The sequence below is a fragment of the Danaus plexippus genome, chromosome 17 (genome assembly GCF_018135715.1).
Source record: "Danaus plexippus chromosome 17, MEX_DaPlex, whole genome shotgun sequence".
Classification (NCBI taxonomy): domain Eukaryota; kingdom Metazoa; phylum Arthropoda; class Insecta; order Lepidoptera; family Nymphalidae; genus Danaus; species Danaus plexippus.
This window is the reverse complement of record NC_083548.1, coordinates 9,240,904-9,529,261: the sequence shown is the minus strand read 5'-3', so window position 1 is coordinate 9,529,261 and position 288,358 is coordinate 9,240,904. Positions and strand designations below refer to the sequence as shown.

General features: G+C 34.6%; 5 protein-coding genes and 1 long non-coding RNA gene across 10 annotated transcripts; 2 read left to right on the top strand and 4 right to left on the bottom strand.

Annotated features, from left to right (window-relative positions):
- The first annotated feature begins 104,479 nt into the window (after window positions 1–104,479).
- LOC133319345 (uncharacterized) lies at window positions 104,480–106,345 on the top strand. Its single transcript, XR_009752989.1, has 2 exons — window positions 104,480–106,057; window positions 106,198–106,345. It is a non-coding gene; the product is annotated as an uncharacterized LOC133319345 (long non-coding RNA).
- Window positions 106,346–184,181: 77,836 nt separating this feature from the next.
- LOC116771268 (Ig-like and fibronectin type-III domain-containing protein 2) lies at window positions 184,182–266,226 on the top strand. Of its 5 annotated transcripts, none has more exons than XM_061523111.1 (28): window positions 184,182–184,337; window positions 230,069–230,131; window positions 239,139–239,205; window positions 250,223–250,465; window positions 250,863–251,009; window positions 251,276–251,501; window positions 251,860–252,032; window positions 252,102–252,432; window positions 252,551–252,704; window positions 253,173–253,333; window positions 257,902–258,115; window positions 258,261–258,386; window positions 258,546–258,726; window positions 258,930–259,067; window positions 259,232–259,410; window positions 259,496–259,631; window positions 259,711–259,846; window positions 259,971–260,166; window positions 260,414–260,519; window positions 260,794–260,934; window positions 261,021–261,199; window positions 262,307–262,474; window positions 263,139–263,262; window positions 263,417–263,618; window positions 264,028–264,200; window positions 264,436–264,608; window positions 264,693–264,776; window positions 264,869–266,226. In XM_061523111.1, the coding sequence occupies exons 3-28, from the start codon at window positions 239,139–239,141 to the stop codon at window positions 265,055–265,057; spliced, it is 4,347 nt and encodes a 1,448-aa protein (XP_061379095.1). In that variant the 5' UTR covers window positions 184,182–184,337; window positions 230,069–230,131; the 3' UTR covers window positions 265,058–266,226. The 5 variants fall into 5 exon arrangements, with proteins under 5 accessions (XP_061379095.1, XP_061379094.1, XP_061379093.1 ...); XM_061523110.1 differs by having other exon boundaries at window positions 259,496–259,634; XM_061523109.1 differs by having other exon boundaries at window positions 253,167–253,333.
- A 721-nt stretch (window positions 266,227–266,947) lies between these two features.
- LOC133319321 (uncharacterized) lies at window positions 266,948–268,899 on the bottom strand. The gene is made up of 4 exons (XM_061523283.1): window positions 268,536–268,899; window positions 268,252–268,447; window positions 267,966–268,183; window positions 266,948–267,570 (listed from the first exon to the last, which is right to left on the bottom strand). The coding sequence occupies exons 1-4, from the start codon at window positions 268,651–268,653 to the stop codon at window positions 266,948–266,950; spliced, it is 1,155 nt and encodes a 384-aa protein (XP_061379267.1). The 5' UTR covers window positions 268,654–268,899.
- A 265-nt stretch (window positions 268,900–269,164) lies between these two features.
- LOC116771535 (uncharacterized) lies at window positions 269,165–277,512 on the bottom strand. Its single transcript, XM_032663411.2, has 4 exons — window positions 277,337–277,512; window positions 270,961–271,156; window positions 270,608–270,825; window positions 269,165–270,316 (listed from the first exon to the last, which is right to left on the bottom strand). The coding sequence occupies exons 1-4, from the start codon at window positions 277,452–277,454 to the stop codon at window positions 269,625–269,627; spliced, it is 1,224 nt and encodes a 407-aa protein (XP_032519302.2). The 5' UTR covers window positions 277,455–277,512; the 3' UTR covers window positions 269,165–269,624.
- Window positions 277,513–279,333: 1,821 nt separating this feature from the next.
- Window positions 279,334–282,559, bottom strand: LOC116771478 (uncharacterized). Its single transcript, XM_032663321.2, has 4 exons — window positions 282,164–282,559; window positions 281,407–281,602; window positions 281,101–281,318; window positions 279,334–280,152 (listed from the first exon to the last, which is right to left on the bottom strand). Exons 1-4 carry the CDS (start codon window positions 282,276–282,278, stop codon window positions 279,479–279,481), a joined length of 1,203 nt encoding a protein of 400 aa, XP_032519212.2. The 5' UTR covers window positions 282,279–282,559; the 3' UTR covers window positions 279,334–279,478.
- A 328-nt stretch (window positions 282,560–282,887) lies between these two features.
- LOC116771537 (uncharacterized) lies at window positions 282,888–288,130 on the bottom strand. Its single transcript, XM_032663413.2, has 4 exons — window positions 288,060–288,130; window positions 284,152–284,347; window positions 283,850–284,067; window positions 282,888–283,321 (listed from the first exon to the last, which is right to left on the bottom strand). Exons 2-4 carry the CDS (start codon window positions 284,220–284,222, stop codon window positions 283,080–283,082), a joined length of 531 nt encoding a protein of 176 aa, XP_032519304.2. The 5' UTR covers window positions 284,223–284,347; window positions 288,060–288,130; the 3' UTR covers window positions 282,888–283,079.
- Between the last annotated feature and the right edge of the window lie 228 nt (window positions 288,131–288,358).

The window sequence follows — 288,358 nt, the reverse complement described above, 5'->3', positions numbered from 1 at the left end:
TTAATGTATCTTAATTATTTTTTTTATTTACCGATGTAATAAAATAAAGTATTTATTTTATCAATGGTTGTAATTATAATTTGTGTACACTGATACAAATAATTGATAAGATCTTATCTTAAAGGGATTCTATAGTTAAGTAATCCTTAAAATTTAGGGAGAAACATTAGAATAGTATTTTTAATGGTTCTTTCGTGCTTATGCAAAACATTGCAAATATCATTAGTTAGCAATGTTACTAAACAATTAAACCCAAGAATCAAATAAATACCTGTCATTAAAAAAAGTTACTTAAATAAGTTTGTTAACAAGGTCAAGTAACAAGCAATAATATTAGGGAACTTGTAGTAAAACCAATTTTTGATTGAACTATTAAGGAAATGAAAATAAAGACATTCAAGCTTAGTTGCTAGGTTTTGATTTGACGACGTCTGCTGCCTTTTTCGGCATTAAGTCATCGTATATTTTTGTTCCAAATAGGCTAAATGTATGTTCCATTCTACTGAAGTCTGGTAGTTTCAGTGAGAAGACTAAGAGGTCCTCTTTATTCTGAGCCAACTATTGCGCTACGTCTTCTGGTTCGAATTTGACATTTTAGGTGATCGTGTCGCTAAACAAGTGTGTAATAGAGGATGCTACAGCTGTATCAGGAACAATATTTTGCAATATATAATCAAGCAACGATACATTATTAAGTAGGCTACGTGCTTAGTAAGTTCTCAATCTAGTTTGCGAAGGTTTCTTCTTATTATGTATTCTCTTACTGCGCTGTCTGATATGTCTTCGCAGATTGCCTTATCAATATTCTGTCTAATCAAACACACTTCTTTTTTTTCATGTTCTTGGTTCATTTTCATGAGTTCTGATCACTAGTAATAGCTGCACAACGCGATTTTTAAAAGTACGATACGATTTTTAATACTAGAATTAATAACTGAATGCAAATGAAATGTGAATGAATCATTTCATTGTCACTTTTTAAATATGCGGTACTTTATTTCCATAGCAAATCGTATAATCTAAACAAGCAACAAAAACTAAACTGTATTCTTAAACTTAAGCTGTTGGAAAAGAAACTGCGGCGAGCCGCTGTCTTATTATTTGTGTCCATCGTTCCGTAAAGTGTTTGCAGAGTATTCGTTAATACAAAACAGTTTAGACTAAAGAATGTGAAATAATAACATTACTTAGGTAAAAACGAATCTTGAAGTTCCATACAAGTCCTAAAATGAATTATAAATTGATCTGAATTAAAATAATTTTAATATATTCGTTTGTTTTGTAAAAATAAAAGTTGAATTATGTGTGTGAAAATCTTATAAAGTAAATTCATTAATTTACTTTGTAAGATTTTCACACATAGACAATGACAGATTTTTGAACGTGAACTGTATTTAACCTCCCCTTTGTATTCTATCTTCTGGAATAGTCATTTATAAATTCTTATATTATCATCTTATTCTAAACAACATTCTGTCGTGTCCCGTCGTAGTAAAAGTGGTTCATTATTTTCAACCCACCTTTAGGACGCCTGAGCAAATTCGACTTCATTAAACGCTTTCATGCTGTTGAGATATTTAAGACTAGTCAGGGTATTCTCACCTTATTACTTTTTTTATTTTGTACCTGGCAATAGTTCTATTTTAGGTCCTTTTAATTTAGAGGAACAGAACAGAATGTAAGCACGAAACTCGAATAAAATTTGATTCTATCAATGTCTAAAATAATGGCAAATTGTTATATCAATTGTATTTTATCAAGTCAAAAAATGAAATTAGTAAAAATCTTCTTTAAATCGCTGCAGACCAATTAGACCAAAACAAAGTAACTCTCTTGCAATTTGAAGCTGCGTTTGACGAGCAAAGTGAGGCACATGTAAAGGAATGTGTGAGAAAAGTTTTAACTTTAGAAAAGGAAATGTAAACAGTTTTACGTCACTTTGAACGAAGTCGTTTTGTGTGACATACCGCATACAAAAAACTGTCTATTCAAATTTATTGATTAAGAATTTTTTTGAAAATATTGTAAAAGAGGTAATAACAAATTAAATTGAACTTGTAATGCCGGATGGATAGAAAATATTTATTAATTATAATTTTAACAAAGTATATTTGAACTGTATTAATTTATGTATTTAAATATCTTATCAATGATTTCGATTATTATATCATCACAGACACGAGAATAGTTGTTACTTATTGAAAAGCAATCGTAAATTTGGAAAAAAACGTAAAATGATGAAATAGCAAAATAAATCCAAAAATCTATGAGGCTATGGTTCTGTATGGACAAGTGTTACAATAAATCCACGTTATTTGAGACATTTTGCTCCCTAAGTTATAATTTTTTTAATTTTGTTCTATTTACAATAATTGTTTCTATCATGTATATCGCAGCGAATACCTTTGTTTACTTAATTAATAATTATGGATGGATAAAATTATCAGGCGTCGCGCGCATAACCGTCTCCGTATCCACCTGTGCTAGTGCAGTCACAACAATTAATGGCGGTGGGTATAAATATAGGCGTGGGTACAGACTAATAACATTCTCGCTCGAGCCGTCGCAGGTGTTGGACCTCTTCGAGGTAAAGGTTTCGTCAAAGTTATTACTTCAATTAAATTTCTAGTTATATTAATGTACTATACTACATACATGTTTCAATATTGTAGTGCAATCATATTTAATTAATAACAATAAACAACATAACATAATTATTTATTAACGCGTATTTATTATATTTTTTACTTATCAGTTATTTTGATTGATTTCAAATTGTCGAAATAAAAAAAACTCTTGGAATGTAAAGAAATAAGTCAGCTGTTTTTGTATTTAAATATGAAGTCTTAAACCGATTTAAATTTTAAATTCTTAAATATCGTCTTTTTTACTTGTCCATAGTTTATTATTGGTGATACATGTTAAATCTCACTGTAATTGTTTGAGAAGCAGATATTTTGACGATTGCTTGGAAGTTTATTGCTCTTAAATTAATTAAAATCTTCAGTGTTTGTTCCAACTTAATTTAAATAAACTATGACACTAATTATTTTCATTTATGAACTAAGTGTATTTGTACTTTGAGTTTATTTTTTGAATAAATATTTCGAATACTTTGAATTTCGGACTGTTTACTTTCGTAGACAAAGAAGCTAATAAGCAAGTTACTAGAAGTTATGAGTAAGTCATAAGGAGTCCTGACATTGCGAAACCGGTTTTAAATGCGGTACATCGTCATGACCAATAGCAGTCCTAAGCCACGATCTGTGTTACCAATATCGATTGGCCTCTTATTGTTATTATATTAATGTAAGAATTATAATCAAATTTTTATTTTTTCTCGTCTATTTCTTTGAATAAGTTAAAATGAAAAATGAAGCTGAATCTATGCAAAACGAGAGTAAATAGTAATTTCTCAAGTCAAGTGATAAAAACTTTAAATGTAAAGCCTTCTTGGAACGGCATGATAAAATGTCGCCGTGAGATTCCGCAATTCTGATCGTCTTCTCGCGTTTTCTAAAAATTTTTTTTAATTTAGAGGGTAGATGTCATTGACATGAACAAAGATGGCGTAAGTAATTTTTTTAACAAAATTATTTGTTCTATTAACCGTCTTGTTATTTTTATTAGGTAACAGTAAGTGTTAATTAATATTCAGAAACGTTGTTCAAGACAGAGTAGTGTGAGAGCTATCCAGGAGGAAGCTTATCAAGTAACAAGTGTTAGTTATAGTTGGAAATAAAGTGGTGCAAGTATTAAGAGTGCTTTATTTGTGAAAGTGGATAATCCGACTGCTGAAAATAGTGTTGGTGACGGCAGCATAGCTGACATATATATGAGCGCAGTGCCTAAATTATAAGCGTTTGGAACTGATAATTTTTCTATAAAGTAGAGGGAGAACTAATAAAGTAAATGATTGTAATTTCAATCAATCAAATATGTAAACAAGGGGTTGATTTAAGGTAGCCCTATTCCTAAAGAAGCCACTATCATGTCGCGTGTTCACGTGTGAGTTGGCCTCCCTTTCGGGTCCTACGAGCTTGATCTGTCACATATGATAAAAAATGTCGTATAAAGAAATTTTATTAAAATATCCGCCAACAATTTTTATACGTACAGTTCTTATTTATTTATAAATTTATTTTTAATTGAATAAAGAAAGAATGATTTTAAAATAAATTTATTAATATAATAAAATATTTAACTACCCTCAATGACAACTTTATAAAAATATTTAATATATTTACAGCTCACCCACTAAATGTTGGAAACGAAGTACCGGGTAAAAGTGAGTATTTCTATAATTTTATATAACATGTTATTTAATTGCATTTACATTGAGCGACCGGATTTTCTTAAGGTCAGGAAGAGTATTGAGATCCTTGGGATTGAAATAAGTTATAAAGTTAAATGCCATAGTAATATGTTAATAAGAACTACATAATTGGCAAAGTCGTCCACAGAAATTTAAAATACGGTTTGCAGAGTATACCATCGCGTTTATTTAATTTAAACGCATATCAAAGAGGTCCTACTAATAATTTGCTACAAATCGTTAATAATATCCCTATAAATATACTACTATAAAAAAATAAAATTGTTAAACGGTCCAAATAAATAGCCGCTTTATAATCTACGCGAACGATAGGGTATTGACGACATAAAAGAATTATGTTATGAGAAACAGTGATTCGTTAGAGTCGCTTTTATTAATTTTACCAAATCTTCCATGAATAAAATGCACTTAATACAAATCTCTGTGAGCACCCGCATTGAATATTGTTTGATTGAATATATCATAGTAAAAATGTAACAAGTTGAGCTTTGCTATTCCATCGGTGGGTTATGGAGTGTTTATTTGCAAATATGGTTCGTACACAACTGCCAAGATGACTCTCAACTCGTTTCACTCCTACAGAAAAAAAAAATTGTAATAAAATGCAAGAAACATTTGCTCTCGTTATATTTTTCTTTAATTTCTGAGCTTGATCCCTTTTGTTCGTTGTTTCATTTGTAGCATTATTATTTGCTTCATAGAGAAACAACGTTCCCTTTATTAAATAGAGCATTGCAATAAGGACGGTTGGATACCAACAGCGCGGTCGTCATTCCTTTGTTAATTAAGATGGATCTCGTAAATTCCACCAAATCCTGCATTGTTGACGCCGAATGTGCTTCCAAATAATAATATTAGATAAACATGTCTTATTTAGTTCAAGAACTATTTATTGTTTTAAATTAAGGTTACATGTTGAAAAAACAACTACAAATTATTTAATTTCGTCTGTGTATTGCCTAACTAAATACATTTATCAAGTATTATAAATAAATATAAATTATAAAAGAAAATATATCAAAATAGTTTTAAGTTTAAGTGTTTTAGTAATCCGTTTTCTTTAGACACTTTAGAAACGCCTTTAAAAACGTTGTTTTAGCGTTACTCCTTGTAATTATTTTTTGTTTATTGTTACAACTATATTTTTATTTCATTTTGTTCCTGTGACTTTCATTATAATTAATGTATGAAAATAACTTAAGTAGTACGTGACGGAAATTTTGTAATCAATATGAAACCATATGAAGTGGTACGTCGTAAACTATTTAGGGTTCATGAGTTTAACTTAAAGTCGCGGTTAAATAACTGTATTGTGGTCTCCGGAAAACGAATTATATGTGAGACGTTATTTCTCAGCATCCCATGGATTCAGCGCGCTGGTGTCGAATCCATCGCGTTGCAGGGAGAGGAGCTTCAACAGTGCCTTGGACTTGCGACCGAGATTTAGGTTTAAACGGCCGCTATTTGACGCGCGTTTAATCGCCATCTCCACCGTCCAAGCCCCTCTCTCTCTCTCTCAAATTTGAAATGAACCTACTACACTAGGTTTGCCTTTGAAGTACGTTCTAAGAATGAAATGATGTGAGATCTGAACCAGTCCAAGTTTTTATTAGGTTGTAGAGAAATTTTGCTGTTATACCTCTTGCTCTCACTTCACCACGTATTTATTTGTAGTGAGTTCCTTAGTAAGCTCGTAATACTTATCGACCTTGATGGCATAGTCTTTGGGGATGTTGGTTTCTCACAATTTCCACAGTAAGCTCTATTAACACAGCGTGCTTTTAAATTCGCGAAAACAGAACTATGTGTGATCTGGACGCCAACGCACCAATATACAACTTTACAAAATAAATTATTGATAGCATAGGTAGTCTTAACAGATATCTCAAGTTTATACTATCACCTTATAAACCAACTATTTTACTTTCATGTGCGAAGATTTTTTAAATTTTATTTATTATTTTAAATATATAGCATTTTAAACCTTACATGGTATTTAGTACAATAACCTAAATCTAATGCCAACCAAGTTTCCACCACTGAGTAATCAGAAAGTCAAAGGATACAAAAAATTAAATAAATAGTATATGAACGAAAAACTGAAAACGCTACGTATGTAGTGTCAAGGTATAACCTTATGGTAAGCATACTTTTGATCTCACAGTCTAATTTTACTTAATGGCTATGTGGTGTGAATGAATGGCTATATTTCTAAATTAACAGTAAGATTTTTTGGTCGTGGTGGCCTGGAGGTTAAAGGCACGTCTCTCATGCGTGAGAGTGCGGGTTCGAAACCTGGCAAGTACCAATGTGATCTTTTCCGAGTCATATGTACTTTCTAAAGTATTTAGACAACACTGAAAGACGTTGAAGAACAACAACGTGAGGAAACCTGGTCTTATAATTTCAAATAAAAAAATTGAAATCGCCAACCCGTCTTGAGCAAGCGTGGTGATTAATGCTCTAATCTTCTCCATGTGAGAAGAGGCCTTTGCTCAGCAGTGGGCTCCAATAGGCTGATTTTTAGAACCGACATACATAAATTTAAGCCAATGAATATAGGATCGAATTCTATGACATTACTATCTAGTTCTGACTTATGAACTATTATTTTGATTACGATTTGTTTTATGTCCTGCGTGAACACATTCATGTTAATGTATTAGAAGTGTTTTTTTAATTCTTCATCCTGATTCTTTATAATACGTCTAATACACAGCTAACTATGGGTTATTAATTGTCCGTGACAAATTATATCGCAAAAATATCAAACTTGAAGTTCTTAATTATATTATTACTTGTACAATTTACCAAAAAAATAATAATATCCGTTATAAATGTGAGTTTGAGAGGATGTGTGGACCTTGTTACCATTTCAACCAAAAACTGCTGCAAAAATTTTGATGGAGCTTTAGAATAATATAGTTTAAGTATCAGAATAAGAACAACGTAGGTTGCTATTTAAGCCGGAAGTCCGTGTCGTGCTCGCGGGTTCACTGTAAAACAGTTGTATTTTGTACAAAGTAAACAGTCCACAAATGTTCCTCACCTATGCTAATGTCATAATATCTATTGTTTTGATATATTTTGTACATTATTATTTGATTCCAAAAAATCTAAATTCCGCTATCCATCCACACATAATAACTTGCTGGCGCCAAATAATTTTCTCTGAACATACGATAAACAGAGTGTTGTGAATCATGGTTTGTGTATGAATATTTTAACATCTCCTAAATTTGCTCGAGTCTTGTTTACATGCTGTACATATTTAACTATCAAGCTGTTAAATGGAATAAAGGTAAACCACATATTACGGCGGATGCAGCTTGGAATACTGCTCTCTTCGATGATAATGATGTTGATGATGGAGATGGTTATGTTTTTTTTACATATTTTCTATTTGAATTTCAATTGTAATTTAAGAAAATTATATAGAAATATTGTTTATTTATTATTACTATTAATGATTGTTTATTTTTGAGATTCCAAACACAAAAAGGTAAAAGCGAATATAGTTATGGGTAACAAGAACTTTGTCTAGTTTCTCAATGTAATGTCGCATATCTGCGACGCTGGTATGCCCCGAGTTCCGCCTTTACCATCCAGGCGTCAAGTGTACTGGTGGTCGCAGTCGATTGCACAGTTGCGCATCGCTTGTACGCAGGTAAGACTTCGGTACGCGAGGTTCCGAAGAAGAAGACGCCGTGGTCCCTTTACAGCGACGGCAGAACAGGAAGAGGCGGAACTATACAACCGCTACAGAGAGGCGAAGAAAGCCCTCCAGCTAGCCATTGTCCAGGCAAAGACCCAGGCCAACAAAGTGCTGTTGGAGACTCTGAATCGAGAGCCGTGGGGACGCCCCTACCTCATGGTACGGGGCAAGTTGCGTCGACAGGCTCCCCCATTGTCCCGAAGTCTCAAACCACAGCTTCTGGAGGAGGTGATTTGTGCGTTGTTTCCGTCGAGACCAGAACACACACCACCGGTTATGGTTTCACCTCACAATCTGACCGACGCGGAAGATGCTACTGAGCATGACGTGCCCGAAGTGACCCGGGTAGAGTTGAGAGTGGCGGTGTCTCGCATCAGGAACACCGCCCCAGGACCCGACGGCATTCCAGGCTGTGCTTGGGTCCTAGTCATGAAGGCTCTCGGGCCCCGTCTAGCGAGGCTCTTAACTGCATGTTTGGAGCGGGGCCAGTTTCCCAGCCGGTGGAAGACAGGCAAGCTGGTCCTACTTGAAAAGGAGGGGCACCCCGCAGACTCACCATCTGCGTATAGGCCAATCGTGTTGCTGGATGAAGTGTCTAAGATCTTTGAGCGAATCATCGCCAGTCGCCTCGTCCAGCACATGACAAGGGTGGGACCGGATTTGGCGGACAACCAATATGGTTTTCGCCAGGGGCGCTTCACAGTGGATGTGATCATGCGCGTGAGGACCCTCACGGAGGAGGCAGTCGCTCGAGGTGAGGTGGTCTTGGCGGTGTCCCTCGACATCGCCAATGCTTTTAACACTTTGCCCTGGAACACCATACGAGAGGCACTGCGGTACCATGCGGTGCCGCGTTACCTACAATGCATTTTCGAGGCATATTTGTCAGAAAGATCTGTGGTGTACCCGGGTCGAGAAGAATAGGGTCGGCGAGAGACGTCGTGCGGCGTTCCGCAGGGTTCGGTGTTGGGGCCGCTACTGTGGAATGCAGGGTACGACTGGGCTCTACGCGGTGCGCTTCTTCACGGTGTCGGCGTCATTTGTTATGCCGAAGATATGCTAGATACAGCGCGTGGAAAGTCGTGCCGTCAAGCGGCCATACGTGCAACAGCTGGTGTCGCGCATGTCGTGGGAAGAATACGGCGGCTGGGCTTAGAGGTGGCATTGTACAAGTCTAAGGTCATCTGTTTCCATGGGCCAAGGATGGAGCCGCCTTCGAGGTCCAGCATCACAGTAGGCGGGGTCTCCATCGCTGTCGAGTCGACAGTGAAGTACCTTGGACTAATCCTCGACAGTCGGTGGAACTTCGGGCCGCACTTTACACGGCTTGCCCCCAGGTTGTTGGTCACCGCTTCTGCACTCTCGCGCTTGCTGCCCAACCTGGGGGGGCCCGAATGCTCATGCCGGAGACTCTACATGGGGTTCTTACGGTCGATGGCTCTATACGCTGCGCCCGTGTGGGCAGAGGCCCTGAGGGCCCGCAACGTCGCTGCGCTGCGAAGGCCGCAGCGCGTGATGGCTATTAGGGTCATAAGAGGGTACCGTACGACCTCCTTTGAGGCAGCGAGCCTCCTTGCCGGATCCCCCCCCTGGGACCTCGAAGCAAAGCTCCTCACGTCGCTCTATTGGTGGCACGTGGAGGCGGTCGAGCGAGGCGAACGCCTGATGCCTAGACAGATTGAAGCACGGAGGGCGGAACTTCGCCAGGTCCTAGTGGCAGAATAGCAGACGCGCTTAGCGCAACCCACGGCCGGGTATGCCGCTGTAGCGGCGGTAAGGCCTGTTCTCGAGGGGTGGCTCAATAGGAGCCACGGCGCCCTCAGCTTCCGGCTGACGCAGGTACTCACAGGACACGGGTGTTTCGGGAAGTACCTTTGTCGCATAGGCCGGGAGCAGACGTCCCAGTGCCACCATTGTGGTGACGGCCGCAATGATACGGCGCTGCATACGTTGGCGGAGTGCCCAGCTTGGGCCGAGCAGCGCCGTGACTTGGTCGCGGCTATAGGTGATGCGGGAAATCTCTCGCTTCCTACTGTAGTGTCTGCTATGGTAGGGAGCGAGTCAGGGTGGTGTGCCGTCGACACCTTTTGCGAGGCTGTGATGCTCGCAAAGGAGGTGGCGGAAAGAGAGAGAGAGAGGCTGCCTTCTCCCTCCCCTCCCGCAGCAGACGCATTGGGCGCCGAAGGGTGGCCGAATTCCAGCCACCGTAGAGCGCGGTCTGTGGACGACAGATTCGGGGCATTGTGTCGTCCGAACAATTGCAGGCTTCGAGGCGACGGCGTGTGTTCCGCGCGCGCCTCATAGTTGAGTCCTGTGGCCGGGTGACGGCCGCAGAGTGGCTGACGGGGCCCACCTGACCATCTGCCGGGTCAATAGTTGTAGGGGGGGTGGCGAAGAATGCTTTGGCGATACCCGCTCCTTTGACGCACGGGTACATGAGGAACACGGGTTGGTTTTTGGTCAGTAAGAGTCTGACAGTCCCCTTCGCCCTTCCCCGAGGGTGGCGGGGCTCCATGAGGATTTTCCAAACCGACACCAAAAAAAAAAAGTTTCTCAATGTAGGCAGTTTGTGTATTTTTCAATATAACTTTTCATTATTTTTGAGATAAGAGAAAATACGATTATAGTCGGCATGGATACGGTTATATGTTTTCAGTATATAAATAAATGGTATTTCAAAAGAACTTTCTGATTTGAAACGATAAAATTATGTTTTTTTTGAAAATGATAGTCAAAGTTTTTGAGACTGTTTATGATGATGCTGATGATTACTCTTTAAAATGTTGAGAACCTTAATTCTACCTTATCCTTATTCCGTTTTTCATTTTATTTTAAAAACATTTCTTAGTTCATAACATAAGTTATACCAGAATATCTTAAGACTTCTCTTATGTTTAGAAAAGATTTCAACAACTATTTGTTTAATATTTGAAAACATTTACATGGTGAGATTGTGCATTTTCTTGAACAACCGACATGACCTTACTTAAGAATATCTCTGAGATCTCCTGGTGGGTAAGTTACTCTCAGAAGAACAGCAGTATTAGCAGAAGTTATTTCACAGCAGTTACCAAGACTAAGAGAATCTTAATTTCTTGTATATAATGCATTAAAATGACGATAATATATTTAACTTGCATTGGAAAAAGGTTTTTCATATCTTACGCTAACAACCTACGCTCGAGAGTAACTGAGCCCCGAAATTTATCTAATTCTTACGCTTATGATAGAAGATAGTCATTTATTGAAGTCATAGTATTTTTCTTGATATATAGATTTTCAAAAAATAATACAACTAAATTAATAATTAATATCAAATGCATTGTTTTGACTTAAACCGTAAAACTCAAAATAGAGTCGAAAATAATACAATACATCATACAATAAAGATTTCATGTTTGAAAGTTAATAAAAAAATAATTCTTATAAAAGTCTAGTATTGTGATAGTATAAAGAAAAAAATCACAACTCGACCAATAAGGACTCGTCTGTAAAACATTTAACGTTAAAATACTTAGTGGAATTACGTTGGAACCATAAAACGGTCAATTCATCGTCGTCGAGCTAATGGTGCTTTTAAATTACCAAAATTATATTTAATGATGTCGGTAACGATGACTAATAGGGGATTATGATAGAATTACTTACCATTTATATAAACAACAAATACTTAATAGCGGTTAGAGATACGCAGGTTTCAAGAATTGTGGAAATTGACATTTGTTTTTATACCTATATATATATACCGATACCGATACCGATATACAGCCAAAGGTTTATCACAAACTTTTGCAGAGTCTGAATTATGACCGATGCTCTATACTCGGTTGGTGCAAGGTTATCACCGTAATCCTATTTCCTTTAACACTATTACATATTGAAATTTGATAATTAACACAAAAAAATATTTAAAAAAATCTTAAAGTTTTTAAAAAAGGCACGTGTTCCAAATTTAAAATAATTATTAATTAATTCAAGTTGAAAAATGAAGAGTATGTATGTAATAGTATTTATAACCAGACTAGTGATATTTTTGCAAATTGTTATAATTGATTTGTAAGGTCTGCGCTAGTTAACTAGATATGAATGAATTAATAAATAAATTCATTTATTTTCTCAGACAACTATCGCATGTCGCATTACAGTCAAACGAAGAGTAGAACTATTGAGGCCGGTACTGGTCTGATGTAATAAATAATTTGGAGATATCAATAAAGATAATTAATTGGATGCCGTTTGTAATATATATTAACGACTATCATGAGCAACATACAAGTATTAAATAAAGATCAAAAACGTGATCGTTCTTTCCAATGTATTATATATTCACGAGAAAACTTTCAATCACTTGCTTACGATCCAAACAAAAAGTTTCACTTACATTGGCAGAGCCAGAACAGGTTTCAGACTTTGCCGATTAAAATAGGTTAAAATAGTTCCTAATACGTTTGTGATTTTTATGAATTTCATTACTTCTATGAAACATCTAACAATTTGGCTAGTTATTATGTTTTAAAAATGCGTTTAAAAAATATGCAACTATAACATATCTAAATTAGAATGGCTTAGATTTTTACAATTTATAGGAGCGAATTTACCAATGTTTAGGCTGTTTTGCGGACATGTTAATACGATTTCAATGGAAGAAAATGTCCTCTTAATAAGAAATTCATGTTTAAAAATATTGCTTTTAATTTCTTTACAACACAATGACTCCCTGTTAAAGAATTCAACACTTTTTTTATAAGTAATAGTTGATTAAAAGAAAAATTAATTTACACATAAAAGTAAATACGTAGTTTCATTTAAATGAAGCTAATATATTTTCGGATATACTACGCAGATTTTATTATTTTAAAACTACATAATTCCCGACGTTTCGGTTACTTTTTAGCAACCGTGATCACGGGCAGACGAGAGACGAGACATCTCGAGAAAATATATTAGTTGCATTTAAATGAACAAAATTCGCGATAGTCTTAGATCTTATTACGTAGTTTCATGTTTGTAATAACCACTTACTGTAAGTTTTTCAAATAGCGACCAAGTTCAATTTAATATAGATCATTATTTATTATTTCTATTCATTACTTTAAAACAATGAAAACCTGAAAGGAAATTTATTATACGACATGTAAAGCTTATGGCAGGCTGTCATTCTAGAATCTACTACTTAGTAATTTTATAAATAACTAGCTACGCCTCGCGGAAATCGTGATATTTAAAGATAAAAATCTATCTCAAATTACACATATATTTCCAAACGATATATTAGTACCTACCTTCGGTTATAGTACATTAACGTACTTATTTATTGGCTAATAGAATAGTAATGTAATCATACATATTGGTTTCTAAAAAATATTATAAAAATCATGAAAAACATAGATAAAATGATAAATTCGTCACACATCACCTTAAAGCTTCACTACATACTACGTTAGCAGTGCAATTAGTTTGTGGCAGTAATATGGGGTTTTCCAATAGGGACGCTTGAACTTTGACAGCTGATTGCGGCCATGTTGTTTGAGTGACAGCTGTCAAATGCAGTGTGTTATATTCATTCCGTCCTCCCAAACCACCATGGCAGGTTACAGTGTCGAGCAGCACGTGCAAATCATAAAATTGTTTTATGAAAATGGGTCTTCAGTTCGAGCAACGTTCCGCGCACTTCGCCCGTTTTACGGTCGCGATGATCGTCCTGCCGAGTCGACTATCCGTCGATTGGTGGACAAATTCGAGTCAACCGGGTCAGTTAACAATCAGCCGGTTCCCGTGCGTCAACGTAACGCGAGATCTGCCGAGAATATCGCCGCTGTGCGCGACAGTGTCCTCGAATACCCGCGGCAGTGAATTCCGCGTCGCGCACAGGAACTCGGCCTTTCGCAGACGACAACTTGGCGAATTTTGCGTTGTGACTTGAGCCTGCACCCGTACAAGATCCAGCTGACCCAAGAGCTCAAGGTTAATGACCATAGACAGCGCCGTGTGTTCGCTGACTGGGCATTAGAGCAGTTGGAAGTTGACGCCGATTTTGGCAAAAAAATCATCTTCAGCGACGAGGCGCATTTTTGGATGAATGGCTATGTCAACAAGCAAAATTGCCGTATTTGGGACGAGACCAATCCACACGAGGTTCACCAAGTGGCAATGCACCCGCAGAAAGTGACTGTTTGGTGCGGATTTTGGGCCGGAGGCGTGATTGGTCCGTATTTTTTCGAAAACGATAATGGTGTGGCCGTCACCGTCAATGGTGAGCGATACCGGTCGATGATAACCAACTTCTTTTGGCCTGAAATCGAGAATATGGATCTGGACAACATGTGGTTTCAACAGGACGGCGCTACGTGCCACACAGCACACGCTACGATGGAAGTTCTGCACGAGCAATTTCTGGACATGGTCATCTCGCGCGGAGGCGACGTGAACTGGCCACCGAGATCGTGCCATTTGACCCCGCTGGACTTTTTCTTGTGGGGTTTTCTTAAGTCGCAGGTCTATGCCAACAAGCCGCAAACCACCGATGCCCTCAAAGTCAACATTCGCCACGCCATCGACCAAATACAGCCCGATTTGTGCGCCAGAGTCATCGAAAATTGGACCTTTCGCGTGCGCGCCACCAACCGAAGCCGTGGCGGTCATTTGAATGATGTCATATTCCATACATAATGGGGTCGATAGACCTTCCAAATAAAAAAAAAATTTCGCAAATATCTTTCTTACATGTATTTTTTTTTGCATTTCAAAGATCAAGCGCCCTTAATGGAAAACCCTATATGTACTGGTTTTCGGGAGATCTTACTCGAGAAAGGCCTACGTACAACTGGCCATGAGAAAAACAATATTTTCGTAAGTCGATGCCTACTGTCGAAAACGTCTGCCCCTGTGACTTATTTATGGTAAGGGCGAATGATATTTTCACAGGGAACTGCAGCCTTTTAAAAGATATTGGTAAATCTGTTGGTATCATAGGTATTCGCGGTGTGTGAGCAATTTGTCCGGATGCAGGGCCAGTGATGATTGGGTAGGCTTTGATCAAGTATGGCGTTCTTAGTGTTTTCGTTGGCGTTTGTTATTGTTTGGAGTTGTCTGTGAGTGTATTTGAGTGTGTAGAGATGGATGATAGAGAGGATGATGGAAGGGGGGAAAAACGGGCAATGGTTTTGGAGCCGACGACTCAATGTCGTCGCGCCCAGAGTCGGTGTTAGAAGCCAAGCGCCTCTTTTCGGAGGTGTCGGGCTCCGACACCGAGACTGGGGGCGGGGTTTTACGGGGAAAGGATCCGGTGGGAAGGCGAGGCCGCGGACGTAAGTTGGCCAAGGCGAGGAAATTCCTACGGGAGCGTGAGGAGGAGGACTCGGAGGCCGCCTTCGAGTCCTGTCTTGAAAGGAGCTTCGGGAAGGGGAAGAGTGGGGCGAAAACTAAGAAGAAGGAGCTCCCACTGGAGCTGGAGAGTATGGGAGCGGAAAAGATAATGGTCGAGGCTGAGAAAAGCCTCGACATTATCAAAAAATAGGTTGGGAAGAGTACCAACCTGAAAGGGGGATACTCTTCCAAGATAATGAAGGCCTCTGCTTTCCTTCGAGAAGCGCTGGACGTGCTGGTGACACGTACAGAGGCAGAGGAGACCCACCGTCTCAGAGCCGCCCAATGTCGGCTCCAGAGAGAAAATACGGGTCTCAAGGAGGAGGTACGTGCTCACCGGCACCAGTATGAAGAGATGCGGAGGGAGAAGGCAGCGGCGGCCAGGGTGGCTTCGGATGGCCCAACGAGCCGGGACCAGCTCGAAGTTTTGGAGGCCAACATTGCGCGAATGGTTGGCAATATGGTGGATGGGCGGTTGGGCGCACTAGAGTCCCGGCTCAAACAGGAAGTAGTCGCCCGACCTCCCCTGGCGGGTGACAACTCGGCCGTCGCCATGAAGGCCAGAAAGGCGATCCGTCAGGCGGCCCTGCAAAGGGGGGCCAAGGTGTGGGCCCCTTCACAGGCGGCATCAGCGCCGGCGATATCCTCCGACGAGGAGTTCCCTTCCCTCCCTGCGCCTTCCAAGGGGAAAGGCTAAAGTCTAAGGGGGGGAAGGAGGTGGTTTAGACTGCATTCGGTCCATCCACGTCTGCTGGAGGGGCCATCGTCCCCGGTTTGCGTTTCATTGATGAATCTCCGTGGATATTTTTTGGAGCAAATGCCGTTTTTCATACACCGTGACGTTACGTTTACTTCCCCGCATGGCCCATGTATCATATTTTTTGTTACTATTTCGAACAGCGCTGGATCATGCTCTTTATTGGGTAGTTCGGCAACTTTCACGTCATCGAATGTATCGGGTTGTATTTTTCGTTGTAACCAAAACAACATGTTGCAGTGTGGCAACCCTCGTTTCTGCCACTCTACACTTAGCATGTGAGATATTACTTTGCCAAAAACCTCGTCTTTCTCTCGTCTCCTCCTCGTCTAAATGTGCAGACAATTAATGGTTATTCGTTGACGAATCTTTAATTGATTGTGGAGGCTCTTGAATATTGGGCAAAATAACTTTCCCAGAAGCACAACATATACCGTTCGGTTCATCACTTCACTTTTTGGAAAAACAATGAGAGCAGGTTTTACCCATTGCTCCTATTTGAATAGTTGTTTGATGAGCACAATTAATCTGTGGATTGTCATTGAAAGCCGATCTACTACTGATAGCTAAATTTTGATTACGCACCCTAGTCGTTGATACTTGCTGTCTCTCTCTCTGTGATATTAGTCTTTGTAAACGTTGAGTTTCAGTTTGGGAAGCGTATAACTGCAAGGTGCATTTTGTTCGGTAAGTCGTAGTGACCGTTCAACGTTAGATTTTCTCGCGCGGCCATGGGAGGTTCTAGCATTTTGATCGTCAAGGCGCTGGGAGCGCTCAGTACTCGATTCTCTAGCACGTGATTGCGAAGCATACTCCCTTTGACTTGCAAGGCGATTTACATTTTCTATCGAAGACTCTCTAAAACGACTTATTTTGGCTGTCCTCGCCTGAGACGCATGTTTCGAAAGTTGTGATCTTCCTCTTTTAGGCATACTTACAGAATAAATGATATAAGTTGTTGTAATATAAAGTTATGAAATCAATGCAAACGTAGTTCAGAGATATCTAAACTGTTCAGAGAAACCTAAATTCAATGAGTTCAATGAGGATAAATTCAATTTTAAAAAATATAGGTAAGTGTACTGTGAAAATAGGATATAGCATTAAATATCTTAAGATGTTGTGTAATGTGAGAAAACAACAGGCTATTACGGTGAAAATAAATTTATGATTAAACCGAAGCACATGAAGTTCTGAAAAGAACTGTTGTAGGTAGGTACAATTAGAATCGACAAGACCGAAGCCCTCCTCTTCCGCGGGACTGGGCGGAAAGGACCCCCGCCGGGTGCCACCCTCCTCATAGGAGGAGGGAGGGTCAGGGTGAGCCCTACCATGAAATATCTGGGGCTCACCCTTGACGGAGGGTGGACCTTCGTGCCCCATTTCAGAGAGTTGGGGCCGAAGGTCATGAGGACGCAGGTGCGCTGGGGAAATTCCTCCCGAACCTCGGAGGTCCCAGCGCAGCTTGCAGGCGGCTATACTCTGGGGTCTGTCGGAGTATAGCCACGTACGGTGCTCCCGTTTGGGCTGATCGCCCGATGAGCCGCGGGGTCAAGGCCCTTCTGCGCTCGGCGCAAAGGGCGCACGCGGTGAGGGTGTTTACGGGGTACCGTACGGTCTCCTGTTCTGCAGCGACGGCTCTTGCCGGCGATCCGCCTTGGGATCTTGTGGCGTCGGTTCTCGCCGAGCTGTTCTCTTACGTCTCGGGTAGGAGGGCTCTCGGAGAGAACCCTTCGACAGAGGAGATCCGGGCGGTTCGTTGGCAGGGGTAGTCGCGCCTTATGCGGGAGTGGGGGGAGGACCTGGCGGGCCAGCCGTACGGTAAACGTACAAAGGCTGCGCTCCGTCCGGTCCTAGAGCGTTGGATGAGGCGGAAACCCAAGCCCCTCACTTTCCGTCTGACGCAGGTTTTCACCGGGCACGGCTGCTTAGGTGACTACTTGTGTCGGGTGGCCAGGAGGGAGCCGGAAGGAGGCTGCCATGAGTGCGGCGCTGCGCCAAGACCTTGTGGCGGCACTCGGCGGAGTGGGCTTGTCGCTTTAGAGTGTCGCGGAGAAGATGCTCGAGAGTGACAGGTCCTGGATGGCGGTGACCTCCTTCTGTGAGACGGTCATGTCCACGAAGGAGGCATCTGCGCGGGAACGGGAAGATGCAGCTGATGCACCCTCCCTCCGCAGACGACGGCGGGGGGCGCCGGAGGCGATATTCGCAACGCCTCCAATAGCGCCCCTCCACTACGGGCTGGGGTCGGGCTGGTAACCCGGCTCCTGTGAAAGCCCGGCGTCGTCGGGGCGATCCTAATTGCCGGGATCGCCCCCTTTATCCGAGGGAGTAAGTCCGGCCTTTGCCAGGACCGGCCAGTCGCTGGTGTGCCCTATCGCTGACAGATCCGGGGTGCATCAACATAGCGGCCGATGGCTTTCGCAGTGGTTTTAGTGAGTAGGGACCTGCCCAGGTCGAGTCTCACACATCTTCTCCGGCCCCACCAAGGCCAGTGAGACGGCTCGTAAAAAGAGTTTTCCTGCGTCATCAAAAAAAAAAAGGTAGGTACGAATAAATTGGATGAATTTCACAAAATAAAATTATCAATGAAGTGTAGTTCTAAAAAGAACTGTTCTAATTAGGTATAGTCCTCAAAAGAACTTTTTGAGAAATCTTAACAAATATTATGCTAAAATTCCAATGCAATATTGCACACGTCTGCTATGTATGGAGCCGGCAGCGAGACTGGGCTGCGCGGCTACCTTTCTCATAGACATTACACGCACGTGCCCACTTCAGCCACGCTCAATCAACATCGCGACGCGATGCGGCGAAGCGCTTAGTTATTTTTAAGTTACCCAATTTTTTAAACTCGCTATATCTTTTGAATGAAGTGTCCGATTAAAATAATTTAAACAGCAATGTAAAGGTAATGAACTACTGATAAATAAAAAGTAAGTTATTTAGATAACTATAACTACCATGGTATGAATATCGACATCTTAGTTTCGTTGCCGATTTAAAGAGTTTTGTTAAACTATAAAAGTTTTTATATTAGCGCAACTACAATACTTAGATATACCCTACCGCGGACTTTACTGTAGATAATAATGTGGTCTACAAAATCGTAGTACATTATTTTGCTCCATCATTGAAAGTTATTGCAGCGCACGCGATTTAAGGTATTTCAATAGTGATTTTTATCGACGGTGGTTTATATTATGGAAGTTTTCGGAAGGATCCCTTATTTTTTTTTAAATAAAATATAGCCTATATTACTTTGGAAAGATGTACATTCATAACGGTGAAGGAATTTTTAAAATCGGTCCAGTAGTTATTGAGCCTATTCATTACAAACAAACAAAAAAATATTACCTCTTTATAATATTAGTTTAGATTGAAGTAACGCTCGTTTATATAACGGATTATCACGTTTTGACTACAGTACAGTTGAAGGGAAACGTCTTTCTTAGCCATTATTAAACATTAAGAGATAGATTTAATTGACAGTTAGTATAAATTACTAAAAAAAAAAAAACAGAAGAAATATCCCATATCCATTATCAATCTCTTGGTTTCTCAAAACTCTTTGAGATTTTTTTTGTTGAATCTATAGTGTTTTTGGAGATTCAAAATATATATGTGTTTTTAGTGTTTCACGTTTCAGGTTTTTAAGTAATAACATAAAAACCCATTGTTATGAGTATTGACATATAAAAAAGTCTGTGTCTCTAAAACTGTATACATGGATATAAGACAGTATTAATTAGTAAATACGTTGATCAGGTTACCGTCGGCTAAATTTAATAATGACTGTGTCCGCAACAAAAACCGCACTCAGCCGTTTAGTTGTGAAGAAAAACAGACGCTGTTGGAATAGAAAAAGTGAACATAACATTCTCTCTGCAGCAAATATATATATATATATATAGGACCTATTATATTTCATCCCAGTTTAAGGATTATTTATTTATGAAAATATAATTTTACGTGTCTTCTTTTTCTTCTTTGTCGTCTTCTGCATTACTGAAGGTCGTGTCTCTGAAAGGTTCTCGAGGCGTTATTTACTATATCTTTCCACTTCCTTCGGTTAATTGCTTCGCTTAGCGCCACTGTTTTGGAGGGACCCGTTAGAGCCGTGATTTGGGCATACAACTGGCTTGGTGTTCTGCCACGTGGTTGTTTCCCCTTCAACTTTGCTTTCGACAATCAACTTGTCTAGATTATCTGTTATATTTTACGTATTTGTTCATAAATTAGCGAAACGAGTTAAGAAGCTAGACAAGTAGAAGTATGTATTTTATTATTTTTAAAAAACAACATACCCCCGACGTTTGGATTACTTTGCAGCAACCATGATCACAGGCTGAAAGGCAGAGCTATCTGTAAACTATTTTTAAAACTTAACAGCTCCCGTTTTAATATTAAAAAAAAATATTTAATATTAATTGAATTAGAATCACGTAATCACCTGACAGTGTTGAAAAAAAAACAGAAATATTAAAAGTACATATATTAATTACAACAATGGAAATTTAAAAAATGAATTTTACTTCCTAATTTACGAAATATACGAAATAAATTATTTTACTTTATTATAACGCAATTTTTCAACCCTATTGTGTTTGCTTACTCCAATAATTTTTTTTATTTACAAGTTAAAGCAATTTCGAATGGAAGGCTATTTTACTTGAGATCTCCTAACCACATTGATTTGATTTCTCAATAGGCTGTTTCAAGAAACACTCATACTCAGACTAAAACACAAATTCAGTCGGAGCTTGTTTATTTCGAAGTTCTTAAAGTTCTCAGAAACAAGAGGAACAAAACTTTCCACATAAAATATCTCGGTTTCCCTCATCAAATATTGTTTTAGTCGTTTTATTTAAAACTTAACATAGTCATTATGACTATCATTATAACACATCATTAATCATTATGACACTATAATGTGTGCGTCCTTTGAAACGTATGTAAACGTTTTATGTAAAAAAATATCAAAGTAAATTTTCTTGATTCATTCATATGGTATATCAATTAATAAAATTTAGTTATTGTGTTCCTGATTTCCCTTCAACACCGAATCTGTTAATAAATTTTGGAGCTACAAAGTAGATAATTAATATACTGAATAATTAATAGTATTACAATAACAGGCCCTTCTCAAACTTCATTCAACACTATGAAGCAATCTACAGTGAAATTTGTATTTATATTAATCTATAACAACACCGAGATATCTCAAGTATTATAACTTTATACGAAGTTTGTTAGTTTAAGAGTTCAGTCTTTCAATAACACGTTTGTTTATTCAACAGAAGAATACGAGTTAAAAATAGATCTTAGTATCTTGTTAAATAATATCTACTACCGAGAATAATCATTGAACTTTTTCTTGAATATAAATATCGGTTAGAAAAAATGGAAGTAAATGGTGTTACAATTTAACAGATTTTCATAATTGACATTACTTTAATTACTGACATTATCATTTTTTATTCAAAGTTTATAGTTTGTATTCAATAGGACAGGGTAGAAGACTAAAAATAATAAAGAGTGGAAAAATTATTAGGATAAAACCCATTAGAATAAAAGGAGAATTATAAAAATAAAAGGAAAAATATTTTATAGGCGGGCTAAGGTTGGGAAACGGAAGGCGGTGATTTTTTAAGGTTACAAATGGTTCATCTCGATAGCAGAGCTAAGCCTATGGAAAAAGTCACTTCTTTATATAAAACCTGTTTGATGGGCAAAGTTTTTATCAGGTCATTCAGGTTTATAAGTTATCCTTAAGAGGTAACTACATTTTTTTTAGTTTATCAATGTCACATGTGATATTAGGTTTTTTAGAAGTTAACTTGTAAATTTGAATTAATAGCTCGTAATGGTATAAATAACAAAGTGATCCCGAGTTTATTACATATTTTGCCTATCTTGAATTTTTTTAATACCTCTATAGATCTATAGGTCTAATATTTTTTTTCACCATCAGATGGTACACATTTTAAGAGACAACATTGTAATCGTGTCACCAAACCGTTCATTACTGTTTCGGACACTTCACAGTATATATATATTTTATTACATGTAAACATTTATCGCAGATTTCTTTTGAATATTCTACAGATCATTAAAATTTCACAATGCTTCATCGCAAAGACATTAAAAGTTTTTATTGTCATAAAGGTCCATTTGTAAACGAAATAAATAAGTAAGTTTATAGGGTACTAGTGTTTCTCCGAGGGAGTAAGTCCGGTCTTTGCCAGGACCGGCCAGTCGCTGGTGTGCCCTGTCGCTGACAGATTCGGGGTGCACCAACATAGCGGCCGATGGCTTTCGCAGTGGTTTTAGTGAGTAGGGACCTGCCCAGGTCGAGTCTCACACATCCTCTCCGGCCCCACCAAGGCCGGTGAGACGGCTCGTAAAAAGAGTTTCCCTGCGTCATCAAAAAAAAAAAAAAAGGGTACTAGTGTTTGCCTGCGCTTACGACGGCAACGACTTCGAAATTCAGCTTAGAGAGAAATATATAATGAAATGTAATAAAACAATAGATAGGTAAGCAACTGGCAATGGTATTTATAGTCTGTGTCACGTGACTTCTTACAAAATATAATTGCTATGCTTCAATTCCGAGGTAACCTCGCGGATATCGGGAATTAATTATAACCTATAACTTTCTCTGATGTGCCACATCACTATAAAACTTAATCAAAACCCTTTTAGTAGTTTTTTCGTGGAAGACCAATAAACATTCATACGTTTAAAACTTACTTATTTTAAGAATTAACGTGATAAAGTGATTGATTTAAATAACTTCTTCAACATAATAAAGTAATGTACACACTGCTTACCCGTCATGTATATTTTAAGTTTTAATATATAGGGCTCTAAGCGTTTTCATACATACGAGGATATCATCCTGTTTGTTACCATTTTGTAGCAAATATTACTAGATTAACAATGTACCCTAACAACAGTTGGAAACATAAATAGTAGTGTGTTGACCGAGTTGATGAATAGTTTCAGATTGCTTTGAATATTTAGATAACTAATTGAAGATGAGGTTATAGTGATAATGCTGGATACACACGATATCTGAACCGAATGTTTTAATACATTTGAAACATGCATTTTAAATACATATAACTATAAATTCACACAATCGCTCTCAACAATTTTCTATTTATTTTTTCATATATTAAAAAGGGGGGGGGGGTACGCCATTTTGGAGCGGTTAGTCGTTTTTGGTTTGATACAAAACATAAAAGATCCCCTGATTGACAACCATCACGGTGAATCAATTAACTAAAGAACGTATATATACCCTTTTCGCAAATTCCATGGAGTGATAAAGAGTGCAATAGATCGTAATTCATGGCGGAAAAGCACTCCTACTCAAAAGACGGGCGTCTTTCCAATTGCTATTAACAGTTCTGATAAGTATGACCAAAATGGTCTAATAACGAATACTTACTATTATTATATAACTATTACAGTTTAAGTTAAAAAAATAATAATATAAAATAAAAGAATCGTCACCACAAATAGGACTCTACAATCTCTGTAACATCACGATCCAGTTGCCGTACCAAGTAAATTATCGTGCCCTGACATTACTCGGTGAATTAAGCATTCTATATATTTAAATAATAGTTTAAAAAAAACACGCTTTTATAAAAAATCCAACTAAAAAACAGAAAATAAAATTTAATAAATTTAGATTAAGAATAGTGTAAATAAAAAATAAATTTACATTATTGTAAAAAAGCGTGGGGTGTATTTTGTGTCAATAATTTTATCGATTTTAAAATTTTTTGGGAAAATAATATATTAAAACCACATTTTATAAATGGATCACTACATCAGTATCTGTACATTGTTTTTAAATTATTTAAATCAAGCGTATCATTTGAAAGTTATCATAATATGAGTTTAATAATTCTCAAAATTAAATAGGCTATTTTATATTTTTTTATAAACAGCCCGAGCAAAGTCGAGGCTGGTACCTCATCATCATCATCATCAGCCTAACGGAGCCCACTGCTAAGCAAAGGCCTCTTCTCACGTGGAGAAGGTCACCACGCTTGCTCAAGACGAGTTGGCGATGTCAATCTTATAATTTGAAATTACAAGACCAGGTTTGCTTCACCGTCCGTCAGTGTTGTCTAAATACTCTTAGAAAGTACATGTGACTCGGAAAAGATCACATTGGTACTTGCCAGGTTTCGAACCCGCGCCCTCACGTATGAAAGGCGAGCCTTTAACCTCCAGGTCACCACGATTTATATGTATATATATCTTGTTCCTTTTTTTGCTTAATGAGATCTAAGATTTTCGCGAGTATTCATTGAAATGAAACTAGTGTTATTCGGATTTACTACGCGGATTTTATTATGTAGTTTTTAAATAATAAAATCCGCGTAGTAAATCCGAATAATACTAGTTTCCTTTTTTTGCTGTTATTGAATTAAACTAATTTATTTTAACGTACAAATTTCTATGTTATACTTGAACAAAATGAGGCATAAATTAGGACAATTCAAATGCAACTTTACAATGCTATAAAATTAAAACCATTAAGTTATTTGCTGGCCAGTCATAGCAGTTGTTATTATGGGTTACTTAGATTAAAATTTATAAACATTAATAGATGAATTCATATAAAAATTATATAGATTTTAAAGGAGACGATTCCTATGGAAATACAATTATCAAATGGTCTACATTCTCGTAGGTCTGAGTTACGAAACCCAGGATAAGTGACTTGACAAAGTCTATGGTTCCTAAGTTTCGAGATTGGAAAACATTGCTAAAGATTTCACAGGGAACGTTTTATTCATTAAATATAAAAAAAACTTTTTTTATTTAAATTAATTAATGTTAAATTAATAAAAAAGTATTTGAATTGTCTGGAATATTTTTGAGTAAATATAAATTTCGACATATGACTAGTATAACTATAATTATCCGTATTAACAAAAACATACAAACGATTGGAAATAAATGTACATATTTCTGTATACGATAATTTGTTTCATTACAAATATGGTATAATCTAACGTTATTGTCTTTATTGCACAATCAATGCTGTGTATCATTCCACTTAGCAATTTGAATTGACGAGGTTAAATTAGGTCACCCGAATAGTTCAACTAAATGTTTGTAATGGCCTCTGTCATATGTTAATTAATTGAAATGTTATTTTATTTCAGAAGGCATTTCAATTCATTCGCGTAGGACAAAATGTTGACCACATTTTAAATGAAAATAAAATTCTATTTTGCAAGAAACGAAGTAGTTTGAACGACAAAAACTTTAAATAGAATTAAAATGTTTTTCAATGCAGTCAGAGTACAAAGGAGATTTTTTCCATTTATCAAGAACAGTCCAATGAAAATCGTTGGATGAATCATGGAAAATATTCATATATTTTACGTTAAAATACATTTTAAATTGTAACTCATTCTAGATGTCCGAAGTACTTCTCACGTTGTTGTGAAACTTGCAAAAAGTTAATTGGATTTCATGATAGTGTAAAGTTACCGTTTCTAAAGTAATAATGTAATTTTTAACTTATAATTTTGCAATTTAATTAATGATAGTAAAGACGAGTCAAACTGTGATATATATATATATATATATATAGAAAAGTTTTAAACACATATATATATATATATATATATATATATGTGTTTAAAACTTTTATAATTAGTTTTAATTATTTTGTATTTAGGTTAGGTATGAACGGATGAATGGCAGGCGGTCCCCGTTACACTAGCTTACGCACTGCGCCGAGAACGTCGAGGTGGTTTTAGTGGGTAAAAATCCCACATGCCCCGACCGGGTTCCCCCTGGGTCGGAAGTCTTTTAGAAGATTTTCCCTCGTTAAAAAAAAAAAGGTTTCCGTTGACAGAAGCAATGTGAATTTAACGAGAATGTTAAATAGCTACTTATGAATTGAATAAATTCAGTATACTACTAATTCAGTTTACTAACGTTTGTGTTATAGAGGCTTACATAGAGAAGGTGGTAAATTTGATTAAACTGTTTGATATATTTTTAAATATAGTATTTTTTTGTTTTTCTTGTTTGATAATTCTTCTATATACACTTTGATGTATGAGCCATGAAAATTTACCGAATATCACCCAGCCCAGCTGTATATCTCTTATTATCCTCGTAGAAGTTGTGTGTAGCTAGTTAATCTAGGTAAACTTATTAGGAGACTAGCTGTTGCCCGCAGCTTCGCCCGCGTTCTGGTCGCTTTTCGCATAACCATAAACAAATGATAGACAACCACAACCAACTACAAGCAATGAACTGTCGAACCACATGGTAGTGATTAAACGACGGAGAATCTTAACATCGCGATCTAGGTTAATGGCGTATTTTACCAACGCCATCTATCGAGCACAGTGTTCAACACTTCAACCGCGCCCGCGCGCACTGCGTTATTTGTTATTTTTGTTACCTCTCATAAGTTTTAATATTAAGATTAACATATATAAGGACATTTTAGTAACTAATATAACGAATTGACTATTAACTTATATATGATATATAACTAATCACTATTAAGTTGTAGTGTTTAAAAATTTTGAAGCAGTGCTTGAAGTAAATTTTCAATTGACCATAACTTCTTTTTCCCTTAACCGATTTTGATGAAACAAAGTTTTGACCATGGTCCTAATTATATGAAATCTAACTGTGAAAACTGCGTTCAAACCATTGAGTAGTTTTGAAGTTATAACCTACCAGACAGACGGACAGACAATAATTGTTTTTTGGTTTCTATGACTCTTAATGAGGTCTAAGACTTTCGCGAGTTTTATTCATTTAAATGAAAGTAATATATTTGTGAAAAGTAATCGGGATTATGTAGTTTTAAAATCATAAAATCCGCGTAGTATATCCGAAAATATATATGTTTCATTTATATTTCTATGACTCTTCTTTAATGGCCCGCTATCAGTTTTTAGAAAAATATTTAATGGACAAACATTCGATTTTTACTGTCTTATTATAAGACAAAACTCATAGTGACAACAAACAATACATAAGAATTTTCGTATTTATAATAATAGTAGTATAAGGATATTACACTCAGTTCCATAGTGTTTTATGTTTTGTTATTTAGTACATGTCCGTGTTGCACTTACTTTATGTCTAGGTGTTAATCTGGAGCTAGGTTATGTGAAAATGAAATAGAAATTTAAGAGTTTCGATTTGAAAAACATTTTCATAGAGGTGTGTAACTGTAAAGAGCTTTTCTATTAACTCGCACAGCACTCGTTCTATTTATGTTTAAATTAATTGTTCTCATAAAAAATGTGTGTCTTTTAACAATTGTTTGAATTACTTTTTTTTATTGAAATTTATTCAACCCTTTTTTAACTTATTTTTAAATACACATAATTCATAATAATTTTGCTCGTCAATTGCTGCTCTGCTATGACTGATTTAAATTCTCTACTTATATAAAAGGAAGTTGAACTAGTTGAACTTAACGGTCTAAATAATTATGTTAGTGCACCTCATATGTTCATACGATATCAGCAGCAAATTCTTAGTTGGATCACCAATGGTTTCTTGCAACGTTGCAGGCTTAATTTTCAATATATTCGTGAGAAATTAAATTGTTATAACATTATAAATCATAAAAGTTATTCATAATGTTTTATGAACATGACAATTTAGGTAGCAGTTTATGAAAAAAAAACCTATCAGTTACATTTAGAAGCATAATATTTAATTACGAAATTGTAATATCTGAAATTTGTATTAATTTGATGTCGTATCTTAACTTAATATCATTATTCAGTTTCAAGAGCCGTTCGCTGCCATAAGAATGTGTAGCTAGTGAGTTATTTGCGTTGGAGAGGAACAAGGCATGCTGGTAGTCTTAATGTTTATAAGGTCGTAGACGGATTGCTTAACAATGAATAGTACCATATTATATATGCACGAGGGTTTAAAATTGTTCACTAAATTAATTAATATGTTATGAGGGTAGATTAATAAAATGGACAATGTTTAGTTACTAACAAAAAAATAAATTATAACTACTGCAATGGCAGCAGTAATAAGATACGCTCTAAAATGCTACAATTATATTTTTAACATTAAGACCCAGTTTCACCAAGCTTTGTTTGTTAAATCAAAACCAGGCATTTGGTAACGAACCTTAAAAATATAATTGTCTGTCATAATATTTACGTCCGACGATGAAAAATTAACACGGCATTATTAAATGACACGTTAAATGACCGGCTACCAAATTGTTCGTTCTTGTTATAAGACGACCGAATTAAAGTTACAGCGTTTAATGCGACATGTTTGCTACGTGTTTGTCGACGACGTCACACTCTACCTTCTTCCTCATTAGACAGCCAAGAATTGGATCAGTTTGCCCTCTCCTGGGTTTCCTTCCAATTCTAATTTAGGTGTCTCTAAGTCTAGAGTCAATAGGCTGTTACAAAAATAGTGCGTTAACCACTTAAGGTACTATTTCCACCTCAAGTAGGTGGTATGAAAGTCAAGCACTATTGTCGAAATAGAAACAATGACATTAAAATTTGTATAACCGATAGAAAATACAAGTAGTCCAGTCTATTTATATATTCAAAGTTACCCTAATTCCCACCAAGCTGAAAATCATTAAGATTGTTTAAAATATCATTAAAAACAACATTTGGAAGTTCCTCATCTTTCCCCTGTAAGGAAAAAAAAAATATTCAAGGTCAAAGGTAAAAAATATGACCTTTTCGCGATTTTCAGCAAAACGCTAAGTTTTACTTGGTTATTTTTTTACTTGGTTTCCCCAATGGGCCTATTCCACGGGTCTGTTTTGATCCTGTTTAATTTGAAACTGTTGAAAAATAATGGATATTAGGAGAGATTGATAAGATAAAAGCAATTTAAGTTAAAAAAAAGTAGGGAAATTTAATCGTCCGAGTCGTAACTTTCAAATTCTTCTTCTTGATCTTCTTGTTCTTCTACGTAATTCTAAGAAAATGTAATCTTTATAACCAAGTTCAGATCTTCTCCAGTGTAAGATATCTATTCCAAAACGTTAACTTTATTATTCAGTTTTGCTGAGTTTGTAATATCTTAAAGTTTATTCCGAGCATAAATTTAATCAAATCGAATTTATTTATACTGAAATAAAACTTAAATTAAAAAATGATGTCAACGATGGAACTTTCGAAATGTAATAAAAAAAATAGTAATTACGGGAGAAATCTCAACAATATAGTGTCAAGACCAACATGGAGAATTTTATTATAAAACTTGCATCAACTTGAGGTTTTAATCAAAACGATTGTTTCTTCTCTTTTTGATACTTACGTTTCTATTATTTTTTGTCGGTTTTATTTTCTTCTGTTTATTTTACTGTATTGTGTAAGCAATCGTAATAAAGAAATATAATGCTGATGAATTTGTTATTCGAAGTGTTTGAAATTTTTAACGGAATTATAAAAATAATGTTACGACAAAACACGGAAAAATAAATATTGTGAGATTTTGAAATATATAAAAATGGATACAAAACTAAATATTACAACACAACACCTATTTTGTGTCAAACATAAAAAAAATATTCAAATCGTTCTAAATTTGAAATTGCAATGCTAAATGAAAATAATGTTTTACATTAAGCTCATGTCAGAGACGTCTTACAAGTTGTTACTTAATGTAACCTCGTTTGTGACAACTATCGTCGTCACTATCACTCTCAATAAAGATATAGGTAAGAATTACATATATTCCTAGGAGGATATTAGTATTAATAAGTTTGTATATATGTATGATAAACAATTTAAAATTCATAATAATAATCGTTTTTGGATGTTAAGTTCCCTTTTTATTGCTAGTCCTTTAGGTATTCAGATCACTGTATAGATGGAATATACATTTTGTACAATAGAGTCACGTAAGTAGTATTAGTATATGTTATAAAGGGAAGGAGGGACAGGTCAGTGAAGACGTCACTACGGTCATCAGTTCGCACTGAAGGCTGGTACTCTTTTTAATCTTGCGCGAAGAATCCACTTCAAGACTGACATTTCAGAGCAAACAAATTTATGAATAGCCTCTGATTGCCTTCTATTTCATGATGTAAGACCAGAAGATGGCCAAATTTATATACATATGTACGTATACATTTAATATTTCAAAGTGGTTTCAACTATTGTGACAGTGCATTGCTTTGTTTAATGTATTTTCCCTTTGATTTCGGGTTCAAAGCTGAAACCAAACATTTAACTTGAGTGACCTAATTTCCGAAGGTTGACCAGTGACCGATAATCGGGAAACCTTTGAAGTTTCACTGACATAAACCATTTTCAATTTGATGTCTGGACCTTATACATAACTATAGTGATTTTGACGGAAAATAATAAGAATTTTATTAATTAATTACAAAAAACGAAAATACGTCACTAGTCATAAGATTCAATTGTTGTATGTTATTTAAAAAGTGAGGCTATGAATGTAAACGAAACTATGTCGAGTATATTAACTAAATATTTATTGTATAAAATTCGCATTGAATTACCCTCGCTAAAACTCATCAAATTTGATGTCACTGAGAATATAATTTTAAAGAGGTCCATTATAAATTGAAGGGATATCAAATTACTAAATTTTATTTACTACGAGAGTACATTTGTACTCTCTACTTACGAGCTTTTGATTGAAATAATCTTCGACTACATAAACATGCATGTATATGTATGTATATATATATATATATATATAATACAAGTTTTCACTTCAAAAATAACTCGCAAATTAATTGTGTGGAATGTCTTTTTTATTTTTTAATCACTTCTTTGTTTGTAATATTAAATGTTTTATAAACATTTGAAGATGAAAATGTTCTAAACTAGGTGACATTTTACACTATTTTGAGAAGTGAATTAAATTATTAAAACAGATATTTTTGAATTCATTTAATTTTTTTTTTTTTTATAAATTAAAAGTGTATTTATAACATATTCTGCTAAAAAGTACGAATACTATGAGTAAACTCATGAAAAATAAGAATAAGCGTAAAGAATGTCACAAGTTTATCCACGATGGGAATCTATTCATTAGTTCCAACTCCCTTTTATCGTGTTTCATTGAAATGAGGAACGTTCTACAGGTCTGATTATACAACATACAGGTAATCCAATCACTGTCACTACTTATTGACTTTCCTAATATAAAAGTCCCAAATAAGGCGTTTCGGTTTCTTAAACGAAGTCCTACAAATTTTGTGATAATAACAAGTAAAAAACTATATGTACTCTACTTTTTATTTGCATGTAATTGTTTCAATGTTATTGACATGTCAGAAACATGTGTCTTTATGTTATGTTATGTATATATTTTATATAAAATATATTTTTCAATATTAATGTTTTAGGAAAATGTCATTAATTTTAAAGTAAAGTAAAGTTCTGTCCTCTGTACAAAATAATAAAACAATCCTTGTCAGTGATGAAATATATCCGTAATTAATTTCAAAGTGTAACATCGAAACAATTAACTATAATTAAAAGTTTTCCGAAAGTTTATTATAATTTTTAAAACAGCTACATCGTTCCTATAACAATATGGCCGAGTTCGATGTTCTGGCAGACCTTCGTTGTACACGCGAATGCAGTTTGAATCGATTAAAATATGAATAGTCCGTTAGTTCTTTTGACGACGAATTCCAATTTTAAAAATGTGTGAATAATTATCGTTGTGTAATAAAATCGAAGACATAATGGAATAAATAATTCTAGTGGGTAATTAATAGTTTTACTTGTAATCAATATTTAATATGATGCTCATTGTTTTCGGTACTCTGACATCAACTGAACATCCCTAAAAATAGTTCATCTGTGCCTGGATCACGCTTGTAAAAAAATATTTGAATTTAGAATTTTGACTTCTAAGACCGGCAATATAAAATGATATAAGATTCAAAAGATTTAACTTATATAAAAATATAAATAAAAAAATAAATGAATGGACAATTGAAAGAAATAAAGTGATTAGATTCAGATACTTCTGTCAATATGTATATATTGGCGCTGTCAGCAGTAATGACGGATGCAACATGAAAATAACTTGAGGCTGTCATCGGTTATTATAAAAACTTATTGGTATTCATAATTGTTATTAAAATTAAAACGAAAACAAAGACTGTTTAAAAGGAGAATAGAACTATGTTTGAATTCTGGTATAAATATGACGTCTGGACGCAAGACAGCGGATTGCAGAGTTCAGCGAGTGCGGACTAATGAAGAATCTTCGAGAAATACAAGAACGTTTAGAAGAATTGAAGTTTCATTTTAAAATATCATGGAACGTTCATGACATAAGTGACGTCAGCGAGGCTGGCGTCTCTCTCTCTCTCTTTAAACAACGAATTTGTATTAGATCCGATATATATATGATGATGATGTGTCCACTATTAAACAAATAAAAATCGTATTAAACACCTATTCAACAAATAAAAACCTAAATATACAAGTAATTATTATTAAATTTAAGTATTTTATTGAAAACCACGCTCTTTAATAAAATACCATTTCTAATAAGAGAATCCAATGAACTAGAACATCAGGTCGGAATAGGTCATTTCTCAGAATTAATTAAGCCACATTGTTAAAATGACTTAAAGCGTGTTCACCGCTTCTATTAACAAAGTTATTGATGGCCTATTACACAATATTCATGTTTTCAAAATGTCAAGGAAATCCTTTGAGAATTTCGTTATGGTATCAAGTCATTAATCTACTTATAAAACCTTTTTATAGTGGCTACTGAAAAGAAGATGTAATTTAAAATATGGAAAAGTTAGAAGAATAGAAGAAATACTAGAAATTATGAAAATAAATGTCGTGGTGGTCAGGAGGTTGAACGCCCGCCTCTCATACGTGAGGGCGCAGGTTCGAAACCTGGAAAGTACCAATGTGATCCGCCGTATAAGTAGCAATTCACTTTGAGCATGCGTGGTGGTTAATGCTCTAACCTCCTCCATGTGAGACGAGGCCTTTGTTCAGCAGTTGGCACCGATAGGCTGATGATGACGATGATGATGAACTCCTAAACTAGCCTTAAAAAACTTGGATCCAGTTGGTGCTGGTCAAGGATCTTAGAGGGCTGGAAAAAAGTTTGATATAATTTAACAAGGTATATACATTGTGTAATTTTCGATGTACCAGATGATACATCTTCTAATATTTTAAGGTTGTGAAGTGAGAGATTATTTTAATGTGATCGTTTAAAGAAAATAATTTTAATTGGTAATTTGATGATTTAATAAGCAGAACGAAAATAAATGAAACAATGTTTTTTTTTCTTGCCTGTGAACTATAATATTTTTCGATTAAAGGATACGCCAATAATTTTAATTATTTACAATATAAGGTATATAAAAGTTTCTTTTTATAACTTTTATAACTTTAATGACTTTATTGAACCTTTTCAAAATTATCAACTACAGGGGGCACTTAATTCGACACACAATAATTCATTTATTGTAAGCTGTTAATAAAGAATCTATTTAATATTTATTCCAGAACTGTCACGGAATCTTTTCAAAGCTGTGTTTAAGCTTATTTTGTTTTATTACCTTTCAGTAACTCAATCCGTTTTTTTTAATAAGATTTGTATTATAATAGTTTACGATTTTAAAATTTTATTCTATTATTGACATCAATACGAAGGCTTTAGTCTAGGAGACAACAATAACTAGCGAAACTTTAGGTCTTCATATATTTAACTAGTTTCGTAATTTGAATATTTTAATTAACATAATGCTTCGTTATATTATCTTATTGACGTTACGCATTGATAAGTCTTTACAATTTTATTATAATCCCATCAAACCATTCACTGTTATTCTCAAATCAAATTCCAAATTGGTCCAGCTGATCTCTGGACAAGTTACTTTATTACTTTATTTAAAGCATGTGGACACCAGACAGGATATTGAAGGAGTCAATGAGTATTGGAAAAAATATTTCCATAACATTTAATACATAATTCCGAGTGTAAATAATGTTTATATTAAAATTTAATCACTTTTAAAAGATTGTGTATCTAGTTTACTAATTTGAATGTAGATGATAACTCAACGTTATGTTAAAGCCTGATCACGATATAAAAAATATAAATGTTTAGTTAAATTTAACCTTTTTTAGTTTTTGAAGCTTAAATAATATCTTAAGAAACCATTTTATACCCGATATGTAAATTATACGTTGTAACATAAGTTATACTAGTCTTACGTAATGAGATCTAAGACTTTCGCGAGTTTTATTCATTCGAATTTTATTAAATAAAGCACGCGTAGTATATCCGAAAAATATTAGTTTCATTTACATGACTATACTAGTTTTATTTTAATCCAAAATTCGTTCAGTATCTTATTAAGAACCACCTCGTTTTTCTTTTAAGTTGTAAAAAACTATATTTGGTTTGAATTAACTTAATTTAAATCATTATTGTTTATTTTTACATTGCGGTGGGTTTTTGTAAATAAATTTATTTCATCTTTTAAGAAATTAATATCTTAATGGTTCTTTTAAAGCTTCAGTGTGATGAAATATAATTGAATTAAATATTTTGTATGATTTTTATTTACATCCAGTTATAAATATTCGTTTTCTTATTACGTTAACTTAATTTAAAATTATTTTCTGTAAAAGCGAGTACTCAGAAAGGACCGTGTATCAATTATTAAGTAACCACTTTTCACATAATTTTGAATATGGAGCATTAACGGCTATTAAGAGTGGTGAATAAAATATGCAGTTTAATTTTATATATATAAATAATATATTTTTTATAACTTTGCTCATCTTTCACTTTGCCGACAGCCTTTTACTTTATATCCATACGTATATTTCAGAAGGCGCTGTAGATAGCTATTGAGATGAAATATGTTGGCCTAACTCTATCTAATTAATTCAACATGAATTCTAGACTGTCCATTGAAAAGGCTTGTATTACCTTTTGATAACTTTGCACAATGTCGCTGTATCGTCGGCTATCAAACCAAAGAAACATTTTGTGGATGTAACATAAAGTTATGAGACTTGCAAATCGTGAATTCGTTCTGTCAGATGAAGATTTTGATTTATTTTTAAATGTAAACTTCTTTGTTGTAATGTTATGGTTCTTTATCTATTTATCAAATGAATTGTTTTTTTTATTAATATGTATATCTCTTTGTATAGACAATGCAACACAATTATTAGATATGCATTATTATGCATCTTTTTATTCTATTTTAAATGTCGGATTTTGTTTTATAACTTATGCTAAATTAGATATTACGTGCTTTAAAATATCAAATATTACTCTTACAATTTCAATAACCACTTAGAATATCAAATAACTTTATAACAATGGCTAAAATCGAAGTCTAGCTTCGTTTAAAACTGACCTAATATAAGCACTCCCTGATCTATCAGCATTGTTTGTAGTGATAAGTAGCACTTATACCACGATTTATGTAATGTACTTAAATCCTATCTATTATAAAAAAATTTATAATAAAGTCCACGTTATAAAAAACTTGAGATTTATCTTATTAATGATCATTGTTTCGCGAAGTACAACAACAAATGAGACTTGGAACAAGGAAAAGGTTGGTCTTTTTAAAGTTCATTTATAAGGTTGAAGGGTGATGTTTACAATTACCGAAATAACTCTCAAAACATTTTGTTACTTGTCTGTTTTATGAGTATTCACAAATATTTACTTCTTCAAGACACTACATAACATAGAAACGTCAAAATCAAGTGGCCAAGGCATGGCATGTACATATTATATGATTTTCTAATATTTTTTGTGACTGTGTTCTTTAATTATTTAGGGTTATTCTGTATAAAATTGTGTAGTTTGCATAGTATCTAAAAAATACGTAACATTGGTTGTAAAAGAATAACTCCATGGAAATGTTTTGAATTCATTAGCAATTTTTATGTCACAAAACGTTTTGAGATATTAAAATTTGACATGAATATGTCACGTTGGTAGTAGATTCAGTTCTTTGTTAACTATATTACAAAGAATGAAATTCACGGTTGTCATTTTTTCCTGTTCACGTATATATATAGGCCTAAACAAATAAATAAAATTTTCTCGTTGCTGGTAGGTAATGTCACAAGGAGTAATTAAGGCTAAATTTCAAACGGAGCAACTCGAAATGTTAATGATTATCACGTTAGATATTTTTTAATCGAAGGAGAATTGTATAGATATAAAATATAAAGGCTTTTTCGCATCAGGATCTGATGAAGAGATCTTGCGGAGATCCAATGAGTTAAGGGTGGTATCTCCAAGTGGATATAAAATGCGGAGATAAAATTTTATGTCTATTAAAGTACTTATTATAAAATGTCTGTAGTAAAAAACAAAAACAATAACTAGACCTTTCTAGAAGTATCTAAAATTATTTATAGAGTCAAGTAATATTTGTAGGTCTAACATTATCAATTTAATTTTATTTTTAAAATTTATATTGAAGACATACGATTACGTGACGGAAACTGCTCAGTATTAAGTGGATTCACCGTGCGGGTGCAGGGTTCATCGGGTTTCAGGGAGTGCAACAGTACCAGGGAATTACTACCCAGGTGTAGCTACAAGGAGCCCTATCCAACGCGTGTAAAATGTCACCTCCACAGTTCAAGGTCCTCCCTCTACCTAACCAAATTTGAAACGAGCCTACTGGGGCTGCCTTCGAAGTACGTTCTAAGAATGAATTGATGTTAGTTCTGGACAGGCCAAAGTTTGTACATAGGTTGTAGAGAAATTAACGACAAACTTATTATTATTAGCCGTATTTCGTCGAAGGATTAGGTTAAATTCGAAATCTGAACGAAAACTAAAGTGATCATTCCTGATCTATTTATTTCGTGTATTAATATTAAATTTTATAATACACATTTATTTTCCGGAGTCCACAATAAAGTTATTGAACCGCGAGTTTTAGTAAACGTCATCGACCATAAATAGATAGGGAGGTTGTATTACATCGCGCTTGAAATTAATTACACAAGTTCCGCCACTCAGTGCCTCACTATATGAAGCACGATTAATATAATGTGTTTTTTTTTAATGAGAAGAACGTTGAGACTAGTTTCAAATGTCACATTGATTCGAGACTTTTTGTTATGGAACGTAATTTATTCAAAACATAAATTTTCTTTATTCTCGTGTCAATGATTAATTTCAAACATGATATAGAATATCGTGTATATGTAAGGTTATCTGTAAAGTATATATCGGATTTATTACAAATTTATTGTTTTAAAAGACAGGACGCCAGCCTCGCTGACGTCACTAATGTCACTTGTTTCAGTACGTTCCAGATATTTTAAAGTGAAACTTCAATTCTTCTAAATGTTCTTGTATATCTCGAAGGTTCTTTATGATCCGCACTCGCCGAACTCTGCAGTCCGCTGTCGTGCGTCCAGACGTCATATTTATAGCCGAATTTAAACATAGTTCTATTCTCTTTGATTTCGTTTTACTTTTAACAATAGTAACGACGACCAAAAAGTTGTTATAATAATTGATGACAGTTATTTTCATGTTGCATTCGTCATTGAAGCTGCTTGCGCCGATATATATATATTGTAGGAATATGGGAGGGTAGGAGAGAATCAATGTAGGAATATGAGAGGGTAGGACAGACTCAAACGACATATAAGCAGTTGTAAGAGGACATCAGGTCTCTTTTTCATTCGTAACGCGCGTTGGTGTGATAGTTTAGTCGTTAGTAGATTTTAGAAGTGTGTTTAAATCTTTCGATTGTGTTATATTCGGATTTCATGTAACGATTAGTTTAAATCAAGATAGTTGAAAGTTATTCATTTAGAATTGTTTTTTGTTTTGTGTAAATTTAATAAATTTGCAGTGGAATTGTATCGAATGTTATTTTTTAAAAAGACAATTCTTACCTTGTTTCTAAGATCAGAAGTGCGATACGTACCTTGAGAACCCCGTTTGGTAAGGCCTTGTTATTTCAATTTACCCACACATTATTTTTTTTTGTGTTTTATTAAATATTTCTTTATAACTTTTTTTTAGACACTGAGTTATTTTAAATATCGTGTTACGTTATTATCGAGAATATTAATTTGTGTTAATTACTTTGATTAAGCTGTGAGTAAGCTTTTATTGCGTTTGTAATAGGCAGTCATCACGACAGTTGCAGACACCAACGCGCGTCCGCGATATATCTCGCGTTTCCGATCGTCGTGTACCCTATAGAATGCGTGAATTATCGTCGATAGGGCATCTGGTTTCTCCGACGCATGTGACTTGACGTGAAGCTACCATTCAGAATGTTATCATCATCAGGATCCCAGACCTCGCTCGATCACGACAAGTAGGCGACGCGGGTATACCGTTGGAATTAGTACAGGCGAGTGTTACCGATTGCATTGCTAGTGCCATCAGATCAATTAGTACGGCTGAAAAATCTCGGTATTACTATATTTCGAACTTTGACCCAAATCTACACAACTTTGACGATTAGTGCATACAAGTTGATTGCGCGAAAGTTTTAAACAATTGGAATGATTTAGAATGCCTTTCGCGAATAGGAAATTGTTTGTTAGGGGATGCGAAATCTTGGCTCAATGAATGGGTGTCTAGCTACCGTAGTTGGACCAATTCTAAGAAAGAATTCAAACCTTTATGTCCTGAAGTACCAGATTTTGCTAGAATATTGTTTGAAGTTATGTCTAAGAATTCCGATCACTATCCAACGTACGCGTAATATGTACGCCGGTCGATACTTTGCTTACGTATAGTGCAAGGATTCGGTGAGGAGCTTATTTCGGTTATAATTATTCGCAGTGTCACTGATCCAAATATTAGGGCTACGGCAACAAATGCTAAACTATTTCCGAATGATTTAGTCGAATTCTTTTCAATCTATGTTAAACCAAATACAATTAGTATTTCGAGACAACTATACTCGCGTTCGGAATTGTGAAACGTTACGACAGATAGACGATCTCTGGAGTATTCACGTAAACATAATCTGAGTGATATCAGGTGCTTTTTCTGTGGGCAGTTGGGGCAGAAAGAAGCTTTGTGTAGTAAGAGACCAAAAATCGAACGGTTATCAGGGAGTTTATCAAATAGTGAGGGCGTTAAGTTATCTAGGCTCGAACCATGCACATATTTTATGAATGAATGGTGATGATTGTTCAGTCTGATGTTTCGATGACAATTGATACACCTCTGGTAGGTAACTATTTAGAGAGGGTTACTAAGAGGATAATTAATGAATTCTCTCGGTACTTTATTACGGGAACTGCTACATCAACCGTAAACATAGGCAGCATGTTAATTAAACTTAAATCTAGCATTCCTGTATATAATCGGTCATATCAACTCTCACACGCTGAAACGATCCGTGGTCGTGACATAATAACAGATTTGCTTGAAAAGCTAATTTACTTATTATTTATAAAGGAATACTCGTTTTTAGCTACCACTATTGAATACATGGGTCGTACGATTAGTAAAGGTCAGGATAGGCCAAGTCGTCGGTAAGTGCGGGCCTTAATTGATTCAGCCGTACCAAAAAATATTAAGCAAGTAAGGCAATTTCTGGGATTAGCTAGCTATTTTAGGCGGTATATAGCTGGGTTTGCCCAAAGGGTTCCTTGCATAGCGGCACTTATTAAAAAGGGAGTTAATTTTCATTGGGGAGCTGAACAACAAGCCGCTCGTGAGTACATTATAGATTGTCTTACAAGTGAGCCAGTACTCGCCATTTATGATCCTACGCTGTCAATAGAAATACTACACAGATGCGAGCTCGATTGGTTACGGAGTCGTCATGATGAGAGTGCATAAGGGAAATCGTAAACGAGTACTGTCTTATTGTAGTAGACTCACTCAGGGGGCTGAGAGGAAGTAGCACTCGTACGAACTGAAGACGCTGGCAGTGATTAAGGCATTAGAGTATTTCAGGCATTATCTTGTGGTTGCACACTTCATCGTGGTTACTGACTGTAACGCGTTAAAACTTACCCAACGTAAGAAAGACTTGTTGCCAAGGATGGCTCGGTGGTGGGTATACCTCCAAGAATTCGATTCTAACCTGGAATATAGAAAAGGTTGTTTTTTTGTTCCATGCAGATTATCTTAGCCGCAATCCGGTTAACTTATATACCATTAAGAGACCGTTAAATTGGGCGCAAGTTGCTCAGGCTTCTGACGAGAAAACTCACTCTCTAAAACAAAAACTGATAGATGGGCAGTTAAACCCCAGTCGTTATGACATCCTTTAAGTCAAGCTCTCACCTATTGGTGAAAAATCATAATTTTTGTTGTTATATTCCAAAAGGCCATAGACTGTCTTATGTGTATTTTTCACGACGAACATGATCATCAAGGGGTTGATAAAACTGTAGACTTGATAACAAAACACTTTTAGTTCCCAGGGTTGAGAACATTTGCAAAAAAAAAAAAACATTTCCCATTGTTTGGTTTGCCTTTCTCATAAAAAGGTAGCTCGTGCTCTTTCACGGCTCATTCATTCATGGGAGAAAACCAGACGTAGCATTTGAGGCAGTCCATATGGACACCTTGGGCCCCCTACCAGAAACTGACGGTCACCGTCATGTACTTATTATTATAGACGCGTTTTCAAAATATTGTTTATTGTATCCCATGTTCCGACAAGACACTGACGAACCAAAGCAACACTTCACTACCATGGTGTCTCTCTTTGGAACTCCAAAATTAATTGTCACTGATCGGGGACGCATGTTTCAAAGCACTGATTTCCTTAATTGGGTCAAGGACTTGGCCAGCTGTTTTGTTGAGGTTACAGCTGATCCTAAATATAACAAAACGCAAGACAACTCAATATTCTGCCTTAAACCTTATAGGTACTGAAGCTGCCACACCGCTCATACGTAGTTTGATACGAGACGTTACTGTTGAAGGCTCAAGTGGTAATCGAGAACTCCTTCGTGCCAACCAAGCTCGTCAAGATGCCTATGCTAACTAGAGACGTAAACCGGCTCACTCTTTTGAACTACATTCCTTAGTTTTTGTTAGCAAGGTGGCTCAGTCAACAGGGAAGCTGGACTCATGTATGCAGGGACCATACCGGGTTATGAAGACACTATCACACTACCGATATGAGCTGCAGATGTTAGCTGGCTCATACGGCAAATCGACTCGAGCAGCTGCGAAATATATGGTCCCGTGGAAGGGAGAATGGACTCCCGATGTGTGTTCTGCTTTCTTTGATGGTGAGCTATTTGCCTTATTCTGCCAGAAATGTTGACTAAAACTCATTTTGAGATTTTATTGAAACTTAATCCCATTGTGTTTTTTATTTTAATTTTGTTTTGACACAAATCTCTAAATGTATTGGGGTTAAAGCGAGGAGACATGAGTTACTTGTTACGATGTGAGCGTTTGTCTTGGAGTGTATCGGACACGCTGTATTAGAGGTTAGATCTCTGGGTCTGGGATAGCTGTCTTGGAGTGCATCGGACAGGCTATGCCAGAAGTGGCGCTGTGCCTGGGACAACCGTTTGCCTTGGAGTGCATCGGGCCCGGTTGTCCTAGAAGTGGTGTTGTGGCTGGGATAACCGATTGCCTTGGAGTGCATCGGGCCGGTTATCCCGGAGGGGACGCTTAGGTTGGGATAATTGTTTATCTTGGAGTGCATCGGATACGTTATCCCGAGAATCTAGTCTCTTGGCTGGGAATTAATTTAGTATGTTCGGAAGCTTGACTTTGTTAGTGAGTTGTCTATCGAGCTGTGGTTGTAAAAGATCATGAGTTTATTTATGGGATGTTGGTCGGCCAACATTGCCTGTATCAGATGGTATGTTTTGGAAGATGTTTTTATAATAACCTTCACACACACGCCAAGTCATGCCTCAAGCAATTCCTTGTGGGTCTCTGACGAGGTGTGAGGGGGCGATCTTCCGACAAATCCCGCCCCAAGTGGTTGGTTATTGGGATCTTTTACAACCACTTTGTGTGGGCTATGTTTGTTTAGCTCACTTTACATTGACGTTAACCATGATGTTACTGTTGAGTTAAATCAAAAATCGAAAAGATTTCTGCCGTTATATTTCTCAATTTCAGACGTAGACAATGAGGGAGAAGAGTTGTGTCATGACGCCAACTTGCCTCCGGAGGTTGACCTGCCTGTGGAGGGGACTGAGCCGCAACCAAGCCCGTCTGGAATATCAAGACATTCAAAACAGAATACGTCTAGTGCGAATGAAAAGAATTTCCTGCCCTTGGTGCTAATACTACGTTTTGGACGTCAAGAAAATTAAACACAAAGGAGCCCGGGGACGTGCTCATATCAGGAAAGGCCGTGTAGGAATATGGGAGGGTAGGACAGACTCAAACGACATATAAGCAGTTGTAAGAGGACATCAGGTCTCTTTTTCGTTCGTAACGCGCGTTGGTGTGATAGTTTAGTCGTTAGTAGATTTTAGAAGTGTGTTTAAATCTTTCGATTGTGTTATATTCGGATTTCATTTAACGATTAGTTTAAATCAAGATAGTTGAAAGTTATTCATTTAGAATTGTTTTTGTTTTGTGTAAATTTAATAAATTAGCGGTGGAATTGTATCGAATGTTATTTTTTAAAAAGTCAATTCTTACCTTGTTGAATAAAAATTCACAACAAAACAAAGTAACAGTTTTCCTATTTGAAAATCTTACGTTGGAGTTTATCGACTTAACATAGATGAAGTCAGAATTACTACATGTTTGGTAAACTATTACGGCAGCCTTATGTGTATAAATTTAATTGAAACTACGTTTATCGGATGCTAAGGGTAATTTATTTACATTTGGTAGAACATCCTGTAATATACACTTCTTTCGATCACGCTCAGGAGCCGTATTTGGGAGTTTTATTCTAATAACGCTTTTACTAGCACTTGGTAGGCTATAACCTGATGAGTCGATTACAAGAAAACACCTTGATACTGTAAAATGATTTTATACTTTCAAGCACAACCGTCTCGATCGGTATCCAACAGCGAGTGACCGATCGAGTTCCGTTTTAAAAAACATACCATATTAAAAAACATAAATAAAATAATACCCCACGTAAAAAAAACTATCACTTTACAAAAATAAATCGGTAAAACATTTCCTTTAAATCGATATAAGTTAAGTAGTCATAATTTAATGCTATTAGAAGTTATTATAAATATTAACGTCATTTAACAAACAAAATGTGATATTCCATATCAAGGATTAATATGTCGGTAACAACTCGGCCATCCTCCAGTTTACGAGTCCCTCGTAAATTACAGAAGAGAAAGAGATAATATGTATGTATATTTTTAGTTAAATAAATTATGTTACTTTACGATTTATATAAAAATAAACATATTCACATTTAATTTACCATTTATAAACAAAACATTTAATTTACCATTTATAAACGATATTTAGAGAATTGGGAAGACCTAATTGTTATGACAATAAGTTTGATCTGATTAAAATTATCAAAATATACAACAGTTAATTAGTCTAAACAATGATATGATGTGACGTCCATGTAGTATGGCTGATCCATGACTTACATAGGTTACTTGAATTTAAACTGATGCATGACAATGATCAGTAACATAAATCTAAACTGATCCATGTCAATGACCAGTAACTTTAATCTACACCGATCCATGACAATGACCAGTAACTTTAATCTACAGCGATCCATGACAATGATCAGTAACTTTAATCTACAGCGATCCATGTCAATGACCAGTAACTTTAATCTACACCGATCCATGACAATGACCAGTAACTTTAATCTACAGCGATCCATGACAATGACCAGTAACTTTTATCTACACCGATCCATGACAATGACCAGTAACTTTAATCTACAGCGATCCATGATAATGATCAGTTACTCAAATCTAAACTGATCCATGACGATGATCAGTTACTTAAATTTAAAACAATCCATGGCAATGATCAGTTACTTAAATTTAAACTGATCCACGATAATGATCAGTTAGTTAAATCTAAACTGATCCATGACAATGATCAGTTACTTAAATCTAAACTGATACATGACGACGATCAGTTACTTAAATCTAAACTGATCCATGACGACGATCAGTTACTTAAATCTAAACTGATCCATGACGACGATCAGTTACTTAAATCTAAACTGATCCATGACCTTGACCAGTTATTTAATCTAAACTGATCCATGACGACGACCAGTTATCTTATCTAAACTGATCCATGACGTTGACCAGTTATCTGATCTAAACTGATCCATGACCTTGACCAGTTATCTAATCTAAACTGATTCATGACCTTGACCAGTTATCTAATCTAAACTGATCCATGACCTTGACCAGTTATCTTATCTAAACTGATCCATGACCTTGACCAGTTATCTTATCTAAACTGATCCATGACCTTGACCAGTTATATAATCTAAACTGATCCATGACCTTGACCAATTATCTAATCTAAACTGATCCATGACCTTGACCAGTTATCTAATCTAAACTGATCCATGACCTTGACCAGTTATCTAATCTTAACTGATCCATGACGACGACCAGTTATCTTATCTAAACTGATCCATGACGACGACCAGTTATCTAAACTGATCCATGACAAGCTCCCTAATTGCCCTCTACTCATCCCCTGATACACTTGCAGATTCTGCACTAGAAGTCGCTTCGTCCTCTGACATGGGTGGTGCAAACGTAAGCCATGGAAATATCTTGTCTATCGCTACAACAGATTCGTAATGCCTACCTTTTCTAGTAATAGGAGTATCTTCTATTACGAACCTGTCATTGGGAAGCACCTTTTTAATACAGTAGGGACCTTGACATTTTGGCTCAAGCTTTTTACACTGTCCCTCTATTCCCGTTGCCGCTCTTATAACCCTAACCAAGTCTCCTGTCTTGAAAACTACATTAGTTTTCCGATGTTTATCGAAATTTTCTTTGGACTTCCGTTGTTGAACCTGAATGAGCTCGTTAGTGTCTGATCTTAATTTAACTACGTCATCTGTGGTAACCTCTGGCATCGCGTCTGATATAACTTCATTTAATATGCCTTGGGATGGGTTCGTGCAGTTATAACCAAATAGTAATTCAACCGGTGTCTTTTAGTGGTAGCATTGACTGTGGTATTAATACCCAGCTGTATATCCGGTAAATGATCGTCCCAGTTACCGTTTGGTTTGTCATGGTTCATGGCGCCAAGTGCAGCCAAAATTGTACGATTGTACCGCTCTACCTGCCCGTTGGCACGAGGAGTTATATATGTGCTTAATACCAGTAGATTTAATAAAAGTTTTAAACACTTTACTTGTAAAACTAGTACCTTGATCAGTGATAAGGCGCATTGGTGTACCGAAATAGCTGAAATGCTCTTTAAGAATTCTAATACTTGTCGAAAATTTTGTGTTACGTACGGCTGAGAGGTTTATGAATCTCGTAAAACTGTCAATTGTAACAAGAATATATGTGTTACCTCGCTTTGACCGTATGAATGGTCCTAAATGGTCTGCATGCACTGTGTGAAACGGCCTATCGACTTTCGAAATAGGATGCAATTTCTGCTCATCAATCCTTGTTTGTCTACTGTAATAAGCAATTACTTTTAATAAACCAGTATCATCCTTTTGGAAAAGTATTCCCGCTACCCCAATTTTACAGGCATCGGTATGTTATTGAGTTTCAACTTCCGGATTGTAAATAGCTAAAATAGGTCGCTCTGTAAGTCTATTTTTTAAAGAATCAAATGCTTTAATTTCATCATCGCTCCATTTACACGGAGAATCTTTCTTTAGTAAAGCTGCCTAGCCAACAGAGCAAAATCTTTTACAAACCTCCTAAAATAACTCGCCATTCCCAAAAATCTCCTAACCTCGTGGACATTTCGCGGGGCGATAAATTGTGATACAGCTTCTGTCTTGTTCGTACCGGGTCTAATACCTTCGGAACTTACTTCATAACCTAGATAGTCAATCTTGTCATAGAAAAATTTACTATATACATATAAAGAACTACCAGATAACAGATCTAACTGATCTTCTATTCTCGGAAGAGGAAAGTGTTCCCACCTAGTCTTTTTATTTAGAGCCCGATAACCTACGCATAGGCGTTTTTCTCCTGATTTCTTGTTGACTAAGTCAATGGGACTTGTAAATGGAGAGTTAGATTCACGTATTATTCCGCTGTCTAACATTTCTTGTACCATGTCACGTACACACTGTCGTTCAGAAAACGAAAGCCTGTATGGACGATAAACCACCGGCTCCGAATCTTCCAGATGAATCACCATTTCAGTTTCAGTCGTGAAACCAAGATCTTTCAAATTACTTGAAAAACAGTCCTTATAATTCTCTAAGAGAGTTGTGAGTTTATCTTTATCTACGTTACTAATACCATCACCAATATTTAACGTTGATTCATTTGAAAACGATTCAGTTGTTGTTTGCAATTGGTTTACTTGAAGGCATATATCCATCTTAAAGCCGCGAGTGAAAAGCTCCCCTGTTTTAAATATGATGTCGTTTTTACCTATATTTTGTAAAAGAATACTTCCTAAGCCATGTTTTAAGGTATACTCGCCTGGTAATAAATATTGTTCCTTATTTTCACGTCCCCTGACAATTCCGTTAATATAAAATTCACCAGAATAGCGTCCAGCATTAATAATGGGAACCGCCTTTATTTTTCCACTAATAATAGAGACGTCTGTAGCACAGTGCAGCACGCATTTCTCTAAATTATATTGTTTCACTTTTGAAAAATTAACATCAGTGCCCGTTTTAATTATTTTAATATTAGGCCTTTCAGTAAAAGTGTGTCCTAACATAACTGGAGTGCTAATGTGAGCGTCATCAACTACTAATATTTCAATGTTCCTTTCTGTAACTACTTGAATTTCAATATCCGCGATAGTAGAGCCTATAGGTCGAAAGTGTGTGTTGCCAAATCCAGAAAGTATTGGCCCTGCAGTTGGTTTCCATTCGAGTTCTAGACCTTGTGCATCACTCAGACGTATAAGGGTACCTTCACAGACTAGACCGACTAAGCAATGAGGAATTTTGTCATTAATTTTTAATGGCATCCTATACTTCAGGCTAGAATTACACTCATTTTCGATTCGTAATACCTTTTTACTTTCGTTTAAAGTATTTTGTCCCTTTTTGGGACATTCGGTTGCTACATGGCCTTTTAAATTACAGTTAGTACACTGTATTCTCGGTTTTATGCATCGGAAAAATGGATGTCCCGTTTCGTTACAGTTAAAACATACCATCTGACTATAGTTCGTTTTTTTTGTGGTTGGCTACTTTTGTTATTAGTAGATTGAGAATTAAGAACGACTATACGCCTATCTTCAATACTAAAAAATTAGACAATCTACAGCGCGCTTACCTACTATCTCGCAACGGTTTATAAGATTCATTTTATCGTAATAATAGAGCTCAAGTGATTCGTTATATCGCGCCTTCTTCCCTAACATCTCGGTAAGTATTTCCGCATAATTATCTCGAGAGGGAAAAGACTCTTTGAGCTTAAGTTTCCATTGTTTCCACGAGTAAAGTAAAGGTGGCAACCCCTGATACCACGTCTTCGCTACTCCGAAAAGCTTAGGTAAAGCGTAGTGAACAATTTGTTTTTCGTCCCAATTATATTTGTGCACATTCTTCAGTTTTATTCCAAGAATCAATAGTTTGTTCTTTACAGAACGGGTCAAACTCAGGAATAACATTATTGAGAATAGGGAACTTGTCGCGCTCAGTAGTATTCTTATCCTTGATACCCCGCATTACGGTAATAAACTCCACAAAGAACTGTTGTTATACGTCCGCATACCGTGATTCATTGGCACAGTCATTACCAATTCTATCTTCGCTCGTTGGTTGCACTGATGGTCGCTTGGCGTGACAGCACAGCAGTCAGGATCGCAGGCGAAGTGCGCTGCCTCGAAGTTCTGGATCGCCGCGATCTAGTAGACTGCCCGCGGTCGTCGCGCCCACGAGCCACACGCGTCTCGCCTTGCCTTCGGCTGCCACGCGTCTCGCCTTGTCTTCGGCTGCCACGCGTGTCACCTTGCCTTCGGTTGCCACGCGTCTCGCCTTGCCTTCGGCTGCCACGCGTGCTCTGCGAACGCCTCTTGCTACGCGGCGACTGGCGCCCCGTGAAGAATCGCTAGCAGGCGATCCGACCCTTTCCTTTCGTTTGAGCATCGTACTCGAACAGAGTAACGACATTAAGAGGATAAGATTTACATAAAACGTATTAGTTTATAGGTTAAAATATTAACGTAAACGGCACTTAAATCATTTCCTAATGTAATGTTCAGTAGGTAACAATTCCTCACCTTGCAATTGTATACAATATAGGTATATAACCCCAGCACATTTCAAATTCGGTATTACTATATATTTAGCTATTCTTTTCTTTACAGACGCGGCATATTTAGTTTAATATATAACTAATAAAAAAAAATATAAAAACAAAAATACCCTCGTATTTCAAAACTTCATTCCATACCGCAATATTGTTAAGCACAGTATAGTACATTCCAAGTAATTTAATACAGAACATTAAAGAAAAATACTTACGTTTCTCTTGGGCGGGTAGGATCACACCAAGATTTAAAATAAAAACTCGATGCTATCTCACTTCTGAGATGTAATATACACTTCTTTCGATCACGCTCAGGAGCCGTATTTGGGAGTTTTATTCTAATAACGCTTTTACTAGCACTTGGTAGGCTATAACCTGATGAGTCGATTACAAGAAAACACCTTGATACTGTAAAATGATTTTATACTTTCAAGCACAACCGTCTCGATCGGTATCCAACAGCGAGTGACCGATCGAGTTCCGTTTTAAAAAACATACCATATTAAAAAACATAAATAAAATAATACCCCACGTAAAAAAAACTATCACTTTACAAAAATAAATCGGTAAAACATTTCCTTTAAATCGATATAAGTTAAGTAGTCATAATTTAATGCTATTAGAAGTTATTATAAATATTAACGTCATTTAACAAACAAAATGTGATATTCCATATCAAGGATTAATATGTCGGTAACAATCCAATAGATAATCAAGTCTTCTCGCAGGTTTAGCCTGTATATAGACTCTAAGAAGCGGATCGCTGACAAAGTGCAACTCCAGATGTTCTAAATTATACTAATATAGAACAACAAATAACCCCTGGTAAAGTACTGGCACACTTTACTTGGTACCTTCAGACTTTCAAGGCTTATTTACAAATAACTAAAATGAAAAGCTAAAATAACACAAATATTTCAATGAATACTCGTGAGAGTCCAGATCTCATTAAAATGAAAAGTTAGTTGTTCGTCCGAAGATGTTATATTGAAATGCCATGTTGAGTTGTAAATTAACAAATCGCTGAAACGGTTGACTTAAACAAGATCCGATTTTATTAAAATATCTTAATTTACTTTTATTTAATAACTTAATAAAAAAAATTAATCAATAAGGTATAAATGTATGAGATCGACTATAATAATAGTTGAATAAAACTAATACCTTTTCGGATTTACCACGCGAATTTTTATTAACCGCGATCACGGTTAATGTGAGTCTCGTCTGCCCGTGACCACGGTTGCTGAAAAGTAACCGAAACCTCGGGATTATGTAGTTTAAAATAATAAAAATTCTCGTGGTGAATCCGAAAAGGTATTAGTTTTATTTAAATGACTCGCGACAGTCCTAGATTTCACTATAATAGTTGAATGTTTCACAAATTTAAGAAAAGCACAATGTAACTTAATAACTATTATTTTGCTTTTCGTTATATATCTTATAACCCAATTATTTTAAATGTAACTTTTTGTAACTTTTCTATGACTATCTGTAGCAGGTACAGTTTAGGTTAGGTTAGGTTGTTTAAATATGCCCTTCATCCGTGCAAAGACGTGCATAGTATATTCTGCCAATGTCGTGTACAATAGAGGAGACACGATTCGGATAGCGCATACAGGTTGATATGATTTACAATTTTTATTGACGTATTAAATATCAAAACGACTTCGTTACAAATTACTATTTAAGTGGAGCTGTCATTAATGTATTTACACGTTTACTGAGAAAAACCAGAGTAGAATTAAATATGAGATTATAATTTTAAACGATGCTATCTATTGTCACATGATTTAAAACCAAAGTTAATAATTATAATACATATTATATTTATATAAGTATATATGTATTTTCGTGTGAATAAAGTAATGTTCTTTCACCCGCCACCCGATAACTCAACCTACCCTCCAGTGAGTTTGTTGTCAGTTGTGTATTTAAGACGTTAAAAGATCAGTCAGATTTACTTGAATTTCAATAATCTATTCGGTTGATTGTTCTGCAGTAGAGTGTTGTTGTACTGTATTATATTGAGTGAAATAAAGTAAAATGTAATGAAAGTGATTAATAAGAACAAAGTATCTGATCCTACGTGATTATAATGTAAAGTATTAATAATAAATTTATTGTATATTGTTTTACTTTAAAAATGCTATGTTAACAATGTCACTTGCGTTGTCATTCAGTCATTTGTGTCAATTCATAACCACCGAGTTAGTTTACCGACTTGGTTTACAAACAATCATATATGTACATACAATAACAGATAATAAAAGCGATTTTACTTTGTACACGTAATAAAATTACTTAGGTTTAGTACCACTGAAAAACATATTTACAACAAATGATGAATTAAATACTGAGAACTATTTATTGCTTTGAAGAACCAGAAACAAAAAAAAAAAAACAAAATACATTTTTCGTTACTGTAAGTATTTTATTAGTTTTATTTAGTTTTAAATTATTATTTAACTTAAACTAACTAACTTAAAGTAATAGGTAGCAAAATTTACAATGTTTTATACAAAAAAAAGTCTTAAAAGGGTTTTCGTATACAAATGTATAAGTATTAAAAAGTGTTGATGGTTTGGATGTGCGTTTATAGTGAATATGTACGTGCATGGGGAGGCCTCACTACTAGATTCATTCTGAATCTGTAATGTCTTCGTTCAAATCTATCGCAAACAGTTTGTCGACCAACTTTTATTTGTTTTCTTGAATTCTAGTCGGAATCGCAGTTAATCCAGTAATGTTTGGTATAATATTAAAACTTGTTTGGTTTCAAACATTTAGTTTTAATTGTGATAGTGAAGTTTATCAATTCAGTGTTACGGTGTTGATGAGAGTGAGAACAGCTTTTGTTTTTATTAATATAATATTATTATTCTATATACAGCTGGTTCAAGAAGGTTTTGTGACCTAGAATAACAGCCTTTTCTTTACTTTATTTGAGAGTATAACGTTATATATAGCACTACCAACATTACCAACGAAATTATAATATACTTAACTATAACTATTCCAAAAATCCATGTACAAGATTATGCTGTTAGTAGATTTGTTTATGAAAATGGTATGAGTATGTCCCTGAGATGAATTTTATTGAGTATTTTTTAAACGCAATTTCTATTATATTTGTTTTAAAATCTTTGTTGTTGTTCTCGCTATAGGGAAGGATTTCATCCACATCACCTAGATGCATTCAGCTGCAACACTATACGTGCATGGAAGTCCTTTTATCACTTACATGCGGATGTGAAACGATCTGCCCGAAGTCTACCCAGTGAGTTATAACATGGGGCTCTTCAAACACCTGGTCAGATGGCTCGTCCACAAACAAGGCCGGCAAAGCATCCATAACACCCCTAACGTTGCAGCTGCCATGGGCAACGGTGACTACTTCCTTTCAGGTAAGACGTTTGTTTGCCCCTTTCACACATAAATAAAATATACATATTTTTTAATTGTTAAATAATTTAGCTATCAGGTTTTGGCAGATAAATATTATTATAAATAAATATTATAATATTAAAAAACTTAAACAAATTAATTAGAGACCATAAGTTAAATATCGAAAATTATAAGAATACAATATTTTTTCCTTAAAAGCTCTTTCAGGTACTTACCTAAATTTATAATTTAATCTAATCTAATTAATTAAAAACTTACTAACGCTCTGTTATAATTAGAAATTAAGAATATAATTTTTACCTTAAACGCAACATCTACGACCAACGAACTAATCTCTCTTTTATATAATGTATATTTTCACATAAACAAACTTTTCAAAATTGTGTGATACCATATTGTAAGTATTTTAGGAATTTTGTTGATTATTTATTACACAAAATGCATCTTTTTTGGTCATTGTGTTGTACTACTATACGGTTAAAGTCATTGCCAGATTGAATAACTTACGGTAATAACTAAACTAATATTAACCAATGATAAGAAGGAACAGAAGCTAAAATTCTTAAATTCTTACCGTAGTAAAAAAAATATAAAGTAAATAAACCTATTCCATCAAGTTTAGATTTCTAACTACTGAATATGTTTATGTTAAAACCTTGCCTTTAACTGGGAATTTTTTAAGTTTTTAACAAGTCTAACCAAAATATTTGGCTCTGTGAATTTTGCTTCATAATTTCTGTTGACCTTGAAAAGCTAATACCAAACTAACTTGGAGCGACTTTGTTTTACTCTAAGTATATTTTTTGTGCGGTTATTCTGGTTTTTTAACCAAATAAGATAAAGATATGTTTGAGAAGAATTGGTTTTCTGGTGGTTCACTGAAAACTGGCATCACCTGTAAGTAACGGAACTCAATGGAGTTTTTATAATAAGAAAATAGTTAGGCATTAGTTACAGGCTCGCTGGTATACACGATGTGATATACACCAAACAAATTGCAAGATATCGGATTTATCTGTTATTGGGCAATAATAGGTATTCCAAATGGCACTACTTAAAATATTGATATTGATTAGGTTTTATGTGCAGATATTTATAATCATCTCTTCAATGCAATCTCGTATATGGCTGATACAAACGACTGGAACTATTAATATGTGTAATTGTGGACTGCATGGCTAGACTACCAAGCCAGTTTAATTAAGCCCCGGTCGCTCGTTTTTTTCCTGGGCCCCTGGTGACTCGATTCTCGCAGCTCTGTAACGCGCATTCAGGAATATTATTTGCTTATATATGTTACTATCTAACATTTTGTTTCATTATACATGAATATTAAATTGTTATTTTATTAAGGAATAACTCCATTTCATTTAACTTAATATGTTGGCAGGTTTGTTATTTGATACAAAAGTTAGAAAAGGAATCAGAAATTAGCTCGTCATCAACAACCAAGTGAGGTATTTTTGTTAATATCATATAGAAGTGACATATAAGATAAGAACTTAATTACCAATTCCATTAACATATTCGATGTGAATTTGTTCCATAACATATTCTGATAACTCACACTAAACGACTAGCCGTTTAAAGGATAGTAGTTTTCATTTTAGTACGCGTTATAAGAAATTTTATACGTAACCTGTATGCTTACGGTATGTATGCTACGGAAAGTCAATAGTTATTTATTCATAAACCTTCGCATATGTAAATGATGCCTATGATACATGTGTATTTTATTGAATGAGAAACGGGAAACGCTCAGTATGTAGTTTGGTTATGAAAACTTGTGTTAAGCACACTTATTTCAACGCTGCTTACGTTAAAAAACTTAATTATAAAATTTTTGAGCCTCTTTATCGTCATATACAAAAACTTTGTAACGAAATTTCAATAAAATAATTTAAATATCTTATAAGAACTCACGACAACGCAGGTAATAAATATAACTTTATTGTTATTCGTTCAAATTTAATTATTTTTTGGTTTATTAAATTGTGTGCGAAGAACTACTTTTCTAATCTAAGAAATTTTTATTTATATCCCAAGCCTTGCAAATTATTTCGTATTACAAAAAAGGGATTGAAATTTCGTATAAGAGGTAAGTATATGGTTAAAAAACAAGGCAAATATTTTTTATACAATACTTACTCTTATTTTTCCGTATATCGTTCAGAGTTTACGGTCCTATAACAGAATAGGCTTATATTATTACGGCATTTAAGGCAGATTTTTTAAACAATTTTTATCTATTATCAATTTCATATAATGCCGCATCACTTTACATTAACCGCGAAGCTGTCAAAGTATCAATAATTTCGGATCTATAAATACTCAAATCACCTCCGAGAATCAACTGATATTCATCAAAGCAAATTTAATATCAAACATATCACGTGTAGTTTAAACGCAGTCCCAAGCCAATCAGTAGCTTAATTTGTCATTGCTCCACGTTCAAAAGAATTTATTTATTAATAGAAAGGACAAGGGGAATTTTATTTTCGCATTATTTTTAGCTTCATAATTGGAATATGGTTGCTAAAACGGAACCAAATAATAAAAGAACTATACAAAAGTACACTAACTAGAAATATTTAATAAAAAATATATTTTGAAATCAATTTGCTAATTGGATACGGAATAAGTGATGGCGTAGTGAGAAATGCTATTAATTTTGCCTCTCCTACGCGGCAGGCTGTAACGAGAAAAATTATATGAATGTTTCAATACATAACTCTATGAATTTAAAAAAAAAACACATTTACACTTTTATATAAATTAAATTATTTACACTCTATTAATCCACGAGTACTGTGAGTACTACTGCAATAGGTATATCCTAGTAAAATACATAACCAAATGTGATATTGCCCAACGCTTGAAAGGTTGCGTATTAATTATTCTGATTCCAGGTAATTACACTCTTAAACTAGTTATCCAGCTCTAAAAGGCAACAGTCAATTTTATATCGTATATAAACAAAGGTCAGCGAAATGATACCCACGCAGGTCCTTTTGAAACAATTGCTAACATTATTTTAGCAGTTTTATTTATGTTTCATATAAATAAGAGGTAATTACTTCATAATTTTCTGTTTATCCTCATTTCCATTTTAATACTTATTATAGTACATTAAAAATAGTCCCATGAGCTCGTCGCCGGTGTATCAGGAGTAATAAATGTTTTAAGCTGCCCTCGTAAACATAATCTCGCTAAAACATTTTGATATAAAATGATGCTTAATCCCGACTAAACGATTCCCGTTCTCAAAAAGAATTCTGATATTATTAGAACCTAATTTTCAACTTCTATTTTATATTCGACGGGAAGGCAACATATGCGCAAACAAGCTATTTCTTATACTTTTTGTGTACGAGGAAGGAGTAAGCGTATCGCTCAGTTTGGAGGTGAGAAAGTTTTGCAAAGAATGCATGGAGACCCGCTTAGCGTCTAGTTGCCTAGTGATAAAAAGATGATGCAGGAATTATAGTTTGCAATTCCTGCGCATATTCTCCAAAGGTTATATTTTATGGAATACCGAGAGGCTGAATATTTTATGACTGTGCTGAAACTTGATTAGGTTGGTTTTACCAAGTCGTGGTCTCCAATCAGCCTTTTTGCTGGTCTCTCTACGAATCTGCTGTAGAATCTGCTGTAGATTCCATAGAGAGACCAGCGAAAAGTCTTTGCCTGCCTAGAAAAGTCTTTGCCTGCCTAGTCATGATATCAGTAATATAGACAAAGAAACTGTACTGACGTTAAGTACTGCCAAGGACTATAAGTTTCCTTGCATCAGCCCTAGCTTTACACTTCATAAACCGTCCAAATTTAATGTTTCAGAATACCTCAATAATTAAAAATTAACAGCGCTCGGATTATTCCAAGAATGCATTCGGATAATTTGGACTTAGGGTAGTGACAGGATACGCTTGTTTTGGGGGCTTGAAAGTTTCCAAGATTCCCACCGTCCTATTTGGAGACTGTCTGAAGTATCAAAATTAATACATTCTACCATGGAACCACTTTATCCCGTCTGGCTCTACATCTGGATTCATACCAGTCCAAACTTGTGCTATCATCTACATAATTAGAGCTACCTGGTAATAGCAGATCATTAATGTGCAGGAAAAATAGTCGCAGAGAAAACAGATTCCTAAGGAACACCTGCCATACCGTCATTAGTTCATATGAACAATTAAAAACTACTGGTCGAACATAATGTCTTTAAAAGTTAGAAATATAGGTAGCCGAACCCTGTCGATACCTAGTGAGACGTCAAGTGGAACTACGAGAGCTTCACCACTGTTCTCTAAATGCAAGTACTAGACGAAGCTAGCCAGTCTTAGTCTCGGTCTTACAACGAGAGCCTCGAAAGTCTCGTACTTACCTTCTAGCCTACTGCTGTTTATTAAACGTTACTCTAGACCTTGGAACAATCTAACAGTTTTTGTAAATTTTGAGATTGAATTAACATAATAATAATAATAAGGCCCTTTATTTCCGAAAACTTACAATTTACAAAAGTTTGCACAGAAATTATGTTGAAAGTAATGTTATTTTCCTACTAAATAATGTCTCTTATTTCGGTCTACCTTACGGCAAAGGCCTCCTCCACTTCTTTCCACTGCTGCCTAACTGCTGATACTCTGATCCAAAAGGGTCCTAGGGTCAATTTTATTTCATCTTCCCAACTTCTTACTTTGCGAACTCTACTTCTAATTCCATCTCTTGGGTACCAAACTGTTACCTGTTTGCTCCATTTTTCTATTATGCAGCGAAGCATATGTCCAGTTCATCTCCATTTAAGTTGATCAATTCGTGAGAGTATGTCAGTTAGTTTCGTTTTACGCCTTATATTTGCACTTCTTTCTTTATCTTTTAATTTTATACCCAACATACTCCATGCTTCTTTGACATTTCTCCAATTTGTTCCTATGTTGTTTCGTCAGGGCTCACGTTCACAGCCATATGTAATGCAAGGCAGCACACAGACATCGAAAGCTTTTTTCTTGATAATCACTCCCAGTTCCTTGCTTTTCATAATTTCTTTCAAAGCCCAATATTTTTTCCACCCAATTGCAATTCTTTTGTCTATTTCCTTTGACATTTGATCACTTGGAGATATTAACTGTCCAAGATAGACGTATTCTTCAACATATTAAATTTTTTGTCCATTGATGATTATATCTGTAGGTACTGAGTTTGTCATTATTTTGGTTTGGCTTGTGTTAATATCGAGACCTACCTCCTTACTTATGTCTACTACGGTTTGTACCATGGTCTCTAGTACCTTAGGGTCTTCCAATATAACAAGGTCATCTGCAAATCTTAGATGACTCAAGCGTACTCCGTTTATGTTTAGACCCAGATGTTCCCAATCCAGTTGTCTGAACATTTGTTCAAGTACTGCTGTAAACAGCTTTGGTGACAGCGGGTCACCCTGTCTGACTCCCTTTTCAATTTAAATTAACATAGCCATAGTTAAAAGCAATGTCTGAGAAATGAGAAAATGAACTTACACAGGATGGGGCTTACACAAACAGAACTATCTATCAGACCCTAGGAGAGTCAATCTGTTTCTTAACTATGCTTATAGCTCAAACCTAGTAAATCCAAGTTTAATGCTGTACCAGTACAAGCTCTACCTTCATAAATCATGTATATGTGACTTATCTGGCCCTATGTTACATTATTGACATTAGGAGGAATTATTAAATTAAATGTAAACTTTGGTTACATAATGATCTACTTAAAATGTAAAACAATAAGTAAAGACGGCTAAGTAATGAGATCTAAGATTTTCGCGAGTATTCATTTAAATGAAACTAGTATTATTCGGATTTACTACGCGGATTTTATGTGAATGTTCACAATGTTCACACCTCGTCTGCCCGTGATCACGGTTGCTGCAAAGTAACCGAAACGTCGGGATTATGTAGTTTTTAAATAATAAAATCCGCGTAGTAAATCCGAATAATACTAGTTTCATTTAAAGACGGCTAAGCCAAGTTATATTCAGATAATAATTATTGCGGTTTTTGCAAGTAATAATAATAATTTCGTCTGAAATAATTGAATGCCAATTTTTACTTTGGAGAGAGCTTTGTTATAATAATGGTATTCGAACTGCATTTAAGGACGTATAGAGATATAGTTTTATTTTTTATATATCTCTCTAAAGTACGTCTTAAAATTTAAATGGCTTAATAAATACTTTTAAAGTAAATAAATGTATTTATTAATCAAAATGCTACCTTAAAGTCGTTGTTGCAAGTTGAGTTCAGTTTCGGTTTTGCGGTTTTATTACGCTTACCGAAACTTTTTACAAAATGGAAGTACATTACTCTCCGTGGTCCTTAAAATATATATATTATGATATTCTTTATTTTACAATTTATTTGTTACATATAAAGTGGAAGAACAGGATTTCTGATATCTCAGGTGAAGCTATCTAATGTAGGGTAGATTTAAAGAGTCCAATAAGTCAAGTCGTCATATTTATTACAAATTATATTGATATTGCAAGGTTCACCAGTGAAGCAAAAGTAGGCTAATGACTTTTCAAACTTAAAATGTATCTTATTCTCACACACAATACACACGCATATTAAGAAGACACACAATTTTTAAAACTGATTATAATAAATGCTATTTTTGATATGTCATCTCATTACAAACCCGTTTAAAGACGTTCTGTCCTTAACGTTTGTGATTATGTTCAAATCGTGCTTTTGATCTCGATTACGACCGAAAGACTTTACTAAACAAGTCTTTCTTTTACGTTTCACTGTATTTAGGAACAAAACCTTTTTCAAATTCTCGGTCTTAATGAAATTAATTCAACTAAATATTTGCTCTTTTATTAGTGTCTTGACTTTAATTAGTGAAATAACAATCTTGGCTAAAAATTACGATCGATTAATATTTTCTGTTCATATTTATTTTATTCATGTTTTGGTGAGTAATATATGCTATGCAAGCTATGTCAACCCTATGAAGAAATACATAGTTGTGTTACAATAAACAATTTCTTTGATAATTTAAAATATTTGTGCGCCATATTAATTTAGAGGAAATGTAATAAAAAAACACCAGTAGTCATTCTTATATCATGAATTGATTGTATCCTCTTTTAAAATTATTTTATATAATAATATAAAATTAAAAAGAATTTAAGTCTCTGTGTTTGTTGTATTTTGGTCGACCACGCCTTTGTTGACACATGCGAGTACGGTCGTTCTGATGAGTGACTAATGGTATCAAACTGAAGGCTAATGAAGTATCTGACGTACTGGTACGCTTAAATTGAAATAAAATCAATGAGATTTCAACGGAACACGTGAGTTCTTGGAAAACTATAAGTTAATGTATGTGGATGATCCGGTATTTTCGTTCTTAAACTGGTCATTAGATGCTACAGTCTCTAAAACATTGAATTGTTCTTATATTTGAAAAAAAATATTCACGCGTTTTGTGTATACTACAAATTATTTTTCATTTGGATCTCCCTTATTCCATTTAAATTGTCAATTTAAATTACCAGCTAATTAACAGTTTCAGCACCGTTACGGGCCTTCAATATTCGCGAGTTTAGGCACCAACAAGCAGAGTCATCTGCGTACTCTTACAAGTAATTAATCATTTGTATCACAAAAAAATGTGACAATGATTTTTGGGAATATAGACTATTTTCCGTTTTGCCGTTTCTTAAAGGCACACTGTATAAGTTAAATAATTCTGTTTATTAAAATCTGAATGGAAAATGGCTCTATCACAATCCACAAATATTCTGTTTAATTGTTGTTTCAAAGAAGATGATCATAATGGATCTCGGAACAAGGAAAAGGTCGGTCGGTTGAAGATTCATTAAACATCTTAAGGAATAATACGTTTTCTGTCAGCGATTTAAATAAAGAATTCATGACAAGAAACTTTCGGAGTTGTTGGAAGGCATTTCTACTCGAATCAAGACTCTATACATTTTTTAGTTTTTTTTTTATATTCTGAAAAAAGAAATTTACGAAAACTTATGCTTACAATATTTATGCTTTTTTTTTGGTTTAAGTTCTCATCACCATCATCAGCCTATCGGAGCCCACTGCTGGGCAAAGGCCTCTTCGCTCATAGAGAAGGTTTAAGCATTAATCACCACTCTTACTCAAGACGGGTTGGCCATTTCAAACTTATAATTTGAAATTATAAGTCCAGGTTTCCTCACCATGTTTTCCTTCACCGGCTGTCAGTGGGGTCTAAAAACTATAAGAAAGTACATACGACTATGAAAAATCACATTGGTACTTGCTAGGTTTCCAATCTGAGCCCTCACGCATGAGAGGTGGTCCCTTGACCACCAGGTGGTGGCCTGGACTTTAAGTTCTCAACGTTAAGTTTTATTTTAGGCGTATTTTTTTTGGGGGGGAAATGAGATTAAAATGAAAAAATTGTAAACATTTTCATCACCTCATCTGGGTATAGTCATTGATAATCTTTATAAGAATCAGAATCAGTTTTTTTGTAACTTTATTTGATGATCTGTTTATTGACTTATGTAGAATGTCATAATATTTTATGACCTTCTACATAAGTCGTATTCGTACTCGTATTACAGTACCAAAGTATCGAAGAATTAAGATTAACAACGAAATACCTGAATGAGTATAAAATAATTATAACAATGTGTATTCATTATATATGCGATTATTACGTTTTATAAAATATAATTAATTTTCCGGTGACCGCAATAAAGCCTAACCCAACCACAAGTATTAGTTAACGTCATGAACCGTGAATAGATAATGAGTTGTTATTTCGCGGTTTTAAATCAATTTGAAAATTTCCTCAACTAAATGTAAAAAAGGCAGCGGTTATATCGTATCATCTAATGTTACTACAGTGATAAGAGTCTAAGACAACAGAAGATAAGAATAGTCTATTTATAGGATGTACTCGGTATCTGCAAGAACAGGAGAGCAAGTCCAAATTTTTTTGTCACCATAAGTGCTTTATCAGCCGCTGCGTAAAATACGTCGTGTCCGACTGTTTGTGTGTTGTGGTTTTCGTAAGATTTTGCAATTTTACAGCAACTGTGATCACGTGCAGGTGGCCTGAATGTTACTTGGATAGTGTCTCAGACGACCTTTTGAACCGCTTCAAGCTGACATTAAATAATGAAATGTAGCTTACATAAAAAAGAATGAGTGCATGTTTTTTTGTTTTACCAACTTTACTGGACTCTATTTATATGATATTTGTTTTCTTTTATATATATATATATATGTGTGTGTTTGTGGTACAACTTGCCGGCATTTTTAAGAGTACGATAAAACCGACAGTGAATTAACATAAATCTCTTTCATTAAATGTATATTTGTAATACAAACATACATTGTGTCAAAGTTTCAATGTAACTCCGATACTTATAAGAAAGCAACTTTTTTCAATTGAACTAAGTTTAAAGCAAGTATTTTCAAAGTTTTAAATACGCAACGAAATTCCCTTACAAAAGTCACCATAATCATTCAAAGATGGTTAATGAGGGACTTTAGCTCGAGGAGCCTAATTTAATTCCACATATATGGAATCGACTTCGGGACCCATCGTTGAAAGATTTACCATATAACAATTACACCGGAGGTGTATTGGGAGAATTATCTATTTTATAACAATTTGTCCTTACAAATATATACAATTAATTTGCCGCGGTTTACCTTGCATTGAAATCTCTAATATCAGACTATCAATAGCGTAAAAAAAAATTCAGAATTTGCTCATTTCGCTGTTGGATATAAATGAATAACCTCTTGACATTTTTAGTTTTTGACAAATTTTATGCGATGATAGGAAACTAAGCATAAAATATTTTGAAAAAGAAAAAAATATCCAGAAAGATGTAAACGCAAAACAGCTTAGACTGGTTTAGAAATATTTTTGTATTATATTCAAATTTTCGATACCGAAAGGCCCTTGTGGTATCAGCATGGTGATTTTGGCTCTGGAAGGTTTCCGGGATACTCAACATATTTCGAATGTTAGCTCATAATCAATGAAAATTATATATACGTAAAGTTTTATACAAAGTGGAAACAACTTTTTGATGTGGGCAGGAAGATAAAAAGATTTACTACAGCTGTTACGAAAAGAAAACTCGTTAAAAGTTGAAAAAAAAAAAAAAAATAATAATTTACCTTAATACCTGAAAATCGTCATTAATTAGAAAATGTATATGATACCTTTTCGTTTTTGTCTTTAATTTTTTTAAGTAATAACTTTTTTATACAAATTACTATATATATAGAGAAACGTAAATATTCGATTTTTTTTTATATATAGAATATCTATAAGTATAGACTCATTTAGTACAATATATTATGAAAATTATTTAAAGATTCAACCACCACGCCCTCTGAATATGTCTTGCTCTGTGTTTATTAAGGTTCAGATTAAAGGAATACTATATACGTGTATATATTTTAATACATATGACCACTCGCTCAGAACCCAGTTCCCTTTAACAGAATAAAGTAAAAAGTACGACAGGATTTTTATTAATAATGTAAAAATTGAGAAATAACTTTAAGATAAGTTTTTTCGATTATTTAGTTAAAGTTTGAAATACACAAAAATGGGGGAATTATATCAAAATGACTGTAACCCTTTATATAGCACAATTAACTGCACGAGAATTATTAATTATACACACGATATGAATCAACATAATATGTTATATACAAATGGCTAACAATGTCGAAAAATATTAATTCTGTGCAAAGAAATATAAAAGAGAGTCAATTTAAAACACGGCTTTCTTGGTTGTCATAAATAATCTTATCGATATATTTTGTTACTGTTTACAAAATATTTGATGTAGCTAAAAGTTTCCTTAAAAGCTCTTGTTGAATTTAGACCAAAGAAATATTTTGATAAGAGATTAAACCAAAAAAGAACCTGTTTATATAAAAAATATGCTAACTTTTTAAATCAAATGTAATCACTTCCATAAAGATAATAAACTGATAATATAAATAGCAAATTCGCAAATGTATTTAGAAAAAAAATATTGACTTAAACTTTTAAAATAAAAGACGCTATTAAGTATCGTCTTATGATTTACTACAATTTAAAATAGACCTTATTACGCATCACATTTAAAACTTCTTTTCAATAAATCAATAAACACAAAGCAACGACAGAAATATATCACTATGTGTACAGATATAGAACTATATATAGTAAGTAGTAATTACTGATGGCTGGCAAAATTTTAGGGGAAGGCAATTCATATCAGCGGTATCAAAATTTTGAAAAAATTACTTTATATACATAGATATTTTAAAAAATCTCAATAAAATATGTCTTCATCACCATCATGCTGTAAAGTTTAGTTAAAAATATTAATCTAGAATCTATAATTTGTTATTAACTGAAGATATTCTAGTCCATATTCATAAAAAAAAATAAGAAAGGCGACTTTTTAAAGTGAAATGAGTTTTATATTAAAAATAAAAAAAAGTCACCGATTCACTCGAAAAAAGAATATTTAATGAATTAATAAAATTAACCTTTTCCAAAAAAAACATATAGATATAAAAGTATAATTTTTTCAGCACTTCAGCTGTTCATTTAAAATTAATTTAACTGATGTCATTGTCAGTTAAAATATCATTGAACTCGGATAAATACCGCGTAAATTAACTTTCATCAATTCAATTAATCATTTTAAAATAGCATTATAGGTCGTCGTATCATCAAATGTTTAATTAATTATATTACGCTTTAATTTAACTGTCGTTAGTAATATTTAAAACATATGAAAAACTTGATGGAGATTATCAGAAATATATATATGTATACGTATAAATATTATTGATATGTCAAATGAATATTTTTTTTAACGTTGTTTTAATATTAGTAAAATTTGATTACAAAAATACTCGTAAAATTGCTCTTTCACAGAATTTCTACATTAAGTAAGATGCGTTTTTAGAACGAATACATTATATTTTTACATTTTTGTTATTTTAAAGATAAAGCTATATTTTCAACATGTTGGAAATATTTAAATGAAACTAACATTTTCGGATTGCCACACGTATTAAGTTATTTTTAAAAATTCATCATTGTTCACACCTCGTCTACCTGTGGTCAAGGTTGCTACAAAGTAACCAAAGCATCGAGAGTACGTAGTGTTTTAAAAATAATAAAACACGTGAAGTAATCCGAAAATATTACTTTCATTTAAATGAATACTCGCGAAAGTCTTAGATCTCAATATGTTAGAATGATCAGGATCATTTGGCTTGGTTAGGTGATGGAAAATCTTGTGTTGAGAAGCAGTACGAGTATATGAGTTCACTAAATAAACAAGCGATTTTTAACTCACCAAACACGTTGCACTTCATGAGTCTGTAATACAATATCCACAATTCCTTATCGTAGCTTACTATTTGAGTACTTCCAAAGCCTCTGCAATCAAATCTTTGAAGTTTTTATTATATGAACTGATTTAATTAAGCATGGTAATAGTTAGTTTGATTCACAAACTCGGTATATTTTACACATAACTAGCTGTTCACCGTTTCCATTGCACACAGCTCACATGATAGTAAATATTTGTCATCCGAAATTTTCTTAAGAAATTATCTAGGTTAGATGTCGCTTTCAGAACTATAACAGTGGGGGAGGAAAGAGTGCATAAAGACTGCATTGAGAAAGCGCTTACAGCTTTCGGTACCCTCGCTTGCCGAGAAAATCACAGATGTTATATACTTCACGCGTATTATCTGTGACAGGGTGGTACTGCCCAGAACATGCCAGGTTACCTACATGCACTCTACGTGAATCTTTGCCCTCTATTGCATATAAAAAAATTAGGTTTGGTAAATATTTTTTTTATATAAGTAACAAAACGTTTATTCTTCTCAATTGATTTCGTACTCATTTCAGAAAAAGTATTTCTTATAAACACAATATATTTTTTCAATTCTATAGAGCTTCTAATTTTCAGAACATACGATATTTCAGTAAGAACCTTTTAAGTCTATGTAGATGTTGTATCAAACATGTACGAATACGGAACTGAAACTAGTAATTACTAGTTTCAACCGGATTCACTCGTGATTAAATTTGGTGCAACGTACTTGAAACTTCATGAAACAATGTCATATTAAATGCATGTAATCGCATATTATATTATGCTTGTTTATATAAAGCTTTTTGTTCACCGAATCCTGGAATAAATGCTCATCTATCGATTGTTCTAGCATAACAATGTTATTGAAGTGCTTTTGGCCACCTAATTGGGAAGTCTGAAGAGAATATTTGTCAAAAAACGAAGAAGAATTATTCTGAAAGAGATTACCATAAATTACGTCACATGTTCAATAAATGTAACGCTTTACTGATATGAGGCAATGACATTTCAGTTTTCACATATCTGATTTACTTCTTAGTGTTGCGAAATATAGAAATAAAAAATTAAGTAACTGAATTTATTCTTAGGATTCAGAAAACTTACATTTCTTAATTTTTTGCCTAAAAATAATTTACTAAAAACTATTAATTAAAATAATACTCGTAATATTTTCAAATAAAACTAACTTTTAATGGTTATGGAATGGTCTCAAAACAAATGTTATTTGTTAATATATATTTTTTATAAGCAACCGAAGTTTAATTTTTTAAAGGACGTTCCGGTAAAAAACAACTCTAGTTTAAAGAATAATCAATATTTTTCATACATTTTTGTAACCGTTATAAAATATATTTTACAAACATTACATAATTCTTTCGCATAAAATCAGACATTATCAAATGCATCAGATCAGACCGTGGATTTGTAAAAATCGATTCTGTGTAATATATTATCTTAATTATTGAAATGCCCGCCTTTTAACTGCGGTTATAGGTTCTGGTAAAACATATTAAAGAAAATCTTATGCTATGTTTTTTAAATAAAATTATAAGAATTTTGCGAAATAAATAAATAAATTGTGTTTGGAGTCGTGCTTTTTAATTTCTATTTTAAAATATATAGTTTTAATGGTTAAACAAAGTTAAACAAATCTGTATGTATTAAATCCGTATGTTACATGTCCCTGTAATCTTTCCTAACATGCGTATAATAAGCAATAAAGACGAGAACATCTTGTTATATGATATTGCTTGTTCCTGTATAATAATGAGTCCTGTCTCAAACAGGGCTGACGTACTTACGTGCCATATTGTTCTTATTACATTGAATTTAAAGTCTAAAGAATCATTATTTTTTGGTTTTAATAATAATCAAATAATATTTGTCTGTTTCCTAATCGTTGTTACGTGAAATTATAGTGACCGCATTATCTCAGTAACAACCTAATCACACATAGATACTTAAAAACGTATAAATTATAATTGGAAGGTAACTTACAGGCACCAAACTTTCCTATACTTTGCAGAGCGTATGAGTGAGAAAAAATCGTTAGCCCCTTGCGTTTTGCGTGGAAGGTATACAACTATAAGATGGGGACTCGCCATAGTTTAGCTCGTCCGAGGGTAAAAAGGAGGTGGAGAAATTAAATTATGTAATTCTCTCCAAAGTATATACTATATAAACCCGAGAGGCTGGTTAATTTATATTTGTGGTCATGTACTTGTGCTCGTTACTCATGCTCGTAACTCATGACAGTGTTCATTACTACACTAGACTGATTATAACCAATAAGCCTTTTGGCAACTCAATAATTAAGGTAATCGAGATCGGGACATAATTGAACGCTTGTCTTTCTTCGGAACAACTATTATGTTTGGCAATGACGCTACATAGAATTGGGCACTGTATCAGACATGAAAGAGAGGCTTATAATTGTATCAAAACAGGGGACATCTAAGGCGCATGTTTTCAACACTCTGATTGAATATCATTCGGGTTACTAGCTTTGTTCACGACAAGACTACAAAAAGAAATTCATATCATCGCAATCTGTTGACTGAAACTCTTGATCGGGCGTAGAGTATGTCGAAACAGACTTAGTTAGACACTGGTTAGAGGGTAGCAAAGGGGATGAGATTTCGACACTGTGTCTTCTTCTTCTTCTTCTTCTTCCTGGCAATTATCCCAGCATTATCCAGGGTCTGCCTTCCTGCTCAAACTCCTCCACTTTGCACGGTCTTTAGCATCCGCGGTGGTAAGTCCATTGGCTCTCATATCCTGCTTCACGGTGTCCAGCCATCGCTTTCTTGGGCGTCCTGGGGGTCTTGCTCCAGGGACCGACATATCAAGGCAAATTTTTCTGACGTAATTCTCAGGCCGGCGTGCAACGTGGCCATACCATCTCAGGCGACTCTCTTGAAGCTTATCCGCTACGTCACGGACTCCAAGACTACCTCGGATAAATGTGTTACATATACGGTCAACCCGCGTTACGCCACACGTCCACCTCAGAATCTTCATCTCCGTGACGTGAAGCTCCTGAATGTGCCTGGACAGTGTTGGCCAACATTCGCTTCCATATAAGAGAACCGGTCGGATTATGCTCTTGTATATTATTCCCTTGAGCTTGGTAGGTATTCTGCGATCGCAGACCACACCTGTGACCTCACGCCATTTCGCCCAAGCAGCGCTGATCCGGGCTTGGACATCGTGATCGATGCCTTCGGACTCATGCAGAATAGATCCAAGGTATCTGAACTTTTCCGACTTAACGGCTGGTTCAGGACCTATATGGATAGTGCAAGAGTCCGGGCTTCCGCAAGCCATGTACTCGGTGTTCGTCACATTTAGTTTAAGACCACCGTTCTCAAGCGTACCCTTCCAGAGGTTCACTCTTCGCTCTAGCGTCAACCTGCTCTCATCAATGAGCGCTATGTCATCGGCATACATCATCAGCCATGGAGGCTGGTCCTGGATGTTAGCCGAGACCGTGTCCAGCACTACATTGAACAAGTAGGAGCTAAGAGCCGAGCCTTGGTGAACTCCTACTGAGATCGGAAAGGGTTTTGTATCGCCAACAGCAGTCCTAACCATTGAAACGGAATCGCGGTACATGTCTCTGATGATGTCAATATAGGCCTCAGGGAACCCCTTGAATCGCAATGCCCACCAGATACATTGACGAGGCACGCAGTCAAAGGCCTTCTGCAGATCTAGGAATGCGACATGCAGAGCTCTCCTTTTTTCCCTGTATGCCTCCATCAGAGTTCTGATGGCAAAGATGGCGTCCAAGGTGCCCGATCCTGTCTGACATTGACATACACTCTAGGCGGAGCCTGAGGTCGATCATACGCTCAAAGAGCTTCATGGTGTGACTCATGATCTTAACGCCCCTATAACTATCACAATCTTGAACACTGCCCCTGCCTTTGTATATAGGGGTAATGTAACTATAACGCCACTGATGTGGCATAGTCCCAGTGTTCAAGACGCGGTTAAAAAGGTCCGTCAGTATGAGCACACCAAGGGAGCCCAATGATTTCCACGCTTCGATCGGAATATCGTCAGGTCCCACCGCTTTCCGATTCTTCATGTGTCGAAGACAATTCCGAGTTTCGTCAGGTGTTATCGGGGCAATAAGTCTAAGATTAGGAGGTATTTCGGTTGGAAGACTGCACGGGTGCTGAGTATTTAGCAACTCCTTGAAGTAGCATCTCCATCTCTCCTTCACAGAGGCATGATTACACAGCAACGTGCTTTGGGAATCTTTGACGCTAAGACATTTTGCGATATCTTGCGTCGCCTTATCCCGAGCTCGTGCCAATTTGTAAATGACCTTCTGCCCCTCCGCAATTCCAAGTGTATCATATAATGGTGATAACCTATCACTGCGGGCTCTGGCAACAGCCCTTTTACTGGCACGTTTCGCTGCTATGTACTCTAGTCTGTCTTCAGGAGAGTTTGATTGCTGCCACTTCTTAAAGGCAGTCTTTTTTTCACGAATCACCTCCTGCACTCCGTCATTCCACCACCATGTCTCCTTGTCAATGACCCGTCCTCCTTTAGAAAGGCTTAGAACTCGTTTACCTGCTGTGATAATTGCTGACTGGGCTCGATCCCAAACTTCCTGAGCAGTTTCGGTATTAGTCGACAGATTTTGACTCTCAACCTTTACCCGAAAGCTGGTCTGCATCGTTCCATTCAGCAACCACCACCTGATGCGAGGCTTACGTTTCTCGGCCACTTTCTTTTTCGGGGTAACGACATAGTCCATGACAAGAAGTCGATGTTGGGCCATCAGGCTTTCACCAGGAATGACTTTACAGTTAGTCACCTTGCCGATATGACACCGTCTGGTCAGCAGATAATCTATTTGGGTTGAGTGGGACCCGCTCTTATACGTGATAAGGTGCTGTGGAGTCTTTTGGAAGAACGTGTTCACGACGGCTAAGTCAGACGCAATACAGGTTCTGAGAATATTTTCTCCCTCTGCATTGCGGCGACCATAACCAAAACCACCGCGTACATGGTCAAACGTTTCCGTAGCCCTACCTACGTGGCCATTTAAGTCCCCCCCAACTATGATGACTTCAGCAGCGGGTATAGCACGTAGAACCTCTTCAAATTGCTCCCAGAATGACTCTTTTTCGGACCCGCTACATCCAGCCTGAGGAGTATAAGCACTGATCAAGTTAGTAATCACTCCCTCGATCAGTACCCGCACCCGCATCAGGCGGTCGCAGCGACGATCAACTTCAAGAAGACCATTCCGAAGCTCTTCAGATAGCACTACCGCTACACCAGCTTTACCTGAAAGCGACCCAGTGTATATCAGCCGGTAACCCTGTCCGATGTTCCGAGACTTATTGCCCTTCCAGCGAGTTTCCTGGAGGAACGCACACTGGACCCGACGTCTCATGAGTACATCTGAGAGTTCTCTGCATCGTCCGGTTAGAGAGCCCATATTCCACGTTGCAAAGCGGAGTTTCCTTTGGGGTACTAACGTCTTTAGCCGTGCCCGTACTTGACACGGTAGCCCTTGCCCACTTATCGCAGGTGTAGGGCGATGTGCCTGCGCGTCGTTTATCGGCGACGCCCTAGCCGTACCCAGTCCATAAACCTTTGCAACCATAAGAGTGGCGGGAATGGTTTTAACGGAGCGACTGCCGTCTGACATCCAAAACCCCGTTTTACGGGTAAAACCAGGAAAGGAAAAGATAGAGAAGGGGGGAAAGAGGTTAGGAAGGGGAATGAGGGGAGGTACAGGACACCACCTTCATGGACTGAGGATAGAGGTATGAAAGTGGTGGCTCGAGGATCCGGGGTCGCGTACCCGTATGCCCAAGGCTAAATATCGGAAAAATACTTAGTAGGACACCCTCTGGATCTAAACTTTGTCTGTGCCTGGATATTTTGTTTGCAGAAAATCCAGATAATTGACTGTATATTCATAAACATTCCACACTCTTGATGCGTTCTTTACAAACCCGGAGAGACTTATCGACAAAGTGATCGCTGCTCTCCCAGCATGGCTAGTCAGTCCATATGGAAACAGTCCGTGTAGATGGTGAGTATATTTTTTAAGTAAGTGAGTGAGTATTTTTTGTAAAGTCCAAACATACTGTACTGGAGGGTATGGGAGTAGACAGTAGACATATCAACAGTCGCCGTGCTATAGGTAGAAACGTAAATTATTTTGTGCAGTAGCCTCCAGAGCATAGAAAATTTGGGTTTTCCAAATCCTACTTCCGTCGAGAAAATGATTATTCGTATAATTGTAAAATACTTTTATTCTAAGATGATTCTATTATCTGCAACAAAAAGCTGTATTTAAATGTCTTGCAATGAAATATTATTGCGATTAATAGCAGTTAAGTTAATTGAAGATGTGCTCGGTTTTTTCATGTTGTTTAAGCAGATTTTGTTCATTATTCATTAAGGTGCAAATGAATAATATCAAATATCTATGTATTTTTTCGATAAGATGTGAAATATATTGGGGCAATAAAACACTGATTATAGACCATTTCCGAACTGAAACACAGTACAGGTCTAGTCAGTTTATTTTCACTGTATATGAGCTAGATATAGAAGTATTCACTTTCTAAAGTTGATTGAGACTGTACCAGAGCAAAAAAAAAATTTTTAGTTTAAAAAACTCATTACGATAAGTTCCCTTTAAAATATTTATGTTATTTAGATTCTGTCTAATCCCTCTCCCAACGCTTATTTCAACCTAAAACAATGTATGAGAATGTTTTAGTCTTTGTTTCGTTTAATCTTTATAAAGACTAATCACAAAAAAAATCCCTTAAGCGATTTAACGCTCCATAATACATAAATATATGTATATACATATTTGTATTTGTTTACAGGCTTTTAGTTTATTTGCAATGTATGTAATTTGTTCGGATGTAATTTCGTTGAGATGAAATCCAAATGCAGTTTGGATGACAATGCCTGCTTAAATTTGTGACGTCATTATTAATCCAATATGGCGTAATATCCAAATTAGCGGATTGATTACTTGTTATGCTCTGTTACTATTTGGATGTCAAATGAAAGTTGATGAGAGTAACGCGAAAAATAAAGTGACGTCAGTGTAAATCCAACAAGTTGGACTTTTTATACTAAAATTTTCAAAGAGATACTCAACCAATTGATTTTAAATTATAAAAGAAAGATCAATTTTGATGACAGATCTCAAAAAACGATGTGACGTTATTCTTAAACCAACATGACGGCTTCCTTATTTGAAATTCACTTTTATAATATGGTCATCAAAGGAAACGGGTTTCTCAGAATAGTTTGAAAAAAATTATCATTGATCACTAAAAAGTCAAGAATTATTTGAAATTAACAAAAGTGACAAGAAACAAGCTAAGTTACTAAACAGGCTAAAATTAAGTTATATAGAAAAACAAATGTGTCATTGAAAAAATGTTTTAATTTAAGTAATTTTTTTATTAATTTTACTTTTTCAAATAATATTTTTTGAAAACGATTTTTTTCCCTTAAATTTAATTGTGATTTGAAATTATCGGTATCATAGTCTTTATCATTACGACAATCATTGGGTTGGAAGTATGGGAATGGATCTTGGGAAACTATACCACTGTGTTACGATTATTTATGCTTAGGGCACATGAACTAAAATTTCTGAAATAAAATAATTAAAACTAATTAATTACATATAATCCTTTTTTTGCATTGCATTCTTGATTTGTTTCTAACTTTATTAAAAATAAAAATTAATATATTTTTCATTATTTTAAAAATTATATTTTTTGCTCTCGGATTACGGAAACCATCAGAATATGGAATGTAGCTATAATTCGGGGCGCTTTAATAAAGTGGCAACCATTAGATTGAATGTCACGACTTAGCTCTTTATGACACATGTGACATCCTGCTAATAAATAAATGTAAAGTTTGATTATATACTCGTATATATGTGGGTGTAAGGATATATTGATGTTTGTCGTTCTTGCACAACAAAACTGTTGAACTGATTATGACTAAGTTTCACTGTAAATAAGCTAAGACATCAGAATCAGATATCAGACTATACATCGCAATCGGTTACTATATGCGTTGTTTCAATACATTTTATTTATTTTTTTCGGGGCCTAATACCAAAGTTCACGCAGACAATGTCGAAGTAAAAATTTATATTATCATGAATACGATTTGATTGCCTATTATAGATTTAACTGACATTTTCTTATCTATTTTTCTTATTTTGAGATGTTATAATGTCAAAAAATTCACAACACTATTTATAAAGTTCACCGTTCTAGTCAAGACTATGACCAACTAAGCTTTATCTGCAAACGAGGATATAATATTGTGTTCCCACTTTGTAGCAAATATTACTTCTTTAACAACGTTTCCGCTAGATGTCAAATACACAAATGACTGAGAGTTAAACGACTCGACGTATTGTTTCAGAGCGTTTTGAATATTTAGTTAACAAATTATATGCTATTATCATAATGTTTCATAAAATTATTGAAAACTGAAATTAAGTTTGCAGTTTAAAATAATTTAAAAGTCCCAGTTAATCTGAAAACATTAGGTTTATTTGAATGAATACTCGCGAAAGTCTTAGATATCTTTTCATGTAACGTTTTTAAATTATGCTACCGTAACTTTTTAGAAAAAATGCTTAATAATATTAATATTTTCTAGCAAACAATTGTACGAAATAACTTTTATCGAAGGAAACCAGGGTTTTCGGATATTACAAGGCGTTTTTTATTATTTTATAACTACATAATCCCCATGTTTCTGTTCAGTTTGGTTTGGTGTAAAGGTACTGAAACGTCGAGATTATGTAATTATAGAATAATATAAATAGTCGTAATATCCAAAAATCTTAGTTTCATTTAAATGAAAACACGCGATAATCTTAGATATAATTTTATTGAAGGTTTGGAAATTTACAATTTCATTTCAAATAACCTTTATTACTTTATACATTCACTGAGAGTGTTGTGACTTCTTCAGTTAATTAGTGTGACACAAACAACTCCACTCCAGCGAAGTGTCGACAGACACAAAATATGTTGGTCGGATTTGAAATATGAAAATTTAATTTGTTTATTATAAAAGCAACAAATATAAATTTCTTAACGTATTTTCAATAAAACAACATAGCATTTAAAACCAACATTTCTTTATTTTTATTGAAAACCTATATATTTGTAATAAAGCCTGTAAAAGTGAATTTTCATATTTTATTGTCTAAAACACATTAATAATACGAATGATATTATCTTTATTTTTAACTCATGTTACGTCTAATTTATTTTACAGTTTTATATAAATTTACAAAAAAATATATTAATAAATACAACAGCCAATCAGCGTGTTGGACGTAGAAGTACTCGAGGTAATGTTCTATCTCTACTTCTTTGAGTTCAGGGAATTTTGAAATATAGCAGCCCTTTTAAATGCATTATGGACACATTCATATCAAAAATATGGTATACCTATTATATATGATGTATTTGATTACATACCACAAACTTAGGTAATTCGACTTTCTCTATCATGGTTTTTTTTATTTAATGGAACGTGTCCAGATTCAAGGTAAGAATAATTTCGGCTCGAAGCTTCGTAGGGAGGTTGCAAATCTAAAACGTAACGGGATCTGACTCTATATTTCGATATCAAACACGTTTGTCTCTAGAATGTCGATTAAAGTTACCTAAGCATTTAAACATTGCACATCTTAAAATTCAACAAAAAAAAACTTTAATTGTACAGAATTGTTAACACTTCCGTCATTTCTTTTTATTTAATTGATATTTTATTTCAAATCAATAACACAACTATCAACTATAATATAAACTATTCATATCTGATAGAGTTTTTACATACCAGAAATATATTTATTATATAACGTTTCATACCATAACTTTTATCAATCTATTTTATTACCAGTGTTATCTTAAAGCTAAGGAATTTGTTTTTTTTTTTTATTAAAAACTTTGTATTTTTATAAATATTAATAAATATAAAAAAAATTAATAAATTGAACCTTTTCACATTTTTTATCGTTAGTGCCCACCATACAAACGCTCTGTAAATTGCCTCGCTGTATACAATTACAAATTTTACAAACAAGTCGTTTTAATCTGATAGTCAGTATCATTAGTCTTTTATAGATATAGTGAATTTTCAGTTTTAGACAATTCTTTTTAGACTATTGAGAAAATTCAAAGTATGGTTTGGTTTTTAATATATTTTTACTTACACGTTTCACGATCCGAACGCTCCGAGTTTGCTTTCCTGACAGCTGTCACTTCTTATTTTTTTTTTCGTGTTGACAGTAGCTGTTAGCCCTATTGGCTTTTACATCGTCACCGGGAGGGGTGGGCGGCCCGATGGGACCTACCTGTTTAATTCGGGCCCGAAGGGCCCGACGGAGGGATACGCCCGTCCCAAGGGAGCCTCTAAGAGGCCGGACCTCGGCTTAGGACGTCGTTGTAGTGGAGGATGAATCGGATATTGGAATACATGACGTCCCCCAACGGCAGAACGCCGAAGCGACGTGTTAGGAACGGGACCTCGTCTTCGCCAGCGAAGGCGGTGTGTTAGTGTAATGATGTCTTGTGTGTCTTGAGGACTTTTATGTCTGTACTGTCGGTCATATGTTTACTGTCAGGGTCTAGGAGGGGTGTCTGGGAAGCCTGAAGGGCCATGGTTGCCTTAGGGGGCCAGGGTTGCTGTCGGTTCGTTAATAACGCTAGGCCTATGCCAGACGTTATTTGCAGGAGGAGCAGCAGGGATGGGAGCCAGCTCCTGAACTTTGTTGGGTTTCCGCACAGTGCGGCGCTTTGGGACATCCGCGAAAGTTCGCGGGTGACCCTGCTGGCCGCACAAGACGCAGCTAGGCGGCTCCTCCGTAGGCCCGACCCTGCTGCAGTCGGATGTGCCATGGTCGCCTAGGCACTTTACGCACCGCGGGCGTGCGTAGCAGAACCTCTGCGAATGGCCATATATGTAGTTGGCATCGGTGGCATTGCCCCGGGGCGCCGCGGTTTCTTGGGGGCTCGATTTCCAAGCGCGACAATCGGCAAACTGAAGATATTGAGATCTAAGATTTTCGCGAGTATTCATTTAAATGAAACTAGTATTATTCGGATTTACTACGCGGATTTTATTATTTAAAAACTACATAATCCCGACGTTTCGGTTACTTTGCAGCAACCGTGATCACTGGCAGACGAGGTGTGAATGTCTGTCAGTTAGTCCTTGTTATTTATCATCTACCGCCATCGATTTCTTAATTTTCTGGCGTACCGCTCTGAATGCCGGCAGAATGCGCTCACGGTGTCTTGAGGTCCTGTGGTTACGGACATGGGAGTTTATATTTTTAAGAACGGGGTCCCAGGTGTTTGATAGATTCCAGCCATCTTCTCTATTGAAATTGGGATGTTTTTTAATTTCAATAGGCGGTGGAATGACGAAGTGCAGGAGGTGATTCGTGAAAAGAAGACTGCCTTTAAGAAGTGGCAGCAATCAAACTCTCCTGAAGACAGACTAGAGTACATAGCAGCGAAACGTGCCAGTAAAAAGGCCTGTGCCAGAGCCCGCAGTGATAGGTTATCACCATTATATGATACACTTGAAACTGCGGAGGGGCAGAAGCTCATTTACAAATTGGCACGAGCTCGGGATAAGGCGACGCAAGATATCGCAAAATGTCTTAGCGTCAAAGATTCCCAAGGCACGCTGCTGTGTAATCATGCCTCTGTGAAGGAGAGATGGAGATGCTACTTCAAGGAGTTGTTAAATACTCAGCACCCGTGCAGTCTTCCAACCGAAATACCTCCTAATCTTGGACTTATTGTAATGACATCTAAGATTTTCGCGAGTATTCATTTAAATGAAACTAGTATTATTCGGATTTACTACGCGGATTTTAATATTTAAAAACTACATAATCCCGACGTTTCGGTTACTTTGCAGCAACCGTGATCACGGGCACTTGGACTTGGACTTATTGCCCCGATAACACCTGACGAAACTTGGAATTGTCTTCGACGCATGAAGAATCGGAAAGCGGTGGGACCTGACGATATTCCCATCGAAGCGTGGAAATCATTGGGCTCTCTTGGTGTGCTCATACTGACGGACCTTTTTAACCGCGTCTTGAACACTGGGACTATGCCACATCAGTGGCGTTATAGTTACATTACCCCTATATACAAAGGCAGGGGCAGTGTTCAAGATTGTGATAGTTATAGGGGCGTTAAGATCATGAGTCACACCATGAAGCTCTTTGAGCGTATGATCGACCTCAGGCTCCGCCTAGAGTGTATGTCAATGTCAGACAGGATCGGGCACCTTGGACGCCATCTTTGCCATCAGAACTCTGATGGAGGCATACAGGGAAAAAAGGAGAGCTCTGCATGTCGCATTCCTAGATCTGCAGAAGGCCTTTGACTGCGTGCCTCGTCAATGTATCTGGTGGGCATTGCGATTCAAGGGGTTCCCTGAGGCCTATATTGACATCATCAGAGACATGTACCGCGATTCCGTTTCAATGGTTAGGACTGCTGTTGGCGATACAAAACCCTTTCCGATCTCAGTAGGAGTTCACCAAGGCTCGGCTCTTAGCTCCTACTTGTTCAATGTAGTGCTGGACACGGTCTCGGCTAACATCCAGGACCAGCCTCCATGGCTGATGATGTATGCCGATGACATAGCGCTCATTGATGAGAGCAGGTTGACGCTAGAGCGAAGAGTGAACCTCTGGAAGGGTACGCTTGAGAACGGTGGTCTTAAACTAAATGTGACGAAGACCGAGTACATGGCTTGCGGAAGTCCGGACTCTTGCACTATCCATATAGGTCCTGTTATCCATATAGGTCCTGTTATCCGTTAAGCCAGAAAAGTTCAGGTACCTTGGATCTATTCTGCATGAGTCCGAAGGCATCGATCACGATGTCCAAGCTCGGATCAGCGCTGCTTGGGCGAAATGGCGTGAGGTCACAGGTGTGGTCTGCGATCGCAGAATACCTACCAAGCTCAAGGGAATAATATACAAGAGCATAATCCGACCGGTTCTCTTATATGGAAGCGAATGTTGGCCAACACTGTCCAGGCAGACTCAGGAGCTTCACGTCACGGAGATGAAGATGCTGAGGTGGATGTGTGGCGTAACGCGGGCTGACCGTATACGTAACACATTTATCCGAGGTAGTCTTGGAGTCCGTGACGTAGCGGATAAGCTTCAAGAGAGTCGCCTGAGATGGTATGGCCACGTTGCACACCGGCCTGAGAACTACGTCGGAAAAATTTGCCTTGATATGTCGGTCCCTGGAGCAAGACCCCCAGGACTCCCAAGAAAGCGATGTCTGGACACCGTGAAGCAGGATATTAGAGCCAATGGACTTACCACCGCGGATGCTAAAGACCGTGCAAAGTGGAGGAGTTTGAGCAGGAAGGCAGACCCTGGCTAATTCTGGGATAATTACCAGGAAGAAGAAAAAGAAGCCTCGCGAATTAATCTCGGTATGTACTTGTCTTCCCGAGCGAGGATTTTGGGTTTATCAAACCGAATGTAGTGGCCTGGTTTGTCCATTGTTTGTTCACACACTGCTGACTTCGACGCGCGCCTGTATTTGATCTCTGCGATGTGTTCTTTAACCCTTATAGCGATGCTCCTCTTCGTCTGTCCAATGTATGACAAGCCACAGTCACAGTCGAGTTTGTATACACCCGCTTGTTGTAAAGGAATGTTACTCTTGATTGGTCTCAAGAATTGGCTGACTTTCTTATGTGGTTTGTAAATAGTTTTAATGGAAACCTTCTTCAAGATGTTGCCTATTCTGTCAATAACTCCCTTCACATATGGTAGTATCGCAGGTTGTCGTTCAACTGTGGGTGGCTTCAGGTGGTTCTTGCGATGCTGGCGAGGCACGGGCAGGTTGTTGATGGTGAGAGCATGTTTTACATGCTGCAGCTCGGCCTCTAGGTGGTCAGCATCACAAAGGTGTTGGGCTCTCTGTAACAAAGATTTGCCAACGGTAGCTAACTGTATAGGGTGGTGGTGCGAGTTACCGTTGAGGTACCTGTCCGTGTGTGTGGGTTTCCTATAAACAGTATGTCCCAAAGTATTGTCAGGATTCCTAACGACAAGTATATCAAGGAAAGCTAAAGAATTATTTGCCTCCAATTCTATACTATGCCTCCAATTCTAAACTGAATCTTAGTATTGATAGAATTAAGATGGTTCAGAAAGAAAGATGTTTTGTTTTTAGTCATATGTCAGCGACAACGGGGGAAACCGGCGAACCCATTGCAACTCCATCTACTTGTATGTAGAATTCATCCTTCCACATGAGGTAGCCAGATGTTAGGCAATGCTTTAATAGTTCTGCATATTCTATAGGCATATTGTTATCCTTTAACTTACCTCTTACAATCTCAATGCAGTCAAGAACAGGTATACTAGTGAATAATGACTGTACATCGAAACTGACCATACTGTCATTGTCGCTTAATTTTAGGTGTTTTAAATCTTTGACAAATTGGTAGGAATCCTTAACGAATGACTTTGTGTGGCCCCGGAGTGGTGATAATATCTTTGAAAGAAATTTAGCCAGTTTATAACTTGGTGAGTCAATCTGGCTTACTATTGGGCGTAATGGAACATCTTGTTTATGGATTTTAGGCAACCCATACAATTTTGGAGGTTTTGCACACGATGGTACGAGTGATTTGATATCGTATGCAAACAAAGTTCATAAAATTTCAAGCCAATTCATTTATACCTTTATATTAGAAGTGTATTATAAATAACTAAAACAATCTAACATATTCCGCCTTATTGGATTAAGAATTACGTCACAAATTTTCCTTGCATTGCCATTTAAATAATCAATTGATATGTAAGATTCAATCCTTAAAAAACAAATACATAGGTACATTGCAAAGTTAATATTACACAAAATCCCTGAGAATAAATTATTAATTATATACTTAAATTAAATTGTTAATATTTCAGGAAGAATATATGAGTTATATATAAGAAATAATTATTAACAAATTACAGAAAATTTGTTGGCTGTTCTTATAACTTATGCAAATGCTTTAAATTTGTGAATTATTATTTTTGAATATATTCGATACAAAAAAGTAATATGTTTTTAAATAACTACATACTATAATTTAGTTTAAGACAAGACAAATTGGTATGCATTTTTTAATATAATTAATAGGTATGCAATGAAACTTTATCACTTCTCAATTAATAAAAAGAAAATATTCGAATCCTTACGAGTTTTAACAGTTGTTGTTACATAATATTTAGGTTCAATAATTTTGTAAGTAATTTCAGACAAAGTCGTATAACAGAACTAAGTTTAAGGGCCTGAGCTTGCGACCTGATCATAAATGTGGCGCAAATAAAAACATAAGTTTTAACTGAAATGAGAAACAAGATGAGGAGGATCGAAAATGTTTATGCCAACATGTAATATTCCTATGTTCAATAACTGTACAAAATACATATCAAGTTGACCTAAAGTAATATATTGTAGCTTGCAATGTCCCCGACGACAGCGTATACGGACTACTTCACTGTTTAAAACGTCAGGTCAGCACTCCGTGGCGGGCGATACCCAGATTTCAATTGCACCGAACACATGTGTCCCAAAAACTCAGCCATACCCAAAATTCGATTACACCGGCTTCCCGAAGTCCCGTAATTCAATCACTGTATGTTATCTCAAGTAAAAAGTAAATAGTGTATTAGTAATTTGTTTTTGATATTTTATAAAAGAAAAAACACATTAACAGTCTGCTTTGTAATTATCTGAACAAATAACGAGAATAAAACCTGCCGTTAATAGATATGTTATAAAAAATGCAATTAAGTATTAAAAAAATAATTTTATAAGTATATAATGCTCGAAATATATAACGGGCTGGTATAATATAAACATATAACGTTAAGAATTATAATACTTAACATTTAGTAAAGTTAAAAATGTGATGAAGATACGACCACATAAAATTGTTTTGAAATATAATTGAATAACGAAATAAATATTTAATACTTTAAATATGCACAATGAATGTAATTAGTAACATCACTGAACAATGTTAAAGTTATTTAATGCACATCACTAGTCACGAAGAAGTGGGAGAAGAAACGTCCGACCTCCGCACGGTGCAGACGTGCGGCAAAGTGTTCCGATGCTGATTGATAGTGTGAAAAGTGAAATAGTGATAGAAGAGGTTAGAAGATCAACGTGTCCGGCGTTGATCAGTAGACTCAGAAGAGGGTAGCAGCCACCGTCGCATAGTCGCCGTTGTTCTGCCGCCAGGTATCACAGTCGATAGGGAAGTAGGTACAACGCTGTTACCTAATAGCAGGGACTTAGGCTACGTACTTCTAACAGTTCACACACCTCCCTGTCAAAGCAGGGAGGACAGTCCCCGTACCGTCCTCCATCATGGGCGACAACTATAAAATCCGATTCGAGGAACTACTACAGTTCCTCGTAGACAAATTCCCAAATATTTACCACGCATACACCGACCCGTGCAAGCCACTGAGGATGGCTTCTTTCAACATGGACAGCCCGGCTTCATCAGGCTGCCCACAACGCCTCATTCCATCTGGCATGGAATGCTCCGATAACGAGTCATAGGAGACTTCCTCGCTGACCTCTGACGCCGAGGAGGACAACGACGGGTTCAGGCCCGTTGTATCTAAATCGGGGAAGAGGAAGGCGGCAAAGTCACTGAAGGCGCCGACGCCCGTCAAGAAAATAGTGACGTCACCCGCAGCTGCCGGCGCAGCTGCGGGCGCACCTGCGGGCGCACCTGCTCGCGCAGCTGCGGGAAAAACCCGACCGACCGCGAACAATAACTCAACCAAAACTACTTACCCGCCGCTGCTCTATATTAGAACTAACAAAAGCTGGAACGATATTTCCAGCTTACTAAATGATAAGCACATTAATTTTACGTCAGCCCGGAACACGGCAGTAGGGATCAAGGTCTCCAACCGACCACCGTGCATTGACCGCGATGTTACGGAATAAGAATATCGAGTATCACACCTACGCCCTCCCGGAGGAGCGTAGGCTTACCTTGGTCATCAAGGGTCTCCCCGCGGAGATACCTGTAAAAGTAATAAAAGAGGACCTTCAGTCCCAAAATCTACCAGTGTTGGAAGTGCATCACATGCACAGGCCCAACAAAAAACCATTCGACAGGGCACTAGTTCATCTGTCCCTTACCCCGGAAGGTAAGAAAATTTATAATATATATGTTCAGTTTAAATGAAACTAGTATTATTCGGATTTACTACGCGGATTTTATTATTTAAAAACTACATAATCCCGACGTTTCGCTTACTTTGCAGCAACCGTGATCACGGGCAGGCGAGGTGTGAATGTCTGTCAGTTGGTCCTTGTTATTTATCATCTACCGCCATCGATTTCTTAACTCACACCACCACCCTATCCAGTTAGCTATCGTTGGCAAATCTTTGTTACAGAGAGCCCAACACCTTTGTGATGCTGACCACCTAGAGGCCGAGCTGCAGCATGTAAAACATGTTCTCACCGTCAACAACCTGCCCGTGCCTCGCCAGCATCGCAAGAACCACCTGAAGCCACCCACAGTTGAACGACAACCTGCGATACTATCATATGTAAAGGGAGTTACTGACAGAATAGGCAACATCTTGAAGAAGGTTTCCATTAAAACTATTTACAAACCACATAAGAAAGTCAGCCAATTCTTGAGACCAATCAAGAGTAACATTCCTTTACAACAAGCGGGTGTATACAAACTCGACTGTGACTGTGGCTTGTCATACATTGGACAGACGAAGAGGAGCATCGGTACAAGGGTTAAGGAACACATCTCAGACATCAAAAACAGACGCGCGTCGAAGTCAGCAGTGTGTGAACACACAATGGAGAAACCAGGCCACTACATTCGTTTTGATAAACCTCAAATCCTCGCTCGGGAAGACAAGTATATACCGAGATTAATTCGCGAGGCTATTGAAATTAAAAAACATCCCAATTTCAATAGAGAAGATGGCTGGAATCTATCAAACACCTGGGACCCCGTTCTTAAAAATATAAAATCCCATGTCCGAAACCACACCGCAGGACCTCAAGACACCGTGAGCGCATTCTGCCGGCATCCAGAGCGGTACGCCAGAAAATTGAGAAATCGATGGCGGTAGATGATAAATAACAAGGACCAACTGACAGACATTCACACCTCGTCTGACCGTGATCACGGTTGCTGCAAAGTTACCGAAACGTCGGGATTATGTAGTTTTTAAATAATAAAATCCGCGTAGTAAATCCGAATAATACTAGTTTCATTTATAGGATACAAAAAGTTATACAATGTTTTACATAGAGTTATAGAATGCATGTTCTATGGTACAAAGTATCAAGTATTAAACACATGCAAAGTAACTTAAAATCTAATTTACAACAGTAGGACTGGATTTTATCCACATCCCTAACTTTTTACGCAAGATTTTTTTAGAAACACTTAACAGCTTTATATCATTAGGTAAAAAATTCAAATATTTAATTGCTACATAACAGGCATTCTTAGTACTTAATTTGTTATTTATTTTCGGGAGAGGGAGTTGTTTAGTTCGAGTATTTAAAGGTCTTTCAACATACTGATTTTTACAAAGTTCAAAATAATTGGTTAAAGCACTGACAATATAATTTTCTTTGAGTTTTAGCGGGGCAGTTTATAGATATTTAACGGAGTTTTCATATGCTCCACCCCAAGCAATTATTTCATAATTAATTAAGCTATCAAACAACCCATAATATATTGTTTTCAATACAATAGGTTGTATACAATGTTTCAACTTATAGTACAAATACAAGTTTTTTTTTTTTTTGCCAGTTCATTAATATGAATGTTCCATTTCATGTTCTTATCAAACATTATTCCAAGATATTTACAGCTATCTTCTCTATTAATCTCTTTATTGTTTATAAATAGTTTGTATTTGTTAGGAACACTATCAATGTAACTACCAAAAGTAATATAATTTGTCTCATCAATATTCAGGGAAAGTTGATTACCCTTGAGCCAACAATCTATTTTATGCAACCATTCTGTTAAGAGTGAATTAGTATCATCCCAGCTATTACCACTACATAATATAGCTGTGTCATCAGCATAAGAAACAATATTATTACTTGGAATTACATTAAAAATATCCTCAATATACAGTATGAATAGGAAAGGGCCAAGAATGGTGCCTTGCGGTACACCAACCCTGACAGCCTTATATTCACTAGTATATTTATTAACCTTTACACATTGTTGTCTGTCAGTAAGGTAATTTTTTAGTAGTTGATGAGGTAGACCTCTTATACCTTTTCTCCACAGTTTATCTAGAAGCAGCTTATGGTTGACAGTGTCAAATGCTTTTGCAAGATCTAAGAAGGCTAGTACCGTAGGTCTATTCGAATCAATATTATTATATATAAAATTAGATGTAAAAGCTAGGGCATCATTTGAGCCCTTGTTTTTCGTGAAACCAAACTGATTATCAGATATTAAATTATATTCAGAGCAAAAATTAGACAGCCTGGTGTAAATTAATTTTTCAAATATTTTAGCAAGATTGGAGATAAGCGATATTGGTCTATAATTCGTAGTTAAATGTTTATTCCCAGATTTGAAGATTGGGATAATATCAGCTTTTTTTAGTGCAGACGGCCAAGTGGCCTTGCTAATGCATTCATTAAATATAAATTTAAGCGGACAACAAATTTCATTGACTATTGACTTTAAAACTCTACTACTGATATCATCCACACCCCCTGCTTTGTCTTTCACGTTCAAGATATTTTTTTCTAATTTCATTCGAGTCAATAGGTACAAGAAAGAGGCTATCGCAGTTATGTTTAACAAATTTTTCTATATCTATAGCTTCACTATTAATTTTTTTTACTAGGTCCACTCCAATATTCCTAAAAAAAATCTGCAAAATTGTTAGCAATATTTTTACTATCATTTATAATTATGTTATCACTAACTAGATAGTCAATATTATTTGAAGACTTAGTATTTTTACCTAACTTATTATTCACAAATTGCCATATTTTTCTACTACTATTTATGTACCTATTAACCCTTTCTCTTTCATATTTAGCTTTGGCTGATTAAAATCACTTTGTTTAGAGTTTTACAATAATTATTATATTCTAGTTTTAGAGTTATATTATTTCTATCTAATTTCCATATGTCAATTAGAGATTCTTTGGTTTTGCAAGAGTTAATAATTCCCTTGGTAATACAATTACTTCTTGGTTTATTATCATGACTAGATTTTTTAATAACAAAACTAGAGTCTTTAATAAACGATTTAATTGTCACTATCAGAGTATCAAAAAACTCATCAGGATCTAAAATATGCATAATCGAAGACCAATCCAAGTTCTTACTGAGTTCACTGATTTTATTGTTATCCAGAATAGTAATATCTTGTGTTGATTTAGCACTAGGTCTAAGACCAATGATAACAAAGATGGGATAGTGATAGATGGGATATTATATGTAAAAGACTTAATTTTGTTGTTATTAGACATAATGAAACAGTTATCAATGCACGTCCCACCATGAGCATTAGGTTTGGTTACTCCTTTAAAGTATGGAATGTAACCAGAATCCAGGAAATTTGATAAAAAGTCATTAGTTGAATTATCTAGATAACGCACATTGATGTTAAAATCACCAACAATTGCATGATTTTTTCCATGTGAAGTAAACTTAAGGTAATCAGAAATTGAGTTAATAAAGTCTTCTTTTTTAACATCATGACATCTATATACACCTGAGACTTTAAAATTAACATTATTGTCAAGTTTGACAGTTGTGGAGACTATTTTTAGATTACCCACTTCTTCAATCACGAAGCTCGAGTTCAATGTCTTTTTAATATACATTAACACACCATCAGCTTTGTTAATCACACTATGATTGTAACAACAATCATAATCATTAATCTTGAAGAATGAGAAACAGGGCAGTGTCCAGGTTTCAGAGCAAATCATGATGTCCGGTTTAACAGATTATAATTTTTCTATAAATAGTTCCAAGTTTTCAAAGTTAGTATTGAGACCCCTGACATTAAGATGTAATATCAGGAGACTATCTTTACACAACGTTATGGTTCATTAATATTTTTTTAGCAATTCCATGATACGCTATGTTACGATATGCTTTTAAATAACAATCTTTTCTGTGGAGTATATTTATACTTATATGAGTATATACATCTTTGTTGAATACAATACAATAAATTAAATAGATTTAAAAGACAAAAAGCACGTAAGTAATAAAAGACAAAACAGGTAAGCATGTTTTTTAAATCTTAGGTATCAAGACCTTTAACGGAAATAAAAGTATTAAAATTTATAAAATTATTAAGTAAAAAATTAAATATGGGAAAGCATTGCGAGAGATATTAATTGTGGTTGACGTATATTATTTATGTATGAACGATCGGAATAAGGGTGAGAGTTTTTTGTCAATGGACACCTGAGGCTGTTAGTAAATATGGTCAACCCAGGAATTACATGAAAGGCCCAGCGAAAAAGATATAAAGGAGGCAGGGATTAAGGAATCCGATAAGTAAGGACTTTGTATTTGTTAAAGACTTTGTATAAAGAGATACTCGACAAATCTGACTTCACAGACTGAAGGAGACATACAAAATAGCGGGTGGAGTTAATGTAAAGATTACATCACTACAGATTTGATATAAATTCTAAAGGTAAATTATAAAAGAGTGATTTATTTAAAATGTTTGACATAAGTCAGTCAAGCACTTTTAGAGAGTCATACATAATTAAATGTATGTTAAGGTAAAACCTTTTTGGTTTTTTCGTTTATTACGAAACAATTTAACCGTTGATTGCTTTCACCACGTAAACAAGAACAAAGGCTGCATTCAGTGATTTTTCTTTGAAAATGCGTTGAACTGGATGGGACTGCAGCATGTCAGATATTAAACCTCCTTTGACGACTGCCATTTCATGTAGTTGGTATGCTGATTGCTGTTACGTACTAAAGAATTACACGATTCTGGGATTTTTTTTCGTTTCCTAGTTATACGATGCAAAAAGAGTTAGATTTTAAAAGCAATTTAAAAAATTAGTTAATATTCAATATAGTACGAACATGGTTATTGCCTTTAAAATAAAAAGGAAATATTGCAAAATTGTATTTAATTTAAATAAAACTAGTATTATTCGGATTTACTTCGCGGATTTTTATTATTTAAAAACTACATAATCCCGACGTTTCGGCTACTTTTCAGCAACCGTGATCACGAGCAGACGAGGTACGATATCTTTCGATGAGAGGTGTGAAAATGCTCGTCTCCTCTTGGTTATGCTTATACAATAATAGATTAATTTTATTACCTGTTAATTAATTTATTTGATAATTAAACATGTGGCGTATTTTATATATTATTTATATAAAATGTAAAAATAAATTGAAATTATCTTTTATTTATAACGCAATAATTTATAAGAAACTGTGTTGATTTATAACTTAAAATACACTAAGAAAGTAGGAAAAAATAAGTTTGCTGAATAAAATTAACATAACATTTATTTTCCTTATAAAAGCTTTAAATAAAGTTTTAATCAGACGTAGCTTAGTAATATAAATAGTATATATCGGCGCAAGCAGCTTCAATGACGAATGACGAATGCAAAATGAAAATAACTCAAGGCTGGCATCAATTACTATAATAACATATTGGTCCTCGTTACTATTGTTAAAAGTAAAACGAAATCAAAGAGAATAGAACTATGTTTGAAATCTGGTATAAATATGACGTCTGGACGCACGACAGGGGACTGCAGAGTTCAGCGAGTGCGGATCATCAAGAATGTGATTATGAAGAACCTTCGAGAAATACAAGAACATTTAGAAGAATTGAAGTTTCATTTTAAAATATCTGGAACGTACTGAAACAAGTGACATTAGTGAGGTCAGCGAGGCTGGCGTCCTGTCTTTAAAATAATAAATTTGTAATAAATCTGATATATATAATATACAGTAAAACAAGTAAATATTGTATTGGTATATAGAATTGGATTGGCGATAAAAGAAGCAAGATTAATTAATTAATTAACAGACGATACGAGAGTAATATATGTTTAAGGTAACACTTTTCTTTAGTAATAAAGATTTAAATTTTATTTGACAGAGAGGCCGACGAGAGTACAGAGCTAGGTTTACCGTGGCTCTGTTTACTTCCGACTTGTGAGTTCTTGTTGCGGTAACGGGAATGACATAAAATATTCATTTCTCTTGATGTAGGTTTTATTGTTTCGTACATATTGTGAATGACAAGTTTAAAAAAAAACATTTATGTAATGTAAATAATAAGTTATCACTATGTATCGTGAAAGAAAATATTTTATCTTCTTTACACGAAACATTTAATTTTATGAATTATAATTAATTATTAAGAATGGAGGGTTCGTCTTATTATATATTGAAAACGACGAGTTACAATACATTAGATAAATATAGCCTTTTATAGTCTTTCATGAATGAATACCGGAACGGTAAAATTATTTTATATAATTTGTTATTTGAAGTCACAATTTCCTTTGAATTAACAGACGCTTCTATTTTAATTGCGCTCCAAAGGTTGTGAATAAGGCGTGAGAATTTCTTTACCAAATTGCTATACAAAGCTTAATAATATCCTGATGTCTGAAGTAAAATATAATACGCTAGATTTAATTTGCCAATTACATGATAATGGATCCAACAGAAACTACAGAACAGACAGGAATTTTAGATTTATTACTCATTGGAAAACTTTTGCTGGCGGGTGTACATGGTGACGTAGTGAGATGGTTTGAGCTTTACCTTGGGTATAGAACTCAAGCAGTGGCAATAAAAGGACTTGCACCCACTTTTGTTCCAATATCATCTGGAGTTCCCCAGGGCTCACATCTTGATTCTCTATTATTTTATATATCTATTAAAGACATCTAGGGTTATTTTTAAATCCTAAAAAAATTAAATACTGTGTGCCGATGAAACCAAAATATACGAAGGTATTAAAAACCGAATAGACTTTTCGAAATGATAAAATGATTTAAGTTCCTTGGGGGACTGTTGTAACAATAAATACATTTAAATATTGATCAGTGCCACGTAATTGAGTTTTGTAAGAAAAAATACCTGTAACATGATTATATGTTATATATTTGGTAATCATCTGGCTAAGGTCTAGATCAGAGGCTTACATTATGAAAATATATTGAAAATATTGCTGCGGGCAACAAAAATATAAGCCTTCATATTTTGACATATTTCATAATACCTAATAAATAAAAATAGACTAAATTGTGCTCGTCCAACATCATATCTTAAAAACTTCTTATGTTCCATTTTGTATAATCAGTTATCACAAAAACCGTTTTTTTTTTTTGTAAGATCTTGCAATAATTATAATCATTTACATAATCCTTATATTTCTCATTTAATTTATAGTTTAAAGAGCAATCCCTTAAATAATATTTGTCAAAAAAGATTCTCTTCTAGTTTTTCTCTTTTACAAATGAGTATCGTTTGTTAAAAACCTTTAAATAATATGCTTGATAGTCCTTGGTTGTTTTTATTTTTTTTCCTTCCTTTCCCCTCATCTGTACGCAATCTGGTAAATTTTAAAATAATGTACTAAATCATAGTTTTATTTAGAGACGCCACATCACATCATAATATTATATTTTTTATGACACAAAATCTGGAAACTTTCAATTTAGAATGCATTACTTTAATAAGCCCAAAGTCCCGTTGTTATTTTTCAACATGCTCTGAATCTTCTTAGATTTTACTTAAACGATAATAGGTATTAATTTTTTATTAATAAATTTATCGGTTCTTTATTATAAAGTATATTTATATGATTTTAACATAAAACACACAAATGACATTCTACTACTAAATCCTCAATGTCACAAAAAATAAAACACAGCCTCTAAATGTAATAATTCAACATTGACAAGATCCCCCGAACTTTTTCCGCTCATAACTTATCAACTCAAACAATATTCCAAACCATTGAAGGAAATCCTGATTTATATTATAACAGTGACAAGTTGTAGCGGTTTACTTGAGGCAAAACATTTTTAGATTGAATTGATTAATAGTAATCAAATAAATAAAGGTATGTACACAGTATTTATTTGAAATATAAATATTTTCATTTGATTTAAGGATTTGTCGTATAGTACCCAGTTCTGTATTACATTATATATGACATTATGACAGTGGTATTTTTTTTAAATTGTTATTTCATTTTATTATCTTTGCCCTCCTTACGGTAATTGGCACTACATTAGATTGTTCGTATAATAACTTAAGTATGAACACACTTTTTATTAATTACACCAGAACAGACACCAGACAGAACCATACACTTTGGAATTGGGACAATTAAGAATATAATTTTTGAAAGAGTAAATTCTACTTATGTGGTATAAAAGTTTTAACACCCAAAAAACATTCAGCAATTAATGAATAGAATTACTGAGTATCGCTGAAGACCACTTAATTTATTATTTGCACTTAATTATCTTGTAATCTCAATTATTCTGTTTAAGTTTTTGGCAGAAAATAAATCAACTGGATTGCATTAAATCAACTGGATTGAAAATAAATAAAATAGACCAGGTCTTATAATTATTTTTATTTATGAAGAGGTTTTACACATGAAAACAAAATATGTACATGGAATAAGATTTTTTGGTGACATCGCCGTGAAATGAGTTACTATCGTAGGATGTGGGGTGAGCTAATCTAAGCTGATCGATGTTTCTGTTATACCAGGGTGTGTCTGTGGCATTACGTTTCAATTTGTCTTGCAGAAGTTGCAGTTTGTTAATTGCCTAGGGTCCAGCGTGGCGCGCAGGCCAGCCTAATCACGGCAACACGAAATTAATTTTGTTATATATTATTTTGATTTTGCTGTATTATAAAGTATTTATTTAATTTACTTGATGTACAGGTAAAAAATAATCTTCATGAAACGTCATGCTAACTAACCTATTTAAATTGATAAGGATTAATACAGTATTAGTGTAAATAGTTTTCCAAGTTAGCGTTTTATAATTGCCCATTTGTCAAAGTATTAAAATGGACGCAGTATGCTATCCTTAAGAGATAGATATATGGTAACGCGAATTTTACTATAGACCTATATAAGATATACAATTACACCGTACATTATTTTGTTATATCTTAAAGGGTTAAGGCAGCGTTTTCGTTAAAAGCTCCCAGACAACGTATTTCTTTTTGACATTGTCAACAAATATCGTTACTTATATGGTTTCACCTTTGTGAAATAGTAGCCTATGTGTTAATCCAGGGTATCACCTATCTACAAACCAAATTTCAAACAAATCGGTTCAGCCGTTTTTGCATGAAAGAATAACAAACATACATAAATCAATTCTCACACACTTTCACATTTATAATATTAGTACAATATATTAGTAAGACAATTTTAGTTACATCGGTAAATGAAAGTTATTTAATTTATTCCACTAAAAGAATCTGTCTAATAATACATGTACATAAATATTTTAAAAATCTTTGCCAATTATGCAGGGTTTTTTAGATATAAAATAAAATAAAATAAATATACACGAGTTATTCGCTGTTCTTTCATCAAAATAGGTCATCAAATAGGTTAGTGCGTGACTGTACACTGAAACTTGCGATTACTATGGCTTGCCCTTTATATCCATTCGGCGGTGGTTGAATTTTAATATATTCTTTATTTGAAACGAATTAGGCAAAGTTTTTTTTTTTAATATGCCAGTTTTTTTATTCCACTCATTATTAATCTGTTAACTCTTAATATTTTTAAGTTATTAATTTCATAACTATTATGGGTCGTTATGTCCTTTCGATACCTTTCATATGTTTAAAATGTTTATAAGAAAATAAATTATTTTTTAACATTTTCATTGAAAAAAATGTTACCTACTTGGTAAATAAACGACTCACTATTTATTGGGTACACAAAAAAATATTTTAATGTAACTTTTGAAACTTTTTAAATTATTGCATAAAATTTAGGACTTTGCTAGGTCTAAGTTAACGTTTACTTTGATTCGATTTAATTGGAATAAAACTATTGACCTTACAAATATTATATACATAAACAGTGTACATCACAATTTGATCCATGTACTTTGTTCAGACTCAGATTGTAAAAAAATAAATAAAGTCAACATGAACAACAAAAAAAAGCTCATAACTTAAGTTATGAGTTATGAGTTGTGTGTTAATTTAAATTGAAGTATTTACATAATATCATAATTCAGTTTCAAGAGCTTTCCATAGCCATTAGAATGTGTAGCCAGTGAGTTATTTGCATAGGAATGGAACGAGGCATTGTGCCCGTTTAAATATTCATAGTCCGACAGACGGACTGCCTCCGAACTAGTTAAATATGTTAACAACAGGTATATAAGTATATTTAAATTAATTTACCAATATTGAAGGCATTCAGGCTTTAATTTTTCTTTTATTTCACAGAACAGTAAAATTTTCAGTACAGATCTATTGTAAGCATTGTTTTGTTTATTAGCAATACTGCAAAATAAAAGTATTGTTGGCGTAAATGAAGTTAGTATTAATAATGAGGTCTAAGAATTTCGCGAGTATTCATTTAAATGAAACTTATATTTCTCGGATAACTACGCGTATTTTATTATTTTAAAAACTACATACTCCCGACGTTTCGGTTAGTTTTCAGCAACCGTGATCACGGGCAGACGAGATGTGAACGTAATTTTTTTTAAATAATAAAATACGCGTATTAATCCGAGAAATATTAGTTACATTTTAACGTTAATAATGTTTTATTATATAAATAGATGTAAATAGTCTTTTTTTTTAATTAATGTGCTTCAATGAAATCGAAAATTCTAATTCAAATATAAAATAAGCTCCAAGGAGCACAACTTTCGTATTTCCTTTGATTTTAATGTTTTTATTTGTACAATTATATTAAGGTAAGACATTCTCCATATATAATCTAATCTTCTTTATATTATAAACGTCGGTTTCAAAAAAAAAATATGTTGTTAAGATATTTGCGATAAACCTAAAAAGTTTGTATTTGAACAGAAATTATGAGAAATTATATGGAGTGGCAACCAGAGGTTTCAGGAAAACTACGAAACATACTTATATGTACATTATAATAAGAAGTACATATTAAAACTTATAACCTATACCTAAGACTGACTAAGACATGACTGCCCCGATGTTAGGATAGCAATCCCATTGCTTAGCTTGTTTGGTATCAGGAATCCCCTGGTTCACACGGCTCGGTTTTCGCTCCGCGGAGTCAGCGGCGTTACCCGTTATATGATATTTTATCCACACAGCGATGCGGCTCCGGCGATGTTCATTTATTTTTCAATATGTTGCGCGTACGTAACAGATAATATAATATAAATATGACAATATTGATTGTTACTATGATCGCATACAAATTATATATAAGCGTAGTACTCATTTTATTTTAACGAAGTACTTATGTGTTTTTTTTTCCTTCTATTTTCAATTATAAAACCAGCACGAATCAGCTGTTACTTCATTATTGTAACAGGGTTATAAGTTATTACATCTGTATATCCAATTAAAGTTAAATAATAAATCACTGAAGAATAATCGTTTGAAAGCAAAACTGTTTTATTTGCATATTACTTTCATATTTAAACGATTTACAATTAATCGAAATAATATATAGAGATCCAGTTAAATCTATATTATAATTAAAATATTTAATATTTACGTCTTTATTCTTTATTTAGAATCTGTCGTAAATACGCAACTAAGATTACTGTCCTTTTTTGAAGTCGGTTACAATGCATGTGGTAGATAACAATTTCTAAATATACGAGTATTTTGCTCGTGGCATCGATTTGCCACATGAATTACGAGTAAGGATTCATTGAGATGATAAATAGTGGCAAGTTATTTATTTTTCTTTATATATTAATATAGTCTTTCAATGCGTTGAAAATGGTCACATTTGTAACTATATATTACTTTGTTGCTGATTAAGTAAGGTATGAATGTATATTTTTAAGGAATTTTATATTTCAAGTATTGTACCTAAGGGTCCACGACGAAGTACTTTTATTTTTAAGTGTTTAAATTCTATAAATAAACAGAAGCGTTGCGTCTCAAAGACAATTAAATTGCTTTTGATCTCAAAAGTGTCGAGCCCTGCTTTTATAACATTGACTATACTGTCACAACGATGAAAGTGACGAGTCGTGTTGTTTACGAAGCTCTAGGCTGGCGCGTCGTACACGTGTTTCTTTAGGTCCACATAGTCAGCTGTCAGCTTAATCAGAATTTGGTTCAATAAACTAGCTGCCAACGAACAGCAATTCAATAGAAAATATACGGTTAAATGTTTTTCAATCAATCATCAAAGTCCTCGATAATTTGATTTAAAAAAAATATTTACTGTTGAAAAAAGGTTAAGCGGTTAAGTAAAATTTAAAGAAAATTTGGCGACATATGTATGTATGTCTGAAAGTTATTATTTATTTTATTGTAGTTATTGAAAGTCTCAGCTTAGTAAGAGTTTTATAAATGAACAAATGTACACATTTCTTTGATGTTAAAAAATGTGATGGCATATGTTCCTCCTCCATGAAGCCTTTAAAATATTTAAATTTTGTAGGTGGTAGAGTCTAACTATGGTCAAATACTATAGCTCGAATATGGGCTGGCGTGACCGGGAAAATACCATCCTCTTAAAAAAGAGCGGCGTGAAGTAGCCCACCCCTCCCTTTTCTCAACAACCAAGGTTGGCAACGCGTCCGCATCATCTACGTTGCGGATGTCCATGGGCGACGGTCACCACTGCCCTTCAAGTAGGCCGTCTACTCGTTTGCCACCTTTCACATAAAAAAATACTTTCCTAATAAAAACATAGTACTTATACTCTGATCGTATCAAATGGAATTTATTTTTCTTAGAAAACGTTCCACTCTCAGAATAGTTAATCGACTTTTAAATATTGTATTAGACAGAAAACTCAATTTTCAAATGTATTATTTGTACTAAAGTTCTAAACAATGATTTCGTTTAAACCATACTAGCAATGTATTTTGTTGTTAATGTGCTGTCAGTTTCGATGTCCAGGTCTCAGCTGAAAGCAAACATTTAACTTGAACGACACCTAATTTCCGACGCTGATGACTGACCGACGATCGTGAAACTGGATGTTTCACCAACATAAACCTCTCTCGATTTTATTACTAGACCAACGTTTATAATTGTAACGTCTTGTCAGAAAGTAGTAAGAATTTGGTAATTTAATTCACAAAAATTATAATGATTTATGTACATTACACATTGAAATAGTTTCTAAACGTCCATAATTATATTTAATCTTTGGTTTTATAGCATGTTTGTGTGTGCTTTATGGTTCTTGTCCGCTTTTTGTCTACGAAAAAATTAAAAAAAATTATTTGCATTGAGAATAGTATTTTTTATTTACTTCGTATCGTTGGAACCTTCATATGGTATTTATATCTTGTGCGTTAAACACGAAAAGTTCCGTTACTCTTTTATCATTCAAAGTTTAACGTCAAATCATACACTTGTTTAAAATCAAAAATGTTTAGCTATAATTCTTCAAACCATAATTGCATAGTTAAAATAGCCGTTATCCTCTCTGTCTCATATTCTGTTCCTATAACTTTATATAACGTCTTCAACATTCTGACAGATCTCCGTTTGACGTACGTGAGCAAGTTATTTAAACATGCATTGCCCGTTAGTCCTTTTGAGAACAGAGCGTACAAAAAGATAATGGTTTGTAAGATTTTTATTAGTGAAAATTTTTACTTTAAGACTTAATACAATGAAACAATAATATGTAGCAATAAAGATGAAAACCCATTTTCGTTGCAAGCAATATTTGACTATCCATATCCGGATGATACACAGAAATCACTACTCAAATTTGAACAAATATTACACTTGAAGGAAAAGTAAACATGGGGTAAATAACTTAAAAGGCAAAGGTTTAATTAATTTACAATAAAATTAAATAAAAGTATTTCAAAATAACAGAAAAATTATGTACATTTATAAAATAAACACTTTTGATATTTATAGTTAATTTATCAGTTTCAAAACACAGGTAAAATTGAAGATTGTTTACAGCAATCAAATGGAAAAAAGAACAGTATATAAAATTATCATTATTTCGGAGGATCTGGTAGTTAGGGAATGGGAGTGTGATAGTAGTCAATGAATTGAAGGATTTTTGATTATACGGATTGAGGCTGAGGCAGTTTTATGATGCTTTGTGAAGCTGTTGTGACAGAATGATGATTGTTCATACTTGGGATAGGTATCAGATGTGCCGGCGTCAGGACGTGACGACCCAATCGCTCACCGGCTTTTCCGGTGCAGTCAGTCACGGGGAGGGGGACCTTGACCTCGTTTTGGGGTCTCGGTCCGGGGAACAGCCCATAATATGAAAGGCTTGTGAATGTGTGATGGATGAATGGTGATGGATGGGCTTATACGGCCCCTAATCATTGGTTCTGGTACCCAGCCTTGGGATGCATGGCGAGCAGGCGGCTCGTCCCAAGGGCACTAGGTCTGGCCCTTCCTTAAAGGGTCAAAAATCAAAGTGGAGAGTCGTATTGTGAAAAATAGTCCCCGGATGGGTCCCGGCATTAATGCCGGGGCCGACCCGGGGGCTATTTCCCGCTTCGGAGGGGGATCTGCCCGCGTCTACGGGGGGTGCCAACAGTGCGATGGGAGGAGAGGTTTTGGAAACTTACGAACCTGGCAACGTTTTAACGGATTCTGATCTGCATAACGATTTGGCTATGACGAGAAGACCGGGCTCGGCGCACCTTACCGCGTCGAGACCGGACTTACAAACTGATGAGGAGGATCTCGCTAGCGTTCAGCTCGAACGCGAGGTGAGGCTTGGGGCCAGGACAGGCATACCACGCGTACTGCTCACGCGGCTACCCACCGGATTTGACAGGGAGAGAGACAGCGATGATGACCTCTCCGACTCCTCGGTCTACAGTGTTATGTCACTGGAGTCCGGGGGGTCCAACACCGGAACGGAGAAACCTCGCAAGAGGAAACCAGATGACGACGGGGTGCCCGCCCTCAGCAAGGGGGCGGCACCCACTCCTAAGAAGGGACGCAGCCGGCCGCCAATGACCGGCCAGTACATCGGCCTAGCAAAGGCCCAGGCCGACTACAAGAAGGCGAAAGAGGAGGCCTTACGACTCCAGGCTGAGAAGGACGTGGCTGAGATCGTCAGACGGGCTCAGGAGAGGCGCCAATCAAAGAGCACAAGCCCCGTCCCTGCTCCTATAAGAAAAGAGGACGCGTCAGACCAGACCTCCGCTGCTCTGACAGATGGTGTAGAGGCCTCGTTGGAGGCCATAGTCTTGGTCGCCACGAGGTCGAAAAACCTCAAGGGGACCTTCACGCGATGCCTAAAAGAGGCGGTAGCCAACATAAGGGTGGCCGTCTCGGAGATGAGAGGGCGCACCATGTCGGAAGAGATGGCGAGGCTGGAGGCCCAAAATGCGCGACTCCTCGCACAGGTGGCGGAACTGCGCCGAGAGATGGAGGAGTTGCGCCGACAGGCCTATCGCCCGGGCGAGAAAGACATGCGCCAGCTCGTAGAGGAGGTGTCGCGGAGTAGTCTTGAGTCTTTCGGAACTGTTCTGAATGCACGACTGGCCGGGCTCAAGGACCGCCTTCTGCCGGTGCCTCGACTGCGCCCACCCCTCGCGGCGGAGAGGATCGATGCGTCGCCAGTTGAGGGATCGAAGTCGAAGTCGAAGAGGAAGAGTTCAGAGCCCCAAAAGGCAACAGCTCGCCCGACCTACGCAGATGTGGCGGCGGACATACCGAGCTCCGCTGCCGTCACAACGACACCGCCTGCGCTAGTCGACAAGAGGCGAAAATCGAAGCGGCCATCTATGGCCGCTCAAGAGGCGGCGCAGAGGAAAGAAGGGGCTACTGAAAGTGCCTCTCCCGCCGAGGGCCTTCACACTAGAGTTGGGCCACAAAAGGCGGCGGACAAGAAGAAGAAGGGGGTGGCTACTCCAGCTAAAGCCACCCCGAAGAAGAAGAAGAAAAAGAGGAAGAGGAAGGTGAAGCTCCGTTCACCGACCACCGCGGCAGTCACGCTCACCTTAGCAGCGGACGCCGCGGAGAAGGGGGTGACATACGTCGGCTTGCTGACGCAGGCTAAGGCGGCGATCGACCTGGGGGAACTCGGCATCCCCAGGCTCGGTTTTCGATTAGCCGAAACTGGTGCGCGCGTCCTCACTATCGACGGTGAGGGAGCGCAGGAAAAGGCGGACGCCTTCGCTGAGCGGCTGAGGTCCGTCCTGCCCTCAGACGTAGTGAAAGTCACCCGCCCGGTTCGGAGTGCGGAGATCCGCATCGCCGGGCTGGACGAATCCGTAGCGACCGCCGACGTCATCCAAGCGGTCGCAACGGAAGGAGGGTGCTCGGTCGGGGACATTCGGGCGGGTAAACTGGTGGTCGGGCCACGGGGCGATGCGTCCGTATGGATGTGCCTCCCGGTCGCAGCCGCCAAGCAGCTCACCAGCTTCGGGCGGCTGATGGTCGGCTGGGTGTCGGCGAGGGTGGTGCTGCTGGCCGCGAGGCCTAGGCGCTGCTTCCGCTGTTTTGACACCGGCAACGTGGCGGCGAAGTGCCAGCACCCGGAGGACCGTAGCCGGAGATGTTTCCGGTGCGGGACTTCGGGTCACAAGGCGGCTGAGTGCGAGGCAGCGCCGAACTGCTTCGTGTGCGAGGCTGCCGGCAAAACAGAGAGGGCACACGTGCTGGGGGCAAGCGGCTGCGTTGCAAGGCCGTCTCTCCCCGGCACGACAGCCGAATCGAGAAGGGCGCCAAGGAAGGCCCGGACTAAAAAGCCCAAGGCCAATGGCGGAGGAGGAGCGGTTTCCGCCCCGCCTGCCATGGAATTGGACGCCTAGCCCGTGGGCGGCGATCGGGGGATCGTCGCTCACATCAAGAGGGCCCGAGAAGCAAGCTCCCCAATGTCCGGGGAGCTCTCGGAGAGGCAAGCGGCGGTACGTCACCAAGCCGCCGCACTGGGCAGAGCCAAGCCCGGACGAAGCCGGGAGAGGCAAGCGCTGCGGGGTCGTGGTAGTTAAACAGTTCCCACGTCCCCCGCGATAGCGCAGAAAGAGGACATCGGGGGGTTTTAGTGGGTAAGAATCCCACATGCCCCGGTCGTGTCCCCCACGTGGCCGGAAGTCTTACGAAGATTTCCCCCCGTCAACAAAAAAAAAAATGGTTGGTACTTTCTGTCGGAGGACCGCAGTCCCTACTTTTAATTCATTTAAGTAGCAAATGGTTCCGTAAATAGTAGATTTTTTCTTTCCTGGGGAGTGATGTATGTAAAGGACAGTATTATTATTTTTAAACAAAACATTAAAAATCTTTGAGCCTTTTAAGAATACGATCGTGTTCGTTATAAAAATTCGTTTCGATTTTATGTAATTGGATAAAAATCAATGTAATATTTCAATTTCTCGTAATTGAGAAAACATAACAAAAATATGAAAATTCAAACGTTATATACTCTTAAAATATAGGAATTTTTACATAACACTTTTCCTAAGTTAAATTATAAAGAAAGTCACGTTAATACATCCTTTAAATGGAACAGAATTAAATTTGCAAGATTTGCATTAAAAAGTAGTTAGTCCCAGCTGTCGCAGTCCGCGGGGAGCGCATTCCAGTTATTATCCTTCGGGAATCATAAAAAGCATTAATGAAATTCCTTTTTAGAATTATAAAATTTTCTTTATCTTTTAATAACAAGAACATTTAAAATATATCAATAATAAAAAAAATACACAAAACACCACTTTTCTATAACAAATGTACTGTAAATTGCTTATTAAAAAAAGAAGAGTCAACTATTGTTAATATTTCTATGTATTGGAAATAAACATAAAATAAATAAGGCACCGGTTAGACCTCACATGGAGTACTGCTCTCACCTCTGGGCTGGAGCGCCCCAATGCCAACTTCTTCCTTTTGACCGAATCCAACATCGTGCAACTGGAATGGTTGACGATACCGATCTTACCGATAGGCTTGATTTTCTAGCCCTTCGGAGAAACGTTGCTTCTCTTAGCGTCTTTAACCGCATTTAATCTGGGGAACGCTCTGAGGAGCATTTCGGGCTACTACCTGCAGCTCAATTCTACCACTGCACTGCACGTCACAGGCTGCAATACCATCCGTACCACCTTGACACCTGGCTGTCAACCACATTGCGTTTAAAAGGGAACTTTCTTTCTGCTCCACGAGTGTTCATGGGTGGCGATGACCACTCACCATCAGGTGACTAGCCTGCTCGTTTTCTCCCTATCAATATATGTCTGTTTCTTTATCTATATATATGCCCATATAAAACAAATATATTTTTTTTTCTGGGCTGTAATTAAAACTTACCTATTATTTTTTCATCAATATCCGGAATCCATATTGAGTGTAGCAACCATCTCTCTGCCTTTTTGCCAGCAAATATCGTCTACCTCTCTGTATCTTTCCACTTTCTTCATAGTACCAATTATATAAAACACTGGACTCTCGAATATTGTTCATTTTATCACTCATGACCTGGTGATTATTATTATTTAGCCGATTTGATGATTCGTCTTTATGTCGCTTTAAATTGAAATCGTTTGATAGTGATACATTACTATTTAGCTTTGAATTTGGATTTTCATTGCTTTTCGTAATAAAATTTGTTAAGAAGGCAACTTGTTGAGATAAAAATTCATAATGGGCATAACTTACAGTATTTAATTAAATATAATATAATTTTCTCAACACAATTCATCTCTGTCCTTACACGTGTATTTTATCTTGTTTTCAGTATTACAAAGATAAGGAAACAAAATAAATCCGTCATTTAGGATAAGTATACAAGAAATGGGAATAAGGAAGTTCCTTTGATCTCTGTGTTAAGAACACTTAAATATATTATGCCAGTTATTATATTATATTATCTCGTGGAGTTGTAATCACAAAGCAATCATGCCACTGAAATATTAAAATCTTATATTACATTTCTTCATTCTAATCCCGTTACTTCTAATTTATATAGATTTCTATCCCCTTCATTTGTAGGATGAGGAGAAAAGCTTTTTGATTTTAATGAAAAGGCGTAACAAAAAGGAAAACTCTTTTGTCTTTTCCACAATATTCATATAACGTATGGAGCTCACTTTTTATGTTACATTTTTGAATATAAAGCAGCTAATCTATTTCTATCTGGAATCTAAATGATAAGTATTACTAAGTTTTTTTTTTTGGTGTCAGGTTGGAAAATCCTCATGGAGCCCCGCCGCCCTCGGGGAAGGGCGAAGGGGACTGTCAGACTCTTACTTACCAAAAAAGCAACCCGTGTTCCTCATGTACCCATATGTCAAAGGGGCGGGTATCGCCAAGCATTCGTCGCCACCCCCCGACAAGTGATAAAAATTATGTAATTTTATCTAAAAAAATAAAACTTTTGGATATGAAAATAACAAATTAAAAAAAATTATCGCTACAAGAATCGTGTACCTTATCTTCATAATATGTTAAAAGATATTTTCTTTTACTTTGTAGAAAAAAAATATTTTACAATCAACGAAATTATTATAGACGGGCAGACGAGATGTGATCAAGGTTGCTGAAAAGTAAGTGAAACGTCGGGATAGTTTTTTAAATAACAAAAATCCGCGTAGTTTATCCGAAAAATATTAGTTTCATTTAAATATTTATTCATTATCTCGCTCATCAAAACAATTTTTTAAAGAGTATATATATATTTTATACCTCTATTAACAACTCAAATTCTAGGAAAGAAATTAGTCAGCAGACAATAAATATTTCAAAGTTTATTTTATAATTCCTCTCGCAAAATATAAATTCCGACATATAAAAGGAAAAACAGTTATAAGAATCGAAACATAAAATAAAAAAAAGATTGCTTTACTGTTTTTTTTTTCTTTTTTTTTTAAAGCTTGAAGTTAATGCAGTTTTTAATAAAAAATTCTTAAGTAGCTTCAAATCAGGAGGGAATTTCTAAATTTTGTATCCGTCTCTCCGTAGTTATGCTCGCTTCTGGCCCGTTCTTTTGGTATTTTCGGAATAAAAACTGACCTATCTTCAATTCCATAAACAGATGGTATAATTGGATCACAAAGTAACAGAGTAGGGTTACGATCAAGTGAGGTTGGGGCTTCAGGTCAGAATCGATAAGACCGAAGCCCTCCTCTTTCGCGGGACTGGGCGGAAAGGACCCCCGCCGGGTGCCACCTTCCTCATAGGAGGAGGGAGGGTCAGGGTGAGCCCGACCATGAAATATCTGGGGCTCACCCTTGACGGAGGTTGGACCTTCGTGCCCCATTTTAGGGAGTTGGGGCCGAAGATCATGAGGATGAGTCCCAGCGCAGCTTACAGGCGGCTATACTCTAGGGTCTGTCGGAGTATAGCCACGTACGGTGCTCCCGTTTGGGCTGATCGACCGATGAGCCGCGGGGTCAAGGCCCTACTGCGCTCGGCGCAAAGGGCACCCGCGGTGTGGGTGATTAGAGGGTACCATACGGTCTCCTGGGCCGCAGCGACGGCTCTTGCTGGCGATCCGCCCTGGGATCTGGTGGCGTCGGTTCTCGCCGAGGTGTTCTCTTACGTCTCGGGTAGGAGGGCTCTCGGAGAGAACCCTTCGTCAGAGGCGATCCGGGTGGTTCGCCGGCAGGGGGAGTCGCGCTTTATGCGGGAGTGGGGGGAGGACCTGGCGGGCCAGCCGTACGGTAAACGTACAACGGCTGCGCTCAATCCGGTCCTAGAGCGTTGGATGAGGCGGAAACGCAAACACCTTACTTTCCGTCTGACGCAGGTTTTCACCGGGCACGGCTGCTTCGGTGACAACTTGTGTCGGGTGGCCAGGAGAGAGCCGGGAGGAGGCTGCCATGAGTGCGGCGCTGCGGTGGACTCAGCCCAGCACACCCTCGAGGTGTGCCCGATATGGGCTGCGCAGCGCCAAGACCTTTTGGCGGCGCTCGGCGGAGTGGGCTTGTCGCTTTCGAGTGTCGCGGAGAAGATGATTGAGAGTGACAGGTCCTGGATAGCGGTGTCCTCCTTCTGTGAGACGGTCATGTCCACGAAGGAGGCATCTGAGCGGGAACGGGAGGTTGCGGCTGATGCACCCTCCCTCTGCAGACGACGGACGAGGGCGCGCCGGGGGCGATATCAACGCCTCCTCCAATAGCGCCCCTGCGCCCCGGGCTGGGGTCGGGCTGGTAACCCGGCTCCTGTGAAAGCCCGGCGTCGTCGGGGCGGTCCTAATTGCCGGGATCACCCCCATTCTCCGAGGGAGTAAGTCCGGTCTTTGCCAGGACCGGCCAGTCGCTGGTGTGCCCTGTCGCTGGCAGATCCGGGGTGCACCAACATAGCGGCCGATGGCTTTCGCAGTGGTTTTAGTGAGTAGGGACCTGCCCAGGTCGAGTCTCACACATCCTCTCCGGCCCCACCAAGGCCGGTGAGACGGCTCGTAAAAAGAGTTTCCCTGCGTCATCAAAAAAAAAAGGGTTACGATCAAGTGGGAAGGCCAAAGATAAGGATATATTTTAATATATAAGACTTCAGTCTTTTATTCGGCAAGACGAGAACTTTAAATATAAGATCCATGCAATGAGCTTAGAAATGTAGAATGCTACACACAGGGGAATTTTTCATTACATTAGCACTAAAATAGCGCACTTTAATTCATGATTGGTCGCCAGCACTGCTAAAATTTTATCTCAATGCGTTCCAAATGACTCTCCCAGATCGGAGTAATAAAGTAAGATGGGGCAAAGCTACCGAAAAAACTTGCTACACCTGAGGGGAGGTAGTTGGAATTGCTAAGCATTTGCTGGTGGTGGCATGTAGGGTACTCCTAGATAGCGGCCGGAACTCGCGTCGGCATGATAGGGTTTTAGAAATCTATAAAATAAAACGTCAAGCTTTACTTTACCCTTAAAGCGGCTTTATATTGGACTATAATGACGGGTACGTATGAGAAACAATATAAAATCCCAGAGGTATTTGTGGGCCAGTATCTAGACCAGACATATTTGTGTATTCGCGAATTTTAAAGCGACTTGTGTTAATAGAGCTTACATTTCCTTGGGAAACCAACACCCTCGAAGACCATGTCAGCAAGGTCAATAAATATTACGATGACAATAACGAACTCATTTTTAGAACGTACTTAGAAGTAAGCGATTAACGCGCGTTGGAAAGGGACTCCTTAAATCTACAGTTGGGTCGCAAGTCCCAGGCACTGTTGAAGTTCCTCACCCTGCAATGCGATGGACTCGGCACCCGAACGGTTAATCGATGGCATGCTGAGAGGTTTCATCTCGCCTCTGAACTTTAACCAATTTCCATACCACATTTTATTCATTTAGATCGAGTAGTTTTTGAGCTCTTTTGTAAAAAGTCGCCGTCTTGCAATCAAATTTTACACATAACGTAACGGAAGCTACAATAACGACATACAAAATTAACTATTTTAGTTACTTTAAATTGGTTTTATAAAATTTTAATAAAATAAACAAACATGTATTTTTAATTAAACAGCAGCCAGCTACGAGCTAGGATTACTTTACATACCTTGCAAGATACAGAGTTACACGTAGATAATATGATATATAATAAATTTCAGTATTAATAATTCCACTTGGATTAATTATTTAACTAACATAAAACACTTTAACTAACATCCATGTATACATAATGATATGATACATTTATAGAAACTATATATCGGCGCAAGCAGCTTCAATGACGGATGCAACATGGAAATAACTGGCACCAATTATTATAACACCTTATTGGTCGTCGTTACTATTGTTAAAAGTAAAACGAAATCAAAGAGAATAGAACTATGTTTGAATTCTGGTTTAAATATGACGTCTGGAGGCACGGCAGCGGACGGCAGAGTTCAGCGAGTGCGGAGCATAAAGAACCTTCGAGAAATACAAGAACATTTAGAAGAATTGAAGTTTCATTCTAAAATATCTGGAACTTTCTGAAACAAGTGACATTAGAGACGTCAGCGAGGCTGGCGTCCTGTCTTTAAAATAATGAATTTGTAATAAAATCCGATATCAGAAGTCGGATCGCTCCTGTGATCAGTTACTGCCGGTCTTAGTGTATTTGTAAATCCTGATCCAGCTCAAGAAAATAATCATCCGGAGAACTTGCGTAATGAAGAACGCTCCTCAGTCTTTCATGCAAATGATGTCAACAATGCAGAGCGTGACCGAACGTTTGCTACTAAAAAAAAACAAGGGATACGATTAAAATTACTAACAAGATCATATTAATTTTATCATCTTTTGATCCCGGTGATAGTGTGTGTGTTCGGGATTGATTCAAACGCATCTTTACGGCTGTAAATACGTACCAAATCAGTAACTACGACATTAGAATTAAAGTCTTTTAAAGGAGCGTGCTAGAAAGTGTGCAGACGATTGGTTAGTTGCAACATCTACACAAGAGGCATTACGTGAGACCATAGCTAACATTTGTTATTATCCTTTGAGCTAACCTCGTGTCCATGATGTATTCTGAAGAGAACCATGAGATTCTGTAGGGAAGGCTTGTGGTACCGTGACAAGACAATTATACACCACAGATCTGGAGAACGTGACCTCTGAGCTAATCGCGTGTTACCCTTGAGCTAACCACGGGTCCTTGATGTATCCATAAGAGAACCATGAGATTCCGTAGGGATGCCTTGTGGAGCCGTGAGAAGACAAGTCTACACCACAGATGTGGAGAGCGTACCTCTGAACTAATCGCGTGTTACTCTTGAGCCAACCACAGGTCCTTGCTGTATCCTTAAGAATACCATGAGATGACGTAGGGAGGCCTTGGGAAGACTTGAGTAGAAAGGTATTCACTCGATCTATAAGAACTTGCATGATTTTAATATCAAACTACTAAGACCATTGCTTTATTTAAATACGACAATAGACATACTCTTCACAGTAATATTTGCAACATGTCTGGTTAACACACGGCAGTGCCTCTACAAAAACGATGCTGTAATTCAAACGAAAGCATACTCGACTCCAAAATCCTGATCAAATACATCTATTGCGAATATAACTAATTTCTGTTCGTTTTTTTGCTAACCGTGATCATGCGTTTGAATCGTGTTTCCGACGAGAAAAAGAAGATGACGCCGAATATCAATTCAATATCGACTGGTAAATGTACCCTAAATTAAAAGCAAGGTTGCAGTGTTCCAGGTTTTGAAACGACTACTGATATATTAACCGGAGCAGATAAGTTATTACGTGATAAGAATACATGTGGAAAATTTAGTATCCTTGCCGATGTTTTGCACATACGAACAAGTCAATTATGCTTTGACAGTTTAGATTACAATTCGACAATCAGTCCGTTTAAATCGAAGTAATGCACCAACACATTCAAAACAGGATGGTCGAGGCGGAGAGAAGATACAAAGCTAGGTTTTTGAGAGGTCGAGCTACGATTAAAAGATTCCAGAAGATAATAAAAATATAACCCCAGAAATCGGATATCCCTATATTTAAAATTTTGTGAACTATACAAAATCCAGAAAATAATTGGAATGATTAATATCTTGTAAAGTGATTTTAGACCGTGGATGACTTCGAAATGTGGCACATGACCAGCTACGAATGTGGCACATGACCAGCTACGATGAGACTTCACAGCATCTGAGGGACGACACAGAATTACTAAGCAAGCAGTTAGGTGGACGGTTCGCCTACCTAATAGTTATCCGGTGAGCGTATTTCATTTTGTTCAAATTGCTTCATTCAAACGCATTACCATTAATCATTGCTAGCAATGTGATTGTCTAACACTTAGTTTGAGATATATTACTATAAAAGATGCATTTGGCGTGCGGATCCGAACCATAACAAAAAAAAATAAATAAATAAATAAAAAAAAAAATAAAAAAAAAATAAAAAATTATAATTAATAAAAAATAATATTGTAGAGGGGTGGAGACGTCTTACGAAAAAAAAAAAAAAAAAAAAAAAAAAAAAAAAAAAATTGTACATGGATGGAGACGTCTTACGCCAAACAAATAAAGAAAGAAAAAAAAAAAAAAAAAAAAAACAATTATGTAGACGGGTGGAGACGTCTTACGCCAAACAAATAAAAAAAAAAAATTGTACATGTGTGGAGACGTCTTACGCCAAACAAAAAAAAAAAAAAAAAAAAAAAATTATGTACACGGATGGAGACGTCTTACGAAAAAAAAAAAAAAAAATTAACACTGGTGGAGACGTCTTACGCCAAACAAATAAAGAAAAAAAAAAAAATGTTGTAGGCGGATGGAGACGTCCTATGACATATGTTATGAATGTTCGTGTGACGCCCCAAAGCCATAAGTAGATTAAATAATTGGACCTGATATTATGATTTCGTCTCACGATGAGTCGTAATAAACAACGTAACCCATACGACAACAACAAATTTGTTAACCATAACTATAACAATATAAAGTTATCTAGGTTTACTGTGGAAGTACCTAGACTACATAAGTATCTCTCTGTTATCACAGAAAACAATGCAGAGCACGCATCAGTATAACCGTATCGGCATGACTTCGGACGATGAAGCATCAATTCTTGAACCTGGGCTATACTCTACGAGACCTGCAACGGGTACGAGAACATAACGAAAGCTAAGCAAGAGAGAACACATCACCAGGCAGGTGCAGAGCACGCACCGCCTGCCAGAATGGCCGTATCGGCGCAAGCAGCTTCAATGACGGATGCAACATGGAAATAACTGGCACCAATTATTATAACACCTTATTGGTCGTCGTTACTATTGTTAAAAGTAAAACGAAATCAAAGAGAATAGAACTATGTTTGAATTCTGGTTTAAATATGACGTCTGGAGGCACGGCAGCGGACGGCAGAGTTCAGCGAGTGCGGAGCATAAAGAACCTTCGAGAAATACAAGAACATTTAGAAGAATTGAAGTTTCATTCTAAAATATCTGGAACTTTCTGAAACAAGTGACATTAGAGACGTCAGCGAGGCTGGCGTCCTGTCTTTAAAATAATGAATTTGTAATAAAATCCGATATATATATTATTAGGGTCAGTTCCGAAACATTCTATTCTAAGTATTGTATACTATTTTATAACTCTGTTGTAAGATCTTATTTTTGGCTTAGAATTTTATTGATCATAATACTTTAAACTATAAATATGGAAAATTAAGGCTTTCTTTAATCGCTTTCTTTATCGTTGTTTCAAATATAAACATAATTTAAAAAAGTGATCTACGATTTATGAACATCAAACGGGAATTAAGAGGAGCCAATGAATAATACAAAAAAGTTTTTCAGTAAAAATATTATTTTGCTATTGAATTAAGAATTAAGAAACTGATTGAGTCCTTTCTATTATATAAATAAAGGGAAATTTATAAAAGCTCTCTTAATATGTGTTTTTTTGTGTGGAAAAAAAAATAATGTATCAGCAATTAATATTATTCTCTCTTTGGAACTAGAACGTTCTTAAATTCAGATGGTCTGTGACTACAGATGTTACTTATAGTTTTTAATTTTAAATTAAATGCAATATGTTTTTTAAATATTTTTTATCATAAAATATAATCAGTTAACGGCTACAATGATGACGTCATGTTATAATTAAATGTTTAATTAATTAAAATTAAAATTTAATATTATAAAGTGCACTCATAGTATATTAATAAATATAAATAAGTATTTAAAATAAATTTAAATATAACTATATATCTTAATACTCGTACTATTAATAAAAATCAACCAACACTTTTTTTGACCGTCTTTTATTGATTTTTTTAAATTGAAAAAAAAAAAGTTTATCCACGGTCTTTGATGTCTTGATTTCATACACGCATGTGATATATATTAGGTTCACAGTGAATTCACTTTGTATCTGTATTGTTTTTTAATGTTTTTTTCTCATCAAATCCAGATAACTTTCCAATGTAGGGAAGCATATCTGTGAATACTAGTAAATTTTCTTTCCCTTTTTTTAAACTGAAGCTACCAACTCCATAAACCGTCCTCGTATCCCCAAACTCAAACAGCGGCGCACCAGATGGCAGGCCGTATAAGTTCTGGTCATCCAACATACATATAAACCGACCCCATTCCCGCGGGAACCATTCGTCACAATTTGTGAGTAATTCTGACGAGGAACTGAGTTCTAGAATAGAACTATTGTCGAGGTGTTCTTTGTCAAGATATCCAAAACCAGCGAAAATCCAATTCGTTGGTACCAAATTGGACGTTTCATTTACAAGTTTCGATGGAAATGGCTTCCTATCTGATTGTCTCAAATGTTTATTTCCTCCGGGGTTTTCTTGAATTGCTACAGATGTAGTAATAAGAGCAATATCGTGAATACAAGAATGTTTAGTGCCTTGGACTCCCATAGGAATCCAACATTTTTTTCTATATGAGTGGTTGTTTTCGATTTTGGTCACACCAATTGCTTTTGTCTTATCGTAAGCACCATCAACAACGTGTACTTCAACTGCGCTGATATTATCTCCTATGTCATTGAAAGGATTTGCTGATGTTAATACAATCTGTGTAGATATAAAAACTCCGACACAAGCAGGTTTCTTGCCGATGGATATGCTGACGATACAATCGTACTTGCTGTCGGACTCGGGCCACTCGTAAGGTAGGACTTTATTGATAATGAGCAAGAAGAATATTATTTGCCTACAAATGAAAATAGAAATCTAACAAAAAAAATTACTTCTCCAAAAATTCTGTGCCCTTGAAATCTTATAACAGTGATTTTTTTTGTTATTATATTTAAATTTCAAATTAATGTTCTCTGAAATCACCGTATATTTGAATTTTTGTCGTGTTTTATTGCTCACAAGTACTTACATATTTGAAGTAAATTTTCTAATCGCTAAGACAAGTTCACATATATTTCAATTAAAGTGGACAGAATCACTACACTGACTTTTGTGAAATAAATCCTGTTCTTCAAACGGACGTTGCACAAGTGGAGGAAATATTTAGTAAACAGTAAACATATTAAAAGGAAATAACAATTGAAAAAATGGAATATTAACAACATGTTATCTTGTACCAAACTCGCAGGGAATGTTGAGTAGAGAGATGTATAACCAAATAAAGCTGTATAAAATTTTATTACTTATTGTCTGCCAGAGATTATCTAAGAGTTATTGTTAAATAGCAAACAATCTTTGCTCTCAGTTTCGCTAGGATTTAAGAGGTAACTACCTAATTTTACTAACTCACGAAAGAATAAGAAAGAGCCCATGCACACCTAGATAAAGGCGAAATCACCTGAAGAATTAGGAATTTATATATTTTTTCTCAAATTTAATGCAAAGGAATCAATTCTATAAAAGTAACATTCAGAAAATATAATGAAAAAAACCTGCCTCAGTTTCAGTAATATCACAAAATTTATTTTGCTTTATCTCTTTGGCATACAAATTTTTTAATAGTTGTCAAAACTAAAATTAATTTATACTAACCCTTTCCCATATTACGAAAATTTAAACGGCAATGTTCTTCAATGGCTCGATTTCTCAACACAAGTAAAAGTTGACTTGACATTCCTACTTGATACATAATTATTTCGACATCGACGCCGATGACTATTTAATTGAAACTAGGAAACCTCCACTTTTATTTACAATACACGATCAACATCAAGATGTAGTACAAGTTCTTTTTTTTTTGCTACACTCAAAATTGGAATTGTATAAACTTAACTATCCATTTTCATATACAACAACACGATATTCGGAAACACCTGTTTTTATAGTTTACTATAAGGGATAACAATTCATTTTTTCAACTGACTAGCTCTTAGATTATCTACTAAATTATACATTATATGTAATCCCCATTTAGACTATTATTGAAACGTGGAAAATGCAATAGTTAAAATAAATCATATTATTAGTTTGTTACGTATAATAAACACAATTAATATTTTCAATTCATACTGTTTTATACAACACAAACCCGGCGGTAACCTCATCAGCGAGGGTAAAGAAAATCTAGCTCCTTTTGTGTAGTCACAACCGATTTTGGGCGCAATTAAAATTAAAGCCTCTGTTAATTTCAATGAAATTGTGACTTCAAACAACTAATTATATACAAAATAAATTCAAAGTTGCGATTTTGAGACGTAATTTATTTAAAAAAAATTGTTATTTGATAAATATTTTTGAATGTTAACATATTAATATTGGGTAGATGTTAAATTGAATGTAAATATAATAGAAAATAGTAATATCAAATTATTTAAGAAATTAAAAATAAATTAACAAAAGCAGTATTGAATGTCCGATACTTTTGCTAATCGTATTTGTTGCCCAAAATTTTGTACGACATCAACCCAATAATATGGCATTATCTTAAAAAAATGTATTTACTTTAATATCAGCAAAAAGGCACAACAGCAACTGTCATGTGAATAAATCAATATCTTATTGTATTTGTACTAACGAGGATGCGAACACAAATGGTGGAGAGCAAAATCATTGTGTGTGTTTTCAGTCGCCGTTTTATTTAATTACAATTGAAACTAAGTCATAAAAAGACAAAGATACAGAAAGAGAGAGTGGGAGAAAGAGAGAGAGAGGAACAGGAAAAAAGAAAACAAAGAAACTTATGTAATGGTAAAATGTGTTTAAAAATAATCTTAACAGTTAAATTTCAGTCTGAAATTAATTCTATTCGATGTTCTATATGAATAAATTTAGTTGTTGTTGTTCTGTTTGTCTGTTTGCGTTTTATTTTTTGTTTGATTGTTGAATCATTTTCGTATTATAATAATGATATGCAGAAAATATTTTATACGTGCTTGGCGTTAAGATTGGTTTAAAATTAAATTCCTAAATCTGTACTATAAATATAGCATAAGAATTTTATGAAAGATGTTGAGAAATGTAATAACGACTAAAGATATTTAAATTCTTTTGGATATCAACAGAGTATAGTTCTTTATTTAATTTAGCAATGTTTATGTTCTAAAACTACTTACTATTACGCTTTCAATGTATCTTTGTCTCACAAAACATTTGTTATAATTCGAACTAATTGTAACTCGACACTGTAACAGGTTCAATTTACTTTCTCTTTATTTCTTCAAAGCATATAAAAGTGTATACAGTGTTGGCAAAGATTTTTATTTGTTTGATTGAAATGGAAATATCAGGACCCTTTTCTTCTTAAGCCTTATTGCACACTCGAGGTACTTATATATTTTTAATGAAACTTTAATTTATTTGATTTTTCGTAATTTTTATAGCGCCGTCTGAAACAAAGTTTATTTGAACAATATACATACCTGATTGTGACCTGATTTAGTCTTGCCAAATTACCAAGCTCTTCTATATTAAAGTTTTGGAACTTTCATAATGAGTTGTCCGATTGTTCAAGGTGGACTTTTGAAATAATGAGTAAGATATACATTCGATTGGTTTGCGTTTATAAATTTAAAATCTTTCTTACTACTTCCTATCCTGGTATATGGTAAGGGACGAGTTCCCAGAGGATTTCATGTTTGTTATAAAATATCTGATTAATATGAACCAGGTATAACTATCAGTCTTCATCTCATTAATTCAGGTTTATTGATATTAAGTCTGTACTAACAGGATTATTTGCGTTTAAGTTTTTGGGTAAATGCAATTTAATGAATGTAATGAGTACATACAAATTACTTCAATAGATTATTTATTTTATGTAAATATTTTTTTCTTGATGTATTGTAATGACGCCAAAATACCTTTTGTCTGCTATGAATCATTATCTGGTTTACGAACATCTGTCTCTATTTAGTTTAGAAATATTGCTTACAATAAATAAGAGCAGAAACTTTTGGGGGTGTCTCGTTTATGATAAATGGTTGATGAATTCAGATCTTATTGTTTGTCACGAATACTTATTGTGGAAGCTTCAACATTTATTATGACAGTGTTCGGAAATTAGATTGTATTGATAGCAAGAGCTGGTGTGTGTATATTTACAGTTTAAAATTGTAGAAAATAAGTATGATGACAAAGATTGATTTAATTTAGTGTAAAATTGTTTTGCTTTCACTTATTTTTCTAATTGCTCTGTTTAAGTTTATTTCGAAAATTACAAAAAAGACCGCTGAAATTAGGATGCACCTAAAATTTCTTCCTATTATAGCTACACTTACTACGACTTTAAAATTTCTATCATAATAAGGGTAACTAAAAATATCACATCATGGCCGCCTTACCTTATTATATTCCATCAAGATAAATTATCGCTTTAAAATACTGTCTGAAATGAAGTCATCTTACTATTTGCAATATTTTTAACTTTAATATATAAATGTGTTATTTATAATGTATACAGATACAAAATTATGTTATTTCTCTCAAAAGAATTAACTGAAATCTACATAATATAACCGAAATCTATGTTTAATACAATTAGAGGCTTTTGTGGTAATTAACGTCCATCATAATTACGTGTTCAGATTGTACTGTCCGTGGACATAAATTGATAAAAAACATTTTATTCAAAATTTTATTAAGAAAACGATAAAGGTGAATTAAATTTAGGACATCGATGATCTCGCTATGATTAGAATGAATCACAAATTATGTGATTTAGGACGAACGTTCACAATAGAACAACCAGGAGTTGTGTAAGGTGCGGTCACAACTCAACGAGGTTTCGTATAACTGATTTGAACATTTGAAGTTTGTTCATTACGTTTTAATAATTCTTTGTGAAGTTATCAAACAAACATTGAATATAACACAACAACAGATGTACATTGATCATTTATAAATGATACACTAAAATTAACTTCTGTTTTTAGATGTAAGTAAACAGGTTTCTAATAAAATGTATATGATTTCATTGTTACATCATATCATAGGATTTTCATCATTATGGAGCAGCTATCATAATTCTACGAAATAGGAACAATCAAAAGAGTTTTAATATCCAACATGTTGGTAATAGTCTTCAGTTCGAAACAGCTTCACAGAAAAACCTTTGATTGCAGCCTTTGTCCTCGTCTCCAACGTGAAGCCAATTAACAACTAAATTGTTCAATGTTTCGTAATAAAGGGAAACTCAAAGGTATATGCGGAAGCTTTAAAAACATTAAAATAACTATGACTTTTCTAAAATAATTTAACATATATTTGGGAACCAAACATATTTTTTATTATAATGTTATTTAAAGGTCGAAGAGTAAAAAATGAAACTATATCTAGTTTTGTGGTTGTTCTGTATGTTATGAAGTCACGTGTATGCTTAGAAAGTTAGAAGAAACATCAAGAGGTAAGTAGATATATTTTTCAAGAAATCTCACTTTATCCTAAACTAACTTTTTTAGCAGTCCATTGAGAGCCGAAGCGACAAGGGTGACAGGAAATAAACATGGGTTTTTAATGATCGCCTTTCATTATGGATGCAGAATATTGTTACGAATTTAATTATCAGTAATTATTTCATCCTATAGAAGGTTCAGAAGTAAGCAGTATCCGTGTAGTTGTACGATCAATACTGTGTAACTATTCATCCAAATATATAAACATCATTTCTGAAGCACACATCTCAAAGAAATATTGCAATATTTTGATCGAATGGAACGTTATAAAAATGCAGAGAATTTATAAGCATATCATTAACTGTGACTCGTTGGTGTTTACTTGAGCTAATATACTGAAGTGGTTGATAACCGCAGGTCATACATAAATTCAACATTAAATACCAGTAATATTTTTTCAGAGTCATTTTGTTTTTATAACCTTAATAATGTTATTGTTTTTGAAAAAGATTATTTTATTTAAGATCATGTCTGATTAAAACAGGTGATGTTTGAATGAAAATTCATATAAAATGAAATTTCCGTATTAAGAAAATGAGCAGAAATAATCTTATTTCCAATAGTCTTAATTTCGTTCTGTTCTTTCCTGCCACTCCTTCTTATCTGAAGAGAAGAAATTTTTTCTTGGATGACACTCATGATTATATATATGTCGAAGAGCCATGTCCAAGTTGATTATTAGGAGCTGTGACGTCATCGTCACTAACACTATCTCCACCTATCAGGTTATCCATTTTCACCAATAAAGCACTCTCACTTACTCGCACCACTTTATTTTAACTTTAATTAACACTTAGTAATGTCTCCTGGATAGCTCTCACACCACTGTGTCCTCGCCACAGATGTCTCCGAATATAAATGGTTTTCGTGGAGTCATTACATTTACTCTTAATTTTAAATAATAAGTTACAAAGATTATTCGTAGTAATTCAAATAAACAGTAATCATTACAAAAGTTTTCGTAATCAATTATTAAACTAACTAAACTTTATATTGCCATTTAAAATTTAAAAAAATCATAATTGAATAACATTGATTACAAAATGGTTACTGTTTAAGTTTGTGTTTTACTAAAACTCACAAAATAACTTATCTTTACATATTACAAATCGCGATACGAATTGCCATTTACATTCCTTCAATACAAATCATACGACGATCTATAAAACAAATAATTTTGTTAAAGTTATTACTAACGCCTTGACATTGTTTATGTCACATCTATCCTCTAAAGTGAAATACATATGAAACAACTACCCTTTATAATGGTTTTTTAAATGTCGTTGCGCCGAAATATATATATATATGTCATATATATATATATATATATATATACTATATATATAATATATATATATATATATATATATATATATATTCTTAAAAACAAGGTAAGAATTGACTTTTTAAAAAATAACATTCGATACAATTCCACCGCTAATTTATTAAATTTACACAAAAATAAAAACAATTCTAAATGAATAACTTTCAACTATCTTGATTTAAACTAATCGTTAAATGAAATCCGAATATAACACAATCGAAAGATTTAAACACACTTCTAAAATCTACTAACGACTAAACTATCACACCAACGCGCGTTACGAACGAAAAAAAGCCCTGATGTCCTCTGACAACTGCTTATATGTCGTTTGAGTCTGTCCTACCCTCTCATATTCCTACATTGATTCTCTCCTACCCTCTCATATTCCTAGAATATATATACATACCTCAACTCACTTTCATCTTCTATGTAACCTTTTATCATAAAGTAACCTGGAGGCAATTAAGTTAAACCTTAATGTGAGGTTAAAGGGACAAGATTGAGGTACCTGTTGTTATTCTTTCTGTCGTCTGATATTCTGTAATAGAGCGAGTTCTAATTTAAGTTACTTCTAATTATTGTACTAAATAAAAATATTGGCTAGCATTTTAACAAACATTACACAATATTATGAAGTATACTAAATTTAAAATTACTGAGCTTCCAAAACCCTATAAATAAATCATTCTCTATAAACTTAATACTGAACAATGTATCGTATTATTGGCTTATGGAAGCGACATTTAAAATGCGTCCTATACAAGCAGTGTTAACCACACGTAAGATACTTTAAATACTTAACAACATATGTATTTAATATTACATATGTGGGACCTACGTTACCTACCACACGCAGCGTCCATACAAAACATCAAGCATATGACCGTCGCGAGCCGAAGGCGCGCGGTTACTATGTAAAACGTAGGAGTACATACGCCGAGTTTTGTATGGACCCAGATAGGTGCGTATTTATATGGTGACCCCCCGGGGCGACGGTACGCCCCTCACCTCTCGTACAATTCGTAAGAACTCACATTATAATCCAATTTCATTGGTTATAATGTGAAACTTTTTATTGGAGACGAATTTCTGTGAATATTGTCTATTGTCATTTTTGTATATATATCGGTGTAAATTTTGAATAAAATCATTCCACCTGAAGCATCAACAAGTTTATCACTATACTCAAGAAACCTCCGAAATAGTTAGGGAAGCAAAGCCTCTACACATACATATAAAGAATAGACAATTAAGCAGAGGACTGAAAGTTAATAAAGACTATCCCAGAGTAAGCGGAAATAGCGGGATAGCGGTAAACCTTTAACTGTGTATGTAAATAACATAAATATCAAATTAGAATAAGGCTAACCTCGTCAGGAAAGGCCTGGATTGTAAATGAAAAAAAAAAACTAAAATTTGTTGCTGAGACGAAGAAGAATAAAAATGATTTAAATATTTTATCATACCTTGTAAACGGGCCTTAAGATTTTCTAATCTTTGAACCTTTTCTGTTATATATATAATTCTTAAATTATTAAGTACTGCCTAATTATTTAATATCATTTCTAAAAACAAATGCTTTTTATTAATATTCTTACAAGCTCTGTTATTTCATAAAATTCAAGTTCTATTCGCTTTGACATTTGCGGTTACTTTTTAAATTTAGATAAAACAATAGTTGATACATATTTTTTTTTTTTACAAATTATATCAATGTAATAAATTTCAAATTAAATTACGATTTGATGCAAATATTTATTCCTAGCAAGGTAATTCAGGCGAGCTATATTTATAACAGAGCACATAAAAGTTATTCTAAATCGGGAAACGTTAAAGCGTATTATAAAGTGAGTTTTCCACATAGTGTTGTAAGAAATGTATATGAAAAGGTCATATGGTGGAAATGACCATGTTAAGTAATTTTCGTGTTAAATCTGAACGCTTAATAGCATTTTCAAAGCTCAGACTCAATTATATCCCCTATCTGCAGCGCTTGTCTCAGTGAGCTGCACTAACAACAACACGACTGGGTAAACCACATTCGAGACATTGAACAGCCAACTCTACACTCGCAAATAAATTAATTGAAATGGAATTTTAAATTTAAATCGTCTAGCAACTTTAATTACAACTAGTGCTTCATTATATTATGGTAGTTTATTGATTTATTGTAAACGAAAATTACTTTTAATTTTTACGATTTTTGTAAACAAAAGACTAATGTATATTAGTCTTTTGTTTACAAAAATCTTCAAAGATATTCTCCTTTTGAGATCAATTGATTTTACTTTGTTTTATCAAGTCTCAATTTGTTTAAATCTCAGAAAACATATAATGGAAAATTACTCGATGTTCATTGAAATTTAACTATTTTGATTTTTATTTAAGTATTAGATTAATACAAAAACATAATTATTTAAACTTATGAAATTAGAAGCTACATTTAGTCAAACAAGGACTTTCTTGAGACCTTGACGGACGGAATAGAGAGTTTTACCTTAAATTAAAACTTACCTATTATTTTTTCGTCAATATCCGGAATCCATCTTGAGTCAAGCGACCATCTTTCTGCCTTTTGCCAGTAGTTTTAGTACCTCTCTGTATAGGCGGCGCCACTTTCTTTATATTGAGACTTATATAAAACACCCAACTCATGGATATTCTTCATTATAAGACTCATGATGCACCAGGTAGATTTACCTGGATTCCGGATATTGATGAAAAAACAATAGGTAAGTTTTAATTTAAGGTAAAACTCTCTATTATTTGTTTCGTATCAATATCCGGAATCCATCTTGAGTGATATGTTTGTTATCTCCTGGTGTTTTATATAAATTGTTGACGCTATAATGTGTAGTAGATTAAGGTGAATATAGAAAAATAATATTAGATTGATTTCTATAACACATTTCAATGAACTGGGTTGAAATAATGAGAAAGACATAGATGATGAGTTCGAATTACGTGAATTATAATCAATTAATTCCCTCTGGTAGTAATTTTGCAAGGTGAGAATCATTTTCCAATTACTAGTTGCTAGTATTTGATCTATAGGAAAGCTTTCAATAAAATTAAGGGAAGTCACGGCTGATCTTACTGAGCCTGGTGACGCTCCAATATCAGCATCTTTTAAAAGTGACTTCACCCATCCACCAATCATTGTTCTCGAAGCTGGTTTTACCATACCTCTCGGTGTGATAAATAAGTGATTTAAATCTTTTCGTCGATCCGAACTCAGAGTCAATACTCTTTTAATCCAAAAGTTCGTGTTCGAGTTTTGAATGGGATGCGGTTTTAACCTCCATCCGGATTGACTATGGTTTGCATTGTCGGTTTTGGAACCAAAACCGACAATGCAGATCAAATCATCTTCCTCATATAATAAACTCTGATTATCAATTCGCAAGAGCGTGAGATCATGAATTCTACGACCCGAAGCAAGTAACAGAAGTGTTGCGGCATGCCTTGAAACATCGAAAAGGCTATTTTCATTAGGATTGTGCGAACTCATATAATCTTGTAGCTTTTTTGGGTTCCAGATAGGTGGCTTTGCCGATTTTTCGCGTGAGATTGATATTGCTCTTAGAATATGTTTAATAAAGAAATCCGACGATAAATCTATATTATTATTTATGTGCGTAAAAATTTAAATTACCGATTTATGAACAAGAATAGTTTTATATGCTAGACCTATATCACAATGAAGATGAGCTAGGCACCGCGCTACTTGACTTCCGTTCGGAAATTTATGATCTACTGAATTTAAATCACACCACTTCTTCCATCTTATCCATGCTGGTTTATATGTATTCAATGTAGAATCTCTCCAGCTTGACCGAAGCAACCGATGCTCAGACTCCCTCCATCCTGTTAAAATTTCCTGCCACCCGAAATCAGCCAAGCTCCCAGATGTAATTTTTGAACTTCCGGTGGGTGAGTTCCTGTTCGTATGTCTAGAAGTACACGGTTCAGATCTGGAATTAGATATATGGCTCGGTTCTGAAGATCCGATTGCCAAAACACCTTTTGCCATTTCGGAGCTATTATAACATAGAGTCCTTTGGCCTGGTTCAAGGAGCAAGTACCCTAGGGATTAAATTAGGTGGTGGGAATAGCCATGCTAGTTTGTAATCCCAAGAGCGACAAAAGGCATTGTGATAGAAAGCATCCAGATCTTGAATGTCTGTTGTTACATATGTCCGTTTCCGCCGTTTTCGATGCGAATAAATCTATTTCTGGACACCCCCACATTTGAAATATTTTCGTGGTTGCTTCTGTTATCAAGTGCCATTCAGGGCAAGCCTTTTGACGGGACAATGCATCGACTTCTACATTGTATCTGCCCGGTATATATTATGCTATTAGATGTATGTTCACTTTGTCTAGAACCGATAGAAGCCGCAGAGTTTGTTCCAGAAGCTTCAGAGACCGAGTACCAGCTTCCTTGTTTATGTATGATACAACGGTCCGGTTGTCGGACTGAAGAAGTATTTGCGAGTTTTGCAAGCGATCCTGTTCGAGTTGAATAGCTGCTAAGACAGCAAACATTTCTTTTTTGTTCACATGCCATGATTGTTGACGTTTCGTCCACGTTCTTGATATGCTGATTTCGTTGAGCTTTGCACCCCAGCCTGTGTTGGATGCATCTGTAGTCAAAAGGTTAGTCAATTGATTGATAGTATTTGAATCGGCATTGACCCTCCTATTTCTTTCAGCCACCATTCCATTTCCGGCTGTACTGGTTGGGGAATACTCACGCGGCGGTGCAGGTGAGTTTTCGGCAACTGTCGACTGTAGTACTGCAGTGTTCGACAGTGAAGCCGACCCCCTGCGAGTTACAAAACTCGCAAAATTGAGTCTCCCCATAATGGACTGGCATTGTCGGAGAGACCATTTGCTCTGTTTGAGCAGATACAGAAGTGAATTGCGTAGCGATAAGCACTTCTGCCCCGACAGGGACTTTGTGTTTCGTTTTGTGTCCCACGTTATGCCGAGAAACTCGAGGCTTGTGTCGGGGTTAAAACCGATTTTTGAAAATTTATCATCCAGCCTAGGGTTCTCATCATCTTTAGCGCCCCTGCTATATCGTCCTGTAAGGCCGATGTAGCAGGGGCGCAAGCAAAAAATCGTCAAGATATACTACGCATCTGATGCCGTGACTTCTCAACAATTCTGCTATCCAATTGGTTACCGATGCGAACGTTCTTGGAGCCGATATAAGACCGAAAGGTAAACAGGTTATTTGTAGCAGCTGGTGTTGATGCGGATCTTGGTGGTAATTAAACCTTAAGAACCGTCGATATTGTTTTAATATTGGAAGGTGAAAATGGGCCTGTCTGATATTTAAATTTACCATCCAATCTTCGAGCTGCAGAAAGGTTGGCACACGAAAATGATTGAAAAGGCGAAAGGATTTTATCTACACCAACATGTTCAGTCGTTTGAGATTGAAGATGGGGTAAAATTCCCTGTCGGGTTTGGGCACTAAAAAGAACGTTGAACGGAAGCTGGGAGATGGCTCCTGTTTTTATCATGCTTTTGATTTCCGCTGCCATATTGGAAGTAGTTTTTGTTCTGTAATATCGCATTACTATTTGACTTGGATAAATGAGAGGAGGCTGAAGGGAGAAGGGAATTCGAACACCGCTTAATAGTTTGCAAATTTTTTCCGGAGCTCCAAAATTGCTCCGAACATTTTGAAATTGTTTCAGACAACCTCCTCGAAAATCCAGATAGTCATTCGCACGTTTATGCTTAAATGAGGACTGAAGCCGAGGTTTTCGAGACTAAGTTTTATCTCGTAATTTATTAGACATAAATCTGGGATTAGTGGACTGCTGCCGCGGCCGTTTTCCCCTTTTTGAAAAGTTTTGACGACAAAAGGTGTCATAAGGTTGTTTACTAGTAGAGGCTTTCGTATTTTGATATAATATATCTTTAGTCTTTTGTTTAGACTCATAGTTTGAGTTTTCGTATAATTTATTCATCCCTCCCATTTTTTGAAGGTAATCATGAATAGCTTTACTGTTAAAAATATATTCTGAACTTGGGGGTATGTAATAAATAACATCGCGATGAAATTCTTTGGGGATTTGTCTTAACAGTGCTTCCTTTCATAAATTTATGAAATCTGCTCGTCTACCACACACTATTTGTAATAAGTCATCCTTTATCCTGCTATAGTTGGAATCTTTTGAAAATAATGATTCCATTTTATCAAACAATGAATTTGGAGTAAGTGATTCTTTTGATTCACTCGCTCAATTGACAAGTATCTGCAATGTTTTATGTAATTCCGCTTTTTGATTAAGTAAGGCATTAGTTAATCCAGCGAACGAACATTCTAATAAATAAGAACGGGGATCATCTTTTAACATTGCCGATTCATAACGTTTTGAGTTCGTCGTTGACAGATAATTCTATGAATTCGGGGGTAGCTAAATATTTCTTTTGTGTATCGGAAAATCTAATAGCATACCAATCATCACAATTAAATCTCTGTAACTCAATTAATTTTTGAAGGTTTTTATCTTTTGCTTTTACAAAAACCGGCTTTTTCACTGTTGAACTAATTTCCGATAAAATTTTTAGTTAATTTGGTGATTAACAACAAGCCGCTCTAAATTTAAATCGTTTGACTGTGCTGTGTTATCATGCTTTAAATATATATTCTCGTTGCCTTTTGTTAAAAGATTTGTTAAGAAGGCAATTTGTTGAGATAAAAATTCAAAATGAGCGTAACTTACGGTATTTGATTCTTTTCTTTTTTGTCGACTTGCTGGACTGCAACCACAACTATCAGACGACACATTATCACTCACGCATAAACTCGTTGATGATGACCGTCTTCGTTTCCGAGAAGTGGATTTTTTTTCAACACTTTGGTTTTCCATTTTATTAACAGAGAGGTTATACATACTCTTAAAACACTTTGTAAAGTAATTTCGCGTTAAACTTCACTTTCACTTGCTGACTTGTTAAAGGCGCGAAACGACGCTATTATGAAGGATATATATTAATATTATATATATAATAATAATAATAATAAGAGTTGGGTGTTTTATATAAGTCTCAATATAAAGAAAGTGGCGCCGCCTATACAGAGAGGTACTAAAACTGCTGGCGAAAGGCAGAAAGATGAACGCTTGACTCAAGATGGATTCCGGATATTGATACGAAACAAATAATAGGTGATATTTATGGTTAGGACTTCGTAAAGCAAAAAACTTTACAAATACATTAATTCTAGTTTGCAGGATGTTGTATTCCATCCGACAGAGGGTTAAGATAAAGTATGAAACCTACTTAGACTTATATTATAAGGAAAATTACAAAACCAAAATATGCAACCTATAGGCTACATTATTGCCCGGATGTTAGGATACCAATATAATGACATTTTTTGTGTGGTATCAGGAATCTTCTGGTGCACAGGGCCAGGTGATAGTTCCACGGAGTAACTAGCTCTATTTGGTATAAGATTTTTTATTCATAGAACGGTATCGCTCCAGCAATGATTTTTCCAATTTTCAATATTTTTTACATATAACATTTTTCAAAACATTTAAATTACTTTTATAAAAGGAATAAGTGTAAGTTTCGCTTTCTAAAATTTTATAGTGTTTGACAATTAAACTTTTGTTTTGTTAATGTTTAACGAAGTCTACATAGCGGAAGTCAATTTAGGAAATGTTCAAATATTTATTCTACACGAACGAGCGTGAACGAGCTATGTTAGCCGGATATATTCCGAAGGAATAATTAGACGTGTGTCATGATTTGATTAATGTTAATGAGCATTTTTTCTAAAGATTAACCATCAAATCCCTGTTTGTTTGTTACATATTTAGAAATTTAAGTTGGATAAGTTATATGGATTGGTCCACTTCTTATAAAAACTAGGATAGCTCATGTTTTCTTTATTGTTTTTTCTTGTGTTTTAAACAAATAAAATTTAAGAATTGAACCCGAATTTCAGATATACGACGCGATTTATAATATATTTTTGGAATTCACTAATAGTTATATTAATAACTGTAATAGAGTTACATTTGTGAGGGCAAGGAGCATGTGGTTTCTAAAAAACTCTAAAGGAAATTAACATTGAGGTGACTTGAAATGACAGCTTGGAGTCAGTAACATACTTATTTCTAATTTATTTAATCATTTTTACAACGTAATGAACGGTCACAGTTAAATTATAAAAACATAACAATTATGTTTTAATTAAAATATAAGAAACTAATTTTCCTGACTCAAATTACTCATTTACAGCCTCGAATATGATTTAGAGTGAAAAACCGAACCCAAACCGATAATGTTTCGATGTCGGCAAAAATTCAAAAAAACAAACACTAGTTTAAAAAAATGCCAACAATTATTTAAAATTAACAATTTTTTTAATACATATTTTATGTCCAAAAATTAATATAATTCTTAAGACTCCATTGTTCTGTTCAAAAGTTATAAACTATTTTTAATTTAATTAAGGAAGTAAATTTTTTTTCTCTGTTATGAAACAATACTGACAACCAAACATACATACCTATATATGCACGTAAAATAGTAAAACCAATAAGTGATATCGTAAAATTTTGGCCATTCATCTCATTTACCCAGGAAGTACGACCAGAATTTTCTAATTCAACTTTCATTAGTACAGTCACGTTTACAAAGAAATGAACTTAATGCCTTTTGTAAAAAGCAAAAAAAATATATACAAAATTAAGGAAGCAAAAGCAGCTTTGAAATACAATAAAAATTAATATATATACCGTTATGTATGTGTTATAAGTGTGCCATTTATATATACATACATTGATTAAGTTTATTTATACTGTTTAGGAGCTAACAGGCAGCAGACAGTTGACATACAAGGAGCGGACGGCTAAAATAACGTTGGGCTTCGTTATGTTTGTAGAACATTTTATAACCAATGTGCGTATATTAATGAGTATATATTGCTTGTAAATATGTATATACTGTGTGTTGTAAACAGGTATAGAAATATGTATAGAACATTTTATAAGTTACTCAATAATAATTTGACTGGGACCTGTTCATGTTTAATTTTAAGGTTGCCTCGAAGGGATCGATATTACATTTATTTTAAAATTATTATAACAATTAATGAGAATAATATCATTGTTGTTTTTGATTGCGTTGGGAAATAAAGAGTATATATAAAAATTAATTCATAATGAAAAAAATATTCTATCAAGAAAGGTTTCACTGTTTGTATAAAAAGTACATCTCAAAGTTTTTATATTAATTATTATCACAGTTTTAAACGAATCATTCGCATTACACAACGTTGGGATTTCGACTTAAAAAGAAATATAAAATAGAAATGAATGTGAATTGTTACCTTCGCTATATTATACAAACGATGCCTCTCCAATATATTTTGTTGTCAAATTTCACATAAAAATTGTGATGAATTAAATTAAATCTTAATATATATTTTTTTTAAACAGAAAAATATTTATAAATTTATATACAAATTCCTTCGCATAGAATAGTTGCCTTTGGAATTTTTCCTCTTACTGGTTTTTGGTAGCTCTCTATTGAAAATGCATAATTGTCTGAATCCGTTTTGCAAACATATTAATAAAATATCACCGAAAATGTATATTTTATCATACCTGAATTAAATACTAAACGAATAAAATATTCATAAAAAACCCAATGAATATTGAATATTATTATGCATTATGAAATATTATTGAAAATTTTATTTACAAATTATTTTTCAATTAGAAAAATGTCTACAGCTGTATTTAGTTTTATTGAACAATTCTGTTTGACGTAATTATTTGTGAGTGTCGACTGTTGACTCATAAGTATAGAGTTGTTCGTTTTAAACTTATGAGGTTCTTTAAACTCTTATTTTTATTAATTTTCAAATCAGTTTAATAATTATACGTAAAGGAATATTTTTTAATTGCAATACCTGCAAAATAAATTTTTTATCAAAAAGTTGTTCGTAGAAAATTTTACATATACATCCCATGAGCACTAAAATGGCGCACCTTAATCCAGGATTGGTCGCCAGCACTTCTAAAATTCTACCTCATGCGTTCCAAAGGACTCTCCCAGATCAGAGTAATTTAGAAAGATGGGGTCAAGGTACCGTAAAGACGTGTTATATCTGTGGGAAGGCAGTTGGAACTGCTAGGCATTTGTTAGTGGGATGTAAGGTACTCCTGGATAGCGGTTAATACTTGCGTCGTCGCAATAGGGTACTTGAAATTATACGTGAAGCGGTTAGTCTTTCGGTAGCCAGAGCGTAAAGGGAAAAAACCAAAAACGATCAGTAGGATTTGGGAGAGAGGGCACTAGGGCTATAAAATCAAACATTAAGCCTTACTTGTGCGTCAACCTCTAGACCAGACATATTTATGTATTCGCGAATTTTAAAGCGCGTTGTAATGATAGAGCTCACGGTTCCTTGGAAACCAACAACCCCAAAGACCATACCATCAAGGTCAACAAATATTACGAGCTCACTCGAAATAGGTTCGACGTGGATTTATACGCGGTAGAAGTGGGGGCGAGAGGTATAACGGCTAAATCTCCCTACAACCTACTAAAAGACTTGGGCCTGTCCAGAACTCACATCAATTCGTTCTTGGAACGTACTTCGAAGGCAACACCCTAGTAGGTTCTTTTCAAATGTTAAGTAGGGAGAGGAGCTTGGACAGTGGAGGTGAGCGTTTAATGCGCGTTAGTTAGGGGGCCCTTAAACCTACACCTGGGTCGCAAGTCAAAGGCACTGTTGAAGCTCCTCTCCCAGCAACGCAATGGACCCGGCACCTGCACGGTGAATCCATTGAATGCTAAGAGGTTTCGTCTCTTGTATATTTTTATGAGCTTTCTCCATAAAATTCATTGGCCAAGTGACTGAGTTAATTCAGTGGTATTTTGAACAGTGTTTCTTTCAGAAAATAGCTTTTTTGAAGCTACATAAAAATCATTTATTCAAACCTCGTGTTAATAATTTATTGAGATAATACTTATCAGATAGTACTTACGACAAAATTACAACACAAACATTTTAACTAAATTAAAATAATGATAATAATTTAAGCCAGAATATTGAAGCTTATTGATGATTTACTGTAATATAAAAGATAACACTAGTATGATTATTTATGTCTAAACACTTTATGTCTAAACATTTTATGTCTAAACACTTTATGTCTAAACACTTTATGTCTAAACACTTTATGTCTAAACACAACATTTCTCTAAAATAATTCGTGTCCAGGCGGCCTATGAATCAATTAAACTATGTTTCACTATTACTAACGTATTTCGCTTACAAAGACTCACCAACTACACTCGTATTGCAAAAATTAAATCGATAAAGTTTAAAAATCTATATTTTTATTTTGTTCAATTTAATCGTTCTATATCTAGGTTATTTTTGTATAATAATTTCGTTACCTTTATAACGATTCTACAAAATAAACTTAAGAATTTTTCCAATCGGTTTTGTGCTAAAACGATGTCATGCCTTAACTTAATATAATTTTTTTTTCTTATTCTTAATGAGATGTAAGAAGAATAAACAATAAAATATATATTAGAACACTTTGTATAATGGAAGTTTCATGAATAGTTTTATTGCAGTTTTAAAAATATTTCTTAAAAAAAAAAATGATCACGAATTAATTACCTTGTACTGTATATATGAACTTTTAACAAACCACTGAAATTATTTTTTTAACCCACATTTCGGTTACTTTACATAAACCACGGGTAAATGAGAAGGTATTGAAGTCAATGAGAAACACAGTTTAAATAAAATAGTATTCCAATGGGAAAAATTCAATTATTGATTCTTCATAGCTGTAATAACTTGGGTGTCTCGTCACTGGGACGTTTCGACGGGTGTTAATTAAGATGTTTCTGATAATTTTTCATCTGTTCGAATTTTTTTCTACATCAGTCACTTTCTAGATTAAAAGTTCGAGTATCGTAATTCATTTATATTTCAGAATTTTTTACATTATATATTTTGATATCATGTTTTTCCCTTCATTATTCTTTTTGCATGATGTACGTTTATTAGGTTTGATGTACGTTATCATGTTGCTTTTCACTTTTTAACCGTCTTCTAAAAGAAGGAGGTTCCTCAAGTCGACCGCATATACTTTTTTATGTTTGTTCGCAGGTAACTTCGTCGTTTAAGAACTGATTTTGATGATTGTGTTCTTGTTGGAAAATAAATATTTTAAAAGTGGTCCCATAACAAGGAAACCAGGTTCTGACGATGGCAGACCAGAGAAATTTAAGGAAACAATCAAAAATTGTAGAGGCAACTAGTACGTTTGTAAGTTTTTTTATTTAGGTTTTTGTATTTTCTATCTATTCATGTTTAATATTTACTTATTTTACTACAGAACAATGACTGAAAATGATTCCAAACTAAATAGGTTTCTAGCCCTGAAGCTAAATTTGAAATAAGTAAAAAGCTAGGTCTCATTTCCTAAAAAAATTTAATAAGAAATATCAATGACGTATGTTGTCAAGAAATAAATATAAAATATTTCTAGCACCTTCACATCTCCGACATAGAAATCCGACATTATCTGAATTTTAGTAAAATTTTTATATAACGACAACAATTTTATCGATATTTTTGTTTATGATGCTTTTACTATTTTAGAAGTTGCAGCGTAAACGTTAATACTCCATATTAATATGCACACTTTTTACTAGTGTAATTTGAAATTCAATTTTATAATAACAATATGGTAAGTCAGTTACAGTTTGAGAACGGACTCATTATGATAGCGAAACTAGTCACCAACTGCAGATATCTAATAACGAGATGTTTGCGTCTCTATTGTCTATTATACTCATGATAAAATGACTCCTGATACGAGCATATGTTATTATCCTCAAGCGTGTAAACAGTTTACGCTTACTTAATTTCTCATTTTTATTTACCCTTAATATAAATCGTTAAAATTAAGTTAATTAAATATTTAAAAGCTTTTTAATATTTGATTGAGCATATCATTGTTCATTTTCTATTTTAACCGTAGAACAATAATCTGCGTCAAAATATTACTACGGTTTTGGCCATCTCAGTCTAAGTTTTAGTCTTCCAAGGAGTGCTTATAATGTTGAGGTACGTTTCACTGTATTGGATATATATGTATATCTAACAAGTAAGTGAAAATGACGAATAGTAATCTCTTGAGATCTATTTTTTTAAAGTAATTATATATTTTAGATATTAAATATTTGATAGACAACAGCTAATTTATTGACATGAATCGATTTCACGCACGATCACCTTTTAAGTGCACAAAATATCTCTGTGGATTGAAAAAGAAAAGAATTTTAATAAATATATGTGTGCTCCGTTTGTATGTGAAATCAGGAATGTTGATATACACGACATTTTATAGACGATATATAACATATACGATACGATACGATACGATAGAATAACAAATAAGCTCCTATTTCTCCCTAAATATCTTTTAGTCCGAAAGTAACGCTATGGGTATAAACTACTGTGATATATAAAGGCTAGATGTTTTAATATGACATTGATTCTGAAACTTCAACCAGTTGCATAAACCATAATTACGAGTAGTTGTAATAACGTCGTTGTAACAATGTCAAGGCGTTAGTAATAACTTTAACAAAATTATTTGTTTTATAGATCGTCGTACGATTTGTATTGAAGGAAAGTAAATGGCAATTCGTATCGTGATTTGTAATATGTAAAGATAAGTTATTTTGTGAGTTTTAGTAAAACACAAACTTAAACAGTAACCATTTTGTAATCAATGTTATTCAATTATGATTTTTTTAAATTTTAAATGGCAATATAAAGTTTAGTTGGTTTAATAATTAATTACGAAAACTTTTGTAATGATTACTGTTTATTTGAATTACTACGAATAATCTTTGTAACTTATTATTTAAAATTAAGAGTAAATGTAATGACTCCACGAAAACCATTTATATTCGGAGACATCTGTGGCGAGGACACAGTGGTGTGAGAGCTATCCAGGAGACATTACTAAGTGTTAGTTAAAGTTAAAATAAAGTGGTGCGAGTAAGTGAGAGTGCTTTATTGGTGAAAATGGATAACCTGATAGGTGGAAATAGTGTTATATGACTATAACATCGCTGACGTCACAGCTCCTAATGATCAACTTGGACATGGCTCTTCGACATATATGTATATATATATATATATATATATATATATATATATGTATATATATGTATATATATTGTAGGAATATGAGAGGGTAGGAGAGAATCAATGTAGGAATATGAGAGGGTAGGAGAGACTCAAACGACATATAAGCAGTTGTCAGAGGACATCAGGGCTCTTTTTCGTTCGTAACGCGCGTTGGTGTGATAGTTTAAACGTTAGTAGATTTTCGAAGTGTGTTTAAATCTTTCGATTGTATTATATTCGGATTTCATTTAACGATTAGATTAAATCAAGATAGTTGAAAGTTATTCATTTAGAATTGTTTTTATTTTTGTGTAAATTTAATAAATTTGCAGTGGAATTGTATCGAATGTTATTTTTTAAAAAGTCAATTCTTACCTTGTTTCTAAGATCAGAAGTGCGATACGTACCTTGAGAACCCCGTTTGGTAAGGCCTTGTTATTTCAATTTACCCACACATTATTTTTTTTTTGTGTTTTATTAAATATTTCTTTCTAACTTTTTTTTTAGACACTGAGTTATTTTAAATATCGTGTTACGTTATTATCGAGAATATTAATTTGTGTTAATTACTTTGATTAAGCGGTGAGTAAGCTTTTATTGCGTTTGTTTGTTGATACGTTAATTTCTAGCGATCATACTTATTTAATTATTTTATTTTGTTACTAAAATGTCTGAACGTGAACGCAATTGTAGCCGCAGTGGTCTTGATAGTAATCCTCGTCGTGATCGTAGCTAGAGTCAGGGTAATAGTTCCCGTGAGCAATCCTTTGATGATAATAACATGTTGAGACTTGATATGGAGGCAATGATGTCTCGTCTTAAAACGTTAGAGGCGAAAACAAGGGCTTCGTCCATGCCGCACCGCGCGTCGGTGAATTCACACGACTATGAGGAATTGTGTTACAAAGGTTTGACGCCCGGTAGCGTTTGTAATAGGCAGTCATCACGACAGTTGCAGACACCAACGCGCGTCCGCGATATATCTCGCGTTTCCGATCGTCGTGTACCCTATAGAATGCGTGAATTATCGTCGATAGGGCATCTGGTTTCTCCGACGCACATGACTTGACGTGAAGCTACCATTCAGAATGTTATCATCATCAGGATCCGAGACCTCGCTCGATCACGACAAGTAGGCGACGCGGGTATACCGTTGGAATTAGTACAGGCGAGTGTTACCGATTGCATTGCTAGTGCCATCAGATCAATTAGTACGGCTGAAAAATCTCGGTATTACTATATTTCGAACTTTGACCCAAATCTACACAATTTTGACGATTAGTGCATACAAATTGATTGCGCGAAAGTTTTAAACAATTGGAATGATTTAGAATGCCTTTCACGAATAGGAAATTGTTTGTTAGGGGATGCGAAATCTTGGCTCAATAAATGGGTGTCTAGCTACCGTAGTTGGACCAATTCTAAGAAAGAATTCAAACCTTTATGTCCTGAAGTACCAGATTTTGCTGGAATATTGTTTGAAGTTATGTCTAAGAATTCGGATCACTATCCAACGTACGCGTAATATGTACGCCGGTCGATACTTTGCTTACGTATAGTGCAAGGACTCGATGAGGAGCTTATTTCGGTTATAATTATTCGCAGTGTCATTGATCCAAATATTAGGGCTACGGCGACAAATGCTAAACTATTTCCGAATGATTTAGTCGAATTCTTTTCAATCTATGTTAAACCAAATACAATTAGTGTTTCGAGACAACTATACTCGCGTTCGGAATTGTGAAACGTTACGACAGATAGACGATCTCTGGAGTATTCACGTAAACGTAATCTGAGTGATATCAGGTGCTTTTTCTGTGGGCAGTTGGGGCAAAAAGAAGCTTTGTGTAGTAAGAGACCCAAAATCGAACGGTTATCAGGGAGTTTATCAAATAGTGAGGGCGTTAAGTTATCTAGGCTCGAATCATGCACATATTTTATGAATTAATGGTGATGATTGTTCAGTCTGATGTTTCGATGACAATTGATACACCTCTGGTAGGTAACTATTTAGAGAGGGTTACTAAGAGGATAATTAATGAATTCTCTTGGTACTTGATTACGGGAACTGCTACATCAACCGTAAACATAGGCAGCATGTCAATTAAACTTAAATCCAGCATTCCTGTGTATAATCGGTCATATCAAGTCTCACACGCTGAAACGATCCGTGGTCGTGACATAATAACAGATTTGCTTGAAAAGCAAATAATAAAGGAATGCTCGTTTTTAGCTACCACTATTGAATACCTGGGTCGTACGATTAGTAAAGGTCAGGATAGGCCAAGTCGTCAGAAAGTGCGGGCCTTAATTGATTCAGCCGAACAAAAAAAATCTTAAGCAAGTAAGGCAATTTCTGGGGTTAGCTAGCTATTTTAGGCGGTATATAGTTGGGTTTGCCCAAAGGGCTGCTTGCATAGCGGCACTTACTAAAAATTAACTTTCATTGAGGTGCTGAAAAACAGGCCGCTCGTGACTACATCATAGATTGTCTTACAAGTGAGCCAGTACTCGCCATTTATGATCCTACGCTGCCAATAGAAATACTACACAGATGCGAGCTCGATTGGTTACGGAGTCGTCATGATGAGAGTGCATAAGGGAAATCGTAAACGAGTACTGCCTTATTGTAGTAGACTCACTCAGGGGGCTGAGAGGAAGTAGCACTCGTACGAACTGAAGACGCTGGCAGTGATTAAGGTATTAGAGTATTTCAGGCATTATCTTGTGGTTGCACACTTCATCGTGGTTACTGACTGTAACGCGTTAAAACTTACCCAACGTAAGAAAGACTTGTTGCCAAGGGTGGCTCGGTGGTGGGTATACCTCCAAGAATTCGATTCTAACCTGGAATATAGAAAAGGTTGTTTTTTGTCCCATGCAGATTATCTTAGCCGCAATCCGGTTAACTTATGTACCATTAAAAGACCGCTAAATTGGGCGCAAGTTGCTCAGGCTTCTGACGAGAAAACTCACTCTCTAAAACAAAAACTGGTGAATGGGCAGTTAAACCTCAGTCGTTATGACATCCTTTAAGTCAAGCTCTCACCTATTGGTGAAAATCCTAATTTTTGTTGTTATATTCCAAAAGGCCATAGACTGTCTTATGTGTATTTTCACGACGAACATGATCATCAAGGGGTTGATAAAACTGTAGACTTGATAACAAAACACTTTTAGTTCCCAGGGTTGAGAACATTTGCAAAGAAAAAAAAATACATTTCCCATTGTTTGGTTTGCCTTTCTCATAAAAAGGTAGCTCGCTCTTTCACGGCTCATTCATTCATGGGAGAAAACCAGACGTAGCATTTGAGGCAGTCCATATGGACACCTTGGGCCCCCTACCAGAAACTGACGGTCACCGTCATGTACTTATTATTATAGACGCGTTTTCAAAATTTTGTTTATTGTATCCCATGTTCCGACAAGACACTGACGAACTAAAGCAACACTTCACTACCATGGTGTCTCTCTTTGGAACTCCAAAATTAATTGTCACTGATCGGGGACGCATGTTTCAATGTTTCAAAGCACTGATTTTATTAATTGGGTCAAGGACTTGGCCAGCTGTTTTGTTGAGGTTACAGCTGATCCTAAACATAACAAAACGCAAGACAACTCAATATTCTGCTTTAAACCTGCTTATAGGTGCTGAAGCTGCCACACCGCTCATACGTAGTTTGATACGAGACGTTACTGTTGAAGGCTCAAGTGGTAATCGAGAAGTCCTTCGTCAAATGAGTCGTCAGAGGGCATCTAAACTCCTTCGTGCCAACTAAACTCGTCAAGATGCCTATGCTAACTAGAGACGTAAACAGCTCACTCTTTTGAACTAAATTCCTTAGTTTTTGTTAGCAAGGTGGCTCAGTCAACAAGGAAGCTGGACTCATGTATGCGGGGACCATACCGGGTTATGAAGACACTATCACACTGCCGATATGAGCTGCAGATGTTAGCTGGCTCATACGGCAAATCGACTCGAGCAGCTGCGGAATATATGGTCCCGTGGAAGTGAGAATGGACTCCCGATGTGTGTTCTGCTTTCTTTGATGGTGAGGTATTTGCCTTATTCTGCCTGAAATTTTGACTAAAACTCCTTTTGAGATTTTATTGAAACTTAATCCCATTGTGTTATTTATTTTAATTTTGTTTTGACACAAATCTCTAAATGTATTGGGGTTAAAGCGAGGAGACATGAGTTACTTGTTACGATGTGAGCGTTTGTCTTGAAGTGTATCGGACACGCTGTATTAGAGGTTAGATCTCTGGGTCTGGGATAGCTGTCTTGGAGTGCATCGGACAGGCTATGCCAGAAGTGGCGCTGTGCCTGGGACAACCGTTTGCCTTGGAGTGCATCGGGCCCGGTTGTCCTAGAAGTGGTGTTGTGTCTGGGATAACCGATTGCCTTGGAGTGCATCGGGCCGGTTATCCCGGAGGGGACGCTTAGGTTGGGATAACCATTTGCCTTGGAGTGCATCGGGCCGGTTATCCTAAGAGGTACGTTGAGCCTGGGATAGCCGTTTACCTTGGAGTGCATCGGGTTCGGTTATCCCAGGATCTGGTCTCTTAGTTAGGAATTAATTTAGTATGTTCGGAAGCTTGACTTTGATAGTGAGTTGTCTATGGAGCTGTGGTTGTAAAAGATCATGAGTTTATTTATGGGATGTTGGTCGGCCAACATTGCCTGTATCAGATGGTATGTTTTGGAACATGTTTTTATAATAACCTTTACACACACACCAAGTCATGCCTCAAGCAATTCCTTGTGGGTCTCTGACGAGGTGTGAGGGGGCGATCTTCCGACAAGTCCCGCCCCAAGTGGTTGGTTATTGGGATGTTTTACAACCACTTTGTGTGGGCTATGTTTGTTTAGCTCACTTTACATTGACGTTAACCATGATGTTACTGTTGAGTTAAATCAAAAATCGAAAAGATTTCTGCCGTTATATTTCTCAATTTCAGACGTAAACAATGAGGGAGAAGAGTTGTGTCATGACGCCAACTTGCCTCCGGAGGTTGACCTGCCTGTGGAGGTGACTGAGCCGCAACCAAGCCCGCCTGGAATGTCAAGACATTAAAAACTGAATACGTCTAGTGCGAATGAAAAGAATTTTCTGCCCTTGGTGCTAAAACTACGTTTTGGACGTCAAGAAAGTTAAACACAAAGGAGCCCGGGGACGTGCTCATGTCAGGAAAGGCCGTGTAGGAATATGAGAGGGTAGGAGAGAATCAATGTAGGAATATGAGAGGGTAGGAGAGACTCAAACGACATATAAGCAGTTGTCAGAGGACATCAGGGCTCTTTTTCGTTCGTAACGCGCGTTGGTGTGATAGTTTAGTCGTTAGTAGATTTTCGAAGTGTGTTTAAATCTTTCGATTGTATTATATTCGGATTTCATTTAACGATTAGTTTAAATCAAGATAGTTGAAAGTTATTCATTTAGAATTGTTTTTATTTTTGTGTAAATTTAATAAATTTGCAGTGGAATTGTATCGAATGTTATTTTTTAAAAAGTCAATTCTTACCTTGTTTCTAAGAATATATATATGTATATATATATCTATATATATATATTCAGTCTTATTGTAGAGCACTTAAAGGGTTCTATACCTATCCTATCCTAGCATCTTGCCCCCTGCTTTGTAACTTTAAAAATAGCTTTCATTTGCACGACATTTTTCTAACAAAAACCTTGTTTGAAATGGGCAGGACCGTCTGGCATACATAATTAAGGGTAGATATAACACATCCGTTTTATTCAGTGAGTGAGAGTGTCGTAAGCCCAAGACCAACCTCTTTCATTACATTCTATTATATCATCCCTATGCCTATAGTACTAAAAAAAACAACACACCTAGATAATATCTTAACAGATATTTAGATGACAAATATTTACTATCATGTGAACTGCCTAAAGTGGAAACGGTAAACAGCTCGTGAGTTTTAAAATATACCAAGTTTGTGAATCAAATTAACTATTAACTTACTCAATTTCATTTAATAAAAACATCAAAGATATGATCGCATAGGCTTTGGAAGTACTCAAATAGTACGCTACGATAAGGAATTGTGGATATTGTATTACAGACTCATGAAGTGCAACGTGTTTGGTGAGTTAAAAATCGCTTGTTTATTTAGTGAATTCATATACTCGTACTGCTTCTCAGTACAATTTTATTTATATTAATTTTAATTACAAATGAAACTTGTGTTATTCGGATTTACTACGCGGATTTTATTATTTAAAAACAACATAATCCCGACGTTTCGGTTACTTTGCAGCAACCGTGATCACGGGCAGACGAGGTGTGAATGTCTGTCAGTTGGTCCTTGTTATTTATCATCTACCGCCATCGATTTCTTAATTTTCTGGCGTACCGCTCTGGATGCCGGCAGAATGCGCTCACGGTGTCTTGAGGTCCTGCGGTGTGGTTACGAACATGGGATTTTATATTTTTAAGAACGGGGTCCCAGGTGTTTGATAGATTCCAGCCATCTTCTCTATTGAAATTGGGATGTTTTTTAATTTCAATTGCCTCGCGAATTAATCTCGGTATATACTTGTCTTCCCGAGCGAGGATTTGAGGTTTATCAAAACGAATGTAGTGGCCTGGTTTGTCCATTGTGTGTTCACACACTGCTGACTTCGACGCGCGCCTGTTTTTGATGTCTGAGATGTGTTCCTTAACCCTTGTACCGATGCTTCTCTTCGTCTGTCCAATGTATGACAAGCCACAGTCACAGTCGAGTTTGTATACACCCGCTTGTTGTAAAGGAATGTTACTCTTGATTGGTCTCAAGAATTGGCTCACTTTCTTATGTGGTTTGTAAATAGTTTTAATGGAAACCTTCTTCAAGATGTTGCCTATTCTGTCAGTAACTCCCTTCACATATGGTAGTATCGCAGGTTGTCGTTCAACTGTGGGTGGCTTCAGGTGATTCTTGCGATGCTGGCGAGGCACGGGCAGGTTGTTGATGGTCTTGCCGGCGATCCGCCTTGGGATCTTGTGGCGTCGGTTCTCGCCGAGGTGTTCTCTTACATCTCGGGTAGGAGAGCTCTCGGAGAGAACCCTTCGTCAGAGGAGATCCGGGCGGTTCGCCGGCAAGGGGAGTCGCGCCTTATGCGCGAGTGGGGGAGGACCTGGCAGGCCAGCCGTACGGTAAACGTACAACGGCTGCGCTCCGTCCGGTCCTAGAGCGTTGGATGAGGCGGAAACGCAAACCCCTCACTTTCCGTCTGACGCAAGTTTTCACTGGGCACGGCTGCTTCGGTGACTACTTGTGTCGGGTGGCCAGGAGAGAGCCGGGAGGGGGCTGCCATGAGTGCGGCGCTGCGGTGGACTCGGCCCAGCACACCCTCGAGGTGTGCCCGAGATGGGCTGCGCAGCGCCAAGAGCTTGTGGCGGCGCTCGGCGGAGTGGGCTTGTCGCTTTCGAGTGTCGCGGAGAAGATGCTTGAGAGTGACAGGTCCTGGATGGCGGTGTCCTCCTTCTGTGAGACGGTCATGTCCACGAAGGAGGCATCTGAGCGGGAACGGGAGGTTGCGGCTCATCAGCGTGTGCAGTGCATCCACTCTCCCTCCGCAGGCGACGGACGGGGGTGCGCCGGAGGCGATATTTGCAACGCCTCCAATAGCGCCCCTGCACTCCGGGCTGGGGTCGGGCTGGTAACCCGGCTCCTGTGAAAGCCCGGCGTCGTCGGGGCGATCCTAATTGCCGGGATCACCCCCTTTCTCCGAGGGAGTAAGTCCGGTCTTTGCCAGGACCGGCCAGTCGCTGGTGTGCCCTGTTGCTGACAGATCCGGGGTGCACCAACATAGCGGCCGATGGCTTTCGCAGTGGTTTTAGTGAGTAGGGGCCTGCCCAGGTCGAGTATCACACATCCTTTCCGGCCCCACCAAGGCCGGTGAGACGGCTCGTAAAAAGAGTTTCCCTGCGTCATCAAAAAAAAAAAAGGTTGTTGATGGTGAGAGCATGTTTTACCTGCTGCAGCTCGGCCTCTAGGTGGTAAGCATCACAAAGATGTTGGGCTCTCTGTAACAAAGATTTGCCAACGGTAGCTAACTGGATAGGGTGGTGGTGTGAGTAACCATTGAGGTACCTGTCCATATGTGTTGGTTTCCTATAAACAGTATGTCCCAAAGTATTGTCAGGATTCCTAACGACAAGTATATCAAGGAAAGCTAAAGAATTATTTGCCTCCAATTCTATAGTAAACTGAATCTTACTATTGATAGAATTAAGATGGTTCAGAAAAGCAGATGTTTTGTTTTTATTTAATATTGTGAAGGTGTCATCTACATACCGTTTATATATTAAAGGTCTTATAGGAGGAGAGCAAAGGGCTCGCACCTCGAAGTCTTCCATGAATATGTCAGCGACAACGGGGGAAACCGGCGAACCCATTGCAACTCCATCTACTTGTATGTAGAATTCATCCTTCCACATTAGGTAGCCAGATGTTAGGCAATGCTTTAATAGTTCTGCATATTCTATAGGCATATTGTTATCCTTTAACTTACCTCTTACAATCTCAATGCAGTCAAGAGCAGGTATACTAGTGAATAATGACTGTACATCGAAACTGACCATACTGTCATTGTCGCTTAATTTTAGGTGTTTTAAATCTTTGACAAACTTTGTGTGACCCCGGAGAGGTGATAATATTTTTGAAAGAAATTTAGCCAGTTTATAAGTGGGTGAGTCAATCTGGCTTACTATTGGGAGTAATGGAACATCCTGTTTATGTATTTTAGGTAACCCATACAATTTTGGAGGTTTTCAACAAGCGGGTGTATACAAACTCGATTGTGACTGTGGCTTGTCATACATTAGACAGACGAAGAGGAGCATCGGTACTAGGGTTAAAGAACACATCTCAGATATCAAAAACAGGCGCGCGTCGAAGTCAGCAGTGTGTGAACACACAATGGACAAACCAGGCCACTACATTCGGTTTGATAAACCTCAAATCCTCGCTCGGGAAGACAAGTATATACCGAGATTAAGTCGCGAGGCAATTGAAATTAAAAAACATCCCCATTTCAATAGAGAAGATGGCTGGAATTTATCAAACACCTGGGGCCCCGTTCTTAAAAATATAAAATCCCATGTCCGTAACCACACCGCAGGACCTCAAGACACCGTGAGCGCATTCTGCCGGCATCCAGAGCGGTACGCCAGAAAATTAAGAAATCGATGGCGGTAGATGATAAATAACAAGGACCAACTGACAGACATTCACACCTCGTCTGCCCGTGATCACAGTTGCTGCAAAGTAACCGAAACGTCGGGATTATGTTGTTTTTAAATAATAAAATCCGCGTAGTAAATCCGAATAACACTAGTTTCATTTAAATGAATACTCGCGAAAATCTTAGATCTCATTATTTTAATTACAAGTTTATCATTGCTTAACTAGCCATTAATCCGCAACTTTCCGAGATGTTTAAAATATACCTTTATCATTTCAATAACAACAATATTAATAAAGATTCTTTTCGGTTTAGAGTTATGAGAAATTTGGTTGGTTGGACAAATAAATAGATTTTGTGGCGTTCAGTCCGCCAGTGATTCCCAATTAGCACTGATGGAGGAGAGACAACGTTTATCCATTTATTTTAAAAAGTTGTACCAGTAGTACACTTTTATAACATAAGTGATATTAAGGTAGTGTTTATCAACGAATTTTTGTGGTGATAGTAATTCAACCATCCAAAATGTATAATTAAATGGTTTATCAGATTTCAATGACATTCAGAACGATTATAAATTTAATTAAAGTTATTCTGAACAAAAAATTTTGCGAAATATCACAGAATAATTAAGTAAAATAATGTTCGTTAAAAACATAATTAAACAGTCCCGTTTTCGGACGGCGATGAGACATTTCTTTTTTACTTTTGAGATTAAATTCATTTCGCGTTGAATAATTTCCCTAACTCGGTTCTGAAATTCAAACAGAGTAACCTTTAAAATAATTAAAAAGACTACACGAACATTGCATCATAATTCAGGTAAAAAAATAGTATTTCCAGATGCACTTAATACAGGTAAATAAAGTAATTTTGCTAAAACTCGGTTACAACAGATGGACGTTACTATCGTGTTATCAGTTTGGCAGCCTTGAGTTACATCAAATAGAGTTTAAATTCATACATGAATATAATTACTTATCTGTAGCCAAAATGGTTTAAATTTTAAAGTATGAGACGTTATCCTTGATCGCGTTATTGGGATAATTAAAGAAATTAATATAACGTCAAACTATTTTGTCTCAAGTACTTATTTTTAAAGTATCATTAGTTAATTGTTCTATATTTATACTAGGTACTTTTTTTGTATACAACATTAATAACATGATCCAGTGAAGAACTGAACTAATTTTGTTAAGAAGCAATGCATGTGAGGCAACATATAACTACCCGTGCGAATAGCACTGTGTGTTTAAGTCTACTACGGCAACATTTTTATGTCTGACCCTTCCTTTTATTAATTATCATTCCAAAAACTATTTTTACGGGAAATTGTAGCTTTTTAAATGGCATTTCCTGCTTGAAATTCATTGTTACCTATTTGGAAATTTCGTTTGAAAATTACCTATTAACTTCGCTAGACGATGAAAGTCTCATATTAATTTTAAGTTCATAACAGTAAAATTTTCAAAAATGACACATTTTCAGCGATGCATTGAGTTCATCTGCTCTCGTTCCTCTAATTATAACTGAGAGAATTTGGCAAAAATCTCCAGAAAATAAAACTACAGCCAGGCATTGCACAGTTCCTATTACGCAGATCACACATTGTCCTGTCTGATGCCTCCACTAACGCTTTATGAGACATAGAAGCCGCCTCCCAAATAATTAGACTACAATCTGTAATTAATTAATTAATTTCCTAGTATCACTTTGTTTAGAAATATTACAAATTCTAGTGACGTCATCACTACTTATTTTTATTATTAAGATTATTATTTTTAATTGAGGACAATATTAGGTCATAAACATCTTTTAGAGATTTTCCTGATAGAGGTTCCCCTTGTTTATCTAACTCAAATAGAGCTTTATCAAAAATGATTTCATCAAAATCTAAACTAATCGATAACAATTCTTGGAGTCTATTACGTAATATATCTTCAGCTATACTTGGACGATCATTTTGCCAAAGAAGATGTGAGTCAGTAGAGTCATAGAAAGATAGCATGGTGGCAAATAAATGTCTAATTGATTTAGATGAACAGTATAAGGCAATTTCAGAAAGTGCACTTTCCCAATGAGAGTCATTTTCTAACAAACCTATTACTTTACAAACTGCTTGAAATGTTTGACCGTCCAAAGTACTAGGACTACTGAAAGAAGTGGGACCCTTTGCCGTGTAAAATACTGCTAGTGAAAGCTTCAAATGAAAGCAGTCGCTGTTGTTGGGATGAACTAAATAAACTCTGTTTGTGTTTTTCGCTGGATACCCTTCGGCTTCAGTTCCTTGTTTGCGCAGTTGGAATTTTTTGTTGCTTGGTTTCAGATGTAATAACATGGGACCTATCACATGCCAGAATTTGGCTAAAGTCATCTTCAGAACATAGTTTGAACTATGCGGTGAATGTTGTATCTGGGGGATTGTTTATAGCATCATTTATGTTATTTTCAGTTAAATACACTCGTTGTCCATTTCCTAAATGTAGTGTAGTTGGCGCTCGTTCGTGTATGCTAAAAGACATAATTCGCCAAAGTGCTTCAGAACTACAAATATAGCGACCAGATTGAAATTGTTCCACTTCATTGATCGATTGTAAGCTAAACGTTACCTGATCACTACCTTCATTTATGTATTTTGTAACATATTTGATAAATTTTACAGAGCTGCACAATTCTACGTTTATATATCTTTCATTAAACGAACTCTTTTGGCAGAAGACGTATTGCGTCCTTAATTAGATCGTCGCCGAGGAATGCTTGTATTATCAAGTGATGGTTTAGTAGAACCTGAAATAAAAGGGATTATGTTTTTCAACAAAAAATATGTGTCTATAGTATGGATTAACAACCTCTGAAGAATTAAACTTATTAGGGATGCTATTAATCTGAACTGTTTTCTGCTAAATAAAGAAACGGAACAAAATTGACAGAACAATTGACAGAAGAAGAAGAAATAGAACATTTGCATTTAATTAAGAAAATGTAGACAAAAAATAAATTCTATTAAAAAGTTTGAAATTATTGGCAACAAGAAAAGATATACAAATAATGTTCAGGAAACTTAGTAGATATTTATCTAATTTAATTAACTAAAGAAATTAAAAAAGAGAATACACAGTCATCAGTCGTGCGTTATTGTAGTTCGGTTTTTTAGCTAAAGAAACAGTAGGCGAGCAGGTGCGGGGGAAGGGTCACCTACCGCGTCATGCGAAGCGACTGAGTGAGCTATAACTTTCAAATGGTAAGCCCCATTTAAATGATTTAAAAAGTAATTTACTGGTACTGATGTAGGTTCGAAAATGAAGTAATTCAATTTCATAAAGACTAATACCGTATTTATGTAAACAGCTATCCAATAAACGCTTTAGGAATGCCAATTTTTAAAAGTTGTAAAATGGATATAGTATGTTGTCCTTAAGGTGTAGACATATGACACTGCGGACTTTTCTGTAGACTTATATAAGATACACAATTTCACCATATATTATTTTGTTAGATCTCAAAGACTTTAGGCAGCGTTTTCGTTAAAAGCTCTCAGACGGCTCATGTTTTCCCGACATCTTCAACAAATATCGTTTATGTACACACAAGTAAGTACAAAAACTTATAATATAATATACTTATATCGATGTAGTTAAATATCATAACATACTTATTTTCATGATGTTGCTGTTATATTAATGTACATACTTTTCAAATTAAATTGTTCCCGATTCTTCATAACAATACACTTGCTATAACAATTGTGTGTACGTCATAGAATTGACTTATAAAATAAGTTTTGGACGTTATACAGTTATAAAGCAAAATGAAAACTTAAGTTTATAAAGAAAAGAAGTTAATTAGATTTACGAGACTTGTCAAAGTCTACGTAGTTAAAAACTGCAGGGAGAGTTTTAAAAATTCTTTGTTTTTTTTTATGAATTTTTGTAAATTTATTTTAAATTCAAAGTTATTCAGCTGGCTAAAATTTGCCAAAACATCAGTGTAGAAATAAATCAAGTTGTATTTATAGGTGGTAGAGCCTAGCTGTGGTCAAATAATTACAGCTCAAACAAGGGCTGGCTCGACCGGGGATGTACCACCCTCTCCCAGAAGATCGGCGTGAAATAGTCATGAATGACTGCGTTTCGTCCGATGAGTGAGAGAGCTGGTTGCCCTTTCCCTGTTCCCACCTTTTCCTGTCATTGGTTATTCCTACACTTCCCTTTTCCCCAACAACTAAGTTTGGCAACGCATCCCCAACATCTATGAATGTTGCGGGTGTCCATCGGTGACGTTTACTACTGCCTATCAAGTAGGCCGTCTGCTTGTTTGCCAACTTTTACATTATAAAAATACAAAAGAACCGAACTATCAGATTAATATAATGATATCTTAGATTTACGGGAGTATATATTTAAAAATAAACTAAGTTTTTCCGATATATTCTGCCGTATTATTATTATGTTATACATACGAGTACGTTACGATAAGTCTACAGCAACCGTGATCATGGACAGAGGAATTGAATGTGTTAAATACCGAATTAATATCTCTCTAGTTTTTAATAGGACTCTAGATTAAAGGAATATAGCTGTAATTTACAATAATTTTACTAGACATTATATGAACTCAATTTGTTGTTAACCTTATATATATATATTGTAGGAATATGAGAAGGTAGGAGAGAACCAATGTAGGAATATGAGAGGGTAGGAGAGACTCAAACGACATATAAGCAGTTGTCAGAGGACATCAGGGCTCTTTTTCGTTCGTAACGCGCGTTGGTGTGATAGTTTAGTCGTTAGTATATTTTAGAAGTGTGTTTAAATCTTTCGATTGTGTTATATTCGGATTTCATTTAACGATTTGTTTAAATCAAGATAGTTGAAAGTTATTCATTTAGAATTGTTTTTATTTTTGTGTAAATTTAATAAATTTGCGGTGGAATTATATCGAATGTTATTTTTTAAAAAGTCAATTCTTACCTTGTTTCTAAGATCAGAAGTGCGATACGTACCTTGAGAACCCCGTTTGGTAAGGCCTTGTAATTTCAATTTACCCACACATTATTTTTTTTGTGTTTTATTAAATATTTCATTATAACTTTTTTTTTAGACACTGATTTATTTTAAATATCGTGTTACGTTATTATCGAGAATATTAATTTGTGTTAATTACTTTGATTAAGCGGTGAGTAAGCTTTTATTGCGTTTGTTTGTTGATACGTTAATTTCTAGCGATCATACTTATTTAATTATTTTATTTTGTTACTAAAATGTCTGAACGTGAACACGATTGTAGCCGCAGTGGTCTTGATAGTAATCCTCGTCGTGATCGTAGCTAGAGTCAGGGTAATAGTTCCCGTGAGCAATCCTTTGATGATAATAACATGTTGAGACTTGATATGGAGGCAATGATGTCTCGTCTTAAAACGTTAGAGGCGAAAACAAGGGCTTCGTCCATGCCGCACCGTGCGTCGGTGAATTCACACGACTATGAGGAATTGTGTTACAAAGGTTTGACGCCCGGTAGCGTTTGTAATAGGCAGTCATCACGACAGTTGCAGACACCAACGCGCGTCCGCGATATATCTCGCGTTTCCGATCGTCGTGTACCCTATAGAATGCGTGAATTATCGTCGATAGGGCATCTGGTTTCTCCGACGCACATGACTTGACGTGAAGCTACCATTCAGAATGTTATCATCATCAGGATCCGAGACCTCGCTCGATCACGACAAGTAGGCGACGCGGGTATACCGTTGGAATTAGTACAGGCGAGTGTTACCGATTGCATTGCTAGTGCCATCAGATCAATTAGTACGGCTGAAAAATCTCGGTATTACTATATTTCGAACTTTGACTCAAACCTACACAACTTTGACGATTAGTGCATACAAGTTGATTGCGCGAAAGTTTTAAACAATTGGAATGATTTAGAATGCCTTTCGCGAATAGGAAATTGTTTGTTAGGGGATGCGAAATCTTGGCTCAATGAATGGGTGTCTAGCTACCGTAGTTGGACCAATTCTAAGAAAGAATTCAAACCTTTATGTCCTGAAGTACCAGATTTTGCTGGAATATTGTTTGAAGTTATGACTAAGAATTCCGATCACTATCCAACGTAACGCGTAATATGTACGCCGGTCGATACTTTGCTTACGTATAGTGCAAGGACTCGGTGAGGAGCTTATTTCGGTTATAATTATTCGCAGTGTCACTGATCCAAATATTAGGGCTACGGCGACAAATGCTAAACTATTTCCGAATGATTTAGTCGAATTCTTTTCAATCTATGTTAAACCAAATACAATTAGTGTTTCGAGACAACTATACTCGCGTTCGGAATTGTGAAACGTTACGACAGATAGACGATCTCTGGAGTATTCACGTAAACGTAATCTGAGTGATATCAGGTGCTTTTTCTGTGGGCAGTTGGGGCAAAAAGAAGCTTTGTGTAGTAAGAGACCCAAAATCGAACGGTTATCAGGGAGTTTATCAAATAGTGAGGGCGTTAAGTTATCTAGTCTCGAACCATGCACATATTTTATGAATGAATGGTGATGATTGTTCAGTCTGATGTTTCGATGACAATTGATACACCTCTGGTAGGTAACTATTTAGAGAGGGTTACTAAGAGGATAATTAATGAATTCTCTCGGTACTTTATTACGGGAACTGCTACATCAACCGTAAACATAGGCAGCATGTCAATTAAACTTAAATCCAGCATTCCTGTGTATAATCGGTCATATCAACTCTCACACGCTGAAACGATCCGTGGTCGTGACATAATAACAGATTTGCTTGAAAAGCAAATAATAAAGGAATGCTCGTTTTTAGCTACCACTATTGAATACCTGGGTCGTACGATTAGTAAAGGTCAGGATAGGCCAAGTCGTCAGAAAGTGCGGGTCTTAATTGATTCAGCCGTACCAAAAAATATTAAGCAAGTAAGGCAATTTCTGGGGTTAGCTTGCTATTTTAGGCGGTATATAGCTGGGTTTGCCCAAAGGGTTCCTTGCATAGCGGCACTTACTAAAAAGGGAGTTAATTTTCATTGGGGGGCTGAACAACAAGCCGCTCGTGAGTACATTATAGATTGTCTTACAAGTGAGCAAGTACTCGCCGTTTATGATCCTACGCTGCCAATAGAAATACTACACAGATGAGAGCTCGATTGGTTACGGAGTCGTCATGATGAGAGTGCATAAGGGAAATCGTAAACGAGTACTGTCTTATTGTAGTAGACTCACTCAGGGGGCTGAGAGGAAGTAGCACTCGTACGAACTGAAGACGCTGGCAGTGATTAAGGCATTAGAGTATTTCAGGCTATCTATCAGCTATTATCTTGTGGTTGCACACTTCATCGTGGTTACTGTTTGTAACGCGTTAAAACTTACCCAACGTAAGAAAGACTTATTGCCAAGGGTGGCTGGGTGGTGGGTATACCTCCAAGAATTCGATTCTAACCTGGAATATAGAAAAGGTTGTTTTTTGTCCCATGCAGATTATCTTAGCCGCAATCCGGTTAACTTATGTACCATTAAGAGACCGTTAAATTGGGCGCAAGTTGCTCAGGCTTCTGACGAGAAAACTCACTCTCTAAAACAAAAACTGATAGATGGGCAGTTAAACCCCAGTCGTTATGACATCCTTTAAGTCAAGCTCTCACCTATTGGTGAAAAATCATAATTTTTGTTGTTATATTCCAAAAGGCCATAGACTGTCTTATGTGTATTTTTCACGACAAAGATGATCATCAAGGGGTTGATAAAACTGTAGACTTGATAACAAAACACTTTTAGTTCCCAGGGTTGAGAACATTTGCAAAAAAAAAAAAAATACATTTCCCATTGTTTGGTTTGCCTTTCTCATAAAAAGGTAGCTCGTGCTCTGTCACGGCTCATTCATTCATGGGAGAAAACCAGACGTAGCATTTGAGGCAGTCCATATGGACACCTTGGGCCCCCTACCAGAAACTGACGGTCACCGTCATGTACTTATTATTATAGACGCGTTTTCAAAATTTTGTTTAATGTATCCCATGTTCCGACAAGATACTGACGAACTAAAGCAACACCTCACTACCATGGTGTCTCTCTTTGGAACTCCAAAATTAATTGTCACTGATCGGGGACGCATGTTTCAAAGCACTGATTTCCTTAATTGGGTCAAGGACTTGGCCAGCTGTTTTGTGAGGTTACAGCTGATCCTAAACATAACAAAACGCAAGACAACTCAATATTCTGCCTTAAACCTGCTTATAGGTACTGAAGCTGCCACACCGCTCATACGTAGTTTGATACGAGACGTTACTGTTGAAGGCTCAAGTGGTAATCGAGAAGTCCTTTGTCAGATGAGTCGTCAGAGGGCATCTAAACTCCTTCGTGCCAACTAAGCTCGTCAAGATGCCTATGCTAACTAGAGACGTAAACCGGCTCACTCTTTTGAACTACATTCCTTAGTTTTTGTTAGCAAGGTGGCTCAGTCAACAAGGAAGCTGGACTCATGTATGCGGGGACCATACCGGGTTATGAAGACACTATCACACTGCCGATATGAGCTGCAGATGTTAGATGGCTCATACGGCAAATCGACTCGAGCAGCTGCGGAATATATGGTCCCGTGGAAGGGAGAATGGACTCCCGATGTGTGTTCTGCTTTCTTTGATGGTGAGGTATTTGCCTTATTCTGCCTGAAATTTTGACTAAAACTCCTTTTGAGATTTTATTGAAACTTAATCCCATTGTGTTTTTTATTTTAATTTTGTTTTGACACAAATCTCTAAATGTATTGGAGTTAAAGCGAAGAGACATGAGTTACTTGTTACGATGTGAGCGTTTGTCTTGGAGTGTATCGGACACGCTGTATTAGAGGTTAGATATCTGGGTCTGGGATAGCTGTCTTGGAGTGCATCGGACAGGCTATGCCAGAAGTGGCGCTGTGCCTGGGACAACCGTTTGCCTTGGAGTGCATCGGGCCCGGTTGTCCTAGAAGTGGTGTTGTGTCTGGGATAACCGATTGCCTTGGAGTGCATCGGGCCGGTTATCCCGGAGGGGACGCTTAGGTTGGGATAATTGTTTATCTTGGAGTGCATCGGATACGTTATCCCGAGAATCTAGTCTTGGTTAGGAATTAATTTAGTATGTTCGGAAGCTTGACTTTGATAGTGAGTTGTCTATCGAGCTCTGGTTGTAAAAGATCATGAGTTTATTTATGGGATGTTGGTCGGCCAACATTGCCTGTATCAGATGGTATGTTTTGGAACATGTTTTTATAATAACCTTCACACACACACCAAGTCATGCCTCAAGCAATTCCTTGTGGGTCTCTGACGAGGTGTGAGGGGGCGATCTTCCGACAAGTCCCGCCCCAAGTGGTTGGTTATTGGGATGTTTTACAACCACTTTGTGTGGGCTATGTTTGTTTAGCTCACTTTACATTGACGTTAACCATGATGTTACTGTTGAGTTAAATCAAAAATCGAAAAGATTTCTGCCGTTATATTTCTCAATTTCAGACGTAAACAATGAGGGAGAAGAGTTGTGTCATGACGCCAACTTGCCTCCGGAGGTTGACCTGCCTGTGGAGGTGACTGAGCCGCAACCAAGCCCGCCTGGAATGTCAAGACATTAAAAACTGAATACGTCTAGTGCGAATGAAAAGAATTTTCTGCCCTTGGTGCTAAAACTACGTTTTGGACGTCAAGAAAGTTAAACACAAAGGAGCCCGGGGACGTGCTCATGTCAGGAAAGGCCGTGTAGGAATATGAGAGGGTAGGAGAGAATCAATGTAGGAATATGAGAGGGTAGGAGAGACTCAAACGACATATAAGCAGTTGTCAGAGGACATCAGGGCTCTTTTTCGTTCGTAACGCGCGTTGGTGTGATAGTTTAGTCGTTAGTAGATTTTAGAAGTGTGTTTAAATCTTTCGATTGTGTTATATTCGGATTTCATTTAACGATTAGTTTAAATCAAGATAGTTGAAAGTTATTCATTTAGAATTGTTTTTATTTTTGTGTAAATTTAATAAATTTGCGGTGGAATTGTATCGAATGTTATTTTTTAAAAAGTCAATTCTTACCTTGTTTCTAAGAATATATATATATTTAGGGAACACACATTTTATTAGAACCGAACCTTTAAATTTCTGAACGCATCCAATATGATGTTAAAGCGATGACATTTGGTTTGTTCACTTTTTTCAAACTGCGACGCGGAAAAGTAATTGTCGACGCGATTTGTGAGTGTTTTTGTAAATTTAATTTAAGTTGTTTATTATTCTGTAAGTACGTTAGTTTTGTTTAAATAAGTGATTGGTGATTTGTTTTCTTTTTAAATAACAATTAGTTAAAACTCTCTATGACAACTATAAGACAACTATATGTTTTAATTATTTTGTTAAAAAACCTAAATATATATATATATATATATATATATATATTATATTGTAAATTCATTGTTTTAAAGACAGGATGCCAGCCTCGCTGACATCACTAATGTCACTTGTTTCGGTACGTTCCAGATATTTTAAAATGAAACTTCAATTCTTCTAAATGTTATTGTATTTCTCGAAGGTTCTTTATGCTCCGCAATCGCTGAACTCTGCAGTCCGCTGTCGTGCGTCCAGACGTCATATTTATACCAGAATTCAAACATAGTTCTATTCTCTTTGATTTCGTTTTACTTTTAACAATAGTAACGACGACCAATAAGTTGTTATAATAATTGATGCCAGTTATTTCCATGTTGCATCCGTCATTGAAGCTGCTTGCGCCGATACGGCCATTCTGGCAGGCGGTGCGTGCTCTGCACCTGCCTGGTGATGTGTTCTCTCTTGCTTAGCTTTCGTAATGTTCTCGTACCCGTTGCAGATCTCGTAGAGTAGTTGGGCCAGGTTCAAGAATTGATGCTTCATCATCCGAAGTCATGCCGATACGGTTATACTGATGCGTGCTCTGCATTGTTTTCTGTGATAAGAGAGAGATACTTATGTAGTCTAGGTACTTCCACAGTAAACCTAGATAACTTTATATTGTTATAGTTATGGTTAACAAATTTGTTGTGGTCGTATGGGTTACGTTGTTTATTACGACTCATCGTGAGACGAAATCATAATATTGTGATGTAGGAAGCTAAAATACATTCATTCTTTCAATAAACGAACGGCGTCGGTCGCGCGTCAGTCGGGCGACAGACATCTTAACTACCAGTTGTGTTTCATTTTAATCTTAGATTTAACAAATATCACGTCCAATTATTAATTAATTGTCTTGTCACGGTACCACAAGCCTTCCCTACAGAATCTCATGGTTCTCTTAAGAATACATCATGGACACGAGGTTTGCTCAAAAGATAATACAAATTGTTAGCTATGGTCTCACGTAATGCCTCTTGTGTAGATGTTGCAACTAACCAATCGTCTGCACACATTCTAGCTCGCTCCTTTAAAAGACTTTAATTCGAATGTCGTAGTTACTGATTTGGTACGTATTCACAGCCGTAAAGATGCGTTTGAATCAATCCCGAACACACACTATCACCGGGATCAAAGGATGATAAAATTAATATGATCTTGTTAGTAATTTTAATCGTATCCCTTGTTTTTTTTAGTAGCAAACGTTCGGTCACGCTCTGCATTGTTGACATCATTTGCATGAAAGACTGAGAAGCGTTCTTCATTACGCAAGTTCTCCGGATTAATTATTTTCTTGAGCTGGATCAGGATTTACAAATACACAAAGACCGGCAGTAACTGATCACAGGAGCGATCCCACTTCTGATATCGGATTTTATTATAAATTCATTGTTTTAAAGACAGGACGCCAGCCTCGCTGACATCACTAATGTCACTTGTTTCGGTACGTTCCAGATATTTTAAAATGAAACTTCAATTCTTCTAAATGTTATTGTATTTCTCGAAGGTTCTTTATGCTCCGCAATCGCTGAACTCTGCAGTCCGCTGTCGTGCGTCCAGACGTCATATTTATACCAGAATTCAAACATAGTTCTATTCTCATTGATTTCGTTTTACTTTTAACAATAGTAACGACGACCAATAAGTTGTTATAGTAATTGATGCCAGCCTTGAGTTATTTCCATGTTGCATCCGTCATTGAAGCTGCTTGCGCCGATATATATATATATATATATATGTGTGTTACAAATACATACTATTCTGTAAAAAATGATAAATTAGGAAAATACGATATTTTTTGTTTTTATCAAATCTATTCGATTGCAAAACTCGTGTCGCCACCTGGCTTCGAACTAATTAAATAATATAAATTAATTCCTCACATAACCAATCACAAATAATATTACATATTTTCAAAAGATCTATGTTGAGATTATTGTTGTTGTGTATATAATGTAATTTTTGGCAAATTCCTCCCAATAACCCTTAAAGCAGCTGTCTGTTAGAGATTTATTTACAATTTTTCATGCAATGTTGGTTAAGATAAAATACATAATCAGTAGACTGAAGGCATTTTGTATGCAGCACGGTTGGCGACCTACGTAACTTACGGAATTAGTTGCCTTTTGTACCATTCCAAGATATAGGAAATATGGTAATAGGAATACGAAAAATTTAAAAAAATGTTGAGGTTCAAAAAATAAAAATTATTTTTGAAGGTATTTTTCTTTAAATAACCTTAATTTAAGATAATTTATTAATAACTTTTATTTAAAACAATTTTATTTCATTGTATAACAATTTTTATAATAAAGAAATTATCAAAAATCTTGATAAATATGTAAAGTATTTCCATGTAGATACAAAATATGAAAAAATTCCACAACATACACTGAAATATATTTTTTTATTTCGCTTTTAGCTTAACAGTTAAGAAACGAGATTTCTATTTAATCCAAAATGTTAATATTAAGTTCAGGTTCATCCAAATAACTCGTTAAGCCTCAGGAATATTAACCCATTTAAAAATATTTCAGAATATACCTTGAGGAAATAAACGGGATATTTGCGAGTGCAATATATATCAAAAATATTTTAATGAAATATGCAATATTTTTACTGTTTGTTATAGTTTGTTACGAAAAATGTTTAAAAAACTGCACAAAACAATTTTTTTGATAAAGATTTATCTGGTGACAAACGAGTAATGCAATTAATCAATAATCTATTAAATATAAACAGTTAAAGAAATTATTAATTTGGCAATGAGTGACCATTTAATCTTATTGCTAGTTGGTCCCAAAAAACAAAAATTATAATAATTTTGATTTAATGAATTCATATCACAAAATAATATTTTTCTATAAAATTCGAGCGTTGAACAAAATGCGTCCGAAAGTGTCTGGCAGAACAAAAAACACATACGCAAAGGCTGTCTGGTAGGCAAAGGCTCCTCTTTAGAACCTGCCTACCAGGATAAATCCCAAACGACCAAAGTATGTCTGCAGGTAATCGCTTACACATATCATTCGACTTGCCTGTCCAGATTGCTTACACAATCTCTCCATTAGTCCTAGCTACGGTCTGCTATAATCAGGCGTGTCTCTGTAGATTCCATACAACATATTAAGTATCAGTAAGTGGTTCGCTATTTGTAGTAGAAAAGACGTGTTTTCATTTTTAACTGTATTTTATACAATATAATAAATACTTTCATTAAGAAGTATTATTAAACTTGCTTACTTAATATTTGATACGTAAATTATAAGTAATGTTTGACACACATCTCACAAAAGCAAAAAAGAATTGTCTGAGAGAATTTTAATTTTAATTTTCAAATAAAGCAGTATGTATACAAGGGACGGTCGTGTATAATATTTTCAATTTTCAATTACTTTTATAATCTGAAAGACTCCAGCATGCAAATTAAAAAGGACAACTTATAGTACTTGATGACGCTGGTCTTCTTAGTGACCGACAATACTGGTTTCACCAAAATCAGTAGACCATCTTCTGTTATGAACTACACTATTGTGGGGATAAGCTTTGAAGAACAAGTAAAGCTCTTGCAAGTACACTTGACGTCATGAGAGCCAAGTTCAAGACGTTCTTTCACGATAGCCTTATTGCTAAGCTGTATAGCTAGGCGTATAATTGGTCTTGTTGCCATATTTTCTGATCTTGTGAGGGACCGTTATCTAGGAATAGTTATTAAAGGCTGTTTGTCTGAGACAGTAGCAGAGAACGCAGCGGTTATTTATTGCTGCTCAGTGATGAACTGCTGTTATCGAGAATTTTTAGTTACCCAGATGATGATATAGATGTGGTATCTTTATACTTCTAATTCTAACTACAGTTTGAAAGAGTCGTCGTGGTAGAACGTGTGAATTTTATATTTCAGACAGTCTTTGGATTGTATGATAAAAATACGATAAGCAGGAATCTACGTCCTACCTTGTAAGCATTATCAAGGATTGTAACAGTATGCCTGCGCCTGTTTCTTTTCCAATTTTAATTTGGTATCGACAAGGATAGAGTGAATAGTTTCTAGCTGATGAAATAACAATTCGAAAATATCCAGTCTAGATGAAATAATATATAGGGCTCAATACATCGTTTTTTAACGCCACCATCTTTATCAAATAAGATAACTGATGGGAGATCCTTTAAATCTTTTTATGTAAATAGAAGGGGGTTTTATTATATAAGTATTTGAGGATATTTCGAAAGAAGTCAAAAAAAAATGTTTTCTTTTTACAAACTTGCATTTATTTTTATAAGAAGTAGGATAATTAGTGAAAACAACATCAACTCAAGCTTTATTCATGGTCGCCTTTACTAGACTGCGAATGGGTTGTCATGATACAATAAAGCAATTAAATTATTAGTTATTCATAAAAATAAATTATTAAGAGTATAATGATTGTTACTATGAACTTAAATTAAATTTAAGTGGTTTTGCTTACTGACTTGAGTTAAAAGAGACGAAACCTCTTAGCATTCAATGGATTCACCGTGCGGGTGCCGGGTCGATTGCGTTGCAGGGAGTGGAGCTTCAACAGTGCCTGGGACTTGCGACCCAGATGTAGGTTTAAGGGGCCCCTAACTAACGCGCGTTAAACGCTCACCTCCACTGTCCAAGCTCCTCTCCCTACCTAACCATATTTGAAAAGAACCTACTAGGGCTGCCTTCGAAGTAAGTATTTAAATATATAAAAAATTCTATCCTGCCATGTACTTTATAAAAAACAATTTAAATGAAACAAAGATTTTTAGATACACGTTTTTATTTATTTCATTACTATATAATCCTAAAATTTCGGTTCTTTTACAGCATTCGTGATCACGGGTAGACGAGATTGAAAACTTAAGAAAAAGCGTGGTATTCCAAAAAAATTGTTTCACTTAAATAAGTATATGCTAAAATCTTAGATATCATTAAATATAAAATTTTACAAAAGCTGAGTTTTTTTAATTTAAAGCTTTATATATCTACAATAAAAACATAGAGGCAAGCTTGTAAATTATTTATTATAGACTTAACATCTTTTTGATCAAACAAATTCTCTAAGAACAACGTGTATTTGCACAGAAGCTAACATCTGGTAACAGTTTGGGCCATCTGTATTGTATAGTATTGCATTTACAATGACGTAACGTAACTAACCATGCATTGTTGTCCAAACTACGTGCATATGCGTAATTATATCTCAGGTGGTTGATGACCACTTAAAATTTTATTTGCAAGATTAAACTGCATCTACATACTAATGTTGTAATACCAATTTAAATTTAAAGGTTGTATATCAAACATATTCTTAAAATATTACACATTCTGAAATTTGATGAAGAATTTTTTTAATAGACTGATATAATTTAGTATCATCTAATTTTACAAACCAATGATTGAAAACTTTAAAAAAAGATAAATAAGATAAATAAAGCATTTATGTGTATAAAATGGTATCTAATAGGGGATACTAATACTATTTTAGACATTTAAATTTATATGGCTGTATTCGCACTGCAATCGAACTGGAATATTTTGCCACTGACTTCATTACCAATGGATTTTGACGAATAACAATCATGAGACAAGAACATTACAAGTAGTTTATATTAGAATTATAAATTGTTTGTAACTATTCGTTACTGTGTGTGTAAAATGGTTCTATTTGTTGACTTTAGTTATGACCTTGTGTATTACCTACACTACAGAGTTTACTTTCGTTTGATATAATATTTTGAATATTTGTATAGAAATATAATTGTTTAATTTTTAACAATAGAGTTACTGTTACGGTGGTATATACATTTTGATTTTTTATGTTTGTAAGACCATGAGTAACCTTTAAGTTCTTATAAATATATATTTTTTTTTACTTTCAAAAGACAAACAAAAATATCAGAATATTTAAATCATGTATCTTTAAATATATATTATATTTTTATTTGAAACACGCGTTGCCATCTAGGTTTTATATTGTCTATACATCTGTCTTTCCCTTTTTACATGTTTTTCTTACTCGATTCATTAGTTTCTGCGATATTTTCAAGCTCGTAATAGTAATACTAACACACAGAAATATACCTTTACAATATTGTTGCGATATTAAGTACAAAAAGGAGAGCTGAAAAAGTTGTTTCGCTTTTCCTCGAGATGGCGCTAGGAGTGTTATATCATCCGCGAACAAGATACGACATGCATCATGTATGAAATAAATGTAGGAAGAATAAGTAAAATGGAAATGAAAAGTTGACAATTTGCTATTAATAGAAATGAGTAGGTAATATTATAAGAAACTGAAATTTACTTTAACTACAAAAAAATCGATTTAACAACGTTATATATAATGTCAATCTAACACTTTCGCGAGTATTCATTTATATGAAACCAATCACCATGATCACGGGCGGACGAGATCAGGTTTGCTGCGAAGTAACCGAAACGTCGGGAGTATGTACTAATAAAATTATAAAATACGCGTAGTAATCCGAAAATATTAGTTTCATTTATACATTATATAATTCTTACCAATATATTTTGTGGTAGAATAATTGATTAATTACCTCAATATTTCTTAAGGCATATAAAACATATAAAAATCGTTTTATTCTGAGTTAATATGTGTGATGTTTGACGAATAATTTGGTAGCATTTTCTGGAAACCAGGTTAATTCAGCTAGTGTACTGGAATCTGAATAAGATATAGTGCTGTTAGTTTTCTATATATTTTTTAAGTGTGTACGTTTAATTACATTTTGCAAAAATAAAAATAAGTGGCACTAAGACCTTCTAATACTATTTAGAATTAATAGAACATAACATTTTTTTCTATTGAAAATAAAAATAAAATGTTATACTCGCGCTAATGTATAAATAGATAAGTAATTGAGATCGGCAACGGTAGAAAGAGGTAAAAAAGTTCTCAAGTGCTCCTTTCTCTGTCCATCTGCCCGGCAACAGATGGGTCACGCTTGTCGTCCACGGAATCCGTTACTCGGAGCTTGGTCTAGAACGAGGCAATCTATGGTTCGTATTTTTTCGTAACAAAGTTTGGACAGGCAAAAAAATCAGCTAAAAAAATTAAATCATTAGTAGTAATGTAGCTGATCATTTCGTGTCGACTAATGCATTTGTATACTGTCTCCATAAATTTATTAATTTAAAGCATTTTTGAATACTTCATTTCCTATATCGTGGAAATTACTGATACTTTGGGTGTTACGCTTTGATGAGGAAACTAATATCTTAATGGACTATAATATTATATTAATAACAAAATTTAAAAGGCGTTGTTTTAGCCACGTAATTAATGGTAATTTTCAGCAGTTTAAGAAATGTTGGGGAACTTTTAACAAGCTTTCTTTTTGTAACAGCTGTTGTAGAGCCCTTTCATCTCCACGCCCACATTAAAAAGTTATCTCCGCCTGCTAGAGACTTAAGCAGTCGATCATTAGGTCGTGAAGAAAATATCTATTTCTTTAATAGTTTGATTCATAGTAATGAAAAATTATTAAACTGTTAGTAGCTTGTTCAATGATATGTATTTTTTTAATTCCTAGTTTTCATTATTACACGTCATTTAGGACTAATCACTGATGATGGGATATATATATATATATCTATATATGTATATATGTATATATATATATATATATATACGGTTAAAAAGTGTAAATAGTTTAGTTTAGTTTTATAAGAATGACCTTTTTTATACGACTTAAGGGCTAAATGCTACGAGTTACCGTCCGTCGACAGCGAAAACGCAGGAGATCGGGAGCGCATTACGAACCTTTCGAGCACATTGAAACAGATAACCATAATGGCTACCCTATTATGATAAGTCTCTAAATGGTAAGTCTCAAGTAAGCCCCATGTAAGTCATTCGATTCCATTTTCAAGATAAGTTATCCATCAACGCGCATTCAGCCAGGAAATAGAGTTAATTTGAAGAGAATTTATCCAATAGTTTTTCTACACTTCGGTTAATGTTTATAACCCATCACACTATACGTAATCTTTTTCAAAGAATGAACTTTAATCTTGCCTTCAAATTCATACAACAGTAAATCACCTTAAAATGTTATCAATACCAAATCAGCTATTGTAGCGGAATTTGAATTGGGGACTGCGCTGTTAGTATTTATTTTTTGTGGGAAGAACATGTGTTTTAAAAAATAAAAAATAAATAGTGTTAGATGAAGAATATAGATTTAAAAATATTGTATTAAATAATGAGATCTAAGATTTTCGAGAGTATTCATTTAAATGAAACTAGTATTATTCGGATTTACTACGCGGATTTTATTATTTAAAAACTACATAATCCCGACGTTTCGGTTACTTTGCAGCAACCGTGATCACGGGCAGACGAGGTGTGAATGTCTGTCAGTTGGTCCTTGTTATTTATCATCTACCGCCATCGATTTCTTAATTTTCTGGCGTGCCGCTCTGGATGCCGGCAGAATGCGCTCACGGTGTCTTGAGGTCCTGCGGTGTGGTTACGGACATGGGATTTTATATTAACACCTGGGACCCCGTTCTAAGTCAAGAAGGCTTCAATTCCACAAGGAGTTTATGATAGGAGCGCAAAAGCAACAGAGTAGGGTTAGGATCAAGTAGGAAGGTCCAAGATACGGATATATTGAAGTCTTTTATTCGGCAAGACGAGAATGATAAATATAAGATCCATGCAATAAGTTTAGAAATGCAGAACGAGTGGTTAGATATAGGAGATTTTTGCATCCCATTAGCACTAAAATGGCGCACCTTAATCCATGATTGGTCGCCAGCATTGCTAAAATTCTATCTCAATGCGTTCCAGATGACTCTCCCAGATCAAAGTAATTTAGTAAGATGGGGTAAAGGTACCGAAAAGATTTGCTATATCTGTGGGAAGGCAGTTGGAACTGCTAGGCACTTGTTAGTGGGATGTAAGGTACTCCTCGATAGCGGTCAATACTCGCGACGTCACGATAGTGTTCTGGAAATCATACGTGAAGGGGTTAGTCTTTCGGTAGCCAGAGCGCAAAAGGAAATAACCACAAACGAGCAATCAGTAGGTTTTGTGAGAGAGGGCACTAGGGCTATAAAAACAAATGTCAAGCCTTACTCCATCCTTAAAGCGGCTACGGATTGGACTATAATGATGGATACGTATGAAAAACAATACAAAATCCCCGAGGATATTTGTTCGTCGGCCTCCAGACCAGACATATTTATGTATTCGCGAATCTTAAAGCGCGTTGTGATGATAGAGCTTACGGTTCCTTGGGAAACATCCCCAAAGACCATACCATCAAGGTCAACAAATATTACGTGCTCACAAACGAACTCACTCGAAATAGTTCGTCGTGGATTTATACGCGGTAGAAGTGGGAGCGAGAGGTATAACGGCTAAATCTCTCTACAACCTGCTAAAAGACTTGGGCCTGTCCAGAACTCACATCAATTCGTTCTTGGAACATACGAAGGCAGCCCTAGTAGGTTCTTTTCAAATGTTAAGTAGGGAGAGGAGCTTGGACAGTGGAGGTGAGCGTTTAACGCGCGTTAGTTATGGGCCCCTTAAACCTACACCTGGGTCGCAAGTCCCAGGCACTGTTGAAGCTCCACTCCCTGCAACGCAATGGACCCAGCACCCGCACGGTGAATCCATTGAATGCTAAGAGGTTTCGTCTCATGTCTCTTCTCTATCAAATATATATGCTAAGCCACAAACTCACAACCACATAAAAGATGATGACAACAACACTTTAAAAAAAAAAACATAATAAAAAAAGGTGTGTGTGCGATTCACACACGATAGAAGAGAAACTTCAGTAAATCGAGAAAAGAATGAGATGAAGATATATAACAAGGGTAGGGTAATTACAAAGTTTATTCGTTGAAAAATGAAAGTATTTTGATTAACTTTAAAAGATATATTATTTAACATATGTTATATATGTTGGCGTTAATGATAAATATGTAATAATTAAAATAATACTAATTATTACTCAATTGATTTGTTGGTTTCGTTAAATAACTTTTGATTGTAAATAATAATTTGAGTTTTATTTAGAAGTAAAACGACTTAGACTTCATCCACCAATCAGTGAATCAGGTGAGTTGTGAAGGGAGGGGACGGCTCCTATATAAGCAGGGCTAATCGTCGATGAGCCAGTGGTGGTTCGGCAGCCGTCCTGTTCACAACTCATAATTGTGGTTAAGGGATCCGCCTGAATCATCTACTTATTTTAATAAGTACTATAAAATGGAGGATAATTCTCTCAACCGTGAGACTTCAGAGCCACATAGCTCGCCCATACTTCAATCGCGAGCCGACATATATATATATATATATATCTTTGGAATACTGCATCTATTACCGTTTTTGATCTCGTAGTTGATTGAGTGCGATTGTTACACATTTTATTTAGCACAACAAAATATAAAAATACTCACAAACACACTGTTAAAGAATAACAAACCACGCTGACATCTTACTACAAAGCTGTAATACGCAGCCCCGCATACAGTGTAAAGTAGTATTAGCTCACGTACTTTTCACATATACTAACACACGTTAAATGCTCAAATACAAGCAAGTATTGAACAGTGTGCTCTCTCGCTTTGGCTCACTAATTACAGGCGACTATGCTTAGAAGACGGGAGTGGGGACGCTACGAAGTATGGAACAAAGAGGAGAGACCGATAATATAAAATAGTATGTATATTTCCGTCTCATTTTTTACCGGTTTCATTCTACACATTTTTGTATTTGTGTCTCTTACCTGTCTTTTTTCCGTTGCATCAGGTTTGAAATCACAACGATTCTAAAGAAGTTTCACTTCAATAATTTATTTGTGTGTACACAACCTGTTAGCTAATTAAAACTATCATAAAACTTTTAATTAAAACGAATGTAAAACGAACCTTTCTTTTAATTCACTCTTAACTGGTCACATACCCTTCCTTTGTGATTATCTTAATTTTATTATCAAACAACTGTAATATACACTTCTTTCGATCACGCTCAGGAGCCGTATTTGGGAGTTTTATTCTAATAACGCTTTTACTAGCACTTGGTAGGCTATAACCTGATGAGTCGATTACAAGAAAACACCTTGATACTGTAAAATGATTTTATACTTTCAAGCACAACCGTCTCGATCGGTATCCAACAGCGAGTGACCGATCGAGTTCCGTTTTAAAAAACATACCATATTAAAAAACATAAATAAAATAATACCCTACGTAAAAAAAACTATCACTTTACAAAAATAAATCGGTAAAACATTTCCTTTAAATCGATATAAGTTAAGTAGTCATAATTTAATGCTATTAGAAGTTATTATAAATATTAACGTCATTTAACAAACAAAATGTGATATTCCATATCAAGGATTAATATGTCGGTAACACAACAATATGGAAAATCTACTCGTAATTAATTTCGATAAACGCACATCACCAGCACAGAGCTCACAGCTATAATTTTCCATAATTCTTTAATAAATTAATTCACTGTTCACTAATTAACTAATTAAAATTTATTCACTTGCGCTTCGAAACACAAATGACAATATTCATTATTCAATAATAATAAAATGGCGGAAAAAATATATGATCAGTTTATCGACCAATCAGAGTCCCGTTTCATTTGACAGTTAACGGACTTTCTACGAGATTTTAAACAATATAAAATAGTATGTATATTTCTGTCTCTTTCTTTACCGGCTTCATTCTACACATTTTTGTATTTGTGTCTCTTACCTGTCGTTTTTCCGTTGCATCAGGTTTGAAATCACAACGATTCTAAAGAAGTTTCACTTCAATAATATATACGAGAAACTTCACAATCGAACGATCAAAGTCTTCTTTGAAGTTACAAAATAAAAAACAAACTGTTTTTTCCTCCAACATATTATTGGCTTCACTACTTTACGAAATCCGTGATAATATTATAAATACGTGAATGTAAAAAAAAAAAAACAAACAGAAATATTTCAGTCCACTCAAACTAAGTTAGTGCCGATAATTCAAAAGGATTGACAGGCCTTTACGCTTGTAACGAAAGAGTGGAAAAAAGATATAAATCACGTATCTTCATATGTTTTATGTAAAACCTAACTATTCTATATAAATAAATATACTATCAAGAGGGAGATAAGAGCTAGATAATTCATTTGTACGTCTAATAGAATTTTGATGACTAAATTCAAGTAAAATTAATTCGTTTAGATCAAACGTCAAAGATTCGTTCATAGTGGTTCAGAGCAGAAATAAGCAACTATACTAATTACATTACAGGCTCATGAAGTAATGAATTTATTTTGAGAGTTCGTTAGGATTAAATTTCACTAAAGCCATTGTGTTGTAAGTAATTTGTTTATTTGCTACGAAATATTACTAAATTTGAATTAAAAATAGGTTTGAAATATTTATTAAATTATCTAAGAAATATCACAAATATTTAAAAAAAATATTGTATATATCATAATGAGATCTAAGACTTTCGCGAGTTTTATTCATTAAATTAAACTAATATTTTTCGGATATACTAGGCATGCTTTATTTTTTGTTAGAACTACATACTCCCGACGTTTCGGTTACTTTTCAGCAACCGTGACCACGGGCAGAAATTCACGTCTCGTCTGCCCGTGATCACGGTTGCATATCTGAAAAATATTAGTTTCATTTCATTGTATGTATCATTTTAAGGAATTGTTGTAATGGTCATTTTTTTTTATTATAAATTTTAATAAAACTGCCAAAAAAAAAAAACAAAACAAACGTCTGTATATTATGATCATATTTTCCACCACTACTATGATGATATTTAAAATTTTATTTCACTTTCAAAAATATTCTACTTTCGTAACATTTCTGAAAACTTTATTTGACGCTTTTATCTACCAAGATATAATAAAAACAGATCCTACCATAACCCGGATAACTTTGGTAGTCCGGGACATAAAACGATACAGAACATTTTAGTATTGAAAACCGGGTGTTTCATCCGGATTACCCGGGGAAAACGATATAAAAAACAATGTAATGCCAGAACGATGTGCGAGTTAAGGCGAGTGTACACGACAGACGCATGGCCTATATGGAATCTTAATATTCATAGATTCAATCATTAACTGCTAATGTCAAAATAAAATAAACTATTGAAGGAAATGCGCTTTTAGGATGACGTGCGCGATTATAATACATTTTACTAGAAATTTCAAGTTCTTTACATCAACTTAAATTAAGTGCAGAAGGTATATAAATGAAATAAGGAATATAATAGAAATAATGGTATCGTATGTCTAAAAGCGTAATTTTATTCAAATTTTGCACGAAAACCTCAAGTATCATTATTAAAGTAAATATTTTTTTACAAAAGTATAGAAAGTAAAACTTAAAATAAATGATAGCCAAAATAAAGGAATATCAAAAATCATGTTACGCGAGAGTGAAATTTTCTCAGACGTAATTCGTGTAGCACGGTCTTTATGTTCGTTCTAAAAGTACAGCAGTTGAGGAGATTTATCGTTGCGTTATTACAACACAAGATTTATAAAGGAAAGCCTTGTTTATATTAATAAAATATGTAATCACCGCAATGCTTTATTACGAACAAAAACAGTATATGCGCAGTAACGGTCGTAGAAGAAATATACAATCAGGTATACACATGTAACCGAAGCGTTTTAATGTGCTTGTTGATAATAAAATTGTTTCACTTGTTCGTCATCAAGTACGTAACATCATTTTGTAATCAGACACACAGCGCTCTCTATATTAGTTACAAATTTAATTTTGAAATAAAACATCCCCAAAGACCATACCATCAAAGTCAACAAATATTACGAGCTCACAAACGAACTCACTCGAAATAGGTTCGTCGTGGATTTATACGCGGTAGAAGTGGGAGCGAGAGGTATAACGGCTAAATCCCTCTACAACCTGCTAAAAGACTTGGGCCTGTCCAGAACTCACATCAATTCGTTCTTGGAACGTACTTCGAAGGCAGCCCTAGTAGGTTCTTTTCAAATATGGTTAGGTAGGGAGAGGAGCTTGGACAGTGGAGGTGAGCGTTTAACGCGCGTTAGTTAGGGGCCCCTTAAACCTACACCTGGGTCGCAAGTCCCAGGCACTGTTGAAGCTCCACTCCCTGCAACGCAATCGACCCAGCACCCGCACGGTGAATCCATTGAATGCTAAGAGGTTTCGTCTCATTTAAAACGACTGCCCGGAGAGTCGGGCTGACGTTGGAAAGACAGTTGACGCTGGAAAGACAGCCGAGGGTAACGGCCTAGCAAGCCCAGCCCGGGATTTACGAAGCTAAAAGTCCTATTAAGAAAAATACCCCTAGGACAGTCCGAGAGGGGGGGCGAAAGATCTGTCCACCGGTCGATGTAAACGGCGAAAACGGCGCGAATACGGATTTGAAATGCCCTACGTGCGGGAAAAATTACAAGAGACGAGCCTGGTACATTAAACATCTAAAAACACATAATGGTGTTGAAGCACGACAATCGTCGGTAAGTTCTTCAACTTTCACTGCGGATAGAGTTGACCCTTATGTATCTCATTGTGAACCATTAACTGGAAACTACCAGGAGTCCATTGACATCCGGACACGTCTTAGCATTCCAAACATGAAACAATCGACTTGGAAAGTTCACGACGACAATTTAGCGGACCTGTTAGAGCATCCGGGCTCGAAGCAGGATTTGAACTCCCGAGTAGAAACTTTCCAAAATACTATTTACGACTACTTTAACGAGCAATATCCACCTCGAAATCATTACGCTCGCAAAAATAAAGACAATTCTTTCAAGATAAAAATGAGGAGGAAAAAACGGGAATTAATAAAAAATCTACGTATAGCCAAAGCCCTAGGCGACAATCACCTTAGTCATCAACTAGCTAGGGCGTTAAGATCAATTCTAAAATTAATTCAAGGAATATCAAAAAATCGCGATAATTTTGACCGGGCAAAACAGGAAGTAGATTTTGATAAAACCCTTTTGAGTATTCGAAAACCATTTTTAAGAAAGAACGCGGACAGCTTCTCTTGACCAATGAACAAATTTACGATCATTTTAAGAGCACATACGAAGTGCCTAAAAGTGTAAGACTCTATGCGGATCCCAACGATCAAAAACCTGGAATTCCTCGTTTCGATTTCCACGGCATCCCTCCAACGCTAGATGAGATAAGTATTCAGATAAAGAAAAAATCGTCTAAATCTGCGCCGGGACCCGATGGTATCCCATATATAGTCTTTAAAAAATGTCCATCGGTTCGTAAACATCTCACATATATATACGATAAAATCTGGTCAAGGAAGCAAATCCCGGAGTGCTTCGGGAAAGCAATTTTTGTCCTCATTCCCAAAAAAGATCGAGTCACAGATCCGAAAGATACTAGACCGATAGCCTTAACAAATACTATATCCAAAATCTTTTTCTCAGTTCTACAAACGAGAATGACGCGATTCATGCTCAGCAACAGGTATTTTAGGCCAAATCACCAGAAAGGGTTTTTACCCGGAATTTCTGGATGCCTAGAACACAACACTTTGCTGTCGGAGAGTTTAAAAGATGCTAGGAAAAGCGAGAGGCAAATTACAGTTTGTTGGATAGACTTAGAGAACGCGTTCGGGTCGATACAACACGAATTGATGCTATTCGCGCTGAGATGGTACAACTTTCCGCCCCTAGTTACCGATATGATCGTCGTACTACTCAAAATTAAAGTTTTCTATAACAACTAAAGAAGGCCATTCAAAAACTTTTAGTTACAATGTAGGACTATTTCAAGGTTGCTGTTTGTCTCCAATTGTATTTAATATTGTAATTAACATCTTAGTAGATAAATTAACCAGCAACGAGAAAAAATGGGGGTATCGGTTCAAGTTTAATAATAAATACACGGAATCCATTTTAGCCTTCGCTGACGATCTCGCAATACTGACACGTAACCCCAAACACTGTCAAGTACTATTAGATGAAGTGGATAGATTCTGTGAGTGGACCGATGGATTGAGGACAAAACCATGTAAATGTCACTGTCTGTGTCTCGGTAGGCGGAGTACAAGATACACCTCATACGATCCGGGATTATCTTTAGGCGGTCAATGCATTTCTACGGTTACAGAAAATGCACCATTTAAATTTCTCGGTCGGAAGATTGATAATATAGGTCGTACTCCATCTTTAGAAGGTATAGTAGATAGCTTTTTAAACGATCTCAACAAGGTAGATAGCCAACAGATCAGTAACGTTAAAAAAGCTTGGATCTATAATAATTACCTAACTTCATGTTTAAATTGGCCTTTCCTCGTTTATGATTTCAGTAAAACCCTTCTGTCAAAGTTAGATGCAGGCGTCATAAAGATGTTGAAGTTGTGGTTCGGGCTCGTGCTAACGGCTGATTCATCGGCTTTATTTAGGGATCGCAATAGGGATGAGTCTAAAAAGGCCACCGGAGCTCTACAAACACCTGAGAGTTTCCAAGAGATACATCCTGGGGAAATCCCAGGATGACGTCGTTACATCGCTCCCAAAAGACAAAGATGCCCCAGAGCTAGGGTCAAGGCTTCAATTCCACAAGCAGTTTATGATAGGAGCGCAAAGTAACAGAGTAGGGTTAGGGTCAAGTAGGAAGGTCCAAGATACGGATATATTGAAGTCTTTTATTCGGCAAGACGAGAATGATAAATATAAGATCCATGCAATAAGTTTAGAAATGCAGAACGAGTGGTTAGACATAGGAGATTTTTGCATCCCATTAGCACTAAAATGGCGCACCTTAATCCATGATTGGTCGCCAGCATTGCTAAAATTCTATCTCAATGCGTTCCAGATGACTCTCCCAGATCAAAGTAATTTAGTGAGATGGGGTAAAGGTACCGAAAAGACTTGCTATATCTGTGGGAAGGCAGTTGGAACTGCTAGGCACTTGTTAGTGGGATGTAAGGTACTCCTCGATAGCGGTCAATACTCGCGTCGTCACGATAGGGTTCTAGAAATCATACGTGAAGCGGTTAGTTTTTCGGTAGCCAGAGCGCAAAAGGAAATAACCACAAACGAGCGATCAGTAGGTTTTGTGAGAGAGGGCACTAGGGCTATAAAAACAAATGTTAAGCCTTACTCCATCCTTAAAGCGGCTACGGATTGGACTATAATGATGGATACGTATGAAAAACAATACAAAATCCCCGAGGATATTTGTGCGTCGGCCTCCAGACCAGACATATTTATGTATTCGCGAATTTTAAGCGCGTTGTGATTATAGAGCTTACGGTTTCTTGGGAAACCAACATCCCCAAAGACCATACCATCAAGGTCAACAAATATTACGAGCTCACAAACGAACTCACTCGAAAAAGGTTCGTCGTGGATTTATACGCGGTAGAAGTGGGAGCGAGAGGTATAACGGCTAAATCTCTCTACAACCTGCTAAAAGACTTGGGCCTGTCCAGAACTCACATCAATTCGTTCTTGGAACGTACTTCGAAGGCAGCCCTAGTAGGTTCTTTTCAAATATGGTTAGGTAGGGAGAGGAGCTTGGACAGTGGAGGTGAGCGTTTAACGCGCGTTAGTTAGGGGCCCCTTAAACCTACACCTGGGTCGCAAGTCCCAGGCACTGTTGAAGCTCCACTCCCTGCAACGCAATGGACCCGGTACCCGCACGGTGAATCCATTGAATGCTAAGAGGTTTAGGCCTCTTGCTACTGAGTTTGGTTTTAATTTAATATAATATTATGTTTTATAAGATGAAACTGCGATTCATTATACTATTAAAATTGTACGAAACACGTTCTGAAATAAGGAATTTTTGTTATGATTAATTCGTACACGTTACGTCGCAAAGACCTAAAAAATACGGAGAGGTTTTAACCTTTTTTTTGAGGAATATAAATATAGTTATCTGGAATTCGGAAAAACATGTATATGCATTTTTTATTGTAATAGGATTGTAGCATACTTACCTTTTTCAATTTAAGATAGTAATGATATAAATTTACTTTTGTCAAATGATACAGAATGTGGACAAGTATTTCATTTCATGTGAGCTCCAAGAAATTTTTCTTTGACGGAATATAAATGCCTGTAAAGCAACAGATCGAAATTCGAATAGTTCTTATTATTTGAAAGACAAAATATTGAAGAAACCTATACATATATATGTACATATAGGTTAACCTATATATATATATATATGACGGCGTATCAAGAAAATATCATATAACTACCTTATTTTAAGAAAATTATTTGTTCTTCTGATTATATTTCTTTGTTTATATTTAAATGTGTTCGTTTATTTATAGTTGATAAATATTACAAATATAATTTTAAAAAGAAACTCAATTTATTTTAATTTTGCTAAGAGCCGACGCTAACGTCAGTTAGATTGTCGAGTGGGGTTGCTAGTGGCGCCAACGTCGTAGCAGTCACCAAGGTATGTAAATGGGAGCAGTCGCATTGTAAGGGCAGTGTTCACTTGGACACGCTGTTGGACGCACACTCGCCAATCCACGTGGCTCAAATTCATAATTGCTATTCTATAATAGTAAATTACTTACGTGGTGTTAATCAAATAGTGACAAGTGAAATAAAGTTATTGCAAAGTCTATTGAAGTTTTAATCATTGGATTGCAATATGAGTGGTTCACAAGACCCTAATGGGCTCGGCCCTCCGACATATATATATACAAAAATGAAAAGCTGTTTCGTATATAGGTCCCCCAAAAAATAGGTATATTTTTATTCGGATAAAAATATACCTATTTTTAAGGGACTCCTCTTTCATCCTATAGCTTAGAATATTATTTTATCGTTCTGTTATATAAGGAAAATCAAAAGAAGTACCAGCACGAGTTATTAAAGTGTTTATAATTTTAAGAGTTCATTTGATAAATATTTTTTTTTATTTTAAAATCTAAAATGAATTTATTTAAGATACTCAATTTATCTAAATCTAAACAGAAACTGAAAAATAACAACCTCAACTTTAATTCTTGCAAATATAAAAAACTACAGTCATTCCTTTGCGCTAGCGAGCTATAAAATTATCTTACACCTCTGCTCGGATCCTGCATAATCAAAGAATATGTTATATGTTTGTGTTAATATTGTATCAATACAATTGGAATTGATTTCATGACTAGAATAAAGAATCGGATTCTTCCGATTCGATTCTCATCGGAATCTCATAACAAATAAATATGTTTCATAAATATTTAGATGTTTATTAATAGTGTCAAAATAAAATTCACTAACCAATTGTTTGTGACGTATGCACCTATAAGAAATATGAAATACTCGTATGCTTATAAAAATTACAGGCTGTAAGTTTATTTTGGCAAAATTCCAAAACTTAATTATAATATCAACAAAAATTTAAGGCGCTAACTATTTTTTAATAAGATATACCGAAACCAACACAATTATGTAACTTATTGAAAAGCATTTTAAGAATTCCTGTTTATACACATTGCAAGGTCTAAGTAACTTTTCAAAAATTCTGCAAAGTAATTGTCTAAAGCATATTTAATAAAAATGTTACGGAACGGAATTCGCAAGATTATATTCTACGCCTGAATAACAATTCCATATAAGTATCTGATTTTATAACATTTAAGTGTCGACATTTGGCTACATTCGGTGGATACCGTGCCATTTTTGGGAACGTTAAAAATATTTCACTTTTAAGTATTCTTAGAAACATAATATTATTTGCCGGAAATAATTAAATACAGCGAAACCAGACGAGCAGAGGAACTGTTACTTTAGTACCTTTCGTAGTATTAACAGCAAAATACTAACTATTTAATAAAAATCTCGAGTCAAACTCTACATAAAAGATATTATTATAAATTCTTATTTCTAGAAAAGTTAAGAATCTAGCATTTCGAAATTTAAATTTAGTTATAATTCTCGTTTGATATTTCCGTCAAACGATTTTAAATACAGAAAAACTAAAAAGTTCTCTGTGCAAAAGTTCGGCTAATATTATATAAAGTACTTTTCTGTTTAAATGTAGTAATTAAATACAAATATCACGAGTGCCTGCAGCTGGCACGGAGCCAGCGTTATTGCAATTTATATTTGGAAGGCAGTAAAAATTAAAGATTGCATAAGTGTTTGTTTACAATCAGTTGCCATGAGTACCGAATTTGCATTCAATTGGCTTTAGGATATGCATGACAATGTAATTTTTATTTCACGCCAATCATGAAAAATATTCCGATATTTAATATATTTTATCTCTCTTTAAAATAAATATATATACATGCACAATCGATAGACAAAATAATTCAAAATGATTGAGATTTAAACATTTAAAAAACATACAAATATAATTTTTATTCTGAAAAATGTAATTTGTATATTTTTCGTCTATGATATAAATCCTTATAAAATTATTTATACATTACACGAAAAGCCTAACATACTCGTTCACATAATTTTCCACTACCTAATACAAGCACGTTGTACGACAATGACGGGTGTAAGCAACATTTACATAATTATACATTATTATACCTAAAGTGCTAAAAAGAAGTTGAAATTATAATGAACCCTCCTGTATAAGGTCTATAAATGCGGTACAAGCATATCTGAATATGATCATGCGTGTTTGTTTGTGTGCTACTAAGATGTTCATTATTTTTTTCCTAACCACTGTGTCATGTAATATATAAAGGCCTACTTTTATAAAAATTTTGGATAACCTGACAACGGACTGAGTGTAATGTATTGATTCAATTTTTTTTCAATTATTTTATTTAAGATTTTTAATTCAAAATAATTTATATAATGCATAAACTACCCATTAAATTGCATATGAATAAGGAAAAGAATAAGTGTTTGTAAATCCAGTCAATATGCTATGCTATGCTACACACTAACCCAGTTAGAGTTTGTTTTGAACTTTAATTATGCAAATATTAATAGAACCTAGTAAACGGATGCTACACGTGATTGCGTGTTAACATTTTTTTAAGGTTTCATTGACCTGTCCTCGTCATACTAAAATATACGTCTACAATTAAACACGTAAGTATTTATTTGCAAGATATTTAATCTGTTTAGCCAATTCTCTAGCTTGTTATCTTTTGAACCTAAAATAATAAAGAAATTAAAACTTACATAGAAGCTTGATGAGTTGTAGAGACAATTTTTTGTTCTTTGTACCTATGACTTAGTCCTTTTTGTGGCTCTTAAAAAACGGTAGATCTTACTTTATCAAATCTCTGTAAACGTTTTACTTTTTAGTAGCGGTTAACTACTACTTTGTTTTATTGTTGTATTCTAGAAATTTCGAATACAAAAATAAACATACACGAAGTCTCACGCAGTGCATAAAACCTTTGTTCTATATAACTTTAATAAATTTATATTCAAAGAAGATTTTGCAATATATTTTTTTATGTTGGTCAAATGTCTGAGAAAAAAAAAAATTTTTTAACATGTATCTATTAATTTTATCTCGATTTTTTGTCAAACTGCAAACGCCCATAATTTGATCTATATACATTATACTTCGTTGCTTTTGATATTTTGCTGATAATCGTATATTTTATAATGAGATCTAAGATTTTCGCGAGTTTTATTCATTTAAATGAAACTAATAATTTACGGATAAACTACGCGTGATTATTTTTGTAAAAAACTACTTACTCCCGACGTTTCTCGACAACATCTCGTCTGCCCGTGATCACGGTTCCTGAAAAGTAACCGAAATGCCGGGAGTATGTAGTTTTTTACAAAATAAATCACGCGTAGTTTATCCGAAAAATATTAGTTTCATGTAATCGTAAATTTTATCCTATTAAAATAAGGAAGACTGGAGTGTGACACTATTTCATTTAGACTTTGTTACGACCTTAATATGTTAGGGATGGTGAACTTTGTTTTTATTTGTAAATACATTTTTTGTTATTAATCGATTAAGAATAATGTTATAAGAGATATAGTTACTTAACATCAAATGAGTTTAGAAGCAGAAAAATACAATATAGTGATTTAATATTTTTTTTTCCGATATATGTTCTAGGCTTTGTATAAACTATGCTTTATAATAAATATGCTTTAGCTTTTCCTGCCTGTTATTCGTTAAAAAAATAACATTTAATGAGTGGAATCCTCTGTACATTAAATTTAAACTAACAAGCAGAAATCATGTTTAAATACATAAATTTTAACATAGAGCCGTAATTAGATTATAAATTCTTGAACAATGTTATCATGTAAGATTAAAAATTATAGTTGTTCACGATTACGTAACAAACGATATAAAGAATCTATTAAGAACTGTATCGGGGATGTTTTCGTTTCAATTTAAACTCAATAACCATCTCTCAGAGTTCAAATTCGTCAAGAACGGTTAGTGCATATTAAATAGTCATGATTGCGCCGTATTGCTTAAACCGACCTTCGGTCCCTCGCGTTTGTATAATCAGTAACAAAAGTGTTATATTGTTTATTGATATTATTTTATTGTCTGTGCGTTAACGTGACGTCACATTAATGCTTATATACTTATGTAAAATGGAAAAACAGACAGACCAACCTACTTAATGTATGTATATATGAACCGTTTGTGCTTATACAATTTTATTGTATGTTTATCCTTTTTGCTATAATTTTTTTTTGTTGGAAATATTTTACAGTCATGATTTTTTTATCTCAAATCATTTCTATAACAGAAAAGCGAGCTGAATAGAGTTAAAGATAGTAAAATAATCTAATTTACCAGTTCGTTGACCTTTTTAACCAGAATTTAGAAAGAATAGTTATGTTTTACGTTAAGAGTATATTTCGGTTTAAAGATATTTATTTCTCATACAAAACACAAAAGTTCACTTATAATAAGAAATTACAATAATTTTGATTGAGGGTACATTTAAAAGTCTGCCTTATGAATTATATACAGTAAAATGAAATGTTGCGGGTAGTTAAATTTATTCATTGTAAATGATTTGTTTTAGTTGCTTGCGACTGAGCTTGAATTTGAAAATATATATGATGAACTATAACAAAAACAATGTAACTTTATTTAAGGTAAACATTAATTAAATGATTTTATATGGAAAAATATATAAAAATGTTATACTTATACGTATAATAGTATATTAAATGTGATAAAACATATGCCGCTGATTGTACTTACTCGTAAAATGTATAAGGAATCGGATATAGTCGTCTTGTGTTATATAAAATTAATTGTATGATAAATATAAATATAATTCATCAGCACCAATAACAGTTGTTTTTTTGATATTTTTACACAAATGCATTCGTTAACATTTTAATAAAATCCATATGAATTATTCAAATATAAAGATTTAAGGTTATAAAGAAACGTTTAAATAAAAATCGACCTTATCCATTAATATATAAGGTATATTTTTCAGCGAGTCCTGAAAGGACATGCAAGTGATGTAAAGTGCCACGCCGTGCCATCTCTATAGGAAATAATTATAGCAATTATATTGTATAAGCAAGAAGTAATTTATGTTTCCCCGATTACGGAATTTTCTGGTCCACATGTTATCCAATACAACTGTTCAGATTTAGCATTAAACACGTTTTAAAATTTAACTTTCGACAAAAATACGTGATTTTTGTAATTTTTTATTAAAATTAAAATGTTGCATGTACAATATGAGAAAAATAAATGAGAAAATGTTACAGTGAATTGTACTTAATAAAAGTTCAAACTTAAACGGAGTTTCTAATAAGATTCCATTCCGCAAAGCGCGCCTCCTTCTATGCAAATACAAATATGTTTAAGAAATCACCTCATTTTTAACTCAATTTTCATGGGTGCCTTATCTTAATAATACAACTTCCAAAAGCAAAATTCTAGACGAGCGCTGAAAAACTACCCCTACTATTATATTTTTATATCTAGTGAGACAGGATTATTTAAATTATAACAGTGGTAGGGGTCATGTAATCTTGTACAAAAAGTATCTTGTTGCTTCAATTAAGGATATATTTATGTATATGCGGGTAATGATCATTGCATTTACAGTGCTTTTTTATGACATTATCAAAGTAAAGATCATTCTACTCATCTGTCAATTAAATGTTTATAACTATTGACCTTCTCCATGCGAGAAGAGGCTTATGCTCAGCAGTGGACTTCCGATAGGCTGATGATGATTATGAACTATTGACACTATGCACCCCACGCTTTTTTACAATAATGTACATTTATTTCTTATTTACACTATTCTTAATCTAAATTTATTAAATTTTATTTTACATTTTTTAGTTGAATTTTTTCGTTGGGTTTTCCATAAAAGCGTGATTTTTTTAGTTTTTTAAACTATTATTTTTAAGAACATGAACCGGGCCAGACTTTAACTACGCATGCGTAGTTCGCACACTAGCTCTATCTCTCTTACTCGCATGCAAAGGATGCGGAAAGGAATTAATTAATCCTGGTGAATCTAATTGGGATAATCAGATTTTTTAATCGAATTATTGTATTGTCATCGGTCTTTGACAGGTGTGCAAAGTTTCAATTAAATCTGATCGGTCAAAGTATGGCAAAATCGAGCTCAAAGGAGTCGGTTACAAACATACAAACATACAAACATGCAAACATACAGGTGAAGCTAATATAAGCATGTTAATATAATAATATTCGCGTAAATATCGCCTAATTATACATCATCCTACAGGGTATGGGCCCAGTGAGTGAAAAACAATCGATTTAGTGCATAAAAGACTAGATTTGAAGTGATTGGACGCTAATGTATTTTGTCGTAAACAAAGTTATAAACGCGCCGTTCCCGTGTCTATGCAAGTGAAGATGTTTCTCAAGGGTTATGTTTCCTTTATGCTAATTACTGTGCCGAACTATTTACGAAGATATTATTTATTGTTGCGGTGTTTATTTTTCTATTAAGTTGAAGAAGCTTATAATTATGGCTGCATCTATTAAAATCGATCAACTTACTGGTGATAATTATGACACATGGAAGATACATATGCAAGCTATTCTCAAAAAGAATGATCTATGGGAGTATGTATCAGGTGCGATCTTAAAACCGTCACCGTGCGACCCCAAGTATGCAGAATGGATAAAAATGGACGGCAAAGCTGAGTCAGACATTTTATTAGCGGTCAGTTCAAGCGAGTTAGCTGCATTAGGTGGCTTAGAAAGTTCCAGAGCCATTTGGGATAAACTGAAATCCATGTACCAGTCAAGCGGGCCGGCGAGAGAAGCCTCATTATTGAAGAAACTGGTATTGACGCGAATGCGAGAAGAAGATGACCTAAAGAAGCACATCGCAGATTTTTTCGATGCTGTTAAGAAGCTGAGAGAAATTGGTTTAATAGTTATAGACGAACTGCTAGCCATTTTATTGTTATACAGTTTGCCAGATTCGTTTGCTATGTTCCGGACGGCAATAGAATCACGCGACGATTTACCCTCAACTGAATCGTTAAAGGTGAAAATTATTGAAGACTTCGAAGGTCGTAAATCCCAAACGGTTGACCAGGGTGCTATGTTTGTAAAGCGTATCAATAAAAACGCCAATCTGAAGAAGAATTATGATAACCATGGCCGTAAAGCTTATATTGAATGCTATCGGTGTGGTCGGCGTGGACATATGTATAGCGAGAGATTGCAAGGTCAAGTTTACGGGCAAGCATAAGAAGGCTCGGACGGGGGCGCGCCGGGGGCGATATCAACGCCTCCTCCAATAGCGCCCCTGCGCCCCGGGCTGGGGTCGGGCTGGTAACCCGACTCCTGTGAAAGCCCGGCGTCGTCGGGGCGATCCTAATTGCCGGGATCGCCCCCTTTCTCCGAGGGAGAAAGTCCTGTCTTTGCCAGGACCGGCCAGTCGCTGGTGTGCCCTGTCGCTGACAGATCCGGGGTGCACCAACATAGCGGCCGATGGCTTTCGCAGTGGTTTTAGTGAGTAGGGACCTGCCCAGGTCGAGTCTCACACATCCTCTCCGGCCCCACCAAGGCCGGTGAGACGGCTCGTAAAAAGAGTTTCCCTGCGTCATCAAAAAAAAAAAAAAAAAAAGCATAAGAAGAGTACACAGCAATTAGAACGCGATGGCGATAATGAGCGAAAGACAACGATGTTATTGAGTACTACAGAAGATGTATGACTTGGTGAGAATATAAATCCTATTTGGTGCATTGATTGCACGGTTGCACGGGTCATATGTGCAATGAGAAGCAAATGATCGAGGATTTTACACATTTAAACTCCGAACTAAATTTAGCTAATAGTGAGAGAACGCAAATCACCGGCACGGGTAAAGTAAGCATCTCAGTAGATACGGGCAGTGAAGAACGACAAATTAATTTACAAAAAGTATTCTACGTATCGGATTTAGGAACCAATTTTTTATCAGTAGCGAAAGTGACAGATCGCGGGTTCGAGGTTCATTTCAAGAAAAACAGTGCGTGACTGTACTGTACGTGACGAAAATGGGAAGATTCATTTGCGTGCAGATCGTGTTGGGAATTTATATCATGTGCGTATGAGTCAAAATACTGCGAGTAAAGTTGAAAATATGAAAAAATCTATAGACATTTGGCATTCACGTCTTGGACATCTCAATGAGCGGGACTTGAAGGCTGTGTTTACGGTTTAGTACCTTATTTGGAAAGCGTGAATAACCAGACGCAGCAGGAATCAAGTCTGTTTAATTGAGTATTTATAGTAGGCACAAGGCTATGATGAAGAGTGGTCTAGTATATGGCTTAACATTTAATGATAATAAAAAATTGTCTGAATGTGATATATGTGCAAGTGAAAAACTGGCATGTGTACCTTTTCCAAAGTCAAGCGGACAGCGTACAACCGAGTTATTAGAAATCGTGCATAGCGACGTTTGTGGTCCAATGAAGACTCAGTCTTACGGAGGTAAAAAATATTTTGTCACATTCATCGATGACAAATCTAGATGGTGTGAAGTCTACTTTATAGCCAGTAAAAGTGATGTCTTCAATGTTTTTAAAACATTTAAGGCCTATGCAGAGAAATTAACGGGAAAGAAGATAAAGAATCTTCAGTCTGATAACTGCCGTGAATACGTGAACAACGAGTTCGATGACTTTTTGAGGCGAGAAGGTATTAGAAGGAGACTAACAGCGCCTTATAAGCCCCAACAAAATGGGATTGCTGAAAGGAAAAACCGAACATTGGTTGAAATGGCACGATGCATGATGCGTTAAGCAGGAAGCCCTCCAGCGTTTTGGGCAGAAGCGTTTATCACTGCTAATCACATTAGGAATCGGTGTCCAACTACTGCTTTAAACGGTGCGATACCATTTACAATATGGAAAGGAAAGAAACCTACTGTAATATTTATGAATATATTCGGTTCTAATGTATATTGTAAGGACAAGGGAAAGCAGAGAGGAAATTTTGAATCAAGTTCACAGTCAGGAATTTTAGTAGGTTATGATAGTCAATCCAAAGCCTATAGAATACATGACCCTACAACAAGAAAAATTGTTATTACTCGTGATGTGAAGTTCTTGAATGAAGTGTTTTTTAGACATGAATACAAAGAAATACTTGATGAAGAAGAAAATATAGATAGTGAACAAATAGATATAGAATTGAATGAGCCTGTTTCAGGTAATAGTACGAAGAGCGAATACCGAAAAATACTAAGAGTAAAGAGAGATGGAGTTAGAACTAGAAGGTCACTTGACAGAGTAGACGAATCAGATTTTGGTAGAAATGGAAGACATTTTGATAGAAAAAGAATCGCAACTGTTTCTTGGAAAGAATTGATAGACCCCCCTAAAAGTGGAATAGGAAGGCCTCGTTTCATTCGTACTGATATGGCGGGCAGACCGCGAAAGATGTATAATTTATCTCAAGAAAATAGCGATAGTGAGAATGAATCTGAAGATAGAGATGAACAACTAAGTGCAGGAATAGCAACGATAGAACCGATGACATGGAATGAAATAGAAGATAGTGATGACTTAAAAGCATGGCAAATTGCCCTAGAAGATGAAATCCTAGCGCAACTAAAAAATAAAACGTGGAAATTGTACCACGACCGAAACAGAGAAATGTTATTGGAAGTCGACTTGTTCTTAGTACTAAAAGTACAGGCAAGAAAGTACGTCTCGTCGCAAAAGGATGTTCTCAACGGCCAGGGGAGGATTTTCATGAAACCTCGTCGCCTGAAGTAAGGACTTCATCAATAAGACTCATTGCTGCTTTGTCAGCAGAGCTAGGACTAGAGATCCACCAGATGGGTGTTGTAACAGCTTACCTGAATGGTACACTTGAAGAAGAGGTTTACATGGAGGTTCCTGACCAACTAAGCGATGTATTAGATAGAGTACTCGCAAATGAGAAAGTTAGGTCACAGAAAAGAACAGTAACAGAGAAGAATATATTGAAGACAGCTAAAAGTTGGAATGATGCTTTTAATGGATGTGTTAATAGTGTATGTTTGTTGAAAAAGTCTCTGTATGGTTTGCGTCAGTCTGGATTGCAGTGGCATAGAAAATTTGTGAGAAAATTAATGGACTGTAACTTTGAAGGGTTGCAACAGGATCCGTGTGTGTTTGTTGCACAAAAGAGTGAGCGAATCATGTTAATTGGTATATATGTAGATGATATTATTCTGGCGACAAATGACGTTAATTGTGTGTGTGATATAAAGAAAAGTTTGTCATTACTATTTGAAATGAAAGATATGGGTAAAATAAGTAATTGTTTGGGTATAGAATTTAGTTGTGATAATGAAAACAGAGTGTATTTAAATCAGAAATTGTATGTGAATAAAGTATTAGAGCGTTTTGGTATGAGTGAATGCAACTCTGCCATCACGCCTCTGGATGTTAATGTTAAATTAGTAAAAAATAAGTGTGTAAATCATGAAATAATGGAACAATATCCATATCAAAGTTTGATAGGTGCCTTAATGCACCTTGCTGTATCAACCAGGCCTGATATTGCATTTGCAGTTAACTATTTAAGCCAATTCAATACTAGTTATGATATAGAACACAGTCATAGAACATAGACTGGGGTGGAAATACAGTGGATCGTAGATTTTATTCTGGTTTTGCATTTATTTTAGCCGGTGCTCCCATTAGCTGGGAGGCACGCAAATAGCGGACTACTGCTTTATCAAGCACTGAGGCCGGATATATGGCTCTTTCTGAAGCTACTAAGGAAGCTATGTACCTTCGTGATATTTTGGTTAATATTGGGATGGAGTGTGAAAGTGTTGTGTTATTCAATGATAATCAGGGTGCCATGAAATTAGCTGAAAATAAGAATTATCATTGTCGAACGAAACACATTGATGTGAGGCACCACTTTATTCGCGACATGTACGAACAAGGTGTAATTGATCTTAAATATTTATGTACTAATCGAATGCCTGCTGATGTTTTCACTAAAGGTTTGAATGGGACCAAACATCATGAATGTATACGTAATTTAGGTATGGTCGATAAATGTATGTAAAGACTCAGGTTAATATAAGACTCACGACTTCGAGGGGAGGTGTTGAGATAGTACGAAGTTACGTGAGTAGTGCCACCTGGCAGATGATATTTGAAACGATTAATTCGTTTAGTTAGCAACATGTGTTCGCCTGAATATCATTGTAATATCTTTGTTTTATTAAAATATAATAATATTCGCGTAAATATCGCCTCATTATACATCATCCTACATGTTGGACTTCAATTAGGATGGGTATAATTATTATTTACTTTAAGTTGTGGTGGCCTGGAGGTTAAGGCCCGCTTCTCAAGCATGAGGGCGCGGTTACAAAATCTTTCAAGTATTAATCTAATTTTTTCCGATTTATATGTACTTTCTAATAGTATTTAGACACCTCTGACAGGCGGTGAAGGAAAATATCGTGAGGAAACCTGGTCTTATAATTTCAAATATTAAATTTGGAATCGCCAATCCGCTTTGAGCAGGCCCGGCGAGTACTGCTCTAACCTTCTCATTGTAGAAGAGGCCTTTGCTCAGCAGTGGGAAACAATAGGCCGATGATCATGATTAATATTTAATTTTATTATATTTTAAGTCTAATGTATATCTTTTAATTGACAATAATAAAAAAAACAGCTAACTTTATCAAAGTTTAACTTTATGTGTTATTATGATAATAATATATTATTCTAAAAACTATAACACAAGAAATATTTATATATATGTGTGTGCGTGTGTGTATTCTCATTCTCAATGCACGTAGCTCGACCATTCTGCTCTTAATGATAACATACGTGCATACATAAACATTTTAAATCCCCTTATAAATTATTTCTACGTCAGACAAAAGCTTTTCGCTGAAAAGGTTCAAAGTAATGCGTCTGAATGTTGTATGAGTGTTGAAACTCTTTTCAATTGCGATTCATTAAAGACTTGGAAAATAAAAATAAATAAGTCACGGACTGTGTTCAAAATGTTACCTTAACTATTTGGTATCCATGATTACTTGAGGCTTATTAGGATTAATTTTTTTTTTATAAAAAATCATAAAAGCATTCACTTCACTTACTTATTTATATGAGTATTTAATTTTTACAGTCTGACGTTGGATGTTTTTTTATTAAAAAATATCAAAAAGAATTCGATTTTATGTGACGGGTAAACCTAAAAGGATGCTCCTCCGTTCGTTAGATTACGGCTACTTGATATGAAATAAATTCAAAATATATTAGGACTTTTTGTATGAAAATCAGAAAGAAGGTTAAAACTCCTCCTTTTTTAAAGTCGGGTAAAAGTGACTCGATTGTTATGGACGGCGTTTCTTGACGCCTCGTTAGTTCGCTCAAAACATTCCGAGTTCAGATTTTTATTTCTCATATGAATCGTATAAAAAAAAAATAACATTTAAAAAACCGTTGGAATCGAAAAACGCTTTCGAACAAATCAAATTTTAATGCGTCCCCGAACTTTTGTAAACTGAACCAAATAGTTGTTTTGACTGCTTCTGATCCGATTTATATTTTTCAATGTTAAAGCGGTTTCCGTACACACATTTGCGAATATTTTTTCAGACGTCGCTGAATATTTCACAGCTCAATTTGAATTATATTTTATTGAGTTAAACTAATAATAAGTTTAGTAATAGCTTTCTCAGGTCACTGACGAGGCTTAGTTTAGTTTGGTGTAGAAATAAAATGTTGCCTATATATTACAGCTTCAAAAAAAAAAAATCAACAATACCTGGACGTATATTTTTTTTACATGCAACACATAAACGAAGCAATATATTTTTTTGTTCGCAGCGTTAACACTTTATTAAATATTTCAATTGAATTGCTAATACGAAAAACATTTTGAATGCTTCACCAGCTACAACTGTTTGAAATAAATAAAATACAGTTATGTAGTTCTCATATATTAAAGCCATATTTTTATTCGTCGTTCTTTGTTCTATTGAAAAAGCAATAATGAATAAATTTTTCCGCTCAATTAGAAGCCAATGACTAGGCGATTAAAAATCATTTAAGGCTAAATAATCGATACTGATAAAATGTAATTGACATTGCGACCACAAATTTTATTTAGAAAATAATTATTTTCCAATAAAAATATTGATACGAACCTGTATTACTTCACTGACAACTCAACGACTTTGGTCGACGGCGAAATGATTTCAACGAACCTGATCATGAAAGCAATAACTTTATGTTTGTATGCATTATATATGAATTTAGCCGGCTTTAGCCGGCTAATTAAGTTACTTCCAACGAGATACTTTTTGTTAAACATATATATACTCTCTATATGAAGCCTGTTAAAGCTAATGATATTCTACTAAAGATTTTTTTTTTTGCTTATGAAAGTACAAAAAACTTAGAAATCTGTCCGTTTCTTAATTATTATATATATTATACCAGTTTCTAATAATAAACAGAATACACTGCTAACATACATCTGCTTCACAATTATTATAAAAACAAGTTAGCCTTCGATGATGTTTTTGTTACACATAACATGCTAACACACAATTGATTCAAGGGAATATCACCGTATTGTTTATAGCGGTTAGGATCTATATTCTATGAAGTATTTTCTTATTTTTTCTTATTCTTGAAACAGGATGTATTTTTTCTGCTCACATCCATAGACTTGATGGAGTCGATGTTATAATTAACAGCTGTTATGAAATCAGTACCAGTAAGTCATACGTTATACAAGCATTTATTTAATTCAGATTATTTACAAAAGTTATTATAAGTCTCATAAATTTTTGATATATAACAATTACGTACAATAACTAAATACAATAATGAATATATTATAAAATAAATAAACAAGTATTGAATTAAAAAACTTGGAGAGTCTTTAATAAAAACAATCGAAATGGCTTTTTTTATAATCATTAAAGGACGGGTTTACTTGTATATAAGTAGGCATAGAAAGAACGTGCCCTTTGTCGACCTCTAACTGATCATGGGACTGTTCCATACTGGTTTCCTTATACACATGAGATATAAAAAAATATAGATTAAGACAACAGTTATTCATACTTTGTGTATAGTTTATTTTTTCATTTTAATTAAGGTCAAATTAGTCGAGCATGTTGTCTATCCATAAAAAAACCGTTGTTTAATAATTTTTCCGTACACAATGACTACCACTACCACATGAGTAAATAAATATATTTCGTCTTACAAGAAAATACTCAGTTATCCATAAATAAAACGATGGTTACAGGATTTCAATTTATTTTCATCTCCACTACAAAAAGTCGTATCTGAACTGAATGAATGTCATGTGCTGCAATTAAACATATGACCCACAATGGACACCGGAAGTACTTGCGTATTCTAACAGCATGGAATAACGTTCAAAAATAAAATTACCAAAACTTACAGAACATTTTGAATGCTAATGATTGAAATAACGCAAGCGAAAGTGCTGTTAACTCACATATAACATTCGCATATCAAATAAGCAGTGCGTGGTTTATATTTAAAAAAATAAGGTTTTATATATTGATGGTGTGATTACAGCCAACAAGCTAAAGGCTGTGAATTAGCTTGACTTTTTAAGGAGTCAGTCGTTGTAAAATTATTTCCTTAACTAAAAGATGCTGCAGGTTCCACACTTCTCTTTTTAAATATCAATCTTCCTTTATCATTCAAAACGAAATCTCCTCACAAAATTAACAACTATCAGTAATCTGACTGCTGTCTATGCTAGTAGGATTTTTAATATGATTGACCTTTATAATACAAGCGTATAAAAATATATTTTAAAAATATATTTAAAAACACACTTAATTAATTCTAATACTTCAATTGTTTTAATTTGATTACATTATAGTTATGATGGTTATAAAATTTATTTAGTTCATTAATTTAATATAAATAGCAGTTGTTACGAACAGAAAACATTACAGTTTAATATATATATATACATATAATAATTAATTTTATATTAATGTTATTGTGAATAACACGTGTGTGTTGGTTTGTCTGTGTTGTATTTCATTATGTATAAAGTATTTTTTATTTCGTAGATATAATCAAAGCAAAAAGCAAAGCATTCGTCATTATTACATACCTAACAAGTCAAAATTTAAACTCAACTTTTAACTTCCTTGTTAAAATATTAATCGAAACACGAATAAGCACAGACCGTGTGGTTAAGTAAATAGAAATCGCTATGCAAGGTTGTTAACTTGATAATTGTATTTTATTACAAGGTCGTAAGGTTCATTATTATAATGACCCAGAGATAAGTTTTGTTATATATACGTAAATAATAATTATATATTAACAATATATACACGTGAATTTCGTGTATATAATAATTATTGTATTGTATATTCTCAAAGAGAATGTATATATTAAATTACGCAATATTATTAAATTTTTCTAAAAATCAATAAAACATGTTGCGGATCTACGAATTTTCAACTAATATTCTTTAAATTTATTGGGATGATCTTGTTATTTATTTATTAGATTATTTATAGTATTAATTTGCATAATGTATGATTATACACACCCACACACACACACACACACACACACACATATATATATTTAAGTGTCTTTAATATTGCTTATATCTTATCTCATCAACTTCAACTTACAAGGTTTCTGTCGGTATTTTTATTCTTATAAAATTTTCATCACAGCGACTATTTAATATATTAAATTGTTAGACTATCTTCCGTCGTCACACATTATGCTGTTTACATTAAATTAACTTTGTATATTAAAGTAATTTTTCATCACAACCTGATAAATCCGTAAATTAAAATAAAAGTTGCAAATGTTTTTTTTAAAACAATGCTAGTGTAACCAAAAAGTTTTAGGTTCCTTAACAGGCTCTTGATACATAAGTTTGCCTTATTATAAAAAAAAAATAAACTATAAAATCAGCCGATTTTTACAATAAAAATTATACTTATGTTATTATTAATTCTGAATAAAATAAAACTCATTATTATTAGATCTCTCAGATCTTATTACTATAAAGTCTAATAAATATACAATAAAAAAATATTAATTTATATAAAATATAAATTATCTGTATATTGATATATTGTTCATGCATCTAGTTAATGTCTTACATCGTTTCAATTATGCTGTCAGTTCAGGTTGATCAATTGTATTTTTTTTTTTTAATAAAATAACTTTTTCTGAAAAAAAAAAAACAATAAACGAGAATCGCTCTGCCAGAAGTCGACGAATTTAAAATCTATTAAATTTTCAATGACAGTGTCTGTCAGCGCTCTAAAATCTAATTACATAGTAATACAGGTTTCAGTAGTATTAAATTTATAAGTATTTATTAATTTAATATTAAAAAAAAATATTGTTTATTATATAATATTGTGACATCACGTCTCCAAACGACCCTGTCAATGACTTGGTTGCGAATGAAATAAAATTGGCACTTACAAACAACAGCACCACACAACGAAACCGTTTATAAACAATTCTAGCCTCTAGCTAGTTATAAATAAAGCCTGCTGATAATTTTACTATTAACATTTTTATTTTGGTAGCAATTAAGCTGATATAAACAGGCGATCATTGTTTTCAGATTGCATAGATGTAAAACTGTTCAGTTTGTGCGCGAGCTCTTCGTTCAGTCGTCTCGCGTCGGCCAAGCGGCGCAGACCCGTTGCTTGTATTATAATTAATTTATAATCGAATTACGCTGCGAGTGTTTATAAATTGTGCTTTCATTTTTTTTATTTCAACTGTGCATGTGCCAGGATTTTTGGTAGCGATCCAAAAAGGTTTGTTTGTATTTTTTTTTAATCTACAATCAAACGATTGTCAATTAATAAACATTTGTACAATCGTTCGCATTGTTATTATTGTATTGTTTATCTCTTTATTTATGTAGAGAACAAAAGAATCGTTTATTCATAAATCGAATTCTTGTGATGCTGCTTGTTATAAATTATATAAGAAAATAATAACAAAATTATATTTATTAATTCTGTTTTGCTATTTAAACTTTTTCTTGATTCGGTCAATTGACTTCACTTCACTTTCCGTTTCCTGCAATAGAGCGACTACAATATTTCATTATTTTTTTTTATTCAAGTAGGAAGTTAATACAGTTCGAGTTTTAATTATTTTCAGTCATAGCAAAAATAAAAGTAAACTTCAGATGTTTATCGTTAAATTGATTTATGATATTAATCACTTAAAAATAATATTTATTGTATTGCTTAATTGGAATATAGTTTAAATTTGAGTTCCTCATATCGTTTTACTGAACCAGTTTTTCATATGGGAATTGTTAAATTATATATTAATAGAAGATGACTATTTGTTATCATAAATAAATAAACACGCAGTCTCACCTGAATGGGCCATTGTTCGTTTGTTTTATATGCTTTGAAATTATAACACACTATTCAGAGGCTGATATTATAATATATGAGTGTTATAGACTGTGTCTTATTGATTATTATCGTCTTCATTCTCAATATCTACAAATATTGGGTTGAGAAAAATATATGGGATTTATAACATAGGAGGGATGACGTATACAGGACAAAATTAGAGATGGAAAATTGTTGAATGTTCTAAACAAAGAATAGTATCGACACGAATAAGGCGAAAGGCTATTCGATTCTACTATACTTGTGTTTGTATTAGAAATATTATGATATCAAATAAAGGGCATAGCCGGATAAATATGGGAAATCTGCCCCCATGGCTTTTTTGACTCACCCTCAGGGGATCGACTTGGTATCGAATAAAAATAATTCACCAAAATTTTTAGCCCTTTAACTCAAACCGCTTTCGAGATTTTCGAAAAAAACATGTTTTTTCGATTGTAATTTTATTTTTATACTAAAATTCGGAGTTAATCAATGGTGATTTTTTTCCTTATTCTTAGGAGTTTAAAACATGAAAAAGTAGTATGATCATAGTTTCTTAAGGAAAAGCCGATTTTTAACGAAGGACAGAAAATTACAATCTTTTTTTTTTAGCATTTTTGAAATATGTAAATCACCAAAACTCGACAGAACATGCCTTTTATACCCCTCTAGTTACAGGATTTTTTTCAGATTTTTTGAAGTGGTGGAACAATGTCAAAAAATTAAAAACTCTTTTTTTCCCTTAAATCCTGCGTTTTAACACATTTATTGTTTTTTTTTTGCTTGAAAAATACGTAAAAAAATTTTCTTTGCTCATAATTCATACAATTACATTCCTTTTCAAACATTTCTCATCATTTTACTAAACAACTATTACGTAAAGACTATAGTTTTCAAAACTCGCGCCAAGTTAGCGTTTTAGAGTGTATGTGAGTCAAAAAAGCCATGGGGGCAGATTTCCCATATTTATCCGGCTATGCCCTTTAACGGATTGATATTTGAAAAATCGAAAAAAAATTGTCCAAGATATTGTTACTGCTTATGTTTACCGATTTTTCTTCATCTGTACTCAACATTGATTGAAATTTGGCGCCAAAAAATTGACCTTTCAAAACGAAAATTATTATCGTTGAAAAAAGTAAATGTAACACGTAAATCATTACGTCTTGTGACTTTAGATTTTTAGGTATTTATTATAAAAATGTGTGCATTACATATAAAAACACACGTATCTTATGAACAAAAGATGTAAAAGTAACAGGAACGAGCCGACTAGTCGCAATAGGTTCATTCATACAGACAGCCTGTTTTGAAATGTCATTTACAAAATATACATACATATACAGTTATATGCACTAAACCAGACGGTTTGAGCGCGTCATATGCTATATGTAGGTATACCATAAGTAAAGTCGAATGACATACTTTCACAATATATCATAGGAAAAATTAAATAAGAAAACTATTGTAACTAAATCCTAGCTCACGTTCTCACATTACCGTCTGTTTTCTCAGAGCGCTTTGTTTCTAAATAGAAAGTCGGTTTACTCTGAGAAAATCGGTCAATGTCTTATCGAAAATAGGGAAGGAACCCGTTTATAACATTTGGTATTCACAAATGAAGGGTATATAATTATATTTTTTTTGAATTGAATCATTAAGAAAAAAAAACAGCACAAATTTTTTTTGAATCCAATTTAGAAATAAACAAATAAAATAGTACTTTATATTATAAAAAATATAAAAACTCCAATCATTTTCGGTAAGCAATCTTTTGAAAATTTATGATGTAACAACTCAAGTTTAATGAAAAAATAATTACAATATATTATTCGTATACCCAATCGAATAAACAACACAAGTTGGAACCGAAATTGAAAATATTTTTTGATCAGTTTACTTCGCGTCCACATTACCATCCACGGTGCAGTGATAACTGAATCACGCCTGTTTAAAATACCTCTTAATTACAAAGCGCATTTTTATCTTTTTTTGTATCATCTCGAAGGTCATGACCATTTCCTGTAGAGCCGAGCATTAGTAAACAATAGCTATCATTAAAACATGAACGTAATGCCATAGTCGCTTAATGGACATCATTAAAATTTTTTGTTTATCTAAAATTACATAATTTTCACTTACATTTTTGTCTATTTTTTAGTTTAGAGCGCAATAAGACCTGTCTAGCTTAGCTTTAACTTCATTCAAAATGTCTACTGTACATATTTATATGTCGGCAAAAACCTATAGTAAAATATATCTTTCAATTATGTGAAAACAATTAATTTAATAGTTTTTTTTACTTGATTTTAAAAAAATATTTTGGTACTGCATTTTAAATCATTGCATCTTAATACATTTTTGCTATCTTTATTACATATTGTCAGGGAGGAATTTGTTACATGTTTTGTTAAATCAGATCTGTATATTATACCGGTGAACGTGTTCGTGTCTTTCTGTATGTGTTTATTTGGAATAAATATATATTTTTGTTGTCTAGTGGCTGTTTCGAGTATGGTCCTTTAAAAACAGCCAACTCACAGTCTCGTAACTGTCTCGTATAACATATCAGATTCAAAATTCGAATATCGACTACCAGTTTTCAACATCACTAAACATTATCACAACGTCCTAGAGATATATAAAGTAACAAATGTATTCCATTTTCAAAATGTTAAACAAAATATTTTCCTCTATTCCTGATTAAACAAGCTGTATTTTATCAATTCTCTACAATACTACAGATAATACATTAACACTCTGATCTTCCATTTATAACTCTATACAATTTGATGTCACTCGAAAATTCTCCATATGAAGTCTCAGCCTACATTTTAAGGAAATGAATTGTTAAGTTCAACGATTACACCTCGGAACAAGGTTCTACTCATTAACCTAATTTCAGGCTTTGTAAGAACTAAGACTCTTTCGTGACGTTCAGAAGTAACAAGAAAAATGGCCAGTCATACATTACACGCTTACAATGTTGTTATGTAGAATATTTTCTGGCTCAGACTTTTATAAAACATGAATTCATATTTAGGGGCTTCAAGCGTATAGTACTTTCTGTATCAAAAGTCACGTGCTTAACCTATATCTGGCAAAATGTGTGGGTTTATAAAGTTAAGTGTTTATATATGAGATCTGACTTACAGTTAATGAAGGAAAGCACTATCGAAATGTGTTCTCGGGAGAGGGCATAAGACACATTAAACCTCACCTGTGCCTTTGGACCAGGAACCGAATCTTATAAGTATAGATAAATTAATTCTACCTAATTAAATTGCTGTTTTTTTTTTGTATATAATAATTCATTGACTACTCACTGTGAAGTCCTCGGATCATGCCAAGTCAGTCAATAGCAAAGTAATTGGTCTTTCAGGGATGTTGCTATATTTGTAAGGAAATGTTTGTTTCAAACACATGAAATCTATTGGTCGAAAGCGTTCAGGCAATTACAGTGCCTATTGGTTTGTAATAAACATCATAGCGGTTTGGATATTGACTGATGACCTTTAATTTGACCGTGCAAGAGCCTTCATCCGTGAGGGGTCACGGCAAACGATTAGTCAGTCTGACTGACACAACAATACATTAAAAAACTATAGACATCTATGGACAAAAGTAGTTTTGGACTACAAACAATAAACAAAAGGCACTCTCTACTCATTCTAAACTCTTATCTTATTATAATGTTTATGTTCATAAAATTAAGTCTGAAGTATCCAAAATAAAGTATTATTTTCCTCGTATTCTCTCATCCAAATAAAAATTTGATCTTCATAGTTTTTTAAATACAATAATAATAAGAGCCGATGAATAGCATGAAAATTGCGTTTTACATATGAACAAAATTAATAAATTGTAATTAATATGAAATACAACTTCATCCTAATTAAAACGACGTCTTCTATAATGAACACAGAGTTACGTCGTGTTTTAATACATTGGTTTATGAAAGCCACGTTGTTGTTTTAGTTTAAATTATTAATATTTTATCTTTAGAGTATTATCGGAGCTATAATTTTGTTTCGAATTTTAATTTATTCAAATAGTTTTTATATTATATTCCAGATGTACGGGATGTGTGAGGTTTTATCTTGATTGGAGAACATTTTCTTTAAAAGAAACGAAATAACAAAAATACACTACTAGTTTAGATACATATGTTCTTATAATGAGATCTAAGACTCTCGCGAGTTTTGTTCATTTAAATGAAACTAATATATTTCGGATGTGAATCACATCTCGTTGCTGAAAAGTAACTGAAACGTCGGGATTATGTTGTTTTTAAAATAATAAAATCCGCGTAGTGTATCCGAAATATATTAGTTTCATTTAAACATATGTTCTTAATTTAGATTAATTCTAACTACATCCAGTCTTAAATTCATCTGATTTAATAAGTTGTTTATCGGGACGTCGTCCTGAAATTATATTATTACAAAAAACTTTCTCAATACCAAATTCTCAATGAAAATGAGTGAAAACGTAGTCATTTTTAATGTTCCCCGAACGACATGGAGAATGAGAAATTAAGGGAAATAATCATTTCTCAAAGGCCCACGTAATTGTTACGGCGATTTTTACAAGCAAATATTAAAAAGGAATTAGAAAAACAGTCTTTGAATCGTCTGGGATTATATCAAAAATTCTTTTGACTGCTTAATATATTTCAAAATCAATACGATTTGATTATCGAATAGTAATTGTTTTATATAATAATAATTTTGTATTGTTCATAAAAAAATACATTGATAATTCAGCGTAGTCGTCACAGAATACATAAGTTTTAGAGCTGTATTTTAAGTAAAGCCACATTTAATAACGCAAATGTTCTAAGTAGGCCGTCTAGAATCTAGATAACAGATAGGAACACGCAGATTTACTGTTACAAATAAATATACGATATAACATTTATAAATTATTTACAAAAGAATACCTTTTTTAATCTCAAATATAATCGATTTCGATATTTATATTACACATCAAATATAACGAGCAATTTTACATCATAAATACGTCTGGCTTAAATCAATTTGTTTTAAAAAATTTACAATGGCCTATTTATAGAAAACCGTTTTCTAAATATTTGAAAGCTTAACAAATATGAACGTATCCATTAATTTATATGCTTTCGCTGTTACGATACGATAATACCTATACATGTATGTACACATACGATGTATCTTAATTTTCCTATTATTAATGTTTAAACAAACAATGATGATTCATCCTAGATGTGTGATTGCGTTTGTTTAGATCGGACGAGTCTACCGTGATTCAGATAAGCAAGGGCCCTTCACTCAGATGGAATGGTATTTGTTCAAAATTTGTGCTGCCTTTGCATTAAGTCGAGTAGTGGATTGTGATTTGGGCTTAGTTAACTAGCTTACTTAGCTTATGTATGACATATGGAAGCGTGGTGTCACAAACCAGCGTTAGTTAAATAAAAAAGTACATTTTATATTAATATATTTACTTATATTTAATGAAACACAACCCTAATGAAACACAAGATTCATGAACGCGTCAACAAAATTAATTATGTTTTTAAATCTTCGTATCAAATAATATTTTGATATAGGAACATTTTTAAATTCTGGGTTTTCTCAATTTCTTGCGCTCGTTTTTATTGTTTACCACATCATAGTTTTTTGCGGATTTAAACCGAGTGTTTTACCGGAGGTGGTTTTTTTTTTTTATTTCTGTTAGTTATGAAACATATACATTATGAGTTAAGCAAATTTAATATTTTTAACAAAGCTTCTATATAAAGAAATTAAAATTAATATAAATTTATGTTATATATTTATCTAGAGTAAAGGAGGCACGGACCTTGTTCAAGACGTCATTATTTCATGGCATTGTTGATAATAGCCAAACTCCGTCGGACGCGATATCACCTGACAAGTTTTGATTGATAATTATAGGGACTCTGCCAAATATCTATAGAATTGGACGTCTAGTATTATAATATAATTTACAAATTATCATAAATATGCGATATTGAAATTGTAAAGAAAGGCATCGTTAAATAACATTGAATAGTTTATTTATAACTTAACTAGACATATCCATGAATAAATTATTGTAGATTATAACAGCTTCGTTATTTTAACGACAATATATAAGCTTTTTTGTAAATAAATTATAATCAAATACCAAAGGAACATGGCCGCTCGTGGTACATGAAGGTTTTAGTTTCGAACGGTTGTATCTTATTAGTTTCGCAAATATTACAGAGGAAGACTATGAGTATCCTTTACTTCTAACACAGATTATAACGATAAAAAAATATTGAAATAAAGTAATTTAATATTAATAGGAAATAGTAATATTGATTGACGTTATGATTTTCTTTTCACTACACACTGTTTTTGTCGATTAGAAAAAAATGGCGGATGACATAACAGTTGTTAGATACAAGCCTCATTTAAATGAGATATAAAAATATAATGCGTTATTATCTTAAAATAGTACCATTATAATAATTGATGAACTAGCCGGTTGCTTCAAAACTAGCGAGGTCATCGCTGCAATCTATTGCACAAAGGGCGCCATCAGTCGGCTATTTATAAATATGAATTACATTCTCATTAGTTTTTTCGGTAACTTAATGATTATTTAACAAGTGCATGTATTATTTTTATATTGGCATAATATGTTGGGTAGTTACATGTTTGTATCCACAATAACGTTAAAAAGTCAACTAGCTACAGGTTTGCACTCAATTCATTGGTCACATAATATAATAGGAGAGCTTAGTTAAAATTGACAGAGATTTATTACTCTCTACGAATAAAAATTTCATAATATTTTTATAATATTGTACAGAAAGAACAAAAAATAGCTGTCAGTACTACGAAAATATTAAAACGCTATTATTATAGAAGTTTTCAGCCAATCTTCATAATTTTAAACATTGTTTGCGCGGTTTTCGTCCACAGGTTGAGTTTCACAATAAATCAGGCCTAACGACTGCGATGAATACTTGAGGGAACAAATTAAAACGAATACCTTTCACTCACAATGCCGTTTGGTTATTGCTATGAAAATATACGTTTTAATAAATGGGCAAAACATTTTTTTAAAACATGTCTTCGCTAACGCGGTTAACATATTATTAAGCTTTGAAGGATTTATGATAAAGAATACAGCCCGCGTAATGTTGCTTAAATTTGAGAGTTTACCAATTAACTTAGTTACTGGAATTTAAAGGAATCGTTGGGTTGAAATCAAATTGTAAACTAATAAAACCTATTCTAAACGAAAACATTGTTTTAATAAAATATTTCATGTGTTTTTCTCGTTTCATCTATCTTAATATTAAATATTTATTTAGGTCAAGTGATGTTCTTCTACGATAAAACATTAAACAGGCAGATATATTTTCAATAGCTTATTTTAAGAATATTTGAATGAAATAATATTGTATATTCATTTGAAAAGACTTTACAACACAAACGCTCTTTGTAGATTTAAAATTGAACCAAACTTTATTTAATGGACGTATTTACGTCGATTATTTGGACGTATTTACGTCGATTATTTGGTGTAATTTTATTTGCTTTTATCTGATAATGATACTTAGAATGATAAATGCTCTGAATCCCGAACGTAAACTGTTTGAAATTATTATTTTTCCGTGCTTTTAATATCATTATGCCCACAGTGAACTCAGGGAGCTATAGGCACATAATTCCCAACTCGTTTCAAATCTATCACAATTCGTCAGCCTTAATATGACAAATAAATTATCTTTGATTTTAAAGAACGAAGTCTTTGTCTCGACGAGAAGAAAGATATTGTTATTGTTTATGACAACAAAGTGACATCAGCAGGGAAGTTGGCACGCGCTGTGTTAATATGGCATCCTTCCTGGTTTTACCTGCATACAAATAAAGTATTCATAACAAACGACAGAGATATCAATCATGAAGGTTGATAAAGACAATTAAATGTGCAACCAATTTAAAGACAGACACACACAGACATTATATACATATTAATTGTGTATGTGTGTGTGTGTGTTTAATAATAATGGAAGGGAAATATAGATTCAATTTTATATTTTTCACTTTAGTTAGTTGTTTGTAACTATTATATATGTTAATAGGGACTAGAGTTCATTATGGTGGTAGTCACGTAATAACTACATTCCTTTATTCTCAATCAAACAAAATTTTATTCCTTTTATAATTTATATTGCTTTCATAGTATCGAAAGGGAAAAATGATTTATTTTCCGAAATTTTGTCTTTTTTATTTCAAACTACAAATTAAATAGCAAGACCTAATATCATATATTATTAACAGTATATTTTTAGGTTCAATCAGGTGAGCTAAGTAAGGTCATTAAGATTTTAAGAATTAAGACTATATCGTGTCCTATATAATACGACGTTTTACACCAACTTCTGTTTTAAAAGCTGAAAAACTTACCAAGACTTACATAAACCTTTAATAAAAACATGCTGCTTAAGATCCTCTTTTTATTCCTTACCATCCAGGAAAAATTACGGGATTCTCGGCTCAGTACACTTTTCAGGAAAAGGAATTATGTATATGTTATGTAAAATTATATAATATTATATATTTTATATGCATTTTTATAATAAAAAATATAAAGACCATCGACTGTCGAAACAAAATATATATAACTTATTACAATATTTTTATTTTAATATTATTGTAACATTGTGTATGACTACAAAAGAACTATTCAGCTTTCAATAAAACAATGGAGTGTCGAATTACAGGGAGACTTTTTCTTTGGAAACGCATTCACCAGGTTCAATAAAGCCTTTTCTTTCAACCTTTTACATGTCGTAATAAAATGAGCTCGATCTGTTTAATTTAGAGTAAGTTGAAGAATTAGTGACGTCATTTAAATGAAACTAGTATTTTTCGGATAAACTAAGCGTGATTTATATTTGTAAAAAACTTCATACTCCCGACGTGATCACGGTCACTGAAAAGTAACCGAAACGTCGGGAGTATGAAGTTTTTTACAAAAATAAATCACGCGTAGCTTATCCGAAAAATACTAGTTTCATTTAAATGAATAAAACTCGCGAAAATCTTAGATCTAATGAAACTAGTATTTTTGACATCAATGTTATTATGATCATGACTATAAACGCCTTAAGTAGATAGCCTGATAGTATTGTTAACACAACGGTAGTTTTTTAAGTAAATCATTAGAAAAAATATAGGTCACTCCAACGTTTTAACAATAAAATTTTTTAGTGATTTCAGAGAGTCCTTTTAAAATCGCTATTAAAATGGCTGTAAAAACGGGAAATAAGGTTCGGCTTCAACTTTATGTTCACTTAGAGTTTATTGCTGTATTCACTTATGACTCTTTTAAACCGTTTGATAAAACTATACACCATGAAATATACCATACTGAAACGTTAATTTGTTATACGTTGTGTAAATAAAGTGATAAAAATTTAGGAAACATATTGTAGTTGTTGTGTGCTTTAATCCAAGCAGGTAGTTTGTATAAGTGTTGTACTTGTATTTATATGTCGTAATATTTGTGTTATGGCCAACGAACTGCTAATAATATAGCAGAAGCGTTCAAGAAGCGTTCAATATATACGAGCGTCTATAACAGTTTTATTTGGCTCGAGATTGCTTTTGCCTTAAGGTCTTTTAAATTGCAAAATAAATCAATTCATTTTGTTTTGTCCGTATCGATTTAAATTGAATTCAGATCCGCGGTGTACTTTCCTGGATACACAAGACGTCAGCTTCATTTAAAATGTCAATAAATGTAATATAAATGTACACAAACGTTGTTTGAATCTCGGAAAATATTGTCGCGGAAACGAATTCATAAGTCCGAGTCCAGATTGATTGAAAGCAAACAATCGCTGGAACGTCGAGATCAAAGCGTCGATGTGAAACCAAACGAAAAGTTTTCAAGTAAATAAAATTAATTATCTATCATAAACATAATTATAATTTTGTTATAACAACAAAGTAGGGAAAATGTTTGATATAAAAATATTTAAAATGAAAAATTCATCGATATTCCGCTGGCAACAGGTTTATAGATCAAATTAATCTTAATCGACGTTCAAGTTATTTTACGCTGTGATTTAACTATGCAAAGTCAGTTAGTTAACAGTTTAAAACGTGATTCACGTTCCCTCTTCCCATGATCACGGTTGCTGAAAACTAACCGAAACGTCGGGAGTTATTATTATTTTTAAATAATATAATAACGCATAGTAATCAGAATATATTAGCCTCATTTTAGTGAACACTCGCTAGAGTCTTAGAATTCATTAGCTAACAATTTCCTCTAATACATTGAATTTCATATACCCTATAAATTTCTGGTGACACGATTAAGTTCCGCCTAGAAGGAATAATCCCAGTTGATATATTTTTTATTAAACATCCTGACAACGGTCGGATACGATGGCTGATTAAGTTTTTGTTACCGATTTAGTACCCGATTCTCCTTACGAATGTACGTACACACATACGAAATTAATTACAATTTATACATATGTATAATGGAATTAACATAACATTCTAGTTCAATACTAAAGCAAGATTTATATAAGAATTTTTATATAAGCAACAAAAGTCAAAACTAAAGAAATAATTTACATTGGTTTTATAACTTTGTCTGTCTCCGTGTACTATGACGTATCGTTCAAATACTAATCGAAACCATAGCTAAGCATCATACTGACATTGTCGGGTAAAAAAAACTTTATATTAGAGCGAAGTGGAAACCAAAAACGATAAAATAAAATGTAACTATCAAGAAATAAAAAAGTTAACGTCTCAATGACCATCAATACACATTATATGTGAAATAAGTTTACGCATTTTTATAGTAAATAACTAGCGGTCGCCCACATGTAGTCAAGCCGAAGTTGTCACTATATTTGAGCAGGAACGGGAAAGGTTTGGGATCACTTACTCAAGTCATTCAATTGTCAAGCTCGATTTAAAAGGGTTTAGTTAGGGACGAATGCGAGAGACGGTATTTAGAGGACACTTTAATTTGAATTGCAAGGAAAGAAAGAAATCCTCTACAATGTATCTTTTGATTTAAATATTTAATTAAAAAAAGCGCTTCTTTGTCCGTCTCCTTAATTAAATGTTTTCTTTTTTTAATTAAAAGTATTCTTGGTTTTATAACCGTGTCGATCTAGTGATGTATTCTTCACATAAAGAGTTTGGAAATTCTAAAGAAATGCCATTTTAAGCTTTTTATATGTTTGACCTTTGAGCAATTACATACTTTGAATTTAAAATGTTCTTTCTAAAAACGTATCCTATGTTCTTATCTGTGTCATTGACTAACATAGTCAATGACACAGATAAGAACATAGCTTGTCCCTTTAACATTTCATTAGTATTATATTAGTATCAATAGTTTTAGTGTTGTATTATTAAATACTTATCACATTAGTGACGGTGAAGCAGTATAAAATTTTATATCAAATGAACGTAGTTTAAGGAAATTTTATTTTCATAAGAAATATTGATACCCTAACACGTTTTTTTTTAAAACGCTTTCGGAAAACCATTAACGTTAGACCCAATAACGTAAGGGTTCCGTCGCTTTGTGGATTTTTTGATGCTTTGTTTAGGCGCATCTTGATTAAAGGCTTTGACAAGTGTAATCAAATTTTCTGAAAAGGGTCCGTTAACAGCCGTTCCGCTTGTGATGTGCTTACCTTCCACGTTCATAACGCTTCCATTATTTTCATATAAAATATCGTCATGTTTTTTTTTTGACGAATTATAATTAAGTAAAAATATAAATATGATTTTTTTTAATAGATTTTTAGGCCAAAAAAAGGCCCAGGTGTTTGATAGATTCCAGCCATCTTCTCTATTGAAATTGGGATGTTTTTTTTAATTTTAATAGCCTCGCGAATTAATCTCGGTATATACTTGTCTTCCCGAGCGAGGATTTGAGGTTTATCAAAACGAATGTAGTGGCCTGGTTTGTCCATTGTGTGTTCACACACTGCTGACTTCGACGCGCGCCTGTTTTTGATGTCTGAGATGTGTTCCTTAACCCTTGTACCGATGCTCCTCTTCGTCTGTCCAATGTATGACAAGCCACAGTCACAGTCGAGTTTGTATACACCCGCTTGTTGTAAAGGAATGTTACTCTTGATTGGTTTCAAGAATTGGCTCACTTTCTTATGTGGTTTGTAAATAGTTTTAATGGAAACTCTTAGGTTATGGGATTTATCCACAAAAACAAACGTTACTTTCAGCGATCAAATTATATTTATTAAGAGAAAACGTATTGACAAGAACACAGAGTTAACAAAAAGTGACATCACACAAGTCGTGATGTGAATGTTAGTTCAAAATTGACAGCGACAGTGACAGTGGCGCCAAATTTAAATTTTCAAGTTTCTTTTATTAATTCTAATACTCCCACTAAAATTTAACTTTATTCTTTACACAATATTTCAAAATTCTCAAAAAAAATATATAAACTTAACCAAATATCTGATCTCTCAGATAAACAAATATTTGGGTTGATAGGGCTTTTGTCAAAATATCTGCTAATTGCTCTTTACTTGAAACATAATTAATTTTGATTAAACCCAATTCAACCTTTTCCCTTATAAAGTTATATTTAACATCTATGTGTTTTGTACGTTTATGATAGACAGGGTTATTAATAAGTCTAATGGCACTTTGATTGTCTACATACAATGTGACACATTTAAAACTATCACCCAAGTCTGCCATAATTTGCTGCAACCATAAAATTTCTTTTGCAGATTCAGAGGCTGCTACAAATTCTGCCTCAGTTGTGGAGAGAGCAACGGTCTTTTGTTTTTGACTAGACCATGTTATTGGTCCACCATTCATTTTAAAAATATAACCCGTTGTAGATTTACGAGTATCTACATCACTAGCAAAATCAGAGTCTGAATATCCAATCAGATCACTGCTTTCTCCATATTTTATACATAAATCTATGGTGTTAATAAGGTATCTAATTATACGTTTAACAGCATTTACATGTTGTTGACTAGGATTGTTTACATATCGGCTTAATACATTCACTGAAAAGGAAATATCAGGTCTAGAAACAGAGCTCAAAAATAGCAGGCAACCTATAGCCTCCCGATAAGGAAAGTTAACAACATTCTCATCTAGATTCTTTGTGATAATAACATTTACATCTGCTGGCGTACTGGCAGCATTTGCAGTACTCATACAAAATTTATCAATAATTTCCTTTATATAATTTCTCTGATAAATACAAATACAGTTATTTTTTCGTTCAATTTCCATTCCCACAAAATATTTTAAATTTAATTCTTTAATTTTAAAAGCTTTGTTTAAGTACTCTATTATTTCTTTAATAAGTTGTTTACTTGAGGATATTACAAGGGCATCATCAACATATATTATTAAGAATACTTTTATTTTATCAAAAGTGCCAACATAAACATAGTTCACTCTTTTGTTCATATATTGATTCAAGTTTCAACATGATTTCTTTAGCAGTTTCACAATTTTCAATTAATGTGATCTGACTTAAATCCATTGACGAAGTTATTATAAACATCGCCATGCCATCGTTTTTCAACCACTCCGTACTATTTCCTTCTGGTTTCGGTATAGAAATATCAATTCCTTTTGCTTTCAGAGCACACTTAACTTGAAATTTCCACTGTCGAAAGTTATTTCCATCAAATTTTTCCAAATGCATTGACCGCGTGGGATCCATTTTGAGGTTATTCTCTCGGCCACAATGTAACTTTTTCTTTGTCTATATTTCTTCTTCACTTTTATTTCCAGAGTTCGCTGGGCCCATAACCTCTTAGGTTATGGGATTTATCCACAAAAACAAACGTTACTTTCAGCGATCAAATTATATTTATTAAGAGAAAACGTATTGACAAGAACACAGAGTTAACAAAAAGTGACATCACACAAGTCGTGATGTGAATGTTAGTTCAAAATTGACAGCGACAGTGACAGTGGCGCCAAATTTAAATTTTCAAGTTTCTTTTATTAATTCTAATAGAAACCTTCTTCAAGATGTTGCCTATTCTGTCAGTAACTCCCTTCACGTATGGTAGTATCGCAGGTTGTCGTTCAACTGTGGGTGGCTTCAGGTGGTTCTTGCGATGCAGGCGGGGCACGGGCAGGTTGTTGATGGTGAGAGCATGTTTTACATGCTGCAGCTCGGCCTCTAGGTGGTCAGCATCACAAAGGTGTTGGGCTCTCTGTAACAAAGATTTGCCAACGGTAGCTAACTGTATAGGGTGGTGGTGCGAGTTACCGTTAGCAACTACCGGTAGCTACTATAACGTAGTAAATCCGAATAATACTAGTTTCATTTAAATGAATACTCGCGAAAATCTTAGATCTCAATAAAAAATATGTAATCCAATTTTTTCTCTTTCAATTACACTTTGCGCTGTTTATCATAAACTAGTATTTGCCTGCAACTTCGGAATTCTGAATTAGAAATTTGATTTATAATATATATTATATATTATATAGTGTGTTAAAACAGCACGTATGATTACCAACCGGCGACAACTTTCATGGTTACGTGAGTAATGAATGTTATGCCCTGATCCTGTAATAACTAGATAGAAACTCGGTATAAATTATAACCTGAATCTTATTTTGATGGCCAAGTTACAATACAACACAGTTTTACTAATATGCGTTAAGTAGTTTTATTTCAAGAAAGTCACAAGCATTCATATGTCCTTACTTACTCACAAACTTCGCATTTTCGATATTTGATTAATAAAGCGCTTTAGCGCATTCAAAACGCTTTATCCTTGAACTTGTAACACACGGTAAGAAGTAGATTGAAACACTCATACACCACAGGATGCGTCCATTACTTCAGATATTTGTTCCTTTATTATCCTCTATTACAAACCCAGCTATTGTCAGCTCTGTCCCACTCGGGCCTTTTGTTATTAGATTGAAAGAAATAACCGAATTGTCAAAACGTATTCAACATTCGTATGTCGAAATTTACGTTACGAGTATTAAACTGTTACGAAATAAATGTGTAACATTTAATACGATATTAGTTGAACATTTCGCAAAATGTTATAATTCCGGTCTTCAACAAATATTTGATTAATTTTCATATTAAACTGTCGGATATTACAGTCCAGTCGTAGTTAAACCTGATTGCAAATCAACAATTTCAATCTGTTGTTAAAAAAAAAAAAGAAATACAAATAAAATATCACAAATTATTTGATATATAATTTAATTAGTTCATCATAAATGTTATTATATTAAGCATGTATATCTTGGACTATGAAAATTCTTCGTATACTTGTTCCTTGATAATTTTTTAAAGATTTCATTAAAAGTTTGATGCGTGGTGCTATTATTATCATTTTATTTTTTTATGCCATAGGAGTCTTGCTAGTCGAAAATAGATTAATTTTTAAAATTTTCCCGCAATCACTATAAACGTAATGAAAATTGGAGGATAAATGATCGATAAAATTTCCTGAAATTAAAAACCAACAAAAAATTAAATTCCACGTCATTGGCAACTCTTTTCGAAAGATAAACTCCGTTATTTCAGTTTGTAAGTCACTTGACTGCAAAATATTCAGTCTGTATAAAAATATTAACAGTAGGGCATACACGCTGCTGGATACGGCTTGACTACGATCGCTTGACTTAATGCTATATCAAGATTAAAGTCTGTCTTATCATTACAAAATTAATATTTCGTTATGATGTTTCCAAACCCATTTCGTGTACAGTTTAGAATGTAGTAGAAAGATACAAAAATTTTATCTTATCGCATTTTGGAAGCAAATACACTTCAATAGTAACAAGTGTAGACAATTTTATATAGACCTAACAAAGAGACAACATATTCTCTATAGTGATTTTATTACACAGTTCGGATTCCACACACTTTCTTGGGAGAAAATGTCCGGGCATTATTATTACAGTGCATTTTTATTTATGCCGATAACAAAGCATAGAAGAGCAAAAAGGAAAAGTAGAAAAACGTAAGATAACTTTGTATCTAAAACATCTATATATAGTATTACAAAATAAATACGTTTTATAGAAAAGAATCGTAATGAGGGGATCTAGTTAAAATTAAACCTACCATCCCTTACTGATTTCGTAACTTAGCTAAGGGTTAGTCCACATTAATGATGATAGGTTGGAGTCTTTCCAGTAATTAAAAGAGTCCGGAATTTAATTTTATAGACGACGTGCTGGGATAATTACGTTTCTAACGGTAATTATATTTGGGAGTCGGCTTGATACCAGTCTAATTTTTAGTTCTTAAAGAATTTCAAAAGAGAAATGAGGTTTAATTAAAGTTTTTTTTTTTTGTAAACTTGATTTCGAATATTCTCATCGAAGCTAATTTTCATGTTTAATTTCGCTATATTCAGTGTACGGGAACCGCAAAACCGCTGGCCAACCACAAAATGAACTGTTTCACTATTATGAGCTAAGGAATCTACATTCATTATTGACAGTTTTCTTTCGTTTAATATATATTTTCTACCACTAGATATATGAATTATGGGAAATGATTTAGAAATTCAAAATTCTTGATCCAATAGGAAAAAAATACATCGAAATTTGTTGTCTATTTGTTAAGTATGTGGAACACACTTTAAAGAGTTTTAATAATTATATAACCAATGTATTTATGTATGATTATTTAAAAAAAAAAATCCCTATTTAAATAATAAACGGACATAAAAAATATTTTTTGGTTACATTGATTATAATTCAAGTAAAAACTTTAATAAACATTTTTATTGTTTCAAGTTCGTAACATAGAATCTTACCTAAAGTTGACATGTATTAAAAAGACGCAATAGGTTTTCTATAAATACAAATAATAGACTATCTCAAACTATAAGCAAGTATTTTCAAATTATGAAAATGATCTGATATAAAAAAACAAAATTCCATATCTCTTTCATCCGGTAATGCGAACAACAGAGCAGCTCGGAAATCGATCTGAGAAAATACATCCAAATCATTGGAGGTAACCAATCAAATTAAAAGGAAAATAACAACAACAATACGATAAATGTATCATTCGTTTGAATCTAGGTATCGGTTAGTTTTACAAATGAATCCCACCAAATCCGATTACTGATGGGTTTTGTATCTTTGATGTAAATGAGAACATTAGTAAGGATCAACATAGCATTGCTTCTGCTGAACAATCTGACCGAATGATGGCTGTTATAAAGTAAGGGAAATAATTTCTGCTCACATTCAATTAAAACGGACACACGGACTCTATCGGACAAATCTAAGAGACGCTGTTTCAAATAACTTTGAGTTTATCTTAAAATTATAACTTTAAAATTGAAACGAAATATATTTTAAGATTATTTCGCGATGACGTCATAACAGTTTATTGATAATATCTCAAAGTAAAAGTTAAGTATAAACTGTGAATACCTTAGTGTAAAGGAAACAATTAATATAAACTTGGCAGTATCAAACTTTTAAATCCATCCCATCAACTAATTGCCCGATCAGTTGGCCAACCAGCGGCTCAACTCGTTGCTTACAATTACCAAGTAATTCGCTGTACCGATGGAATACAGAATCAACATATCTCTTCGTATATCGAAGGGCAAGGTATTGTTCATATTTAAATACTGTTTCATAAGATTACGTAGCTAATATTTCATTCGACTTTTAATTAAAACATATTTTGGAAAATAAACTTTGTAATATAAGGAATAAAGCGTATAGTGAAATGTTTACATTTAGAAATGTACATGTTTATAAGAGATTGCGCTTAAAATGTTGATTTAATTAAATCTTGGACACAGAACTTGATCGCAGCGGTGTTAGAATTGCGGATGTGTTAATAGATTCAATCACGTCACGCCGCCTACTACTTATTATATGCATTGTAGAAAACAGAATAATTTGTTAAAACTAGACTTTATCTAGAGGAGCATAACAGTAAGGCATTTTCAACGTTAAGGTACCCCTTTTACTTTTTGTTTTCGCAGTACACAGCAATTCCACCATTTATGAGACGGAATACATTTGCAATATTTGCTTTCATTTGTTCAATATTTATTCGTAACAAACATGCAAACGTAAAGATTGATTCAGACCAACTCTCTTTATTCTCAGCTCCAGATGCATTAGAGTATTTTTATTTTTCTTTTAATCTAAATAATTTTCATGAAACTTCTGTGCATGTTTTTTCAAAGGGTAATTAATGCGAATGATTAAATTTTTTTCTGTTTTCTTGTTTCAGGTAAACAATTAATCACTCAATGGAGAATTCGCTGGAGGTTTGCAATCAACATTACTGCAATTTTAACATTACCTTTTAAGTCACTAGCATTTGAATATTAAATAGTTGGGAAATATTACAAAACTACGACAGTTGTAGAAGATTTATAACAACTTTGGTATTTAAAATTAAAATATAATATACATATATGTATATAAATATAAATTAACCACTCATTGAATTGTAATTTATAAGGACACACAAAATTCATTTGCTTTCTCAAATAAAAATGATTTCTTTGCTCTGTTTATTTTTGTGAGGCCAGTTTATATGGATTATTAACAAATACATCACTATAAAACATGTTTGCTTATTAAGTGAATTATTGTTATCGCTCATGACGTAAAATTATTTGCTTACAAGTTATAACTCTTACAATTGTGCATCGCATTAGAGATGATTATTATGGTTAGTAAAATTTATTATAGGGAACATCTCAAGAAATAAAAAATTATACATAAATTTAAATGAAACTAATTTATTTCGGATACACTACGCGGATTTTATTACTTTAAAAACTTTATAATCCCGACGTTTCGGTTACTTTCCAGCAACCGTGATCACGGGCAGACAAGATGTGATCCACATCCGAAACATATTAGTTTCATTTAAATGAATAAAACTCGCGAAAGTCTTAGATCTCATTATTGTACATAAATGTTAACGTGACATATAACGGTGTATTGGAAATAAATAATTTTATCAATATACGTACTAATGCTGTCTATTAGATTATGAAAATTTATACGCAATTATATCAATGCAAATATTCATAATTGATAGAAATTATCACAGCCATAATCCCAGCAGATACTACACAGAGACACATAATTTCGGGGACGGATCTGCGGTGCAATTGATCCCCAAAGACACGTAAAGGTTAAGGGCTGAAGGGATAAAATCGCTTCTTTATTACCCATTTATATTTAACAACATCATACCTGACGAAAAAAACAATAAGGTTATCATATTTCAGAGTTGTTTTAATGATGCTCATTTAAAATTTTGACTACAAATCTAAAAATAAAAAAACACTTTTATAATAAACAACGTATCAAGTGTCTTAGTTAAAGTAACCCTGTGTATAAAACATTTAAAGTGAAGAGTTTACACGAAACAATACTTTATTTCTACTTAAAATTTATAATTGTGACGGAAATAACAAACAAGAATTTCCCTTTTCAACTCTCTGTATATTTCACTACCTATATAATTAAATTTTTTAAGAATACTTAACTTACAACAATCTTACAACAATTTAAATTTATGTTTATGCTGTATTTTCTGAACGTCAGCACGTCCAACGATTATCATGTAACTAATAATCTAATTTATATCCTTATTTTTATGCAAATTCCTTTAATTTGTTCATCAACGCTCGAATTAATGTTTTTAATTGCCCTCGAAAGTAAAAACCTGTTTCTCCCTACTCACCTTGTTTCGCTTTATATCCCGGCTACTTATTAAGCGGGGGCTTACGAGGCATATTTTAAAGTTTTGTAATTTCGCTTTCATACCTTAATTTAATGGCGCTTTTTCTTTGTAAACAAAAATAATACTCGTTCCGCTATCGCGACCCCCGCTTGTGAACTTGCAGAATGTTTCCATTGTGTTTTTTAAACTTTTTTAAAACCAATTAGATTTATCAGCACGTATCTCAGTGGTTTTGACCACGAAAATAATTTTTGACTGTCGTTTGTGAAATGGATTACGTAACATCAGTAATTGAGGTTGTAACAGCGCTCGTACATGCGACACAAGCTCTTGTTTATCTTTTGGGAACGGTCATTTGTTGAGTGACTTTAGATCTAGCTAAGTTCAGTAACATCGGGACGATATACTGTTGTATTAATAACTTGAATGTGGATATTTATTAGTAACTAAGACTCAAGACTGACTCTACAGCGTTTGTTTACAATCTTAAAAATAGTTTTGCTCGAAAGCGTTTTTATTTATTACAAGGCTAAGTCAACACACCTCGCTGAGGTAGTTGATAGTGCCGTCGTCGGTAAATAGTTGGATTGATAAGAAAACGTATTTAATATATGACATATCACAATTACCATTTTATCAAATTAAATACCTTTCCACTACAATTTAAAATTCTGGGTTCCGGAGACATTTCCCTTATAAAATTTATTTAAACACGAGTTTATATATGAGATTTGAATTATGATTATGTATATTTATCACTTTCATTGTACAGTAAAAGAAATAGTGTTCGTTACAATACGTTCTAATTTCCTATACAATCCGTTTGGCATAATACCTTTATCACAAGTTTGCATCCGCGAATTAAACGCACGGTTTTATGTTTTTCACTTATATATATACTTTCGTTTTTTTTTTTTTATTATATCCGAATGTTTATTAATGAAACTTTTAAAATCTTCTACATTTAGTTGCTAACTGTGCTTGCGACTAACTCGAAATCATTTACGTAAGTTAGCGTGAGTTACCAGAGCCCATTTACTTCTGGTACAAGTTACGAAATTACGAAGTATTTCGAACAGTCAAAATATTACTTAAAACTCAAAAAATAATAATGTTGTTGTATCATAAGGTAATGAGGGTACCTTTTAAAAAACCTTCATTTATATATTTTTTACAAAACTACTATATATTTGATCTTACACTTAACCTTCACATTGTTATCATTGAGTAACTTGTTTACTTTATTTTGCACAAAATATATAAAAAGTATAAAAAAGTAATCAAATAATACTAATAAGAAATAACGATAGTTTATTACAAAAAAAAAAATTTACCTAATGTCCATCGAAAGTGAATACCCATAAAGAAATAGGAAAATTGTTCTTAACCACTGACAGCAGTAAGATGTCAAATTAAAGTTTTATTTGAAATAACAAAACGCTCAAGGCTAACGTTTGCGCCGCAGTTGGAAGAAAGCGTTTCATTCAGTCCGCGTGTGCGTGACCGACGGTTTCCGTCTTCAAGTGCGAATTGCGTAATTATTGTCCCAGTTGAGTGGACGTCTTTTGTTGCCTCATTGACATTAGTTCCAAATCACACTAATATGATAACCGCGATGAAATTGTTGATATTATTATTTTAAAATTTAATTAAATTTCTATTAAATTTCCTTAAATATATATAGCTCGCACATAAGAATAACATTAATGCGGAACAGAAAGAAAATAACGCTGACGTGAGCGATTGTTTGCATATATATTTTTTAAATTTCTGTTTACAATGTTCATTTCACTGTTAGTCCAGGCAGAGGAAGTAGCAGGAAAAAAGTAAATATCACGCCACATACACAGAACTTGTTAGTTTGTTTATCTAAGTGTTGTCTTATAAGTATATACCTACCTAATTTAACTCTTTTGTTTGTAGTTTATTTATTAAAATTGTAATTTTCACTTGAACCTTGTTAAAAAACGAATAACTAGATTATGACAGAGGAATGATAACTTTAAATAAAATTTAAACTGAATATGTTATGAGCGATCTGTAAAAAAAAAATACCAAATAAAGAATTCAATAACATTACATTTAAATCTTTAATGGAAACATTAAAAAATAAAAAAATCATCTATTTTCACGGTGTCTGGTTTTTTTTTATGTGAAAGATGGCAAACGAGCAGACGGCCTACCTGGTGGGCAGTACTGACCGCCGCCCTTGGATCCGCAATATCTCTGTTACGGATGCGTTGCCAACCTTGGTTTTTTAGAAATAGGGAGGGGTGGGAAAAATAAATGACAGGAAAAGGTGGGAATAAGGAAAGGGCAACCGGCTCTCTCACTCATCGATTGAAACGCAGGGTTGCGTTCTTGCGTTCTAAAGGCTACTTCAAGCAGATCTTCTGTGAGAGGGTGGTACTACCCCGGTCGAGCCATCCCATGTTCAATCTGTAGTTTCATGACTACAGCTGGGCTCTACCACTTATAAAATTATTACATTAACATTTACATATTTATTTTCATCTCCGACATTTGATGATGTCGAGCGAAATTTAATATTATATCTTCAAAACTATTTACAAATATAATTCTGAAACTTTTACATTGAAATTATTTCCTTCAAACGTATTAATATGGTACAATTACAAGACTGGGAACGGTTCTAAGATAGTTTGGAGTGTGATGAATAAGAGATTGATATTGAACGTAGTCGCTAAACTGAGTAAACATACTACGAGACATGTCGTCTATGGCTAGTTCATTCATGCGACTATAATTAAATATTTCAGAATAACTATTTAATATAGAACTTTATTTCAAAGAGAACTATTTTCTGTTTTAACTTACGTATTTTATTAATGTTTTAATTAGTTTTCAGGCAGCGAGAATTGCAGTTCATTTTTGATGGCTTGCTTGAAAACATAATTGTTCTGGTCAATCTCCAGACACATGATATGCACAAACAGTCTTTGTTAACATTGAGCAATATTATTTCAATAAAAACCACATACACATACAAAATATATAACAATATTCTACCTTAGTTTGTTATAAAAGATCTTTAGTTTATAATTCAGAACCCCCTGGTAAATTTTAGGACGGATCAATCATTCCTCGAGGAATTCTCATCGAGTTCAACACGTAATGAAATAAACGTAGACATAATATACGTTGCTGAACCGTAAGCGAGACCGTTACATAATATATCATATAAACCTACCACCAGTTAGCGTTCGACATCAAAATGAGTTTAATTCGACTACAGAATATAAATGAGAACATTATTCAGTTGCAAAATGTATATTAACTTATATATATATAAGTTAATATATATAAGTTAATATACATTACATTTACAGTACATTTATTTTATTAAGAGAAAAATAAAGAAATAATAAAATATTTTCTCAGACATATCTGCATATACCATAGTAGAATCATTATGTAACATTATCCAAGCAATACAAGACGAGATAGCTGATCAATTGTTTTAATAACATCAACTGTATAATGAAATAAAGTATTGAGATGTCCAAAATATTTTGTAATTTACAAGACTCCACTCAAAACAGACACGTGTTGTATAAACGGAGAGATCATGGAAGATCCTGTAGTATTATTACAAGATCACGTTTGCGTTACACTTAATTGCACATAGTCTGAAGCACCTGGTTATAAAAATAATAGTTTAAAAAAACTAAAACAACACGCTTTTATCAAAAATCCAACTAAAAAACAGGAAATAAAATTTAATAAATTTAGATTAAGAATAGTGTAAATAAAAAATAAATGTACATTATTGTAAAAAAGCGTGGGGTGCATTTACAGTGCATTTTTATGATATTATCAAAGTAAAGATCATTCTACTCATCTGTCAATTAAATGTTTATAACTATTGACCTTCTCCATGCGAGAAGAGGCTTATGCTCAGCAGTGGACTTCCGATAGGCTGATGATGATGATGATGATGAACTATTGACACTATGCACCCCACGCTTTTTTACAAAAATGTACATATAATTTTTATTTACACTAATCTTAATCTAAATTTATTAAATTTTATTTTACATTTTTTAGTTGAATTTTTTCGTTGGGTTTTCCATAAAAGCGTGATTTTTTTAGTTTTTTAAACTATTATTTTTAAGAACATGAACCGGGCCAGACATTAACTACGCATGCGTAGTTCGCACACTAGCTCTATCTCTCTTACTCGCATGCAAAGGATGCGGAAAGGAATTAATTAATCCTGGTGAATCTAATTGGGATAATCGGATTTTTTAATCGAATTATTGCATTGTCAACGGTCTTTGACAGGTGTGCAAAGTTTCAATTAAATCTGATCGGTCAAAGTATGGCAAAATCGAGCTCAAAGGAGTCGGTTACAAACATACAAACATGCGAACATACAGGTGAAGCTAATATAAGCGTATTAATAACAGCGATTTGCATCACTCTTATGTGTATTTGAAACGGTATCAAATATATTTATTTTTGTATTACGCTCTTGAATTATTTAATATTTATTTAACTTAAATATTCTTATAAATTCATATTATTTTGAATGTCAGATAACAGAAACTGAAGAAATAGAAGAAAATGTGATTTTTCGCTCACTGTTTGAGAGTTTTTATAAATTATAATCAATATTACGCCTTTTATAACGCTTTAACAACTTAACGGAACGTCACTTTATGTTGACACACGTCCGAAGTCTAAACTTATTATGACATTAGGATAAATATAATTAAATGTTGTTTATATTTCAAACAATTATAGTGAAGTAAACAAATAAAATAAATCAATGAGGCTGATTAAACCTTGAAGCCTCACTCGAGCTCTTTATTGTATGTATTTTATAAGTACTCCGTTAAATTTATTTTTACTATATTTAATTCGAAGCGATGCCCAAATTAAGTACGTCACAAGTGGTTACCATTCTCGCGTCTAAATCAAATCAAATCCGATCTAATCTTAAAGTTCATGCGAAATTCCAGTTTCATTTCAAAGTGCGACGTTGTTCAGGTCACTGCTGCTTATTTAGTTCTAAGTATCAACTTGACACAGTTCTTACTTCATAATGCCAGCTGGTGACATGAAATATATATTTACGGGCCAGTAATTTATTTTAACTAACATCGGTGAAAGAAATCCACCGTACAAATGATAGTTCATAAAGAGTGTTTACTTTAGTATCACGTGTATATAAAGTAAGCTTTGAAGTAATTAATATATGCTCTCATTAATTAACTTACTGAGGTCATCGGCCAGTACATGAACGATATTTGAACACACTTATAAGTATTCTCGAAGGTATCAAATAAGCACTTATACTCCAAGCCGTTCATGTGTCGGAGTTTTAATTAGTACAGAATATTCATGAAGTTATACAAATAGAACGGACTTATTGTTTTTAATAATATTATCTATACAATGTTTTTGGTCATTATGAACATAGTAAAATATATAGAACTATTTGTCTGTCAAATTTCAATCCTTTAAGCGCTAAGAACAGATTACAAACACGACTAACGAGGAGATCTTGTTAATAATTTACGAAGGTTACCGCCCAGTTGTACCATATAATACTAACTGTTATTTCATAAAAATATAAACAAAACAAGTAGTATAATTCCATAATCGAAGAGGCAGTTTTCTACATGAATCATTAAAATTTAGAAGAAGCCACGGGCTGTGACTAGTATCACTATTTATGCATACAATGCTAGGTATGGCGTTAATTATAGCGGCATGTCATAAATATTTATAAGATCAATTACGAGGCACGTTAACTTACATGCATTGATCATACCCGAGATGTAACTGCTAATAATTCTAATAAATAATAATTCTAATTTTTCTCGCCGTAAAAACCATCCTTGAACTTCAACGAACATTTTAAAAAAAGATTTGGCCAAATTGGTCGAGGCGTTGTTGAGTTATGCGCTTACCAACACATTTTGCGATTCATTTTTATATTATAGAAATAGAATTCACGTAGTAATAAATAATAAATTAGCTATTTATTAGTTGAAAATAATTTATTTCTAAAGTAAGTGTCGTATCTAAAATAAACATAATATTGTAAAACACTTATTTGGCAAATATTTAGTAATATGAACCGTAACAGCCTGCATGAAACAGGGGTTGGCGGGTGAATGAAAATCATGTTGTACCGCTTATCGCTTTCACGACCCACGTTTCTCTCTGTTATGTCGGACCCAGACGTGACAAGATGGACCCAAAACGGACTGTAACAAACCAAAAGCTAAAAAATATGTATATTTTAATTATTTAAAACCATATTACAGTCTCGAAAGTGTACAAATGAAAATCGTGACTTGAGTTTTAAAGATTTTTTGATCGCAATCAGAATTAAGGTCTTTCAAAGATAAACAGATAAATATATTATACGACACGTTCACAAGATGTGTCATGGAAATTTAAATATCTTCAAAGAAACATAATAAAGCAACTCACAAACAGTCTTTTGTTACCTCCATGACCAATATTATCGAGAGTAACATTGACAACGTCTGTATATACAATTGTGCTAAATGAGCGTACACCGAACAATGCTCTTCCTTGTGTTAAATCATAAAAATATGCTAAATAATAATAAATTCAAATACGCTGTCAATAAGGCGTGACGGCCTCGACTCAGTTGACATATTTCATTGTTCAAGCTAACACCAATGCCACAGATTATACATCTTTGTGCATTCGAAGTGGTTGCTTCGACTTTGACAGGTAACAGTGATAATAATTTTGTTATGGTAAATATTATAATGACCGTCATAACCCAGCTATTATTATTATATTGTACGTTTTGTATCTATGAAATTGCTATCATACTAAGGAAACATACATGTTTGTTCTAATAGTCACTAATATGTATTCACATATATTAATTTCTAATACGTATCAGACGCATACGAGTATTGATGTTGTTACAATATTTTAACCTTATATATTCTTTAAAATAAACCTTACTGTTTACCTTGAAACGTACCGTAATTCCGCATTTATTGCTAAATAATTCTACCTTTTTAGACACATAGTGTTTATTAATATTATTTGTTATCGATCTAGAATTTTGTTGAAGATGACACTGGTTTTCCCTTAGTATTCAAGCTGTCAAGGAGATTACGATAATTTGAAAGCAAAACAGTGTTCATTCCGTTTATAATAGGACCAAGTATTTACATAAAATCAGCATTAGCAGACATCGGTTTTATATAAACAAATATACTTCTTAATCAATGCTACATTTTGTGTCAACTAGTTGATTTTATTTAAAACACAAATTTAGTATAAGCAATAACTAATATAAACTTTCCTATGGTTACTTAACGAAAGAGTCGCATTTCGGTCTTAGCCTGTACTAACTTCCTTAGTAACTAATATATATAGATTGACTATTGAAAATGCTTCTAAAAGCAGCTTTTACTTAAATATCTTCTGATTATACAAATCTAAGAAAATCCATTCCCACTTTCTATGCTTGCACAATGCACATCTTAAACAACGGTGGCAACTAACAATTTCACTATTGAAGATACAAGTAGTTAATTAACAAAAATATATATATTATTACATTTTCAAGTCATACTGTTTTTTTAATAAAATCTATAATTAGATATAGAACTATACAAATGATACTTTGTAAGAATTCTTTAATTCTTAACATTGTGATATTTATAAATCATATAATATTCATTCGACAATGGCCACAATTATCTCGTTTCAAAGGATGTCTTGCTAAAATAAATTTTACCATTAAATCGTTCCCCTTAAGACATTTAGCTCAGTTCTCAAAGCAATTTGAAAGCCACAGAGGAAATTAATGAGATCGTTTAAACTATTAAGACTTCTTTCAAGATAACACGCGGTCTACTTAGCGCTCTTTAACCCATATCAAACAAAATGTATCTGTTAAACGGATTTGGAGATACTTTATTGTTATTTATGTATTTTTTTTGCACGTCTTGTTTTCATTTTAGTATAAAGATATAAATTTGTGGGAGCAAATAAAATATATACTTCTTTATTTGTTCTGATGTTTATATCTGAGTTGCAAAAGATATATTGTGATATACCTACATATATCTTAAATAAAATATATAAAGATTGGAATATGTTCCTAAGATTTAAAAATATACTATTTAAATAAAACTAATATTTTATTATTATAAAAAAATACTCCCAAAGTTTCGGTCACTTTGCAGCAATCGTGATCACGGGCAGCGCGATGTGCAAGTCTCATCAAATAATAAAATACGCGTAGTAGAAATCGAAAAATATTACTTTTTTTTAAGTGATTACTCGTGAAAGTCTCAGAACTCATTAATATACTATTCATCGAATAAATATATATTTAATCTGAAATAAATTCTATTCATAGCAACTTTTGTACGATTTTGATTTTCAAGAAAATAAAATTATTCGAATTTACAAAAAAAAAAAAAATTGAACGTCCGAAACACAATCTTTATAAAAGTCCATTTGTTTTATTATAATGTTTTAACTTATAAAATGCTAACGCTCTGAGTGAGTTCAAAAGTTTGAGAAGTCTTATTTCATGTTTTCATTTTATGGATATTTCTTATATTATTTTCTTTCTTTTTATCTGTCGGTACTTAAAATACTAAAAAAATATATACCGTAAGTAATAATACAGACGATGTTGGAATTTGTATACAATAATAGCAACATTTCAGAGTCATATTAGGAACTTACCTCAGCATTGATTCCATCTCGTTTTTCCGTTAAAAAAAATCGCAAACTGATTGAGATATTGAGTTAAATAATCAAATGCATTTAGTTAACCTAATATACTTAGTTTCATTAAACCATTTGACAAGCATTATTTAGGCGAATTTCATTCATTTTGTTTGCTTAGAACCTTAGCTTATGTAAATCCCAATTATGTATCCCACACAAGTTATTCAGTCAAAGAGAGTTGGTACTATTCTAAAAAATATTTGCTACAAGTTAAAGCTAAAGCCATCGAGCAATAAAACAAAGCCGACACCGTAAAGAACTTGTAGGGAATGGGTTTCGAGCGGTAATTGAAAATATACCTTTTTATATACAACAGAGAATCTAATTTACTCCGGTGGAATTTTAAAGTTGAAACGTATTAAAATAATACGTGAAAATGCTTGACGAATGCAGTTTTCACTGAACCCTGGGTTTTTAATTAAAATGTACGCTAAAGAAATTGGAAAGGCAGAGCCCGGTGACCTGTAACCGCTCGCTAAATTTTGTTGACGCTGGCATTTAACATCGTAAAGAATAAGAGAAACAATTTATTACACTAGAAAAAGTTTATTTCAGTTTTAAATGTTATTTTTTAACAATCCTGTAAACTGTATTTCTGTTTTATTTGTATGCTTTTTTATGATTTTCCTTTTAATGTTTTCTATAGATTCTGTACAATCCATACACATGTTATAATGACTTTAAAGTTGGATTAATTCAATGACATCACGTGCAACTAATAATTAGAAATGCAAATTAATTAAACAAGCTGCACGTGGTTTAGTAACCATGAGATCTGATCGACCTTCACCTTTACGTTGCATATCTCCGCAAGCTCTCGACAATGCGACGTTTCTGATTCAAGCGCTGGATTACGGCTGCCTCTTAAGAAAATATTGAATTTCTTATAACCACGAACCGATCTGATATATATATATTATATCCACGTAGTATACGCAAATTATTAATGAAACTGAAGTAATAAATATAGAAACTAATCGAGTCAGCCGTTTCGAAGTAACGGTTTAAAACCTGTTGACAGTTAGAATATATAATAAAATGTTCTGATGATAATAATTTAACTGAATCTGGTCTATTATTTTTGATCGCCAGATTATGATATCTTATTTCGCAAATATAAAAAGTTCTTTGATCGAAACCAGTTTAGGAAAGGTCAAACGATGTTTACATCGATCCGGAATGGAAGAACGTCCGTTGAACTTAAGTCGGATTTAATTATTTTTTTTTTTTTGTATTTTGATTCACAGTCCCCAACAACGTGGGAACGTTTACTCAAAAATATTGTTTTATGTTTATAAAGATTTAATGATACATTTTGACATTTATATATCCTGGCTACCTTTAGAAATAATAGCCGTTCTTTAAAAAGATATGTATTATATATTTATTATTGTGAAATGTAAGCACATAACGGAAAAATAATAACGAACAATTCCCCGCTTGATTTTTTTTACTTCTAGTATGCAGGACATTATTATAGCACGACATTTAATTTTAATTCAAGTAAAAAATACACGTACATGAATTTACATTTTGATATATGAAATATGAATTATGTCTTGCAAAAGTGTAAGAGAGACGAAAAATTCCGATCTTTTTCCAGTATAGACATTTTTATTATATTAAAATTAATTACTTTTGTTACAAAATAAATTTTATTTTTATACTGATCAAAGTCGTCCTCATAATATAAAAACAGAAAGTATTAAATGCAATCGATATGTAAAATTTAAAATTCTTTAGAATTAGTGTTGTCCAAATGCAACAAGACGAGACTTGGCCAGTCTTGGTCTTGGTCTTGCATCACTACACCTGGTGTTCAGCAAGACCAAGAACGATTTTGGACAACACTACTTAGAATGTAATGATACCTAAGATTTTAGCGTATACTCGTTGAATTGAAACTAAGATTTCTTACTTTCCTCAACATCGTCGTCGTAAGAGTCTTTGCAGACTCGTCGCGGTCATCACGTATCATTGGTCCATGTACATGATGACTTTCTTGGAAAGATATTTGCAGTGGTTGCTCCTTGCCTTCTGCACCAGCACTTTTTTGGGACTAATTAGACCCCAAGGCTTGTTGTAGCCTGTTCCAGCCAGTGGTGTCCAAGTACTCTTTTGAAAGTACCTATGATTCGGAAAATTTCACATTGGTTCTTGCCAGATTTCGAACCCGGGCACTCAAATATAAGAGGCGGGCCTTTTAACCTCTAGGCCACCACGAGTTTTAATCCTGACGTTTCAGTTCCTATCTGAAGTGTCTGACACTTCGGGATTACGTAGTTATACAATAATTAAATCGCGTACTCAGCGAAAACCTTAATTTCATCTTGAGAATGTGACATATAAAAATTCTTTCTAATCAAATCTAACACTCATTAATGTTTATTTTAAAATCCTATGTGATAGTGACTATTATTGTGAGCAATCTAGTATGCATTTATTCTCAAGCAAAACCCATGTTAAACTTTGAATAACTGCCCGGGGACTTTTCTTAGTTAGCGTGTCTAACTCCACGAAAGTAATTTCTCTACGTACAAAACAACTTAAGGATGGTATCAATTTATGCTTATATTATAATTGCATACTCTCATTTGTTCTTCGGTACGCCTTAACTTCAAAACTTTTAAACAGAATTTACTCCTAAATATTTCTTTGTTGTTAAGCATGAAAAGTTTTTTGAAAATGACAACTATTTAGCTTTGATATTAAATTAACTGGAAACTAATTTAAAATAACAAGACAACTGATAAATTATTAAAGTATTGTAAAATGTAAATTTTGTTCACATTTTTTTACAATTTGACACTATTTAAATGAAACTAATATTTTTCGCATAAACTACGCGTGATTTATTTTTGTAAAAAAACTACATTCTTAGATCTTCTTCATCTTAGATCTCATTATGTAAAACTACATTCTCCCGACGTTTCGGTTACTTTTCAGCAACCGTGATCACGGGCAGACGAGATGTGAGTGTTTGTCAGTTGGTCCTGTTCTTTATCATCTACCGCCGACGATTTCTTAATTTTCTGGCGTACCGCTCTGGATGCTGGCAGAATGCGCTTACGGTGTTACGAGGTCCTGCGGTGTGGTTACGGACATGGTATTTTATATTTTTAATAAGGATGTCCCAGGTGTTTGATAGACTCCAGCCATCTTCTCTATTGAAATTGGGATGTTTTTACGAATAATATTAGTTTCATTTAAATGAATAAAAAACACTAGCAAATCATGATACCTACAAACGAAGTAGCAGCTAAGAACTAGTTTTCAAAACATCAAAGCATAGATTCATTGCAAATACCATCTAATATCGTACACGGGCAAGTTTTTATTAGGACAATCGAGCAGTTGTTAAAACAAACGCATACTCTGCCCATACCCAGCAAGGTGAACTGATCAAGGTGAACAACATCGCATGCTGACAACTGCATCATTAACTATATCTGCTCCTTTGTTATATAACAGTAGCCAATTAACACGTTCGAGCGATTTCATATTTTATTTCATAATGTATCCATTTCTTGGATACAAGCCGTTTGCAATATTATGAAATAATTATTGTTTATCTGCGATCAGCAGATGAAAAATATATTTTACTGTAATTTTCAAACGATATAATATGATAGCAACATTATATGTCCGAAGTATCAAGAGTAACGGGCGTGTTTTTACGTACATGTTAGTCTTGACCTATTGACGTTAATCTTAAAACAATATTACGTGTTTTAAACTCAAAGTAAGCGAAATCTAAGCATCGTATGTCACAAACACTTATACGATTCATGCAGTATCTTCTTAAAAGCAAAAATAATATAATATTAATTCTAAATCTATGTTCAAATCGTCTTTTAATTACAATTAGTGACGCTCTCTAGACATCATTTTTGAACGTGTTCATACGAATGATAGTATTAAAATATATTAAAAATTAAACAAGATAAGTTTTAATGTTATTATAAATAAACAAATGACATATTTACCAATGAATACAAATGACAACAAATACTCCTCAAATTTGATGATTTAACCTAAAAAACACACTCTAAAGACAACAATAACTCAATGACATGTCCTCAGCAACAATATCAACATCTTCAATGTCACAAATATATGATAAATAAAACATTATTTATATGTAAAAAGAATATATAATTATTGAACAAGTGTGACATGAGAAAAATGCTTTTACATTTTAAATAGATAAATAATAATTTATTAGAGTACAGGATTCCTATTAAAATTATAACAATGTAATATTATCGTATAAAGTAAACTCAGCATGGCCAACAACATGTCTGTATTATTTCCTTTATCCTTGTCTCTGTTCGTTTTGAATGCAAAAAAAAAACAAAATAAGAATTAGTTCCCTTTGTTTTTCATTACAATGGCGCATCTATCCTGTTCTATTTTCTAACTGCCATCGATACCTGTTCTCTATTCCGATTCGAATTTCAAATTTCCAATGGTTTCCATTATGCTCTGAATTTAATCTTCTAAACTGTAGACCGTTTTTTTTTTAATTTATAAACATGTACGTAGGATTATTATGCCATATGAATATATAGGGTTTTCCATTAAGGGCGCTTGATCTTTGAAATGCAAAAAAAAATACATGTAGGAAAGATATTTGCGAAATTTTTTTTTTATTTGGAAGGTCTATCGACCCCATTATGTATGGAATATGACATCATTCAAATGACCGCCACGGCTTCGGTTGGTGGCGCGCACACGAAAGGTCCAATTTTCGATGACTCTGGCGCACAAATCGGGCTGTATTTGATCGATGGCGTGGCGTATGTTGACTTTGAGGGCATCGGTGGTTTGCGGCTTGTTGGCATAGACCTGCGACTTAAGAAAACCCCACAAGAAAAAGTCCAGCGGGGTCAAATCGCACGATCTCGGTGGCCAGTTCACGTCGCCTCCGCGCGAGATGACCATGTCCAGAAATTGCTCGTGCAGAACTTCCATCGTAGCGTGTGCTGTGTGGCACTTAGCGCCGTCCTGTTGAAACCACATGTTGTCCAGATCCATATTCTCGATTTCAGGCCAAAAGAAGTTGGTTATCATCGACCGGTATCGCTCACCATTGACGGTGACGGCCACACCATTATCGTTTTCGAAAAAATACGGACCAATCACGCCTCCGGCCCAAAATCCGCACCAAACAGTCACTTTCTGCGGGTGCATTGCCACTTGGTGAACCTCGTGTGGATTGGTCTCGTCCCAAATACGGCAATTTTGCTTGTTGACATAGCCATTCATCCCAAACTGCGCCTCGTCGCTGAAGATGATTTTTTTGCCAAAATCGGCGTCAACTTCCAACTGCTCTAATGCCCAGTCAGCGAACACACGGCGCTGTCTATGGTCATTAACCTTGAGCTCTTGGGTCAGCTGGATCTTGTACGGGTGCAGGCTCAAGTCACAACGCAAAATTCGCCAAGTTGTCGTCTGCGAAAGGCCGAGTTCCTGTGCGCGACGCGGAATTGACTGAGGCGGGTTTTCGAGGACACTGTCGCGCACAGCGGCGATATTCTCGGCAGATCTCGCGTTACGTTGACGCACGGGAACCGGCTGATTGTTAACTGACCCGGTTGACTCGAATTTGTCCACCAATCGACGGATAGTCGACTCGGCAGGACGATCATCGCGACCGTAAAACGGGCGAAGTGCGCGGAACGTTGCTCGAACTGAAGACCCATTTTCATAAAACATTTTTATGATTTGCACGTGCTGCTCGACACTGTAACCTGCCATGGTGGTTTGGGAGGACGGAATGAATATAACACACTGCATTTGACAGCTGTCACTCAAACAACATGACCGCAATCAGCTGTCAAAGTTCAAGCGTCCCTATTGGAAAACCCCTTAGCTTTGCGCTTTAAAAATTGTTGATATTGGATATAGAAATTACTTTTTTAAGGTCTATGACTATATTTTGTATGCTACAAAAATACTTATAAAGAAAGTAAAAAAAATTAATTCACAATAATATATGTATGAGAAATTTTGCGATCGTAAAATTCTATTAATGTTTCCCTTTCATAGAGAAATATATAACTTTTATTTCATTTATTACCGCCGCAATTCTGGCAGACATCCAAATGCATTTTGTCTTTTGAGAAATGTTCCGGCTCGATTGTTTTAGTGTTAAATTTTCCACTTACCCACCCTCTGCTCTGTCACAATACTGCGACCCAGAATGAAAGCTTTGAAAGATAACTTCAAATCATTTACGACCTCATTACAGAAAATACATTTCGTTAGTAAATTAGTAGGTATTATTAAAAATAATACAAATATTCAGGTCTGGAGATGAAAAGTTGATTTAAAACTTCTTAAACATTTTGTTCATAAAACAAAAAAATATATATTACTTTATGGTTGTTTGACTTTACCAAAAAAAAAATGATTTTATTAAAGTTAACGATTGAACTTAAAAATGTTGGTCAACTATTTACTCTTGCGTGGCATTTAACAAGAACCCGTATCACTTTATTGGTGTTGACTTTTTTATATTAGATTGATCATAAAGTCAGATGTATAACGGGAAATAATGAATAATATTCACAGTATAAAATAGAGCGAATATTCAACGAAACTTATGTACATTATTTGTTTCTGATGGCAGTTGTTTAGTGCGTGTATATTTCAGTGTCGAGGCGCATGGCGTTCTGCACTACGCTAGGCTTAACTGTTACCTGTGTTACGTAAAATTATGTACTACAAGTTCGCTTTAATTTAAATTTATATATTATGAAAATGATAATATATTGCGTTTTGCTTTTTAATATGTAAATTAGAACAAGATTGTTTTTTTTCCAAAGTTCTGAAGTTATTATTTTATTTAACTAAACAAAAGCCATTGGTAACGATAGGATAATTATTTGTATTAATTTAAATGATATAAGCCATAATATAAAAAGGTTTCTTTTCAATAAAACCTTTCTTTAAATTCGTATCAAAAATTAACTGGCCGTAATTAATTCGTTTATGTATAAGTGAACGTATATTTTCTGGCGTCTGTTTCACCGTAGACTGCCCTGCGGTAGGAGCTAATTGATTCGAATCGACAAACCAAAAATAATTTATCATCCACTGATATTAAATTAAGTTAAATTTTATATATATAAGTTTTATGTATCTTTTATGGCCGACCACTATTCGGTCATTGGCATTCATGTCGGTCGGGTTTGGACCACCAAATAAAAATTCCGAATTGAAACAAAAACACAACATATCCTTTTACGAATTAGTTCCTTTGATATTGCGTATATTTTCCCTATAATACCAAATTTTCATGTCGATCTCCCTTTGAAAGTGACGATTTAGATCCTTTCAGGAATAATTCTCGTCAATAAACAGAAAACCGAGACATCGGATATGATATTATGTAAATAGACTGATGAATTGAAAAAGTACAGAAAAATAAGTGAAACATATTTTTATAAACTGGATATTTATACCAACTCAACAAATATATATATAGTTTTTATTTTAAACATACATAAAGGCATAAATTTCAAATTTCATTTTTGCAATAAAACACATTAAAGATTTATAATCGGTGTTATATGTGCCGATGAACTCCATCCTACAAATGGCATATTCCGAGTGTTTAATGACCTCATATAATTCAAGGAGATCGAATTTTAATTTGCATTTATCACATAAATTATAAAAGTTATAATTTAGAATAAATATATAGAATACCGACGAAGATGTTTTCTTAAATTATGACGATAAAGAATATATTATTTACGTCTTTTGTACCAAGAACAGAATGTAGCAGAGTTTCTATCCTCTTGAAATGCATTACGTTCTAATTTCGTGTTTATTTTCTTTCGCTTAAAATAACAAAACATTATTCTCTTTACAACCCTAGAAATTAACTAAGAATAATGTCAAATTGAAATGTCTGAGTAAGATTATTTCTTGATTTTTATTCGGCTATCTTAAATAAAATATTAATTAATGTCAAAGAATATCATGAGAAATATTAAGTGTTTTGAAACCTTATAAATCACGTACATCGTTATTATTAATTACAATTTCATATAAATAACTTCGTTATTGATAAAAATAATACCAATATGGTTACCTAAAAATAATCTTGAAGTTACTGTAGATGACAAAACTACAGTGCTATAAAAGTTCGGGAAAGACATCTCGTATTCCCATCACGCTGTAAACTCGGAACCCCGTAAATATCGATAAAACCCTAAGACCACGGTTTCGAGGTTAAAATATAAGAAATCATGATCTCTAAGCTGACAGTCATATATGTATGTACGTACAATTATTTGACCACAGAATGTTCATACAGAATATAAGCTAATAAGACGAAACCTCTTAGCATTCAATGGATTCACCGTGCGGGTGCCGGGTCCATTGCGTTGCAGGGAGTGGAGCTTCAACAGTGCCTGGGACTTGCGACCCAGGTGTAGGTTTAAGGGGCCCCTAACTAACGCGCGTTAAACGCTCACCTCCACTGTCCAAGCTCCTCTCCCTACCTAACCATATTTGAAAAGAACCTACTAGGGCTGCCTTCGAGGTACGTTCCAAGAACGAATTGATGTGAGTTCTGGACAGGCCCAAGTCTTTTAGTAGGTTGTAGAGAGATTTAGCCGTTATACCTCTCGCTTCCACTTCTACCGCGTATAAATCCACGACGAACTTATTTCGAGTGAGTTCGTTTGTGTGCTCGTAATATTTGTTGACCTTGATGGTATTGTCTTTGGGGATGTTGGTTTCCCAAGGAACCGTAAGCTCTGTCATCACAACGTGCTTTAAGATTCGCGAATACATGAATATGTCTGGTCTGGAGGCCGACGCACAAATATCCTCGGGGATTTTGTATTGTTTTTCACACGTATCCATCATTATAGTCCAATCCGTAGCCGCTTTAAGGATGGAGTAAGGCTTGACATTAGTTTTTATAGCCCTAGTGCCCTCTCTCACAAAACCTACTGATCACTCGTTTGTGGTTATTTCCTTTTGCGCTCTGGCTACCGAAAGACTAACCGCTTCACGTATGATTTCCAGAACCCTATCGTGACGACGCGAGTATTGACCGCTATCGAGGAGTACCCTACATCCCACTAACAAGTGCCTAGCAGTTCCAACTGCCTTCCCACAGATATAGCAAGTCTTTTCGGTACCTTTACCCCATCTTACTAAATTACTTTGATCTGGGAGAGTCATCTGGAACGCATTGAGATAGAATTTTAGCAATGCTGGCGACCAATCATGGATTGAGGTGCGCCATTTTAGTGCTAATGGGATGCAAAAATCTCCTATGTCTAACCACTCGTTCTGCATTTCTAAACTTATTGCATGGATCTTATATTTATCATTCTCGTCTTGCCGAATAAAAGACTTCAATATATCCGTATCTTGGACCTTCCTACTTGACCCTAACCCTACTCTGTTACGTTGTGCTCCTATCATAAACTGCTTGTGGAATTGAAGCCTTGATAAATTCCCCAAAATATTCCGAAGCTCAGTTTCATGTCTCATTGTTATATTTCAATCAACCGTAATCAATTGAAAATTATATCTATTCAGAAGGTAGTACTGAATGTTTTGTCATTACCTTCTGAGACCGAATATTTTTATAGATTTAAGAAAAAAGTTTAATATGTATTATATAAAAAAAGTAATTGAATAATGTATATAGCATACTACCTTCTATTGTTATAAAAAAAATATATAAACATGTTTCTTTAATGCTCAATCTCTGAAAACTACTTGATACGTATGTGAAATTGGTACACAGTCATATTAATAGAATGTCAAATATTTACCTTTTGTACAAGAATCACGAGCAAAACCTCTCGTGAATGCTAGTATAACGTCTTCCATCTCCAAAATGTTCAAACTATAAACTATTTTAGTCGCTTGTTCCAAGACAACCTCCAGGGGTTTCTAGATTATGGTTTACTTATGCTTCATATTTATAGCCACTATATCATGTTCAGATACGTTATATATTTAGAACACTGATATTATTAACATGGAATTTACTTTATATTTATGTAAACATTTATTATATAAACAGTAACTACTTAAGGCGTTCCTAGACAGAATCGAATGTAACATAATTCAGATATGTTTCTAAATAGCCAAGGAATAAAGCATAACTTTAAAATAATTTAAAAAATCATTTGTTATCTTTGAGTTATTTAATTTAGTTGTGCATTTTATTTTTATAATGTAAAATAAAGGCGCGTTTATACGACACGAGAAATTTAATATCTCACAACACGACAGACTTCACTTTATAATTTTTACTTCACATGATTAAATAATATTTTTAATTAGAAGTTCTATAACTTAAAATCTTAGATTAACAAAGCTATGAAACTGCCAGTACAGATTAAGTGTGCATGCAACTTATTACTAAATAAGATAATTCATAAACTAGCCAGTTCATCCAACTTCTCCTATTTCCAATAATATGCCACTAACTTAATCTTAGTACTCTTACTATCGAAGTGGGTTCAGTAGTTATTTCTTGATTACAAAGATAATATATTCATCCTTAAACTTTCGGATTTTTGTTGTAAGTAAATGTAGATTCTAAATAAAATCCATCCCCTGCATAACGACATCAGCATCTACAACACTCCTGTATAATTCAGTTTCGTTTATTCAAATCGTATCGTTAAAGTTTACGGGTTTTCTGTTTGTTCGGGGGACCTATACTTCTATATTTACGGTCGAAATATTTGCTTACATATTTCTGTTTTATAACATTTTAGTACCTTTACGTAAAAAGAAATCCTATATAATCTTCTCTTAATTCAAAATTACCTTAGATTTTAATTTATTTAGTATTAAAATATATATTTTTTTGTAATCAACGTTAAATAATGTTTGTAAATGAATAACTATTATTTCAGTCACATCAAATTAATATTAAAAAACAAAAATACCATACATATACAAATATGTTTAAATATAATATACACATATAGGATATAAGGATAAAGTAAAAGACTCGATAAGGTTCAACGGACTTAAAATTAATAGCAATCATCAGGTTTAAATGGTGACTTGGCGACCGTAAAATATTCCAAATAATGATTTCCATATATTCCTTTACATTTCAATATCGAATATAAAATGAATACTATACATTTAAATTAATTTACCAAAAAGGTTTTATTAAATGCCAGTAATATGTGCACTCGAATCGTGTGGAATATGTATCTAGCTTGAGCTATTTCAAATCTAACGTGTTCGTTTCAAATCCGATCAGATATATTTTAAGCTTCAAATCGCAGCGAACACACATTTCGCATACATAATGGTTGCGTTACTTCCGCTTTGCATCACAACAATAACTTCCCTACATAAAATATATCGTCCCAAAATAAACTTTTTCCTCGCTCCGTGCTCACAAACACACTCCACTGAACATAACATCAATTGAAACTTTTCTTCCTTGCGGTATTGTTTCAGATGTAGTTACGGATATGTATATATATAAAGGTATACAGAACATTTGTCACTACTGTGTTAAGTACGAAAAGAGATACATATTAGTCATAGCAAATAATGAAACGCGTTAAAGAGGTTGTGGTTTCGAATCTTGATCGGATCAATTATATTATCATTCTTAATTTTTGCTCCCTTCAAATTTAATGTAAGTATTATCTCAACATTTCCTTTCAAACATAAGTAAACGTATTTACAGGCTCTGAGTTTTTATAAAGAAGAAAATGGTTAAAAAGGTTTCGTCGTCGTGTCTTGACAAGCGCGTTCGGTATATCTGACCAGATGCATGAATCCCCACGATATTAGAAACCAAAGTGTAAGATTTATAAGTTAAGGTAACATTAAAATAAAGTTGATATATTTTACTTTAGCTTTCCACCTTTATTGTCACAAATATTTAACTCAGAGTACTTAATGCTAAAGTAGTTGTTAGTATACACAATAGATTATTTTATAGCTCAATAATTTCTCAAAACAGAAAATATATCTTTTAAATGAAAGTATTATTTTTCGGATCACACATGTGAATCACATCTCGCCTGCCCGTGATCACGGTTGCTGAAAAATAACCGAAACGTCGGAAGTATGTAGTTTTAATAAAAAATAAAGCACGCGTAGCATATCCGAAAAATATACTTTTATTTAAATGAATAAAACTCGCGTAAGTCTTAGATCTCATTACAAAATATATCTATATAAGTGTAGAGTATGGATACAGAACATTTTAGCGTAACACAGTATGTCTTTAACCCTAATTTTATTTAAGAACATAGAAGTTATGATATCCATGAAAATTATACAAATGACATTGTTACAACACGAATATGACCCTCCAGACTTCACAAGAAGCAATATCAAGCCCAAGAAACTTATAGTACTTATTCAACCCTTTCAACATTCAATTCCGTCGCTAGTTCAGTGACACTAAAGTACCCCGGGGCCGAGCTGCCCGTGGGGTCAGATACGGTACGGATTTATTTCTATTACCTTTCACTGAAACTTGGGTTAACCGACCAATATAAATTTTGTCCTAACATTAATTATTATGGCAACATTTTTCGTTTTTATTCACAACTCTTATAAGCTTACATTCTTTTATTTAAATATACTATAATGGCTTACATTCTTTTATTTCAATATACTATAATGGCTTACGTTCTTTTATTTCAATATACTATAATGGCTTACGTTCTTTTATTTCAATATACTATAATGGCTTACGTTCTTTTATTTCAATATACTATAATGGCTTACGTTCTTTTATTTCAATATACTATAATGGCTTACGTTCTTTTATTTCAATATACTATAATGGCTTACATTCTTTTATTTCAATATACTATAATGGCTTACGTTCTTTTATTTCAATATACTATAATGGCTTACGTTCTTTTATTTCAATATACTATAATGGCTTACGTTCTTTTATTTCAATATACTATAATGGCTTACGTTCTTTTATTTCAATATACTATAATGGCTTACGTTCTTTTATTTCAATATACTATAATGGCTTACGTTCTTTTATTTCAATATACTATAATGGCTTACGTTCTTTTATTTCAATATACTATAATGGCTTACGTTCTTTTATTTCAATATACTATAATGGCTTACGTTCTTTTATTTCAATATACTATAATGGCTTACGTTCTTTTATTTCAATATACTATAATGGCTTACGTTCTTTTATTTCAATATACTATAATGGCTTACGTTCTTTTATTTCAATATACTATAATGGCTTACGTTCTTTTATTTCAATATACTATAATGGCTTACGTTCTTTTATTTCAATATACTATAATGGCTTACGTTCTTTTATTTCAATATACTATAATGGCTTACGTTCTTTTATTTCAATATACTATAATGGCTTACGTTCTTTTATTTCAATATACTATAATGGCTTACGTTCTTTTATTTCAATATACTATAATGGCTTACGTTCTTTTATTTCAATATACTATAATGGCTTACGTTCTTTTATTTCAATATACTATAATGGCTTACGTTCTTTTATTTCAATATACTATAATGGCTTACGTTCTTTTATTTCAATATACTATAATGGCTTACGTTCTTTTATTTCAATATACTATAATGGCTTACGTTCTTTTATTTCAATATACTATAATGGCTTACGTTCTTTTATTTCAATATACTATAATGGCTTACGTTCTTTTATTTCAATATACTATAATGGCTTACATTCTTTTATTTAAAATTGTCTTTTATATGATGTCCAGTTACTATTATTTGTTTCGTATCAATATCCGGAATCCATCTTGAGTCAAGCGACCATCTTTCTGCCTTTTGCCAGCAGTTTTAGTACCTCTCTGTATAGGCGGCGCCACTTTCTTTATATTGAGACTTATATAAAACACCCAACTCATGGATATTCTTCATTATAGCGTCGTTTTCGCGCCTTTAACAAGTCAGCAAGTGAAGGTGAAGTTTAACGCGAAATTACTTTACAAGTGTTTTAAGTGTTTGTGTAACCTCTCTGTTGATAAAATGGAAAACCAAAGTGTTGAAGAAAAATCCACTTCTCGGAAACGGAGAACGATTATCATCAACGAGTTCATGCGAGAGTGATAATGTGTCGTCTGATAGTTGTGGTGGCAGTCCAGCAAGTCGAGAAAAAAAAAAAAAAAAATGTTTGCTGTCTTAGCAGCTATTCAACTCGATCAGGATGGCTTGCAAAACTCACAAATACTTCTTCAGACCGACAACCGGACCGTTGTATCATACATAAACAAAGAAGGAGGTACTCAGTCTCTGAAGCTTCTGGAACAAACTCGGCGGCTTCTATCGGTTCTAGACAAAGTGAACATGCATCTAATAGCACAATATATACCGGGCAGATACAATGTAGAAGTCGATGCATTGTCCCGTCAAAAGGCTTGCCCCGAATGGCACTTGATAACAGAAGCAACCACGAAAATATTTCAAATGTGGGTGTCCAGAAATAGATTTTTTCGCATCGAAAACGGCCCACGTAGTTCGGACATACATATGTAACAAAAGACATTCAAGATCTAGATGCTTTCTATCACAATGCCTTTTGTCGCTCTTGGGATTACAATCTGGCATGGCTATTCCCACCATCCAATTTAATCCCTAGGGTACTTGCTCACTTGAACCAGGCCAAAGGACTCCATGTTATAATAGCTCCGAAATGGCAAAAGGTGTTTTGGCAATCGGATCTTCAGAACCGAGCCATATATCTAATTCCAGATCTGAACCGTGTACTTCTAGACACGCGAACAGGAACACACACACCGGAAGTTCAAAAATTACAACTGGGAGCTTGGCTGATTTCGGGTGGCAGGAAATTTTAACAGGATGGACGGAGTCTGAGCAACGGTTGCTTCGGTCATGCTGGAGAGATTCTATATTGAATACATATAAACCAGCATGGATAAGATGGAAGAAGTGGTGTGATTTAAATTCAGTAGATCATAAATTTCCGAACGGAAGTAGAGTAGCGCGGTACCTAGCTCATCTTCATTGCGATATAGGTCTAGCATATAGAACTATTCTTGTACATAAATCGGTAGATCTATCGTCGGATTTCTTTATTAAACATATTCTAAGAGCAATATCAATCTCACGCAAAAATTGGCAAAGCCACCTATCTGGAACCCAAAAAAGCTACAAGATTATATGAGTTCGCACAATCCTAATGAAAATAGCCTTTTCGATGTTTCAAGGCATGCCGCAACACTTCTGTTACTTGCTTCGGGTCGTAGAATTCATGATCTCACGCTCTTGCGAATTGATAATCAGAGTTTATTATATGAGGAAGATGATTTGATCTTTTGGCCAGCTTTTGGTTCCAAAACCGACAATGCAAACCATAGTCAATCCGGATGGAGGTTAAAACCGCATCCCATTCAAAACTCGAACACGAACTTTTGGATTAAAAGAGTATTGACTCTGAGTTCGGATCGACGAAAAGATTTAAGTCACTTATTTATCACACCGAGAGGTATGGTAAAACCAGCTTCGAGAACAATGATTGGTGGATGGGTGAAGTCACTTTTAAAAGATGCTGATATTGGAGCGTCACCAGGCTCAGTAAGATCAGCCGTGACTTCCCTTAATTTTATTGAAAGCTTTCCTATAGATCAAATACTAGCAACTAGTAATTGGAAAATGATTCTCACCTTGCAAAATTACTACCAGAGGGAATTAATTGATTATAATTCACGTAATTCGAACTCATCATCTATGTCTTTCTCATTATTTCAACCCAGTTCATGGAAATATGTTATAGAAATCAATCTAATATAAAATTTTTATATTCACCTTAATCTACTACACATTATAGCGTCAACAATTTCTATAAAACACCAGGAGATAACAAACATATCACTCAAGATGGATTCCGGATATTGATACGAAACAAATAATAGAGAGTTTCACCTTAAATTAAAACTTACCTATTATTTTTTCATCAATATCCGGAATCCAGGTAAAATCTACCTGGTGCATCATGAGTCTTATAATGAAGAATATCCATGAGTTGGGTGTTTTATATAAGTCTCAATATAAAGAAAGTGGCGCCGCCTATACAGAGAGGTACTAAAACTGCTGGCGAAAGGCAGAAAGATGGTCGCTTGACTCAAGATGGATTCCGGATATTGATGAAAAAATAATAGGTAAGTTTTAATTTAAGGTAAAACTCTCTAATATCAGTTTCTGAATGAACTCCATATAATGTTATAAGTGAGAGACAAAGAGGTGATGAAAGTGCCTGTGGTAGGTTTATTTATTATTCAAACCCGTTATAGATTAATAAATGACGTAATGCAAAGGTATTTTTTTTAATTCAAAAGAAAGAGATACATACTAGTCTAAAAAAAAACATAGATACATTATTAAATGAAATCTAGTAAGTAATCATATAGCTTTAACAGAAAGTTACGCAGAGACAATTGTACACAAATCTTCATATTTTAAATAATATTCAAGTTCAGAGCCGCGGGGAGTTAATCTTATCTTCCCTCACATATTACTAGGGAAGCAATTAGTCTTACAAATCCGTGGCTTTCCATTCTATCCATCCGAATTAAACTATATTATAATTGTTTCAGGTCTCGTATGAAAGCTAAAGATAATCTGAAAGATCCGCTAAGGGTTTAGTCCCATCACAAAAGGTAATTTCCGTATTTAACCTATTAATATTAAACGATCGATCGTTACAATTCCTGCCATTTGGCAAATTAAACAACGCAATATGAAAACAATGTAACATATATAATTTTGTAATATTAATTTTTTTTGTTATTAACATTGCCTCTGATAATTGGACAACATCCAGTGCAGAAATAAGGTTTTATATTTGTCTCATTTACGTTTACACAGAGTGTTTTATTTTAAATAATTTAAAGAGGCAATCACAATTTACAGAGAATATATGTGTGTTTAGTTACATTGGAAAAATAAAATTAAAGGTCTTCAATGAAATAACAAAAAAGGTTTTTTTATCATTCTATACCTACATATGTACATTCTATACCTACGTAATTAAAAAAAAGATAAAGGCTTCAGCTGTACTGGAATAACATAAATAAATGCATATGTAATTAAGGCAACTGCCGTAGTATGCACAATATGATTTTCGATAGGAATATAATTAAAAAAAGAATTAAAAATTTAAGATATTAAAATAAATAAATATATGTATATATTTTGACATTTGTCATAAAAATATTAGTATACAAAAACTACAGACTGAAAAGACCTCACTTATATTCCGGTCTAATAAATTTTCCAAGGGTCTTAAAAACCGTAACGAATCAGCGCATTCTCTTTCACGTAACCTACATTCGAGATTGTAGTGAAAAAACTAATAAGAATAGAAAAAAAAAACTATTTATTACTTATTCTGCAAATAATGGAACATTAATGAACCTTAGTTTAATAATGACAATTGCATTCAACTTGTCATCAATGTAACAGTTACATACAAGAGACTTGTTAGAATATTGTAATATATGTAGAGCTTTAAACGAATTCCTATTTGAATGCTAACTTCACTAAGATATTAGTTAAGCAACAAAGACGACAAATACATCAAATAATAAACAACAGACCGGCTCAAATAACTATGCCATATCTCACCGAGATACACCGCTGAATTATGTATACTATCTCGCTGTGTATAAATCTATTTCGTTATCTCCTAAACGGCCGCCGTTCATGTGGCCAGTTGATCAAAGTTTTTTCATCAAACTACAGATACGAAGCCATTATAAAAATATCTACTCGTATATACTAAAAGAAACATTTACTTTTAAAAAGCATTGCGAATTAAAATTTGTTTATCAGATAATAAGTTAATGAGAAATAAGATTTTCGCGAGTATTCATTTAAATGAAACTAGTATTATTCGGATTTACTACGCGGATTTTATTATTTAAAAACTACATATTCCCGACGTTTCGGTTACTTTGCAGCAACCGTGACCACGGGCAGACGAGGTGTGAATGTCTGTCAGATGGTCCTTGTTATTAATAAGTTAAATAATAAGTTTATCTTAATTGTTTCTGTTGTTGCCGTGTGCTGAGATTTTAATTAATCTCGAATTCATAATATGATTTTGCTACTGAGTTCTGTCATTATTTTTAATTTTGTGATATAAAGCAATCTTTGTTTTATTTTATTCTTTCGGTGTTACTGATTTCTTTAAAGTTAAAATCACCGCCACGGAACTTGCTTTAAAAAACGCCTGTAAATCTTTCAATCCTTTTCATAACTACGACGTCACAGACAGATACATACACAGAGAAACTTATAACGTCTCTCTATTTGAGTTGGAAGTCAAAGACTGTTTCAATGAACTGTCGCAATTGAAAATACATATTTTATATCATGTCCTTTTAAGTATTATAACAAATCTTTTACGCCAAAACCTAACACCATATTTCATGATTAAATATCAAAAAATGTTAACTATAAATTAATTCAAATAAAACATAAAAAGTACAAGTACATTAGCGATAACGATTTTATTTATCGGATATTATTCCAGGAAATTTCTCATACAACGTTCTAAGCCGGTAAGCTGGGTCGTGTTTTATAACGATCGGTACAAATTGCACGGTTTAATTATTCAGACCACAGCAATCAAACAGTTTGTGTTTAACTTAAATAGTACACATTCAACTAAAAGTGATTTGATCAACGTGCGCTCTGACTGCTATTCATATTTCGACATATAAGTCCTTTGATTGAATCTTGAACCAATACACTGTCGCTGTTAGTTTTCGTATTTCTGCTATAACATAAATTTTGCAAAATTCAGAATCTTTTAATTTTTTTTTATATTTTCTTCATGCACATTCAGTACTAGTTAAAATTTTAAGCAATCGAAAACTTATTGAAATAGATATTAGTTATAGACAAAGTTAACCGGGGATATGTGACCATAGATAATTTTTATTTTTCCATAAAACACTTAGAATTATAGTGATATGTTTCCCAACACACTAAAACATAATCCATACTTCTTAAAGAATTACGAAATACCTTACGTAAGGTTACTTAGCAAAATGCATTGGCGGGAAAAACGCAATTTTGCTAAAATTACAGCGAAGACTTCTTATATCACGATGATAAGAAATCTCACGCTAATCACGGGATGTGACGCAGCAGAAACTAGAAACAAGTTCGTGTAATCTGTACCGCGTGCACTTAGTATATTTGTGGGTTCCTGAAATCGAAGGCTCTATTTGTTTTATCATAATTACGATTTATTTTATATGAAGAGCCAAATTTTTTTTTTAATATTAACTGTCTGCTTATTTTTTTTTTTTTGAGAAGTAATCTTTGGCTTAACGTCTTTCAATGATATTCACTGACTGAAACGTTTAGACTATACAATATTGTGTCACTGCCCTTAGGAAGGCTTACAAAAGAAAAAAAACAGAATAAAATTAACCAAACAGGTATATACATTGTAAGACCCTGGGTAACATTATTAAAGAGGTAACATTGTTAGGTGTTTTCCTAAAACTGATCTGGAAATGATTATCGAAAGACTTCTAGTATATATGTTTTGTATGGAAGTGTGTGAAATTGTTGATTTATAGATCTAAATATTATTTTTTTAGTTCGTGTAAATAACAGAAGATTTAATTTTAGTATTCATTAAAATATTTAAATTATTAAATTATTTTTACTGTGTATAACATCAACGGAAAATGCTATTAGATTAACTTTTCTCAGCGAATCGGACAAAGAAATTAAAAGTTCAATGAACATAACCAATTTAGAAACAACGACTAAAGTACAAAAAGCAAGTTAATGTTTTCAGTAAAGTGAAATTTCAAAGTGCTCTGAAGTCAAGACTAAACACAATTATTATATATTTTGTCCATCAGACGCTGGAAGCAATTAAACTTTCTAATTCATATTGATATTAATTGACCTTTCACAAGATGATAACTCATAAAAACTTTTTAAATTACAACGATGGAAATGTTAGCGTTATATTACGATCGTCTTCGCCGGCGAAGACGAGGTCCCGTGTCATACACGTCGCTCCGGCGTTCTGCCGTCGGGGGACGTCAGGCAATCCAAAATCCGATTCCATCCTCCACAACAACGACGTCCTAAGCCGAGGTCCGGCCTCTTAGAGGCACCCTTGGGACGGGCGCACCCATCATTCGGGCCCTTCGGGCCCGAAGTAAACGGGTAGGTCCCATCGGGCCGCCCACCCCTCCCGGTGACGCTGTAAAAGTCAATAGGGCTAACAGCTTCTGTCAATTCGAAACTAGAGTTATATGGCGAAGTATTTTCATAATTACTTAAAGCAATATTATACAATACGTCTAAAAATATCACATTGTAATAAAAACTATTGCTGCGTTCCATAAAATTACAATGACGCGAACTTCAATCAATATTTCAATTAACAATTACTCTGCTTTATCACGATATTCATTCAGAAAAAGTAAAAAAAAAAACTGTTAAATTCCCGCCAACCGCAATCATGGCGGATGCAATTACGTCCCCGTAACGCCATCTAGTGTCTGGATTAAGCACTCGACCTTAATGCCGCGTCAAAAAAGAATTCCTTTTTAATAAAACCACTGAATAGAGTTCAGAAATGCTGACATTTTTAAAGATAAGCTTTTTTAATTATTGGATTTTCGTTTATAACACACTAGCTTTTGCCCGCGACTTCGTTCGCGTGGACTTCGGGTGTCTCCGCAGCCTGTTGAGATGCTAGATACTCAGCATGCTGTCAACGTCGATCCTGGGACTGTTCGGGTGTCTCAGAAGCCCGTTGAGATGCCCGATATTCAGCGTTCTGTTGACGTCGAGCTTGAGACTGTTCGGGTGTCTCTGCAGCCCATTGAGATGCTAGATACTCAGCATGCTGTCGACGTCTATCTTGGGACTGCTCTGGTGTCTCAGCAGCTCTTTGAGCTGCCTCACGCTCTGCTTGTTTAAGCCTTCGCAGTTCGGCTTGTGGAAACGTCTCGTTAAGTCTAGCTACTTTCATAGTTCGAGCTTTATTAGAGCTTTGGGAAAGATTAGACTTACGCTTCCGCGGCATAATTCGTAAGTACGTGTTGTTTCTATACTTCCAAAAAATAGAGTACGGTAATATTGTTATGATTGTACTTTAATGCAATCCTTGCCTATTTAATTAACCTATCTATATAGTAATTCAATTATCAATGAAGTAATTCGTTATAATTAACCTATTTATATAATTTGTTATAATTAACGGTAAATAACCTATCTATATAGTTATTGAATTATCAATGAAGTAATTCTTAAAAATGAAGTATCTTTTTGTACGTGTAACTCCTAACCAAAAAGAAACCTGGCAATAACTAACCTTAGGCCTATATTACTTAAAGTAGGCGACCATACGTTTTTATCAAATCGCTAGTGCCTTGAAAATTCGCAAAACGGACACAACCGTCAACGACGTCTGCCCTCACGCGTCTGCCCGCGTTCGAGTCGCGCACTCAGCGATGAGCCACTTCTTCCCCACCGCACCTACCCCGCTCCCCCCACGCCCCCTTCGCCTGGCGCCGCTGCCGGTATTTATCACCGAAACGGTATTTATCGCCGAAATTGCTATGACTCTGCATTTTAAATCTGTGATATCTTCGAAAATATTTATTAAATTTACATGCTGTAAAAAGCCATATTGATCTTTATTAAATGCACAATGTATTTAAGATACTTAATTGGATAAGGATTAATACAGTATTGCTTAAAATCGCTTCGTAAATAAGCCATTATTTCTCGTACAAAGTAAAGGATAAAAAATGGTTATTGTGGGTTATTCCTAAGAGATAAACATATACCATCAAGGACATTTTTGTAGACCTTTTTAAGTTGTACAATACTGTAGTAAATTGTTTTGATCTATCTTGTAGGATTCAGTCAGCGTTTGCAATGTAAGCGCAAAAAATGTGGTTTTTTTACGACCTCACATTAAAAACTTCAAAAATTTTAGCCTATGTGTTATTCTGATGTATAAGCTATATTGTGGTAAAGTTTCATTCAAATCCATTCAGTAGTTTTTAAGTGAAAGAGTAACAAACATCCATACATCCATACTTACAAACTTTCGCCTTTATAATAGTAGTAGGATTATTTTCTACAAGACGAGACGAAACCTCTTAGCATTCAATGGATTCACCATGCGGGTGCCGGGTCCATTGCGTTGCAGGGAGTGGAGCTTCAACAGTGCCTGGGACTTGCGACCCAGGTGTAGGTTTAAGGGGCCCCTAACTAACGCGCGTTAAACGCTCACCTCCACTGTCCAAGCTCCTCTCCCTACCTAACCATATTTGAAAAGAACCTACTAGGGCTGCCTTCGAGGTACGTTCCAAGAACGAATTGATGTGAGTTCTGGACAGGCCCAAGTCTTTTAGTAGGTTGTAGAGAGATTTAGCCGTTATACCTCTCGCTCCCACTTCTACCGCGTATAAATCCACGACGAACTTATTTCGAGTGAGTTCGTTTGTGTGCTCGTAATATTTGTTGACCTTGATAGTATTGTCTTTGGGGATGTTGGTTTCCCAAGGAACCGTAAGCTCTATCATCACAACGCGCTTTAAGATTCGCGAATACATAAATATGTCTGGTCTGGAGGCCGACGCACAAATATCCTCGGGGATTTTGTATTGTTTTTCATACGAATCCATAATTATAGTCCAATCCGTAACCGCTTTAAGGATGGAGTAAGGCTTGACATTTGTTTTTATAGCCCTAGTGCCCTCTCTCACAAAACCTACTGATCGCTCGTTTGTAGTTATTTCCTTTTGCGCTCTGGCTACCGAAAGACTAACCCCTTCACGTATGATTTCCAGAACCTTATCGTGACGACGCGAGTACTGACCGCTATCGAGGAGTACCTTACATCCCACTAACAAGTGCCTAGCAGTTCCAATTGCCTTCCCACAGATATAGCAAGTCTTTTCGGTACCTTTACCCCATCTTACTAAATTACTTTGATCTGGGAGAGTCATCTGGAACGCATTGAGATTTTTTAGCAATGCTGGCGACCAATCATGGATTAAGGTGCGCCATTTTAGTGCTAATGGGATGCAAAAATCTCCTATGTCTAACCACTCGTTCTGCATTTCTAAACTTATTGCATGGATCTTATATTTATCATTCTCGTCTTGCCGAATAAAAGACTTCAATATATCCGTATCTTGGACCTTCCTACTTGATCCTAACCCTACTCTGTTGCTTTTGCGCTCCTATCATAAACTCCTTGTGGAATTGAAGCCTTGACCCTAGCTCTGGGGCATCTTTGTCTTTTGGGAGCGATGTAACGACGTCATCCTGGGATTTCCCCAGGATGTATCTCTTGGAAACTCTCTGGTATTTGTAGAGCTCCGATGGCCTTTTTAGACTCATCCCAAAACTATTGCGATCCCTAAATAAAGCCGATGAATCAGCCGTTAACGCGAGCCCGAGCCACAACTTCAACATCTTTATGACGCCTGCATCTAGCTTTGACAAAAGGGTTTTATTAAAATCATAAACGAGGAAAGGCCAATTTAAACGTGAAGTTAGATAATTATAGATCCAAGCTTTTTTAACGTTACTGATCTGTTGGTTATCTACCCTGTTGAGATCGTTTAAAAAGCTATCTACTATACCTTCTAAAGATGGAGTACGACCTATATTATCAATCTTCCGACCGAGAAATTTAAAAGGAGCATTTTCTGTAACCGTAGAAACGCATTGAGCGCCTAACGATAATCCCGGATCGTATGAGGTGTATCTTGTACTCTGCCCACCGAGACACAAATAGTGACATTTACTTGGTTTTGTCCTCAATCCATCCGTCCACTCACAGAATCTATCCACTTCATCTAATAGTACTTGACAGTGTTTGGGGTTACGTGTCAGTATTGCAAGATCGTCAGCGAAGGCTAAAATGGATTCCGTGTATTTATTATTAAACTTGAACCGATACCCCCATTTTTTCTCGTTGCTGGTTAATTTATCTACTAAGATGTTAATTACAATATTAAATACAATTGGAGACAAACAAGAAACCTTGAAATAGTCCTACATTGTAACAAAAAGTTTTTGAAGCCTTCTTTAGTTGTTATAGAAAACTTTAATTTTTTGTAGTACGACGCGATCATATCGGTAACTAGGGGTGGAAAGTTGTACCATCTCAGCGCGAATAGCATCAATTCGTGTTGTATCGACCCGAACGCGTTCTCTAAGTCTATCCAACAAACTGTAATTTGCCTCTCGCTTTTCCTAGCATCTTTTAAACTCTCCGACAGCAAAGTGTTGTGTTCTAGGCATCCAGAAATTCCGGGTAAAAACCCTTTCTGGTGATTTGGCCTAAAATACCTGTTGCTGAGCATGAATCGCGTCATTCTCGTTTGTAGAACTGAGAAAAAGATTTTGGATATAGTATTTGTTAAGGCTATCGGTCTAGTATCTTTCGGATCTGTGACTCGATCTTTTTTGGGAATGAGGACAAAAATTGCTTTCCCGAAGCACTCCGGGATTTGCTGCCTTGACCAGATTTTATCGTATATATATGTGAGATGTTTACGATCCGATGGACATTTTTTAAAGACTATATATGAGATACCATCGGGTCCCGGCGCAGATTTAGACGATTTTTTCTTTATCTGAATACTTATCTCATCTAGCGTTGGAGGAATGCCGTGGAAATCGAAACGAGGAATTCCAGGTTTTTGATCGTTGGGATCCGCATAGAGTCTTACACTTTTAGGCACTTCGTATGTACTCTTAAAATGATCGTAAATTTGTTCATTGGTCAAGAGAAGCTGTCCGCGTTCTTTCTTAAAAATAGTTTTCGAATACTCAAAAGGGTTTTTATCAAAATCTACTTCCTGTTTTGCCCGGTCAAAATTATCGCGATTTTCTGCGGTTTGCGCCGATATTCCTTGAATTAATTTTAGAATTGATCTTAACGCCCTAGCTAGTTGATGACTAAGGTGATTGTCGCCTAGGGCTTTGGCTATACGTAGATTTTTTATTAATTCCCGTATTTTCCTCCTCATTTTTATCTTGAAAGAATTGTCTTTATTTTTGCGAGCGTAATGATTTCGAGGTGGATATTGCTCGTTAAAGTAGTCGTAAATAGTATTTTGAAAAGTTTCTACTCGCGAGTTCAAATCCTGCTTCGAGCCCGGATGCTCTAACAGGTCCGCTAAATTGTCGTCGTGAACTTTCCAAGTCGATTGTTTCATGTTTGGAATGCTAAGACGTGTCCGGATGTCAATGGACTCCTGGTAGTTTCCAGTTAATGGTTCACCATGGGATACATGAGGGTCAACTCTATCCGCAGTGAAAGTTGAAGAACTTACCGACGATTGTCGTGCTTCAACACCATTATGTGTTTTTAGATGTTTAATGTACCAGGCTCGTCTCTTGTAATTTTTCCCGCACGTAGGGCATTTCAAATCCGTATTCGCGCCGTTTTCGCCGTTTACATCGACCAGTGGACAGTTCTTTCGCCTCCCCTCTCGGACTGTCCTCGGGGTATTTTTCTAATATATAAAATAAAGACCTAACATTTAGATGAGTTGAAAATAATGTCTCGGTAGAAACTATTAAATCCTTATGCTTTAAAACACCAATGACTATGCATTGAAATAAATATTTAACATTGCTAATTCTTTTCAGATGAAGGCGCTACCATTCTGTGTCACTCTGGTTTGCCTGTTAGCGTTCACAGAATCAAAATCTCAAGGTGAGCCTTAAAAGGTTACATTATAACACTCTAAATACAGATAAAAACAAACCATCGATTTAAGATAATTTAAAACATTTACATTAGATTCACGAACCTTAGTAAGTAAATTACATGAACTTAATACGTTTAAGCCTTTCATTATACCTAAATTAATCTTCACCCTTAGTAATTTGTCACACTCCATTCTCACTCCCAGCCTCGTGTAATAAGGTCGTTATTTACGTAAATGTACAGAGTTCAGCGGCAACTCCTGTGTTCATTACAGTTGACTCACTCGTTATTATATCAACCACATCTACAAATTTATGTTCACATTGAAATTTACAACACACGACAACCAAACACATATAAAAATATGAAACTTTCTATTTTGTTTCAACGTAAATGAAACCAAAACTAAAAGTTGTGTCTCAGTATGAATTACTGAAACGTCGTTTAGTATGTAAGTGTAATGTTAATTTCTTCGACATTAAGCCTTAATATAGTAACAAATCCCGTCTTTATAGTCAAGAAGTGCCAAACACCAGCGACTTTCATAATGGATAATTGTAAGGTATTAAAGTCGTCTTACACTTTAGGAGTATCACCCATTAGAGATAATGGACCATCCCATTTCAGACCATTTCACAATTATTCAGGGTCAGATTTACGTGACATTTATAGAAGGTCTAAGATATAATTATTTTCACGTATATTAAGTTGTTTCACACTGAATTTGTAAACGATGTTATTCAGTTTCTTGTAACAGAACATCGTCCAACAAATAGCTTAGTCAGTTTACCTCTGCTATTAATGTAAGTATAAACTAAAGCCGTATTTAAAACTGAATAGTAATATTATAACACCACTTAACGTGTTGTTCTTGATGTTAAAAGTTTGGGTGTAAAGTCTTAAGTACTTACGGAGCTTAAACGACTTATAACCTAAGTTATAAAAAATACTCTACTACTTACAAACAAATTTATTTCAAAACAGAATTTTCCAACTCACTTCATTTATATCTAAACAGTATATAGTATAGTGATATCTATGACTTTCGTGATTTTTATTCATTTAAATGAAACTAATATATTTTCGGATATACTACGAGGATTTTATTATTTTAAAACTACATAATCGGGATTATACGGTTAACGTCGGAATTTTTATAAAATAATATTAATTTAATGGGATGTAAGTTTCGCGATTATCCATTTTAATAAAACTATATTAGTTTTATTAAGATGACTCTCCCTATTTATTATTTTGTACCTACTCCCGGCAGGTTTTCACCTCGTCTGACTGTGATCACGGTTGCTGCATGCACGGTTCGAAATAATAAAAAACATCGTAGTGATCCGATAATATAAGTTTTATTTATCAGTAATATGTCAGTTAATAAATCATAAGTTTACGTAAAACAAACCGGCGAGTGATTTTTTGTGTGACGAGATCCTCACAAATGATGAAGTCGATCAGTGAGATTATATAATCATAGTGCTTCGATATCTTATCCCCTGCCGCGGTGAGCTGTAAAAAGTTAAGAACGAGGCTTAAAATTGATTCCGCTTTTCAATATCACAGGGCCTTTGGAGCAAATGAAATTTACCCTTAAACTTTAATATTCGCATTTTCTTGATGTGGTTTTCAAAAATAAAAATTCTTTGTTTAATATTGTTATTACTTGTATGGCTTTTTTATTGCATTTTATTTAACATGATTAGTATAATGAAAATGAAAAAGAAAAATTTTTCTCAGCAATAAAATATCAATATGTTGTATTTGCATTGCTTATATATATCAAGTCGAGTTATTTCTGTACATAAAATAAAAACACAATCAAAGAATTGAACACATTTTCGAGAATCCGACAAAGGTGACAAAGGATCCATAAGCGCAAATCCAAATAAATACAATTAGTACTAAGTCAATACACTGTTTCTTTGTCACGTGGACAATAGGTATGAATCATCCCAGATTCGGCAATTCGGACGTCCACAAATAAAGTAAATGCGTCTTTTCAATGAAATCTGACTACACACGGTAAGGAAACATTCGTTCATAATTTAAAAACTTTAAGCATTTTGGATTAAAGATACTTTGTTTTACATTTTCTGTTTTTTTTTAATTCACTATATGTTCTCGCGTTCGACGATATATTTTTTTCTCTTCTTCCTATTATGCCATCACTCTAACAAAGTCTTCAAAATATACAACAATATCAAAATATAACTAAAATTAAGCTACTTATGAAGAGGATAAGAAGTTGACATTCTATTTTAGAAGCCGTATGTAGCTGCGAATGTCCAACAAAAGGGATCTCTCATTTTTTATCAGCCAGAATCAAAGTAATTGTGCCTCCTGACCGCGTCGCTACCAATGTGCTCAACAAAATATAATATAGGTTGAAAGACAATGTCAAAATTTATTTAATTATTTGTTTGTTTGGAGACTACTTTATAATTTCCTTTTTCTTCAGTATTTTATTCTTCATAAAAACGAATACTTTGAAGTGTTTTGTTTATCTTATTGATATATAAAATCATTTTGACTATTTATTCTCCCACTGTTGTCTTGCGTGGTGTTACAAAGAAAAAAAAACATTTGTTTATTTATTCTAACATTCGTTACTTTTACACTTTGTTAGATTTTTACATTCATATAACAACATTGGAAACTTAGAAAACATATTTTAATACAGTCTTTTACTCGATAAGTCCAGTTGTTAATTTCAGCAAGAAATATTTCTTAGGGAAGTTTCTTCACTGCCAGTCGTATGTACTAATCAGGGGCTCCAAATAGTTGTGGATTTAAGAGCAAGTTTTATTCTCTAAAACTAACCATTAATCATAATCCAGTAAATTAAAATGAGGACAACAGGACAGTCAAACTTCAGTTCTGATGAAGTGCAGAAAGTTTGGTCTCTACCAGGATTTGGTGAAACGATCGTTATGACCCTACAACAACTTTTGCTGAAAAGCTCACTCTGGCTTACTGAAAATGGTAATCGTGATAAACTTGTGCCAATCTTATACTCTTTTGACTATTTGGGAAATTTCATTACAGCTTTCAGCATAAATGAGGGTCGTATTGTTTGTTAAAATATTGCTTAGTTGTAAATATTCTCTACATTTTAAATAGGTTTTTTATTGTATTTTCCATTTTCAAGTTTTCTTTTAAGAAATTACCAGGTCATCCCTTATACAATACAAGACTTAAGTCATCTTTTAAAATACTATTTTCATCTCAGAATATTAGCTTTTCTGCTTTTGTTCAGGACTTGTTCGAAGTCTCTATTCCTCGCTTTAATGACCCCTTTTCTGTATGAACTAAGTGGATGACAAGATCTTTTATCAGAGGACAAAGGTTTCATTGTACCTATCAACAGCTTGGTACATAAACATTTGACTAATTCCAAACGCATGAAAAATTACGTAATTGTAATCGGATCCAAGTTTGTAACGCGATTAGGTAATGCATCTCTTTATTACCCCACACTATATCGATATCACAAAATAGTTTCCAATATTTTGCAAAAATCACTAAACACAATAAACAGTCGTATAAAAAAGACAGATCCAAAAGTAATATTTTGTTCATTTCAAATGTAACAGTATTTATGGCCAAGTTATCTAGTTATCTAGTAGAGCCTTTATAATATTATAGCGAGTCTATGAATGTTGATAATTAAATTCTCTTATAAATATCTAATAACCGAGGACGTGAGCACATTACACTTAATAGTATATTTTGCACGTTCCCAATAATAAAGATAATTTCGTTTATTGAGAAATTCTAACGTATTAATAAATTCTAAAGGCTATAAATGCTTTCTCATCGAATTGAATCTGTTAGCTTACTGTGAAAATCTTGTTAAGTATGTTACAAATAGTTTGCTTTGGGACACGGTTGAGAAAATAATTACAAGCTTGGAGGTTGATACGATTTTACATTTAGAATTAAGTAGAAAATAAATGAAGACGATATAATATCATAAAAAAGTTCCCTGCTTAAGTTTCGTAAACATTAAATCTTATGGTTTCCTAAGTTTAAGATGTGTCCATAAAATAGTTAAATAGTGTAAGAAAGTTGCTGTGTTAGATAAAATACTACGTATGTCTTATTGTCTTGAATATTTAGTAATTTCTTTACTTTGAATCTGTTTTCGTTAAAGAAACCTTACGAGAAAATTAAACCGCGAATAAGTACTTAATCGGATAACCATAATGGGGACGAACGGAATTGATTTTCACGGTCTAAGGTGCGAAATATTAAACTATAAAACCTATATTATAATGCTCCTTTAACACTAATTTGTAGCTTAAATCGTCTGGTATAAATAAAAAGAAACTAGGCACTTATCCTTGTTATTAAATAAAAATTATCATGATAATTTAACATGATTATTGGTTAGTTTCTAAATATTTATACCGCGTACAACTAGTGCTATTCGTATAATAGTATTAAGATAGTTTACATTCGTCTACGCTCCGGGATTCAAGTATTTAACAAACCCTTGATTTAGTTCACGTATTTTGCTCAGATTGATTTGAATTTGAATTTACTTTTACTAATAAGTTTCAAAAAGCACACTAGTATTCATTTTATAAGATGTTTTATTTGTTTCCACTCTACTTTATACAATATTATTAATAAATTCCTGTCATTAATTTTTTTTACAATAGTGAAACACATAAAAGATCATTCGGACGTTAAAATTTTACATTCAAATTATAAACGGATTGAATTACAGAACAATATATGAAAGAAATTATATACATATAAATATATTTGTTAAAATGTAAACTAAAAATATTCCATTTTGGTGTTAGAATACAAAGCATCTTCTTCTGTAAAATAATTCAGCTGACATCACTGATTTAGCCATTGTTTTCATATATATCCTTACTTTAATAACGAAGTATAGCACAGTTATTGTACACCGTTTTATAGCATACAAATGTAAACGTCGTATTATTTACTTAACAATAATATTTATAAAATGTTTTTTTGAAAAATATTTCAAAATAATAATAATTATTTATACATTATTAAAATGTATTGCCGTGATTACATGTAACCAATATAATAAACGTGAATCAGAAAGTAGAAGTTTTAATCATATTACCCCACTTCATATATTTATAGGAACAACAAGCTGATTTGGCTTATGCTGTTTTGCCCTACAAATTATTTCTAGGGAATTGAGAAAAAAATAACTAAATAATGGTACCTAAGTGTTCACTGTTGAAGGATTTGTTAATCAATGAAAGAGGTATGAAGCGCTGTGAACGATGAGCGAATATAAAAATACAAAACAGCTATATTTTTTTATATAATTTATTCCTCAAAATTAAATATATCATTAATTAATTATCGCTCCCGCAATCTCTTAGTGCTTAGCGTGTACGATATTTATTGTTAGCTCATCTATAGCACAAACAAACTGCATGGTTTATCCTCTCGAGAGCTTACAAGGTGTGAAAAACGTGGTAAGCTCAAATCAAAGAATAAAAATGTGGAAATTAGTGCTCTTATGAGTGAAAACCAAATTAAATGTCCCAAATCTTTCACAGATAAGACGACAATTTGGTTACAATTAGCTCTTTGTATGAGATAACTTTTCATGTGATATTATGATTATTTTTATGTGATATTTAAACCAAGTTTGGCAACGCATCGACAAAATAGATACTACCCGATTCTCAGACCTACTAAATATGCATATAAAATTTCAACTAACATTGTGACACTAGAATTTTAAATATAATATTTAAATAAGGACTTGGTTAAACGAGGACACGAGACAGCTACACGTATAAATTATAGCAAAAGTAATTATCCCACTCAAACATTGTCTTTATTTCGTAAATGGATAATTCTTATTTTACAGATTAATTATAACATATTTAAGAGAGAAACATTAGTAAATAAGATCTTAGTCTCTTACCTTATTGTTAAAATAAAGAGACGTTGTCACGTTTAAGACTACACGATGAAAGAAAAGAGGTATTGAAGAAGATAAAAAAAATGTTCTTGGCTCCAGATTAACCTATTCCTAATTAATATAACCGTCAATTTATATAAAAGACCTGGTAGGAGTAGCGCGCTTAATGAAAACTTTTAAAACAAAATTAACACTCAGTAAAACAGACCATCTCTTTAATGAATTCTTCTTTTTTTCATATGTCTATCTCTTTGCCAAAGTAATAAAACTGTTGCTTTTTTAGACGCATATCGACGAATAACATTATATTTCATAATAAAGTACTAACATGTACATGATTTCTTCAATAATAAAAGAAGATTGAAAGAAATAAGTTATCAGAAATTTTCGCAATTAAAACATTCAGACTTGTGATAATTTTCGCTACGTCCTCGTACCAATCAATACTTTTACTGGTTTGCTTAAAACCTAGTACGAGAATCATAAATCCAAACGACTTGATTATAAACACAGATAAGTACACATAATGTAATAAATGAAAACTATTCTTCTGTGAAGAGTTTAAACGATGAATGTTATTTGCTTACGTATATTATACACATACAATATATATATGTATGTACATAGCTTCTCTCTGCTGTATGAGCGTAGAGAATTTACTTCAGTGTCATTACTTACGATAGACTACATCTCTGACTAATTATAAATTGACATGATATTTTGAAACCCGAGGTTAATTTGTTTGTTGCTCTCTGCTGCGGCAAATTAGAAGCGGTGCTGTTTACCAACATTTAGATAAAGTACTTCTGTGAACAAACGCTTTTTTAAATCCATATATACTATATAGAAGGTTACATGAACATGTCTAAAACGGAATCAGAAATTCTGTATTACGATGATTAAGAACAATTACAACAGAATCGATTTTAATTCTCCGTTACCCGAAAATCTATTTACTAGTAATTACTTGTATTTTCACTCGAACTGATAATATTGTTAGATGCACTATGATTCTTGAACATCTAACGTGTATGTTAAATCTTCAAGACCATTAATGACATTTTGTGACGTTTTTTTTTTTTTAAATATCAAAGGGAATAAAAACACCATTACTATTCATATGGGTCATGGTCCCACGGGACCCCATTAGGCATTTCTGACCCCAACTATAAATATTTATACCTCTACATCAACCAGAATTATACTTTAAAATCGTTCTTCAAAGTCAATTCCTGTTCATGCAATATGTATCATTATGTCTATATTGTTACGGATGCTAATCGCACGCGGTTTTTTTGAAATTTATTTACATTTAGTGGAGCACGCTTTTGTAGCAGCAACTTTATTACTTTCTTCAGCAACTGGTTGTGATTTTGAAACATATTTATGAAAAGTTTGAGTTTTTGCAACTTCGGTTACATGAACTGCAAACAGAATTAATTCACATGATGAATTCAAATAATACTGTTTGTAGTAATTGAAGAAGATTACAGTAATTTGAAAAGATTCCCACAATTGTTCTTTGTCAAACAGATGTCGATCTAGTCAAGTACTCACCGATTCACTTATAATATTTGGTTCCAACGAGATCAATTCAAATCTGAACTTATTAAAGTTATGAAATGACAAGGCTATAATCGGCTGTATTACCTTACCAATGATTATAGATACACACATACACGCACAGAACCGTATACAGTATTTAAAATTTAACTATGTATTATTACGGTTTTATTATTTTATTTTACATTTTCCCGTGATGACGAACAAACAAGATTAAGATGTCTGTTTTAAATGAGTATTCATAGAATTTTAGATAACGTACACGTATGTAGATAAGAGAGACTTTTGTGAGACCTGCCCCGCTACAAGTTTGGTATAAAAATAACAAGCATCCGAGATATTTGGTAACTTTTTTCAAACCTATCATTAATGGAATCTGAACAATTCCGATCAGACGTCAAGTTTTAAAAGTCACGCTCAAATTGTGCCGAATCCGCTTAAACATCGGAGCTTTGTCAGCGACTCGCGCAAGTAACCTTAATAATAAAGAATCCATTTGAAAAAAGTTTACGTATGGACTTTAAAAAATCCCTTATAAAAAAAACTAAGTTTTCATCGTAGAAGAAGATGAAAATGTTACAAAAAGAGAAAATATCACATGGGTACAATGAAAAAGTGTACTTTTAAGATATCTTACGCCGAGAGGTCGCGAGTGAAATGAGAAGCCTGGCTGACATACTTGCTTAAAGTTCGACCAATATATAAATATATATTTTTTTAAATACATTTATTACGAGATAGGAATACAATATGGTATTGTCAATTCAGATTTTTTATGGCCAATATTATAATGCTTGATGAAATATTTTTTGTCGCATTAAATTAACTTAACAAGAAAACGATTTTAACAGTGGCCATTTATAAGACGTGTAAATTAATGATATCTAAGGAGGCTTGTGTGTTTTCTCATCCATGTGTGTAATTTTTCGTGCACACTTACTAATATCTTGTCGTACTTAAGGTATTTGAACAAAAATAATCGTTATTTTCAATGACATAAGGTTAAAAATTTAAGTTTAGTGTGATCATACATACATCATACATACATCATAAATCATAGTTTAGCTCTTAAAGACGTATACCTTACTTTGTAGAGAAATATTATAGAAAATAGGTCGCTCCGAACGATCGCTTCTCGATATAACTAATTGATACATCAAGTTTAGTTCTTAATTACACATGTCATTATTTTAGACATTTAATAACAAAAGACGCAATAAATTTTCTTCAAGAATTATCAAATAATATCTGTACTTCAAAGTCATGGTGTGTGAATTGCTTATATTGAATAATTTATTGTATTTCTAATACATTTTATATAAAATAACAGACTTAGACTTAGAAGTCTGTTATAGACGCGTAGACGCGTGTTTATTAATATGCTTTGACTAAATAAAATTTTCCGTCACATTACGCTCGCGCAATTTTCTTTAAAATGATTACAATGTCTTTGCTTTACGTTTTAATATAGCGATTATATATTAATATTAAATAACTTTTTGATTTATAAGATACAAAAAAATTAATACAACAGAATATCTTTCGAAACATGTATATATATATTTGAACTGATATTAATAAATATATATATTTATACAATCGCTTAGAATAAATGAAAATTAATAAAATCAACTTAGAATTGTACGAATGTAATTTGTGGTTAAAGCTCTTTTAAATTATTCAATACCTTAATTTTCCACCTGATATCTTAGAAGTTTTAATTTCTCAATAAATTATCACTTTTAAAACTTTAAATACGATTGTACCGAAGTCTTCAGGTGAACAGAAGTTGAATTAAAATTTGCAAACAAAAACTCGAAGGTTATTAACGCTTAAAATTTGATATAATACATTACAATGTTATAAATTATAGGGATAATTTAAAATATATTATCCCTGCACACAACTAAATTTCGATAGCTATCATAATCTTTCCTATATCATAGTATTATCAGTATGATAAAAAAATATTCTAGCAACTAACTATAATGAGATTAAAGTAAAACCTCGAGGTTGTTACTATAATGGCGAGTTCATCACCTACGGCTTCCTTTTAACCTACTAACATATGGAACGGCAGTTAAGCGCTCTTCAGTTAAAATATATACTAAAAAAACTAACGAAACTAATACTGTCTAAGGTAATAACAATTCACAAAACATATCTTTACCCAACCTTTACGTAATCTCTAAATCATTTATGCATAAAAACCCTTAAATAATTTATTCAGAACATTGAATTCAATATAAATCATAAAAAGCTGCTATGATGCGGATTGATTCATATATGTGGGGTGAATTGAGCGCTCGATTTACGGTGATTCCTTCAACCAGCTGGAACGCACAGCTGAATCTAAATGACGTCGGCTTATGGTGCGACTTACAGCGTTTATGAATAAGAGAAGTTCAAGTTTATTTAGGGAAAAAAAATATTTGTCTGTCTTTTTGATAGTTCATTATTAAATGCTTTTCACAAGTCAAAATCTATCGAATACATTCAAACATTTATCTTTAAAAAGTAATACAAACAAGTTGACTTGAAAGAATACTAAAGAATAAATATATAATTGTAATTATAATTACAAACAAAATATACATGAAATTTAACGGATTATCTAAATATAAATAATTACTGGAATTTTAAACATAATCTACAAATAATAGAAGAGCTTACTTAATTATAAAATAAATTAATTTATACGTCTGTTAAAAACGCCTCCGCTAATGTTGTGACCCCACTTTAGTTCATTGATATTCGCGATGAGACCACAGAGGGTCCAGATGACTTTTTTATCAGGAGGGGGGGGGTCAAAACTGGTTTTTAAGACTCCACTAAAGTTCAGGTCCGCGTAGGCTTCCAATTTGAATGGAATCAATATATTAATAAAATATATCTGTTTTATTTCTTTATATTGCAAGTAATCATTCTTATTTCTTATTCTTATTTGTAAAAGATTATAATTTTTAATGTGAATAAAAATTACTTTTATGCTATTATCTGTCATGGGTTGACTATCATGGGTTATTATTTTTGTAACCGAGTTTTATACGACAAACAAATTGATTTTCCAAAAGTACCCACAATTGATATAGACACATCAAAACTTATATGCGTTGAGAACTGTAATTTTCTATGAAACATTATATATATATTATGTACTTAAAAATTTTAAGAGCATAGATAAGAATTTTTTAAATCAGTAAAACAAAAAGGTATTTAAAACTGAATTTAGGCACGATTATTAAAATATATATATATATAAAATAATTAATAAGGTGATTTAGACGATTTGTGCGTTTTTTCTGTGTATTATATAAAATTTTTAAGAAAATTATAATATGAAAATTTTTATATTACTCGTAAACTCAGCAACTTGTATGGTAATTCATATATTTGACTAACAAATTAACAAAATTTGATATACATATATACTTAAACTAAACCTTAATTTTTCTTATTATCTATATAGACCTCGGTTCTCCTATTTTTTTGGTTCTAAATTAATCGCTAAAAAAATCATTTCAGATATCAAAAGCGATGTTAAAGTTTTGACCAATAATCAAGATAACAAGTCAAAGGAGTCGTGGATGAGGGCGCCGGCTGGTGCTGTCACTGTGAAGAGTGGCGAGGATGCTCTGCTGACTTGCGTGGTGCTAGGAGCTAAGGAAAGACCGGTGATATGGAAACGGGCGAGGGATCATCAAGTATTGACAGCTGGCAACCTGAGAGTGACTCGAGACGATAGGGTGCAAGTGTTGCACGATGATTGTAAGTAATCTTCTTATTAAACAACTAACTGATCTCCTTATTTTTCTTAGAAATTACGAGAAAATAAAATTTATATAAGTTATTTATTTTATATCTCCTTTAAAAGGGTATAGTGTTACGTAATTCCTTCACCAATTACCACGATATTTTAAGTTGGAACTAATTATGTTAGTGTGACGGTCAACGGTTACAATGTTTGGTAATCAAAATGTTAGGTTCTATAATAAATAAAAATCAAAATACTCGACTTAGTTTCGAATATGTGTTTTTTTTAATGTTTGTTTATTTTCCTCAATCAGCATATACTATAGAAGTGTAATAATTTTGTATCTCTCTATCCATTCTTTAAAAAATGTAATAAATAATATTATACGAATAATAAGATTAAATTTTGTAGCTGAAGAGCCCCTCCAAGGTCCAGGCATCACAAAGGGCGGGGACGTGTGGGCGCTCGTCATAAAAACCGTCAAAGCCTCAGATGCCGGAATGTACGTGTGTGAACTAAACACAGAACCGCCTGTCAGAAGTTTCCACAAATTGACTGGTAATATTCCCAAAGTTAGGGTTACCCCTTCAGAACTTAACATAAAATGTTTGAACAACTCTTGATTGTTCCGCTCGGTGGTGTCGATCATGGTTTCGTTAACTATTGGTTGCTGTCAAAAATATTTTCTCGCCGTAAAGTTAAAGTTTGTTTTAAACACCCTTCACATTAATGAAACTGTATCGAAATTTATATTACAATAAACTTTTTAGTACTTTAAATACAACAGCGCATCGTTTTAATATTTTAACTTATTTTATTTTTAGTAATTTCGAGAGGGCTAACTCCACCAGAGAATCAAAATACCACTGATAGCTACTCCGCTAACGTACCTACACTATCATCAATAGCGTTCTCTCATAACTATACTGATTGTTGTTTATCCGCGAACGTGACAAAAAGCTGTTTGGGCTACTGCAGTATACAGTCTATTCTGGATGGGCCTGGACAAGATCCAGAAGCGTGTCAAACTGATTTCCCGTCAATTGTAAAGTGAGTTTATTGACCAACAAGAACTGTTATTTAACCTTTATTTACGCGGGTATTTTGTTACATGTCCCCTAAGCTGCAATGCAAAAATTATAAGTCTTTCCTCCCAGTGTAGCGTTGAACTATATAAATAAATTATATCCAAATGGAATTTGTTTATATAATATTTACTTAACAATATTTAATTTGGTTGCCTATTGAATATAAAGTTATGTTATTATTATTCTTTACATTTTCATTATCAAACCACAAAAAAAATAATCTTTACACATTAATTAAATCAATATTAATAGAACATCGAATTTACTGAAGTATAATCAAATTGCGGACAGGGTTGAAATATTGTAACTATGTTCCATAGATGCATGGCGGATGGCCGTAATCATGTACCATGCTGTGTCCAAGAGCATATTCCTGATATATGCCAAGACGTGTGCAGAGGAGAGTACTCTCCGGTAACAGATAATATTAAAACTCACTACTCCTGTGCTGCTTCGATGGACAAAACTTTAGCTTGCATCGTTGAGGGCATAGGTAAGTCATCTCGTTCAGATTCACATACATATATTTGTGAGGGCAATAACTTCAGCGCATTTTTTGTAGAACTCCTGCCAAGTCAACCCGAAGACGTAGAAGTGGAGCCTCTAAATGAAAAACAACTAAATGTCTCATGGAACCCACCAACAGAAAACACAGAATCTGTCACTGAATATATCGTAAATGTGACAACCTTGCGATCCTTTGATGCCCATTTAATAGATCCCTCCGAGAGTTCTCTAAAGAATATAAGCGGCAAAACTAATACAAAAAATTTCAAAGTACCATCAAACAAAACTTTTCTGGTTATAAATGACCTGCTACCCTTTACGATGTATGAGATTACAGTGACGTCATATAACATCCACGGTTCGAGTTTACCTAGCTATGGGATTAGGTAAGAAATTGTAACACGTTTTAGTTTAAATATATAAGTCAAATAAATTTATAAGAAAAACAACGGAAGAAAAATAGACGTTTTGTAAATGTAAAGTTTGAAAAACGAAACATTTTAGATCGTTAACCCTCACACCCGGTAAGATGAGGAACACAGGAGTAGCCGCAGCCCCAAAACTGCCCGATGTTAAAGGTTGTTGCGTTAAAGCCGGTATCATACATTATGGATGCGTGGACAAACTTTGTGATCCAACCAAAACTTATGAGATTGCGGTAAGGTTAAAACGAATTATGTAGGCAAATGTTTTATATTGTTTTGTATTCAAAAGATCGCAATCATATCACAAAATAATATTGATTTTGTTTTTAAATTCAGCATCATTGTAATATGAAATAGTTGGTTGCAAAATCATATTTTATGTCGGGTGTGTGTGTGTTTGTTTTATTTTCACTATATTTGTTCATTGAAGGCCTTTAAAATAAAAATCATGTATTTATTTATATATCTGTAAAATACCATTAAAAGGTTTTCATCGTATCAAAATTCATAAGCACAAAGTGACTAATTGCAATTCAAAATTCATTAATCAAAATGCACTGTCAGTTAGTAGGTATCGAGAATTCATTACATCGGTTCCAATGAAAAATATTCCTCTGAGCACACAAGCACCTACAGATTGTATAGCATTTGTGACTAACTCACCAATCATCCAGTTCGTCGGTTCTAACCACCAGTTGCAGGTCACAGATCTCATGATCTGCGCTCCTTGGGCCGCCATAACTTTCGGATGTCTCGCCAACGGCATGGACCATTCGCCTTGTTGTCGAGCTAGAGGACTACCAGACACTTGCCTTCCGTTGTGCAGTGGAAATATCACAACGTTGGATTTCAATCACTTTAAGTAAGTGCAAGGAAATTTACGAGAAGTTTTATAATTATATTATCCCCGTAAAAAGTAGTAAGTTTTTGATTTATGCTCATAACTTTATTCAAATTTTACTAAATACACTGCTAACAAAAATATTTAACAATATTTTCTAACAACACACATAACAAGATAATAACATCCTCTTAACCAGCAACATTTTTAGTATTAGACATCTTGTCAAAATTTCCAAATATCATAAGTATATACATATACATATACATATACATATACATATACATATACATATACATATACATATACATATACATATACATATACATATACATATACATATACATATACATATACATATACATATACATATACATATACATATACATATACATATACATATACATATACATATACATATACATATACATATACATATACATATACATATACATATACATATACATATACATATATGTGAGAGCGAGGGGATCCTCGTGGAACCTTGGCCAAGACCCTAGTCCTTTAAAAGGCTTTCGAGTCTGGGCGTTAAGTACCGATGACGATGGACAGGCTTCCATTTTGAAGCAAAGATAGTCTTTACTCAAAATGATACTTGTTTATTGCTAACAAATTCTTACCATGAATGTCAAGAATTGTATAGCGGAGATTCTACCACTGTGGCTCCTAAGAGCGACCAATGTAGAATGAATTCAGTACGATTATGCTTTGACTTTTATATGGTAAATTCTGTATTACAATTGTGGGTACTTGGAAAAAACTAATCACCTGATGTATTAATAAAATTATTAACATCGGTGAAGTGGGTAATTTGAAAACAATTATAATGAACGAAAACACGAAAAGGAATATTTTCGATACGAGAAGGCTGTCGGCGCGACACGGCCATACTGACGGTTGGTGCGTGCTCAGCGCCAACGTCTAGTTCTCATAATATATTGTGACTTCGAAATCAAATCTAAATATTTCTAGAAATTTCTTTCGATTTTCGATGTAAGGATGCGACTAGAATTTTGGAGAGGTCTATATGTGCATACACTACACGTGTCATGCTATCGGTTTGTAGAATCTTGTAGGTGTGATGTGCATACACTACACGTGTCATGCCATCGGTTTGTAGAATTTTGTAGATGTGATGTGCATGCACTATGTGTCATGACATCAGTTTGTAGAATTTTGTAGATGTGATGTGCATACACTACACGTGTCATGCTATCGGTTTGTAGAATTTTGTAGATATGATGTGCATGCACTACGTGTCATGACATCGGTTTGTAGAATCTTGTAGGTGTGATGTGCATACACTACACGTGTCATGCCATCGGTTTGTAGAATTTTGTAGATGTGATGTGCATGCACTATGTGTCATGACATCGGTTTGTAGAATCTTGTAGGTGTGATGTGCATACACTACACGTGTCATGCCATCGGTTTGTAGAATTTTGTAGATGTGATGTGCATGCACTATGTGTCATGACATCGGTTTGTAGAATTTTGTAGATGTGATGTGCATACACTACACGTGTCATGCCATCGTTTTGTAGAATTTTGTAGATGTGATGTGCATACACTACACGTGTCATGCCATCGTTTTGTAGAAGTTTGTAGATTCAGATGCGCATATCCTGTACGTGTCAGAGAACCTGTAAAGTTTTGGAGAATTTAGTAGATGTTGTTTCAGTTGGTATTCGTAAGCTTGTTGTCATCAAACTCATCAATCTGCGACACTGCCATCCGTTCGTGTGGGTTAGTTGCTTTTTGCAAATTTTCGTGGTTTTCCTCTTCCTGTAACATGCTTAGAAAAATAACGGTTATTATTAAATCTCTTAGGGTTCGCCAAGACCTAGGTCTAATGTTATATTCCCATCTATGTTTATAAAATTTAGATATTCTAATGGAGCAGTGATGATAATGGAGCAATGATGACGTCGTGTCAGTAAAGTTAATGGAGAAATGCTAATGTTTTATGACTTGTAAAATTTTAACGTTAGCTAAAGTCCAATGCAATATGCCATTCAGAAGTTACCAATTTCTTGATCAACACGAAACAATTTTTCAAGATGGATTGAAGCACTTTACTGATCCATTTGCTCGGCTAATACCTGGCTATACGGAGTAAATACTAATTCCAAAACGATCACAGAAAGTTTTAACCTCTCCTAACAACTTACTACCCCTGTCAACGATTATATTTCTTTTGGTATACCAAGTTTACTAGCAACGTACACGCGGATGACTTCAAATGCCGAAGAGTGATTTGGTATGGAAAGCAATCGGAGTTGTCTTGATACTGACAAACTTAAACATTTTCATCCATATTATGACCCGAGGGTAATAATATTCACCAGTGATTCTTTAAAATGGACAAGATTCGGACTGAACTCAGCATTCTGTAGTCTATCACATTTCTTATATTCAACACCAAAATCAAAATTATGAAGGAAATCTCACCAACGGTGAATACGTGAAAGAAGAGCATCAGTAGTTCGTATTCTCCTATAACCGACAGCGTGCTGTCTTTTGTTTTAGGACTTGAATGAGTACTGCCCTATAACCAAGAGAGCTTGCCACGACATATGTTTCTATAGAAGGGTTTTCTTAAAATATGGAGACAACAGGCTCAGCCGTTAGGAATTATATTATCATATTACGAGTCATCTCTTGTTCGTGAATCGAATTCCAATTATACTTTTCTTGGTTAAGGCGTTATGATGTATACAGAAATTGGGAATAGACTTTCTAAAACTCCTTGCAAGACCTTTGAATTGTATTTCTTGGTTAATGGTTCTAGATTTTTTTTTTTTTGTATGCTGGGATGCACTTTTCCTTTTGAAATTACGTTACAGAGTTATTCAACACACTTTTTAGAAGAAAGAGCACTCAATATTAATCGAAAAACTACCGAAGCCATCGGCGAACATATGTCCAAAAAGAGCAAGCAGATGATTTATTTTCGTCTAAGGTATTAACTATTTTTATTACGTCTATAAGTCTGAATCAATATCAACATTTATGAATGACTACGTTGAAGTTTTTAAATGGATCATTTTTAAGAACGAAACAAATACCAACCCCATATGTAACAATAATTGTGAGGCCGGTTTTTTTTTTTTTTTTTAAATTTGTTCCCAAGAACATCTCAACAGAAAGGTCATGAGCTGACAAAACATAAATAAACCGATTATAGTATTATCCGAAAGGAATATGACCAGAACCGAACCGACTCCATCTAGTTCGTTAGTAAATGACGACCAAGGATTTTTTTTTTTTTTTAAAGATGCTCTAATAACGGCACAACCAGTACCACTATCAAAAAGGGCAGTAAGAGATAAATTTTGAACTTATTTTACCATAGTGGTGAATGTAGGACTGCTATGTTCACTTATTGCGAGGAAATAACTTTAGTAATTGACATTACTGTTGCAGTAGCATCCTAAGGGTGACGTTGTTTGCATCTATAGCAAAATAAGCCCGATCCGATGATATAATGATAAGATCTAATAATAGTTTGAAGTGAAACGGGAGGTTTCTTGTGATAACCATCGTTAACTCGACTTTTTAATCTTGCAATGGCAGCTACAAAATCAGTTTAGGTACGGAATGAGTACTTACGTTCTTAATTTTTGTCACCTGCATTTTCAATAGCAGCTTCCACAAACGGCATTTTTTTTGACTTAATTTGTCGTTGGTAACTCTTCGCCATATGTTTCGAACTTCTTGAAGAAAGGAAATTACTTTCATCCGAACTTCCTACTCGTTCAAAGATTCTGGTTCCTCAATAGGAAACAAGATGCCCCAACGTCTTCATCTCAAAAATTGTGGTGCAACGGTTCTCGAGTCTTCAAAAACGTGCGGAGTTGTATGTTGAACCATGCGATTTCATGTAGACGATCCGGCGGTTGAAAGTGTGGCGTAAGACGTCCCTGCTTCTGATGTGAGAGCGAGGGGATCCTCGTGGAACCTTGGCCAAGACCCTAGTCCTTTAAAAGGCTTTCGAGTCTGGGCGTTAAGTACCGATGACGATGGACAGGCTTCCATTTTGAAGCAAAGATAGTCTTTACTCAAAATGATACTTGTTTATTGCTAACAAATTCTTACCATGAATGTCAAGAATTGTATAGCGGAGATTCTACCACTGTGGCTCCTAAGAGCGACCAATGTAGAATGAATTCAGTACGATTATGCTTTGACTTTTATATGGTAAATTCTGTATTACAATTGTGGGTACTTGGAAAAAACTAATCACCTGATGTATTAATAAAATTATTAACATCGGTGAAGTGGGTAATTTGAAAACAATTATAATGAACGAAAACACGAAAAGGAATATTTTCGATACGAGAAGGCTGTCGGCGCGACATATACATATACATATACATATACATATACATATATATATATATATATATATATATATATATATATATATATATATATATATATATATATCATAAATTTCATAACGGAACTAGTCAAGCGTAATCAGTTTTTGATACCAGAACCTATGTACAGCAAGACAGATAAACAGGAACAAAACACTGAAAGCAATATTCTTCATTTGCACACAGGTGTCTTCGTTACATGACTGCGTACACAAATTGTCTTTTACAAGGCTACGGAGTACTACCAGGTCCGCCATCCCGCCTTCACCTGACTAACATAGACACAGACTACGCTGTAGTGCATTGGGCACCACCTGCAGTACTAGCCGACACCGTCCAGTATTACCACTTGCATTTCAAATCTCTACAGTCTGAAGAAGATTATAGGACATTGGATAAAGTTAGTTATAACAATCGTCTTAACTAAATAATATAAAATTATTGCGTAGCTGTGCCACATGTGTCTATAAAATACATTTAAAATCATTGCTATTATTTTTCCTTTTAAAATGGTCCGCATATTTAACACGTTCTTTTCATAATAGGTACAGTCTCCGTACATTCTTGAAAATTTAGAATCAAACACTGATTACGAGATCTATGTAGAAGCAGTGAATGAGCACGGTGTTGGAGAATCATCGCCTCGACTTATATTCAGGACTCAGAGTCAGGTACATCACACATATTATGGTACTAAACAAATCAACTATTAAAAGTGTTAATAATCTAACTGTAGTGCAATACTTATTTTTTATCATTTGTTTTATTTAACACATAAAAATAATTATAACGTCCATCAAACATATTATCATAAAATATATCAAAACCAGGTAATAGAGGAAGAGGAAGAGAACGCTCTTGCTTACAACGTGACTGCATGTTGTTCTAACGTGGGCGTCTCATCCGTGTGCATGCCGCTGTGTGCGTACGACGCACGCATGTCCGATCTGCGTTCTCTGGCGCCACTCTGTGATCGGGACTTCCCCAAGATTGTTAGATGTGGGGCTGGTGGTAGGCGCTATTTCTTTTACAATAAATATCATATTACAATAGGAATTAAAAATAAAATTAGTCACGTGTGTTATATCTATCGTCTATCAAATTAGGGTCATGATTTGATAAACCCTATACAAGAACCCTGTAATTTTTTTAATACGAATATTTTTTTTTAATATTTATTTCAACGACATTATTTAAAACGTCATTCAAAACAGGTCGAAATCACGAGAAGTGCTGTGCTAGACGTGGGGTGCCGCGTGCCTGCAGCTCTGTGTGCACAGGAGCAGCACAAGTATCGTTATTTTACTCCTGTGTCGCATACATCGGAAACGTTGTGCAGTGCTTTGAGGAAGGTGAGTAACACTTCTGTAGTCGAAAGCTGTTCTCTATTTGCGTAAAATATATAACTTCTTTCTTATTAGCAAAGAAAAAGTAAATAAATTCATATGGAAATTTCAAACAGTTATTACTATTACTTAGTCCTTACAATTACTAATAACAAATATTTTATCTTTAGGTACGGGCACATTACCTGGTCCACCACGTGAAGTACACGCAGTGATATCAAGAGATAAACTATTCTTGGACTGGTCACCACCAGCTGATGGCGCTAACGCTACTTCATATGTCGTGCATTGGCAGAAAGTCGGGAACAACACCCAGCCTTACTATTACAACACTTTACAGTTGGACAACGTATGTTATATACGCTCATATGCTGTACCCATTTTGACATAATTGTAGCCAATTGTCAAGTATTTTAACCGACTAAATTCAACAGAAAATTAATGTGACTGAGACAATGGCACGGATCGAAAATTTGGAGGTAAACAGCTCATACCACATGTTTGTGGTGGCAGTCAACGAACATGGAACCTCTCTCCCATCCAGCATGCTGCTCATCAACATAACTAATGGTGGTGAGATTGTTCCTGCTCCTAACATACCAACTTAATGACTTTATTAACTATTCTTATATTTTATAATAATAAACAGACGCAGAGAACAAAGAGGTATCCGGTATTCCATCTCCTCCTCACTCACTCTCTGTTGCGTCTCACTCAGCCACATGGCTGGCCCTGAGCTGGCAACCTCCACAATTCTCCCTACCCGATGAAAAAATATCTTATACGTGAGTATTTATTTAAAATACAAATAAAATATCATGCTATAATCACTTATATTATTCCTATAATAGCATTCAAAAAAAGGTTGGCAAATTTTTGTTTATTCGTCAATAATTACTATATTCTTAGATTGTACGTTAAAACGCCGGCAAGCCAATCCAACACAACTAAGATCACTACATCAGTGACTGGCCATACGCTGGAAAAGTTGTCTCCAAACACCCAGTATGTAGCCTGGGTAGTTGCGACTGCCGGAGCTGGTAGTTCACCGCCCTCCGAAACTTTACTAGCATGGACTGATCCAGCTTACCCCGCTTTCGTTGAGGTAATGATGACTGCTAGAATGGCAATACTTTTGTTATTTTATGCATATTTAATAAAACTGATTGGCCATATATTCAAATCAAGTGATAAATAAATGTATCCTAAAATTTATTAATAACATAATTTTAGTTGAGGAGCAAGTTACAAATGAATTAAGGATTTTAATAAAATTGGTAAAATTTCTAGCAATTATTTTTAATTGCTTTAAAATTAAGTATCTCGGTGCATATTATCGTCTTTTCTTACAGCCCCCGACAATCAACCCGGTTAACCTTGTAGTCGAAGGATCTAGCATGACTATTCTTTGTATTGCCATGGGAACCCCAACCCCCACCATATCGTTATACATTTCTGGTAAGTGGTTTGTTTTAAACTAAAAATTGGCTTATTACTTCATAACATTTTAATACTTTAATAATTTCACAGTTAATAAGATCCTATATTATTCATATTGAAATATTTTATTTTTAGAAATCTACCTGCAAATTATTTTTTAATTTAAATTCTTTCTGCTACTTCTTGAAGTACATCTTGATGTATCTACATATTTTTACAATAATATTAAACAATAATAATATATGTTTTATTATATGTATAATTTTGTACTCAATTCCTTACCCTTCACAAGGTCACCTCGTCCGTCAAGAAGTAACCCGTCACATGGTAACAGTCGTCCACAACGTCACGAGAGATATGGAACTGATATCATGTTACGCGGATAACGGATACGGCACCCCCATGCAGGCGTCTCGTAAAATCAATATATCACGTGAGTCAATTCTTCAAATTGGTTCAAAATCATTGAAGTTAAAACAACATAAGTACTATAATTAATACAAATGAGTATTCCCCCAGACATACCTACCATCCAAGCGTCAGGCATTACCATGGCTGCGGCGGGTGACTCTGTTATACTGGAATGTCGTGTGGAAGCGCTCCCCAAACCCACCATCGCTTTCTGGAGGGACCCTAATGGAAGAACACCAGTCATTGACGGACCAAATTACACGATACAACTACTTGCAGATCCAGAGGTAGACTAATCAATAATGATTGGAGCAATGCTAAACTTACGACTCACGAGTTTAATTATTGTTTAATTTTATAATTTCGTAAAACCAACAGTTTCATAATTTCTATATCTATACATGTAATAAAAATGTAAAGGATCGTTTTCTGTACATGGAAGATATGTGAGAAAAAATATGAAGTATCTTTGCAAAGTGACTCTGGCACCTAAATCCTTAGATGCCCAATAGCTATACATCAAATATCGTGTATAGAGGACGACAAAGAAAAAAAACAGAAAAAGACGGTTTAATCCGAAACATCAAATTTAATCTAAACCGAAATACATAACATAAAAATGTTGCACACACTCGGTCTTCCACGCGGATAAAAGACGTAATATTTTTATTATTTCGCTTTGAATTGATGATATACTCTGACCTTTAGATGAGATGAACTTCAACAGAAACTACGTCAAAAATGACATCGCAAATTCAGGGACAATACATACAATACTAGAGCTTACAAAGCAAAATCTTGAGACCAATTGACATTCTATTGTTAAGGCTACTTTTACTTCGCACGCCAGACTCACTCATGTCACAGAACGGTCTATTGATATCTTAGAGGTCGGGTTCTTTCAAAACATAAACTTGAATATTTTGTTAGTATTTCATACAAATATGATCTCAAAATAAATTTTGTCACTTTTAAAATAAAAGTTCTAATTCAAACAGTAATGTCAATTATACATATAACTTTGCACACTAAGTGCATTAGACAAAGCTATGGGAACAATTTCTAAAAACTTATGAAATTTATTTATTTAATTGGACCAAGTACTTTAAGAAATAAGAATATGCTAGGAAACGACAACAAAAAGTCTTTTTAATAACTATGTAAATCTCTTAACATTTTCCTCGCCTTTTAATATTATGGAAATTTGATTTATCTTTTAGCTCATTTCTATTCATGAATCTTTTAATAATTTTATCTTTTAATCTTGCGGAGTGAAGATGAACACTTGATTTTATCTGAAAACTAATATATCACTTGACCTTATACAAATAAACAATAAAGTTTTGCAATTAAATGGAAAACAATGAAAATAACCGAGTTATAAAATATTGCAGGAGAAAACAAAATACACGATGCGATTAATAATAAAGAAGATAACGGAAACTAATGAAGGAGATTACTTTTGTCACGCGGAAAATGCATTTGGCAAAACATTACGCCCTGTGTCGGTGCGACTGCGAGCAACCGGCCCACATCACAACGTCACGGAATGCTGCACACAGGTAAACATAACATATGTACATATATAAAAAAACATTAATGAACTACATTCATTACAAAAACCTGGTAGATGTTTTTTCAAAGCATTAACGAATTATATCGGAATATGCATGGAATTAAAGACTATGGACAAAAATAACAGCTTATTCGATCGAATACATAAAGCAACATTTCATTATTCCTTCTACATAAAAATATTTTTCCAATTTCATGATCCAGTAACAGAATATACAAAATTTCTATCGAACAAATTTGATTCTTTTTTTGAATGAGCTACAACTCAATTTATTTATTATAATTAACTCTCACTCAATACAAATCCCTGTGACTCCGATCTTGAATTTGGTTTGATTGGACCTGACACCAAGGTTCTCTACAACGATAAAACATATTTATTCTAGAGAATAAAGTAAATTATTTTGGGAATCTAATACTTTAACGTTTCATATTGAGAGTTATATTTAATAAAACTAAAGATACGAGTTGGATTTATAGATAACGAGAGTCAAAAATGGGTATGAACTTATAATATTCAACTTAAAGATATTAATGTAGGATAAAAAAAATAACTTTTTAATACATCGCACTGAAACATAAATGACAATAAATAATACATCTCATATACGTTTTTGTGAACATCAATGGAATATTCAAACCCATCACCAGATGAACGTGTCTTCGTCATGTATCGACGCGTGCACTTTTCACTTGGACATGGACAACATCATGGACCGTCCTGAGTGCATGAACGATTTTGATAAACTCATGAAATGTGCTGCTGATGGATCAGGTATGATGCAACATTTCCGATTGCCGATATCCTACTACGTAGTACAAAAAAATAGACAAGTTATTAGAAGTACACACGTATCACGCATTTTTCAGGCACTTTATGTACTGATACTGAGAAAATTATAATTAAATCTTATTTAATATGTCTGCAGATCACCGTAGTTGTTGTGCTTCCTGGGGCGTTCCTCGGAACTGCCTGGAACTTTGTCGCGGCGGTTCCGTTTCCAAGACTTGCGCTCTCCAACATGCAAGACGAGCATTGGCCTGCTTTAGAGACTCTGGTGCTAAACTACCAGGTCCACCAAGAAACTTAAAAGCACATGCTGCCCCTACACCAAATACTGTGTTGCTAAGGTTAGTTTCTTTTAGGTTATGAGATCTAAGATTTTCGCGAGTATTCATTTAAATGAAACTAGTGTTATTCGGATTTACTACGCGGATTTTATTATTTAAAAACTACATAATCCCGACGTTTCGGTTACTTTGCAGCAACCGTGATCACGGGCAGACGAGGTGTCTGCAAAGTAACCGAAACGTCGGGATTATGTAGTTTTTAAATAATAAAATTCGCGTAGTAAATCCGAATAATACTAGTTTCATTCTTTTAGGTTGCTCAAAGGAAATTCGTATCTCTTTCATTAAAGTTTCTTTTACTTTGTCTATTTAAAATATTTTTTGTCATACTACAAATTGATTCCAGTATAATATTGATTATATCAAAATTTATTGTTGTCTAATTCCATAATATTATTTTTTTTTCCAGCTGGGAGCCGCCCCTAAAGAATCCGCAAACCGTGTATCTTTATCGTGTTTTCTGGCGAGCGTATGGTGCCAAAGTCCCTGAGAAGTTGGACACAAGTGAAACCAGCGTGGTACTGACCGGTCTACAGGATGATGTGCGTTACGAATGCGTGGTGAAAGCTGCCAATGATGCGGGTCAGTTGAACCTATACCTTACATGAATTCTTACCATCTAGACCTGAGTGCTTCTAAAATAAAAATTATTACCACTTCAATTACTAAATAATTTTAAAGAAATATTTGAATTTGGCACGCTTATTTATATTTATATGTAAGACCATGGAGTACCAGGAAATTCGTTGGAAAGCTACGAGCGATTACTCTCATTTTCTGTTGCTTAACATTTTTTATATTCCTTTAATTTTATTAGGTACATCATCTCTCAGCCAGTCCATCATGTTTACGACTGCTGGTCAGGAGACGGGGGCATCAGCTTCTAAAGTGTCGACTTCTGGAACAGCCTCCGCAGTGGGAGTAGCGGTGGCTTGTATTCTAGTAGTTGCCATATTATTAGCCGCTGGACTTTATTACAGACATAGAAAGGTAACTAATAGTAATACGCAATTGTATTTTATTATTCCTATATAAAGGTTAACAAAACTAAACAACTAATATATATTTTTATAGAATCTTAGACTAAAGGCCCAAGGAGGAGTTGCCTTCGAAAACCCAAGCTACCTCAGAGAACCAAACCCTGATAGCGTTGTCAATGTGAGTACTCAAATACTTTTAGTTCTATTATTACAACAAAATGATTTTTAGTATTTACGTCGCAGTATAACACTTACCCAATATTTTAACAGGGTAACGTACCTAACGGGATTACCAACGACAATATGAACGTCATTGGCAATGGTATATCTACGAGCACAGCATGGAGACAAGAGACCCAGACGCCTGGCAGCACCATCCCACAGCGGGAGGTGGATCCTTCCTTATATGAAGAACTAAAACTCGGCCACGACGGGGCGGGCTTCAAGAGACTGAAGTAGCCCGCAGCTCGCCGCTCGCCGATGCGCTCACCGCGGCTCTCGTCGCCGCGAGTGGCGCCCGAGAACTGAGCGGCTGGGCCCGAACCGCGGCTGATGAGCCCCAGGGTACCACATATTTTCATAGACTTATGCAGGTTTTCGTGCAAAAGCTGTGGAGTGTTATAATAACACTAACTTTAGGATATACCAAAACATTCAGCATATATAAAAATATAATTTAAACAATAGATCACGTTCAGATTATAAGCATTTTAATATTGTATGGACCCATAGCGACCACCAAATATAGTCGTAATAGACACGTAGAAAAATATGGAACGGTTCACCAGAGTGTAGATTACAAATTATTTTTTCATACTTTATTGTGATTCTAACCAAATATCTGTAAATAAACATTTCTTTGTCAATAGTTTTATAATGAGAATCTTTTTAGTTTAAAGTAGCGACAGTTTTATTAGAACTCAATAAAAGATGTGCCTTCGAACAATTATAAAGTAGAATGTATAGTTACCTTTTGCGTGTAACTTATGTAAATAAATACATTCCATAGAATAATATTAATAAATATTACGTAGATATTGAAACAGAATGACGTTGAAGTCTTTTATATAACAAAGATATTATACTATTTCTTTTTATAAACATTTGTATATAAACGTTATTTTGTTTCAATTCACTTAGAGATTTTGAAGTAAATGAAAAAAATTTAAAGACGTTTTGTTATAATATATTCACTATGTATGTTGAAGTTAAGATCTCAATTGGTCCGGAAAAATATATTCTTTTAAGGCTGCGTTTCTAACCACAATAAACTGGATATAGAGTGTGAACGAGAGAAAAATGAGTGAATAAAATTATTCCACTTTAATTTTATTAACTTAGTCACTATCGAAATACATGACTTTCCATATAAATACTTCTTCAAACACCCAAGAAACTCCGTTTAATTGAATCTAGCCTTATTGTGCAATGTCTTAAAATTATAATACAGAACTAATCTCTTTCATGAATATAAAGAGCGTTAAAATAATTTTTTGCGTTAACGGAGAATGTGATGTTTAGTTATAAATAGAAAAAAAAAACGTTTTCTAAAATAATAATATAATTTTAGTTAAAAGACGGATGTGATTAGATTTGTAAATAATATTAATAAAAAAATATTTAAGAAACGTGTACTTACTTTCCTGTGTATGTCAAATTGATTTTAATATATATGATAATCTGATGAACACGAAAAAAAATCAATGATTCAGTTCGAAGACGAGCATCTGTATCGTAAAGTGTAACTTTATTAAAAATTAAAATTATTTGCTGACTAAAACAAACTATCTTTACAAGCATTCACATTTTTTTTGTCTGATACATAATGTAGTAACTATAATATTTAATTTGAATTAAAAACTTCGTCCTGTTTAATGATTTCGCTCAATGCTATTTCTAACAATACATATTATATATAATTTTATTAAAAGTTTTGATATATTTTTTTTATAATATAACAAAGTATTGGAACTGGCGTATATAAAAACATATTTAAAATACATAAAACTTTTTATACATATATCTATTCTATACATTCGAAAATTCTGTGCTTAATTTGTTTTACCTACATTTTATTTTTTATACGGTGAAAATCATCTCATAAGTGGAAATAATTTTTTCAATAAACATTCTTACAAAATTTTTAAATAAAATATTCTTTCAGCCATTACTCAATATTTATTACGATTCGTTGTTGTGCCTACGAATTTTATTTATTTAAATATAAACAGCCTCAACAATACTTTTACATAGATATATGTATTAAAAAAGTGCTTTTAACTACAGAGCATAAACATGAGACGTGCATTTAATTTATGATTTTAATATATGTAATAAAAAAAAAATACTTTAACTTAAAGTAGATTGCAGTGTGGTGTAGATTGTGTAAGTGGACTTGATAACAGATATCAAGCAGACGTAGTCCAAAACGGTTATTTTTCCCGCTGTTATCACCAAAGGTTTCTGAGCATTCAAAAGTATCATCAGCACCATTCTCATATTGGACCTGTCAAACTTCTCCCACTGACAGTCATAGACGGAGAATTCAAACTCATCCGACGCATCCAACAACTTCTGTCCCATGTAACAAGCGACGTTTAGTTGTATGAAACTATATATAAGTTCTATGTACGTGTCCTCAATTCTTTTGAAGAGTTCAACAACTATGGTTATCATTAAAATTATAAAGTCCAAAGCCATTGTCACTCTGAACAGTCCTTCGAATGTATTCAGTTGTTTATCCTTTGTTATATTAACAAATTTACTATCGACTTTTTCATAATTCTTGATGGCTCCGTCCCAAATTTCTAATATTTCATCAGACAAAGCGCGCATCTGCGCTTCTATATAACCGGCGATTATTAAAATAAACGTTAGAAAACACGTCATCGCGTAAACACCCATGGTAACACTTATTATTATAGTTATCAAAGCGATCTCATAGTTCGGTGTTTCAAACGTCGGCTCGAGACCTGACAAAAAATACATTTATAAAACTTACAGAACAAAATGCAGCTTAAACGTTTAACACCCCATGAAACAAATAGTTCTATCTTCACAAACAAGATACGTATATATATGTTAAATTGCCTAGAATATTTTTATGTAAGAAAGGTTATGTTTTAAACTATCAAGAAATTACTTGTGTTCTCTTTGTAAAATAGCTGGATACATTTAAGAATAACGAAGACTATTACAGCACTAAAGCTATATTTGTAAAACTTAATCTGTTTGGTTTAGCTGAAAAACAAACATACCGACGTATAATAAAAACTTTCGCGTTTATTATACTGGTAGTAAATTAACTAACTTGCCTCATAGGGTGACAAACATACAAACAGGTAGTAGGTATACAATCATAAAATACCGTAGATAACATAAGAATTATCTGGTAAATTTCTGCCTGGCTTTATAATTGGGATCCATACGTATAGAAGCAACAGAAACATGATTGAAGACCACACAGATATCACCCTCCTCTTTATTTTCGGTAAATATTTGTGCAAGTGAGTGTGGAACGACGTTTCGGGTCCTATACTATCATCGTATTCCAAATACTCCTGAACGAGGTTTTGCAACGGTTTCCTGAAAGAGAATAAATTGAGAATTAAAAAAAAATAAATCTATTATTCTTTTACGTCATAACAACTAACCTGCAGAAAAGAAAAAACATCATTTTCGTCACAGTTGTCAGGCTACTCAACAAAAGTGAAACAACTACAGTGGCGGTCTCGTAGTCACGCGTTTCCCTGGTTCGTATGAAAATAAACCATGACATAGAGAACACATACACATAAAAATAACAAACGATCCCTATTGTTACTAATACGTAGTTAATCAAAGGGATACCTGAAAAATAAATGATCATACATTGATAAGGACGTGACAAGAATTAAGAGATTTTTTATAAAAAACTGTACACGCGAAATGTACTTACGTTTTTTGTTATTTACATCGATATTGATAGTTACCAGACGCAATAAGAAGCCTATGGTGTTCAGCATAGTGGGTAGGTCGCTTTGTTCAAGATGAAACGTGGGTAATGAAATCTTCATTTCAAATAAAATATTGTATGTACCGCCCTACAATTAAATTTTCCTAAAAGCTACTTGATAAATCGGTTTTAAGATCTCCTATTGTGACTTTTTTTTAACTAATAATAAAGATAATAACGTTTTGGTGTTAACAAGAAGGATTCCTACATCGACCACACTCTGTATGAGTATTTATACACGATGAAGGGACCTCTACCGATGTTATAACACACATAATGCATTCAATTATATCATTTAAACTAATTGATACAATCAATTTCTCGCGAAGGAAAACTTTATTGGAATAGCATCAAAGAAATACGATTAAGATTAAATTTAATTCTATTGTAAGAATTCAAAAATAACAAAAATGACCTTTATTCCTAGACCAAGTAAAAATCCTAAAACAGAGTTTTTTTTTAATCCACCATTGCAAAAAAAACGAAACAAAATATCTATTTTCTTGGTTAAAGATTTTAAACAATCGATTTTTATTTTTATAAAGATATTTATTTAAAAAAACCTTTTCGTTTTTACTGAGTTTTGTGAAAAACCAAATGTATCATCTGAATAATTTTACATCTCTAAGAAAATATGTTCGATAGACTTAATACAATCGACACTTAATCACTATTACCTCTATTAAAAGAGGAAATTGAAACACGAAGGACAGACTATTACTACAACTATTAATACAAGTATCTTTAATTGTACAATTACTGAAGATTAGAAGTGTCTGTCTGTGGTGACATACATATATTATACTTCTTTAACAATAAGACTTAAAGTCTTTTTTTACATACATATGACAGACTGTATTTACTCTTTTCTTACCTACTTTTATTGTTTTTTTTTTTCCAAATAATCATTTTATTTGTTTACTACATTTTTAGCCACAGATTTCAAATAGAAACATGTACTTAAAGCAATGTATGTATGTTATAGTAAATCTATCTATAGAACAGACATAAATTGATTCAACTCGCAATGTATTATTTTTGTGCAGTAGATTTAAGTGTCGTATATGCAGAGTAAGTAGAACGAAGCATCGACATCAAGGAAGCGAAATTGAGAACTGCAAATCCACCAGCTGATAATGTCATTGTTTTCTGCGAACATTGTAACATAAACAGAACGGTCTTCTGATTGTCTACATTGAAGTTCTCCCATTTACAATTATAAATCGCGTTTTCGTATTCTTTGCTAGCATCGATTAGCCTCTGTCCTATGTAGCAATCTATAAATATTATACCAAATGTAAACGGCATTTGTATCCAAGTATTTTCTAGTCCACCGACAAGTTCAGTAACGAGTGCTAGTATAATGAAAATTAAATCATTTACGAAAATAAAACGAAGTTCATGTTCTACTTTATTTCTCAGATTTACATTCACTATCTGAAATTTTACGATATCACGTAGGCGTATCTTCAAAAAAATATTTCTTGCTCTACTCTTCATGGCTGGGTTGTTGTATAGTTTATAAACGTTGTAATATTTTTCACTGTCATCCCAAATATTGAGCATTTCTTTACTGAGAGCAAGCATTTGTGCTTCCAAATATCCAACTATGACAATTATGAATAATGTTACATGAACAGAAGCAGTAACAGAGAAGATTACTGCTGATGTCAATAAAACCGATGCTACTTCATAGTTTGGCGATTCTCTCATCGGTTCCAAACCTGAAATAGAAATCTCATCGATCAGTAAGTATAAACTACATTATCCTAACTGTATCTGTATTATCAACTGTTTTGAAAGCTCAAACCTGTTATTAAACCTTCTATATGGTATTTAATAATATAAAGCTTCTTTAACCCAACATGACAAAAGAAATATTAATGTTTTTGCATTCATTTTTATCTCAGTTTTAACTTCACCACTAATATAATTAACATATCAGCTGCTTTTGATTTGTTTTTTCAATTGATTAAAGACTTTCACAGACTGTTTCTACAAATATGTTGATTTACCATATAAAACAAATAAATCTTCAGAAAAATGACGACCAGGTCTTAAAAAAGGCACACTTATGTATATAAGGCCGTTCAAGGTCAACACGGTCCAAGCCATCGTGGCTTGAGTCTTAACCACTTTAAGAACTTTCAGAATATTTGTCTCGAAACGTGTTCCTCTCACCACTAATCCATTACAATGTAGATAATCATCAATCAACTTCATCACAGTTTTACTTAAAACAACAAATGGATTATCCCGAAATCAGTAAAAAAATATTTAAAAAAAAATAACAAATGATTATTACAATTAATTTATAATCAATTATTTTAATTCCACTGAAAACTTTAAATTCAATAAATAAATATACCTGTAATACTTCATGTAAAATAACTTAGGTATGGACGTGATACTGCACATAGTTAAAGAGATCGCAACCATAGCGCTAATGAAGTCTCCTGTCTCCGGACACCGCACCAGCACAAACCAAAGCACGGAAACTATGTAAACATAGACGTAGCTTGCGCCAATAAATATGGTGAAAAGATAAAGTATACAGGGAATAGCTGAAAAAAAGGAAGAGTTTTTAACGATCAACGCACTTTCTTCTCTATAAATTTTACAATATAAAACACGCTTGCCTTAACAATAACCTAAACAGTTTTTAGAGACAGGAGTACATTGAAATATTACCAAAGTCATTGATATGAAAATTTAGAAGTCTATGTTTGAATGTATGAATGGCTGTTTGCCACTCTGTCGCGCAAGAACTACGTAAAGTATTTCTACGTAATATAGTTTAGATATCAAAATGAGACTTAGGCTATTATTTATGTAAAAAATCAGTGTAGTAACCGCATGACACAACAGTATATTAGATTTTGTATAATTAACTGTATATATATGTTGAAGTAGACTATTCATTTCTCTTTGAGTTTAATCTCACAATCAAAAACAAGTAATAACATTAATTTAATTATTTTTTTATAGACGCCTAAAAATATAGTTGAAGTTATAGCAATAAAAACGGTCCCCTTAGACTCCCTTAAAATAAAGTCATCAATCGTTTATTTCTTTGCTATTCTTTATCTTCATTTTGTTTTTTAATATGCTAATTTAAATTGCGTAACGGAAAAAACTTTCAAAAACCAGTATTACAATATATTTTCCCTAAGGCTTTAGGAGCTTTTATGTATATTTATTTCCTTCCAAAGTTCATTCCTAATGATAATAATAATAATATATTTATTTAATTTATCCATTTATATGTCTACAATAAGCGTTGACGTCCGCACTAGGCTAGTCCTATATCGTGAACGTCGATTTGTTTTTTAGCTGTCAGCATTTAGTTAATAATTACCACGCTTATAATAATAAAAGACAATCACACAGAAAATGGTGTATTCACAAAACATTAGTTCTTTTGGTACTGTATTTAAAGGTTGTTTACAATTTTAAACAAGTTTTATGATAATATGGTATTAAAACTTCAATTAAAAGAAAAAAGATAAACTAATCAATTATTCGAAAGTCTGTTTGATAAGTGAAGTGTAGGAGTTGTGTGTGCGTGTGTGTGTCTGTGAGTGTGTGAGTGTGTGCGAGTGTGTGTCTCTATATTTACTTAAATGAAATGAGACTTACCATTGCTATAATTTGTTTTTTTTTTTGACTATTTTTATAAAATGTTCGGTATCAGCGTAAGACCAATTTATTAATAAATTTGTGATATTTATTTATACTTCTTTATGGGAAAGGTTCCCAGGTCGCAAATATTATTAATTTTGTTGTAAATATAGAGAAAGGTGACAATCGTGGTGCAAACCCGGTTTCTACTGCAATGCATGATGCCCTTACTTTGCGGTTTGTTGTATTTGTGTATACCGAGGAATTCAATACTATTTTGTGAGCGGCTAATATGACTTGCAAAATATAAAGGCGTCGTATGCTTAGGATTTTGGCTCCTATGCATAATATTCGTAAGTTTGTCGTAGGCTAATAATACGATTCTTTAAGCATGACTTTTATTAAAGAATATTAAGCTCTTTCCAGAGTAATTACGTGTGTTTGGGCTGCACTACCCCAGGTTTTTATACAGTAGGCAGTCGAGAACCAGTGGGGGTCCATAGAGTGGTGGACAGTCGAAAACGGCGTTCCACAGGGTTCGGTCTTGGGACCTGTCCTGTGGAATGTCGGGTATGACTGGGTCCTGCGGAGTCGCCTCCTCCCCGGGATGGGTGTCATTTGCTATGCAGATGACACCCTCGTCTTATCCCGGGGACGGAGCTACAAGGAGGCGGCGCGGCTGGCCGAGGTCGGTACTGATCTCGTGGTCAGCCGCATAGAGAGGTTGGGGCTTCGGGTCAGAATCGACAAGACCGAAGCCCTCCTCTTCCGCGGGACTGGGCGGAAAGGACCCCCGCCGGGTGCCACCCTTCTCATAGGAGGAGGGAGGGTCAGGGTGAGCCCGACCATGAAATATCTGGGGCTCACCCTTGACGGAGGGTGGACCTTCGTGCCCCATTTCAGGGAGTTGGGACCGAAGGTCATGAGGACGGCAGGTGCGCTGGGGAAATTCCTCCCGAACCTCGGAGGACCCAGCGCAGCTTGCAGGCGGCTATACTCTGGGGTCTGTCGGAGTATAGCCACGTACGGTGCTCCCGTTTGGGCTGATCGACCGATGAGCCGCGGGGTCAAGGCCCTACTGCGCTCGGCGCAAAGGGCACCCGCGGTGAGGGTGATTAGGGGGTACCGTACGGTCTCCTGGGCCGCAGCGACGGCTCTAGCTGGCGATCCGCCCTGGGATCTGGTGGCGTCGGTTCTCGCCGAGGTGTTCTCTTACGTCTCGGGTAGGAGGGCTCTCGGAGAGAACCCTTCGTCAGAGGAGATCCGGGCGGTTCGCCGGCAGGGGGAGTCGCGCCTTATGCGGGAGTGGGGGGAGGACCTGGCGGGCCAGCCGTACGGTAAACGTACAACGGCTGCGCTCCGTCCGGTCCTAGAGCGTTGGATGAGACGGAAACGCAAACCCCTTACTTTTCGCCTGACGCAGGTTTTCACCGGGCACGGCTGTTTCGGTGACTACTTGTGTCGGGTGGCCAGGAGAGAGCCGGGAGGAGGCTGCCATGAGTGCGGCGCTGCGGTGGACTCAGCCCAGCACACCCTCGAGGTGTGCCCGAGATGGGCTGCGCAGCGCCAAGACCTTGTGGCGGCGCTCGGCGGAGTGGGCTTTTCGCTTTCGAGTGTCGCGGAGAAGATGCTTGAGAGTGACAGGTCCTGGATGGCGGTGTCCTCCTTCTGTGAGACGGTTATGTCCACGAAGGAGGCATCTGAGCGGGAACGGGAGGTTGCGGCTGATGCACCCTCCCTCCGCAGACGACGGACGGGGGCGCGCCGGGGGCGATATCAACGCCTCCTCCAATAGCGCCCCTGCGCCCCGGGCTGGGGTCGGGCTGGTAACCCGGCTCCTGTGAAAGCCCGGCGTCGTCGGGGCGATCCTAATTGCCGGGATCGCCCCCTTTCTCCGAGGGAGTAAGTCCGGTCTCTGCCAGGACCGGCCAGTCGCTGGTGTGCCCTGTCGCTGACAGATCCGGGGTGCACCAACATAGCGGCCGATGGCTTTCGCAGTGGTTTTAGTGAGTAGGGACCTGCCCAGGTCGAGTCTCACACATCCTCTCCGGCCCCACCAAGGCCGGTGAGACGGCTCGTAAAAAGAGTTTCCCTGCTTCATCAAAAAAAAAAAAAAGGTTTTTATACAGTAGGATATTATTAAGTGACGAAGTGCGAAATAAACAGTTTTTTATAGATTCATGTGTACGATTTCCCTAAGCCGCTTGATGATATGGATCAGTTTGCGGGTTTTTGTCGACATCGCACCGATATGTTCTTTAAACGTTAAAAATGATTCCAAGGTATTTTAGATTGTGTACTCTTTGTACTCCCGTACAATCGCAAGTGATTATTGGCAGGGAATCACCGGATGATAAGCACTGCGGGTTGGTACACACTGTTATGTCTGAGTTCATGTCTGGCCACGAAGCAACTGCTGTATGGAAACAAATGTATTTGGTCTTCACCATGTTTAATAATAAGAGATATTCATTTAGCCATGTACATATAGATTTCATACCACGCCTTGCAATTTCATAGCGCAAGTCCCACCCCTTCCATGAAACAAAATTACAGTGTCATTTGCGTAACAGATAGTTTCAGCTTGAGAAAAGTTTAGGATGCATATGTCATTTATGTATATAAGAAAAAGGGTTGGTCCAAGTACAGTATCTTGAGTCACACCATAGGACATGTTGGCAAAGGCACTGGTACAAGTACCCCCTATAACCAATTAAATGCTATCCCTCGTATAGCGATCTTTTCGAGTTTCTGTAAAAGGTTTCGCACAGAAACCCAATCGAAGGCCTTTGACTAGTCAAGGAAGACTCCAATACAAGCCTCTCCGTTGTCCAGAAAGAAGGATATTTTTTCAGTTAGTAGAGTAGCAGCATTTTATGTTGATTTTTTATTATGAAAACCGAACTGGTTGTTTATTAAGATATTGTTATCCATTATCTTTGCAAAAACGGGTAGCAGGGATATGGGTCTGTAGTTTGTCAGCTCCTTAGAGTCACCTCCTTTAAATATTGGAATAACTACATCGATTTTCCACGAAATGGGTACTGTACCACTTGAAAGAATTCAGTTTAATAGATACGTTAGCGGTTCCACAATTTGGTTTTTAAAAGTTTTGATATGACTATTTATTATGCCGTCTAGTCCAGGTGCACAGTCTTTTTTGGGTTCATAGTTATTGCTTCAACCTTTTGACAATCTGTTAGCCTCATGAGAAAGGAACTGAGAGAGAAAATACTGAATTTTATTTTTGAAGCAAATGTTTCTTCGCTATTGCTTGTATTAGCTAAAGTAGTTTCAGCCAACGTCTTCCCCACAGATACAAAAAAGCCATAACAAAAATTAGCGGAATTCCAAGGAGAAGATTTTGAGTCTAATAAATCGGTAGATGTTGTAGTTAGTATTAGCTCTATGAATCATGTGGTTAATTGCACGCCATGGTTCTTTTGGTTTATTTTAGATTTGCGTTAAATAGATCTGCCTCATATTTATTTTTCAGTTTTCGGATTAAATTAAAGTATAAATTTTGATACCGAGAATAAATTATTTTTTTAACTGCGTCATTTGGTGATTTTCTGGTATCCAGGAGTAGCTTAGCCCTAACCTTGGCACATCGTAATAAGCCCGAGGTCATTTAAAGTTTTAATATAACTACTACGGCTAAGTTTCGCGCTTTAAGTATTATCCAGGATTATGGTTTTTACAGTGTTACAAAAAATTTCTGTTTGGTCTGAGATATTCGTGGTAGACATCAAGATTGATCACTTTAATTTTTCTAATTCTCTGATGACCCTTTCAAAATAAATCATCGTTTTTGTTGTAACTTTTTCGGTTGTCTTTTAATTTTTATTGTTAGCAATTCCAGTTATTACCAAGTCGTGATCGGCCACTGCAGTAGGAAACACCATAGTTGCATCTCTATCTTTACCTTTATAGAATACATGATCCTGGCATGCTGAATTCCTAGTTGGCCTGTCTACCGCAAGAAAGCAGACCAAGTTCTGCCATTAAGCGCAAGTTTTCTGATGCGGTTTCAGTATCAGCTGATTGCTTAATAATATTGATATTTATGTCCCTCATAAAGATAAAGCATGGAAATTTTTTTCGGCTTCTTATAATTTTACTCAAATATTTAAAGATTTTAATTACTTTAAATGAGGGTGATCTATAAAGGGCTAAGAGGTTTATTACTTTAGGGATTTCTGCAGCGAGATAGTTGGCTTCATTAACGTCTGATTCATAAACTTATGCGGTCCAATTATCTCTTATGTACACCACCACACCTCCCGCTTAATTAATATATTTCGTAGTTTTGTAACTTACGTAACCAGGTATTTGTTAAATGACTTATGTCATTAATCCAATATTCTGTCAACATGATGAGATCAAAAATCACATTAAATGTTTGAAAAGTAATGAGAAAACTGTTAAAGTTGCATTTAAGGCTTTTAATATTAAAGGTAGGTTATTTTAAAGTCAAATTTGCAAACATTATTGTAGCATTCATTATAAGTACCGAAATGGTGGCATATTATTCTATTAGAAATTATCGACATCCTCTAAAACATCAAGTGATGCCATCTGTGTTTTTTCTTAAAGTAATAGACTTGGATATTGTACAGTGTATTTTAGTATAGCCACCATTTTGAACGTTTTATAGTGTGTAGTGTTGTGAGTTATGATGTAGTGTAAGAGTTTCCGTGTAAAGAATTGTAGTGTATGTAGTATAGTTAGTTGTGTAGTGTAGATGTGAATTACTGTATAGTAATTTAGTGTCGTTATGTTACTTTGAGCCTGTTGGTAGTTTTGTAAGTTAACTATTTATGCTATTTGACATTTATTTATCTGTATTTATACGTATGTATTTAAGAAATAAATTATATTAAAAAACTATTAAGAGCATGTATAATATACGTAATTACACATAATATTTAAGACTCTAGAGATATATATTTTAATATACACAAAAATTATTAATCACAGTGGTACAAATCTAATATCTGAAATATAAACAAGAAAATTAATAAATAAATTTAGAGCCAAAGACAACAATCTTTAGAAGCGCTTTAGAGTATGATACTACATTTGTTAAAATATTAACTTAATATAACTCTTAAAGAACTTACGTCGGGCATGTCTCCTATTGATATTAATAGTTAATACCCTCAAAATCACCCCAACGTTCCAGAATATTGTCGGGAGATCACAACGGTCTAAACCAAACCTCCCAAAAACATTAGCCATTGTTGTATATTTATATATCTGTAAATATCATGTACATATCGCAAGCACCAGCTTTGTGTCAACAGTGACATCGTACAATGGACTGATACAATCAAACCACAAACTTTATACATACTGAAGCATTATTTATCGACAAACTTATATGGAAAAGGTAATGACTATTATAATAAAAATTGCACAACATCAAACAGTACACTAATGTAACTTAGTTTTCCTTTATGCAAACTTTCTTTTACTTATTTTTTTTTAATTACAATAATTTAATTTATTTCATTCAAGTTACATAGACTCGTTATTAGCACAGCAGTGATTCACCTAGGCACAGTCCAGTCTACCCTCAATTAAGCTAATTGTATTATATTGTAGGGCTCCCTTCGCACCCTGCTTGTCAGAGCACACCTTTTGCCTATTATAGTGCAGAATCAATCTAAATTTGCTGCAACGAATATCGCCGATGCGCTACAGTAGCGAGGCAGCCCCCTAGCATCCTGACTGCGTTAATATATTGGAGACAGAGAGCACAGTACTGTCTCTACGTACAAATAACCAACATGGCTGCACGTGTTAAATGCTCTTCAAATACCATGACCTCAGACTTCTATTCGTTAGGGGCTTATCACCGACCCGCTCAGGAACACCAAGTAGACCGCGTAGCTAATATTATCCACGCGGAAATCTTCTGGTGTAACTGAGCCCGCCTATTAGATCTTTTACATACGAGTCGAAGAGGGCTCGTGAGCTAAACTCCCTTGCCTCCTCCCGCACTCTAACTTATTAGGATCCAATAAGGTCCTGGCCCGTCCAACGTTATTAATTTGCTTTCGGAACCATACCTTGAAAATTTGTAGCGATAGTGTCATTTTTAACTTGATCTTTGTGGACTTAACACCGCTTTAACGTTGATTCAAAAATATTTCATGCCACACACATTTCATACTATACTCTTACGAAAGTTGCTGTTCCACACCAAACCCACTCCATAATTTTTTTGACCGGCTAACTGGGAACTTCAGCTACCTATTTATTTAATCCATTACCCTATTAGAATTTTTTTGGAACGTTTGTTATAATTTCGCCAGCTCATCACAAAGGCTGTACCAAAGTCTTGTACAATAATGATATACAACTTATCAATCATAATTTTATGACTAGGCCTAATACACATCTTATCGCAACAATTTCTGTGTTCATGAGGAAAAACTATAAATTTCAATAAATCATGACTAAACGCTGAGTAGGACTCAATCGAACCCATATCTCTTTCACTCCATAGAACTTTGTTAACATATTTTTAAACTTTTTAGCCATAATAAAGTCTAGACCATACTCAATAACTAACGACAAATGATCGGACCACATGACGTCATTCATCATATAAGCTTCTCTACCAGAGTTCTCTTCTGCTTCTGTGATCGAGCCATCTCTTTGTTCCGTGGGCCTAATTTAAGAAAGTGTCTATTTGAATTAAGACTTAACAATTTAGTATCAATACACATAGATTTTCATACACTACAACATGAGATAAGTTCCTTATAAAATAGTTCATATGGATAAGCGTTAAAGTCCCCTAACAAATAAACGTGTTCTTCGTTACTGCAGTCTATGATTGCACTAACCGATCTTAAGATGTCTTGATATATTTTTCTAATATTGTGTATTAAATGCTTATTTTTCTCACTATAAACGACTTATGAAATGACTTTTCAAAAGATTTTCTTCCAACCAATCAAGGAAAGGATATGAAAATTCAAAAAACTTCAATTGTTTCTAAGAGTTTTACTAAGAATATCTACGGACACTTCTTGGTGGAATACAAATCTGAATTGGTTCTAATACATAAATTATTCTTATATAATATAATTATATGCATGTACAACGAACAAGATTTCAACATACTACCAATTAGTTATTTCAGCAGTGTTTTAAAATCATACAGAAAGCTATACTAGTTATAAAATAATTACAAATTGTAAAGAAGTAGTATCTGTAGATAAATTTTACAAGCTTTATTTTCAAGTAAACATCTACCCTGACGTTTGCAAGGTAGTGTAAGCAGAATATGTAGTCCGAAAAATACACATTAAGCAAGACATATTCAGCACTGCTATTCCCCCTGCTGATAAATATAGCGTTTTTTGTGAATTCTTTAACATAAATAGAACTGTTTTCTGATTGTGAACATCGAAATTTTCCCACCTACAACCATAAATGGAACTCTCAAACACATCACTAGCGTCAATGAGCTTTTGTCCAATAAAACAATCTATAAATACAATAGCAATCGTGAAAGGGAACTGCACTATTGTGTTTTCTAGTCCACCAACTAGTTCGGTGACAATGGCAAGAATCATAAAAATACAATCTACAACAAAAAGAAATCGGAGTTCCTTGTCGACGTTTTGTCTGAGATTAATAGTTACAATATGTAATTTAGCAATATCCTGAAGGCGCATCTTCAAAAAGACGTTTCTGGAGAACCTTTCGTTTCCATTCCCATACCGCTCATAAAATTTTGCACTATCTTCCCACATATTTTCCAGTTCTTCGCTGAGAGCCAGCAGCTGAGCTTCGATGCAACCAACAATGACTATTATAAATACTGTTATATGTACCGTAGTCGAAATAGAAAAAAATATTGAAGCTGCTTCAATAGCAAAAATTATTTGGTAGTTTGGCGTTTCAAACGATGGTTCTAAGCCTGAAATGATAAAGTTTTATGAAACAAAATATTTTAACATTTTCTGAAGTCAATTAATATATTACTTGCACATTTAATTACTCCTTTTAGAAAACTTACGTGTACAAACCATAAACACAAAAACAATTAACAGGTCAAACGGCTCGTTTGCAGGCAGTATATTTTACTTGCCATCCATTTTCTATATTATAGCGATGGACTTTGAAAATTATTATTTATTTACAATTAAAAGTCACAATTTAATCTTATTCTATCTTATAATATTGATCGATACTAGCTCAAATAATGAATGTTTCTTTAACAATTAACATATTGTATACATATATGTATATATATTGTGTTGTGTAGAGCAGTTACCTAATAGGTTTCCGTGCTATATTTTGCTACGTTTATTTTTGGAGAGGAAGTATATCAAAACAAACATTTTTAAATACATTAAGCATTAAAAAAATGATATAAATTGCAATTTTGGTATTAGCAAAAGAAGTACCCTTTTTGTCTACCTCATATCCATTAATGCAACAACAACTTTTGGAAATAAGAATACCTTTTTTGTTAACAAACATGATGACAACAGTCATTGTCGTATAAAAATATTATTTTTAGGATGGCATTGAAAATATGAGATTATTTGATATAAAATATAAACAATTCCAGAGTATATGTATTGCCGCTGTTCCTACTTAATGTGTCTACAATAATAAATCCTTCTTTATAATACTAACCAGCTTGAACAGGACTAAACAAAAAATCTGTGAAAACGTTCCACTTCATAGTAACATATTATTAAAATTATAAATGCCAAGCTTTGTACTAAAGTATATTAAGAAACGCTGTCTATACATAGCTGTAATTCTAGTATATATGAATGTCACAACAAAAAAAATCGCAAACAAGGAGGCATAGTTAAAAATATTCTCTGTCACTGATTCCTTAACATTTCCTTACCATAAAGCACATATAAATCTTCTGCGAAATGACGTCCAGGACTCAATAAGGGCGTCAAGAGATATATTACAGCATTGGTAACAAGTACAAGCCAGACAGTTATAGCGCGCTTTTTGATTATTCTTAAGTTGTTCATACGATTCATTGCAAAACGTGTATCACTTACAAGTAATTTGTCACAAAGTCGATATTCATCGACTAAATTCATCACCGTGTTGCTGTAAACAACATATTTTGTTATTTATAGCCCTTTTCAATGTTAAAAGTACAAAATTTTAAAACATAAGTTATCATAAAAATACATACGTATACATTTTCATGTAAAGAAACTTAGCTAAGCAAGTTCCACTGCAAAATGTAAGGGACAATGCCACCATCGCTGTGATGAAGTCTCCGGTTTCGACACATCGTACAAGCACAAACCATACTAAGTTGACGACATAGGCGAAAAAATAACAACTGCTACATATAGTGATTATCAAATACAAAGCCCATGAAACAGCTGAAATATATTAGTGATTAAAAACTAGTTAGTGGTAAGGTATCATTCTAGTTAATGGTAAGGTATCATCTTCCTTCATAATTTAAATAAGTAACATTACTTAGCACATTTTAAAATTGTCAGATAATATGTTCTTCGTTCTTCCTTAAAGACATTATATTTTCTTTCCATATCTTTTACATTCTTTGTCTTAAATAGTTCAACCCAGAACCGCTTTTTTGGTAATCTCCTTCACTTTATATTCATATTAAATAGTTTTCTGTAGCAAACTAACTGATTTTTGACATGACCCCTTTATTAACACTATACATAGGTACACTTTTTCCTAAGTAACTTTAAAACTAATATTTTAATTCATTGCTATTATAACATTGGCCATATTATAATAAATAATCATTTTAATATTCTTGTTATTTATTTTAATATTAGCTTATAACGTTTTTGGGTAATTATTTTTAACACCTTGTAAGAAATCCATAAAAATACTGTAAGTACATAAACTTTTTTAGGGACGTCTCCGTGTTATGGGGTTAAGTTGTGAATATCCTAAGATTTACTTACGTTGAGTATCGTTACTATTTATTTTAATAGTGACAACCCTTAAAAGTACACTGACGTTTATCAAAATCGTCGGGAGATCACAGTAATCTAAACCGAGGCTTCTTAAGAATTTCATCTCTGACCGAGTGTTATCAATGGAGATAGACTTGAAGTCTTATATAGTGACTCCCTTACTTTTTGCAATAATAAAATATTAATATTCATTTTAAATGCAAGGCAGATGGTTTGTTCACAGTGATATTATAATTAACGCACATTCTGTTTAATAAAATCTGTTTTTGCCGTGTAGTGACTTAGTGACTAAGGCGAGTAGAAAATTATATTAATTTCAAATAATTTTTATATACATACGTATATACAAAAAAATGTATACAAGGCGATTTTACTTAGTTAAATTCAGAGTCAAATATCAAAACGTGAATTATAATTAATATAATATTTTGGTGAATCTTAGCCATAACAAAAAAAAATCATCAATTTATAATAATCTATGATGATTTTAACGTCGTGTAAGCAGAATAAGTTGTTCTTAGAACGAACATAAAGAATGCTAAATTGAGTACTGCCACTCCACCGGCTGACAAACTCAACGTGTTCTGAGACGTCTGCAGCATACAAAAAACAGTCTTCTGATTTGACACATCAAAGTTTTGCCACTTACAACTATATACCGAATTTTCAAATACAATACTAGCGTCAATAAGTTTCTGTCCGATAAAACATTCTATGAACACAATACCAATAGTGAAAGGGAATTGCACGAATGTATTTTCCAAACCGCCGACAAGTTCGGTTACAATGGCAAGAATCATAAACGCGCAATCAACACCAAAAATAAAACGGGTAACCTTATCAACGATACGTCTGAGATGTATATTAACTATGTGAAACCTCACAATATCCCGCAAACGTCGTCTCAAAAATGTGTTTCTAATAAAATATTCGTTTCGGTTCTCATTTGTTTGTAATACTTGTAGCTGTCTTCCCATATATTATTAAGTTCTTCACTCAGTGCCAGCAATTGTGCTTCTATACATCCCAGGACGACAAATATTAATAATGTTAAGTGTACTGTTGTCCAAACAGAGAAATATATAGACGCTGCTTCAATAACATAAATTATTTCATAATTGGGCGACTCAAACATGGGCTCCAAGCCTGAAATCACAGCAAAAAACAAAATGATGACTAACTTCCTAGATTTTATCCTTTTATTACTCTACTAGTTCCAAAGTTTTTATATTAGTTTTTTAAAACTTAGGAACTCTTTTTTTACACGAAGTAATACAGATTTTACACCGGAAAATAAAACAAATGAAAACGAATCTGAAATCAGTTAATTCACTCCACAAATTTACATCAAATTATTTTTTTTATTTCTCTTAGGTCACTACATACAAGCTTGTTTCCTGTGCATACAACAATATATAATGCAATGTAGACGACACATTTTAGTAAGATCTAAGACTTTCGCGAGTATTCATTTCAAATGAAATTAATATTTTCGGATTTATTATGTTTAAAGTAGTAACAACGTGTAGAAATCCGAAAATATTTATCCGAAATACAGTCTGGAAATCGCTCACAAAATACGTGGTTGGACATATTTTAATATTCTATTTAATTGAATTTGAGTTTGTGCTAATATCGCTGAAGTCATAACTGATAAATTTATATTTTACTAACCATAAATGACGTATAAATCTGCAGTAAAATGGCGACCGGGTCTCAATAATGGCTCGATGACATATATTATTGCATTACTTATTAGGATGGTCCATACTATTATAGCACGCCTTTTAACAAGCCTAAGATTTTGCAGACGATTATTGGCGAAACGAGTACTTCTCTCCACTAACGTGTCACTATATAAATATTCATCAACTAAACCCATTAACTGGGGTCTGTAAAAAACAAAGTATTGATTAAGTAATCTTAATTTTTATTTTTGGCATTAAATATACTTTCTAATATTGAGTACTACTTACTTGAACAACTTCATGTAAAAGAATTTTACGACGCAGCTCGCACTGCAAGTTGTAAGAGAAAGTGCTACCATAGCTGTTATGAAATCATTGGTTTCAACACATCGCACGAAAACAAACCAAATCGCATTGAAAATGTAAGCGGAGGTGTAGCATGCACAGCTTGCGAATATTAAGAAGTAGAAAACCCATGAAATAGCTGAAAATTTTCTGTAGTTACAATTAAGGAGGAAAAAAACGTTTAAATACTATAGCAATGATGAAAACGATTTAAATAAATTGACTCCCATGAATTCACGCCCTCACAAATACTATGCCTATGGGTTATGAGGGTTTAGTTTTTTGTAAAGCCATCAATTAAATGATATAAGAATTGACACTACTTCCCGACCAGAAAGTCTTTATGTCAGTTTGAAAGTCTGGGCGACAACAGAAAGATTATCTGGAAGACGTTAAAAAAATATCAGAATGGTTCTGAAATGAGGGAGGTAGCTCAACATGACCAATTAATGGTTACTTCTATCTTGTTATCTGATATGACCAGCTCATTGACCTCAGTTGTGGGATAGATACTAAACTTTGTCCATAAACAATAAAAATATTTTCGATCGTCTTGTAGCCACTACGATTGGGTCACGCTTGGTTGCATAGCTCGATTGTAGATACGGCTACCTCAGCTATCACTTGGTGCAGGCCCTGTCCGTTCACGGATATTTCCGGAAGTACCTGCATCAAATGGGCTGGGAAAATTCTCCATATTGCGTACAGTATGGCTCGGCGGAGAACTACGCGGAGGACACAATGGTGGTGTGCCCGTCATGGACCACGCAGCGGGTCGCATTAATCACTGTGGTGGGTCCCAACCTCTCACTTCTGAGTGTCATCGACGCGATATGTGGCAGCGAGCAGGTCTGGGCAGCATTTCCTTCCTTCTGCGAAGATGTCATGACTCAAAAGGAGAAGGTGGAGAGAGAACGAGATAACAGTCCTTTCACTTCGTCTCTCGACAGTAGAAGAAAGATGCTTGTGAGGAAAAACCATCCTCACTTCGCCGCCCTCCTGGTGGTCAGCTGGCTCTAGGTGTGGGTTACCCGGGACGGCATTGCACTTGGCCTCATCACCAACCGATAGGAGCACGGTTCCGTATCCGCCTACTCTTGTTCATCCCCCTACCACCACAGGGGAGCTGCTCGTAGGGCCCGCGCAGGGTTAGAGCGAGCGTCCCACCCGCGGTGCTGAGGTAACCCGAGCTTGCAGGATCCCAGCGCACCGTCACATAGGCGATAAGTTATGCCGGGGATTTTCAGTGGGCTGAAGTCCAACACCCCGCTACCTGCCCCCACAGGAAGTGAAGGAAACGGAGTTTCCCTCAATTAAAAAAAAGCTAGCTAGATAGTATGACTATGCTTACCAAATAACTAGTAACTTCACTCCATTTCATAATGTACAGTTATCTTCTAAGAAAAAAAATGTAATAACCCACTACAAACGATTACGAACCTAAAGGAAGGACTACGTTTCAAATGTATAGGCCTTGATAGCGGAAAGAAATTTGATAGTCAAAATTTTGATACCGTATGCTAATGGACTTCTAGTCACAAATTTATATTATATAAATTTTTAGTTGAGGATTTTTTTTTAATGACAACGAAAAGTCGGAGTCTATTTAAGCATCAGTGCAAGAAAACCATATTTTTTTAATGTTTAGTAAAATGAATTGCTGAATATCCCCGGCCAGGCCTGATGATCGAGTGGTTATTTAGGTCTCCCTGCAAGCATGCTAGACAGCTTTGTAAGCCCGCCGATTTGTCTACTCAAACAAACTACGTTTACCCTCCACACTATTACGGAATTACTTTACTTTACGGAGCATTACGGAATCACTTTCGCATTCACTGCGATAGAGCAAGAGAACCTTTTTTTTTTGACGGGAGGAAATCTTCGAAAGACTTACGGCCGCGTGGGGGACGCGACCGGGGCGTGTGGGATTTTTACCCACTACAACCCCCTGATGTCCTCGTTCCGCGCTATCGGCGGGGGACGTGGGAACTGTTATATCTACCACGACCCCGCAGCGCGTCCCTCTCCCGGCTGTGCCCGGGCTTGGCTCTGCCCAATGCGGCGGCTTGGTGACGTGCTGCCGCTTGCTTCATCGAGAACTCCCCGGACATTAGGGAGCTTTCCTCTTGGGCCCTCTTGATGTGAGCGGCGATCCCCCAATCGCCGCCCACGGGCTAGGCATCCAATTCCATGGCAGGCAGGGTGGGTACCGCTCCGCCGCCATTCGCCTTGGGCTTTTTCGGCGGGGCCTTCCTTGGCGCCTTTATTTGTTTTGCTGTCGTGTCGGGGAGGGACCGCCACCTGTGCGAGGAGTCGCGCATTTTGGGCCTCCAGCCTCTCCATCTCATCGGACATGTTGCGCCCTATCATTTCCGATATGGCCGCCCTTGTGTTAGCTACCGCCGCTTTTAGGCATTGCGTGAAGATCCCCTTAAGGTTTCTCGACCTCGTAGCGACAAAGAGTATGGCTTAAAAACGAGGCCTCGACACCATTGGTCACAGCAGCGGAGGTCCTAGGCCTAGGCCCGCTTTACGATCTCGACCACGTCCTTCTCGGCTTGGAATCGTAAGGCCTCCTCTTTCGCCTTCTTATAGGTGACCTGTGCTTTTGCTAGACCGATGTACTAGCCGGGTATTGGCGGCCGGCTGCGTCCCTTTTTGCGAGTGAGTGCCGCCCTCTTTCTGAGGGCGGGCACCCCGTCATCGTCGGGTTTCCTATTTCGAGGTTTGTCAATTCCGGTATTGGACCCCCCGGACTCTAGCGACATAACGCTGTAGGCCGAGGAGTCGGAGAGGTCATTGTCACTGTCTCTCCCGTCCAGTCCCGTTTGAAGCCGCGTGAGTAGTGCGCGCGGAATGCGCGACGCGGCTGCGAGTCTCAACTCACGCTCGACCTGATTGGGAGCAGAGTCCTTGTCAATTTGTAAGTCCGGCCTCGATGCGGTAAGGTGCTCCGAGCCCGTCCCTCTCGCCAAATCCGAATCGCTTTGCAGATCGGTGTCCTTCATAACATTGCCAGGGTCGTTGGTTTCCTTCGTCTCTCCTCCTCTCACAACTTGTGGCCACCCCGTATACGGAGGCCGAGCTCCCACTGAAGTGGGAGTGTGGGATTCCCCGCATCAATGCCGGGACCCACCCGGGGACTTTTTTCCAAATTGCGACTCTCCATTTTGTTTTTTATCCCTTTAAGGAAGGGCCAGACCTGGTGCCCTTGGGATGAGCCGCCTGCTCGCCATGCATCCCATGGCCGGGCACCAGAACCAAAGATTAGGGGCCGTATAAGCCCTTGCATCACCATTCATCCATCACACATTCACAAGCCTTTCACTCTATGGGCTGTTCCTCCAGCCCGGACCGAGACCCCAAAACGAGGTCAAGGTCCTCCCTCCCCGTGACTGACTGCACCGGAAAAGCAGGTGGGCGATGGAGTCGTCACGTCCCGAAGCCGGAAGACAGAACCTGGCTCAACTCAAGGTGGGTGCTGTTGGATATTCATAGTATTGTCAAAGCGTTTATTTGAAAGAAACTGAGTCAGTATAATTTAAAAATAGGTGTAGGTTTGAATAGAGGCTATTAAACCAAGTGAGCCAACAAACATGATAAACAACATTTTTAATTTCTTGTACGATTACTATGTCGACGTATACCGTTGTAATGAATAAGATAACATCTTACTATTCTTTTCATTTAAATTCCTGCCTAAATTTAATTGTAAGTATTATTAATTTAATGTGGATTAATTTAGTTTGGGAAGTTCACGATTACTTTAATAAACATTATTTTTATCTGTTTAAACAAAGTATTTTAAAATACTTAAAAGCGTTAATTTACAAAATATTATCCCAACTTACCTTTATTATCGTCTCCGTTTATTTTAATGGTAGCTATTCTTAAAAAGAAGCCGACATTAGAAAGCTGTGTTGGCAAGTCAGAGCGCTCTAAACCAAACTCTCCAAAGAATTTCATCGTTATAATGAATATTGCCGAAATTTCATCATTTATAAATTGATGTATTCGGAAGATTTGGAACATTTTGCAATATTTAATTATTAATTTGAATTGTTAATTCAACAACAGCTGCTTTATTCGCACGGCTTTGAAAATTAACGTTTAATATACTTAATGATGGCTTTGTAGATGCATACGTAAG

Excerpts from the sequence above, each read along its gene's own strand:
- LOC116771478 (XM_032663321.2), bottom strand. The coding sequence starts at position 282,278 with ATGAAATTCTTAAGAAGCCTCGGTTTAGATTACTGTGATCTCCCGACG. Across the intron at positions 281,603-282,163 it reads AAATAGTAACGATACTCAAC|CTGTTTCATGGGCTTTGTAT; the intron begins GTAAGTAAATCT and ends AATATATTTCAG. Across the intron at positions 281,319-281,406 it reads CTTTACATGAAAATGTATAC|CAACACGGTGATGAATTTAG; the intron begins GTATGTATTTTT and ends TGTTGTTTACAG.
- LOC133319321 (XM_061523283.1), bottom strand. The coding sequence starts at position 268,653 with ATGAAGATTTCATTACCCACGTTTCATCTTGAACAAAGCGACCTACCC. Across the intron at positions 268,448-268,535 it reads CGATGTAAATAACAAAAAAC|GTATCCCTTTGATTAACTAC; the intron begins GTAAGTACATTT and ends TTTATTTTTCAG. Across the intron at positions 267,571-267,965 it reads TAATTCTTATGTTATCTACG|GTCTCGAGCCGACGTTTGAA; the intron begins GTATTTTATGAT and ends ATTTTTTGTCAG.
- LOC116771535 (XM_032663411.2), bottom strand. The coding sequence starts at position 277,454 with ATGGCTAATGTTTTTGGGAGGTTTGGTTTAGACCGTTGTGATCTCCCG. Across the intron at positions 270,826-270,960 it reads TTTTACATGAAGTATTACAG|TAAAACTGTGATGAAGTTGA; the intron begins GTATATTTATTT and ends TGTTGTTTTAAG. Across the intron at positions 270,317-270,607 it reads AGATTTATTTGTTTTATATG|GTTTGGAACCGATGAGAGAA; the intron begins GTAAATCAACAT and ends TTTCTATTTCAG.
- LOC116771268 (XM_061523107.1), top strand. The coding sequence starts at position 239,139 with ATGAAGGCGCTACCATTCTGTGTCACTCTGGTTTGCCTGTTAGCGTTC. Across the intron at positions 258,387-258,545 it reads TATTCAGGACTCAGAGTCAG|GTAATAGAGGAAGAGGAAGA; the intron begins GTACATCACACA and ends TATCAAAACCAG. Across the intron at positions 259,411-259,495 it reads ACACTTTACAGTTGGACAAC|AAAATTAATGTGACTGAGAC; the intron begins GTATGTTATATA and ends TAAATTCAACAG.
- LOC116771537 (XM_032663413.2), bottom strand. The coding sequence starts at position 284,222 with ATGGTAGCACTTTCTCTTACAACTTGCAGTGCGAGCTGCGTCGTAAAA. Across the intron at positions 284,068-284,151 it reads TTTTACATGAAGTTGTTCAA|ACCCCAGTTAATGGGTTTAG; the intron begins GTAAGTAGTACT and ends TGTTTTTTACAG. Across the intron at positions 283,322-283,849 it reads AGATTTATACGTCATTTATG|GCTTGGAGCCCATGTTTGAG; the intron begins GTTAGTAAAATA and ends CTGTGATTTCAG.